This window comes from Notolepis coatsorum, assembly GCF_963971535.1.
Source record: "Notolepis coatsorum genome assembly, chromosome: 19".
Classification (NCBI taxonomy): Eukaryota; Metazoa; Chordata; class Actinopteri; order Aulopiformes; family Paralepididae; genus Notolepis; species Notolepis coatsorum.
The window spans coordinates 29,239,231-29,453,526 of record NC_140183.1 but is presented as its reverse complement, the minus strand read 5'-3'; the positions used below and the strand labels follow the sequence as shown (position 1 = coordinate 29,453,526).

Here is a 214,296-nt window from a genome sequence, read left to right as displayed (position 1 = left end):
TGCAGAATATATGATGAAAATCTCTGTTCACACAATGCAACATGAAATATGGCCCAGGCACACTTTGGTCCACATATAACTCTCTCTCTGTCCCTGACAGACAGTCCCAGAGTGCTTGCTGATTTTGTATCCATTAGCTAGAAGGCCCTAGCTGGGAGCCTCTTGGGACCAGGGGCTGAGGCGGGTGGTGGTGGTGGTTGGGGGGTGGGGGGTGGCTAGCATTGTGTAGGTCTGAAAAAGAGGTCAGTGTTTTGGGCTAATTATATTACACAGACCCTACTCAGGACTACTTAAGTCACTATCAGTCTGTGTGTGTGTGTGTGCGTGTGTTCGTGTGTGCGTGTGTGTGTGCGTATGTGTGTGTGTGTGTGTGTGTGTGTGTGTGTGTGTGTGTGTGTGTGTGTGTGTGTGTGTGTGTACTGTGTATGTGTGTGTGTGTGTGTGTGTGTGTGTGTGTGTGTGTGTGTGTGTGTGTGTGTGTGTGTGTGTGTGTGTGTGTGTGTGTGTGTGTGTGTGTGTGTGTGTGTGTGTGTGTGTGTGTGTGTGTGTGTGTGTGTGTGTGTGCGTGTGTGTGCGCATGCATGAGATTAAAATGTAAATGTACAAGCACACACACACACACACACACACACACACCAACATGCTCTACACTCTTCAATCAAATGGATAGTGTCATCATCTATTATAGACAGAGCTGATACAGTATGTTTGCGTTGAGGCAGGGCTAAATATGCAGCTGGCCATGCTAGTAGCTAAACCACATAACATTTATTTTTTCAGTAAAGCTAATCCTTCAGTTAGACTGCTGGCCCAGTGCTGCCGCTCTGCTTCATTTGTCTCCACACCCAGTGTGGGTCCGGCAGTGCAAAGCCCATCATATGACTGCATGCTCTGCACATCGGCCTAATCATATGGAAGACATGATCACAGGGCAGGAAATGGCAGCACAGGGCCAAAGGAAACAATCTTTCTACACCGGCTTAAGCCAATCATGTCCTCTCTCTCAACTCGTGGCTTGGCCCCTCACTTGCCCTTTCTTTCTTTCTTTCTTTCTTTCTTTCTTTCTTTCTTTCTTTCTTTCTTTCTTTCTTTCTTTCTTTCTTTCTTTCTTTCTTTCTTTCTTTCTTTCTTTCTTTCTTTCTTTCTTTCTTTCTCCTAGCAGTATATTTTCCTGGTGTGGTTTCACGTCTCTACTCTCTTTCTCTCTCCCTCTCTCCCTCTCCCTCTTTCATTCTCTAGTTGTAGAATTTTTGGTGTGGTTTCCTTTCTCTCTCTCTCTCTCTCTCTCTCTCTCTCTCTCTCTCTCTCTCTCTCTCTCTCTCTCTCTCTCTCTCTCTCTCTCTCTTTCTCCTAGTAAATTAGTTTAAATATGGCCACCAGTGATGTCATTGTCTTGTATTTTTACAAGACATTAACACAACACAAGGATGCAACATCCCAGATGACATCACTGGTGGCCATATTCAAACTCATTCACTCTCAATAACTGTCAAACTAAGTTCATGAGTTTTTGGATGTGTGTGAGATTCTGTGAAAAATAAATCTGCATTGTCTTTTGGTGAAGTGCCCCTTTAATGAGAAACAGTCATGGCACGGGTGTGCATCAGGCCTGTACACTGTCTCATCTCGCCATCAGCAGACAGGCAGGTGATGTGACCTGAAGCTTTGTCCCAGCTGAGCGGGGGATTCCAGCGTCGGAGGTCAAGGCACGCTGGTAATCCGGGCCAGCTGTGTTACCAGGATTAAGATGAGGCAGAGGGCCCTGCTCTCCACCTGAAACAGGTGTGCATCATATGCTGCCATGGCAACAACCTGTGATGACTACAGTTGCAGCACCTGCTGAGGTTTTCCGTGGTGAGATGTTGTTGAATAAGAAAAAGAGGGTTGTGGGCAGGGCTTGACGTTAACTTTTTGGCTCACTAGCCACTGTGGCTAGTGGTTTTCCAAAGTCACTAGCCACTCAGCATTTTCACTAGCCAAAAATCCCCGCACTCGCGCCCCCACCCAAAAAGTTATAAATATAGGTAATTTCTTCTTCACTAACCCCTGCTGGGGACAGTATCATTGTAATCATGCTGCTACACGCCAACTGTACAACTGTGCTTCTGACTGTTGACTCCATTGTTTACTACTGCCTGCGACCAGTGACTCAGCCGCAAAAGGAGCTCCAGTTGGGGCAACGTCTGACTGGGACAAGATGGAGGGTGTAGATGTGGAAGAGTTGTGTTGTTGCTCCAAACGCTGTGAACATTATCATTGACACACCTATGCCTTGGCTGTGTTGAACCTAGCAATTATATTATTGCTCCAAACGCTGTGAACATTATCATTGACACACCTATGCAGGGCTTGACGTTAACTTTTTGGCTCACTAGCCACTGTGGCTAGTGGTTTTCCAAAGTCACTAGCCACTCAGCATTTTCACTAGCCCTGGGCAGGTGGGCAGGTGTCAACGTCAAGCCCTGGTTGTGGGGGATCTTTTGTTACAAAACGAATGTATTTTGCCAACATAGGGTGATACTTATTCATCCTTATTCTTATAACTATACCTTTTTTTTAATTACATTTCATTTCACTTCTGTCAATATATATCCTACATATTAAAATACTAGCTATATATACTCAAACTATAGTTAGGGTAAGAGGCCAACAGCTGTTTGGCAATTCAGTGGTTCGAGTTGCATAGTCTCTCAATTCAATGTAAAAATGTGCCATGAAAACGATCTTGAAAATATGGATTATCAACATCAGCAGTAATCACAGTGGAGCTGAATGAGCCTTGGGCCTCGTTGAAGCGGGAGCATGTCTATGTTCCCGGGTCCTATGTTCCCCGGGTTCTATGTTCCCTGCTTTGATTGATTGATTGATTGAACATTTTAGACCACCAGCCCTGATTCCAAACTCTAACCTTAACCAGTTCGAAAGAGGGCCTAAGCTTAACCGTTCGAAACAAGGCGGACATTAATAATTAATAAAATATAAATAAATAAATAAAAAATTTCAATCTATTAATCAATCAAAGCGGGGAACATAGAACCCGGGGAACATAGGGATGATCCCGTTGAAGCTGCTCGTCAAATCACACATTATGAAAATGAGGTCCGCATCTTGAAAGCTAATGAATAGTACATTCACAGTATGTGTGTACTGTCAGTCTGATCTCTCTTAAATATGTAAATAAAGTATTAATGGACCACAGGAAAAAAGGTACATTTACATTTTACATTTACATTTAGTCATTTAGCTGACGCTTTTATCCAAAGCGACTTACAAGTTCTGTACGACAAGTCATCAGGAAGGGTACAACTCTATCAGCTGAGTAACAATGTTCATCAAAGTGCTACAGTGTAGGTTAGTTTATTAGGACAAGTGCATGACGGTAAGGTTAGTTAGGGTATGTACTGTATGTTATAGCCATAAGTAATATATTTACGTATTGTATAGAAAATGTAACATGTATATGTATTACAAATAAGTACATTACAATTTTATTTAAGTTTTAAGAAATGTTTTAAGTTCCCCTACTGGGGATCAAACACTAACCTTAAAGGAAAACTCCAACATTTTGGGAAATTAGCTTATTTAACATCTTCCCTGGAGTTAGACAAGAAGATACATACCTTTTTCGTCTCTCTGCATGCATTGGGCTTAGGGAACGCCTGGGCCGTTAGCCTAGCTTAGCTTCATCACTGGAAGTGGGGCAGACATTTAGCCTAGTTCACTACAGTCAGGAAATATACTCCAAATACAATAAAAATACAACTCCCAAACGTTCCTGTAAACATGTTGTGACCTGTGTATTTACCACATCTCCCGTGGACTCATGTGACTGGGAGACTTGTGTGACTGGGAGACTTGCGTGACTGGGAGACTCGTGTGACTTGTGTGACTGCGAGACGTGGTAAATACACAGGTCACAACATAGTTACAGGAACGTTTGGGAGTTGTATTTTGATTGTATTTGGAGTATATTTCCTGACTGTAGTGAACTAGGCTAGATGTCTGCCCCACTTCCAGTGATGAAGCTAAGCTAGGCTAACGATCCAGGCGTTCCCTAAGCCCAATGCATGCAGAGAGACGAAAAAGGTATACATCTTCTTGTCTAACTCCAGGGAAGATGTTAAATAAGGATGCCCTGATCGATCGGCCAGCGATCGTTATCGGCTGATATTCAGTATAAATATGAGATAGGTGAATTCCGATAATGCTTTATTTTCGCTGATCGTGAAAACCGATCGAAAAACATGATCCAATTCTTAGCGGAGATCTCGCTGAGTTCTGTCTCAGACACACGGAGCTGCAAACTGCCGCTCCTCCTCCTCCTGCCCCTCCCTTCCCAGTGTAAACAAGCTCCAGCAATAGTCTGCTCTAGTGCATGCAACCTCTGTGAGCTAACGTTAGCTACCGTTACTGTTTAAACAAAATTACCCAGTCAACTATTCACTTTTAGTTTAATACATGAGGCATTGTTAACGGTATCTAGCCGGCTAGCTACTGATAGCTCCTGATATCAACAAATGCTCCAGCAATAGTCTAGTAGTGCATGATAGCTCACGTTAGCTCACGTTAGCTCACGTTAGCTCACGTTAGCTCACGTTAGCTCACTGTTCAAAACGAAATGTCCCATTCAACTAAATAGTTCACTGAGGCGTTGTCTTAACGTTATCTAGCCGGCTAGCAGTAGCTACAGATAGCTCCTGATATCAATGTCTTATAACATTGATTCGATGCATATTCGAGCTGAGGGCTTGCTGAATGTGATTTATACCAATACTAGGGTCCAGCTGCAGCGCCGGAGAATCCTGGCCGTAGCTGGAGGCTACTCGAGTACACACAGACAGTGGAGCTGTTTGCAGATAGCGAGCATTTTGACTTGTTGCGTGGTGGCGATGTCTTGCAGATAATACAACTACAAGTATGATTATATAATATATATTTTTTATTAAAAAAAATTAATAATAATAATATATAAAAAATTATTCAAAATTTTATACCAAACGATCAATATCGATATCGGTATTGGCCGATATGGCTCAAGACGATCGGTGATCGGTATCGGTGGCAAAAAACGTGATCGGGGCATCCCTATAAATAAGCGAATTTCCCAAAATGTTGGAGTTTTCCTTTAACACTAACTTTATGTCTTAACCATACTGTAACTGTTAACCGAATGTTAAAACTAACCTAAACTCTAACTATAATCATAATTAGATAGACATGAGAGCACTTGCCCACGACTGCAATGATTCAACTCCTGGTTGCGGCGTTTGTTTTGGACTTTTGCCAATACAATACGTTAATATATTATTTATGGCTATAACATAATGTACATTATGTACCTTTTTTCCTGTGGTCGATTCATACTCATTTCGTTTTCTTTTTTTAAAGATTTATTTTTTAGCGTTTATCGCTTTTTACTACCGCTCCTACCAAGTGTCATGGAGAGGGACTCTGTCGGCCACCCGCCCCCTGCGGACGGGTGTCCCCCAGGGCTCCGTCCTAGGACCCCTTCTCTTCTCCCTCTACACTAAATCACTGGTAACATTATCACGTCTCATGGCTTCTCATATCATTGTTATGCCGATGATACTCAACTCTTCCTCTCCTTCCCTCCCTCAGATATCCACGTCTCTGAGCGGATCTCGGCCTGTCTGTCCGACATCTCCGTCTGGATGACGACCAACCACCTCAAACTGAACCTAAGCTAAACAGAATTGCTCCACCTGTCGGCCAAATCCTCCCCCCTAACCGACCTCTCCATCACAGTCGAGAATGCAGCTGTGACTGCGTCCCCGACCGCCAAGAACCTTGGTGTTGTCCTCGACGACCAGTTGAACATCTCTGCTCACATCGCAGCGACAACCAGAACCTGCAGATTCCTCCTGAGCAACGCCCCTTCCTGACAAAAGAAGCCACCCAACTACTCGTCCAATCAACAGTCATCTCCCGCCTCGACTACTGCAACGCACTGCTAGCTGGCCTCCCGGCCACTGCCACCAAGCCTCTTCAACTCATTCAAAACGCAGCGGCCCGCCTGATCTCAAACCTACCGAAGTCGGCCCATGTCACCCCACTTCTTAGGGACCTGCACTGGCTCCCCATTGCTGCACGTATCTGCTTCAAGGGCCTCGACCTAGCATACCGTGCGGCAAAGGGAACTGCTCCCGCCTACCTCCGGTCAATGGTCTCTAACTACACACCCTCAAGACCCCTACGCTCTGCATCTTCTGGCCGCCTCAGACCTACTCCTATCCAAGCTCCCGGAGGGTCATCAAAGAGAAGCCGCCTATTCTCAGTCCTTGACCCACAATGGTGGAATGAACTACCCATCCCAGTTAGGACTACCCATCCCGTCCAATCTTTCGCCGTTGACTAAAGACTCACTTCTTCAACCATTATCTGAAATGATGATAATAAAAAAAAATATATATAACCCTGACTAACCTTACTGTCATGCACTTGTCCTAATTAACAAACCTACACTGTAACACGCAACACTTTGATAAACATTGTTACTCAGCTGATAGAGTTGTACCCTTCTTGCTGTCTTGTCGTACAGAACTTGTAAGTCGCTTTGGATAAAAGCGTCAGCTAAATGACTAAATGTAAATGTAAATGTACTACTGGGCAGTCCAGTAGAGAGAGAGAGAGGAGGAACGGGAGACAGAGTGGGGGGAAGACATTCGGCAAATAACGACGGGTCCGGGAATCGAACCCAGGGTCGGCCGTGCCGCAACTCAGCGCGTTATGTGGTTTGCCACTGGGGGGCGCCCCTCATGTAGTTTTCTGATGAGACCGTGTTGATACTGTTGTTACGTGGGACAAAAGTTTAGCCTACATATCAACCCAAGTTAAGCTACAGTCTCCTCACGGTGAGTGACCACAAGAGCCGTGACACCCCCCCCCCCCCCCTCCACAGAGAGAGAGAGAGAGAGAGAGAGAGAGAGAGAGAGAGAGAGAGAGAGAGAGAGAGAGAGAGAGAGAGAGAGAGAGAGAGAGAGAGAGAGAGAGAGAGAGAGAGAGAGAGAGACTGATTTGACAGCCACTCTCCCCCCTGCCTGATTGATGCAGTGTTGTGGCCCCTGGCCCCAGGAGGGAGCTAATTGAATTGGTTTCCAGAGAATCCTAATGGGCAGTAATGTTGAGATAACTGATACCCAAAGAATAAGTGATCATTGACAGCATGTGTTTCTGGCCAGTAATAAACATGTGACAGCAGCAGAGCAGCCAGTTGGGCTTTAATTAATTCCTCCCCTCCTGTCCCTTGCCACACACATGCACACGTGTGCACGCACACACACACAGATACAAACAGACACACACACACTGAGATAGATTAACCACACATGATTTGATTTGATTTGAAATCTTTATTTCGAACATGTAAATGAATACAAACTTAATAAATAACTAAACAAAATCAAAACATAACTCAAACTAAATAAATAACTAAACAAAAGCACAACATCAATTTACATGTTCGAAAAGGAGTAGGAAGAAGTAGAGGCTTTTGCCTGAATTTTTCTTTTACTTTTATTTTTTACTTCTATTCATTTTATTATTATTTTATTTTATTTTATTTGTATGTTCTTCCATTTCATTGGTTGTTTTATTCATTTTAATTGTTTTATTCATTTAACTTTTTATCTTTATCTCCTGTAGCACTTTGAGATTTTCACAAATATAAAGTGCGGTACAAATTGAATTTATTATTATTGTTATACTTATTTAATCCTACCCCTTTTCCACTACTCAAATGAGTGTACTAATTTAAAACATTTCAAAACAAATATATATATACAAAAAAATAACTATATATGTAAAACATGAAAGAAAGAAAATAAAAATGTAAACACAAGTGAATATCAAGTCCCTTCCTCATCCCTGTACCTCGTGAACATCATTTCCTTATAAATCAGTTTGAATTGTCTCATGTTTGGACATTGCTTTAGCACCACATTCAGACTGTTCCACAGTTTCACTCCACATATTGAGATGCAGTGTCTTCTCATGGTAGTGCTAGAATGGTAGAACTTTAAAAATGTAGTTCTCCCCTCAGATTATAACCCCCATCCCTATCAAAGAACAGTTCTTGAATGTTTCCTGGAAGTACATGACCTTTTGCTTTATACATTAATTGTGCCGTTTTAAATTCCACAAGATCATTTAACTTGAATGTTTTTTACTTTAAAAATAATATGTTTGTGTGATCACGATAACCTGCAATGTGAACTATCATTATGGCCCTTTTTTGGAGTATAAAAAGTGGTTGTAGTGTAGAATTATAAGTGTTTCCCCAGACTTCAGCACAGTAATTTAAATATGGTAAAACTAGTGAACAGTAGAGAATGTAGAATGATCAGTGCATGCATTTCAAATCAGTAAAGGGCACATCACACACACACACACACACACACACACACACTCACACACACAGACACACGCACACACACACACCTACACACAGCATCGACGGGGCACCGGTTGAGAGAGTGAACAGTTTCAAGTACCTCGGAGCCCACATATCCGAGGACTTGACATGGACCACACACATTGACAGTGTAGTGAAGAAGGCACGACAACGCCTCTACTTCCTCAGGCGCCTAAGGAAGTTCCAAGTCAGTCAGAAGATCCTTAGGAACTTCTACTCATGTACAATAGAGAGCATCCTGACCGGCAACATCACCTCCTGGTTTGGGAATAGCACTGCACAAGACCGTAGCAGACTACAAAGAGTGACACGTTCAGCCGAACGCACAATTGGAGGGGGGCTTCCCACCCTCCAGAACATTTACTACAAGCGGTGCAAGGGGAAGGCTAAGAGAATTATTAAGGACTCGAGCCACCCGAACAACTGCCTCTTTGAACTGCTGCGGTCAGGCAAGCGATACCGGAGTCTTAAGGCGAGCACAGAAAGACTCAGAAGAAGCTTCTATCCCCAGGCCATCAGGCTGCTAAACGAACAATAATCGCTAAACGAACAATAATCACTATGCAACAACCATCAAATGCACACAGCACACACACCCACACGCACACACTCACTCAAACAAACAACACACTGCAGCACCCACTCTCCACACTTTAGATCACACAAACACACTTACACTTTATATTTATTGATAAAGGATTTGCACTACAACTCGTACACCTACTGTGAATTGTACCTAAATTGCACCTCGTCCCATTTCTCCATTTCTGCCTTGCACTATATAGTATTGTATATAGTATTGTATATTAGTACACTCGTCCCATTTCTCCATTTCTGCCTTGCACTATATAGTATTGTATATAGTATTGTATATTAGTACACTGCACAGTATTGTATATTGTATGGTAACTACGTCTATTCTGCATCGAACATTGTACATATGTCTAAACTGAACACTGTGACCTTTTTTTTACTTCTAATTTTACTATGTTTTTATTTCATACTTATCTTGTCTTGCACAGTCTCTGGAGCGCAACAGTAAGAAGCATTTTGGACAACTATTAAAGAAACTTGAAACACACACACACACACACACTACTACTACAACAAAGCTGTAATTTATTTGATCGTACATTCTGACTGTTTAGATTCTTGAGTTTGACTTGTAGATGGAACATAAGCCTTTCCCCTATCTCATCATAGCTCAAATTACAATGTACAAAATAAAGAAAAATCTCCAATCCCATTCGTCGACCTGTTTCACTTATATTAGGATTACAGATTGCGCCTTTAAGTGCATATGAAAATTATAATGACTAAATATCATTCATATTTCATTAAAGTGGTAATCCGCTAGATCCTCATTTTTGTTTGTTTCAGCAGCATCTATTGGTGAAAAGTGATCATTGGTGAAAAGCGATCATTGCTGTTTTTTGCCTTGTATTGACTTGCTTTCCATCTTGAGAATTCATGCCAACTAGCTACTGAGTTAATCTTCTATTAATTCCAAACAAACTGCTGTTGCTGTTGGTGACGTAAAACACATCACTTCCTGTCTGCCAGATGATGTACCCAGGAATGTCATACCAGACAGCCAAGAAAAAAACATAGGTAGAATAATTATTGTGTTATATCAATTGGTGATAATAGTAATTATAATTATATAATTATAATTTATGAATCTCAAAATGTTTGAGATTATTTCTTTAAACACACACACGCACACAGACAGACAGACAGACAGACAGACAGACAGACAGACAGACAGACAGACAGACAGACAGACAGACAGACAGACAGACAGACAGACAGACAGACAGACAGACAGACAGACAGACAGACAGACAGACAGACACACACACACACACACACACACACACACACACACACACACACACACACACACACACACACACACACACACACACACACACACCACACACACAAACACCCATTCACACACACTGTGCATGCAGTCACAGACAGCTTCCCACTGTTCCACTGGCAGCCCTAGGCCCTCGCCAGCCAGATGCGTAGCTCTCAGGAGCATCTGGGAGATGTTTGTGTAGCAGAGACTTGGGAGAGCTTCAGTGCTCTCAAAGCTCAGTACATAAACACAGCTCACTGATTCACACTTCTGCCTGCCCACCGTGTGCTTACCGAGAGGCAGCCCCCTTCGCGCCTACAGTCCATATTCACCTCCTGATCACACGAGTCATTAAATGGGTGTGTGCTGTTTAGTAAGGCAAGGTCGAGAAAAGAGGGCGATTTAAAAACACAAAGGAATGATCCAATAGCGTTATCTCAAAATAAAGAGATCTCTCCACTATATGGATGGATGTATGTGGCGCATTAGGAAAGGCTGTGTTGAGCTATCCAGACCGCGTGGAGCCATGTTGAAGAAACGTATGGGGGCAACATCCACAATAAAACAAAAAGAGAGAAGGAAAAAAAAGTATAGTGAGACGGAAAAGGCCGTTTTGTCTCAGTGTGGTCTGGACTCTAGGCCCAGCTGTCTTGAATTACAAACCGTCTACAGTCAGCAGTGGTCCCCACCAAGCCTCCTCCCCCCACCAAGCCTCCTGGACAGGAGGTGTCATCAGGCCCCAGACCCACTACTATCTGCGCCAACAAAAGTCCCTTGCTGGATCCCCTCTCTCTCTCTCTCTCTCTCTCTCTCTCTCTCTCTCTCTCGCTCTCTCTCTCTCTCTCTCTCTCTCTCTCTCTCTCTCTCTCTCTCTCTCTCTCTCTCTCTCTCTCTCTCTCTCTCTCTCTCTCTCTCTCTCTCTCTCTCTCTCTCTCTCTCTCTCTCTCTCTCTCTCTCTCTCGCCCTCTTTCTCATCGTGTCCTCCCGGGGCCAAGCCAGCAGCTTTGCTCTGTTTGGTGAAAAAACAAATTCCCTCAGCTCGGCCTCAAGCTGAGCTAACAGCGCAGTCAGTTTTCAATGGCTCGTCCTTCGCCGTCATCCCTCCGGCCGCGGCGGCCCCCGCATCTCTGACAGCCCTGACGACCACTCGGCCTCAGTTATTGTATTTAGGCTCAGTCTAGCGGCCATGAATCAGTCAAGAGGTTGAGAAAATGCCACCCTGAGCTTGGCAGAGCCCCGGGGCGGCGGAAGGCGGGATTGTCCCGGAGAGACGGGGTGAACGGTGGAGCGGGTTAGGGAGGGAGGGGATGTTGAAAGCCTGGCACGTAGAGGAGGGTTTATTTCCATGTGATGCACACATGTGCTGCCGGTCCGGGGCAGGCGTGTCTCTGGATGGCTTGACCGGGGAGAAGGGACGTGGAGGGGTTGGAGGGCTGGAGGGAGGGTGGTGATGCATGGCCGTGTGTTGCTCCAACATCAACTGGCTCCGGGGTGGTGTAACAATAAGCATCCTGTCACATGTGTGTATGTGAAGGTCGGTGAGAAGGTGTTGGAATAAGGGAGAGAGGGCCGGGTTACTGAAATGTACCCAGTGTGCGGTAAGTAGTGTTGAATGGCACAGTGTGGAAACTATTCCCCTCTTGTGAATATTCCATTTAACTCTTAATTATGAGGGCGGGAGAGATGTGTTTTGGTTGCTCTAGAGGTTTTCACCAGATCATAATTTTTTCTTTCACCTTAAAGGGGCATGCCAACATTATGGGAAATGTGCTTACCGTCTTTTCCAGAGTCAGACAAGAAGATAGATACAAATTTCCTCTCTGTGCATTCAGTAGAAAGCTATTCGGCTGAAAGATAGCCTAGCTTAGCATTTCCCATGGTCCTGTTCCTTTAAAGAACTGTTTCGATGTATGACAGAGAAAAGGCCTCAGACAGGGAAGAGGCAGGGGAACTATGTGAGAATGCTATTCATCGACTACAGCTCAGCATTCAATACCATAGTCCCCTCCAAACTCATAGCCAAGCTCAGGGACCTGGGCCCTCATTCATCAACGTGTTCTACGCACAGATCTGTGCTTACCCTGTGCGTACGATCATTTCTAAGCAAAGAGTGGGATTCATCAATTTCATCAATTTGAACTTGACTCCGTGCTTACATCTACGCACAGGTCAGACCAGGCGTACCTCGCGCCCAGTGGTAGAATATCGTTACTACGCATAAGCACTCCTCAGTCCTGCATTAGTTTCAAGGCGGAAATAAGCTTCCATGCATTAGTGTTCAACTTCTGTATGACCCGTAATTCATTATAGTTCATTGTAAAATAGCGACAGTAGTGTAATTATAACGGGCTCACACGCGAACAAGAGGTTGGCCTGCTTGTTTGGCACGGGGGGGCAGACGCAAAACACCAACCTCCAAACGCGATTAGATATTGTTTCAAATAAAAAGCAAATTATTTTGGTGTGTCATGATTCCAAATAAGATTGGTCACGAAATGCTTTCTACTTCAATTTGTTGGTTAGAATAGATGACCTCCGTTGAAACTTCACTGAGACTAACAGTCTATTTGTGAGCTCCCGCACAGATGTGATGATAATAATAATAATAACAATAATAATAATAGCTTCATTTTATATAGCGCCTTTCAAGAGACCCAAGGTCGCTTTACATAGATAGGGGGGGGGGGATAACAAAGTAACAAACATAGTGGACAGACACACAACATATATATATGATGATGGAATTCATTCAAGATCCTCTCCACCCTCGGGTCTTTGCCACCGCGGCACGGTCCATCGTGATATTGGAGATGGATCGACCAATAGACTGTTACTGTAGCTGTCAAAGCTCCATCACAAATGCAGTTATGTGAATAGAAAGGGATTCCACTCAGTCAATGTTGCGATGCGCATTTGCCTGATACATGTTATTGCTGGATGCCAGGAGGAAGGCGATGCTGAATGTTTTCAATTCATTAAATAAAACTGATACTTTTTGCAAGGGTTTACTGACTGTCATACAAATGATCAACCAACTACATACTGTAACTTTTCAGTGCACGTTCTTATTTACATTGTGACAACAGCCTTGTGAGTTCCCGCAGTGACCCGCACACAGACATGATGGAATTCAAGTTCATGTTTGTATTGATCACATATAGGCAGGCTACACATGGCGTATCTGCTACATCATACATGGCAGTAAGATTCATTGTTCTTGTATAGCTCTCGTATTATTGTTTATGTAGGCTACCCAATACTGACATCAAAATGGATTGTAGTATGCCTCTAGAAATCATATGCAGCAGGTAGAAAATTGACGGGAGATCCATCGCGATTTGGAATCAAATTGAGGAGAACTTTAATCCCTGGGTATTAATCAAACAACACGGGAAAAGGCAGTCATATTCCAGCGCGGTCTTTATTAGCCGACAACAAAATAGATGCCTCTAAAAATCATATAGCCAATCGAACACAACTAATAAAGGCATTCATATTACAGCACGGTTATAATGACACACAACCAACGCCAAACAGTGGTCAACGAACGGTCTTTATTAGTATTTTGAGCTGTCCAGGCAGAATTGCAGCAATGGTCTTAGGGAGCCGTTGATATCTGACATCACCGTTTACAAATCCGCCTTTTATTTATCCCATAATACGCGATAGTGTCTTCTTGGTTCGACAGCAGTGAATTCTCCGTGGAGTTTCTCAGAGTACCGCTCGGGTCAGTCCATTATTTCACATCCCATGGGGGGTGTTTCCTCACTTTCATGACCATTATGGATAATCATGCACGAGCATTGACGGTAGAACAAAGTTCTACGGAGGAGCGTAGAGCCTGCGTACGCACCGTGTGATGAATCCCGACTTCCCTGTGCGTACACTAGTTCTACATTCCGTGCTTACGTGTGGAAATAGAACATATTCTACGTCCACGTTGATGAATGAGGGCCCTGGGCTTGAACTATGACCTCTGCCAGTGGGTCTTGGACTTCCTGACAGGCAGACCCCAGGTGGTGAGAGCAGGCAACTGCACCTCCTCATCCATCACCCTCAACATAGGGGCCCCCCAGGGCTGTGTTCTGAGTCCCCTCCTCTACTCCCTGTACACACATGACTGTGTGGCTCAGCGGAACAACAACAGAATCATCAAATTTGCTGACGACACAGTAGTGGTGGGCCTGATCTCTGCAAACGACGAGAGGGCCTACCTGGAAGAGGTCAAGGTCCTGGCGGGATGGTGCCAGGAGAACAGCCTCTCACTGAACGTCAGCAAAACAAAGGAGATGATTGTGGACTTTAGGAGGTCGGGGGTCAGGGACTACAGCCCCCTCAGCATCGACGGGGCACCGGTTGAGAGAGTGAACAGTTTTAAGTACCTCGGAGCCCACATATCCGAGGACTTGACATGGACCACACACATTGACAGTGTTGTGAAGAAGGCACGACAACGCCTCTACTTCCTCAGGCGCCTAAGGAAGTTCCAAGTCAGTCAGAAGATCCTTAAGAACTTCTACTCATGTACAATAGAGAGCATCCTGACTGGAAATATCACCTCCTGGTTTGGGAATAGCACCGCACAAGACCCAAGCAGACTACAGAGAGTGACACGTTCAGCCGAACGCACAATTGGAGGGGGGCTTCCCACCCTCCAGAACATTTACAACAAGCGGTGCAGGGGTAAGGCTAAGATAATCATCAAGGACTCCAGCAACCCAAACAACTGCCTCTTTGAACTGCTGCGGTCAGGCAAGCGATACCGGAGTCTCATGGCAAGCACAGAAAGACTCAGAAGAAGCTTCTATCCCCAGGCCATCAGGCTGCTCAACGAACAATAACACTATGCAACAACCATCAAATGCACACAGCACACACATCCACACGCACACACTCACTTTAAACAAACAACACACTGCAGCACCCACTCTCCACACTTTAGAACACCTAAACACACTTTATATTTATTGGTAAAGGATTTGCACCACAACCCATGTAAATTGTACCTAAATTGTACCTCATCCCATTTCTGCTTTGCACTAAATAGTATTGTATATTAGTACATTGCATAGTATATTGTATAGTGTATGGTAACTCAGTTACTTCTATTCTGCATCGAACATTGTACATATGTATATACTGAACACTGTGACTTCTATTTTTACTTCTATTTTACATGCTATACTATTTTATTTCATACTTATCTTGTCTAGCACAGTCTCTGGAGCGTAACAGTAAGAAGCATTTTGTATAAAAGTATTCTGTACTTCTGTATGACAACTATTAAAGAAACTTGAAACTTGTCCAGACCTCTTCTTCACCAGATGTTAGAATTTTTGAAGAACTCCTATTTTAATAATTGTTGTTTTGTTTACTGAACTATTTTCTCCCCACCTATATATAAATACATTTCTTTCAATTGTTTACTTATTCATATCTAGCGACAAAAGTCACAATACCTGCGACAGAAATGGGGGTCTGTTACCTAGTGCACATCTATTTGGGGGTCCTAAACAACAAATGCTAAATAGAATCCTAAGAGACAACAGTCCAAAGTCATTCTGCACAGGCACCTGACTGGCCAGACTTCTGTGGGGGCAGCACAGGGGCCTACGGTTCCCACAGAAAATAGATGGCCCTTGGCTCCCAGGGCCAAGCCGACAGGGAAAACAAACAGATCGTCCGCCGAAAAAAACCTCTGTTCCCGCTCATTTTCTCAGCCGCGCTGCCCTCTTGTCCCACCATCTCACCGCCTGAAAACCATGTATACCGATCCCCAAGGGGTGTTTGTTTGTGGAGATGGTGAAAAGCTGTCATGATGTCACCACCTGGAGGCAGCTTTTCCTCTCTTTGTCTCTCTCTCTGTGCCTCTCCAAGTCAAACAGATGAGATCAACTCTCCTGATGTTGCAGATAGAGTGTACACCACCACTGTGCCGCTGTGGTAACACTTTACCGGATAAAGGAAATCCCAAAGCTATAGGCTAAAGATTTACTTCATATCACAACGGACAAATGATGCACATCACTGGATTTCCTACTCCAAAACAATGTAGTGGTGAAATCATTGTGGGAATAATTTGGGCTTAATGACATGTGCATCGACAATATGATACACTCTGAATGAATGCATCATAAATGAATACAACAGACATAATAAGGCCTTGATGGTGTAGGGGGGGGGGCGGGATGATTCAGGGCTCATACACGGCCCTCTGGTGACATCTACTGAAATAAAATGGTCTGTTATCTCACAGTATATTGACTGGTAGACTATGTTCTACCTATAGCATGTGGGGGAAATTAATTGACTAATGTGTGCAACTGAAGGGACATTGATCAACATGAAAACATTAAATCCAAATGGTTGAATTCTGTTATTATTATTATTATTATTATTATTATTATTATTATTATTATTATTATTATTATTATTATTATTATTATTATTATTATTATTATTATTATTATTATTATTATTATTATTATTATTATATTTTATTATATATTTTTGTATTATAAAATAATAAAATGTGTGGTTCAATTTGTTTTTACCACTGTTCAAAAATAGAAATGTAGAGTATATCAGCCCAGGTTGTCAGGACAACCTACTAAAATTCAGTTTAGTTTCACCCAGTGATAGTGTGAGCGTGTCTCAAGCTGCCTGTGGCCTATCTCAAACCCTGCCCTCTTTTCTTGATCCTCCAATCACAACTGTCGCTTACCTCGGACAAACTGTTTGTCCAAGGTAAGCGACAGTTGTGATTGGAGGATCAAGAAAAGAGGGCAGGGTTTGAGATAGGTCCTCCCACAGGTGTTTCCCATTTAAATGCATGCTGGGTAAAGCGTTAGCGAAAGCGATGCGAACGAAGACGGATGTGGAGTTTTCTTGCAGGAGTTTTCCGAGGGAGAAACCGCCCCACCCATCAGAGTGCTATGTAGACTACTATCCTATCTATTACTGTACTCTGAAATTTTTTCCTTTCCCTCCCTTTCTGCCATTTCTCTGCCTTTCTTTCACCCCAACTTCACCTTTCCTCCTGCTACTCTGACACCACAATGTGCCTCGTACCTATCCCAACACTCTCCTCCACCAGAACAGATGCAAGCCATCCACGACAGTTTGGTAGCAATCCTGCAAACCTTTCCTATCCCCCCACGGCTACAAATTGTCTGATTGTAAAGCTGACTTCATTACTGCCTATGCCCATAGTCAAAACCTCCAGCTTCTGGCCTGAAAGATGGATAACACCGGATAACTCGACACCACCTGCAGCCTTATCTACATACTATAACTTCACTCGCACACCACAACCTTTGAGACGTGGTGGAGGCACTGGTCTCTTGACCTCTCGCTCATGGTCTACAAACTTAACTCCCAGCGCTGTCACTCTCCGCTCTCGAATACCATGCAGTATCTGTCTCTAATCCATTAAATCTCACCATTGTTACACTCTATCGCCCTCCAGGTCCCCTCAAAAACGTCCCAGATGAGCTGGACATGCTGCTAAGCTCGTTCCCAGAAGATGGCACCCCCTTCCTCCTAATGGGCGACTTTAGACTATTGAGCCCTAGCCATATTTTCAGAAGATTCCCTTAAAAGTACATACCTAAGTAAATGGAAGATTGCTCCACTTCTACAAGGACAATTTGCATGGTCTTGGTATCTAGGGACATTTATGGACCTCAGGGAATGTATTTACAGTGTCAGAAATGTTGTGTCTGTTACTATGCTTGAGTAAATTGTAATGACCAAAGAAGAATATAATTTTTTTTCCTTTCCATCTTTGACAGTGAATAACACCATGCTAACATTGACCAGCACATTCAGCACCTTCTTGAGATCACGTGTAAAAAAAAATTGAAGCAAATGAATAAAGGGCATATGATTTACAGGGTTTTTTGTAGATACAGTACTGAATTCCGGACACATGCTATTTGAAATATGAATATAGAATATAGATTACCAGGCCTATAAATGACCTTATTATGGCCATGTCATACATCTATGGATCCGGCCAAATCCTCCCCCCTGACCGACCTTTCCATCACAGTCGAGAATGTAGCTGTGGCCGCTTTCCTGACCGCCAAGAACCTTGGTGTTGTCCTTGATGACCGGCAGAACTTCTCCGCTCACATCGCAGCGACAACCAGAACCTGCAGATTCCTCCTGAGCAACGTCAGAAGGATCCGCCCCTTCCTGACAAAAGAAGCCACCTAACTCCTCGTCCAATTAACAGTCATCTCTCGCCTCGACTACTGCACTGCACTGCTCGCTGGTCTGCCGACCACCGCCACCGCCACCAAGCCTCTTCAACTCATTCAGAATACAGCTGCCCGCCTGATCTCCAACCTACCAAAGTCAGCCCATGTTACCTCACTTCTTAGGGACCTGCACTGGCTCCACATTGCCACACAAATTAGCTTCAAGGCCCTCGACCTGGCATATCGTGCAGTGAAGGGAACAGCTCAAGTTCAAGTTCAAGTTCTTTAATAGTTGTCATACAGAAGTACAGAATACTTTCATACAAAATGCTTCTTACTGTTACGCTCCAGAGACTGTGCTAGACAAGATAGTATCAAATAACATAATAACATAATATAGCATGAATTTAGAAGAAGAAAATGAGGTCACAGTGTTCGGTATAGACATATGTACAATGTTCTGAGTTACCATATAATATACAATACACAATACTATGCAGTGTACTAATGTACAGTACTATCTAGTGCAAAGCAGAAATGGGATGAGGTACAATTTTAGGTACAATTTACAGTAAGGTGTACGAGTTGTAGTGCAATCCTTCATCCATAAATATAAAGTGTGGGGAGTGGGTGCTACAGTGTGTTTGTTTAAAGTGGGTGTGTGCTATAAGTGTGTGGAGTGGGTGCTACAGTGTGTTTGTTTAAAGTGAGTGTGTGCGTGTGGATGTGTGTGCTATGTGCGTTTGGTGGTTGTTGTTGTGTAGTGTTCATTCATTGTTCGTTTAGCAGCCTGATGGCCTGGGGATAGAAGCTTCTTCTGAGTCTTTCTGTGCTTGCCTTGAGACTCCTGTATCGCTTGCCTGACCGCAGCAGTTCAAAGAGGCAGTTGTTCGGGTGACTGGAGTCTTTAATGATTCTCTTAGCCTTGCCCTTGCAACGCTTGTCAGCAGGAAGGGTTGCCTACCTCCGGTCAATGGTCTCTAACTACACACCCTCAAGACCCCTCTGCTCTGCATCTTCTGGCCGCCTCAGACCCACTCCTATCCGAGCTCCGGGAGGGTCATTAAATAGAAGCCGCCTATTCTCAGTCCTTGCTCCACAATCGTGGAACAAACGTCCCCACCAAAACTGACGTCGAAAGACACACTTCTTCAATCAATATGTGAAAAAATATATATAATAATAATAATAATAACCTTCTTACTGTCCTCTACTGTCTTTTGTGCATTCTTCCTAATATACTAACATACGCTAGCACTCAAGTTTGAACACTTTGATGAAAATTGTGTTACAATCACGGCCAGAGCCTCTCTCTCTCCCCCTGCTTCCACGCCCTTATATGGGCAGCTTCCTGTCACTGTTTTCACACGCTGTCAGCCAAGTCCTATCTGCCCACCTGAGACTCATCAGATCATCACCAGCTCTGATATGAGCCCTGCTTCTCCTGCCACTCACTGTCCGAGTGTTGCTACACCTACCTAGGTACGAGGACGTAACCTACCTTGCTGCTCTGTCTGTTTCCCTGCCTTGCTCTAACCCCTGTCTCCCTGTGCCCAGGATCATCTGCCGCCGGCCTACGCTGTCTCACGAGACACCACCCGCCAGGACGTTCCTGTGGAGCACGAGGAGTGCTCCTGCTCACACCTGTCGAACATTCCTGTATTTCTATAACCCTGTCTGCATGGTACCTATTGGAATATTAAACAACCTAAACCCTGTGTTCTGCTCCAGTTAAACGCTACCCTAACAAATAGTTACTCAGCTGATAGAGTTGTACCCTTCCTGCTGACTTATATGTCGCTTTGGATAAAAGCGTCAGCTAAATGACAAAATATAAATGTAAAAACTTTAAATGGCGGCAGTTTAGTCATTCATAAGAATTACAAATGCTCTCCAATCTCTCTTAGTGGCTTCTGCACTTTTGAGCTCCTCAGTATGTGGCTACAGTCGGTACCTTTCTTTACTCTGTGTTTTGGTTTACAGACGCACAAAACTGAATAGTGGTTTTATTCATGACCCTTCTGAACTCCTGGCTCTAAACATTGCAATGTTTCCAATGCGATTTGAAGATCCACGTTTGTTTTCCATCTCATACTCTGATTATGTGAATTGTTATTTAGTCTTGTTCATTTCATTTAGAAAGAGCAGCTTCCTCTCACGTGATATCTTCATAAAATATCAATCAAAACAGAGTTAGGAGGCGGCTCACATCTAATAATAATAATAATAGCTTGGATTTATATAGTGCCTTTCATGAAACCCAAGGACACTTTACAAGTCCACAAAAAGACAAATAAAACAGAAACAGAACAATTATAATAACAAAGATGGACAGGGAGACGACTAGAGGCCATAGGCCTTCCTGAACAGATGGGTTTTCATGACTTAAAATAGTCCAAGGATGTGATGGAGCGGATCTCAGCTGGGAGAGAGTTCCAGAGGGTGGGGGCCACCACGATAAACACTGTCCTCAAAAGTTTGTAGGCGGATGTGAGGGATGGAGAGCAGATCTGTGTCTGAGGATCGCAGCTTCCAAGAGAGGGTGTAGGAGTGGAGGAGGTCAGATAGGTACTGGGGGGCAAGGACATGGAGGGATTTGTAAGTAAGGCAGAGGATCTTGTATGAGATATGGGACTTGACCGGGAGCCAGTGGAGGTGGATGAGGGTGGGGGTGTTGTGCTGCCAGGCCGTGGTGTGGGTGAGAAGCCTGGCAGCTAAGTTCTGCACATACTGGAGCCTGTCCAGGGCATTGCTGGGTACACCAGACAGGACTCCATTACAGTAGTCAAGGCGGGAGGTCCATCTAGATCTGTTTTTAATTATTTTGAGTGTCTGTTTGTTGGACAGGGCTGATGATGTGTCTGTCTTCGTGTCCATTTTGAGGGACAGGAAACATTTAACATTTGAACATTTTGTCATTTAGCTGACACTTTTATCCAAAGCGACTTACAAGTTTTGTACAACAAGTCAACAGGAAGGGTACAACTCTATCAGCTGAGTAACAATGTTCATCAAAGTGTTGAGTGCTACAGTGTAGGTTCGTATTAGGACAAGTGCATGACAGTAAGGTTAGTTAGGGTTAGATACAAAAAAAATCTTTTCTTTTTTCTCATTTCAGATATTGATTGAAGAAGTGTGTCTTTAGTCGACAGCGAAAGATTGCACAGGTTTCAGTTATCCTAACTCTGGTGGGAAGTTCGTTCCACCGTTGTGGGGCAAGGACCGAGAATAGGCGGCTTCTCTTTGATGACCCTCCCGGAGCTCGGATAGGAGTAGGTCTGAGGTGGCCAAAAGATGCAGAGCATAGGGGTCTTGAGGGTGTGTAGTTAGAGACCATTGACTGGAGGTAGGTGGGAGCCATTCCCTTTGCCGCACGATATGCCAGGTCAAGGGCCTTGAAGCGGATTTGTGCGGCAATGGGGAGCCAGTGCAGGTCCCTAAGAAGTGGGGTGACATTGGCTGACTTCGGTAGGTTTGAGATCAGGTGGGCCGCTGCGTTCTGAATGAGTTGAAGAGGCTTGGTGGCAGTGGTCGGAAGGCCAGTGTTACGTATGGGGGTTTGTCTGTACCCTGATCAGGTGTTCCCAGTGTGTGATGTGTTATTATGTCTAGTTGTAGTTCCCTGTTCTGGTCTTGTAGTCCTTATCGTTTTCCTCCCAGGTGTATTGTAATCAACCCAGGTGTGTCTTGTCTCGTCATCCCCTTGTGTATAGCGTCTTGTTCTTCCCTGCGTGAGGGAACTGTTTGTACAGTTCTGTTTTGTTTGTCGTTATTTTATGTTACCCTTTCGTTACAAAACCATGGTAAATATAATTTTTTTTTTTGTATTTTATTTTTTTATTCTTTTTTAAACAAACATATAAACAAACATGACAACACACGATAAGATATACAAGCATTAATTGTCAGGGCACATCCAATGTGATCACCTTTTGGTTAGTTGTTTTATATAAGATATACCCATAATACCTGTTATCTAAAAAAAAAACCCTACATACATATGCTCAGCTCGAACCCCCCCCTCCCGGACCCCACCTTGAGAAGTACCTCCACTATCCCTCGCACCTAACCAGACACTACCATTATAAGCTAGCTTTTATTCTCTCCACCACTTCTAACCACATTGACATTTTGGATTCATTGAGACCCAGAATTCTTGCTGTAGATATTTCATGGTAAATTACATCGAGATATGTAAGAAACCAAACTTTACGGCACATTTTTTCCGGTTGAAACCAGCGTGATGCGATCAGCTTTTTGGCTACTGTGATACCCGATAAAACCAATCTCTTTAGCTGTGGATTCACTGCAAACTCAAAAACATCATTCAACAGCAATACCGAGGGGTGTACAGGTATATTCCAAGATACGAGTTTTGATATTTGTTGGGTCACATCTTTCCAGAATGCCTTAACTGGTGAGCAGTCCCAATACATGTGCATAAATGTCCCTTCGTCCCCATTTGTACATTGGGTGCATTTGGAATCTTGTTTGAGCCCCATTCGGCACAGTCTTATAGGAGTCAAGTATGTCCTGTGAATATAGTTAAGATTGATTTGTTGATGATCCGGGTTCCTTGATGTAAGTCGGACATTTGCCCAGGCTCCTTGCCAATCAAAGTCATTTTCCAGGTCTGGTATATCCCTCCTCCAGACAGAGTCAAGTTGGAGGGTTTCATACGAGGACGTTAGTAATTGATGATAAAATTCTGAAACAAAACCTCTCGATGTCTCTCTTGAGTAGAAGAATTTGTGGTATCTGTGGTGTTCAATTGGTCTGTCTAATGGAACACCGTGAGACTTCAAACATAGCTCTAACTGTTTGTGAAAAAGCCATGTGGACTTGGTGAGATTAAATTTTTTGCGTATTTCTTTATCACTACAAAAACCCTGTTTGTTAAAAACATCCCCTAATGAGTGTATGCCTTGCTCTTCCCATATAGGGAATCTTATAGGTCGTTTTCCAATTAAGAGAGCATTGTTATTGAATAAGGTAAATATAAATTAAATATCTTTTGTTAGTTACTTTGGCTACTGTCTCCTCATTATGTTACATTGACAAAGACTTAGTTACATCATTGAGAACATGGTAAGTCATCCACCTCTGTACTTAAACATGGGATTTCAGTATTTAGAAATGGACTCTTAATCAGGTATTTAAACCTGGATTCTACTCCTCCCGTATTTAAACCTAGAGTATCATCCTCCTGCATCTAAGCAGTGTAGCCATCCTCCTTCAGTATTTAAACATTGGAGTACCCTCCTTCAGCATTTAAGCAATTTTCTACTAACCATACTTTGTATTTGTCGTGGCCTTCAATACCCTCCTGGATTGAATACAACCATTTCCCTCCCACTGTCTGTCTGCCCTCTGGTAACTTGGTTGAATACACCCATTTCCCTCCCACTGTCTGTCTGCCCTCTTCGGGGGACAATGTGACCTCTTTAAAGGTCGGGGTTACCCCACTGACTACCCTGTAGCAGTAATCAACGGGGGTAAGTGTACTGTCCTCCTCGTCACTCCCTTTCCGGGCGTAGTCTGTCAGATACTTTGGGGGTTTGTGTTCCCTTGAGGGATACCTCCCACTGCTTGGGGCACTTGACGTCACCCTCGGGTGCTCCTCGTCATCGCCCTCTGGGGGTGGCTGACTGTCTGCCTGCACGACCGTACTAAGTACACTGGGCTGATGTGTCTCTGTTTCTACACACCTTATTCTGGAGTCCAGCTCTGGCTCCTCTGTCTGTGTCTCGCTCTCACATGTTGCCTTTGTGACAAACTTGACTTGCATGTGTTTCTGCACTCTCCCTTTACCGGGATGATAAACTAGGAAAGTGGGGCTTCCCTTGTCGTGTCCTACAAAAAGTCCTTTTACACATCTGGACTCAGGCTTTCCCCTGTCCTGCAGGTACGCATAACACACTGATCCAAATCGGTGCATTCTGGCTAGATTACACTTCTTTCCTGTCAGTGCTGTATACGGGGTGGTGCCCGAGTGCTTATTAAAGCACCTGTTTCTGGTGTAAGCGGCTTCTTGCACCACATAATGCCATAGGCTCTTAGGTAAGTTACTATCTACTAGCTTACACCTAGCCATTTCAAAAAGGGTGCGCCATTCCCTCTCTGCCACTCCGTTCTGGTGTGGGGATATGGACCTGACGTCACGTGTCTTATCTTGTACCTTCTCAACAGTGATTGGAACTCTCTGTTTGTGAACTCGGTTTCGTTGTCGGACCTCAAGCATCCTACGTTACCATAAGGGGCTACGTCTGCCAGGAATTTCTCCGTGGCCTGGAGTGTGTCACTCTTTGCTTTGAGAAAGTAAACAAACACTGCCCCTGTGCACACATCTGTAAAAGACTGTACATATCTAAAGCCTCCTATAGACTCGTTGCTTACTGGGCCGGCTAGGTCTGTGTCAACTAATGCAAGTGGTACCCTTACTTTTTCTGTGGGATTTCTGTATCTCGGTTGAGTAAAATTCCCCGTTTTGCACACTGCAACATTTGTCAGGTCTACGCTTTTCACCTTCAATGTGCATGCCTTCTGTCACTGCTTGCAGTTTCAGTAAATCCTCGTAATTACAATTACATTTACATTTAGTCATTTAGCTGATGCTTTTATCCAAAGCGACTTACAAGTTCTGTACGACAAGCCATCAGGAAGGGCACAACTCTATCAGCTGAGTAACAATGTTCATCAAAGTGTTGAGTGCTACAGTGTAGGTTAGTTTATTAGGACAAGTGCATGACAGTATGGTTAGTTAGGGTTAGATTTTTTTTTTTTTTTCTCTTTTTTTAATTCAGATAATGGTTGAAGAAGTGCGTCTTTAGTCGACGGCGAAAGACTGGACGTGTTTCGGCTGTCCTAACTGGGGTGGGTAGTTCATTCCACCATTGTGGGGCAAGGACTGAGAATAGGCGACTTCTCTTTGATGACCCTCCCGGAGCTTGGATAGGAGTAGGTCTGAGGCGGCCAGAAGATGCAGAGCGTAGGGGTCTTGAGGGTGTGTAGTTAGATACCATTGACCGGAGGTAGGCGGGAGCAGTTCCCTTTGCCGCACGGTATGCTAGGTCGAGGGCCTTGAAGCGGATTCGTGCAGCAATGGGGAGCCAGTGCAGGTCCCTAAGAAGTGGGGTGACATGGGCCGACTTCGGTAGGTTTGAGATCAGGCGGGCCGCTGCGTTCTGAATGAGTTGAAGAGGCTTAGTGGCAGTGGCCGGGAGGCCAGCGAGCATTGCGTTTCAGTAGTCGAGGCGGGAGATGACTGTTGATTGGACGAGGATTTGGGTGGCTTCTTTTGTCAGGAAGGGGCAGATCCTTCTGACGTTGCTCAGGAGGAATCGGCAGGTTCTGGTTGTCGCTGCGATGTGAGCAGAGAAGTTCAACTGGTCGTCGAGGACAACACCAAGGTTCTTGGCGGTCGGGGATGCGGTCACAGCTGCATTCTCGACTGTGATGGAAAGGTCGGTCAGGGGGGAGGATTTGGCCGGCAGGTGGAGCAATTCTGTTTTGCTTAGGTTCAGTTTGAGGTGGTTGGTCGTCATCCAGGCGGAGATGTCGGACAGACAGGCAGAGATCTGTTCAGAGACGTGGATATCTGAGGGAGGGAAGGAGAGGAAGAGTTGAGTATCGTCGGCATAACAATGATAGGAGAAGCCATGAGACGTGATAATGTTACCCAGTGATTTAGTGTAGAGGGAGAAGAGAAGGGGTCCTAAAATCGAGCCCTGGGGGACACCCGTCCGCAGGGGGCGGGTGGCCGACAGGGTCCCTCTCCATGACACTTGGTAGGAGCGGTCATTGAGGTATGATGACAACCATGTCAGCGCAGAGCCAGCCACTCCCATTCCTGCGAGGGCCGCGAGGAGGATCTGGTGGTTGACTGTGTCGAAGGCTGCAGATAGATCTAGGAGAATCAGGACAGAGGAGAGGCCTTTCGCTTTTGCTAAGTGAAGTGCCTCTGTGACCGCAATGAGGGCTGTCTCTGTGGAGTGACCAGTCCTGAAGCCTGACTGATTAGGGTCTAGGAGGTCATTCTGTAAGAGATAAGCAGTAAGTTGGTTGGATACAGCACGTTCAAGTGTTTTAGAAAGGAAGGAGAGAAGAGTGACAGGACGGTAGTTGCCTATGACGGTAGGGTTCAGGGATGTTTTTTTTATGAGGGGCGTGACTCTGGCTTGTTTTAGGGAGGTGGGGACCACCCCCGAGTTGAGTGAGGAGTTGATGGTTGCAGTTAGGAATGGGAGGATGTCTGGTGCTATGGTCTGGAGGAGTGGGGAAGGTAGCCGGTCCAGCTGGCATGTAGTCGGACGGTTCGACGTTACCAGTGTCAGGGTCTCGGCTTCTGTAATGGGAGAGAAAGATGACAGAGTGAAGGATGAGGTTCTCGATTCAGCATTTGGAATGGGTGGGGGTTGGGAGAAGGAGCTGCGGATGTTCTCCACTTTTTCCTCAAAGAAGATCGCAAAGTCTTCGGCAGAGAAAGATGAGGGAGGGGGGGGTGGGGGGGGAGTGAGGAGGGAGGACATGGTAGCATGCAGTTTGCGAAGATTCTTGGCAGAGGCCTCAATCCTATGGTGAAAGAAAGAAGCTTTGGCATTAGTAATGGTTTTGGAGAATGTCAACAAGAGGTTGTGATATGTGTCGATGTCAGCAGTGAGGCGTGACTTTCTATACTTCCTTTCAGCTGCTCTCAGGACCTGTCTTTGTTCTCTCACTGGATCTGTCAGCCATGGACTGGGTGGGGAACAGCGGGCAGGTTTCTCAATGAGGGGACAGAGCTTGTCGAAGGAGGTTGCAAGGGCTGAGAGGAGGGTGGAGGTTGCCATCTCTGTGGAGAGAGCAGAGAAGGTGTCACTCAAAGGTAGAGCGGATAGTATCTCAGAGGAGAGGGTGGAGGGGGATAGGGAGGGCAGGTTGCGTCTGAGTGAGACGGTTTGAGTTGGGGTGAAGACCTTTCGGTTAAGCATGAGAGTTAGTGAGAAGGATATGAAGGAATGGTCAGATACATGTAGGGGAGTTACCGTGGTGTTAATGATGCTGGAGTTACGGGAAAATATGAGATCCAAGGAGTTGCCTGCTTTGTGGGTGGGAGGCATGGCAGTGGGAGTCAGGTCAAATGATTGTAGGAGGGAGACTACTATGACTGACTGAGATGAGTCAGGCAGGTTGAAGTCGCCCAATAGAAGGAGAGGGGTACCATCTTCCGGTAAGGAGCTTAGAAGCATGTCCAGCTCATCTGTGAAGTGATCGAGCGGACCTGGAGGGCGGTAGAGTGTAACAATGGTGAGATTGAAAGGATTAGAGACAGATACTGCATGATATTCAAAAGAGGAGAGTGACAGTGCTGACCCATAATCTCGTGCCATGTCTGAATATTGTGACTGGCCGTCACGCTACACATATCATTATTATCATTACACTTGTCGTTGTCATTACACTCCGTTTGCAGATAATATATTCTCTGGTACATCTTTATGTCAAACCGTGTACCGTCAGGTTCTACAAGAAAATGTTTACCTTTATCGAAGAATACCTTGGCACTGCTTGCAGTAGCAGCTATTACAGAGAATAGTCCTTGTGGGAACGATGGTACGTAGAGAGCGTTCTTTAACGTCACTGTACGCCGGCGCCCCCTACTGTCCGTGAGGCATACCTGTGCGTCTCCTCTCTCTTGCGCCAATCCGTAGGTGCGTCTCCCGTCTGCCAGCTCCATGCTGTGCCTCTCTGGGTGGAAAGTGTCGTCAAAGTTCTTGAACCGACTCCTGTCGTTGATGACATGGGACGACGCACCTGTGTCCACGATCAGTCCCCTCCTCTGGGCCCGCTGCAGCTGCAGAAGAAGCCCCACATTGGAACGCCATGTCTCGTAGTCTACTTCTCTGTCTGGCCGAGGTCTTCGCCCAGAGAAGAGTCTGAGTCTCAGTGATGCTTGGCTGTGCATGGCTGAGTCTTCGCTTCGCACTACGTGCTCCACAATCATCTTTTGCACCTCAGGTGGGTTGACATCGGAGAGTCTCAGAGCAGGTTGTGCATTCTCTTGAGAGTGTGCTGGTGAAGGAGACCGGATGTGCTCTTGTCGGACTTGCTGCCCTGGGATTGTTCTGGGTGAGGGGCTAGCTTGTGTTGCAGCCTCTGGAACATGTTGGTCTGCCATTTCGAATAATTCCCCACCTGCTTCTTCATCGAATAATTCCCCACCTGTTTCTTCGTCAGTTTGGGGTTCAGGATCGTTCAGGGTGAGGCCGTCGCCGATGGTGGAGAGTTCTCTCCTGAGGACTTCCGCGAGGTCTTCGCCACTCAGTTCCGCTATCTCTTTTAGGTCTGAGAGATAAGCCTGTGTAGCCGTCTTGCTGACTACAGGTCCATAAACGCTGGCTAAGTCTCTAATGAGGTGACTAGCGTTGGTCATGTTTAGTCGGTAATTGGAAAGTGCTCGCACGGCTTCGCCACTTTCGTATTCTATAATAACACGTGGTTCTGGCTCTGACTCGGAAGGGTCTACGAGGAGCTTTCTCCGAATGGAGCCGTGTTTCACCATAAAGTCATTCAGTTCATCGTCAGTGGTAATATCGATTGTACCGCTGACTATGACCGATTTTTACGCTGCTAGTTTGAACTACGTACATCGCTACACGCTATTTAAGTTTCTGACTTAAAGACTGGTCCTCTTAATTGTGATATACTCCTCCTGGCTGGCTCGCCAAATTTATGTAGCACTTGTGTCACCTACAGTACTTGTAACAACTGTTCGCCACGGGCACAGTTCTAGGTACGAAACGAGGAGAGGAGTAATATACACAATATAAGAATAGTGGACCAGAGACAGAGTTATAACAATAACCGGTTTATTTCTAATGCGCGCTAGCTAGCATACATAATACATACAGACGTATAGTGCAAGGTAGTAGTGGAAGTATCTCTTTTAGGTTCTTTCTGTAACCTCTCCTTTCGGGAGGGTTTCTTCGATATCAAGTCCTAGATTGATTAGATCAACACATTAGGTTTGGTTCAGACGTCTCTGAGGTTATCTCTAGCTAAAAGCTAGATTCAAGATTGGATATTGGATGTATCCTTTTATCACCAGTAAACTCTATTTCAGTTTATCATTTCAATGGGTAAGTGTTTAAACATATTAATCTAAACCTTTAAATGTGCAGGGAACGCAAATACCTTACTAGGTGAAATGCTCCTTTAAACTCTTCCTTTGAAGGTGTAACACAACAAAAGTACCAAATGGAATATTCTAGGTTATGGGAATGCAAATACCTTATTAGGTGAAATTACACTTTAAACCTTCTTTCTTTACAGGAGAACCATCAGTGATTCAACTATAATCAATGTCATCAATGGGATTCAAGTGTCTTATTGGGTACATTGACCCTTTAACTCATCCTCTTTACAAGAGAACATCAGTAGATCAAATAACTTACTGGGGGTATTTACCCTTTAAGTCTCCCTTCTTGTAGGAGAATATCAATGGTTCAAGTAGCTTATCAGTGGTTCAAGTAGCTTACTGGGTGTAATTACCCTTTAAGTCTCCCTTCATATAGGAAAATATCAATACCCAAATATCAAATTAAATCAAATCAAATCAAAAATACAATAAAGTAACAAAAGGGTGAACGGGGTTGAAGCCCTTGGAATGTCCTTGTGTTCTCGTTCAATCAGTTTGTGTATCAGAAAAGGATATAGGTCAGTTAATTCCGTGGAAGTTCTTATGATTCAAGTTCAATCAGTTCAATCCTACCGGACTGTTGAGGTACACCTTCCCAGCCCTTCCGTACACCTTCCCAGCCCTTCCCAGAGACAGTCGCATTTCTCTCCTCTCCCCAGGCTCCTCAAGGCCGTTCCTACCGCCGCCTCTACTGCTCCATGGAGCCCGACGCTGCTATGCTCTGCTTCGTGCCGGTGGCCGGACTATACTCAAATCAACTCTAAATGGATCTAATCAGTGGATTGCATATTTTCTTCAAGAAGCAGAATAAGGCTAACCCTCTCTGCCTATTGGGACATCATAATCAGGCTACCAACTTGAAGACGTGGTAATTTTTGGATTATCGAAGCTTTTGGACTGCAATAAGAAGATTTTGGATCAGTTTACCACGCACAGGACCTACCAAAATGAACTGATTAAGACACTTGGACTAATAATGCATTCAGTCATTTGGACGGAGTGGTTAAAACTCACTCCACTCAAATCAATAGAGTTATATTTCACTCTATTCAAATCAAATTTAAAGTGACGTGGCTGGGATAAATGTGCCAGTCAGTCAGCCAAAACAAATTCCTGGACCAAGGTCGAACCAGAGAGCTGTGGAGTCGAAGGCCCTCTGGGAGATAAGAGTGGCGAGCGGCTTCCCCCACCCCCAATCCCTACCCAATCCCCCCTCCCGTGTGTACGCCCGGCGCCACTCCCACGTGATGGTGACGGCAGCCGACTAGTACGCATGCTGGAGGGGGGGGGCTAAGACTGTTTCATCACCAAAGTCCTATCCCCCAGTCCATGCCCCCTCCCTCTGGACAATCTTTTCCGCCCTCCCTCCCGCCACCTGGCGCAACGACACTTTGTTTCAGACACTTTGTTGTTGTTGCAGCCGACTATCGCATATGGCGTCTCAGGCATTCTGTAGATGACATGTGTCAACAAATGTACATGTCTGTGTGAATTTATGTTGTGCCGTTGTTACTGTAAAAATGTAATGATTGTGATATGTTGTTATTAATGAGACGATGAGCTGTATGTGTGTATCACTGGAATTTCCCCAAGGGGATTAATAAAGGAATATCTTATCTTATCTTATTTTATCTTAACAGGAGTTGGCAACAGGGGTATTCGAATCAGGCTGGCATTAGCCTTGAGCTATATCAGAGGTTCAATGGGTTGGCTCGCCATCTTGTATCGTCCGGCACACCGCCTCCTCCCCTCGTGGGCACACATGGTGATGGATGGACTCCTGGAACTGCTCCCAGGGTGGAACGGAGTGCTAGAAAAACCTGGCCTGCTTGCAAGCAGGCATTCAGAAAATAAAAGCTATTTACCATCTTTATCAAATCATCATCTTTTCATTGCTTTCAGAATGAATAATCAACCAGGCTACTTTTAGCTATGCTAAGCTAAAGCAGGCTATTTTATCACTGCACGTGGGATCATATGTCACATGCTAATTTAGGCTAAAGTGCGCTAGCATATTGGACATTCCCCACGTTCATATAAAACTCTCAAAACAGTCAAAATGTATATAGACCTTGTTCTTAACGTACAGCATATCAATACAATTATAAGTACTTCTGAAATGGTTCCTTTAACCAAATTGAGCTTGGGGCAGTTTGTGTATGACTCAGAATGAAACTACGTTTAACGTTATTAGCATGTAGCATGAAGCTAACCATTCTGCACACTTGACAATTGAATATCACACAATATTGATTTAACTCACCAAAACCGCAGGCTACAGTTACTTTACTGCAACGCTTCTTCGGTTTTGCAACTGGGGGAATCTCGTATAACTGTTTGATAACTGGTTTTATCATGTTATCTCATATTTCGGCAGCAGCAACGTTCAGCTGCATGTCGGTCTCTGTGGAATGAGTGTCTGCATCTGCGCAGTGCGAGACTCGCGACGTAAAGCAAAACGTGGCTGTCGTGATGTCTACCTCACTCACGTCTTGACGCATTTTATTAAAGGGCAATGCTGTAATTCAAAGGGACTTGGTACCCAATGATACTACATATGTTCCTACATAATAGCTTTAACTATTTATGTTCTTATTCAATGGCATTAACTATTTATGTTCTTATAACTTAAATAGGTATGAATCTGAAACCTGGGTTACACTAGCTCGCAGTATGCGTCGGCGTTCAGCTTAGTATCCAGGGCTCGCGCGGCCTCCGTTATTTCTCCCGTGAGGCCCGTCAAAATTGTCTTTTTCAGCCCCACTCCGTGCATACAGCACAACATCCGCTCTTCCCAGAGCTTGTATTCTTCTGCCCTTCCGTCAAACGTGGGCCACTTGCTTCTGCCTCTGGTCGCCATCTTTTGATTGTAGCTTAGCTTAGCTGCCCGTTAGCTTAGCTTTAGCGTCCCACGGTTTTCCCGCTGCTAAACTAGCCTAAACTTTTCAGCTAACTAGCTATCGTTATTTTGCTCTTCCGTGATCTGGGCCCATAACCTGTTGACAGTCACATGGGGAGCAATAACTGGTCATGACGACGAGGTCTTCTTTAGCCTTAACTGGCGTGGTTTATTTCACATATGTACATTGCACCACTAGACCTGCTCTCCGTGAGAGCTAGAGAGAGAGAGACAGAGGGGGAGGGAACAATCCCTTAAGTTATACCTGCTACATGACGTCAGCTACAATAGGCTTCCTTACGCCTATAGCACCCTCTTACTGTGGAACAGTAAGCACCAGACATCCTCCCATTCCTAACTGCAACCATCAACTCCCCACTCAACTCGGGGGTGGTCCCCACCTCCCTAAAACAAGCCAGAGTCACGCCGCTCATAAAAAAACCAACCCTGAACCCCACCGTCATAGGCAACTACCGTCCTGTCTCTCTTCTCTCCTTCCTTTCTAAAACACTTGAACGTGCTGTATCCAACCAACTTACTGCTTATCTCTTACAGAATGACCTCCTAGACCCTAATCAGTCTGGCTTCCGGACTGGCCACTCCACAGAAACGGCCCTCATTGCGGTCACAGAGGCACTTCACTTAGCAAAAGCGAAAGGCCTCTCCTCTGTCCTGATTCTCCTAGATCTATCTGCAGCCTTCGACACAGTCAACCATCAGATCCTCCTTGCGGCCCTCGCAGGAATGGGAGTGGCTGGCTCTGCGCTGACATGGCTGACATCATACCTCAATGACCGCTCCTACCAAGTGTCATGGAGAGGGACCCTGTCGGCCACCTGCCCCCTGCGGACGGGTGTCCCCCAGGGCTTGGTTCTAGGACCCCTTCTCTTCTCCCTCTACACTAAATCACTGGGTAACATTATCACGTCTCATGGCTTCTCCTATCATTGTTATGCCAACGATACTCAACTCTTCCTCTCCTTCCCTCCCTCAGATATCCACGTCTCTGAGCAGATCTCTGCCTGTCTGTCCGACATCTCCGCCTGGATGACGACCAACCACCTCAAACTGAACCTAAGCAAAACAGAATTGCTCCACCTGTCGGCCAAATCCTCCCCCCTGACCGACCTTTCCATCACAGTCGAGAATGCAGCTGTGACCGCGTCCCCGACCGCCAAGAACCTTGGTGTTGTCCTCGACGACCAGTTGAACTTCTCTGCTCACATCGCAGCGACAACCAGAACCTGCAGATTCCTCCTGAGCAACGTCAGAAGGATCCGCCCCTTCCTGACAAAAGAAGCCACCCAACTCCTCGTCCAATCAACAGTCATCTCCCGCCTCGACTACTGCACACACTGCTCGCTGGCCTCCCGGCCACTGCCACTAAGCCTCTTCAACTCATTCAGAACGCAGCGGCCCGCCTGATCTCAAACCTACCGAAGTCGGCCCATGTCACCCCACTTCTTAGGGACCTGCACTGGCTCCCCATTGCTGCACAAATCCGCTTCAAGGCCCTCGACCTAGCATACCGTGCGGCAAAGGGAACCGCTCCCGCCTACCTCCGGTCAATGGTCTCTAACTACACACCCTCAAAACCCCTACGCTCTGCATCTTCTGGCCGCCTCAGACCTACTCCTATCCAAGCTCCGGGAGGGTCATCAAAGAGAAGTCGCCTATTCTCTGTCCTTGCCCCACAATGGTGGAATGAACTACCCACCCCAGTTAGGACAGCCGAAACCTGTCTAATCTTACGCCGTCGACTAAAGACGCACTTCTTCAACCATTATCTGAATTAAAAAAATAATAATAAAAAATCTAACCCTAACTAACCTTACTGTCATGCACTTGTCCTAATAAACTAACCTACACTGTAGCACTCAACACTTTGATGCACATTGTTACTCAGCTGATAAAGTTGTGCCCTTCCTGATGACTTGTCATACAGAACTTGTAAGTCGCTTTGGATAAAAGCGTCAGCTAAATGACTAAATGTAAATGTAGAGTGCAGTTACATGCAAACATATTAATACACTTAACCCCCCCTCCCCCCCCCCCCCCCCTCCTTTAATCAGGGAGAGTCTTCAGAGAAGTAGTCTAACGTAGAACGGAGCCCACTGATTCAAGTCAATAAACTTTAGTTATGTAGGTTGGTTGTAGTGCCTGTAACTTCTCCCTTGATGGTTCCCTTTCTTTAGATTAGATTCAAATTCATTGTCATTGTACAGCACAAGTATAGTACAATGAAAAGTAGTTGGCATCTAACCAGAGTGCAAATGTAATAGTAATAGCAATAGCAATATACAATGTTCAGGTGAGTAATAATGCTAATCAGATGTATGTACAGTAGGGGTGTAAAGGTACACGTATCCGTACCGTGTGTAGCGTACCGTACCGAACGGCTGTGTACTGAACGAATACAGCGGTATGTTAACCACTAACGACCACCCACCGGGGGCTGTTTTTTTTCACAATCTGATATAATTATTATTTTTTTCTTTACAAGTCGTTTATTAATTTCAATATAGAATATTCGTTGAGAGTCCTACAAGTACAATTAGCTACTGCACACTACATCACCCCTGAGTGGAACATGGAAAGCCAAACTTTCCCCCACTGTACCGAAAACCCGTACCGAACCGTGACTTCAAAACCGAGGTACGTACCGAACCGTGTTTTTTTTGTGATTGATTGATTGATTGAAAACTTTATTAACAGATTGCAGAATGGGTACAATACAGTACAGCTCAATACACACAATTGTTAAGGGGATGCAGACCAGAGAAAGACTTTCGTCTTGTTTACATCAGGGTCCCCCATTTTCAATTCATCAGGACATATATGACATACATGACATACAGATAGTCAGTACTGCTACATCTATACATTTATGACATACCAGATTTGCAAATACAGTACTGTTTGTGATACAGAAGGAGTCAGGAAAAGGGAGTATATACATTTGACGTAGAAACTGTACATTGGAAGAGGTTGGGTGGGGGGGGTTGGGTACACTGGGATATTGACAACCATACTGGGTAATCTACATTGGAGGTGGTTGGGGGGGGGGGGGTGGCACACTGTATAAACAAGCAAAACTGTACATTGAGGGGGGGGGGGGAGACACTGTACAAACAAACAAAATTGTACATTGGACTATTGACAAAACCATACTAGGTAAATGACTGTACATTGGAGGGGGTTGGGTTAGGATATTTACAGGGGCCAGTGTTGAATTGCAGTCTCCCGTAGGTGTCCCTTGAGAGAGGTTTTGAAAGTGGGTAGTGATCCACATTCCTTTACAGCTTTGGGTAGGGCGTTCCACATTGATGTGGCATAATTGCGAAACGTGTTTAGTCCCTTATTTGAGCCGAATCTGGGTTTAACATGATTTGTGGAGCTCCCTCTGGTGTTGTGATCGTGGTATTCACTGACCTTTGGGAAGTATTTTGACATGTACATGGGTACCTTGGTCGTGTAGTGTATCTTGTAGACCAGGCCCATTGCAAGTTGCTGTACTCTGTCGTCTACTCTAAGCCATCCTAGGTTGTCAAAGTGGGCAGGGGTGAGGTGGGTTCTAGGAGTAAGGTCAAGCAGTAGTCTGACCAGTTTGTTTTGAGATGTTTGTAATTTTGTTTTTAGCGCCTTTGAGGTGCTTTGGTACCATGAGGTGCAAGCATAGTCGTAGTACCCCTGAATGAGTGCTCCTGCCAGAGTCTTCAGGGTATTCTTGTTTACCAGAGAGGAGATCCGGTACAAGAATCGAGTTCGTTGGTTGACTTTTTTTATTACATTGGATGCCATTTTGTCACAGGAGAGATTAGCCTCTAGGATGGAACCCAGGTAGGTAATTTCATCTTTCCTTGTGACAATATTGTCACCCACTGTAACTGAGAAGCCGTCGGTCTTGCTGAGTTTGTTATTTGAACCGAAGAGAATGGACTCTGTTTTGCCCATGTGTAATGATAGTTTGTTATCAGCGAGCCATATGCAGATTCTGCCTAGTTCCGAGCTGAGGGTTTTTTCAACCTGTAACTTGTTCTTGTCAGAGACCAGCAGGGCTGAGTCGTCCGCAAACAGGAACAAGTTGCAGTCACAAGCTGACGACATGTCATTTGCATAAATTAGGAACAGTAGCGGTCCTAGTATGCTTCCTTGTGGAACACCACAGCTCACTGTGAGGGGGGGGGGGGGGGGGTAGGGTACCGTTTACCTCCACCATCTGTTCCCTCCCCTCAAGGTAGGATTGCATCCAGCTCACTGATAGACTATCAAAACCAATTGCTTTTAGCTTGTCAATCAGAATGGAGTGATTGACCGTGTCAAAGGCCTTTTGTAGGTCCAGCATGACCATGCCGCAGTATTTGCCTGCGTCCACCTCTTGTTTGATGTGGTCATTCAAATAGAGAAGGCATGTGTCAGTGGAGTGGGATGTTCTGAAGCCAGATTGGAATTCGTAGATTAGATTTTTTTCCGCTAGGTCCTTTTCGACCTGTTCGTAGACTATTTTTTCCATGACTTTCGAGATGGAGGTGAGAATAGAAACAGGGCGGTAGTTGCCTGGGTCTAATTTGCTGCCCTTTTTGTGCAGAGGGGTCACCCTCGCAATTTTGAAGTCCTTGGGGACGTGTCCCTGTTTTATGGAGAGGTTTATTATGTGTGTGATGATTGGGGTGATGGCGGCTGCTGAGTCTCTGAGGAATTTGGAGGGGATGTTGTCATGGCCAGTGGCCTTGTTAGGTTGGAGGGCGCTCAGTTTATTGAGTACCTCATCTGTTGTTACCATTTCCAGCTTGAAGTCGTCCTTGCGGACCCCTAGGTTTTTGTAGTAAGCTACTATGTGTTCTACCCCATAAAGCCCTGAGTGGGAGGGTAGTTTGTTTACCAGTGTTGTGGCTATGTTTGTGAAGAAAATGTTTAAGTAATTGGCTACATCCAGCTTGTCTGTGATGAGCGTGTTGTCCGTTTTTATGTTTATGTTTGAGAATCTGGTTTTAAGTTTTTTACTGCATCCTAGTTGATTATTGAGTAATTTCCAAAGTTCACGTGGTTTGTTTTTGTTTTCCTCAGTTTTGTCATTGATTAAATTCTTTTTTGCAGTTTTGATCATGGAGTTTACGTTGTTTCTTAGTCTGTTTCTTTCTAGTTTGAGTTCAGTCACGTGGGCTTGGAGTTCACTGCTCGTGCTTTTAGTAAGCTTTGACTGACTTTTACGAAACTCAGAGCATTTTTTGTCTCTGGTTTTCATAGCGGCCAGTATTTCGGAGTGCATCCACGGCTCAGCGCGATTTTTTACCCTGGTGGTTCTTAGGGGGGCCATGTCGTTTAGTATTGTTGAGAATTTGGTTTTGAAACCAAGCCATGTTTCTTCAACCAGTGTACCATTGAGTTAATCTGACCAGTCCAGACTCTCCAGTTCAAGGTTGAAGGCCTCGCTAGAGTAGGTTTTGAGGTCTCTAGATGTGACTGTTTTGTGGCAGCCAGCCTTTTGTTTTAGTTTTTTGCGGGTACAGAATATCATATAATGATCACTTAACCCGCATGCTATAACCCCTTTATTGGAGATCTTGGACTTGTCGGAGGTCAGAATGAGGTCAATGTACCGTTACACCCCTAATGTACAGTGTTACAGTATTATTATGTACAGTGATACAGGTATACAAAAAAAAACACTATGGTAGTAAGTCATACTAGCAAGCTGGTATAATATATGGTATAACTAGTAAGAGTAGGTAGGTGATACAGATATATATATATATAGTATATACAGGTATGTACAAAGGCTATAATGCAGATGTGGATACATACAGTAAAATATAAATATATGTATATGGTGTATACAGCATTATTGTGCATGCTACCTACATACTGTACAGTTATATGGGTAGACTATAGTTTGAGGCAGGTACTGTAGTTATTATTACAGTGAGGCAGTTATAGACAGTGAAGGCAGTAGGCAGATATAAATGGATAGTAAACTTCACCCTTATTATTATTATTTTGACCAGTGCACCGACTGTTGCCGTGGTTACGAAAGGAAGCGGCTAGTAGTACATCGCCGATTCCAGTTGGGGGCGAAGTTTCATAAGATTTTGCACAAGTGTCTGTCTGACACAGAGACTAGAAGGCATCACCACTCAGGTAAAAACAGAGGCAGAGAACGAACACTTAGATAGTTACTGTACGAGGAGGACCGGGGAGCCTGTAACTAGTAACCCACCTCGACTTTTCAACGGGTTAAACTGTCTCCAAAGCCTACCTCCGACCATTTAAAAGAAATATGGCGACTAGAAACAGAAAACAGACAGCGAAGACACAGCCGACCCAGTTCGCCCGAGACAAGAGCCCGCTGTTGTCGCCTCCTGGCAAAAGTAGGCGAACGGGCAAAGATTGGTTTCCGAGCGTCAGGGTCAAGCGTGGTCTCACTCCGTCTGCTTCCGTGAAGCTCGGAACAACTCTTCTCCTAGGTAATTTAACTGTTACCTATATAGTATCTATCCATCTAGCTAGCGAGCGAACTAACTAACGTTAGCTCCCCGGCTAGCTAAGTTACGTTAGCTAATGCTGTGTTCCATAGTAACGACATTAGCGTTAGCCTGGGTTAGCGTTATAGCCAGTATGTGAGTGGGAGAGGCGGTCTCTCTCTATGGAAGCTAATGTCACTAAAGTCGCTGTGATTTACTGGTTGTGTTCATTATAGTTGGTCGTTTTTTAACCGGGCATCAGAAAGCACGGTGCTTTACATATTATCCCCCGTGGCAAAGTTCAAGCCACCTTCTGAGAATAAAAACACAGCAGCCACCCAGATCAAAATGCATTGTCTCTCAAACCTGTGTTCAGCTGACGGAGTTTATTATAACCCTGGTCTAGTAAATACCATCTCAAACTTGTTCAGGTCTAGGAGGACCTGCAAATTGATACGTAATAGGCCATGGCCCAATTTCATAAATATTTCGTCCCAGGGAAGAATGATCTGTTGTTGCATTATGATTTAGTCCAGAACTCCACACGTGTCTACTCTACACTGTGTAGGTGTATGGGAGATGGCAGCGTAGAAACCTATGATCACAATATTAACTCTTGTTATACATTCTTCTAGTGAAACAAATATTACCAGAAGAAGAAATTAGAACCACCGAAGTAGAAGTTTGCTGTTTGTCGGGTGTCATCATCATCATCATCAAAACTTTATTTATATTAAACTCGGATGTCATTATCAAACCTTTATTTAAAAGTCTGTTTTCAGGTGTCATTAAACCTTTATTTAAAACGTCACGTGTCATAATCAAACTTTTATTTATAACTGCCAGGTGTCATCAAACCTTTATTTATAACTCTTGTCAGGTCTCATCAAACCTTTATTTATAACTCTGTTTGTCAGGTGTCATCATCAAACCATTGTTTATAATTCTGTCAGGTTTCATCATCAAACCTTTATTTATAACTGTTTGTCAGTTGTCATCATCAAACCTTTATTTATAATTCTGTCAAGTCTCATCATCAAACCATTATTTATAACTTTGTTTGTTTGTCAGGTGTCATCATCAAACCTTTATTCATGACTGTCAGGTGTCATCATCAAACCTTTATTTTTTTTGATCCACTTTTTCTCCTATTTTTCTATATTTTCCTCCCATCCCAATTTAGTCGTTATGCCAATTCCCCCCTCCCCTTCCTGGCCGTTGCGCGCATTTTCCCCCTACTTGCCGGTCTAGGGAGCCCTGAAGTCTATCAGATGCTTCCTCAGATACATAGGAGACAGCCAGCAGCCTCTTTTCACCTGACAGCGAGGACTCTCATTGGTGAAGTGTAACGCGTGGGAGGGTCACACTACCTTCACCAGTTCCCTCCCTCGCTGTGCAGGCGCCCTGACCGACCTGTAGGAGTCGCTGTTTACAACAACCAGAATACCACCCACCGGCTTCCCACCCGCTGACACTGCCAATTGTGTCAGTATAATTAACGACCGGCCAAGCCGGAGGCACCGCTGACAACCGGATTCGATACCAGTGTCTCTGCGGTGGTAGACAGATGCTTAGTCCGCTGCGCTACCCGGCCGCCTTATCAAACCTTTATTTATAACTGTCATGTGTCATCATCAGACCTTTATTTATAACTGGCAGGTGTGATCATCAAACCTTTATTCATAACTAGTAGTATAGACATATTAAGCATCATCAGGTGTCATCATCAAACCTTTATTTAAAACTGGCAGGAGTCAGTCATCGTCAAACCTTTATTTAAAACTCCATGACCATTGATGTTGCCCTAATTTACAATGATGTTGAGTAAACAGACAGTTAATTAATTAATTAATTTACATTTACATTTAGTCATTTAGCTGACACTTTTATCCAAAGTGACTTACAAGTTGTGTACAAGTCAGCAGGAGGGGTACATCTCTGGCAGCTAAGCATGCAGGGGAGCCCTCATTCTCATTGAGCATTCACATAATCATCATCAATGATCTACAAAGTACAAAAGAAAAAATAATGTAAAAAAAAAACGGTACTAAAAAGTAATAGACCAATATATATATATTAAAATAAAGAAGACAAAAGTAGTAACACAACAAGATGACAATAAAGCTAAAACAGGGGAAATCAGGGGTTTGAACTGAGCATACTGTAGGTTGGAATGGTATTGATCTTTTAAAGTGTGCTTTTAAAGGATGTGCCATGAGTTTTTCTTTTCTTTTTTTTCTTGTTACAGCTGCTCTGGCCGGTTATCTCCATTGGTATGCCATCATCTTATTGTTACTCTGTTGATGATAATAATAATAATAATAATAATAATAATAATAATAATAATAATAATAATAATAATAATAATAATAATAATAATAATAATAATAATAATAATAATAATAATAATAATAATAATAATAGTAATGAAGAATATGTACGGCTTTGGCTAATGTGTTTTCATCCCGTGATCAGGTATCATCTCACATACCTCTTTGAGAATGACAGACACTTTTCACACCTGTCAAACCTGGAGAAGGAAATGGCTTTTCGGACCGAAATGGTGAGTTGGAGACAATTTCCTAAGATACCGAAACAATAACTTTTTTCCCCCGATGCCTTACTTAACTGAGTACATTTTGGATTGGGTTGAACAGAAGAAACAGCCATCACCAGCCTTATATCTTGGAACAAACACACTTATTGGCTCACTGACGCTGATGAGATTAATTTATTAAGATATAGAATTTTGGTCTTGAATGACACAGCATTTTTCAATACTGTAGTATTGAAGCAATTCGATTGATACCTGGCTTAAAGGTATCAAATTTCCATACCCAGCCCTAAACAGGAGACTCAGTAAAGTGTATTGTATATGTATCCATGGTTGTAACAAATGTCTCTACGATATGTTAGTAGTAAGACATACACTTTGTGCCCTTTGAAGGATGACTTTGAAGGTTACATTTTCTTTCATCTGTGTAAATATGATGTTTTTCTTGCATCACCAAGTTGTCTGGTACCAAATGGACTGTGAGCTAAAACCATAGCCATCTGCTCCACCTGTCTCTTTACCGTGTCTTCCCCTACATTCAGTCAGCCACAGCTAGAAATATAGGGAAGTAATGAATTGATTGATTGAAAACCTTTATTTATCCCCGAGGGGAGATTCAGATGTCCTTTACAGCATAACAGCAATTTAAAAACAGCAATTTAAAAACAGTTAATATATAACATACACTTATTAGTATGTGTTCAAAACAAGATGGACAAGTACACAGGGATAAAAATAGCGAAAATAGGACTAAAATAGAGCTAAAAGTGGTGAAAAGAAAAAGAAACAAGTCCAATCATGATGTTAACTAATTAAATTAATTGGTTACAGTCCACAACCCAGCTCCTCCAGTCCATGGCAGTTGGCCCGTCCTGGCCGCGTCTATTCGAAAGGCAACCGGTTCAATATTGTCACAAGGAAAGATGAAATTACCTACCTGGGTTCCATCCTAGAGGCTAATCTTTCCTGTGACAAAATGGCATCTAATGTAATAAAAAAGGTCAACCAACGAACTCGATTCTTGTACCGGATCTCCTCTCTGGTAAACAAGAATACCCTGAAGACTCTGGCAGGAGCACTCATTCAAGGGTACTACGACTATGCTTGCACCTCATGGTACCAAAGCACCTCAAAGGCACTAAAAACCAAATTACAAACATCTCAAAACAAACTAGTCAGACTACTGCTTGACCTGACTCCTAGAACCTACCTCACCCCTGCCCACTTTGCCAACCTAGGATGGCTTAGAGTAGACGACAGAGTACAGCAACTTGCAATGGGCCTGGTCTACAAGATACACTACACGACCAATGTACCCATGTACATGTCAAAATACTTCCCAAAGGTCAGTGAATACCACGATCACAACACCAGAGGGAGCTCCACAAATCATGACCAAATCACCAGATTCGGCTCAAACAAGGGACTAAACACGTTTCGCAATTATGCCACATCAATGTGGAACGCCCTACCCAAAGCTGTAAAGGAATGTGAATCACTACCCACTTTCAAAAACACTCTCAAAGAACTCCTACGGGAGACTGCAATTCGAAACTGGCCCCTATAACCCAGTTGTACAGTAAAGACCAAGTATGGCCTTGTCAGTATTCCAATGTACAGTGCCCCCCCCCTACCCAACCCCCCCCCCCCCACCTCCAATGTACAGCCCCACCCAACCCCACCCCACCTACACAACCTCCTCCAATGTACAGCTTCTATGTCAAATGTATATACACTCTTTCTGAATTTTTTTAGTATCACAAACAGTACTGTATTTGCAAATCTGGTATGTCATAAATGTATAGATGTAGCAGTACTGTCTATCTGTATGTCGTGTGTGTCATATGATGAATTGAAAATGGGGGACCCTGATGTAAACAAGACGAAAGTCTTTCTCTGGTCTGCATCCCCTTAACAATTGTATGTTTTGAGCTGTACTGTAGTGTACCCATTCTGCAATCTGTTATAAACTTTTCAATCAATCAATCAATCATGCGTTTTGCTAATCTGATTGGCCACTGACGTTTCTGGTCATGTGACATGTGCGCCCAATCGCGTAAGTTTAGGCGACTCTTTCGAAGTTGGTTAGAGTTTGGAATCAGGGCTGGCGTTCTATCGCCATGCTCTAAGACTAAGACAAACTCTAACCGTAACCAACTTCGAAAGAGTGCCTAAGCTTAACCGGCGAAAGAACTTGCCGTCACACGATTGGTGCGACCAGAAACAGCAGTGGCCAATCAGAGCGCAAAACGCAAACGCGGAAGCATGAACCGGTTGCCTTTCGAATAGACGCGTCCTGGCCCTGCCTGGTTCTGGAGCCTGATTGCCACTGCCCAAAGCGCTTTGTGGTATGTCGGGGGGGGGGGGGGGGATAAGTCTGGCTAAACGTGGACCGCATTGCGGTCAGCTCATCATAGAGGGGGTGGCAGGGGTTCTCAAGGATAGCATACAGCTTCCTCCTCGTCCTCCCCTCTGCCACCACCTCCAGACTGTCCAGGACCGCTCCCACCACAGAGTTTGCTTTTTTGACCAGTTTGTTTATTTTGTCTGTGTTGGTGTTGCCCCCCCCAGCATACCACAGCGAAGAAGAGGGCACCAGCAACCACAGACTGGTAGAACATCTGCAGCAATTTGCTGCAGACATTAAAAGACCTGAGCCCTCTCAGGAAGAACAGTCTGCTCTGTCCCTTCCTGTAGAGGGCCTTGGTGTTGTCTGTCCAGTCCAGTTTATTGTTCATGAGAACACCCAGGAATTTGTAGTTCTCCACCCTTTTCACCTCCACCCCCTGGATGATGATGTGAGTTGGGGGCTTCCTCCTGGTCCATCTCCTTCGTCTTGCTGATGTTGAGCTGTAGGTGGTTTTCATTGCTCCACTCTGTGAAGCTCTCCACCACAGCTCTGTACTCCTCCTCGTTGTCGTTGGTGATGTATCCAACGATGGAGGAGTCATCAGAACTTTTGGAGATTGCAAGTTTCAAGTTCAAGTTCAAGTTTCTTTAATAGTTGTCATACAGAAGTACAGAATACTTTTATACAAAATGCTTCTTACTGTTACGCTCCAAAGACTGTGCTAGACAAGATAAGTATCAAATAACATAGTATAGCATGTAAATTAGCTCTGGCAGTTCCCAGAGCTGAAGTGGAAGTCTGAGGTGTACAGGGTGAATAAAAAGGGTGCCAATACAGTTCCCTGGGGGGCGCCAGTGTTGCAGATCAGCACGTCTGAGTGACACCCCTGCAGTTTGACAGACTGTGGTCTGTCAGTGAGGTAATTGAAGATCCAGGCCACCAAGTCGTCCTCCACCCCCATTTCTCGGCCAGTAGTGGAGGCTGAATAGTGTTGAAGGCACTAGAAAGTCAAAGAATGTTACCCTCACTGAGCTGCCCGGCTTCTCCAGATGTAGATGGGCCTTCTTATTGATAATTAATTACCATAGACTACGTTTACACGCACACAGTATTATGAATACTTGCTCATACCGTTAAGCTCTTCTAACAAGACACGTTTTTTTTTACGAGTATCAATATGGAGACGGAACTGGCCAGTTGTGAGACCCAGATTGTAGGATACTCCAGGTATCTTTAAAGGGATAGGTGTGATATTTGGAACCCAAGCCATATTTCCTACTTATCAATCATGTTGAGTGGTAGAGTCCTTTCTGAGCACAATCAAATGCTTCTTCTCATACTAGCTGGCTAGTTAGCCTCAAACTACTGCAAAGTCAACAGGGTCAAGCTCCTGTCTGTACAAGCTGACTCCACAGAGCACACAAAGTCGATTTCTGTTACCTTCAGTCAGCTTGTACAGACAGGAGCTTGACCCCCATTGACTTTGCATTGGTTTGTGGCTAACTATCCGGAGCTAGTATGAGGAACAGCAAGGATTGTGATGAGTAAGTAGGAAATGGGGCTTTGGTTCAGAAAATCTGAACTATCCCTTTAACTATGTCTTTCATAATGGGGATAAATGTTTATTGTAATTGGGATATGGACAGTGTTTGCTACAAGACCATCATCCCTACTCACTAGTTCTTCCTTTTGTTCCAGGGCTTGTACTACTCTTACTACAAGACCATCATCCCTACTCACTAGTTCTTCCTTTTGTTCCAGGGCTTGTACTACTCTTACTACAAGACCATCATCCCTACTCACTAGTTCTTCCTTTTGTTCCAGGGCTTGTACTACTCTTACTACAAGACCATCATCCCTACTCACTAGTTCTTCCTTTTGTTCCAGGGTTTGTACTACTCCTACTACAAGACCATCATTGAGGCTCCCACCTTCCTGAATGGCCTCTACATGGTCATGAATGACCGGCTGACCGAGTACCCCCTGGTCATAAACACACTGAAGAGATTCAATCTATATCCAGAGGTAATGATATTAATGTTCATGTTCAAATCTATTGGCCACATGGAAATAAATAATGGAGAAATACATAATCTCTCGTAAAACAAAAAAAAGGGGTGACACACATTCAGAGTGACATAAAAGATTAATGGAATCAGTCAAACGAGGCTTGTCTAGTCATGAAACACCTAGAAAAGTTATGGAATATGACGATTCTAAAACAAACAAAAAAATTCCTGGAAGAACTATACAAATTATTAGAGTCTAGAATTGCGGTGACTGTTCTAGCTGCAGCACCCGTTCAAATAGACTGTCTGTGGCAGGTTTGCACAGTGTATTTCTAGGGCCACCTCTACCGCTTCTGAGCTGAGTTACCTTACCCAGATACCAATGCTGGCTTTAGTCTTGGATTTCAACATAAACTTGGCTTTCTATCATTCTGTGGCACTATTGTGGTCTACTGCAGTATTGGAATAGTGATTTATCTGTCCATGCACCACAGAGACGGCAGGTCATTCCAGGTCAAGGATTTCCCAATCTATTCAATAAGGCAGCCCACCCAAGCGTTTATTTATGTATTATTATTATCTTATCTATGAAGATGTCAAATATCCAATATATTTTGTATCCTCTGCTTGCGGAGAGGATGGCTTCTATATTCCGCAATTGGTTTAGCATAAGTTTGGCTCATGAATAATATAATAATAATCTTCCACGTTATTTGATGTGCTGTTATGATTACGTACGATTCATAGGTCCTCGATGTCTCATGTCAAAGTGACTTTCTTAGTGAGAGAGATCTATAGTGTTTTTGAGAAACATAATATTGCGATACTCAAGTGTATCAATATTTTCATACACCCCTATTTAGAATGTTTATGTTCATCTATACACAATTAGAATCGTGACTACCTGACTCAGATTGCTTTTCTCCGGGCCATAGTTTTCGTGTTTTGGAAAATTGTTGAAGTTAATTAGTCATCCGCTCAGTGAAATACTTTCATAGTGATCTAAGAAAATAAAGATGGCTGCGATAATACTGTGTGAGAGCTCACCCCACTAGTGATGTTATCAACTGAGCCCCGGGGAAGCACTGCAGACTGTCTGTTGTTCTGAACTTCCAGCAGGCTTTGCAATGGTTTCTCATGCATAATCCACCCCCTGCTTCCTAGGTGGTCTTGGCCAGCTGGTACAGGGTCTACACAGGTACAATGGACTTCTTTGGGACGCCAACTAAGACATGCTGGTCGATCAACAGAGGAGAGGGACTTGCCCCCGTGGATAGCTGCGAAGGTACGGGCTGTCACCATGGTGCTCTGCTTCAATGGAACAGTGGAACGCACGCTGGGGTGCTTGTATTTCTCACTTTCACACACAAGTAGGGTTTGGTATCACGCAACCGCTTCCAAATTAGAACTGCTTCTTCATTTAGAAGAACTGTGGATTCAAAGAACAAGCAAGCAAGAACCTCCGATATAACAAAGCATTTGCTTCAACTCTCGTTGCACCGTTTTCACCATTTTGCGGTTTCCCGCGAATTATGCTCCAGGAACAGTTGGCGGTAATATTAGCAACGTTAGCGCTTCACACTCACACACTTGGAGCTCACCTTTCTTTTTTTCTGTCGCATGGTACCAGTAAGATAGTGATAATCCTTAGATGCAAGTTGACGGCACCCACCACAGTTCATCCCAAGTTTTGTGATCCATCACAAAACGGAAATGCAATGGACAGAAGGTATTACTGTCCGTTGGTTTGTTTAAAAATTATAATGAACTTAATCGTCCGTTTTCAGAAACGACAGCTTTGCTAACACACAACACACACACACACATACACATACAGGGCCCACGTTGATATATCTGTGAAAAAAGCTCTGATTACTCCAAGACTGGTAAAATAGATCCCTTACCTCAGATCAGATGTTCTCCAAAAAGATTATTCCAATTCCTGATTGCCATTCCAAATATCAATCGCGTTTATTGATCCAACGCTGGGTGCTCGAAACACATATTCCACGCTGTTCTGAGTAGGGATGGGAATTGATAAGATTTTATCGATACGATTCCATTATCGATTCTGCTTATCGATCCAATTCTTTATCGCTTCCCTTATCGATTCCTGCTTAATTTATAATTTACATACATAAATTGGAAATGCAACAGAACTAATCTGGTTAGAATAACAACATGCAAATTGACATTTCTGATTGTCATTTATCATTTATTGTTGAGAACTGTAAAGAATTAATTAACTATACACTTAAATAAAATTACTTATTTGAGAACTAATTTAATCTATTGAACTGTAGTTGCATTCAACAGGTCGTTATTGCAAAAGAGAATTCGTTAGCAATAACCTACCTGTATAAATAAATAAAGTAAAATAATAAAGGTTAAAAGTAAAAACATAACTGACACATAAGTAACATCTAGGAAAGCAATTCACCTACCGAAATTCTGAGGCTTCTACCTCCTCTGATGTCGCGCGCGTGCACACACACGGCTCCCTCCCCCCCTCCCCCCACCCGTGCCAGCTCAATGTTCTCTCTGTCTCTCTCTGCAATGAGCATGGCTATTTAGCTAGCTAACGTTACTTTACCATGTAAAATTTGTAAATGAATGACTAGGATGCAAAGCACTTTCATTTTTTACTGCACACACAAAAAGGTCACAATATCGAGCCCTTTAGGTTTTCCTAGTCAAGGAATCAAATAGTCTGCTATGGCTGCATGCGTGGCGCTAACGTTACTGTAGCACTCAACACTTTGACGAACATTGTTACTCAGCTGATAGAGTTGTGCCCTTCCTGGTGGCTTGTCGTACAGAACTTGTAAGTCGCTTTGGATAAAAGCGTCAGCTAAATGACTAAATGTAAATGTAAATGTTATTGTTTTTAAATGCGCAACTGTCGGAAAAACATGGCATCGATAAGAGGAATCGATAGTCACGGAGGCATGCGATTCCAGGAATCTGACAATTAGGAACCGGTTCCCAATCTATTCCGATTCTCGATTCACATCCCTAGTTATGAGGGACCACAAAGACTGCAATCGGCTCGGATTACATGCCTGAGAAGTAAAATGTGGATTCCGGATTTTCTTTTCCCCATGCATTTCCATTGACTCCATTCCAATGGGTGCATTATCATCCGGGAGACGATAGGGGGCGGTATTTTCCCTGTCCGTGCTCAGAGAGAGTCGCAGTGGTAACGTGAGGCTAGATTGATGAAAATGAATGGAAATCGTGAATACAAAAAATAACTATTAATAACGAGATTTCTCGTCCTTGGCACTGAACGGTTGGCATGAAATAACGTGTTGAAACGACTGCAGCAGTGTCTTGCACACGTTGAAAGACCTGAGTCTCCTCAGGAGGAACAGCCTGCTCTGTCCCTTCCTGTAGAGGGCTTGTGTTGTCCTTCTCTGTCCCTTCCTGTAGAGGGTCTCTGTGTTGTCCTGCTCTGTCCCTTCCTGTAGAGGGCCTCTGTGTTGTCCTGCTCTGTCCCTTCCTGTAGAGGGCTTGTGTTGTCCGGCTCTGTCCCTTCCTGTAGAGGGCTTCTGTGTTGTCCTGCTCTGTCCCTTCCTGTAGACCAGTGGTTCCCAAAGTGGGGGTCGCCAGATGATTTCCAAAAAAAAGAAATAATAATAAGAAGATTTCAATTTTAATTTTTTTTTTAATGCAGTCAGGCCACTGCACTTAGAAGCAGGCCACGCCAGTGTTTCTAGTTGCAGCTGCGCAATAGTTAGATAACCTAGGTGGGGAACAACCAGGAGATCACTGCAACTCACACAAGTTGGAGAACTATCTCTCTCTCTCTTGCTCACACACACACACACACAAAGGGAGCCGCATGTGATTGGTGGAGGCGGGACCCTTACAAAAAACAAAAAAATCCATCAAAATCAGTGTTGTTGCTAATCATTGACACATGCTAGCCTGTAATAATCCCCCCCAGAAAAATCTACTTTGCATTTGATATATTGCAAATATATGCCATCACACACACTGGTATATAAATCCTCTTGAGCTGCGACAGCCCATATCAGGGCAGATTTTTGCAACCGGCACTTTTTTTTGCAAAATCAAACTCTGCCTCTCTTTGTTAACTACAACAAGCAATGCTGTTTGTTATTTAAGATGAGGTCGGACTCGGCACTGACAGATTTGTGTTCATTGTGCTGCTTTTATAAAGCCTCAAATGACGGCTTACAATATTTCATGAAAGCAAAGTGTTTTGTTTGTCTAAGATTTAAAAAGGTTTAAACTTTACAGCACTGACGAAGTTGAACAAGTGCTGTACAAGTCTCACAACATAAAAAAAGTAATTTTTTTTTATAAAAATTTAATAATTTATAATTATAATTTTTTTTAATCTCAAAGCTTCGAATTAAAATCGAATCTCGGCCCCGAAGCTTCGAATTCCCAAAAAGAATTTGAAGGTCAGCCCTACTTATTAGTGTGTGCATTTGAACGTTTGCATGTTTCAACCATACATTTCCATTTATAAAAAATAAAATAAAACATTTAATAATTCTTTTATTTGAATTTTTTTATTCATTCTTTTTTTATACCTCCTATAATAGTGGGGGTCGCGGCTCTCTGACACCGTTATTTCGGGGGTCGCGGCCTGAAAACTTTGGGAACCCCTGCTGTAGAGGGCCTCTGTGTTGTCCGACCAGTCTAATTTATTGTTTAGGTGTACTCCAAGGAACTTGTATGTCTCCACCATCTCCACCTCATCCCCTCGGATGGTGATGGGAGTCGGGAGGGGGGGTGACAGCACAGTTCCTTGGGGGGCGCCGGTGTTGCTGAGGTAGTCCATGATCCAGTCTGATGTACTGCGGTCTGTTGGTGAGGTAGTCCGTGATCCAGTCTGATGTACTGCGGTCTGTTGGTGAGGTAGTCCGTGATCCAGGCGTACTGCGGTCTGTTGGTGAGGTAGTCCGTGATCCAGGCCACCAAGCTGTGGTCTGTTGGTGAGGTAGTCCGTGATCCAGGCCACCAAGCCGTGGTCTGTTGGTGAGGTAGTCCGTGATCCAGGCCACCAAGCCGTGGTCTGTTGGTGAGGTAGTCTGTGATCCAGGCCACCAAGCCGTGGTCTGTTGGTGAGGTAGTCTGTGATCCAGGCCACCAAGCCGTGGTCTGTTGGTGAGGTAGTCTGTGATCCAGGCGTACTGCGGTCTGTTGGTGAGGTAGTCCGTGATCCAGGCCACCAAGCCGTGGTCTGTTGGTGAGGTAGTCCGTGATCCAGGCGTACTGCGGTCTGTTGGTGAGGTAGTCCGTGATCCAGGCCACCAAGCTGTGGTCTGTTGGTGAGGTAGTCTGTGATCCAGGCCACCAAGCCGTGGTCTGTTGGTGAGGTAGTCTGTGATCCAGGCCACCAAGCCGTGGTCTGTTGGTTAGGTGGTCCGTGATCCAGGCCACCAAGCCGTGGTCTGTTGGTGAGGTAGTCCGTGATCCAGGCCACCAAGCCGTGGTCTGTTGGTGAGGTGGTCCAGGCCACCAAGCCGTGGTCTGTTGGTGAGGTAGTCTGTGATCCAGGCCACCAAGCCGTGGTCTGTTGGTGAGGTAGTCTGTGATCCAGTCTGATGTACTGCGGTCTGTTGGTGAGGTAGTCTGTAATCCAGTCTGATGTACTGCGGTCTGTTGGTGAGGTAGTCCGTGATCCAGTCTGATGTACTGCGGTCTGTTGGTGAGGTAGTCCGTGATCCAGGCCACCAAGCCGTGGTCTGTTGGTGAGGTAGTCTGTGATCCAGGCCACCAAGCCGTGGTCTGTTGGTGAGGTAGTCTGTGATCCAGGCCACCAAGCCGTGGTCTGTTGGTGAGGTAGTCTGTGATCCAGGCCACCAAGCCGTGTCACCGTGAGCTTCTCTGCTAGCTGTAGAGGCTGGATGGTGTTGAAGGCGCTGGAGAACATAATCTCACTGAACTGTGTGGCTTCTCCAGGTGCGTGTAGGCTCTGTGGAGCATGTTAGGGATGCCCCTATCACGTTTTTTGCCACCGATACCGATCGCCTATGAGCCATATCGGCCGATACCAGGCCATGTGAGCGGCGCGTGAGCGGCGCGTGAGCGGGCGGTTTTGACGTGAGCGAGGAGTGGGTTTTAAAATGAGTCGGCGCGACGTCCGGAGCGAGAGTTCTCCTCCGCTCCAATCCACTCCAGGCCGCTCACAGTGGTTTAACACTGTTGATGTAATATATACATGCAGTACAATGCCAAAGCAACAGATGGCGATGTACAAACATGAAGGCCATTTTCAACCAATGAGAAGGGTGAACCTGTGATATCCTGTTCAGGCTTTGTCACTCACTCCTGTTAGAAAAAGTATCGACGCCATTGTTGTTGTCGTTAGCTTACATGCTAACGTTAATGGCAGCGACCATAGCATTGTGGCTCGGCTAGCCTATCATCGCTTAATAGAGCTAGTGAATGGATAAACAACGTTATTTAACATTGCAGAATGGGTACAATTACAATGCGGCTCAATACAAACAATTGTTAAGGGGCCCAGGGGGTGTAGACTGTTGTAGTTTGAGCTCATTTACACCATGCTCCAAAAAAATAAAAATAATAATCTGCCGAGCGATCTGGCGCGGGGAGCGCTCGATTCAAGGTGAGCGGGGAGCGAGCGGAGAGCGACTTGGGGGCGGGGTCAACATGAGCGATTAGCGGAGCGGACCAAGCTTTAAAGAGCGAAGAGCGGATTTCTCGGCCGCGCCGATCCGCTCACGTGGCCTGGCCGATACCGATACCGATCGTTTTTTGGTTTTATAAAAATAAAATAAAAAATGTATATATACTTTTTTTTTATTTTTATATATAAAATATATATATTATATAATTATACTTGTAGTTGTATTATCTGCGAGACATCGCCACCACGTAACAAGTCAAAATGCTCGCTATTTGCAAACAGCTCCACTGTCTGTGTGTATACTCTGCTTTGGTCAAATCACATTCAGCCCTCAGTGTCCCCAGTCAGAGCGATAGTTCAACAGGGTCTGAAACGTATATACCGTAATTTTCGGACTATAAGCCGCGCCTTTTTTCCCCATTTTTCGACCCTGCGGCTTATATAACGGTGCGGCTTATATGTACCTTGACGTGACCAAACCCGAAAATGTAAAAATCGAAATATTGCTTTTTTGACTGCATTGAAATGTTATTTATCTGTTCCCTTATTTGCTAAACTTAATACAACTTGTAAATTAGTTAATTCTTGTTATTTGTCCGACAGTATTGTGTCCCAATGCTAATATCTGTAGCTACTGCTAGCCGGCTAGATGACGTTAGACAATGCATCATGTATTAAAATAAAGTGAACTATTTAGTTTACTGGATCATTTCGTTGTGATCTAACAGTGATCTAACGTGAGCTAACGTTAGCTACCTATGCTAACGGAGGTCTCATGCTGGCGCATCCCTATCATTCTTAAACTGAAATGCGCATTTGTTGATATCAGGAGCTATCAGTAGCTAGCCAGTTAGACAATGCATCATGTATTAAACTAAAGTGAATAGTTGACTGTGTAGTTTTGTTTAAACAGTAACGTTAGCTCACGAGCGATAGCTAGTTAGCCAACGCTACCCAGCACTTGCGAAAACGAATGCCAAACTGTCACGTTGATATCAGGAGCTATCAGTAGCTAGATAACATTAGACAACGCCTCATGTATTAAACAAAAGTGAATAGATGACTGGGCCATTTTGTTTAATCCTTGTTATGTTGAAAGAGGAGCTCTGCGGTGCTCATGCACTCGACTCTTGCCGAAGGGTTTGTTGACAACATGACACGGGTCTGGGAGGAGGAGGAGGAGGAGGAGGAGGAGGAGGAGGAGGAGGAGGAGGACGTGCAGCAGCAGAGTGTGGCTGTGAGAGAAGAGCGAGTGAGAACTCCGCTGAGATTTGGATCATGTTTTCCGTGTCATCGATCGGTTTTCACGATCGGCAAAAATAAAGCATTATCGGAATTCACCGATCTCATATTTATACTGAATATCGGCCGATACCGATTGCTGGCCGATCGATCGGGGCATCCCTAGAGCATGTAGATGATGGCGTCCTCCACCTCGATGTTTGCCTGGTATGCAAACTGCAGGGGATCGAGGGAGTCATGCACCAGGGGCTTGCGGTGTTGCAAAGGTCTTCATGACGTGTGACGTCAGAGCGACTGGCCTGTAGTCATTGAGGGTGCTGGGGCGTCCCTTCTTGGGCACCGGGACAATGTAGGAGGTCTTCCAAAGCTGGAGCACCCTCTCCAGCCTCAGGGAGAGGTTGAAGAGTTGTTGGAGCGGTGCTGCCAGCTGCCCTGCACATGCTTTGAGCACCCTGGGGTTCGTGTTGTCCGGTCCTCTGGCCTTATTCACACTGATCTTGGAGAGCCGCCTCCTGACCTGACCACACAACCCCCCCCCCCCCCCCCCCCCCCCCCACACACACACACACACACACATGAGGTACACCGACATACTTTACACAAGACACACATGTTGACAACCTGGAGCTATGCATATAGTTGCAATATACACACAACTAATTGGTTTAGAGACCTTGCTGGTTTTCATCCACCCCTGGCTGGACGCAGTCAGATCAGCCCTATGGCGAGACAGCGGTCTAGAGAATATGTAATATGTAATACATCGTTGTTTGGGGAGAACTACACAGTGCTGATGCCATTCTCTTTGAATTCATTGCTATTCTGGTTTTCTTATCTCTCTCTCTCAACTAGCTGGCATTCTTTTTACCAAGGCCGAACACTGTTTTAACGTACGACCCAGGACCATTATTATACAGTTTTAATATTTTTCCAGGTGAGAATGTACCCATTTAGATTTCAAATATGAAATTTGCTCCAACGTTTTTGCAGATTCTGCAGCTGTGACAGGACTGAGTTTGACGCATGCCCAGTTTAACTGGGAATCCCCATTCAACGTGAGGTTAACTATCGTAACCGATCGTCCTGCTATATTCTTTTATCTGTAATTTATTAGTCTCCCCAGTTAGTATTTAGATTAATACATTTAAAGTGTCAATAATCAAATAATCTGGATGAAACAATCACTTTATCCGTCTGATTCAGATGACGCTAACGGACATTTGAACCTCTATTGGTCCATATATGGTCATATCAGGGATTATGAAATAAACCATACCATACCATGTGCGTTCTGTGACATGAGGGATTCCCCAATCTGCATGCGTCAGCCCCAGTCTCCTCCATAGACCAGACCATCTCATTTAACAAGGCCAATGTTTTTTTCCTCAGACGTGGAGTGATAGTGATTTGTGAAAAGGAATTAGAATTATATCTGTGGATACAGTATGCGCTCATTATACCATGGCTATGAACAAATCATATTGCTTGATTTGAACTAACTATTTTATAATGCCATTTTCTTCTCTTAAAAGCCACATCTATATTTTATAATATATTTCAAGGAACAAGTTGTTTCCTCTTTCCACTTGCTGTAATCTCGTCATCTCTATAGGCCCCATTAGTGGCCATTTGGTGGCTTGCTGTACATATTCATATTCAGTGTATTCAGATAGAGGCTTGTGTGCATGTTACACTGCATACATTTAACTGAAAGGTGCTATACAGTAGATAACATTCATCCAGTAGATGTCGCACTAGAGCACCAGCATGTAATTTATCCAATCGGGTGCATTCCACATGGGGAAGTAGGGAGGGATACATGCCTGCAACATGTAAAGAACAGCATAAATGTTGGACCCGCAATTAAAAAAGAAATCATACATTTATGAATCAATAATCTTTTGGGGCGAAAAGCAATCATTTAATTTAGCATCTTTCTATAAGCTCTGTGGAAATATTATTTATATCAAGAGATTAGATCAAGCTCATGCGTGAGCATCAACTTGAAATTAATATTACCTAATAGTCGAATGCTTGAAGATTTTATCTGTGGTTGGTAACTCGTCACTTTTACTTTTAAGCCACTTAGGAAGCCAACCTGTGCCAACCAGCCTCTCCTACTGTATTAAGATAACCAACTTAGATTGATGACCTGTTGGTTTTAAGAAGCTCGAGGCCTCTCGTGCAACCGTTCACAAATCACTCATTTGAGACAGTCAAACCATCTCCTTTCTCTTTTTTGGCCTTTTAGGGGCTGAAAAAAGGCATATCCGTCGTTTAGCTATTTTGGCTATAGGGAGGTAAAGTAAGGAAATACCGGGTGAGAAGTTGAGGATGGGCTGTGAATCGGCTAAAATATGCAAACAAAATAAATAAAAGCTATTCATATCCATATAGTATGAAAAATGTTGTATATACAAAATGATAGTACCTTTATTGTCCACTGTGGACATAGTCATATAATAATAGTAATAATAATAAACTTCATTTGTATAGCATTTGTATTCACAGAACTAAAAATAGACATACAATTAGCATAAAATAGACACAATGCAGAGAATAAGAAAAAGGGTAAAAACAATGCATGTAATGAAACACAACAACAATGGATCTCGAATTGGCATACTGTATCTGTATGTCATATGCCAATTTGGTAGACATTGCCTAAGCCTACTTCCAAGCAAAGTTTGTGTGTTTGCATGTTCAGTTCTCTTAAGTTGACCGACTGCATTTGTAACTTTGTACCCAGCCTAACATGTTAATACCGCGTGTGTGTGTGTGTCAGGTCTGGGCGACCCGGCCTACTTCTACGTGACCGTTGTTTTCCTTCTGAACGGCTTGATGATGAGCTTGTTCTTCCTGTATGGCACCTACCTCAGGTAACTCAAGCGGTCCATTCTCCTCTATGGCTACGTTCAAACTGCAGGCAAAAGTGACTCACATCAGATTCGTTTTTTCATATGTGGTCCTAAATCAAATTCAGGTCTGGTTTTTGTATTTTTTATTATATGGTCTCCAATGCATTCAAAATTAAATTAAACCATGAACTGTGACTTCAGTGTCCTCCATGTTTACGTTAATTTGCGCATGCAGGTCAGTTCAGGAGCGTGACCAGTTCACACTGGAATATGTGACTAAATGTAAATATGATCTCGGCCACATTTATAATAAAGCTATATATTAAAATAAATAAATCTGCTATAATAAAAGCTAGCTGGTGTGTGTTTAAACAAACAACACACTGCAGCACCCACTCTCCACACTTTAGATCACCTAGACACACTTTATATTTATTGATGAAGGATTTGCACTACAACTCGTACACCTTACTGTAAATTGTACCTGGATTGTACCTCATCCCATTTCTGCTTTGCACTATATAGTATTGTATATTAGTACACTGCAGTGCATAGTATATTGTATGTTATATGGTGGCTCTATTCTGCATCGAACATTGTACATATGTCTATACTGAACACTGTGACCTCATTTTTTACTTCTAATTTACATGCTATACTATGTTATTTCGTACTTATCTTGTCTAGCACAGTCTCTGGAGCGTAACAGTAAGAAGCATTTTGTATAAAAGTATTCTGTACTTCTGTATGACAACTATTAAAGAAACTTGAAACTTGTTAGATACACATAGTCGTGTATAATCTATGTATGTGAAAAAGTGCTGTCCGTCTCTCTCTCTCTACCCCCCCCTCTCTCTCCCTCTCTGTTATTAAAGGCCAACTTGCAGATTAAACCCTACTGATCAATTATGGGTAGTTTACATCATTGGTATATAATTTCATTATAAATTTTTTTCCATTTGACGCTGGAAATGCCACTCAGAAATGGTTAAAAAGGTCCACGCTCGAATAACATGCATGAGCAAATTAAAAAGCTTATCAGACGCGTCACGCTAGTAGGGCCGTGACGTCACGTCAGGAAACGTATGCCTTATGCCTGTCCGGGTCGCGTATAGTACTACTGGATATATGGCGCTGGCTAACGTTAGCATTATGGCTACTGTCGTGAACCATTTTAGATCGGGGCATGTAGTAGAGGAGTTTGGGGAACGAGTAAAATCATGTACAGGTCCTCTTCTCAGACCTGTGTGGCAAAGCACTGCACACGCATCATGCAAGCTACACGTCGCTGCATGTTGATCAATGGTGGCCCACTCGGTGCATCACAGTCGGTGACTGTGATGCACAGAGTGGGCTACTATTGTGCTAACAACGTGCTGCGGCGTCTAGCTTGTTGGCCGGCATGAGTGCCCGATTTGGGGTGGTTCTCTCCTCTTTGTGTGCCTTTGTCCTCGCGGGTGTTCTGCTGGGGGAGCTTGTGGACCAGACAATAGTGGTGGTTGTAGGGTGTTTGAGTTTGTAGCGTTAGTTAGCTCATAGCTATCGTTAGCTTCTAACGGTGTATACACAATATGTACAACGACACAATGATCAAACACATTATAACTACTACTATTGTCATGTCCATAAGTTCCCTGGCAGAATACTTGTGAGGACAAGGGTATACAAGGAGGAGAGAACCATTTTAAATCGGGCATTCATGCTGGCTAACAAGCTGGGTGTCGGGTATGTTGTTAGCACAACAATAGCTACCAAGCTAAGCTATCGTTAGCTTCTAACGGTGTATACACTATGTACAACGACACAATGATTTACATTATTACATATGGTAGCGTGGTTGTGGCTTTTACAAATAGTGGTTAGCTTTAGAGATGGATGGCTATGATCACGGAGCAATAGTGTTGTTAGGTGAAACAGATACATTTTCATTCATCACTCAGCTAGTAGTAGCAAGGCTCTCTGCCTGCCACTAGCTGTGTGTGACTCTCAGCCCCCTGGTGCCTGTACCTGCCGTGACGACATCATTTCGATTACATGCGCACGTTATGAACCATTGATTAAAATATCCACGTGCGTGGTGATTGTGTTGGGCAGACAAAATGTTTGATAAAAACGCTAAAACGGGGTAAATTTCAATAATTTTTTTTCCCTTCATGAAAGTCACCGTTGGCCTAGTCCACATTGTTTATTGAACAAAAATACAACCTGCAAGTTGGCCTTTAAATGAGTGATCACTTTGGGGTCCGATTAGGATACAATTAAAATTGTCCTGACCTAGTGTCTACAGCCCTAAGCCTCTCTCTCTCTCTCTCTCTCTCTCTCTCTCTCTCTCTCTCTCTCTCTCTCTCTCTCTCTCTCTCTCTCTCTCTCTCTCTCTCTCTCTCTCTCTTTTCTCTTCCTCCCCCCCCCTCCAACTTCTCATGTTAGTGGCAGTCTCTTGGGTGGCACGGTTACAACCCTGTGTTTTTTCTTCAACCACGGTGAGGTAAGTACAACAGTTTTTCTATTATATATTAAGGCTGTCAATCGATTAAAATATTTAATCTGATTAATCGCATGATTGTCCATAGTTAACCCTTTCTCTGCCACGCTTATATCCATCAATGTTTGATCACTGCCAGCTCTATTTGTCTATGGAGATGTTCACCTACTTTGCAGGGCTATAACTTTTTAAATTGTATTGCTAAATTGACATTACTATGGCCCATTAAACATCGATTAGCTATTGTTCAGGGTGTAGGAACGTTCTACTTTTTCATTCACACATTCATATAAAAATACTGTCTAGAGTATAAATATGTTTTTATCGTTTTCTGCAGTAATTCCTAGAACGTGAGATATAGCCATTTATGCATATATTACATCATCAAATGCAGTTTGCTAGCGATTGACGTCAGATAAAAAATTTCAATTGTACAAGGTCCTAAACGTCATGACGTCATGTATGGATAATAATAATCAAAAACGCTGAAACTCACCGCAGCTTCCTCGTAGCGATGGGGGATGATACTGGAGCAAAAAGTTCGCTATTATGGGATGTTGATCTAGATGAACCATTTCCGGGTTGTATAATAATATATACGTCCAAATAACGTTGTTTATTGAGTTATGGCAACCGATCGATTATCCAGTGTGTCAAGATGGAGTCCCGGGAGCGATCGTGAGTGGCGAACGGAATAGGGGGGACACCAAGCACTTCCGGCCCCACTTACCCACTTCCGGTTTGGCGATCGGCCACCAGGTGGCCATATTGAACCGTTGGAGAGTTGGGTGGAGATCCCCAGCACCCGTCAAGGATCCGTCTGTGAAATATGATTACCATGACAGATTTTTGAAATATTGATCTCAAAGACGCTGTAAAACGTCATTGGCAGATTACGCATGGCGAGGAATGACGTCGTAACACGTCATTGGCGATTAAAGGGTTAACTCGCGATTAATCGCATATTTTTTATCTGTTCTAAATCTACCTTAACTCATTCCCGGCCATTGGAATTCCCGGCCTGTTTAGCCATGGCCAGCTTTTCATTACACACTTTCACTGCATCACGTTGTTTGTAGAGCTAAATCTATATTTTATATTATAGCTATGGATACAATATCATGATCATTTGACAGTAAGAACCTTCCGTTCAAGATGCAAAAAAGAAAGAATTTTTCCATCCATACATTCCCGTTTTATACCGTGGTGAATATGAGTGTTATTTCGGAATGATCTGGGCTAATTCCTGGGAGGCTGTTTATAAGCCGCAACAGCAACGTGTATTATATCAAATCCATGGGCGTTTCGTCCCTACACACGCTACAATTAAAAAATCAAATGCATCATGAATGCATGAAGGGGGGGGGGGGTCGTTTCTGATTAATTGATTGCCAATAACTGCATTCGTTATTACCACAACATACGCTGATCAGGGGGATGGCTATGAAAACCTTGCACGATCAAGCTGAAATTGACGTCAAATTGTTCTTACCTGTGGCCGGTGGGATTCCAAAAAGAATATTCCAATTATTTGATCGCCATCTGGTAGATTGTATGTCCATTTTGTCGACGACATAACCCACCACAGCATAATGAATCGGGGTGCCGAAAACTAATCAATGCGATCGGGTGAAGCCCCAGGGTCAGGTTAGTAGAAAAGAGTGCCCGGAGCGTTTTCAGTGTGGCACCCGGTCTGGAACGGGGGCAAAATACAGCTCCCTGACATTGAATAGGGTATTAAACAGATCATTTTCAAGTTGTAATACACTTATCAACATGAGAGTCAACAAATGCTTGCTTTATGCAGCCATTTAACACAAAAGGATGACCCTCAAATTTGCATCAAATTCAAAACCGAGTGATGCACAAAATAACCTAAAAGAAAATAATCATTTAAAACAATGAATAAAGTGTGCATGAAATAATAGGGGAAAGAAAACGTTAGGAGCACAAGGGCTGAGGACTCTCTCTCTCACACACACACACACACGCACACACACACACACACACACACACACACACACACACACACACACACACACACACACACACACACACACTTTGAGTCAGAAACAAACATTGTATCAATGAGAGTTTCAATAATACACCTGAGTGAAGTCTAGTAATTTTTTTTTAAATAATTATATATATCTTTTTATGTTTAAAAACGTTAACTTTGACAGCCTTAGTATATATATATTTATGAAAGGGTGAGTGTGGTTAATAGGCTTCCTTGCTGCTGTTAAAGGATCTCTCAGTCAGTATTGAAACGGCAGGCAGTCTACTCCCCCCACCCCCCTCAGACGGCAAGCCTTTCTATTCCTTAACCAGATCAATACACTGACATTTCAATTAAACACATTCAGTCTCACTCTCCTCCTTAAACCACCCACGCAGTTGTTTCATCCTCCTTCCTTCCCTCTGTGTTCTGCCGAGGTTTCTGACATCCTGTGATTTAGCTTTATTATAAAAAAAAAATTGTAACTTTTTTGGCAGAAGCTGCACGAATGCATCACCCTTCGGGTCGTTGGGATGATGATCTGTGTGTGGGTGTGTGACTCGAGGGTATAAATAGGTCAGGATTCATAATTTATTTTGTAACCGTAGATGTAATCCCTTCAAGCGGAGCACTGGCTGAAGGACTTAGGCTCTTGACTTGCTTATAGTGGCAGCGGCAGCCTGGATGTTAATAATAATTAATTAATTACATTTATATAGCGCTTTTCTAGACACTCAAAGTGCTCCCCACAATGTAGGATGGAAATTGCCTCCTTCACCACCACTGTAAGAGATGTTGGTGTCATTTCATTGTGACTGGAAGGTTGTCTGTTTGAAATCCCCGGAACGAGCAAGGCACTTAACTTCCAACTGCTCCAGTGGAGCTGCTTGTTGGTCAACAGTGTTGAGATTTTTTTGACAATATAAATTAGGGCATTTATTTATTTTACATTTGATTTTGGATTTCATGGTGTTTTTTGTTTTGTTCTTCATTTATTATGATGTTTCTTCTTGACTTGTTTAACTCATTCACGGCCAATCACGTAATATTACGTGTTTGCTCGCCAACCGTTGAGCGCCAAAAACGTAATATTACGTTTTTAGATCGTTTTAAATTTTTGGTCGACATAACCCACCACAGCATAATGAATCGGGGTGCCGAAAACGAATCAATGCGATCGGGTGAAGCCCTAGGGTCAGGTTATTTACGTTTTTAGATCGTTTGAAATTTTTTACCATTTTAATATCCTATACACTCATGGACCTTGGTGTTACCATTGGAACTCATTCTGAGACCCCGAGAGTGCAATACCGGCCGAATCCTGCTAGGTGGCAGTATCGCCTACCCTTTGAAACCTTATTTAACACTGTCTGTTACATTGTATATGGTCCGGGCGGAGAATTTAGACCAAGCCAAGTGAATCGCTTCATCTGAGCACTTTGGAATGCGTTCAGCACACTTAATGCATATTTTGTGCCGTTTCATGTCAGGGACCCGATGGACATCAATACTGGAAATCGCGATCAGACAATTGGAATATTCTTTTTGGGATACCTCTTAGTAAAGGTAAGGACTATATGACATCAATCCTACTTTGATCCAACAATGATTTCACATTGATCGCAACGATCATATGTAACATACTCCAAAAGGTATGCCGTTGCTGACGATCAGAACATAAAAAAATTACACACCCCCCCTTTGATGCATTCATGATGAAACATAATACCTATTATATACCTTTGATTTTGAAATAGTAACGTGTCCAGGCGAGCAACGCAAACGACTTTAGCAAAATGTACACAGCGCTCCATAACTCAGCTTTTCAGGAATTAGCCCGGATCACTCTGAAACTATACAATATTCACCACGGGATAACACGTGAACGTATTCATGAAAAAAATTTACTATTTTTTTTACATGTTGGACGAGAGATAGTGACTGTCAAATGAGCCATAGTATTGTCTCCATAGCTATAATATAGAATATCGTGACGCACAGTGAAAATAGGCAATGGAAAGCTGATGCATTGACTACAGGGATGAGGGTAATAGCTGGCGCTGAATGAGTTAAAGAAGACATGTCTGGCCCATGGGGACATTAACGTGTGTTGTCGGGCCTTACAAATACATTTGATTTGATTTATATTTACATTGTAGCGATAAGAAAGTAGCCAGCCAGAGACGTGGTTCGAGTTGAGGTACTTTACTTCTCACTGCACATATCATTTACAATAACAACAAACTTAACCCGGAACCGGAAGTGGTATTTACCCTTTACCCTAAACAGTAAAACCCCCACTCTTAAAGGCACAATCCCACCTTGGTGAATGACTCTTAACACTTTGAATGCCGACGACGTGTATTGTCGTCTTATCAGACCCCCCGTTGAGTGCCGACGACGTGTATTGTCATTTGATTTTTTATTAGCGTTCTGAATTCATATTTCATCAACCGAGTATCCCGTTGGTACAGCAGACCCTCTAGGAGCTCAGATGGGAAAATACCGCCCCCTATCGTCTATCCCTGTGTAACTGCAGGTCATTCGATTATACTGCTGGATCTGTGGAGGTGGAACTGGCTCCACTGTGCTGGCAAGCCGTCTGATGAACATGAAGTGATCGCGAGTTGGAATGCAGCGTAGAATATATATTTACAGCAGCCAATAATCAATCAATAAACGCGATCGATATTTGGAATGGCGATCAGGAATTCGAATAATCTTTTTGGAGAACATCTGATCTAAGGTAAGGAGTCTGTTACCAGTATTGGGGTAATCGGAGCTGTATTCACTGAGATATCAGCATGTGCCGTGTGTGTGTGTGATGTTGAGGAAATGAGAGAATAGATTTTTCAGCTCGCTTCTATAGCGTGCATAAGTACACATATACTATCGATAATCTAGCGTTTATTTGAAAACGACTCATAAATAGGCCGACAAATGACAACGTGTCTAGTGTATTCGAGAATATTCCAATAAATGGCGTTTATGGGGGAATCTTTCTATTTTCCCGAAAATTTCAGAGAGAACGATAGCTTTTCGAAATGCTATAAAAAGGATATGAACCGATTTAAAAAAAACAATCCGGTTCGACAATGTTTACTGCAAACAAGTCATTGATAAGCGACGGGCAGATTAGACACATAGCCATAATTTAAAACATAGATTATGCGTTTTTAACGCTAACGTTGAAGTGGATGATGGCATTCAAGGGGGTAAAAAGGTAAACAAAGCCGGCACTGATAGTTTTAACACTTTGATCGCCGGGGTTAAATTCATAATTTACCATCCCTCGCCAGCCCTATTTAACATGGAGAAGTTCCCCTTCTTTGCAGGGCTATAACTTTTTAAATTGTATTGCTAAATTGACATTACCATGGCCCATTCAAAGTCCTATATCTATTGTTCAGGGTGTAGCAACGTTATACTTTTTCATTCACATATTCATACTAAAATACGGTCTAAAGTATAAGTATGTTTTTATCGTTTTCTGCAGCTTTCTCCAGAACGTGATTTATAGCCCTAAATGCATTATATTGATGATTGTATACAGTTTGATAGCAATCGGCGCGAGATAAAAAATTTCAACTGCACGTACTTCTAGAAGTTACTACGTATGATCTGATGATGGGCGGGGGGTCGTTTATAATTCCGTGGGCAACGTTATATCATTCATCTAGTGTGGGTGATATGATCATTAGAGCAGTTAGTATAGAAGACATTACAAAATAACGCTGAAACTCACCGTAGCTTCCTCTCCCCGTTGGGAGATGAGCGTGGAACAGAATTTTTTCTATTATGGGATGTAGAAATACCCGATCCATTTCCAGGTTGTATAATAGTATATACGTCCAAATCATGTTTTTATCGAGTTATTGGCAACGGATCGATATCCATTGTGTCGAGCTCGAGTCCCGGGACCTATAGCGAGTGATCGGACCAAATTGAAATGAGCACCAGCTTCCACTTCCTTGTTTCTTCCCTGGGCGATCCGCCGATCGGCCACCAGATGGCACTCTTGAACCGTTAGAGAGTTGACAGGGGCTCACCAGTACATATAATGTCTCCGGGGGAGAAATATGATTTCGATCACAGATTTTTGAAATATTGATATCAAAGACGCTGTCCAGCGTCATCGGCAGAATAAGCATGGCGGGGAATGACGTGTTCCAGCGTCAACGGCGATTAAAGGGTTAATATAGGTCACCACACAGGCCCCCCCAGAATTCACCAATACAAAAACTGCAACTAATAAATAGCCAGTGAACAGTCCATTAGTGAACAGATCACAGCATGAAATAGTCAACGTGGAGGGGGACGGATCAAGAGGGGGATTAAGGGAGAGAAGTGGGACCAGCGGCTGGGCCACGGAAGGGGCCAAGGCCGGAACAGAGGACGGGGCAGGGGTCTGAGCCGAAAACCAGGGGGCGCCCTCGCCGCAGGGTTAGGGCCAACTGAACTGGTTCGTCCTTGTCCAAGTGAGCAGGCATAGGGATGGTCTATAGTGACCCGCTCTGGCCTGCCCCCCATGTCCACAACAACGTTTTTAGTGCCTGCCTCCAGGACACGGAAAGGCCCGTCATAAGGGGTCTGCAGCGGGGTCCGATGGCTGTCGTGCCGGATGAACACATAATGGCACATAATGGACAATGGCAGGTCCCTGGGGACGTAGGACTGGGGAAGGCAGTGGCGGGATGTTGGAATGGGAATAAGGGCATCGGCAACACCCCGGGACACTGTTCGATGGGAGGCGACGGACCAGGAAGCTGTGGCCTCCGGAAGAAAATCCCCAGGGACCCGCAGCGGCTGGCCGTACACCAGCTCGGCGGACGAGGCCTGGAGGTCCTCTTTGGGGGCAGAATGAAGACCAAGCAAGACCCACGGGAGGCGGTCAACCCAGTCGCCATCCGTAAGGGCAGCCTGAAGAGCGGCCTTCATGTCCCTATGGAACCGCTCACAAAGTCCGTTGCCCTGCGGGTTGTACGCCGTAGTGCGGTGGATCTTCACCCCCAGGTGCTCCGCAACTGCAGTCCAGAGCTCCAAAGTGAACTGGGGGCCCCTGTCGCTTGTGATGTCCCCCGGTGTGCCAAAACGGGCCGCGTGAATATTAAAGGCAACCAACTTGTGTTCGGCTTTTCTCTGATTGGCCGCGCCCCCACGCGCAGGCAAGCGCAGCCGTCCCACGTCCCAAATGAAATCCAAGGAGCAAGCGCGGCAGCGCGGGCAACCAACTTGTGTACCGTTGGGCTGCTGTTCCAACGCACTTGTGTTGGGCTGCGGTAGCAGTGGAGCGCTGCTGACTGATTATTATGTTTCGCGTTTTTAACAACCAACGGTAGATTCACTCGTCACTGTACATGTATAAACAAAGCCCATACAGTTATGAAATGCGCTGAACTAGAAAATACATCTGGTAGTTCGTTTATGACGTTAATTAATAATAAACACTGTTAGGACTCTTAATAATAAACACTGTTACGACTATCTGACTCTTAATAATAAACACTGTTAGGACTATCTGACTCTTACTAATAAACACTGTGTTAGGACTATAAACAGTGTTAGGACTATCTGACTCTTAATAATAAACACTGTTACAGTGTTAGGACTATCTCGATTCGCGCGTCACTACTGTAACTAGAAACTCTGGGTGTCACTGTACATCAGTGTGGAACTGTAAGCTGTAACGTTATTTCGCGTTTTTAACGTCAGCGGGGCGATGCGGTGGTTTGTCCCCGGCTTTCGTGCACCGCCGCCGGCTCTACTCGGTCCAGCTCCAGCAGCAGCGACCGTGCTCCGTTGTAGAACGAAGCCCTTCAATGACAAGCGCTCTCATATTTTGCGAATGCATAAACTATATCTTAAATTATGGCTATGTGTCTAATATGGCTGTCGCTTATCAATGACTTCGCAACAGCCATATTAGACACATCGCCATAATTTAAGATATAGTTTATGCATTCGCAAATATGAGAGCTCTGTCATTGAAGTGGGTGGTGGCAGTGTAACAGCGTTCACCCTGATGTAAAGTAGCGATTTTTATTGTTTTGTCATGACAACCCAATTACATAATCCAACATATGTGTAAAGAAACAACATATTCCAGTTAACGGTATATTTTTTAATGATTCATTACGGTATAAATTAGGTTATCTGGAGCTGTGGAGGCTGCTTGCTGAAGAGCCAGCGGGGCGACGCGGTTGTTTTTTCCCCGGCTTGACTCGGTTCAGCTCCAGCAGCAGCAGCGGCCGTTCCTCCGTTGTAGGAAGCCCTTCAATGACAAGCGCTCTCATATTTTGCGAATGCATAAACTATATCTTAAATTATGGCTATGTGTCTAATATGGCTGTCGCTTATCAATGACTTCGCGACAGCCATATTAGACACATTGCCATAATTTAAGATATAGTTTATGCATTCGCAAATATGAGAGCTCTGTCATTGAAGTGGGTGGTGGCAGCTTACTAACAGTAGCGATTTTTATTGTTTTGTCATGACCAAACATAATCCCAACATAGATAGGAGGTGTACTGTATGTCAAATGTCGGTCATGTGGTGGAAGAGTTTAGTACAGTCACACAACAGAACACCGCTGTAGTACAGTCGCACAACAGAACACCGCTGGTTCGACCAGCGCTTCTGCCTGCCGCGTCTCTCTTGCCGCAAGGGCGTGTGCTAGTGGATTGATTGATTGGCCGTGTGGCCAATCAGAGAAACGCTGAACGAAAAGCTGAACACAAGTTGGTTGCCTTTAATATTCACGCAAACGGGCCACCCAGCAGCCGATGAACGCCCGGGCCACCTCCGCTGCCGTAGTGGAGGACAGTGGAACACTGGAACAGCCTCCGGCCACCTGGTGGTCCTGTCCACCATGGTGAGGAGGTGAGTATATCCGTGGGAGGGGGGCAGGGGGCCCACCAGGTCCACATTCACGTGGTTGAACCGCCTCTCTGGCACTATAAATGGTGCCAAAGGGGCTTTGGTATGGCGGTGCACCTTGGCACGCTGGCACGCCACACATGAGCTAGCCCAGGTCCTAACATCCTTCCGGAGGCCAGGCCACACAAACTTGACCCCCACCAGCTTAGTCGAAGCCTTCACACCTGGGTGGGAAAGGCTGTGGATCATGTTAAAAACCCGGTGCCGCCAGGTCATAGGCACCATAGGGCACGGTTGGCCAGTGGAGATGTTGCAGAGGAGAGTGGCGTTAGCTGTGTCGAACACCACATCCTCCAGCTGCAGTGCAGTAGGGCCCGTCCGATAGGCCTGAATGTCTGAGTCTGTGGCTTGGTCTGCCGCTATGGCGGCATAATCAAGTCCCAAGTGGACGGACCCGATGACCACCCGCCACGTGCTGAATGTCCGTGGTTAACTCGGAGATCGCAGAGAGCTGCCGCTGCTGACGTCCCGACCACAGCTCCGAGGTCTTGGCCATGGAGAACATTAGCGGCTTGTTCCCTGACCCAGCATTTCCCTGTCGAAAGTACTGTACTTACGCTCGTTGTCGCGGAGCTGTTTGCTAAAAAAGGGCAGTACTGGCTGCCAGGCACCGCCCACCCACTGCTCGCACACCACCCCCACTGCATAGTCAGAGGCATTTGTCGTGAGGGCGACCGGGGCAGTGGGAGAGGGGTGCGCCAGCAGAGCAGCATTGGCTAGCGCGGTCTTGGCAGCCCCAAAGGCGCTGTCCATCCCTGAGGACCACTCTAACTCGTCCTTGGGCACTTTGCCCCGCAGGGTCTCGTACAAGGGGCGCATGAGGTGGGCAGCATGGGGAAGGAACCGGTTGTAAAAGTTCACCATGGCCAGGAACGCAGGTACGGTGCGGGGACGAGGAAAACTGGCAACAGCCTCCACCCTGGCGGGGAGTGGGGTGGCTCCCTGTGGAGCGACATGGTGTCCGAGGAAGGTGATGGAGGACTGCCCGAACTGGCACTTGGTCGGGTTGACGATGAGGCCGTGTTTACTGAGCCGCTCAAACAGCTGCTGGAGGTGTGTCATGTGCTCCTCTATGGACGTACTGGCTACAAGAATGTTATCAAAGTACACAAACAAAAACGGCATGTCCTGGAGCACAGAGTCCATCAGGCGCCGAAACGTCTGCACCGCCCCCATGAGCCCGAAAGGCATTCCTAGGAATTCAAAAAGTCCAAAGGGTGTAATGACGGCTGTTTTTGGCACATCCCGTGGATGGACCGGCACCTGGTGGTACCCGCCAGTGTTAATTTTGGCAGCTATTTTCATTTTAGTTTTAGTCTTAGTCATGTGGCAAGTGCTCCTTTTTCGTTTTCATCATATTTAGTCATTTTCTAGCATGAGATACATTGAATTCAGACGGATGACTTCTGAGATCCAAAAGAGCAGGCACAACGAGGGAAAGGGATTGGGTGTCACTTTGCAGCATCTTTGTGTGCTCAGCAAATGACAGTAGAAGGTCTCGCAGCATGCCATCTTCTGCCACTCACTGGGCTGCAGGCTGTCCCAGCTCATGCAGCGTAAATGTTCGCTTGTAGCATATTAGCGCCATTAGCATTCGGTGCGGGTGCTTGCGGTTGCGCGACGCCGTTGCCTTGAGACATAACGTTAAATGTTAACGTTAAAAGTTTTCTTCACAGGGTCACCAATGTGGCGATAAGAAAGTAGCGAGCCAGAGACGTGGTTCGAGTTGAGGTACTTTACTTCTCACTGCACATAGCATTTACAATAACAACAAACTTAACCCGGAACCGGAAGTGGTATTTACCCTTTACCCTAAACAGTAAAACCCCCACTCTTAAAGGCACAATCCCACCTTGGTGAATGTCTCTTAATATAGGTCACCACAACATTCTGAAAGAGTTTGATTTGGTAGAGGGAATTAATGCAGTTTGAACCTTCTTACCCCATCCAATAGGTCTGTTTACAACAGGGGTAGGCAACCCTAGGCACGCGTGCCTGCATAGGCACGCCGGGGCATTTTCATAGGCACAGGGGGCAGCATAAAAAAAATAAAAAAAATATTATAATTTTTTTTTTTTTTTTTGCTTTGAAATATTATAATGAAATATTTTGCACTGTTGTCGCATTTATCTTGTTGAAATCCTCCCACAGGTTCTTTTTACTACCACATATTTAATTGAGACCCTTTATTTGTTTATTATTTCAATTTAGCTGGAAATACATTGCTACATCATTCAGTAACATTTGCAGAGCCTTATAACAAAAACATTATTACGGTCACCATTGTGACCAGTGGGATTAATCAACACATTTTATTATTTATTTTTCTATTTCATTGAACATTGCACATGTTAAAAGCAATTTTTTTTACTCAATGTGAGTATTACCAAGTCAACTTGTGTTCTTAAAACAATGACAATAAACATAGTTTTATTAGGTTGAAATAATGTGGTTGTGTACTTATTTTTCTGTTAACTTATTATGTATTGAAAACTGAAAACCTTAATGCACAGTAACTGAACTCAATATTTTTAAGTTCTGGTAACTTATTATTTTTTTTTTTTACAGTGTAGTCTTGCAATCAATCAAAACTTATTTACACGATATACCTCACATTCACCCTCCATTCACATCCTGGTGTTCTCCTGGTGTTCTCCATTAGGCCTGTAGGTGGAGCTATGACAGCACACGTACAGTACACACACCGATGGTGTGTGATGTGTCCAAAAATGAATGGGCAAATGTGAGTGAAATGGTCGCACTGTATGCAGCTGTTTGTCTGCATTGCACCCCCCCCCCCCAACTCAGATTTAGGGTTGATACAACCATCATAATAATATTGTTAATAATAACAATAACAATAATGATGTAATAATGTAAAAATTATCATTAGAAATACCTGATTATGAGAAAAAAAATTACGATGCATGGAATATTGTTGAGGCACACTAGTTACAACTATATTTCAAACAGGCACTCCATGTCAAAAAGGTTGCTGACCCCTGGTTTACAAGATAGATAGATAAATAAATATATATTTTTATTTGTCCACTTTCATGGAAATTTGACCTTGGACCTTCAAACAATCATTTTTAATCATGAGAGAAAGACTCCCTCACACTAACCCTCACTGTAGGAGAAATAAACCAATCGGGGACCTCTTGGTTGACATTAGCAGCTAACGTTAGTTTAGGTCATCGAACTGTCACATGTGCTCCTAAATAATCTTTATGGTTCAGTACTGTCGAGTCTTGACTTTAGGCACATTTACGTATATAACGTAGAACATATGCGCATATTGCTGCGGTAAAAAATGGTTAGTAAAAGTAGTAGTATCTACTTACTGGTCACAGGAGTTTTCAATAACGTTTGGATGGTGCATAGCATTGATTCATTTCCTGATAATGTATGATGATGATCTCTCCTCACCACGACTGTCTGTGTTGTGTCTGTGTGTTTGTGCGTGCCTTTTGTGACTTTAAAATGATTGTAAATACAACATAGTACTGTGATATTCTGATATATATCACATTTTGATATATATTCTTCGTGTAAAATAAATAAATTAATAAAAAACGAAGAAAAAAGAAGCGAAGGTTCGAACCCATTAATTAAAATTATACTGCCAACGTAAGGTTCGAGGTCCCAACCTTCGAACGTTTGGGCTCAGCCCTACCAGCTCTAGAATATCCCTACTTACAGCAAAACTATTCAACTTTCTTAGAAGATACAAGCGTTGCATAGCTTTCTTGAAGCATTACCAATGTTAAAAAAAAAAAAAAAAACGATTACATCTCCAATATACAGCGAAAACAGGTTAAAACTTAGTCATTGTATCAAACATTTTCTTTCTCTTTATTTGATTTGACGGGACTAATTGTTTTTTTACATTCGTTTCAAGAATTGGTGCCTTTTTAACTCATAGACTGCCACGCTGTTTTCCCATCTTTACTCAATGGCGCCAGCGTTATTGACCATTTTCACGATGTTTGCGGACCCATCGTATATTCTATATTATAGCTATGGAGACAATAGTATGGCTCATTTGACAGGCACTATTTATAGTCCAACACTGACGAACCAGTTAATTTCTACATACTTTAGTTTGTGCGCTATTCCACACTAAACATCCCTTTTAAAAATAATCCAGTATTTTTCTAGATTGCGAGATATGACGTGTTATATGCAAATGCACAAATCGTTCGGGTTGCTCGCCTGAAACCTATATTATTTCCAAATCAAAGGTATATACCATATATAGATGTTTGTTCACAAAATCATCAAGGGGGTGGGGGTCGTTTTACGAAGCTGCGATCGTTACCAAAAGCATGTTTTGGGTTCGGTAAAATACGACGCTGTGATCAATACAAAAGCATGTTTTAGGTAAAATAGACCTAAAATAGACCTTACCTTAGTCAGAAGGTACTCCAAAATGAATAATTCCATTGGGCATGGCTATAATACGGGAAACAATAGGTTTCAGGCAAGCAAATCTCCGACAGATGGCTGTGTGCTGATTCACTTTGAGGGGGAAGGGATTCCTCCAGCCGGAGGTACCTCAATACTGAGAGACACCTTAGAGACCCAGTTCGAAAGGTAGGCGATACTGCCACCTGTTGGGATTCGATCGTCATTGCAATTTTAATGTAGGCAGCGGTGCCAGGGAGACACAGGCAGGTCCGCGTGAGTGTTTAGAATGGGGAAATCGAAAAAAAGAGAAAGGGTTTGGCGCTCAACGGTTGGATTCGAAACCCGAGAAATCTCGGGTTTGGCACAGAAAGGGTTAAGTTGAATATATTCCTTGTACAGCGTCTCTGTGTGTATTCCCAGAGCACCCGTGTGATGTGGACTCCACCCCTGAGGGAGAGCTTTGCCTACCCCTTCCTGGTCCTGCAGATGCTGCTCCTCACCCACATCCTGCGGTAGCTACCCATCTCTCCTCCTTTCTCCCTCTCCCCCTCTCCAGCCCTCTCGCGGTCAGAGCTAGACAGATATACCGGTCAGTCAGCGTTCATCTGTCGCCGATATTTTCTCTTATCTGCAAACACTATCCATTATCTGAAAAGAATTTAAAAAATAAGTCTAACCCTAACTAACCTTACTGTCATGCACTTGTCCTAATAAACTAACCTACACTACACTGTAGCACTCAACACTTTGATGAACATTGTTGCTCAGCTGATAGAGTTGTGCCCTTCCTGATGACTTGTCGTACAGAACTTGTAAGTCGCTTTGGATAAAAGCGTCAGCTAAATGACTAAATGTAAATGTAAACACGCTGCAGATAAAAGCACAGATGGAATTCCTCACAATAATAGCGAAATAAATGCATAACCGTGATGTTTTAAAAAGGCGTTCGGTGTTTTTGTTCTGGTAGAGCACGCTGAGACATGTTGATATATCTTTCGTGTTTCTTATTTATAAATAAGGCTATTTATTTGTGTGAGACAGATCATTCTCTGATTTAGTTTGCTCACAAGGTCGCGACGAAATCTGCTTGGCTGTTGATGGACGATGAACACCAAACTTTCAGTAGTGGTCAACTTGTCAATTCAGTTCTATTGAAAATAGATGGACTTCCGGTGACTGGTTGATCAAGTTGCTTTCTGTGTTTTCTTAACCTGTTAACCTCTTAAACCCGAGCCCTATTTTCAGAAAATTCACCTAAAAATACATACCTAAGTAAATGGAAGATTGCTCCACTTCTACAAGGTCCATTTGCATGTTCTTGGCATCTAGGGACATCTATGGATCTCAGGGAATGTATTCCCAGTGTCAGAATTCTATTTCTTAAAGTTTATCTTTGATGGTGAATAACACCATGCAAAAGTTTACCAGACATAAAAAATAATCAGCACCTTCTTGAGATCACGTGTACAAAAGATCTAAGCAAAAGATCTAAGCAAATGAATAAAGGGCGGATGATTAAACAGAAGGTTTTGTAGATACAGTACTGAATTCTGCCATCCGGACACATGCCATTTGAAATATGATTATAGAATATCGGTCCTATAAATTACCTTTATTATGGCCAAGTCGCACATCTATGGATCGGGCCAATGCCGTTTTTTGCTAGACGTTCACAGAAAGGTTCACAGAAACTGCGTTCTAATTTATGGCAATAACGTTCAGGTTTGATCCACCCGTGAGATATGATCCTGAAAATAAAGAGAAGGGAAAAAAATTAAAAAGAAGTCTGATGATTGACAGGTGTGAAGTGTATTTAAAATTTCTTTTTTTAAGCCCTGGGTCTCTTCTCTCAAAAGACTACACTCAAGTTAGGTTGGCCCAAATCCTCGCGTCAATCCTCGCATTTTTCCGACTCGATGCCCTGAGATTTCTATAAACTAATATGTCACTAATAACACTTAAAATCATTGGTAAACAAACGTAGTGCTGAAAATATACACTTTGACTGCTGTTTTGACAGGGTTAGGGTCTTTACTCTTGAACATTTGAAGAAAGAAAATGCAACATTAATTCATACATTCTGTAGAGATGGATTTATGGCATGATGTCATTTCCGTACCGGTACCGGACCGCTCAGGCTTAAGAGTTTAAGCCTGATCGGCCAGGTACCGGGCCAAGATTTATTTAACGTTGCACAAATAGATCAATACAGTCCGTATTAAGTGATGTTCTGTTTCTTTTTCAAATGTAGCCAAGAGTAAAGACCCTGACTCAAAACAGCTAGCAGACAGTCAGTCTATATTTTAAGCACCACGTTTGTTTAGCAATGATTTTAAGTGTTATTAGCAAAATATGAGCTTATAAAAAATCTCTGAGCATTGCAAATCAGAGGATTTAGATGCAAGAACAGGAAGCACTCATGAAATCGTTGTAGTCCAGGGCTTTCGATGGACGTCTAAATTCCATAAAACTACACTACCCAGCTCACACCAGCCGCTGACAAAGGAAGTAAAACATATTTTCTCTTACAAGCATTGACTGGAATGTCGTGTTTATATCTCATTGGTAGAACAAACCTCAACGTTATTATTATAAAAATTTTGGGGCAGGCGTTTTTTTATTTTTTTGTATTTTCACCCATCCCCAATTTAGTCGTTATGCCAATTCCCTTCCTGGCCGTTGCACGCATTGCCCCACTGTCGGTCTGGCGAGGGTGTAGACTATCACATGCCTCCTCCGATTCATGTGGAGTCGCCAGCCACTTTTTTTCACCTGATGGCGAAGAGTATCACTGGGGGAACGTAACACGTGGGAGGCTCACGCTATTTCCCCCAAATCCCCTCCCTGCTGAATAGGCGCCCGACCAGTAGGAGTTGCAGTTTACAACGACCAGGACACATACCCCACTGGCTTCCCACCCGCTAACACTGCCAATTGTGTTAGTAGGGACGACTGACCAAGCCGGAGGTACCGCTGACAGCTGGATTCAATCCCAGAGTCTCTGCAGTGGTAGGCGAGCACTTAGTCCACTGCGCTACCCAGCCCATCCAACCTCAACGTTATTGCCATAAAATACAACGTATATTGTTTCTTTACCTTTCTGTGAACGTCTGAGAAAAACACGTTACTCAATCCGGTAAAACGTTGTCATTATCCTGCCCTCTACTGGGCGCCTAATCCAGATCTAACACTGACATTCGAAAGAGGAGATCTGTGCCTATCCATAGATGTGTCACTTGACTATAATAAGGGCATGTATAGGCCTGATATTCTATATTCATATTTCATATTGCAGTACTGTATCTACAAAAAAAACTCTAAATGATCTCCCCTTTGTTCATTTGCTTAGCTTTTTTTTGTGTTTACTATACTTGTTCTCAAGAAGTTGCTGAATGAGGTCAGTGGCATCCTTTTGCTTTTGATCATTGTTAGCATGGTGTTATTCACAGTCAAAGACAAAAAAATAAATAATAATAATTGATATTCTCCTTTGGTTCATTACAATTTACTCAAGCATAGTAACAGACACAATATATCTGACACTGGGAATACATATCCCTAGATACCAAGAACATGCAAATGAGCCTTGTTGTTGTGGAGCAATTCTTCATTTACTTGGCTATGTACTTTTAGGCACATTTTCTGAAAATAAATATGGCTAAGGTTTAACAGGTTAAAGGAATAGTTCAGATTTCTGGAACCCTATAGTATTTGCTATTCATCCCATTATGTTGCAGATCAGTAGAATCCTTTCTCAGCACAATCCATGCTGTTGCTCGAACTAGCTTCAGAAAGTTACCCACTATTGAATGCAAAGTCAATGGGGTCAAGCTCCTGTCTGTACAAGCTGACTGAAGGTAACAGAAACCTACTCCACAGTGCACACAAAGTACATTACACTTAGCTTGTACAGACAGGAGCTTGACCCCATTGACCTTGCTTTGGTTTGTGGCTAATTAGCCAGAGCAAGTATGAGGAACAGCATGGATTGTGCTGAGAAAGGACTCTACTGATTGACAACACAATTTGATAAATAGCAAATAGGGCTAGGGAGCCTAGGGTTCCAAAAATCTATTTAAGCTGAAGACTGATCTAGTGTCTTCCACTGCCAGCGATGAACTCAAATCTAAATTCTGCGCTTGCATTTGTACATCAGTGGGCTCTTTGTACAAGAAGAGAGTCAGACTGAACTTAGAGGACATCTGTGTGTTTGGGTCGTGGCTGCGGCTGCAGGTCTTAATGCATCCCCCCTTATCTCTCCGCCTCTCACCGTGCCTCTCTTTTCCTCCCCAGGACGCGCAACCCGAGCAAAGCGGCCATGGTAGCCCTGGGCGTCTCCAATTTGTGCTTCATGTTGCCCTGGCAGTTCGCCCAGTTTGTGCTGCTTACTCAGGTGAGAGAGAGATACAGACTCATTAAAGGAATAAGTACAAGGTATAAAATGCACATGAGAAAGGTGTGTGTGTGTAGGGGGGCTCCTGAGAGTAATCTGTGGGGGATTGAAACAGAAGGCAGTGAGCATTGCAGAGGGAGTTTTCTAAAGCGGAGGCTGGCAGACAAAAGCCCCCCCAAAGTTCACAGTGAGTCTTTCACATGAACAGGGTAGAGCTGTGCTAGCTCCTCTTCTTACTGTTGAGCTCCTACCTCGTTGAGGGAAGGACGGAGCTGAGGTCTCCTAACATCTGAGCAGCTTTAACAGAACCCATGGGAATGAATGAAACATAGTTTGACACACTATAATCCATTCCGTTTCCCACTCTGGTGTTCAAGCCTAATCCTAGACCACATATCTATGGAGGATAAATTACACAGTAAAGTCAATGACTTAATTTCCACTGTGGTCTTCTTTGGCTGACCGGCAACAATCTCTGCGCATTGCACCGGAAAACGTAACGGGCGCCTGGTGGTAATAAATCCTGATTTAACTCTGCCATTGGAAAGAGGAGATGTGGCCCGGTCCAAGCCCTTCAGATTCAGTTCCCTACTGCTGCGCATCTGCCACTCTTCTACCACTTTAGAACTAGCACTCAGTTGTTAATTTTCGGGGGCTGGTGGCTGGGTCTAAACGTAAACAAATGGAGGGTACTTAACTTAAGTGCTTCTCCAGGGAGGGGGTCGGGGGCTACTGCCCTCAGACCCCCAAGAAAATTTTTATATGGGCAGTCTGACTTGGGGTACTGACCATATATTAGTGTTGCAATGCATGATAAATAAACAGTGAAAAAAGCTAAGAAATCGGATGGGGCTGGGACATTTGGGACGAATACAAATTTAAGATGAAAATCTCCCCAGCCTGTGGGAGGCAGTGGAGGTGTGAAATCTGGCCCGGTCCAGAACAATAGGAGTCACAAAATCTGTTTGGAGTGGAGTGGTGGAGTAGTGGTAGAGGAGCAGTAGAGGCTTGATTTTTCAGGGCTGTATCTGTAGATGTATGACTTGGCCATAATAATAAGGTACTTTATAGGCCTGATATTCTATATTCTAATCATATTTCAAATTGCATGTGTCTGGATGTCAGAATTCAGTACTGTATCTACAAAACCTTCTGTTTAACACATTCAGAGCCGGCCGGATATGACAAAATTAGGGCTTGTAGGCCAGCGCTTTAATCAATGGGAGGACGGGGATATTTGCGAACGCTTAAAGTTTATCTTTAATTATGGCTATGGGTCTAATACACCTGTCGCTTATCAATGACTTGCTTGCAGTCAACATGTTTTTTCATCGGTACATTTCCGTTTTATACCGTTTTGAATACGAGTATAGTTTTGGAGATTTCTAGTAATTCCAGAGAAAGATGCGATAATAGCCCTTTAGTGGAATAGACAAAACACGTTGTAATTTTTCGGCTGATTTATTAATCGTTTTCAAATAAACGCTAGATTATCTATAGTATATGTGTCCTTATGCACGCTAGAGAAGTGGGCTGAAAAATCGTTTATCCGTGTCTTGCTCTGTGCCAACGGCACACACACACACACACACACGCTCCGATGCTGGTGAAAGGAACATCTGATTAACCCAAGACTGGTAACATAGAGTCCTTACTTCACTTCAGATGTTCTGGAAAAAGATTAATCCAATTCCTGATCGCCATTCCAAATATTGATCGCGTCCATTGATCCAACGTTATAGTCCAAAACACATAATCCACGCTGCTCCCAGCCTCCCCAGTCAATGTGGTAACACGATACTGCATGCCCGAGAAGGGAAACCCGGACCGATTTCTGATGCACATCCCCAGCCAATCCAATCCTATGATGTGCAATACCATCCGGGAGACGATAGGTGGCGGTATTTGCCCTTTTGCGAGCTCAGACCCATTCCCAACAATAACATCAGGTTGGATGGATGAAAATGAATGGATATTGCTAATAAAAGAAATAACGATTAAAACCCGACTATACTCGTGATTGGCACGCAAGCGATGGCGAGTTAACCCGACTATCATCGTGATTGGCACGGAATGGGTTAATCATCTGCCCTTTATTCATTTGCTTAGATTCGTTGTACACGTGATCTCAAGAAGGTGCTGAATGAGCTCGGTGGCAATTTTTCATGTCTGGTCAATTTTAGCATGGTGTTATTCACTGTCAAAGATGAAAAAATATTGATATTCTCCTTTGGTTCATTACAATTTACTCAAGCCTAGTAACGGACACAATATTTCTGACACTGGGAATACATTCCCTGAGATCCATGGAGATACCAAGAACATGCAAATGGACCTTGTAGAAATGGAGCAATCTTCCATTTACTTAGGTATGTATTTTTGAGCAAATTTCCTGAAAATAGGGCTCTGGTTTAAGAGGTTAATAATAGTAATTTTTAATGACTCCGTTTCCAGCCTACAGACTACATCATTGTCATGAATCATTTTCATCAGATTTTGAAGTTGATGTTTTTGTGTGTTCCAGGTGGCGTCTTTGTTTGCCTCGTACATCCTGGGTTACCTCAGACCCGCCAAGATGCAGTCCATCCTGGTCACTCACATGGTAGGTGACTTTACAGAATAATCAAATACAATCGCTCCATATTTTATAGTCGTTTGGATTTTTGGACATTGCTGGACCATACCAGTCTAATTTGAACTTCTTGCCATTAACAGAGATTGCCCATGTTTTTTTTTATGTTTTTTTTATTGATCTTTTTCCCCCTCCTTTTTCCTCCGATTTTCTCCCATCCCAATGTTAGTCGTTATGCCAATTCCCAATCCCCTTCCTGGTCGCTGCGCACTTACCCCCCACAGTCGGTCTGGGAGAGTGGAGGCTGTCACGTGCTTCCTCCGAAACACGTCTAGCCCAGGGGCGGGGCTAGGGGGTGGCTACTTGGGCTCAAGCCCCGAATGTTTTCTGAAAAGCCCCGAATCTATTTTCCAAAAAAAAGTTTTTTTTTTTTTTTTTTTTTTTATACAATTCATCATTGTTACATGAAAATATGTTTGCACCCGATTTAGCAGAAGCTAATTTCCATCTGTGGTCTATCCAGCTGCTAACTGTATTTGAGTGAGTTAAGTCTTGGTGTTATGGTAGACTCAGACCTAAGCTTTAAATCACAATCAACAAGTTGACAAAAATTAAATTCTTCCACCTTAGAAACATAGCTAAAGTACGGCCATTTATTAATCAAAAGGACGCTGAAAACCAGATGCATGCCTTTATCTCAAGCCAACTCGACTACTGTAATGCACTCCTTACCGGCCTCCCGAAAAAATACGATAACTATTTTATTGCAATGCACTATTGCATTATTTTATTCTATTTTACTAACTATTTTATTGCACTGCACTATTTTACTTTGTATCAGTGATAATCAAACCGTAAACAAAGACGCATATTAACACTTTCAAGGTGGTGGTATAAGTTAAAAATTGTGGTGTCGAAGTAAAAAAAATCTGTGCCCGCTAACGCGGGCACCTATCTGGGCTAAGCCCCGGATCTCCTACAATCCTAAATCCACCCCTGGTCTAGCCAATCAACCGCTTCTTTTCACCTGGCAGCGCGGACTCTCACTGAGAGGGTGTAACGTGTGGAAGGATCACACTACCCCCCTTAGATCCTATCCGCGCTGAGCAGGTGCCCGACCGAACTGTAGGAGTCGCTGTTTACAATGACCCGGACCAACCCCGCCAGCTTTCCCACTCTCTAATACAGCCAATTGTATTAGTGTGAACGGCCAGCCAAGCTGGTGACAACGCCGGAGCTGTGAGCTGGATTCGAACAGGCGAATCCAGCGTCTCCGGTGTTGGTGACGAACGCAATCTCCGCTACGCCACCTGACCGCCCCGATTGCCCATGTTTTTAATAGATTTGGTGTTCATCGATGTACTGTGTGTTATACCTTAACTAAATGCCATTCAAACTGCCACTGATGTTGAAAAGGGGTGGAAAATACTCCTTGAGACTTGAAAATTGTTTTAACACATTCACTGCCGTTCACGTAGATCTATGTTTCTGTCGCCCGGCGGTTGAGTGCCGGAAACGTAGATCTACGTTTCTGTCACGGTATTTCTTTTATTATCTATTGCCATTCATAATTCAGCTGGGCACCTTGTGCATACTGTTCTGAGTGTGTCTGAGCTGGCAGACGGTATTATACCGCCCTCTAACGCCTTTGGCCAGTAATGCACCCCGTTAGAAACGGGTTGGTTTCTTTTCTCTACCAAGCTGCGGCATGGGGGCGGGTCCTAAACACTCCGGCAAAACATGCGCTTGTAGGGATGCTTTGGACTACTGACCCCGCCCGCCCGTTGAAGAGCAATGTCCTTCAACATCGGAGGCACGATCGCTGTGGATAACTGGAATGGCGATAAGATTATTGGATTCTTTTTTTTTCATTACTTCAGAGACCTGGTAAGGACACCATATATGAAAGCTTGCGTTGATCTGATATTCATTTCTACTGCGATTGAAGCTCTGTGTTATAGCTGTTTGGTTGTTTTTCGTTGGGTTGCAGGAGGGGGGGGGGGGGGGGGCGCCGGTCTAAATCACATCACATTGCATGCGTGCACGACAAAGGATAATAGTGATGATCTAGCGTTGATTTTAGGAAGATCCGATAATCAGGCGAAAAATGACAACATGTTTATTGAATCTTTTCCCTGGAATTGCTCAGAAGCGGCCGGACTATGTTCATATTCAAAACGGTGAAAAAATAATCTGTTTTTTGCACGTTGACCAGAAGCAGCTCAATGAGACTCGACAGCGTTATTAGACCCATAGCTATACTATAAAATATAGGTTTAGGTCTACAAAGTACAACTACGTTTACGTGGGTTTAATGGACGGCACGGAAGTGGTCACTTCCCGGAAGGGGCGTAGCACTCAATATGTTAAAGGTCCCATGTCTTATAAATAGCCTTTTCCAGTGTTCAATGGGGTCCGTGTCTCTAATTTTCATTTTGGCTTATCAGTCCAGATTATATGTCACGAGATCCTCCCCCACTGAACTAAGCCATTCTGAATTTCATGTACCTGTGACGTATAAGAATTCTCATCTGCATAACTAACGCCCCCTCTATGGTTGTAGCGCACACTCAACCATTCGCTCAACAACAGAGTGAGTGGAAATACTGACACTTCCTCAAACGGGTTGACGTGGCGCGGGTGCAGACAGAGAGAGAGGAGAGAACGAGCGAGAGGGAGAGAGAGAGAGAGATGGAGAGAGAGGGATACGGAGCATTTACACACACTCCCGACTGCTTGTGTGTGGGGAAACACACACGCAGTCGGGAGTATATTGTTTGTTTACCTTTCTGTAAACGTCTTTGTTCATTTGCTTAGCTTTTTACTAGACTTGATCTCAAGTAGTAGCTGAATGAACTCAGTGGCATCTTTTAGCCTTTGGTAATTGTCAGCATGGTGTTCACCATCAAAGATGGAAAAAAGTTTTTATATTCTCCTTTGGTTCATTACAATTTACTCAAGCATAGTAACAGACACAATATTCCTGACACTGGGAATACATTCCCTGAGGTCCATAGATGTCCCTAGATACCATGCAGAACATGCAAATGGACCTTGTAGAAGTGGAGCAATCTCCCATTTACTTGGGTATGTATTTTTAGGCAAATTTCAGAAAATATGGCTAGGGCTCAAGAGGTTAAACGATTGAAAAGTGACAGCCCTACTAGCGAGGCTCTTTGAGAGAGATCCGGGTAAACCGTGTGCCAAAAAAAATGCTCTCCAGAATTCCATTTCCTTGTCCACGGCCATTCATTCTGGTTTTTGCTCGTCTCACTTTCACCTAGATCCCTTATCCCCCCCCCCACGTGGGGTATCATTGGAAAGCTACACTCATTGGCCGTTGTAGGTAGCCAATCATTTTTGCCATCAGCGGATGATTGGCAGTTCTGGAGCGTCGGGAGTCCGGGGTGGTCATTTGATGCACGCGCGTAAAAAGACGCTCGCCTGACATATCGTCATGTAAGTAGATAACCGAGGCACATATTTGGTCGAGTGAGGTGGCATTCGAACGGCAACAACTAGATCTGTAATTCTGTCATTTATATGTTCGGCGGAAAATGCAGCCCGAGCCACTAGACACTCACAAAGTGCCATGACAAGGCAGATTGCTTCACCTCAGACCAGAGTGTGCTAGCTAGCTAAGCTTGAGTGAATCAAACCTCTGTTTTAATAGCACGTACTTTTTAGCATGTTTTAATAGCACTAATTAATCTGCTTTACTAGTTCTAATTTTTACTATTTGCGAAGTTAATATGTTTATTCATGGGTTCCAAATCCACTTATTTTATCCACTTATGTGGCCTTTGTGCCCTGGCATGTGGCCTTTGTGCCCTGCTATGTGGCCATTGTGCCATAAAAAAAGGTTGTGACACAGAAGGCCAAATGGCCTTGTCCTTATAATTGTGTAATTTCCATATATATATTATAGATCCCAATTGCTCTTTCGAATGACAACTAGTGGCTGTACTGTACAGTACACCACTTAGGAGTGACTACCGTAGCAGGCTGCTGCAGCCATGGCCTTTTCTGAGCCAGCTAAAACCCTCTGATGTTATTGGGTGATGCAGACATAATTAATTAGAATAATGAATAATTCGGTCACTGTGGGATTATTTTTACTTGTGGAGGAAGCTCATGTCACATTCCCCTCCAAAATTAGTAAGTGAGTACCGGTAAATTGTAACGTTAAACAAAGAAATTAGTGGCTTAGAGTGTAAAAATAAATGTGATCGTAAAAAAAGTGCCTAGCTCTCTCTCACTCTCACAGTCTCACTCTCTCTCACTCTCACTCTCTTTGTCTCTGTCTGTTGCTCGCTCTCTGTCTCGCTCTCTTTCTCTCTCTCTGGTTACGACTATCCAAACCGATGACAATGATTGTTTTGGGATGGGGGGTGTGTGGTTATAATAGAGGATTCTGAAAGTTTGATACAATTAAAATGAATTCCATGCTACTATAAATTAGCTTGAACTTGATTTTGGGGGAATAGTGACAGCTATTCCCAGTGTCTTCCTCTCCATCTCTCCATCCCAGTTGGTTTCACTTTCTTTATTTTTTCACACTGAGCAGCAAGGGCAAACACGAGGCGCTACAGACGGCTTCCCGGTGTGCTCAATTTCCCTGTGTGTGTCTGAATTGCATTTTACGCAAACTCTTTGGTCTGTTTATAGCATGGAAGAGAGAGTGTGGGCTCACAGAGAAACTCTGTGTGCTCTGCCAAGGACGGAACGGTTTTGTGTGTATTCTGTGATGTGTGTGTGTGCGTTAGTTTGGTCATTACATCCCTCTCTCCTCCGCATTCTTTCCCTCTAATCCTCTCAGCATGCCAAGCTGTTTGCCTGCGCCACTGTGCTCCTCAGATAAGGAGACGCCCTTTGTGTTGAGATGGTTAAGATTTTTCATCAGAGGAGGGAATATGGCTCTGCATAATTCAAACGGCTTGATAGATATGATGTCGTGTGTGTGTCCTCGATGACCTACAGCATGGATAATTAGCCCAAGTGATGTCCGTTGCGTTGCCAGTGTGAATTATTCGGTCATTGTGTGTCATGTACACGTTTGTACAGTACACTCATATTCACATTTAAATTTTTTAACATAGATTTGCGTCAAGAGCTCCAGTGAATAAGGATTATGTTTTGATAGCAGCAATTCATTGTGATTTTATTACGCTGGATTTGAGCTCTGTAGCACACTTGACAATACTGTTACTCAAAAGATACGCTATAGAATAGCTTCTATACACTCTATTACGTGTATTCGTCCCGCGAATTTACGGTACGGCCATCACGGTGCGGTATGCGCGCCATATGATTAATACGCCTCAGCGCAAACACACCAGTGACTGTGACGAGCGAGAGAGAGAGAGAGAGAGAGACAGAGGGAGAGCGAGAGCGAGACGGAGAGAGGGACACGGAGCACCCCACACACCGCACGCGTGGGGAAACACACACACGCAGTCGGGAGCGCGCGCAAAACGCTCCGCATCTCTCCCTCTCCGACTTCAGTTCATGAAAGGCACATTTACATTGGAACAGCTGCAGGGTCGTTTTCTTGTTCGCTCAATAACGTTAACCAAACGCAGACACACACACACGCGCCAACAAACACATCAACATTCTCCCCACAATCAAATAAAAAAAAGAAACATACTTTTCCGGACAGATCATCTGAGCTCCACTGTTTAAATCCAAATAATCCTCTGCCATTGTTGTAAGTAACATGTCATCTGTTCTCTAGTATTCGGTCTCGTCTTGGAAGTTAATTCTCTCTGGAAGTGAAACTGAAACTTAAGGATGCGCAAGGATAAGTTGTTAAAGGGGCAGTAGGCAAGTGGATGCCTGAACACAGAATGACACCAGTATCACTGACTACCACGGCAAGCCTATAGAAAATTATTCTATTTAATAATAATAATTATTATTATCATAAATATAATATATACAAAATTATATAATTATTATAAATATTTTTTTTCTGTTGTACCGAACTCGTACCGAACCGTGACCCCAATACCGAGGTACGTACCGAACCGTGGCTTCTGTGTACCGTTACACCCCTACACTCTATACAATATATTCTTCTATAGCATTAGCTACATGTACCACCAGTGGAACACCACCTAAATAAATAATTCAAATGTCAAATTGAATTATTTATTTAGGTGGTGTTCCACTGGTGGTACATGTAGCTAATGCTATAGAAGAATATATTGTATAGAGTGTAGGGGTGTAACGGTACACAGAAGCCACGGTTCGGTACGTACCTCGGTATTGGGGTCACGGTTCGGTACAACAGATTTTTTTTTTTTTTTATAATAATTATATAATTTTTTATATTTTTTATATATTATATTTATGATAATAATAATAATTATTATTAAATAGAATAATTTTCTATAGGCTTGCCGTGGTAGTCAGTGATACTGGTGTCATTCTGTGTTCAGGCATTGCCTACTGCCCCTTTAACAACTTATCCTTGCGCATCCTTAAGTTTCAGTTTCACTTCCAGAGAGAATTAACTTCAAGACGAGACCGTTGATTGCAGGAGGACTATATAAAAACACATAGTAAAATGCATCTGTTGAGGGTGTGGTGATGAAGAAATGTATGACAAAATGGTTCGGGGAACCGAAGTAATCCTAAGTACTTATTGGTCACATGAGTTTCAAGTTTCAAGTTTCTTTAATAGTTGTCATACAGAAGTACAGAATACTTTTGTACAAAATGCTTCTTACTGTTGCGCTCCAGAGACTGTGCATGACAAGATAAGTATGAAATAAAAACATAGTAAAAATTAGAAGAAAAAAAAGAGGTCACAGTGTTCAGTTTAGACATATGTACAATGTTCGTAGACGTAGTTACCATACAATATACAATACTGTGCAGTGTACTAATATACAATACTATATAGTGCAAGGCATAAATGGACAAGGTGCAGTTTAGGTACAATTCACAGTAGGTGTACGAGTTGTAGTGCAAATCCTTTATCAATAAATATAAAGTGTAAGTGTGTTTGTGTGATCTAAAGTGTGGAGAGTGGGTGCTGCAGTGTGTTGTTTGTTTGAGTGAGTGTGTGTGTGCGTGTGGGTGTGTGTGCTGTGTGCATTTGATGGTTGTTGCATAGTGATTATTGTTCGTTTAGCGATTATTGTTCGTTTAGCAGCCTGATGGCCTGGGGATAGAAGCTCCTTCTGAGTCTTTCTGTGCTCGCCATAAGACTCCGGTATCGCTTGCCTGACGGCAGCAGTTCAAAGAGGCAGTTGTTCGGGTGGCTCGAGTCCTTAATAATTCTCTTAGCCTTCCCCTTGCACCGCTTGTTGTAAATGTTCTGGAGGGTGGGAAGCCCCCCTCTAATTGTGCGTTCGGCTGAACGTGTCACTCTTTGTAGTCTGCTACGGTCTTGTGCAGTGCTATTCCCAAACCAGGAGGTGATGTTGCCGGTCAGGATGCTCTCTATTGTACATGAGTAGAAGTTCCTAAGGATCTTCTGACTGACTTGGAACTTCCTTAGGCGCCTGAGGAAGTAGAGGCGTTGTCGTGCCTTCTTCACAACACTGTCAATGTGTGTGGTCCATGTCAAGTCCTCGGATATGTGGGCTCCGAGGTACTTGAAACTGTTCACTCTCTCAACTGGTGCCCCGTCGATGCTGAGGGGGCTGTAGTCCTTGACCCCCGACCTCCTGAAGTCCACAATCATCTCTTTTGTTTTGCTGACGTTCAGGGAGAGGCAGTTCTCCTGACACCACTGTGACAGGTTCTCTACCTCTTCCAGGTAGGCCCTTTCGTCGTTGGCAGAGATCAGGCCCACCACTACTGTGTCATCAGCAAATTTGATGATGGTGTTGTTGTTCCGCTGTGCTACGCAGTCATGTGTGTACAGGGAGTAGAGGAGGGGGCTCAGAACACAGCCCTGGGGGGCCCCTATGTTGAGCGTGATGGATGAGGAGGTGCAGTTGCCGGCTCTTACCACCTGGGGTCTGCCCGTCAGGAAGTCCAGGACCCACTGGCACAGGTCATAGTTCAAGCCCAGGTCCCTGAGCTTGGCTATGAGTTTGGAGGGGACTATGGTATTGAATGCTGAGCTGTAGTCGATGAACAGCATTCTCACATAGTTCCCCTTCCTCTTGTCCAGATGTGATGCTGCTGTGTGCAGCACATGGGCTATGGCGTCCTCCGTGGACCTGTTGGGGCGATATGCAAATTGCAGAGGGTCCAGGTTGATGGGGAGGGAGGAACAGATGTAGCCCTTCACTAGCTTCTCAAAGCACTTCATGGCTATGGAGGTGAGGGCTACAGGGCGGTAGTCGTTGAGGCAAGCGGGCGTAGATTTTTTGGGTACAGGGATGATGGTGGACTTCTTCAGACAGATGAGTCTTCAATAACGTTGAATGATGATCCATTGATGATCCATGTGAGTCCATTTGTTTCTCTGATGTAACAATAGCTTTGGTTGATCGTTGACCTGTCGGCTCCTTCTAGAATGGGAACACAGCTAATTAGCAAAGGTAGTGTTAAAGTGTTATGGGAAATGCACTTACTGTCTTCTCCAGAGTCCGACAAGAAGATGGATACCAACTTTCTCTGTGTGTTCAGTAGAAAGCTATCCAGCTGACAAGCTAGTCTAATTCAAAACAAACAAAAAGAACAAACACATTTTCCACAATAAACACCATACATACCCTACTATGGATAAATTACACCTAGGAGTCATAATGAGGCCTCCATGAAAGGTTACTTTATTAACTCAAGGTTACTTTATTAACTCATTTGGCGCCAGCTATTAGACGGAGCCCGTCATAGCAAGGCCACGCTTTAAAAGATAGGAGTGCGTCACCTTGTTTGTAGAGCTATAACTATATTCTATATGATAGCTATGGATACAATACTATGGCCCATTTGATATCACCTATCTATCGTTCAATATGTGAAAAAGAATAAATGTTTCCATCCATACGTTCCCGTGTTATACCGTGGTGAATATAAGTATGATTTTAGAGCAGTTTGGGGCAATTCATGAAATGCTGAGTTATAGCGTTATACGTCAATTCTACTATAGACGTTGCCGTTTCTTGCCTGTACACGCTATTATTCCGAAATAAAATCTATATCATAGGTATTATGTTCCATCATTAATGCATGAAAGGGGGGGGGGGGGGGGTCGTTTTTGATTATTTGATTGTCAGTAACGGCATTCGTATTGAACACTAAAACCCGCTTATCAGCCCGATCGGTATAAAAGCATTGCAGGATCAAGCTACAATTTACGTCAGATAGTCCTTACCTGTGATCGGGAGTATTCCAAAAATAATATTCCAATTGTTTGATCGCCATCTGGTACATCCAATGTCCATTTGGTCCACGGCATAACCCACCACAACATATGGGTCCGGGATATTTGACACGCTTCAATGGAACCGGGAGAACCGCTCCACTCGGCCGACAAGGAAGAGTGAAACCGGAGACATTTGGCCGTTCCACAGGCCAAGATACAAGGTTACAAAGGGTGCTCGATACCGCCGTCGAGCTGGATACGGCCGGTATTGCACTTTGGCGACCTCAGACTAATTCCCTATGGTAACACCAAGGTCCCTGGATGAATAATGAATAAAAATATCGAATAAAAGAATAAACGACCAAAACCCGAGAAATCTCGGGTCTGGCGCCCAACCGCTGGCGAGTTAACCCGACTTATCGCTGGTTTGGCCTCCATTGAGTTAAGGAGCCATTTCTTTTTTTGTATTTTATTTTTTTATTATTTTTTAAACAAACACATAAACAAACATGACAACACACGATAAGATATACAAGCATTAATTGTCAGGGCACATCCAATGAGATCACATTTTAGTTAATTGTCTTATATAAGATATACCCCTAATACCTGTTATCTAAAAAACCTACACACATATGCTCCAGCTCGAACCCCCCCCTCCCGGACCCCACCTTGAGAAGTACCTCCACTATCCCTCGCACCTAACCAGACACTACCATTATAAGCTAGCTTTTATTCTCTCCACCACTTCTAACCACATTGACATTTTGGATTCATTGAGACCCAGAATTCTTGCTGTAGATATTTCTTGGTAAATTACATCGAGATATGTAAGAAACCAAACTTTACGGCAAATTTTTTCCGGTTGAAACCAGCGTGATGCGATCAGCTTTTTAGCTACTGTGATACCCGATAAAACCAATCTCTTTAGCTGTGGATTCACTGCAAACTCAAAAACATCATTCAATAGTAATACCGAGGGGTGTACAGGTATATTCCAAGATACGAGTTTTGATATTTGTTGGGTCACATCTTTCCAGAATGCCTTAACTGGTGAGCAGTCCCAATACATGTGCATAAATGTCCCTTCGTCCCCATTTGTACATTGGGAGCATTTGGAGTCTTGTTTAAGCCCCATTCGGCACAGTCTTATAGGAGTCAAGTATGTCCTGTGAATATAGTTAAGATTGATTTGTTGATGATCCGGGTTCCTTGATGTAAGTCGGACATTTGCCCAGGCTCCTTGCCAATCAAAGTCATTTTCCAGGTCTGGTATATCCCTCCTCCAGACAGAGTCTAGTTGGAGGGTTTCATACGAGGACGTTAGTAATTGATGATAAAATTCTGAAACAAAACCTCTCGATGTCTCTCTTTCGTAGAAGAATTTGTGGTATCTGTGGTGTTCAATTGGTCTGTCTAATGGAACACCGTGAGACTTCAAACATAGCTGTAACTGTTTGTAAAAAAGCCATGTGGACTTGGTGAGATAAAAAAATTTGCGTATTTCTTTATCACTACAAAAACCCTGTTTGTTAAAAACATCCCCTAATGAGTGTATGCCTTGCTCTTCCCATATAGGGAATCTTATAGGTCGTTTTCCAATTAAGAGTGCATTGTTATTGAATAAGGGAGTATGATTGTGCCATTTTTGTGGGTTAGGATTTTTTTTTTGTGATTCACGCCATATCCGGATCGCATGAGTAATTATGGGGCCAAATTTTCGTTCACAGTGCTTGATTGGTAGTTTAGTGTATGCTATGTCCTTCAGTCTATGTGGGGCTACTATGTTTTCTTCTAATTTTCTCCAGGATACTAATGCTTGGGGGTCAAACCATGTTGTCAATGGACTTAATGTGTACGCCTTAAAATATAGGAAAAAATCTGGAAATGCCATGCCACCATCTGCTTTATTTCTCTGTGCGGTGGATCATTTTATACGTGGTGGTTTGTTATTCCAAATAAATTTGTATGTGGAGGAGTGTAATCTTTTCCAGTAACCCTCTGGAGGGGGTAACGGTAGCATTGAACTGAAGAAGTTGATTCTAGGTAGTACATCCATCTTAACTATTGATATCCGTGCTTGTACTGTGTTTTTAAGTTTTGCCCATCTATCAAGGTCGTCTTTGATTTTGTTTTGGATTTTTGTGTAGTTGTGCTTCACCGTTTGTCTTATGGTGGGGAATATTTCCACTCCCAAGCATCTGAAATGTTTTACCATCGGTATCTCTCCTGGGAGGGTTGTATATTTTTTTGCAGGGGTGTTAAGTGGAAGGAAAGCCGACTTCGGCCAATTTATCTTAAATCCCGATAAATCACCAAAGTCCTCAATCAACTTGAGCAGATGAGGCAATGTGGTGTTGGGGTTTTGCATGAACAATATTACGTCGTCCGCATATAAACAAATTTTTTGTTGTGTGCCCTTGATTACGATTGGTTCTATGGATTGGGATTGTCTTATATATTGTGCTAAAGGCTCTAATGATAGATTGAACAGTCCGGACTAAGAGGACAACCCTGTCTGGCAGAGCGTGATACCGGAAAGATTTTGGAGATGATTGTGCCTGTTGTAATCATGGCCGATGGGTCTTTGTATAATACTTTAATCATATCGATGAATCCTTTTCCTAACCCCATCCTTTCTAGTACTGCCCATAGATACAACCATTCCAGCCTGTCAAAGGCTTTCATAGCATCCAGGGACAGCATCGCCTTAGGTATGGTGTCCTCCTTGTCGGCATCAAGTACGTGCAGTATTCGTCTTATGTTTTCAGTGATCAGGCGGCCTCCTATGAAGCCAGTTTGGTCCGGGTGAACTAAAGACTTCATATGCTTTTGTAATCTGATAGCTAATACCTTAGAGTACAGTTTGATAGCCATTTCTTCAACTGACTTCTGAAGCTTCTCAAAGAGCTTTAAGCTATTCCATTGTTTGGCGGCAGACTATAAGAATGATTCTTTCTTTCCCCATCTAGCTTTTAAACTTGTAAGGTACATAACCAGTAGAGCTCCCTCTGGTGGAGTACTGGTGGTGGTCCTTAATACAGTTCAAGTAATTACAGAGGTACTTATAGGAACATCCCCCTGAACAATTCTTTGCTTGAGGATGACCATGTACATTTCTTTCATTTAATTTTCATTTCAAACATTAAACTCGAAAAGGCAACTGAGGTTTCCCTCATTTACAGTCACATTGAGTGTAGGGATGGGCGTGAGTAATCGAATCGTAGCTATGAGAAAAATCAATCTTAAATTATTCATTTTTATGGATTTTTTTTCTTTTACATATTTGTTTCACATGTATGTGTAAGATTACAACTGTTTCTATTATAAAGGTTTTCTTAAACATATACGTGAATGAACAAAATTAAGTTTAAAAAATATATATATTTATTAAAAAAAAATCTTTACCAGTAATACACGATCACTCGAGTATAGCATGCGATCAATCGATCTGGATTTGTCTTAAAAATCCCTAATTGAGTGTACATACAGAAATAAGCACAAAAAAGGCTAATAAAATCATAATAGGTCAACACGGTGAGGCAAAAAGTAAGGATAACAAATAAATTAAAACATACTTAATTGACAAAAGTTGGAGATGAAGGTTTTAAACTGCAACAGAGGGGTGAACCTCAAGCTTTAAGGACTGTTGGAGTTCAAGAAATGTCCCAATTAAATATATTTTTAGTAAGTCACTGATCAGATATCTTCACCTACTGTATGTGTAGGTGATGGTGAAACAGCAGGTGGCCTGTATTGTACAATCCACAGGCGTCTGAATAAAGCAGTCATGGTGAATGAGAGCTCCTCTCCTTTCTTCTCCCCCAGGTCACGCTGGGTGTGTGCTTCATTCTGATGTTTGGCAACTCCATGCTCCTCACCTCCTTCTACGCTTCCTCCCTCGTCTCCATCTGGGTGAGTTGGATCTGGACTGAACTATGCTACAATCTATTGGTCTGTTTATCTAAATATGTAACAAGTGGAGAAACCTGGTAGCCCACCCTGTCCTTCTCATTGACAACATTTCAATTGACATTTAACCCAGTGGTATTTGGTTAAGATTATGTTTTTCTATAAGCAAAATGTGATATATTTTATTGTGTAATATATTTTAAGACACAGGTTTGATGATTTCTCTTGTCAGAAAATGATGCTACAGTGCTAATAGCGAAAGTCGAATTGAATCATGGATTTGGTGAACAGTTACACCACTATTGTGTAAGGTTTGTTTTATGGATTGTCTTCTCTTGTTTGTGTGGTGTAAATTCAGGGGTAGATAATAATTTTGGTTCTTTTTGTAGGCAATCATTGTGGTGAGGGACAGATTCGTCGAAGCCTTCAAACTTGGCATCGTCACATGGGTATGAAGAATGTCTTTTTCTTTCTATGTATGGTTAGAGATCCAGTACTGCCACAAGGGTTTTGAGTGCAGACGTCTGTGCTGGTGGAGTTACTCAGTTTGTTTGTGCTTGTCAACCTGGGAGTGTGTGTGTTTGACTCGACCTCTTCCCCCTCAGGCCATGCAGGGCCTGGCGTGGATCACCTCCACTGTTCTGCTGAAATTCTTGCTGTCCACCATATTTGGAGCCTCGGACGACGTAAGCCTATTATTTTTTTTTTTATTTATCTTTTTCCCCCTCCATTTTTCCTCCGATTTTTCTCCCATCCCAATGTTAGTCGTATGCCAATTCCCAATCCCCTTCCTGGTCGCTGCGCACTTACCCCCCACAGTCAGATCATCTGGGAGAGTGGAGGCTATCACGTGCTTCCTCCGACACACGTCCATCCAATCAACCGCTTCTTTTCACCTGGCAGCGCGGATCCTCCCTGAGAGGGCGTAGCGTGTGGAAGGATCACACTATCCCACTCAGGTCCTATCCGCGCTTAGCAGGCGCCCCGACCGAACTGTAGGAGTCGCTGTTTACAACGACCCGGACCCACCCCGCCAGCTTCTCCCACCCTCTTATTAGTGTGAACGGCCAGCCAAGCTGGTGACAACCCCGGAGCTGTGAGCTGGATTCGAACAGGCGAATCCAGCTCACAGCTCCGGGGTTGGTGACGAACGCAATCTCCGCTACGCCACCTAACCGCCCCTGACGTAAGCCTATTCTAAACTTTCCAAGGGTTCTTATGTAGCTTGTTCATGTAAAATAATTGCAATGACTTCAAGGTCTTTAAATGAACATGCCAACATTTTGGGAAATGCGCTTACCATCTTCTCCAGAGTCAGACACGAAGATGGATACCAATTTCCTTTCTATGCGTTCAGTAGAAAGCTATCCGGCTGCAAGCTAGCCTAGCTTAGCACAAATTAATGGAGGTGGATATGGACCAGCTAGCTGTTGGTCAAAAACACATGCAGCACTGTGGTGGTGTTTAGTGAAGTTACTTATCTGAGCACCTTGGTGGTGTTTAGTGAAGTTACTTATCTGAGCACCTTGGTGGTGTTTAGTGAAGTTACTTATCTGAGCACCTTGGTGGTGTTTAGTGAAGTTACTTATCTGAGCACCAAGATGGCGCCGCTACGTCCGGCTGCCTGTCTGTGCGCTCCGTCGAGACTGTGCATACTTTTGTTAATATTTATAGTTTTAAGAGTTTTGTCTGTACCAACAGTAGGTGCATTTAATGTGTATGACCGTCAGTCACTAATAGACATTGGATTACGGGAAACTTACCGACTGGATTACTCTCTGGATCAGCTCTCTGAACCGCAACAATGGCCCGTTGAGATCTTGAGGACATCAGGACCGGATCTCGCCCCCAGGGACAAAGGACGGCGAGGAAAGAGAGCTGGAGTCCGTAACAGGCTGAGAACCAGGCGGCACAGGACACCACTACCCAGTATATTGCTAGCCAATGTACAATCAATAGACAATAAACTAGACGACATCCGAGCAAGGATTCAATTCCAGAGAGACGTTAGGGACTGTAACGTTCTCTGCTTCATCGAGACGTGGCTGGCGCCAGAAGTCCCAGACCACGCCATCCAACCGGCCGATCATTTCTTCATTCACCGCAAGGATAGAACAGCAGAATCCGGTAAACAACGTGGAGGAGGTATTGCCTTCATGTTGAACAAAAATTGGAGTGACCCAACTAACGTGAAGGAATTATCCAACCACTGCTCCCCAGAACTGGAATATATAACCATCAAGTGTCGTCCTTTCTTCCTCCCGAGGGAGTTAACGGCGATCGTCCTGGTCGGAGTGTATATTCCACCGCAAGCTGAAGCCAGCAACAAGGTTGCGCTCTCCAGACTACACGACGAGGTAAATAGAATCCAAGAGGCGAATGTTAACGCCGCCATTTTAGTTCTGGGAGATTTCAATAGCGCCAATCTGAGAAAGGTATTGCCCGACTTCTATCAGCATGTGACTTGCAACACCAGAGGCGGTAACATCCTAGATCACTGTTACACGCAATTTAAAGGTGGCTACAAGGCTCATTCTGATAGTGGCTTCGGTAAGTCAGATCACGCATCAATTTTTCTTACACCGAAGTACAGACAGAGAATTAAAAGTACTCCCGTAGTCTCGCGAGAGGTGCAGAAATGGGATGTGACGTCAGAGGATACGATCCGGTCAGTGTTTCACAACACAGACTGGAATGTGTTCCGCGACACAGATAACATTAATGCCTACACGGAGACAGTGCTGGACTATGTTTGTACTAGGGTGAAAGAAACAATCCCCACTACCAAAATGAAAGTTTACCCAAATCAAAAACCCTGGGTAGACAAATCCGTCCGTGAAGCTCTGAGAGAGCGCACCAAAGCATACAACGACGGCCTAGAGGCAGGCAACATGAATGACCACAAGGTGGCGCGATACAACGTAAGGAGGACTGTGTCAGAGGCCAAACGACGCTACAGGGATAAAATTGAACTCCAGTTTGAACAAGCTGACTCTAGAGCTATGTGGCAGGGGCTCAAAACGATGACAGACTACAAAGGCGCCTCCCTCAAACTGAACAGTGACATCTCCTTAGCAAATGACCTCAATACCTTCTATGCGAGGTTTGATGCTGGTAATAACAACACCAGCTCACAAGCCTCGGCAATGGGGGGGGGGGGGGGGTCGGCTGCTGATGGAGGCGCAGTGTTCAGGGTAACAGAGCATGAGGTGAGGCGGACCTTTAAAAAAGTGAATATCAGGAAGGCAGCAGGTCCAGACGGCATCCCCGGCCGCGTCCTAAAAGTCTGTGCCGACCAACTGGCCCCAGTATTCACTGACATATTTAACCTGTCCTTAGAACAGGCTGTCATCCCCACCTGCCTGAAGAAGTCCACTATTATCCCTGTACCCAAAAAATCCAAGCCTGCTTGCCTCAACGACTACCGCCCTGTAGCTCTCACCTCCATAGCCATGAAGTGCTTCGAGAAGCTAGTAAAGGGCTACATCTGCTCCTCCCTCCCCATCAACATGGACCCCCTGCAATTTGCATACCGCCCCAACAGGTCCACGGAGGACGCCATATCCCATGTGCTGCACACAGCAGCATCACACCTGGACAAGAGGCAGGGGAACTATGTGAGAATGCTATTCATCGACTACAGCTCGGCATTCAATACCATAGTCCCCTCCATACTCATAGCCAAGCTCAGGGACCTGGGCTTGGGCTATGACCTCTGCCAGTGGGTCTTGGACTTCCTGACTGGCAGACCCCAGGTGGTGAGAGCAGGCAACTGCACCTCCTCATCCATCACCCTCAACATAGGGGCCCCCCAGGGCTGTGTTCTGAGTCCCCTCCTCTACTCCCTGTACACACACGACTGTGTGGCTCAGCGGAGTAGCAATACAATCGTCAAATTTGCTGACGACACAGTGGTGGTGGGCCTGATCTCTGCCAACGACGAGAGGGCCTACCTGGAAGAGGTCAAGGTCCTGGCGGGATGGTGCCAGGAAAACAGCCTCTCCCTGAACGTCAGCAAAACAAAGGAGATGATTGTGGACTTCAGGAGGTCGGGGGTCAAGGACTACAGCCCCCTCAGCATCGACGGGGCACCGGTTGAGAGAGTCAACAGCTTTAAGTACCTCGGAGCCTACATATCCGAGGACTTGACATGGACCACACACATTAACAGTGTTGTGAAGAAGGCACGACAACGCCTCTACTTCCTCAGGCGCCTAAGGAAGTTCCAAGTCAGCCAGAAGATCCTTAAGAACTTCTACTCATGTACAATAGAGAGCATCTTGACCGGCAACATCACCTCCTGGTTTGGGAATAGCACTGCACAAGACCAAAGCAGACTACAAAGAGTGACACGTTCAGCCGAACGCACAATTGGAGGGGGGCTCCCCACCCTCCAGAACATTTACTACAAGCGTTGCAAGGGCAAGGCTAAGAGAATCATTAAAGACTCCAGTCACCCGAACAACTGCCTCTTTGAACTGCTGCCGTCAGGCAAGCGATACAGGAGTCTCAAGGCGAGCACAGAAAGACTCAGAAGAAGCTTCTATCCCCAGGCCATCAGGCTGCTAAACGAACAATGAATGAACACTACACAACAACAACCACCAAACGCACATAGCACACACATCCACACGCACACACTCACTTTAAACAAACACACTGTAGCACCCACTCCACACACTTATAGCACACACCCACTTTAAACAAACACACTGTAGCACCCACTCCCCACACTTTATATTTATGGATGAAGGATTGCACTACAACTCGTACACCTTACTGTAAATTGTACCTAAAATTGTACCTCATCCCATTTCTGCTTTGCACTAGATAGTACTGTACATTAGTACACTGCATAGTATTGTGTATTGTATATTATATGGTAACTCAGAACATTGTACATATGTCTATACCGAACACTGTGACCTCATTTTCTTCTTCTAAATTCATGCTATATTATGTTATTATGTTATTTGATACTATCTTGTCTAGCACAGTCTCTGGAGCGTAACAGTAAGAAGCATTTTGTATGAAAGTATTCTGTACTTCTGTATGACAACTATTAAAGAACTTGAACTTGAACTACCTTGGTGTTTAGTGAAGTTACTTATCTGAGCACCTTGATGTTTAGTGCAGTTACTTATCTGAGCACCTTGGTGGTGTTTAGTGAAGTTACTTATCTGAGCACCTTGATGTTTAGTGAAGTTACTTATCTGAGCACCTTGGTGGTGTTTAGTGAAGTTACTTTTCTGAGCACCTTGATGTTTAGTGAAGTTACTTATCTGAGCTCCTCGATGTTTAGTGAAGTTACTTATCTGAGCTCCTCGATGTTTAGTGAAGTTACTTATCTGAGTACCTTGGTGTTTAGTGAAGTTACTTATCTGAGCTCCTCGATGTTTAGTGAAGTTACTTATCTGAGCACCTTGATGTTTAGGGAAGTTACTTATCTGAGCACCTTGATGTTTAGGGAAGTTACTTATCTGAGCACCTTGATGTTTAGGGAAGTTACTTATCTGAGCACCTTGATGTTTAGTGAAGTTACTTATCTGAGCACCTTGATGTTTAGTGAAGTTACTTATCTGAGCTCCTCGATGTTTAGTGAAGTTACTTATCTGAGCACCTTGATGTTTAGTGAAGTTACTTATCTGAGCACCTTGATGTTTAGTGAAGTTACTTATCTGAGCACCTTGATGTTTAGTGAAGTTACTTATCTGAGCACCTTGGTGTTTAGTGAAGTTACTTATCTGAGCACCTTGATGTTTAGTGAAGTTACTTATCTGAGCACCTTGGTGGTGTTTAGTGAAGTTACTTATCTGAGCACCTTGATGTTTAGGGAAGTTACTTATCGGACCACCTTGGTGTTTAGTGGAGTTACTTATCTGAGCACCTTGGTGTTTAGTGAAGTTACTTATCTGAGCACCTTGATGTTTAGTGAAGTTACTTATCGGACCACCTTGGTGTTTAGTGAAGTTACTTATCTGAGCACCTTGGTGTTTAGGGAAGTTACTTATCTGACCCACCTTGGTGTTTAGGGAAGTTACTTATCTGACCCACCTTGGTGTTTAGTGAAGTTACTTATCTGAGCACCTTGGTGGTGTTTAGTGAAGTTACTTATCTGACCCACCTTGGTGTTTAGTGAAGTTACTTATCTGAGCACCTTGGTGGTGTTCTAGCAAAGTAGCCCCAGAATTCCCTGATTGGTCCATCGAACTCTCTCTCTTCAAGATATCTAACAATGGGCTAATTTAAACAACAAGAATCTCACCTTTACAGCCAACGCCACATTTTTGCTTGTCCCTTGCAAGATATTTGTAAAAACCATGCAGTTTTGTACATTGACATGATGTAAAAAATGTTTATTATAGGCGCGGCTGGGTGGCGCAGCGGACATTGCGCTCGTCACCAACGCAAGAGACACCGGGTTCGACTCCGGCTGTCGGCGTTGCCTCCGGCTTGGGCCGGCCGTCATACTAACTCAATTGGCAGAGTTAGCGGGTGGAAGTCGATGGGTGGTAATCTGGACGTTGTGGACAGCGACTCCTACAGGTCGGTTGGGGGACGCCTGCACAGCAGAGACAGGAAATGGCGGGGGTAGTGTGAGCCTCCCACACGTTACACCTCGCCAATGAGAGTCCACGCTGGAAGGTGAAAAGATGTGACAGGCTGCCTCCACATGTATCGGAGGGGACATGTCATGCAAGGCTTCTATCCTCCCTACAACCGGCCAGTGGGGGGCATATGCGAGCAACGTTCAAGACAGGGGAGGTGAGAATTGGCACAGCAAAATTGGCATGGGAGAAAATTTGAAAAGTGGACAAAAAAATTATAAAAAATGTATTATAAGTTTTCCTATTTTTGCATACTGTGATCCCTAAACAAAACAACAATTAGATTTGTTTAAATTGGGTATGTCTGTAAAGTCTATTTGTATTCATACCTGATGGTGTGAGTACTGTACTCACAGTATTTTGGGTATTTCCTTAACACTTTCAATGCCAACGACGAGATATCTTGTTTGTTCATGCCGACCGTTCATTGCCAACGACGAGGGATATCGCTTTATTTTTTATTAGCGATTTTAATTCATATTTCATCAATCTAGTCTCACGTTAGTGCTGCAAACTCTCTCTGAGCTCCATTGGGAAAATACCGCCCCCTATCGTCTCTCCCTGTTGTACTGCACCCCTTTGGAATGGATTGAATGAAACTCATGGTAAAAAAAAAAATCCTGCTTCCTCATTTTACTTCTCGGGCAAGTCACCCGAGAGGATCGGATTCATTTTGGACCATCAGAACAGCGTGGAATACATATTTCCAGTACCCAGCGTTGGATCAATAAACACAATTGATATTTGGAATGGCGATCAGGAATTGGAATAATCTTTTTGGAGAACATCTGATCTGAGGTAAGCAATCTATTTTTACCAGTCTTAGGATAATCAGACCTTTTTTCACAGAGATATCAACGTGTGCCCTGTGTGTGTGTGTGTGTGCTGATCAGGAAATGAGAGAATCGATTTTTCAGCTCACTTCTATAGCGTGCATACGTACACATACTATCGATAATCTAGCGTTTATTTGAAAACGATTCATAAATAGGCCGAAAAATGACAGTTTTTTGTGTATTCCAGAATATTCCAGTAAAGGGCGATTATCACAGAATCTTTATATTTTCCTGAAACTTAAAAAAAACTAGCGTTTTTCAAAATGGTATAAAACGGAAATGAACCGATTATTTAAAAAAAAAAAAAAAAAAAAAAAAAAAAAAAAAAAAATCCGTTTCGACAATGTTGACTGCAAACAAGTCATTGATAAGCGACGGCCAGATTAGACACATAATTTAAGACATAGTTTATGCGTTTGCAAATATGAGAGCTCTATCATTGAAGTGGGTAGTGGCATTCAAGGGGGGTAAGGTGCACCGCATGGCTGGCAATGAAAGTGTTAATGTGGGCCCTTGCATTTTCTGAGAATCCCTGGTTTAAGGAACACTGGCCAAAATTATTTAATATATGTTGTGACGTGACCTAAAGCATCAGTCAAAACTACAATGCTGTCTTTGTCTTTTTTAGGCCCACATCAGTGGCCTGATCAAGTCCAAGTTCACCAACTACAAGGACTTTCACACAATGATGTATACCTGCGCTGCAGAGTTTGACTTCATGGAAATGGAGGTATGGTTGTGTTGGAAGATAGACCCTTTCAGTGGAGTGATTCGAGGCTAGAGCAGTGACAGAGAATTAGCTAAATGTAAAATCTTGTTAGTTGACTAAATTAACCCTTTCTCTGCCACGCTTATATCCATCCTTATACCATCCTCTGCCAGCTCTATTTGTCTGAGGAGATGTTCCCCTTCTTTGCAGGGCTATAACTTTTTAAATTGTATTGCTAAATTTACATTACTATGGCCCATTCAATGTCAAGTATCTATCGTTTAGGATGTAGCAACATTCTACTTTTTAAAATACGGTCTAAAGTATAAATATGTTTTTATCGTTTTCTGCAGCATTCTGCAGAACGTGAGTTATAGCCCTAAATACATACATTAGATCATCAAATGTAGTTTGATACCGATTGACGTCAGATAAAAAATGTCAATTGTACAAGGTCCTACACGTCATGCCTCATCATCTGCTGGTGACCAGAGGGGGGGGGGGGGGGGGGTTATAAGTCCGTGGCCGACGTTAAATAATTTATTTAGTATGGGTGATATGTTGATCGGAGCAGTGTGTATGTATAATAATAATCAAACACGCTGAAACTCACCGCAGCTTCCTCGTAGCGTTGGGCGATCAGCGTGGGGCAGAAAGTTCGCTATTATGGGATGTCGATCTAGTTGGTCCAGTTCCAGGTTGTATAATACTATATATGTCCAAATCATGTTGTTTATCGAGTTATTGGCAACGGATCGCTATCCAGTGTATCAAGCCGGAGTCCCGCTAGCGTTAGCGAGTGGCCGGACGAAATATGTGTGAGCACCACTTCCGGTCCCTCACTTTCGGTTTTGGCGATTCGCCGATCGGCCACCTGATGGCGGTATTTAACTGTTGGAGAGTTGAGAGGAGATCAACAACAAGTCTCAAGTCTCTGTGGGTGAAATATGATTGCCATGACAGATTTTTGAAATATTGATCTCAAAGACGCTGTACGACGTCATTGGCAGATTAAGCATGGCGAGCAATGACGTCTAAAGTCGTCCTTGGCGATTAAAGGGTTAAACTAGTTTGTTACAATTAAGTAAATTTGAGTGGTTTTAAAACATCCACAGCAACCGTGCCAATTGATTTATCACCCGTTACACCAAGGTTAGTCTCTCATAGCAACCGATCACACTGGTCCCATGAATTTGATTTCCCATATCATGATGCTAACGTGGCATCTCCTTCCAGGGTGCTTCTAGATTCTAGGGGACCACTCCGATTGCAGTTGACGTCCTGTTGGGTTTGTTGTGTTTTGCTAATATCAAAACACAACCCAGATAACCAGTTTATTTAAAGGTTTAGTTGAATAATGCTCTATAAATCTCAAAAAAGGTGAACATTTTGACAAATGCCACCAAGGTGTGCTCACATAGACGTAGACAAGAATCCCGTCCATGCAAATCCATTCAAGCCTAAATGCAGAGCTGCCTGCAAATATAACATTCTCTCCATCACCTCAAAGCCACATTTAAAATGTTGATAATTGAAGTGTGCAAGTCTGTATGTTCTGCTCCCTTGTTCTGCGACAAGAGACAAAACATCTCGGGTGATAATGAAGCCTTTGAAAACCTCATCACACGTTTCACTTGCAATATGTCACGGCCCCCCCTGCAGTAAATGTCAACGATGAAATGAAAGCAGAACGCCTGTCGTTTAGAATCAAAGTTATTATATTATCACCACACAACAGGGCCTTGTATTGAAAGTCACATATCCATCCACTGTATCGGAGGGGAAATAGCCGGGGGCTAGATCAACAGGATGCACCAGCTTGTTTCATAAAGGTCATGGATAAGATGGTGGGTGTGCCTCTTTGTGTGCTCGGATCCAGTTTGTGCGTGCTTGGATATCCTAATGTTTGACGTGCATTCTGCCTTTTTCTCACCCCTCCCCTCAGACCCCACTGCGCTATATCAAGACATTGCTGCTCCCCATCAACGTGCTGGTGGTTGCCATTATCGCTGCAGGGGTAACTATTCCTCACTAAAGCACACACACACACCTCAAAGTTTGGTATGTAGTTTTGACCTAGGGCTGCTCGATTATGGCAAAATAATAATAATCATGATTCGTTCATTCATTATTCATTGATTAGCGAACGTCATATGACATGAATTTTTGCTTTCTTCTTGACCAAAGCTTGCCTTTCTGTCATATTCTACAAGTTACAAAATAAAATCTTTGCTAACCGCTGTGAAGGAAGGGTGTACTGCATTTACAAAACAAAATGAGAGCAACACTACATGCACAACAATACTTGTTTTATCTCAATTATCTTGTTTTCATGATAGTGGGCCACAATCTTAATTTAAATTGAAACTCGATTAATCACCAAGCCCTACTTTGAAGTTTGTAACGAGTGTTGATGAGTATTTGGTATGTTTTCAGAACAGACAAAAATACTACTACTACTACTACTACTACTACTACTACTACTACTACTACTACTACTAAAGGCCATCACCAACTCTAATATAGATCTTATTTGGGAAAAGTAACATGTGAACTAATGTGTGGCTAACTATAGCTCTAGATACCATGATGCCTTTAATAGGATGAGTTGTGTGCCGTAATGGATGGAATATAATCATAGAGACATGCCTACATCATCTTTAGAAAATGTTTGTTTTCAAATTGATTTAATTAGTCTTAAAGGGGACATGCATTGCTATTCCTAGCACTATTTGGGCAACTTTACACAATTCCTGTGAGTCTATTGAATACATCTGTAAGCTTTTATTCAAAAAAAATTCATTGTTTTATATTTCTAATCAAGTACTCAAAAGCCAAATTTTTCTCACTTTGGATTTCAGGCTGTGTTGGCCTGGCTCCGCCCATAAGCACTTTGAGTGACAGTCATCCACACAGTCTGTGACTGACACAGAGAGAGATAGAGGGGGATACTAGGGATGGGTACCTTTCACATTTGAACCGGTACCCAACGGTACCTTTTTTCGGTACTTTAGTCTCAAAAATTTGTATTTACCTACCTCAGTCGTAAAAAAAAAATCCAAACTTCAAATAACTACAATTTCGACCGTTTTCGGCTTGCCATTGCTCCGACTGCTTTGTTGTTGAATCAAGTCAAATCCTAGGTAAGCATATATTGTGCGTGTGAACGTTGACATGAAAAGAAAAAAGGTAAAAAAAAATATTTATTTCTTTATTTTTTTTATTTTTTTATCTCACTTGAATCGATACTCGGTAGTACCGACGTGTTTCGGTTCTGTACCTTAAAAGTACCGAATTCGGTACCCATCCCTAGGGGATACTAATGAATTTCGCCGCGGGGGGCATATTCCCACGGGACAATGCATTGGTAACTTGTTTCAAATGACAATATATACCTCTGTGATTATTATTGTACGGATCGGAATACGGGCGCGTGGGAGCATGCGCAAAGATATTACAGTGATATATAGTGCTTCCGACTCGAGGGAGACAGGGAGAGAGGGAGGGAGAGAGAGAGAGACGACAGCGCGACGCGCGTGTGTATGTGTGCTCTGTCGCGAGTGAGGAGAGATCGCTCAGAGAATGTATGTGTGCGCTGAGCCTCCATCGCCACTTGCCAGTGTGTGTAAGCAGGCAGACAGCTGAGGAGAGATCTCTCTCTCTCTCTCTCTCTCTCTCTCTCTCTCTCTCTCTCTCTCTCTCTCTCTCTCTCTCTCTCTCTCTCTCTCTCTCTCTCTCTCTCTCTCTCTCTCTCTCTCTCTCTCTCTCTCTCTCTCTCTCTCTCTCTCTCTCTCTCTCTCTCTCTCTCTCTCTCTCTCTCTCTCTCTCTCTCTCTCTCTCTCTCTCTCTCTCTCTCTCTCTCTCTCTCTCTCTCTCTCTCTCTCTCTCTCTCTCTCTCTCTCACAAAACGTTACTATTTGTTCTTAATAGGGAGACATTATTCTATGTTGTTAAGCTGATGATATCGCAATATTACCACAATTTACCCATCTTTCTTCATCCCCCAACCACCAACTGTTGCCTCCCTCGGGGGGGTTTGAGATAGGTCAAAAACGTTTCAATGTTGTCAGAGCCCAAGCCAGTGGTGGTGTTTTGAATGTGAAGATAATGTCAGCAAGATGCTCTAACTGAGCTAAATCAAACTACATGATTCCCACACTGCCTCAGAAAAGTGTAGTGTATTTGTTTCTTTAGAAATAATACACAAATAGTTTATCCTTATCACTACATTGTTAAAACTAACATTGACCAGTTCACAATGCATCCAGAACCAAGATATTATTATTATTTGTATTTGTTCCTTTTTTGTAAAACTGCACTATTTAACTTCATGAAACAATATTGCTTCTTTAAAGGATAACTTCAGTATTTTTAAACCTGGACCCTATTTTTCCGTTCTGTGGGGTCTAAAAGAATAATAGAGAATTTGTATTGAGGGAGATCGCTTCAGCCGGCAGCCACAAAACGGGCTACAATGTAATCACAATGGGCAAAGTACGTCCAATAAAAGCTTTTTTTTTGTCACTAACAGGCTCTGACTGTTATAATAAGTGTCTGAAGACTCTCTTTTTTTTATACAGCAGGGACTTGAGGTGGTGATGAAGATTTGTTTGTATTTTTGAAATACAGAAAGCGTTGCATTATCTAAAAGTTATAAAACAATAGTTTGTGTTTTGCGCATATCATAATTATACCAAGAAAATATTGAGCCACACTTCGCACTTTGTATAGACTACCTTTTTTACATAGGGACACACTGAAAGTGTGGCTAGTTATGCTACAAATGAATGAAAACACACTGCACCTTGCAGACCATCGGGTCTGTAGCCATAATTCTTACCCTGCTGACTACTGCCAGTCCTTTTCCTAAAGAAAAATGCTGTTCCAAGAGTGGAGAGACCTGCTGCAAACAGAGTGGAGGTAATGTTATTAGCTAAAGTTATTGTGTTGACCTGGCATCACAACACACAAAAGCTTGGCAGGATAACGGCAAAAATAATCACTCAAAAAGCCAATATGTACAAAATATCATATAGTCATGATTGTTTATAAAATATCTATATAGATTTATTTCCACTTCGAGACTTCTTTTATAAAAATCTGAAATTATGCCCCCGGCCTCAAATAGTGAAATGGATAAACAGAGACCGGAAGAAGCGCAAACACAATGGTCCTTTATAGAATGTTGTCAGACACTTATTACAACAGTCTGAGCCAGTTCAGTGCAAGAAAAGCTCTTTTACTACATGTCCACGTTTGCCCCATGTGATTACATTGCAGCCTGTTTTGTGGCTGCCGGTCAATACTGGACCAATTACAAACATTTTGTCTCTATTATTCAGTGTGAGCCGCGTGCAAATCGGACATATAACATATATTAAGGTTTTAATATGTTAATTGTATATCGGGTACAGAAGAAGAGTAGGATGTGCTTTGTCAATTATATATTAAATGCAGTCCATTTGCAAGAGACACTCACTCACACACACACACACACACACAGAGGGGAGGGACAGCGAGTGGAGAGACGGTGCAAGGTGATGGAGAATTACAACGGAGAGAGACACAATGGTTTAAAATCATGGATTTAAAATGTTACTAAGCTATGATAAATATCAGCTCTACCTGTGATTATTAAGAGCAGCGGAGCAGACTGTCATGTGGGCGAGTCACTGCTGGTTTGAACAACCAGGCTACGAATTTCATTTTGCACCGGTTCGGGACAATTCAACAACGAACGGTGTGTTTGCACCCTCACTCTCTAGGCCCTCAAGGCCACAGGGTGCCGCTATTGTGCAAATCTTCCATAGTACAGCATTTATACTGTACCTATACTATTCCACAATCGCACACAGTTTATCTTTCTGTGAACAGTAGGGGTGGGGGTGGAGAATCAATACAGCGATATATCGTGATATTTAGTTTGCTGATATAGCGATATCTTTTTGCTTGACAATCCCATTTTGTTGCAATGAGAGTAATTGAGGTTGAGAAAAGTGAGAAGAGAAAAGGAAATTGCACATAACAAACCTGGAACAGTATGGAGAAAATACTGTTTAGTCTTGATACACGCATGACTACATATTGTATGTGGATGTAGACGCGCTGACATTTCACATATTGCAATATTTGTTATAATAGTAATAATAATTATAATAATAATAGTAGTAATAATCTTCAGCTGACGATAGATATGGCTTAGTTGACGATTGCCCAGCCACTGTCTGCGTATATCATACTGAGCAGCCAATAAAAGCTTAAAATAAAGGTAACTAATTAAAGGTGTTAACACTTTCAGTGCCACCCGGTGGCACCAGAGTTAGCGCTTGAATGCCACCATCCACTTTAATGTTAACGTTAATATCGCCTAATCTATGTTTTAAATTATGGCTATGTGTCTAATCTGCCCGTCGCTTATCAAAGAATCCTTTTCCAGTCAGTGCTGTCAAGGCAGATTAGTTTTTTATCGCTTCATTTCCGTTTGAGAGCATTTTGAAAAGCACCCGTTTTGATGTAAAAAACAGCCCATTCTGGGCCATTCTGTAATGATCGTCTTTTACTGGAATATTCCAGAACGTTGATATTTGTCGGCCTATTTATGAATCGTTTTCAAATAAACGCTAGATGATCAATATTATACGTACACGCACGCCCATTCGATCCGCGCGCTGATAATAGCCTTGTTCATTTCCTAATGGATTTTTACAGTGAAACCGATAGAGGACATTTCACAAAACGGCTTATATCTTCATCAAAATGAGTCTGATTATCCTAACACTGATAACATAGATTCCTTACCTGACATCAGATGGTATCCAACTGGTATATTCCAATTCCTGATCACCATTCGAAAAAATCGATAAGTGTATAGATCTAACGTGTATACAGTAGAATTCATGATCCGCGGCGCTCAGAGGATCCATAATGAACTGTGGTAACCCCGGCTGCATCAGTGGACTGGAAAATGTGGAGTACAGGATTTTTTTCCCCATCCATTTTCATTGAGTCCATTCCAAAATCCCTTATGTCATCTGGGAGACGATAGGGGGCGCTTTTTTCCACATCTGATCGCCGGCGGCTCTCGGGTAGACTAGGGTAGGCTCGCATGATGCAATATGATTTCAGATCGCTAAAAAAATTATATTCAGAGAAATCTCGTGAGTGGCTTTCAACGTAATATTAATAATTCCGAGAAAACTCGTGAGTGGCATAGAAAGTGTTAAAGGTGTATAACAAGGACACAAAGTGTCATAATATAAATATGAAGCTTTCAATGTGACATTTAACTCAATCTGCGCCAACAACGATTATGCTCGTTATTGGGCGTCATGCATTGAATGCCAACAACGAGTATACTCGTTATTAGATCGTTTGATATTTTTCCTCTGATCCCCGCTCTACAGACTCGCCCGGAGCGATCTGAATCACTTTGGCACAGCCACATACGTGAATATCACCAGATGGCAGTATCGTCTACCATTTGAACTCGGATAGGAAGGCAGCATTATTGTCATTGAATGCATTGAGGCTCGTTCTGTGGGGGAGGAGCTCTTCCAAAGCAATCGCAAGCAGATCCGCTCGCCTCAAAACCTAGTGTCCAGTAAACACGTGTAATGTGGGATCATTGTTCTTTTTGGATTATCTTCTGGCTAAGGTAAGGACCCCCTATGTCTATTTTACCGAACGTGGAACATGTTTATGTAACAATCACAGTGCCTTACTGTACCGGTCATAAACAAGGATCGGACCCCCCCCCCCCCCTTGATGATTTTGTGAAGGTACATATCTACATGTGTCATGTACAAAGGTCTGATGAGCTAATACTAGGGATGCTCGATATTGGCTTTTTGCAGGTAATTAACATTACATATCTCTTAACACAACATTATGCATACTTTTGACAATAAATAAAATCAGAATCTGTTCTGACTTGCTTGCCTGGGTAAATAAAGGTTAAATAAATGTAAAAATGTAAAAAATTTGGAAACCGATACCGATATTTTCCGATATCACATTTTAATGCCAATATCGGCCGATAATATCAGACATCCCTACCTAATACCAAATACCTGGACCGGGCTGTACATGAAACCAGCCCGTCCAGTGAGTGCTTTAAGCACAGGTCCCGGTAGGTAAGAAATAAACAAATGCGTTTTCAAAAGGTAAATGATATTTATTATATAATATAAGGAAGGGAATTAAACCCACAACAATATTTAATAAGGGAAAGGGGGTATGGGAGAACAAACAAGGCATATATAACAAGACAAACAAACACTAAGCAAAATATAGACGTGTCATAGGACACAAAGCACTGGGAACCACCCAGCAATAGTACAATAGATATAATTGCACACAAAGTGGCAATACTGCCAACACAATATATAATTGTCCACACAAAGTTGTAATAAGGCCAACACAATATATAATTGTCCACACAAAGTGGTAAATGGCATAAAGGCAAACACGATATTGCTCCACACAGTGGCAACAATAGGCAACCTCACACTCCACACTGGTTCGTGGCAATGTCAGAATGAGGCGCTCGGATGTGTGTCACTTTCCAGGCTTTAACCACTCGTCCCAGACTGACTGCCCGCAGGTGCAATCAGCAGGTGCAATCAGCCCAATCAGTGAGACGAGTGGCATCTGGGAAGGGGAGAAAGAAAAAGGGTTTTTAGAAGATGACACACACCAAATACAAATAACACATATACTAACCTGATGTTTACATGGTGTTACAAATATGGCGATAATGAACAACCCACATACGTGACAACATGTTATATACCTTTGATTTGGGGGTTCAGGGAATCAACCAGAACGATTCAGGCTTATTGCACATAAAGCGTCCTATCTCGCGATCTATGGAAAAATACTGGATTATTTCGGAAATGAGCGATGTTCAGCATGTAATAAACTAAAAACTACAGTGTGTATAAACGAACACCTTTTTACATGTTGTACTGCAAATGGTGTCTGTCAAATGAGCCATACCATTTTCCCCATAGCTATAATATAGAATATACAAATAGCTCCGCTAAGATCATGAATTATCGCGAAAACAGTCACGAAAAGCTGGCCTACTGACCGCAGGCAGTGTAGGGAAAGTTCACTTTCTACATGAACTAGTTCAGTTCACATTTTTTTAAATGAACTAGTTCAGTTCATAGTTCATAATTCAAAATTTTTAACTAAAGTTCATGGTTTAAAAAAGTTACTAATTTATAGTTTATAGTTCTTTTTTCAATACGTTGCTGCAGGCTATTATTTGTAAAAATTATTGCCACAACCCATATAGAACCACAGACCGCAATCAGAATACTGGCATTTCCATAACGCTTTGCTGCCGCCAATTCAGTCCACACTAGTAGCAGCTGCAGCTTTCATCTCTACAGTATATTTTAAAAAACATGAGGAAAAACGTTGCTTGAATTGTCTTTATTATGAAAACAAAAACACTAATTTTGCTTATTCTCAATCTGCCGTTTAAGGTTTGCTGTCGACGTCGTCGATGTACGGACTTGCTTCTTCAAACCGGGTGGACAAAGTTTACAGACAAACGTTAGATTTTTTCCTAATGAGTCAGTACTGACTTTAACGTTAAACTCTTTTAAATGCTCATACGCCGACGCCGTACAGTCTGACTCTGAGCGAGTGCTGCTGCAGCCGGTTCCGTGGTTCCACATTGTTTGTTGTGAGGAGTCTGATGATGTATATATATATATTTTTTTATCCACTTTTTCTCCCATTTTCTATATTTTCTCCCATCCCAATTTCGTAACATCCAATTCACGAACGCTGTTTCTTGCCTCCCACAAGCCGGCTGCAATGTGGACTAAGTCATACATAGCACAAGTTCCCTCCGGTACTTGAGGTAACAGCAGTTGCATCTTTTCACCTGCGCAGCTCGATCTCTCAGTGGCGAGGAGTAACGCGTGGGAGGCTCACGCTGCCCCCGACACTTCCTGATTGTACTGCGCAGGCGCACCAACCGACCTGTAGGAGTCGCTGTCCACAACGCCTGATCCCCACCCATCAGTTTCCCACCCCCTAATACGGCCAATGTGTATTAGTACGGACGACCAGCTAAACTGAAAGCAAATGTGGAGCGCTGGGCTCGAACAGGCAAGCCCAGCGTCTCCAGATTTTGTGGCGAGCACCTTGCCCACTACGCCACGTAGCCGCCCCTGATGATGTATATTTTAGTGCGACAGCCAGGGCTGACAGGCAGCGTACGCGCCGTCACAGGCAGCTTGCGGTTGCCAGATTGGGTGGTTTTCCGCATTATTTTGAAGCCTGTTTACGGTGTGTTTTAACTGGGTTTTCGGCTGAAAGGCATATGAAATCTGGCACACTTTTGAACGCCGTTATAATACAGTGCTGAGAATGCACGCACTTTTGACCGCCGTTATACAGCGTTGAGAATGAACGCGTTCTCAATTACGTTCATCTAGCGGAAATACAGTACGTTCAGTTCACGTTCGCCCAAAATACAAACACGTTCATGAACGATCGTTCATTGAGCGCGTTCAGGTACATCACTGACCGCAGGATGTGCGGCCAGCGTGCCAGAGAAAGAGTTAAGAGGTGCACTTCAGTGACTGAGTGAAATAAATCATCTGTCTATGAAAGAAATCATGGGATCTATCTCAAACTCTCTCCATTGCTTTGATTGTGATTGGAGGATCAAGAAAAGAGGGCATGGTTTGAGATAGGAGTGGGTCTATGAGGTGCTGCACACATAACAAGTATGGAATGTCCAATTGAAAATTTCTTAGGAACCGTGAATTAATAAATCTCTATACAAATAAAAAAATTTCACATGTTTTTGTTGACTGTTCCTGAACAGACAGTCCAGGATATAGTGAAGTTCCTCAGAAATGGAGTTGAGAGTTCTGACAAGCCAGTGGACGATGAGGCGGAAGAGTGAGTATTATTTTTATCAACTCTTAACTTAACTATGTTGTACAGAGTTTAATATATGGATGAGATTTCTGTGCTAATTTCATATATATATTTTTTTGACTGAAAATGATCATGTTAATCATTTGGCTGAATCCCAATGTCCAGACTACATACTGAGCTTTCACTTGACTTGACATATATTGGAGTGGTCAAGTTTGGGAGTCCAAGAGGGGTGCAAGGGTTCTGAGATTTGGAACAGCCCCCACCCCTCTCAGTCAACAGACAGTACAGCATCAGCAACCTCGGATGTTATTATTAGAAATACATTGAATGGGCAGTAAACAACGTAAAAACCATGAATGTGGTTCTGCATTAGTGTTACAAAGGATCAGATTAAACCGAATATATATATTTATTGATTGATATATATTGCATAGTATTTGTATATCGTTTGATATCCCTTGTATATTCCTTGTACATATACACGGAATATCCCTTTAGCCCAGACCATAATATTTCATTCTCCTATTGGACAGCGGTCCACAGGCGCCAGAGCCATGCCTCCGGAGTCAGGTTCAAAGTCACCGTCAAGACATGTAAGATAAGATAAGATATTCCTTTATTGATCCCCTTGGGGAAATTCAGGCATCATAGCAGCATGGGGGGGAGGGGGGGAGGGGTACAGGTAGTAAAACAACACAGTATACAGGTAGTAAAAGACAACGCAGGCAGTGTAAACAATTTGATCAATATGGTCAATATAATTTACTATCTGACTAGCTGAGGAATATTCACATTATTCACAGTGTCACGTGAGGTGCAGTATGCAAGAGGTAGTGTTATAATAATTTACTATCTACTGAGTATACATTAATCAAAGTACCAGGGTAGTCTACTTTGTCCCCCTTGGGTTCCTATAAGTCCCAGGTCAATGTCTGGTAGCAGTCGCTGTCGCTGCCCCCTGTTGTGGGGCCTGGAGGCTGCTAGTCGCTGCCCACTGTTGTGGAGCCTGATGGCCGCTGGTATGAAGGACTGTCCGAGGCGGTTAGTTGAGTGTCGGGGGGGGGATGAGTCTGTGGCTGAACGAGCTTCTCATCTTGACTAGCTCGTCGTAGAGGGGGTGGTAGGGGTTCTCCATGATGGCATCCAGCTTCCTTATCATCCCCCTCTCTACCATCACCTCAAGTCTAGGTAGCTCGACTCCCACCACAGAGCTAGCCTTCCTCACCAGCTTGTTGAGCTTGTTGGTGTCCCTTGAGTTGATGTAGCCTCCCCAGCATGCCACAGCATAGAAGAGGATGCTGGCCACAACAGACTGGTAAAAAGACTGCAGCAGTTTGTTGCACACATTGAAGGACCTGAGTCTCCTCAGGAAGAACAGCCTGCTCTGTCCCTTCCTGTAGAGGGCCTCTGTGTTGTCCGACCAGTCCAGTTTATTGTTCAGGTGTACCCCAAGGAACTTGTATGAGTCCACCATCTCCACATCCACCCCTCGGATGGAGATGGGAATCGGGGGGGGCCTCTTCTTGCCCCTCCGGAAGTCCATCACCAGCTCCTTGGTCTTACTGGTGTTGAGTTGATGTCTGTACAAGCCCGGCCTTGCCCAGGGCTACGAGACAGAAATGAGGTTGGCACTAGTTTGTTCGCCGTGCATATAAATATGGCGCAGGTGAATACAGAAGCACTTAGTCAGAAGTCCAGAGTTACCCAATAAGTTGAAGCCTCACCCACGATACTCCGTGCGGTGAAGTATGGCCTGTTTGGCCCCAAAATAGAGCATTGAGACCGCGTGCGAATTAATAACTGAATTGTCAGAGTTTGGCGCTATACCGTCGAGTGCGACATATTTCTATTAAGTCAGTAATAGTCTATTTGTGTATAGTGTATCGTGCGGCTAAAGTTCTACAGTGACCAGCATCACCAACGCTTCCTCGTACCAGCTAGAGTGCTTATCCAGGCTGGGCTGCTTTCATGGCGCTTTCACCCGAGGAGACCTAGACGAGAACCGTGTGGACATGTACACTGGATTAATCTACCCGACGACTACATAGCCCTTTGCGGCTGGATTATATTTGCTTTGGTCCTGTGATTTATGGAGCGGAGAATCGCCGACGCCTACACGTGTGGGATTTACCCTGAGGAGCCACGTCGAGTCTGCGCCTCAGAGAGCCTGAGGCCGGCTAGCTTTCTTCACTGTGGAGCTACAGTCTACGGAGAACAGCTGTATTGGTCTGTGGATCAAGAGACTATTGCACCGTCTCCTGTACTTGGAGTCTCCTTAGTCATCGTTGACCAGACTCTCTACTACCGACAGATCCTCTACCCCTGCTGGCTTACAACCGGGGGGACCCTTCCAGTATCTCCCGCTATATATTACTAGTGTACCATAGATATAATTCCCTAAGATTCAGGTTGTATCATTACCTCCTGCGTAACCAGAGAATGGACATTCATTATTGATTTGCCTACGCACATTCCTTTGCCTTATAAGCGCATCCAGAGTATAATAGAGAAGTATATTATGTACCTTTTGCTGCAATAAATACTTGATTATACCTTTGTGTGGAACCGATTCAATGTGGGAAGTGTTCATCATATTCATATATCATGTACTGTATGGCCAGTAATTAAAGTACATAAAGCGGTAGTGGTTTAATGATACCATACGCAATACAGTCAGGGAATTGTACCCCTCAGTTACAATTAGCATCTGCATTTATTATGTCATACTTTTGTTTGCAGTGATGAATAAATATTTGTTTGAATACTGCAGCCTTCCATGTCAACAGAAACGCCCAGAACAATATCCATATAAAAGGCCGTAACTCACTGAGGAAAAGATGTATCTTCACCACATCTCCCATCGAGGTTTCATGTTGAGAAAACAATAATTCACTGGTAAACTATGGTGTTATTTTTATTATGTCTCGAAGAATAAGCTCAGAAATGCACAAATATAACACTATGTCCAGGTGAACCATTGTAGGCTTTAGAGGGTTAATAAAACATAGGAATATCCTATTAACATAGACTTATATACAACTTATGCCCACTGGAGGCCCGTTTTAGCTTTATGGGTAATAAGTGACATACCAATAAGTAAAACAGTACATTAGAATATAATTGAATTAAATAACCCCTAATGAATGTAAATTTGCATACTATAGACTAGAGGGTTCAGGAAGTCCACACGAGACTCATGGGACAAGACTCAAGTGTGCAAGTCCAGACTTTGGGATTCAGCCCTTGTTTTAGTGTCAGCCCCATTTGACAACCAAACCTGATGTAGCTCCAATTCTTCCAATAACTTTTGTCTCATTTTGCAGGCCTGAAAAGGTAGCAAAAGGAGAGGTAAGGATGCAAATTATATTTAAGAAAAATCCCTAAATGCCATTGCCAGGTGTATTCACAAATATTTTCCTACATTTTCACACTTAAAGGGATATTTCACTTTAGTAGAACTTCTGTAAAAAATCTGCAGTCTTACTCTGTTTAATCTACAAGTAAACTAGCTACCACTGCTGTCGTCGACTGTCAACACCATTCCTCTAGGTGTCAGGCTCCTCATTCACTTCACACAAGTCTAAATATCATACTTCTGAAGTATAAACAAACTACGGTATACAGTAATTATGCAGTGTAATATATTTTTCTTGGTCAACGGTAGTTGTTTTTTCTTTTAGCAAATTTAGCATTTTTAAATGATCAGTAAAGGAACTATTTCTCACTTGAGGTGTAGTTTGACCAACTGTCAACTTTTCACAGAATGTTTAGAATCTTTCCCTGAACATTCTATGCAGGCCAAAGATACACACCACTATCAAACCTACAACAAATTGACTGGATCTGCTTTTGTTTTTCAAAGGTAATAAATATGTAAAGAGTGACGCATCAAATGCCAAAACAAACGATTACATCTGACTCAGAATTGTCTGTTTTATTGAAATATGCAAAGCTGTAATTAGTTTCTACTTCATGGAAATAGAATGTTAAACAAATTTTTTTGGTGTTTACGGGGGACGACAGGGACACTAGTTTACATAGAGGTAAGACTGCTGAAACTTGACAAGTTCTACTAAAGTGAAATATCCCTTTAATTCTCTTTTTTCTAAACCTGAATGATTGTACTGATTGGGGTGTTATTTTCCCTCCAATGCTGTCTATCCACGTTGCAACAAGCTCAGTCATTAGGACGATTTGAGAATAAAAAAATAATCTCTCCAACCCCATGGTTCAGCTTTCAGTGTTGGGGTGACCTGTTTGGTTACATTTAGATTACAGATTGCAACTTTGATTGGAAACAAAGAACATTTTCCTCTATGAAATCTTGTATGATTAACCCATTCCCATCTTTCTCTTCCCGTGCCTTTGTCTTGACCGCCTTGTTGCCCTGACTCTCTCTTTCAGTTGGTGTACCACAGTCTGCAGCTGGTAGCGTTTGCCGTCCTGGCAGTCCTCATCATGCGTCTAAAGCTCTTCCTCACTCCTCACATGTGCATCATGGCCTCCTTGATCTGCTTCAAACAGGTCAGGCAATCTACCTTGATATGAAGTTAATGTTCCACTCTTAACAGAGATGAAAGACTTCCACAGATCCATAGGTTGTTTGAGAAATGGTCATTTGTGAGATCAATGTACTGTAAATGCGGGGGTGGGGGGGCATATGCCATGTCACAATAAGCATAAACATAGACTGTAAACACAACAATGAAAATAACGTTAGACTGTATGAAATGCGTACACAATTAGATGCTCATAAAGGTCATGCCTGCACTGTGTTCCATGAAAATGTTCCATGACCTCAATCACTGTGGGAACATTCAGCTGATGAGCGAACATGCTCTCAACTGTGGGGGTGGATGTTTGATTTAAAAGGACGGGGCGGCTGGGTAGCGCAGTGGACTAAGCACTCGCCTACCACCGCAGAGACTCTGGGATCGAATCCAGCTGTCAGCGGTACCTCCGGCTTGGTCAGTCGGCCCTACTAACACAATTGGCAGTGTTAGTGGGTGGGAAGCCAGTGGGGTATGTGTCCTGGTCGTTGTAAACTGACTCTATAGGTTTATTAGATGTTTGGCAAACTCTTCCTGTTTTTGAGGCTCACCAATGGTTTACATCAGGGGTTCTCAAACTTTTTCATACCGCGACCCCATTTTATTTAGGATATTTATTTTGGGGCCCCCACACTTAACACATTGACCGCCAGCAGCAGGGGGCGCTGATCCCCCTTCATCGCCATGTCTTTATTCAATGGATATAGTTTTAGACTGCGACATTTGCGAGTGCTTAAAATATATCTTATATTATATCTATGGGTCTAATAACGCTGTCGACCGTCAGTGAGTTGCTTCCAGTCAACATGCCCGAAACAGATTGTTTTTTCATCTGTACATTTCAGTTTTTTTACGTTTTGAATAGAGTATGGTTTGGGTGCTTTTGAGTAATTCCAGGAAAAAGGCATTTTACTGTAATACAGTCATCACGTTGTAATCTTTCGGCTGATTATCTAATCTTCTAATTCTCAGAAATAATTGCCAAAAATTGTCACAATCCCAGAGTCCTTTTTTCGACCATTAACTCTTTCACCTCCCCTCCTCCCGCCCCCTGCCCTGATGCCTCCCCCTCCAAATGTGAAGAATTCCTAAACTTCTTCATTAGGAAGGTGGAAACCATTAGATTAGCCATCTCATCGTCCTCCTCCACCCCCCCTCCTACCCAGCCCCCCTGTCGGACCCCCCCCTCCTGCCCAGCCCTCCTGCCCACTTCCCCCTCCCTCCCACCCCTCCTGCCCAGCTCTTTTGAACAACTTCCAACCCATCTCTCTAACCACTCTCAGAGAGCTGGTGGCAGGCATGCGGACTGTCACATCCCCCCTTGATGCCCTCCCTACCCATCTTCTAAAAGAGTCCATGGACATAGTAGGCCCCAGTATTTTGTCTATCATAAACAGCTCTCTGGAATCTGGCTCTGTTCCCTCCTCCCTTAAGCACGCCATGGTTGAGCCCCTCCTAAAAAAACCTAACCTAGACCCTGCTCTTTTCAATAATTACAGGCCCATATCCAAACTACCCTTCCTATCTAAGATTTTAGAAAAGGCTGTCCTGGCACAGCTCCTCCCCTTCCTACATCACAACAACCTCCTAGACAAATTCCAGTCAGGTTTCAGGGCAGGGCACAGCACTGAGACAGCGCTAGTCAAAATCTACAATGACTTGCTTCTCACCATCGACTCAGGTAGCTGTGCCATGCTCCTCCTCCTGGACCTCTCTGCCGCGTTCGACACGGTCGACCACTCCACCCTGGTCGATCGTCTCGAACACAGGCTAGGTATTGGCGGGTCTGCCCTAAACTGGTTCGCATCCTACTTGAGCGGCCGCTCCTTTTCGGTCAGTTTGGGTGGACACTCCTCCCCCACAGCTAGTCTACCGTATGGGGTCCCCCAAGGTTCCATCCTGGCCCCCATACTCTTCTCCATCTACATGCTCCCTCTGGCCGAAATCATCCAGAAACACAACATTTCATATCACTTTTATGCCGATGACTCCCAAATCTACCTTCCCCTCAACCCCTCTGACACAGCTAACCTAGACTCTCTTAAAAACTGTCTTAGGGACATAAAAAGCTGGATGGCCCTCAACTTCTTACAGCTAAATGAAAATAAAACGGAGATCATTTTGTTTGGCCCCCCCTCTTCCACCAAAACACTCTCCAACAGCCTAGGACAACTCTCCACCCACCTCAAACCCCACGTCAAGAGCCTGGGTGTAATCTTTGACCCAGAGCTTAAATTCGACCGGCAGGTAAATGCCGTAGTCAAGTCATGCTTCTTCCAACTCTGCAACATCAGTAAAATAAAACCAATCCTTTCACCCGTCGACCTGGAAACGGTAGTCAATGCATTCATCACTTCACGCCTTGACTACACTGGCATCAGTCAGGCAGCCATGTCCCGCCTCAAAATGGTCCAGCACTCTGCAGCTAGGTTCCTTACCGGCACCAGAAAGAGAGAGCACATCACACCAGTCCTAGCCTCCCTACACTGGCTCCCAGTCCCACTTAGAATAGACTTCAAAATCCTCCTCCTCACCTTTAAGGCACTATCGGGTGCAGCACCCCTATACATCACCGAGCTCATCACCCCCTACGCAGCACCCAGGTCACTAAGATCCTCCAACCAGGCTCGGCTGGTCCCCCCCCCCCCCCCCGCACCAGACTCAAAAAGAGAGGCGATCGCTCCTTCAAGGCCGTGGCCCCCAAGCTATGGAACCAGTTTCCCCTGGAGATCCGATCTGCCCCCTCGCTGGAGACATTTAAGGCCCGTCTAAAAACCCACTTCTATTCCCTGGCCTTCAATAAACCCTGATTCTCCCACACCCTAACTCACACACTCCCATGTAATTTTATCCTGCCCCCTCCCTCTTGTATCTCTTCTTATGCTCCTCTGTCCCCTGTGTGCTACTGTACTTTGTGTTCCCCTATCCGTGTGTTGTCCTACTGTCCTATTCTCTGAATGTACTGTCTTGTCCTGCTGTGCCTTTTTGTATTTGTGTATTTTATATTAGGACATTGATTTTAAGCTTTGATTGTACAGCACTTTGGTTGGCTCTTGTGCTTTTAAACGTGCTATATAAATAAATTACTTGACTTGACTTGACTTAATCATCCTGAAATCAACGCTAGATTATCATTATTATATCTTGTCATGCATACATGAAATGACCGTCGTAGCGGGCCGCTAAGCTGATAGAGCGATAGAGAGAGAACAGCAGAGGTCCACTAGGGACTGGGAAGGAGGGGGGGTTACTGCATTCTCGAGATAGCCCCACTAACAGGATCTGGCCGGTACTGCACCTTCTGACTCCCAATATGCCTTTTCCAGCCAAAATACAGCGCTGTGATAGGATATTAATATCGGGAAAAAAAGAAAAACGAACCAAAAACGGTGAACAGGAGGTCTATTTGTATTAAAAACAATAGATTGTTTTTCATTTAAATGTCTGGAAGAGATCAAAAATAAAAATGTCAAATGATATTTCCATTGCCTTTTTTTTTGTTGATTTAAATGTTACTGATTGTGTTAAATGGGCATACAATATCGTCTCATATCGATCGCAGGCACATGAATCGTATCGTATCGTGGCAGACTTTGTGATATCGGAAAATATCGTATCGTTGTCCAAAGAATCGATATCGTATTGTATCGTGATGAAACTGGTGATTCCCACCCCTAGTGGGCGGGCGGGGTTACTGTTTGATGCCATCGTTGTATAGACCTGGCTCGCCTGAGTATTTAAACCCCACCGCCTCAGATCGGCTCCTAAAACACACCAGCCCATTTACAATGGGATGCAATAGCTCCGCATGGCAGTAGAGGGCGGTGTTGACCGTTTGCCACCTCAGACAGGGTCTGAAGGGTATACCAGAGGCTGCAGCTATGAATTATGAATAGATATAGCGAATAAACGAAATGACGATCCCAAAAACGAGTTAACTCGTTTCTGGCGCTGAACGCATGGCGGGCAATAACGAGTATACTCGTTTTTGGCGCAGAACCAGTTAACGTATCATGTAATTTCAAACATGGAATTAAGGAATATCAAAATAAAAGCACACGTTGTTGAACTTGATCATGCATATTTATTAGAAAATTTAATTACAGCACTATGTTATCAATACACATTTATAAAACGAGGCATATTTAGCCAAAATATATTGCCAGAACATTAACACATTGTGTGCCATAAACGGCGTAAGTTGTTATTGCCCGCCATGCGTTGAACGCCAACAACGGCGTAAATCGTTTTTGGGATCAATATTTAATTTTTTCGCCATGGCATTCATAATTCATCCAGCCTCCCTTCGGACTGCAGCAGCACCCTGTCTGAGATTGCAACGCCTCAATACCGCCGCCTGGTGGATGGTCGGGCGAGTTACACTCACGCTAAACCGGAAGTGGCGATCGGTGCATCGAGGAAATTCCTCCGGCAGTAATATCTTGTTACGTGGGTCCAGACAAACACTTGAGTGCATTTGGATCGTTTTTTTTTTTTTTTTTTTTTTTCAAATGTTTATTTTTTGGCGTTTTATCGCTTTATTGCTACTGGGCAGTCCAGTAGGGAGAGATAAAAGAGGAATGGGAGACAGAGTGGGGGGAAGACATTCGGCAAATAACGACGGGTTCGGGAGTCAAAACCGGGTCGGCCGGCTGAGCGCGCTATGTGGTTCGCCACTGGGGCGCCCCTTGGATCGCTTTCTAAACGCAATAATCGATATGATTTCGGCGTTTATTGCGCCATACAAACCGGAAATGGATCTAGGAGATCGACGTCAAATAATTGGGATCTTTTTCCTCCAGTCTCATCGGCGAACGGTAAGAGGACACTAACGTTATTTTCAGCCCGATTGTCCATTCCTTTGTTTGCAATCAGTCTGATACATTTATCAACCCATACTAAATAAAGCCGTTACTGACTATCAAGGAATTATAAACGACCCCCCCCCCCCCTTTCCTTCACGCATGATGAAGCATAATGTATACCGATCATATACATTTGAATTTTTTAATATAGCGTGTATAGGAAAGAAATGCCAATCGATAATCTATCATATGCGTCAGGGCCTATAACTAGCGTTTTTGGAATTACAGCAGAAAAGTTTAAAAACATACTTATATTCTAGACGGTATTAACACAACAATGTATGAATGAAAAAATATAACGTTCCCACATCCGGAACGATAGATAATCGATGTTGAATGGGCCATAGTAATGCAGATAATGCTATAATATTAAAAAAAGTTATAGCCCTGCAAAGAAGGTAAATATCTCCATAGGCTTACAGTGCTGGCAGACTGGGTATAATGATAGGCACAATGCCCGGCGCCCAATGTGTTCAAACAAATATATTATTATTATTAATATTATTTTTTACTTTATATATTTTTTTACTTGCCAATGCCAATGTCCCACTGTCACCTACCCGCGACCCCAATTTGCGTCGCGACCCGTAGTTTGAGAACCACTGGTTTACATGATTGATTGTTGATTGTTGACTTTGACACAGATACGCCTACCTCCTGGAGTGTTCTTGATCTGGCCAGTTTTCTGTGGTCTTCCAGGTCTTTTGGTGTAGCTGAGCTCACCAGTGCATTCTTTCTTTTTAAGAATGTACCAAACGGTGGGCGGCTGGGTGGCGCAGCGGACATTGCACTCGTCACCAACGCAAGAGACACCGGGTTCGACTCCGGCTGTCGGCGTTGCCTCCGGCTTGGGCCAGTCGTCATACTAACTCAATTGGCAGAGTTAGCGGGTGGAAGTCGATGGGTGGTAATCTGGACGTTGTGGACAGCGACTCCTACAGGTCGGTTGGGGGACGCCTGCACAGCAGAGACGGGAAATAGCGGGGGTAGTGTGAGCCTCCCACACGTTAGGCTTCTATCCTCCCTACAACCGGCCAGTGAGGGGCATATGCGAGCAACGTTCAAGACAGGGGAGGGGAGAATTGGCACAGCGGGTAATTGGGATGGGAGAAAAATAGAAAAAGAGGAGAAAAAGTGGATAAAAAAAAAATATTTACCAAGCGGTTGATTTGGCCACACCTAATGTTTTTGCTCTCTGTTTTTGATCTCGCTGATCGGTTTGTTTTGAACAAAATCTTCTTGGATTTTTTTTTACCGTAGTCTGACATTCTGTGACCCATCTTCAACATGAAAATGTTTGATCACTTCTGCCAGTCTTTCCTCCATGATGCTGATTTCTCTCTCTCTCTCTCTCTCTCGCTGTGTCCCTCTCTCTCTATCTCTTTCACACTCTTTCTCTCTCCTTCTGTCTTTCTTTCGCTCTCTTTTGTCTCACTCTTTCCCTCTCTCACACTCTTTCTCTCTTTCTCTCTCACTTTCTCCCTTTCAGATGTTTGGTTGGATCAGTGAGAGGTTAAAGCTTCACATGGTGGTATTTGCCGTTGTGTTCATCATGGCCATCCAGGGTGTGGTGAACCTGCAGGCCCAGTGGGGCATCATGGGAGAGTTCAGCAACATGCCCCAGGAGGAGCTGCTGGACTGGATCCAAGAAAACACCCATCCCAGTAAGTGGTGATGTCATCACCCCTGACCCACTTACTGGACAGCCAGACATATTTAAAGGGGATCTATTGTGTATATTTCAACTATTTTATGACTTCCTGTGTGTAAAAGAAAATTATAATAATTGTGCAAATCTAATTTTAATTATTTGTCTTCCCTTGTTTTGAACACACAGGAAGCACAAATAATTTTTTTTTATTAATTATTTACTTCCCTGCCTGGCTAGCCCACACCCAAGAATAAAAACAACTTTTACAAACTGGGCAGTATAGACAGGGTAAATCTTCAGAAAATCATAACCCTGAAGGCATTTCGTGTTTATTTTTGTTAGACAACATTTCTACGTGTATTAACACTTTCAGTACCAGCCGACGAGAGATCTCGTTTTTAATCGTTATTTTTTGTATTATCGATTTCCATTCATGTTTCATCAATCTAGCCTCACGTTACCAGTGGGGATCTGTCTGAGCTCGAACAGGGAAAATACCGCCCCCTATCGTCTCTCCGGATAGTACTGCACCCCATTGGATTGGATTGAATGAAACGCATGGAGAAAAAAAAGTCCTGCTTCCACATTTTACTTGTCAGGCTTGTAATCCGAGCCTACTGCAGTCATCGCCCACCATCAGAACAGCGGCTAATATGTGTTTCCAGTACCCAGCGTTGGATCAATAAACGCAATCGATATTTGGAATGGCGATCAGGAATTGGAATAATCTTTTTGGAGAACATCTGATCTGAGGTAACGAATCTATTTTACCAGTCTTGGGATAATCAGAGCTATTTTCACCTATATATCAGCGTGTGCCATATGTGTGTATGTGTGTGTGTGCGATCAGGAAATAAGATAATCATTTTTCAGCCCGCTTCTATAGCATGCATAAGTACACATATGGCTATAATAAGGTAATTTATAAGCACCAAATTCTATATTCTATAATAATATTTCAAATTGCATTGATCCGGATGGGAGAATTCAGTACTGTATCTACAGAACCTTCTGTTTAATCATCTTCCTTTTATTAATTTCCTTAGATTTCTTTGTACACATGATCTCAAGAAGGTACTGAACAAGATCAGTGGCAGTTTTTTAAGTTTGGTCATTATTATCATGGTGTTATTCACTGTCAAAGATTCAAAGAAAAATCATAATTCATATTCTCCTTTGTTTCATCACAATTTAAGCAAGCCTAGTAATAGACACAATATTTCTGACACTGTGAATACATTCCCTGAGGTCCATAGATGTACCTAGATACAAAGAATATGCAAATGGGCCAAGTGGAGCAATATTCCATTTACCTAGGTATATATTTTACGCGAAAATATTCCACGGGTGGAACAGGTTAAGCCGTTTTGAGGCTGGGCTCCAACCACTGTGTGGCCTGGTGGCAACAAACAGAGGGGCGGGCGTTATTATGCAGCTGGGAAACCTCTCACATCACAGATATGCTCATTTTCAGATGGCTCAGTTCAGTGAGTGTGAATATTGTGAGAGGAGAATTGGAAGAATGCGCCAATATGAGAATTAGAGACATAGATCCTATTAATATAAGTCCACATAGCTAGGAAACAATGCTAAACACTGGAAAAGGGCATGTATAAGATAGTTCCCCCTTAAATAATTGTATTAAATGTATTGTTTAAATATATCCCCTTTAAGCAATATATAATAAATAATACATCCGTGTTTCCCCTTCTCAAGTAGAATGCAGATGCTGTATGCATTCTGTCACTCTTGGAATGACCTTGGCCAAGGCTTTGGACTGGACTAGAAGTGTAAACATCTAGGCTCACTCCAGTACTGTACATCACCTCCCTGTTATTGCCACATATTTACTTTGCCGTATGTGTGTGTGTGTTTATAGATTCAGTGTTTGCTGGAGCCATGCCCACCATGGCCAGTGTGAAGCTGTCCACAGGCCGGCCCATTGTCAACCACCCCCACTATGAAGATGCTGGTCTGAGGTCAGTAGAGAGAGCTCTCTTCCCACTGCAGCGTTATTACCAAGCCAAGATTATGTCACACAAAAGAAAAGACCATTCACATCTGTTTGATAACGCCCTAGCCTGTAGCAACCCAGAGTGTCCAAATTAGGGCTGCAACTAACAATTATTTTCATAATTTAACTGAAGAACCATATAAATTAGGGATGTCCAATATTATCGGCCTACCGATATTATCGGCCGATATTGGCATTAAAATGTGACATCGGAAAATATATATATTTTTTTTACATTTCTATAACCTTTATTTACCCAGGCAAGCAAGTACCGGTAAGAACAAATTCTGATTTTATTTATTGTCAAAAGTATGCATAATGTTATGTTAATTCCACAACAAGACATATGTAATGTTCAGAGAAGAGAGTCGATCCAGGCACTCAGAAAGATGTAAAATCCAGAGGGAAGATGGTTAAAAGGCCTTTATTAAAGGTGGCTAAGTCATTTAAAATCTAATCAACATGTTTCGACCATAGCGGTCTTCATCAGGATTAGATGAATAAGTTATTAGATGAATCCTGATGAAGACAGCTATGGTCGAAACATGTTGATTAGATTTTAAATGACTTAGCCACCTTTAATAAAGGCCTTTTAACCATCTTCCCTCTGGATTTTACATCTTTCTGAGTGCCTGGATCGACTCTCTTCTCTGAACTCTGCATTCCCGGTGATCCAAGAGCACCTTAACCTATATTGAACTGAGCTAACCAAGTTCTCCCTTTTGAGCACCTGGTTGTTTTTTCTCCTGCTTAAGACATATGTAATGTTAATTACCTGAAATTATTCAGTTTTTTTGGGGGGGGGGGGGGGGAACTCTGCATATATTGGTATCGGTTGATATCGGTATCGGAAATTAAGAGTTGGACAATATCAGTATATCGGTATCGGTAAAAAAGCCAATATCGAGCATCCCTAATATAAATCCATTTTGAAATGTTTTAGAGAGCCCTTGTACTGTTTTCTTTTATTTTTTATTTATGCAAATGTATACATTCCTATTATACATTCAAATTCTACATCTTCCATTTCATTCCCCATTCCTATCCCTAACCCCACCCCATCCCTCCCAAGGAGAGCGACAACAAACATACATAATACACATAAATAAAACATTTAAATAATTAAACATAAATACAGGAAAAAAAATTGCTAAAAGAAATTAAGTAAAATTAAAAGAAATAAAAATAAACAATAAATAATAACAATGACAACAACAACATCGTCAACAAACACCTCTTACATGTCTGCTGTACAAAACATTGTACTGTTTTAACTGAATGAACACAACACTCTAACTTACCATCTTTAGATAATAAAGTTAGAAAATATAATTTCTCTGAAAACATCAAACAGACTTATATGGTTCTTCCTTTGAGGTACTCAATTGAATATTATATTAAATTAATTTGAATATTCAAATTAGAATTAGAATACATTTAAAATAAAAATTATATTTATTTTAAATGTTTTATAATTCTAATTTGAATATCTCAGTTCAATGAGACGGTGTCTAAACTAGAGGTGGGCATAGATACAATTTTTTAATGTAGATTAATCTATCTGCAATCCTGGAGTTAATCTAGATTAAAATGGCTCATTTGAAGTCTGCCGAAGGCATTCAAAATATGTGTGTTCTACCCAAATAATGACCAGAAGTAAGTCCTTACTTTTTCTTTCCTCCTTACGTTTCTCAGGCCAGGTGGCCCATTACACCATGAGCCCATCTCCCGTTTCCAAAATGCATTACAGACTGTTTGAAAAAGCTGTTTTGCTATGATAATTGGTAATGAAATATCAAAATAATGTTCAATAAGATGTACTTGTGTTTAATAAATTGTTTTACAATTTAAATCCTCTAATATTGGACGGGTCTTGTATTTACCTCACCTGCAAAGAGCACCCGGCCTTTAGTAGAGAGAGGCTTATATAAGAGGCAGGCCTTATTTTCAAAAAATGACACTCATGGACATAATCCATTCTATTTTTTTAATACGTACATTGTCTGTCTACATTTATTTAGACTAACGTTGGTATTTAAATATTGAGTGCAGTTGAGTAATTGTGAAACTGTGGTGGATTAACGTAATTCACACACTGACGTTAGAACTGTCTATACAGGTTGCGGGCCCGCACGGACCATTTTGCGTGTGGTACCGTCTGAGTCTAATCGAGTTGACATGCAGGCTTTAGCTAACGCTATCATAGCATCATGATCTGTAATGTGTCAACTGGACAATGCCAGCCCCGCCTGCCAACGCCATATAGATAGCGAACGTTAACTAGCGTTTGCAAACGAAGCCAACGTCATCCAGCCGACACCACAGATCTAGCTATGATGACAACGTTAGCTAACGCTAATGCTAACGCCAACGTTAATGTAGTCGGTGTAGCGGGAACGGTAGAGAAAGGCAGCACTTAATTTGCATTGGCAAGAGTTTATCTCATTCTATATCACTGCACGAAAAAGAAATAAAAAAGATTATAAGAGGCCCGTCCTCTATTTGAATACCCTCCACTATTAGAGGATTTACGGTACATCAGCTAATGTAATTGGCTCCCAGACCCAATTTTGAGAATAGATTCATGGCGGTAATTATTATATCGCGCGATAAGAGTCCGCCGTTAACTTAGCCCGGTAAATGCGTTAACGGCCCTGCCTTAGTCTAAACTATATCTTTCAGTGCAAATATAACATTCATCAACCAATTAAAGGGCATTTATTTAAAAAATAAAAACGGTTGTTTCTTTTTTGCAATGCTTGAACAATAGCTAGTCCAAATATTCAAAACAGTGCACCCTCGGGCACTTGTTTGCCTTCTCTCTTCCATTCTGGCAGTGTTGTGAAAGGATCATGTTGTGGTCTTTGCTCCCAGGGAGAGGACCAAACTGGTGTACTCCATGTACAGCCGTATGTCTGGCGAGACGGTGAAGAGGAACCTGATGAAGCTGGGGGTGGACTATTTTGTCCTGGAGGACTCGTGGTGCACCAGGCGAACCAGGTAATTATTACTGCCAGCCCAGATGTCCTCTCTTATCTGGAGAGTGCACTTATCACCCTTCACAAGGTTAAAAGCATCAGGGTTGTGTAAGGGAAGATGTCAGAGTTCACAGTCATGGAAAACATGGGCACATCGCCAATGTTAAAAAAATATTTATATCGATAACCGATATTAACATTTTGATCGATATAATGTACAAATAAAACAAATTTCTATGATAATCAAATTTTGTACATCATATTTTTGTAGATACTGAAACGATGTTAGCCCACAATCCTGTGCTGCTTCATTGTCACATGCAAGTAACATTACCCAAACACATTAATGCACAACAGCAGCTAGACATCAGACCGATGCGATCAATAAACAAATCACTATCACCACCCGATATATGTTTACCGATATATATCTGCCCAGTTTTGATCATTGGACCGATACTGATATATGAAAAAATCACTATCATCAGCCGATACTGATATGGTCACCGATATATCGTGCATCCCTAATTTTTATATGGCAAAGGTGTATCATTGTAGTATATTGTTATTCTGAATTTTAAAACAATTATTAAATGTGTAAGGCCCGATAACACATGTTAAGTCAAGAAGAAACATCACAATAAATCAAGAACAAAACAAAAAACACCATGAAATCCAAAATAAAATGTAAAATAACTAAATGCAACACTCCCAGACAATGTTCCCTCTAACATGGCCAAACGCTCCCGTGCACATCTGAAATCTGTCGCGCACAGAAACGTTTGTGTAAAAAAAAATTAAAGACGTTTCTTAACTCATTCAGTGCCAATCCTAGAAAAAGTCGGGTTAACTCGCCATGCGTTGAGCACCAATCACGAGAAATCTCGGGTTTTAATCGTTATTTCTTTTATTAGCTATATCTATACATTTTTCATCCATCCAGCCTGATGTTATCATTGGGAATGGGTCTGAGCTCGCAAAGGGCAAATACTGCCGCCTACGCCTTCCAGCCGGTATTGCTCATCATTGAAATACCTCCCCCTTGGGCTGTGCAGTGATATAACAAGTCCTGGCGGGGTATTCCTACTCCGGCATGACTAACGTTATAACACAGAGTTTGGGGAGACTCGGAGCGGCCTGGATTATGCCTTTTGGACATATAACGTTCAATCAATAAACGTGATCAACATTTGGAATGGCGATCAGGAATTGGATTAATCTTTTTGCATTACATCAGAGACAAGGTAAGGACACTATATATCCAATCTTGCGTTGATCTGATATTTTTTTCTCCCGTGATCGAAGCTGTCTGTGTGGACTGTGTGTGGCTGTTTACCGTTGGTGGCGTGGGGGGGGGGGGGGGGGGGTAAGGATAATAACGAAGGATAATAACGATAATCTAGCGTTGATTTCAGGAAGATTCGATAATCAGGCGAAAAATGACAACATAACTGGATTTCACTAAAGGGCTATTTTCGCGTCTTTTCCTGGGATTACTAAGAATCACCCAAACTATACTCATATTCAAAGTGGTATAAAACGGAAATGTACGGATGAAAAAATAATCAGTTTTTTGCATGTTGACCAGAAGCAACTCACTGACAATCGACAGTGTTATTAGATCCATAGCTATAATATTTCATATATTTTAAGCACTCACAAGTTTGGTTTTATCCCCATTGAACAGAGTGCTGGCCTTCTACCCAGAAGGTAAACAACGACCCCTAGTGCTCAATGTGTTAAAAAAACAGCAGTTGGCTTGGATGCACGTACTCGCATGATAATTCTCTCTCTCGAATGGTCAAATAAATATTTGATTAAGGAATATAATGTACCACGGGACGTCCACCACTCCGGTCATCACCACGAGACATCCACGCACAGGGAGACAGGCCTTAGACAGTTTGCGTGTTTGTGATGGGCGGACATAGCAATAGATACATGTAGTAAGCAATGCATATATGTGAATAGAATAGAAGTACTTAACCCAGCAATGAACTAGAACAGGCATGGTTTAGACGTTGTAGGTCGTACAGAAGACGGTATAAAGCTGATCCATGACCTCAATGGTGCACATAACCAAAGTAGGGATACTGTAGAACAGTCACTGCAATCTTGGCCATCACCCCGAGACATCCACCACCTTGGTCAACACTACGAGACAACCACTCAGAGAGATGGGGAGATGGGGACAGGGGTTAGAGAGTTCCCATGTTTGTAGTGGGCGGAGTTGGAGCAATAGTAATGTAATAAAAATGTAGTGAGCATATATATATGCATACATGGTGACAATAGAATCAAAGTATATAAGAGAATTGTGAAAATAAGTAATAGATGGAACTAAGAACTACTGCAAGTGTATGTATACAGGATGAGATACAAGACTATGGCTCTGAAACCATAGATATGTAAAATACATAGTTTATCTAGCACAATATATGCTGAGAAACTATGCTGAGTTAGGCTACCACTCTGGTATTGATGAGAATCTAGCTTCAGTTGTCTGTAATCAATCTTCAGTTCATTACAAACATGTTAAAACAATGTTGTTCATAGAATATACCGCCAGTCAGATAACTGCATCTCGGAAAAGTCTGGAGTTTCCTGCTTGGAATTCTGACATCAAGCTGGAGGTGTGTATTGCTGCCCTCCTCAGGTTGAAAGAGTCATTACTCTGAATAGGAGGCCAAAATGCAAACGGCTAATCGACATGGAAGTCAATTGTATTGTTTCAACCCAACCCTTCATTTCAACCCTACTTGGAAGCAAACTCTGTATTACTATTGCCTGATTCTGACAGTTTTTGATACATTTTCCTAGCTCATTTACCGGCACTATTTGATTCCTTACTACAAGCATGCCACACGTGTCTCATTTGAAACATGCAAAGCAAAACATGTTTGAAAATGGACCAAATTATTTTCTTCCTGTTGTCATTTGTTTAGCCGACTACTGCAAACCTAATTATAGTTTAGCAAATACTAGCTTGCATACAGTATGTGATCTTGTTGAATTAGTCATTACTTCCAGATAGCACTGTCACTAACGATTATTTTGTTACAGATTAATCTGTCGATTATTTTATCGATTAGTCGATTAATCTAAACAATTTAATTTATTTAACAATTGATTCTATGTGCAATTGAATGTTTCAAAATGTTTTACTAGTATCCTCTGGTCACATGGGTAGTTGCCTCTTTGACACCACCTACTGAATACCCAGAGTTTGAATACCATGAAGTTTATTTATGTCTATAAATGCTGTGTAGTGTGGATGCCTACTGTACATGAGTAGGGTGTGTAACCTACATGCCATTACTGCTTTTTATCTATTGACTCATTATAGCTACTGTGTTGTTTATCATTACATACAATGTATCCATGCCTGTAGCTAAATGCTGAAAAACAGGGGACAAAATTAACTGTTTAGCTTTAGATTTAAAAAATACCAGCCAGAGATTTTTTACCGGCCAAAAATTATAAATAGCTTTTTAGTATAGCTCCATGAATTATTGTGTTGTTATCTCTCCACTCCACGCTATGGTAGTGCTTGTGCTAGCACAGGAGATACGATTACAATAAATGTTTATATATAGGCTGTATACCGTACATATTTAAATCAATATCTTCCTTTTGAATAAAATAGGCTCAGGAATCAGGATTGTTAAAGCAAATTAGCCTAATCCATGTAAAAAATAGTAGCCTATAGTAAATGTATACTTAATGATTTTACAATATTTTTGCTAATGAAGTGAAATATTTATTATCAACTATCCAGTTAGTTTTTATAGTGTACCTTTTAGCTACTTCATTGATCTTCATCATTGAACGTACAGAGAGAGAGACGGGCTCAGCCCCCCCCCTACCTCCCTCACTATTGGAACTCCACGAAACCGATTCTCCTGTGCCTTTGAGCTATTTAGCTTAGTTAGCATTAGTGTTAGCAGCTAACGTTAGTTAATGTTTTTACCGCGACGTGGGCATACAGGAATGGCGAGGATGTAAAGCATGTTAAATGTAATTATTTTGGGAGGACCCTGTTGTTTCTTAACTTGCGTTTGACTAGTTCAACCCCCTCCAATGTACAGTTACCCCCACCCGGCCTACCAAACCCCACCACACCCAAACCTCCTCCAATGTACAGTTTCTTCCCCCTCATATACTCTCTTTTTTTAGACTATTTTTGTATCACAAACAGTACTGCATTTGTAGATAATGGTATGTCATAAATGTCTAGATGTAGCAGTGCTGTCTATCTGTATGTCATGTATGTCATATATGTTATGATTAATTGAAAATGGGGGACCCTGATGTAAACTAGATGAAAGTCTTTCTCTGGTCTGCATCCCCTTAACAATTGTGTGTATTGAGCTGTACTGTATTGTACCCATTCTGCAATCTGTTAATAAAATGTTTGATCAATCAATCAGTTATTATCTTGGGAGGATCCTGTTGTTTACACTAGTTATTCTCTTGGGAGGACCCTGTTGTTTCTTAACTTGCGTTTACACCGGTTATTATTTTGGGAGGACCCTGTTGTTTCTTAACTTGCATTCACACTAGTTATTCTTTTGGGAGGACCCTGTTGTTTCTTAACTTGCATTTACACTGTTTACACTTGCATTGCACCTGTTGTTTACACTAGTTATTCTCTTGGGCGGACCCTGTTGTTTCTTAACTTGTGTTTACACTGGTTATTATTTTGGAGGACTGTGTTGTTTCTTAACTTGTGTTTACACTAGTTATTCTTGCGTTTACACTGGTCATTATATTGGGAGGACCATGTTGTTTCTTAACTTGCGTTTACACTAGTTATTATCTTGGGAGGACCCTGTTGTTTACACTGGTCATTATATTGGGAGGACCCTGTTGTTTCTTAACACACAGGCATTAAAGCGTTCCGTCTTGAGACGGAATTCCGTCAATTTGATTCGGAGTCTGACAGATTTCCCGTCAATTGGCTACCTGGTATAATATGATTTGTAGATGCATACAGATTGAAACTAAATTGAGCCAATCGGAGGCGTCAAATATCATGAAAAAGGGATTTTTTTTCCTGCTGCGCCAAGCAGAGTCATGGCGAGCAATAATAGCAGGACGCATGCAGCGACTCGAGAGAAATGTATAATAATCGCAAGATACATTCAGACTGTTGGATCTAAATAAATGGATTTATGGACACATTTATGCCCGGACCACAAAGCTTATTGAAGGGTTAGCGGAGGCGCGACGGCTCTACCGGAGTCCGTCAGCCTGTTATATGAAAATGTAATAATACTTGATAGTAGAAACGCATGTCAGAAAACACGAGTCTTACGACAGTTGCCTTTTTTTCAGCCCTCGCGCGTCAATTCTCTCCTTGTTTACCGACGTCACATCCACCACCTGCTTGCACTAACGTTAAGCACGCCTGCTATACCGATTAGCTAACGTTAGCATAATAACGTTAATGGAAGGAGTAAGCCGGCCACTAAAAAGAAAACCCACCGCGGTGTTCTCAGACGAAAAGGATGAGCGGCACCACCCAACAAAAGAAAGTTTCGGGAGGAATGGAAGTTTGAAGATAGCAGTGTTTCAAGAGACTGGCTAGGCTACAGTATGATGCGGGGGCTGTAGACAGTGGTGAGTTGTTAACTTGTTCCGTGTTCCGCAACTATGTCAAAAAGAAAAACAGAAACAACACATTTGTCATTGTCGTGTACCGGCCAGATCCTGGTATTGGCGCTGTCTCGATAATGCAGTTTCCCCTGTTGCAGACCCGGTGTCACTTTTTTTTCGCTCCGGGTTGTGTGTATCCTTTCCGCAACGGAATTCGGTTTCCGGGTTCCTCTGATTGCCCGCGACCCCCACGTGACCCGCCCCCCTATCCACCGCTCTGCCGCGCGCGCCGCGGACTCGCTCGCTTCCTCAATTTATACGCATGGAAGTATTGACTGAATGAATGAATGAAAACTTTATTTAACAGATTGCAGAATGGGTACAATACAGTACGGCTCAATACACACAATTGTTAAGGGGATGCAGACCTGAGAAAGACGTTTGTCTTGTTTACATCAGGGTCCCCCATTTTCAATTCACATTTCAAAAATATACCGTTAACTGGAATATGTTGTGCCTTTACACATATGTTGGATTATGTAATTGGTTTGTCATGACAAACAAATAAAAATGTACCCGCTGGCTACAACAAAGCTATGGCTTCACCAGATCGCCTTGGAATACTTTTTGCGACGCCGAATTCAGTATGCAGTAAAGGAATATAGCATCAGCCAATGGACATATCAATCTACCAGGTGGCGATCAAATAACTGGGAAATTATTTTTGGAATCCAACCGGCCACAGGTAAGAGCGATTTGACGTCAATTTCAGTCTGATCTGATCCACCCGGTCAGCGTATGATGTTGCAATAACTAATGCCGTTATTGGTAATCAATAATCGGAAACGACTTCTCCCCCCCCCCCTTTTCATGCATTCATGGTGGAACATGATACCGATCATATGCATTTAGATTTTTAACTCTAGCTTGTGTAGGGCCGAAACGCCATCGCGTTATTAGCTTAGCGCCCTATAACTAGCTTTGCAGGAATTACCCCAGACCATTGCGGTATATAGTTCATATTCACGACGCTATAAAACGGGAACGTATTGATGAAAAAGAAAATTCTTTATGGCATATTGAAGGGAAGGTTTATACTGTCAATTGACAATGGCCACATAGCAATAATATAAAATATAGATTTCGCTCTACAAACAACCTCACGCACAGTGAAAACTGAAAATCTGGCCTCAAGCGGGCCTCATAGTCCAATCCCAATGGCCCCCGAATGTGTTAACTTGCGTTTACACTAGTTATTCTTTTGGAGGACCGTGTTGTTTCTTAACTTGCGTTTACACTAGTTATTCTCTTGGGAGGACCCTGTTGTTTACACTAGTTATTCTCTTGGGAGGACCCTGTTGTTTACACTAGTTATTCTCTTGGGAGGACCCTGTTGTTTACACTAATTATTCTCTTGGGAGGACCCTGTTGTTTACACTAGTTATTCTCTTGGGAGGACCCTGTTGTTTACACTAGTTATTCTCTTGGGAGGACCCTGTTGTTTACACTAGTTATTCTCTTGGGAGGATCCTGTTGTTTACACTAGTTATTCTCTTGGGAGGATCCTGTTGTTTACACTAGTTATTATCTTGGCAGGACCCTGTTGTTTACACTAGTTATTCTCTTGGGAGGATCCTGTTGTTTACACTAGTTATTCTCTTGGGAGGATCCTGTTGTTTACACTAGTTATTATCTTGGGAGGACCCTGTTGTTTACACTAGTTATTCTTGGGAGGACCCTGTTGTTCTTAACTTGTGTTTACACCGGTCATTATTTTTGGGAGGACCCTGAACTTGCAATTACACTATTCACACACCGGTTAGCCGGATAGCCACTTATTTTAAATTAACTAGATATTCATAATGCTTAATTATCATTTTTTCTATATTATTTCATTTTAGGTTGAATGTGTAAAAAATTTAAGTGAAAGTGAATGCACATGATCGCAGTGAGTGAGCTCTAGCAGTAGAAGCTCTGAAGAACACTCACCCTGCAACGTCAGGACTGCCCACTATTAGAGTTATCATCAACTGCAGTGAAACACGTACACTAAACCTAGTAACTATGAAATTATTATACAGTCTATGCTGCATACAATATTTTCTTTAATACAAAAACTACTAAATCAAATTATCCCAATACTTTTTATTTGTTGTATTGATGGGGAACTCTGTACACTGATACACTGATCTGTTTGTGGAAGGCACACATTTATGCAGGTACTCTTGCACTGTATTCCAGTGTTTGTTTGTTTTGCCCAGATACGGTTTATGTCTATGAACATGAATCATAAATGAAAATCATTTACCGTTATGCTTTGTACCGGCTTGCTTTCCTCATAGATCTGTCCCAAAGTGATACCATTGGAAGTAGTCACTCAATCTCTCATCTCGGCTCTCATCTCTGTTGTATAGATAAAGCGCAAGGAATGTTGTCATCCACTGACTATTCACATTTCATAACCAGTTATATAGTACGCCAAGCAGTCAGTCAATGTCTCTCGCCATTCCTCTCTAGCCAAAAATGCACACACTTTCGCCCAGTCATAGAAGCGCTAGGAATGCTTTCAAATCCCAATTCATAACCAATAACATTGGTTACCAAGAATAGAATAGAATAGAAATACTTTTATTATCCCGTGGGAAATTTGACACTGCAAATCGCCCAACATTTAAACATTTAGACAGGACAGGTCACGAATTAGAATAATAACACAAATCAATCAAGTTGCCTAGGATAAGAGTAGAGTAAAATAGAATAAAAATGAAATAAAATATACAGAAATAAATACAGTAAAAATATACTGAGCATGGGGGAAGGGGGGGGGGGTACAGGTAGTAAAAAAACAACACAGCAGTGTAAACAATTTGGTCAATATAATTTAACTATCTAACTAAATGAAATATATATTCACAGTATTCACAGTGTCACATAAGGTGCAGTATGCTTCAGGTAGTGTATTGTCCTCCTTGGGTTCCTATTAATCCAAGGTCAATGTCTGGCAGCCCCCTGTTTTGGAGCCTGGAGGCCGCTAGTCGCGGCCTCCTGCCACTATTGAGCTGCCGCTCTGTGCTCAGTGATGCAGTGAGGCACAGTGATGCATTGTATAGTCTGATGGCTGTTGGAATGAAGGACTTCCTGTGCCGGTCAGTGCTGCATTTGGGTATTGTGAGCCTAGCACTGAACATGCTCCTCCTGTCAGCCAAGTCTGTGTATAGCGGGTGGGTGGGGTTTTCCCTGATGGCCTGGAGCTTAGCAAGGCTCCTCCTCTCCGCCACCCTCGCTAGAGAGTCCAGCTCCACCCCAACCACGCTGCTGGCCTTCCTGACCAGCTTATCCAGCCTGGTTGTGTCCACTGCTCTCAGTCCGAGAGGGAGGGAGAGAGAAAGACATAGACATTTCTCCTCCCCGATCTACTCCACTGCTCTCTCTATCTCTGTCTGTGTGTGTGTGTGTGTGTGTCTGCCAGAGCCAAGTATTACCAGAGTTTGGACAACAAGGTTTCAAAAAGAGTTCTCGAATGTCAGTGGCTAGCATTAGACTCTAGAGCAGGGGTCGGCAACCTTTTTGACATGACGTGCCAGTTTGAAATGGTCTCGTTAACTGGTGTGCCATATCAACAATATTCCATCCATATAGGCTACATGCATTGTAACAGCCTTTTAAAGAGAAATGTTCTCTCATAATCAGGTATTTTTAATAATTCTTACAATAATCATATTAATTATATTATTATTATGGTTGTATCAACCATAAATCTGAGTTGGGGGGGAAAAGTGATGGAGACAAACGGCTACATACCGTGCGACCATTTCACTCGCATTTGCCCATTCATTTGAATTTTGAGCGAAAAATAGACTAGGAGAAAGAGGAATCCGGCCAGGGGGATTCGCAAGCTTCATCTAACGAGGCGTCGCAAGGTTTAACTGAGGCGGCTAACGTTAACATGACGGCACTTACGTTACCAAGCTAATGTCGAGCAGACGACGTACAGTAGCTCATGTTACCAAGCAATCGTGCGCAAAGTTCAGCACCACATACAAGGTGGACAGCTCCCCTAGCCCTACACTTACAAATGCACACCCTCACACACACACACACACAAAGCACCGGCAGCTAGAGAGAGAGTTTGAGTCTTTATGGACAGATCTCCAATAAAATAAGGTTGTTTCTCAGTTTCTAAAAACACATCAATCCCAGGTAAGTGCATACATGTGCACATGCATGAACATGCCACATATATGCGCGTATGCTCTATATATGCGTAGAGCCCTGCATATGCACATTCAAACCCATGTGTAGGAAAATAAACAGCTGCCTACCAGTCAGTGTTATCACTGGCCCTGTTTTGCTTTGCTGAGCTATGTTATATGGGGGCTGTAGTTAGTCACTTTAAGTTGCACACATGCTTCGGAGTGTTCCGTTGTCAATCGACTCTGGGACGGGCTGAGCATGTACTTCATGTGCGAGAAGATCTGCTCGCAGAGGTATGTTGACCCATTTGTCCTTCTGACAAACAAAACCGTACTCTTCTGTCCACGAGTGCTGGAATGCCCGAACTTCCTTTACTTTAGCTTCCTTAGCTAGCGAGGTTGCCATCATGACATCTACAACTATACAGAACGCAACCTGTGTGATTACCATGGGAAATGCGAGCGGCGTAGGCTACCTTCAATCAATACTAAACAGAGAGAGCTGTGCAACAGCCAATGGCTGTTCAAGAGGTGATTTGACATGCTAGCTGTCATAGGGGTGTGCAAAAAAGTCGATTTACAAAAAATAACCTGTGGGAGGATTTCAACAAGATCAATGCGACAACAGTCCAGTGCAAAATATAAAAAGTGAAGTTACATTTTATTTTTTTTGCCAATGAAAATGCTGCCGTGTGCCAATGGTGGGACACGTGCCTAGGGTTGCCGACCCCTTCTCTAGAGCTAGGCTAGTAGCCATATTTACTTTACTACTTAACGTAGTTACTTTCACTTTTACACAGAATTTTAAGTCACACTATGGTAGCCTCCTAGCTCTCCAAGCACATAAAAAAACGGTAACCCATAAGGACGAACAACTCCATTAGGCACAAACAACTGTCTATATTTTAATAAATTCAGCTTTTTTAAGATAAGATATTCTTTTCTTGATCCCCATGGGGACATTTGGGCAGCATGGGGGAGAGGGGAGGTACAGGTATGAGCATGGTAATAGTAGAAAGACATAAATATATTATAATTATAATACAAATAAACAGTGTAAACAATATAATTAACTCTGAATATATAGACACTACAGGGCCAGGTTGTACCAACTATCTCAGGGGGGACTATACGACACTAGGTGGAACTAAGTATAACTTGCAATACTGTTTGTTCAAAATAAATTAAAATAAAGGCTTTTTTCTGTTGTACCAAACTCGTACCGAACCGTGACCCCGAAACCGAGGTACATACCAAACCATGCCTTCTGTGTATTGTTACACCCCTACTATATGGTATTTAAACCAAATTGATGCCAAAATATTTATACTTATATTCAGCAACTCTAAATTTTTTATCTATTTCTAGTCATTAAATGCATACTTTGCATAAAGCATGAACTTTGTTTGATCAGCATTAATTTAATACCAGTTTAAGATTGATAAGTGCATCCTGTAGTTAACCTGACAACCTTTCAGAGAAGAGATAATATCAATATAAATGGACTGGACCTAAAATATAACCCTGCGAGACACCCTTTGTTACAGACAATAATTCAGATTGGACATTCCCAGACTTGAGACTGACATCTCTCAAACTAATAGCTATCGAACCAATTCTCTGATTCTTCAAACAGTCCCCACATTTAATGTGAGTAGGCAGGAAAACAGTAGTCTTACTTTTATTAGAGTTCACTGCCTTCCAAAACCCTGTAGGGTTTGCATAGGAGCGGGCAATTCAATCTACCGATCATATTTGGCTTTTTTGCTATGGCTTTTATGAATGCTCCGATTGGTTAACACTGGTGCTGAAAGGAAACTGGCTGCTCTCTCTCTTCAGCATCCTGTGTGTTCCTGAAATTACTCTTACATCCTCCATCTGTCCGCTCTCTCTCGCTCTCTCTCTCTGTCTCTGTCTCTGTCTCTGTCTCTCTCTGTCTCTGTCTCCCCCTTTCTCAGGCCAGGCTGCAGTATGCCAGAAATATGGGACGTGGAGGATCCAAAGAACGCTGGAAAAGTCCCCCTCTGCACACTCATGACCCAGGACTCAAGACCTCACTTCACCACCGTCTTCTACAACAACATTTACAAAGTCCTTAAAGTCCCCAAAGTTGCCAAAGAGGTCAGATAACAGCCGGGTCAACCTTGGTATTAGCAACACCCTCTAGTTTTTCCACACCGCCTCTGTGTGTGTCTTTTAGGAAGAAACTAGGATGACCTATTGTTTAGTTTTTTCCTTGGTCAGTCTCTGTTGGAGGAGCCACTGCCCATTGCTGCTTTTTACCCCCTCACCCCCCCTTCACACCCCTTTTTTGTGATCTCTATTTTTGTGAGCAATTGACTGGTGTTTAGTGGGACACTTAGATTTCTTAGTTGTGAATGTGACTTTGGAGAATCCCCACATCCTCACGGTCATGAATCAACCTGGTTGCTGCATTTTTGTCTACCAGCTATTTTCATGTTTCACTCGTGCTTTAAGGCAATGACAAATCCCTAGAGTGTTGCAGTTCTGCCTTGTTTCTGTTACAGAAAAAAAAATCATTCTTTTAAGAAAGTGTGATCGGTAAGTGAGTTGTACAAAACCTTGAGTTCATACATTCAATTTGTCATATTTTTTTCTTCACAATACTTTTTATTTGGCTTTTGTGTCAAAAGTCAATTTTGGTTGCCAGGACCAATCGAAGATGTCTGTCTACTGTGAAGCAATACCCTTTGCCAACTAGACAACAGCCTATATTCATTCAGTTGTATTGATGAACTGCTCTTGAAAAATGTTTTCGGTTCAAACTTTTTTTTATTTATTTGTGCTGGCATTTTTATGCAAACTTGTATTGAAAGGTATTAGTGCAGATTTGTATTTCATCAAAACAGTGTTTTGACATTTCATGAATCTCATAGGCAGATTCAGATGTTTGTGTTTTTTAAGCGTTTTAATGACGCTCCTGTTTTTTTCCCCATTATCAGATGTTTTATTGGTACCCAAACTTGATAAAGACTTATCGTCAAAGCAAATCTGTTTTTATAAAGCTGCAGGTTTCAGGGGATTGTAGCACACCTGAAATGTAATTTATAGATATACAGAATCTATTGAGAACTGGAGTGGTTGAGTTTGTGATGGTTTGTTAATACAGTGTTAATTTTTACACAATTCTTTATTTAGTCATAGTCTCTGTCTTTTGGTGAAAATGTCCTTTACATTTAGTAACATTTTGTATCTTATTGCTTCAGTTTAGTCAATGTGTTATTGATTTAAATGGCATATCATGTTATCAACAAAAAAAGGGGGAGGGGTCTTTTTGGAAGTTGATAACATTTTAGGAGAAGAGATACATGACCAATATCCACATTTCTGCGCCACGTATGCATGTTGTCCTGGGCTATACACTCATTCTATTAACATTGCTATTAATCGCATTCCATCACAGATATCGTGGTTAGTAAGCAGGTAATTGTAATCAAATCATGGATGATGATCATTAAATGACAACCATGGCTCCATATTGGTTGGCATGACACACACTCCTACCGTCCTACTGCAGAGCTCCTACATGCCTGTATGTCACAGCCTGCTAAACTTGCCCAAGAGAACCTAAATCTATACCAAATCTGGATACGCAGTTGAAAGAAAATGCGGCTATAACTTTGAATTGGGTGTATACAGAGTATCACAAATAACCACAAAAAAAACATTCATGAGTTATGCAGTGATGTAGTTATCAGAAAAGTAAATGGACTATCTAAAGCAAACATCTGGGTATCTCTTTGCCGGCATCGCCGACAGGGAGGCACTCGGCAGCACCATGTTATTTGCTGCAGTGGACTGGGCAGCATAGGAGTAGGACCCGTCAGCCAGCATGGTGACTTGTGAACTCGGTTGGGGTGCTGGAGACTCTCATCCAATGTCCGGCCCTGATGAGGTCCGAAATGGGGAACAAAACGGCAGGTTTGGTGGCCGTGGTTGTGACCTGTTGTGAGGCACCACAGCACGACTGGCTATCGGTGTACATCAAAGGTTTCAGCACGCGTGAGGGGTAAAAATGGAACTCCTCGTCTGCATGTGGGCCAGTTCATACCAGCCAAGTAACCAAATGATCTTGTGTGCCACAGTGCCAGTCGCCACCAGACTGCTCCTAGGTGTCAGCGTAGTCCTCTAAAGTAGTACATCTCACTGTTAACTAGCTTCAGTATATACATCTCACAGATGACTCTAGCTTCAGTATATACATCTCACCGTTTAGTTTCATTTATTAAGTTTTTCAATGGGGACAGTGCACATTATTCAACAGTAATGACAAGAGTACCACCACTGTAAATATGGCAGTGTTAGCTTGGTAGCTATTTTTAAACTGTAGTTCCTAGGCAAGATGTTAAATGCCAGGTAAAAACTTAATTTCACTGTTAACGCTAGCTTCAGTTTATACATCTCAGTTTACTGTAGCTTCATCACTGACCAACTTAAAAAGCTCTTTGTTAATTCATATTTTTTTTGCATTAATTTAATTGACAACATCATCACTGAGTTCTTCTAAAAGCCAAACATTGCTGGTAGCAGTGAATTTTCTTTAAATGGGAACAGTGTTCCTAATTCAAACCAGGTTAAATACCTATTTATTTTAATTCAGTTTGTATGAATTCGTTATTATGTATTATCAATACTACTAATCATGACTCTTATTTCCCAAAGGAAGATTGGGAGCTTGTATTTGTAGCTTGTGATGTGCAGTCTCAAAAAGTGTCCTTTGCACCTTTATAAAAATGTGTAATGGATTTGAATGTTGTTAAAATAGTTGAATCTGAGATGATTTTTGTTTTACTTTAATTTGCAAAGAAAACGACTCAATTATCTCCTGTTCTCCCATTTTAAATGTGAATGATTACACCACGTATAGTTATGACACAGCAAATGCATTACCATTCCACATAACCAGTATTTCCCTGAAAGCTCTGATCGCTGTGTAGAGTGAGGCCAGTGGTTAAATGTGCTATTGGCTGTTAGCCATGGAATCAGTGGGCATGAAGCCTATTCAAGTGCCCTTATCACTGATTAATTTCCCATAGAATGTGGACTTCTCAGTGAGTCAGATGATGATCTACAAATTGTAGGGGGCGTTTGGCAGTTCTCATGTGTATACAGTACCATCACCTAGAGCAGGCCTGCTCAAAGTGTGGCCTGCAATAAGTTATTAATTAAAGGGGAACTACGCCCAATTTCAGAATTCATACATGTTATTCCTCTGGTCTTCAGATGATACAAACATATTGTGAAAATGAGCTCTCTCCCAAATCCAAAAACCACTGAAATCTTTAGAGGTTCATAGGTACATTTTCTATTTCAGAACTGAGACCACTACTAGAATGAAGCTCATTTTGTATATAAAAAAAGAAAACAAACAGACTTTATACTTGATGACATCACAAGGTCTGGTTTCTGGGTTTGAGAGAGTAGCTCATGTTCACAAATATTGATTGGTCTTAGGTCTTAGGCCGTGGAAATAACCAACCCACAACATCACACAGTACTTTGCTTTTAAGAAGGATAAAACTGCACTCCCTCTGCTAAGCTGTCAAGTTAGGAATGACAGCTTGTTGAAAGCTTGCTAGTTGCTAGGCTACAGGTTGCAAGGCAACTAGGCATCTCACGAGTCATGTATGTCATCCTATTGGCCTTCAGTGATCAAAACATTGAGAACCCCTGACTTAGAGAGACGGATTTATTATGTAATGACGTTACTGAACCCCATCACTCTTTCCACTAAGTCGCAGTAATGCGTAAAGTTCAGTCTTCCAACCACCACTGACTCTCAAATTAGTGTGTTGTCTTCTGGGTATAAACGGGTATCATTTTATAAATGAGTCTAATGTCACAGAAGCAGTGGGAAGCTTTGGCTGTACTGTGTAGATGGAGAGTGCACACTTTAGTAGTGTGGCTCTGAGTGAATGCATAAAATGCAACTGTAAAAGCAAATCCAATTCTGTAAATGCTGCAAATTCTAAGGTTAATCTATATTTTTTTGTGTGTGGACTTCAACAGGTAGTTGTCAATTTCATGCAAATAGCCTCAAGGTACAACACAGCTTATTACAGTTGATATAATCTACTGTAGGTGGGGCATTGTAGCAATAAGCTATACAATTAGGTGGTTGCAGTTTTGTTTTTATTATTATGCATATACCAATAGTACTGATGATATGTGAATAACTTTTAAAAAAGAACGTTAAATGTGCAGAAGCTTGCAGTTGAAGTTGTACAGTATACCTTAATCATTTATATTTTGTCCATCTAATTTCACATGTGTTTATTTCATAGCGGTATACTACATGGCTGCCAGGTGATACATGGTATAAAGGTGTTCTTGAAAGTCACATGCCTGTTTGGGGCTGTAACCACACATCCTGATACAGTTTGATGTAAATACTGTAGATTTTATTGTGATGGGCCTGTCTTTGTTGAAGATGTATTTTTTTATTAACTTTTTTGGGCTTTCTGTATTTTTTCACGCATCACAATTTAGTCGTTATGCCAATTCCCTTCCTGGTCGTTGCGCGCATTGCCCCACTGTCGGCCTGGAGAGGGTGTATAACTACTACATGCCTCCTCCGATACATGTGGAGTCGCCAGCCGCTTCTTTTCACCTGACAGCGAGGAGTTTCACTCGTGGAACATAACGCGTGCAGAGGTTCACGCTATTTCCCCCAGATCCCCTCCCTGCTGAACAGTAGGAGTCGCAGTTTACAACAACCAGGACACATACCCCACTGGCTTCCCACCCGCTAACACTGCCAATTGTGTTAGTAGGGAGTAGGGATGACTGACCAAGCCGGAGGTACCACTGACTGCTGGATTAGATCCCAGAGTCTGCGGTGGTAGGTGAGTGCTTAGTCCACTGCACTACCCAGCCGCCCCCCTGTTGAAGATGTATTTTATAATATTTGTCTGTTTTGAAAATAAAAGGTTTCTTATAAGCAGTCAAGTATTTTTATGTTAAAATGTGTGCTAGGGAAAGGGGGTGGTTATGTGTTATGCCGATTGCAGCTCAATGAAATGATGTACTACATAGTTTTATCATAATAATAATACATTTTATTTATAAAGCTTTTCAGGAACCCAAAAACGCTGACAATGAGCAAAACAAATGAACAAAGAAACAAAGAACCGCAGGGAATAAGCAACAGTATGAAAATGCAGGACATACAACCACGGGTAACAAGTAACAGATACAGGGTCCAGTAGGGGAACAGTCAGGGAAGTAAGGAAACCGAGGGGAGGGGGGGCAGGAGAGAGAGAAAGTAGGGAAGGGGAAAGGGAGGTTGGAGGAGGGTGGCTATGGGTAGGGAAGGTTGTATGCTTGGGAGAACAGGCAGGTTTTTAGTCGGGATTTGAAGGTGGAGAGTGAGGGAGAGTCTCGGACAGTCTGAGGGAGGGTGTTCCACAGTCTGGGTGCAGCTCGTGAAAAAGCCCGGTCACCAAAACGTTTAAGTTTGGATGACGGGACAGTGAGGGAAACAGTGGAAGAGGACCTGAGGGAACAGGTGGGGCGGTAGGGGAGAAGGAGGTCAGTCAGGTAGGGGGGGGGCTAGGCTATGGAGGGCTTTGAAGGTGAGGAGTAGTGTTTTGAAGTTGATGCATTCCTTGATTGGAAGCCAGTGGAGGGAGCGGAGGACAGGAGTGATGTGTTCACGGGACCGGGTGTTAGTGAGGAGGCGGGCGGCTGAGTTTTGGACCATCTGCATTTTGTGGAGGGAGCGGGAGGTGATGCCAGTGAGGAGGGAGTTACAATAGTCCAGGCGGGAGGAGATGAAGGCGTGTATGAGCGATTCAGCAGCAGGGGGGGAGAGGCAGTGACGGATTTTGGCAATGTTGCAGAGATGAAAGTAAGAGATTGTTGGCCTTGGGGGGGGCTTCAGAGACCCATTTAAACAATGTCTTCCCATGCAGCATATGTTAAAGGTCCACTTCACTGGTTTTAAACCTTAATCCTATTCTGTTGTGAGCAGGGCATGTGATAATCGGACATAAAACGTACACACACATACAGACCCCCCCCAAGATCACAGGATCATGTCACCCAGAGGTGAGCAGACCTCTAGTGAACTGCTTAACACTATTTCCTAGTAAGATGCCGCTTCATTTCTGCAGTTATCCTATTACTATTTTAAACAGTTAAAGATAAGATTGAAATGAAGGCAAATTACCTATATACCTGTATTGTGTTTTTGGTAATTATGGCTATCCCTAGCAGTTGCTATTAGTATTTAGTATTTTCATAACCAGGTTAAAATGTATATGTAATATAGCAATGATTTTACTTTGCCAAATGTTTACAGAAAAGTAAACAGTCCATGCATCAGAACATGGTAAATATAGTCAGGCCAGTGAACTCTGTCCCTTACATAGTCAGGTTAGATAACCTTTGACCTTTGTTTAAGTTACAGTGGGCAGACAAAAGAAGGAAACACTATTAATGCAAGACCTGCCAAGATACAAACAAGTAAGTGAAGTCTGTTGAGGTCCCATTGTGAATTTGGAAGGATTTAATGCTTATAACAATTGTATTAACACAATACCTCTGAACCATAACAGTATTGCAATTTTTCAACCAGTAACCATTGTATTGGAGGAAGTGGTGTACTATTTCTATGTTGATAATTTCAAAACTTGAACAATAGAATTAATGTGAGCAATTAATTGTGAACAAACCTTGTTTATTATCTTTTGTGAAAGATAATAGAGTTGGAGTAGTAGACAAACAAAATCAATTCCTTCATATTACAAGGCAGAATTGTAGCAGAAGTAAAAGTAGAAATAACCAGATAGAATAATACAACAAGTCCCACATTCAAAAATATGCATACGTAATACTTGCATTTCAGTGATTTCAATCCTCTGTCCTTTGACCTCTAAAGGTTATGCTAAAGTGGGTGGTGATCCAGTAATGCTGGCTCTGATGGCATCCTTTTGTTGACAAGCGTACAATTTCATCAACTTATCTGATGTTTTGTATCAATTCAATTAAAAAAACGTTATTAGTCCCGCAAGGGGCAAGTTAAGGCATGAATACAGCAAACAGCTGCACTTACTGTATCCAAGACAGAACAGGAGACAAGAGACATACATGACACTAATTAAAGCACAAGAGACATGACACTGTTAGAACAGGATCCTTATTGTTGATCTGTCAAGTCTAATAAATAATAAATAAAGTGCAGACATTTTTAAATCAAGGGGTCAAAAGGTGCATATTAGTGAACTGACCATTCCTTGTACTGTGGCCATTCACCAGTCGAATGGCCTCTGGAACAAAACCAAACTTCCTTCTGTTTGTTTTACAGGCAGGCTGTCTAAAGCGCTTTAATGGCAACAAGTCAAAACACACATGAAGGAAATGTGTGGAGTCACTAATTATCTTATGTGCTTTCTTGAGCACTGTACTAGGGATCTTTGTGTTTTACCGATAATTTTTGAGCTAAGGTTTATTTTTTATTTAAATTTTTTTATATCTTTATTTCAAACATGTAAATAAATACAAACTAAATAAATAACTAAACAAAATCAAAACATAACTCAAACAGAATAAATAACTAAACAAAAGCTAAACATAACTCAATTTACATGTTCGAAAAGGAGTAGGAAGAAGTATACACTTATTTAATCCTACCCCTTCATTTCCTTATAAATCAGTTTGAATTGTCTCATATTTGGACATTGCTTTAGCACCACATTCAGACTGTTCCACAGTTTCACTCCACATATTGAGATGCAGTCAAGTATCTTCTCATGGTAGTGCGTACACTAAGAACTTTTAAATTGAGTTCTCCCCTCAGATTATAACCCCCCTCTCTATCAAAGAACATTTCTTTAATGTTTCCTGGAAGTAAATTACCTTTTGCTTTATACATTAATTGTGCCGTTTTAAATTCCACAAGATCATTTAACTTTAATGTTTTTGACTTTAAAAATAATATGTTTGTGTGATCACGATAACCTGCAATGTGAACTATCCTTATGGCCCTTTTTTGGAGTATAAAAAGTGGTTGTAGTGTAGAATTATAAGTGTTTCCCCAGACTTCAGCACAGTAATTTAAATATGGTAAAACTAGTGAACAGTAGAGAATGTAGAGTGATTTTTTTATCCAGAATGTGCTTTACTTTACTCATGACTGAAATGCTTCTGGACAGTTTAGTTTGGACATATTTTATGTGAGGTTTCCATCAGATTTTATGGTCTATTATTACACCTAGGAATTTATTTTCATAGACTCCTTCAATAATCACATCATTTATTTTAACTTGTACTTGAGTATTTAATCTACAGTTTCCAAATAACATAATTTTAGTTTTGCTCAAATTCAATGATAATTTGTTTCCATCAACCCATTTATAAAATTTCTTCATTTCAGATGTGATGATCTCTAAAAGCTGCTGGATATTCTCACCAGAAAAAAAATATATTAGTGTCATCCGCAAATAAAATACATTTAAATATATTGGATACTTTACATAATGTACAAGATTAACAGTTTTGGACCCAACACTGACCCCTGGGGGACACCACAAGCAATGTCCAAACATTCAGATTTATAATCTCTCATCGTCACAAATGGTTGCCTTTTATTTAGATACCCAGTCCAATACTACCCACCTGATCCCATATCGTTCCAATTTCCTGATTAATATATCATGATTAATAGTATCAAATGCTTAATTTTTTTTTAGATCAATGAATACTCCAGCTACATGTTTTTTTTTATCTATGGAATTTGTGATTTTTTTCAATGAGTTCTATTAACCTCTTAAGCCCGACGAGACCGGTACGGTACCGGTCCCAAAATGACTTCACGTCATAAATCAATCTCTCTGTTTGACAAAAGTATCGTTTTATTTTTCAAACGTATTCAAGTATAAACATCATAACCATGTCACAACAGCAGTTATAATGTATATTATCATCAATATGTTAGTTTACCAATAGGTTAAAGTGTTATTAGATAGATTTTCGTTTTCGTTTTGGTGTTTAGTTCGCGAAAGTCGACCATTTTGGAAAGAATTTACGTCGGGAATTGTAGGTTTTTTGCAGCCATTTTGAAGAGGACACCGAGAGCTTTCAATGAGCATTGTAATTTTTTCGAACGACAGTTCCCAAAGGCCTCTATGGGGTTTCAAGCTAATTACGTCTGTATGCATTTTTTTAATATCTCTTATTACTCGGGATAATAAACCACAACATTTTACGTTATTGGCATATATTGAAGCGCAGTTAGTTTCTCTTCCCTATTTTTTGCATGTAGCAACAATTAGATTTGAAATTAGTTTCAAAATGGTGGCACCCTGGCAAAAATAAAAAAGCTACTGTACATACAGTCGATTTCATTATCTGTTCTTATGCAGGCCTGGTGATACTAAATCCAAATTGAACTCGGGCATTTGAAATATAAGATTTGGCACAATCCATAAATGTGCGGACTGGCTATAATAAGGTAATTTATAAGCCTGCTATTCTATATTCTATAATAATATTTCAAATGGCATTGGTCCGGATGGGATAATTCAGTACTGTATCTACAAAACAGTACTGAAAAACAAAGGTTTTTCATGTCTGGTCATTTTTAGCATCAAAGATGCAAATAAAAATCATAATTCATATTATCCTTTGTTTCATCACAATTTAAGCAAGCCTAGTAATAGACACAATATTTCGGACACTGGGAATACATTCACGAGGTCCATAGATGTCCTTAGATACCAAGAATATGCAAATGGACCTTGTAGAAGTGGAGCAATATTTAATTTACTTAGGTATGTATTATAGGCGGATTTTCAGAAAATAGGGCTCCGGGCTTAAGAGTTTAATGCTAGTGATGTTGACCATAAATGCAGTACTTGAGTACAAATAGTTACTTTCCACCACTGAAATTGATGCACAAATTGCCAGTTTATTTAAATTGCAATCTTTTCAGAGAACAAAGCTGTTTAGTGAACTGCATTATTCTCTTTCAGAAAGATGATAATCATAATTTCACTGTTCCTCCTTGGAGTTCTGGGGATGGGACGGTGCTCAGAAGAAGACTCTACTTTAGGTAAACATCTGTACTCATGTCCTGTTCCCCTGGATTCCTGTTTTGCCCCTCACGCAATCACATTTCAGACACTACTGATCCGATCTTGATGAAACACGAAACGTCGAGTCAGGCCAAAGTGTACCGGCATTTGCAGAATTACACTAATTGGCTCATTTAGATGCAATATTGGAGCTTGATCAGCTGCCTGGATAGAGCCGCTTGTGCTTGGTTTCAGGACTATTTATCTTCAAGGTGTCAATCTGTGAATTCAGGTAACCTTCAATCTGATTTCCTGCCATTGTCTAAGGGTGTACCACAGGGTTCGGTATTGGGGCCGGTCCTCTTTACAATCTATATTAATGATATTGTTTCTAGTCTTTCAACACTAGCAGGTTGTCAGGCTCATCTTTATGCGGATGATACAGTTGTCTACTGCATTGCGGATACTATTCAGGAAGCTATTGTGAACCTGCAGTTTACGTTTGGCACTCTCCAAAATGCTCTAGCTAAGCTCAAGTTAGTGCTTAATGCTAGTAAAACCAAGTCTATGGTGTTCTCTAGAGCCAGGGTTATAGATTATGACATGCTACACCTAACAACGGCAAATGGTTTGTATATTGAAAGAGTTAGTGAGTATAAATATCTTGGTATATGGCTGGATGATAAACTTTCTTTTAAATTCCATATAGATAACCTAGCTACTAAATTACGGCAAAAGATTGGTTTCTTGTACCGTAACCGCGCTAGTTTTCCTATGTTCTGTAGGAAAATAATTGTACAGGCTGTTATTTTGTCAATATTGGACTACAGTGATTTACAGGCATGCGTCTGCGTCTACATTAAGGCCTTTGGATTCTGCCTACCACTCTGCCCTAAGATTTATTACAGGTGACAAATATGATTCACCATTGTCTTTTGTATGAGAAGGTAGGCTGGCCATCTCTCTCGTTGCGACGTAGTTATCATGGGTATCTTTTTATCTACAAAGCAATTATTGGCAAACTTCCACCTTATATTACATCTTTGTTGGTCACCTACTAAACTTGTTCGAATGATCGGCTTGTGCTTAGGGTGCCTCGAGTTCGGTCTGAGCTTGGAAAGTCTGCCTTCTCCTACGATGCTCCATACACATGGAATACCCTGCAACAGACTCTAAAGCTCGGAGCATTCCCGTCAGTCATGGAGTTTAAAGGCATTGCACTTGACCTACGTATGTACTGAATCATGTAATTGTTTTTAATCCATCATTGTAATAATTGTAATTGTAATTCATTATAATTCATAACTGTTATGCTATTTGTGTTCTTTGCCCTTTCACTGCCACACTACCAATGGTTAACCCTTTCACTGCGACAATACAGAAGGTCAACCCTTTCACTGCCACACGACAGTGTTAACCCTTTCACTACCACACTACAGAAGGTTAACCCTTTACTATCACACTACAGACGGTTACCGGTAGTGGTATTCAAAGGGTTAACTCGTCATCAGTGCTTTCACGAGTATAAATAAAGGTTTAAATGAATGAATAGCTTATTTCACGTAAAAGGAAAACTAGAGCCAACTTGTGTTGTCAAAAATATCGAAGTATCGATACATATCGATACTGAATATTTAAAACGGCTTCGATACTCATTTCCCGAAGTACCGATACTTTCTGCAGTATCGGTACCAGCTGGCTTGCTCCCGCAAGTTGTTGACAGACAGACGCGCTGCCAGAGCCTTGCCCTTCCGCCTCCTCCTCCTCCTCGCTCAGAGCAACAGACACAAGCTGCTGCAGCCTCCTCCCCCTCACAGCCGGGCAGCGCAGCCCTGTCTTCAGTTTGTAAACAACGCTATTATTAGCTAACGTTAGCTGTCGTTCCTCCGTTAGCTTAATGCTAGCTAGCTGGCCACCTATTACTTCATGGAAACGGAGTAACGTCAAGCCGAGCCCACTACACCAGTACACGCATGAACTCGACACAACTACCCCGTTTCCAACGTTAGGTCGAGCGGAGCCGGAGCCCATCCTACACTAGTACACGCATGAACTCGACACAACTACCCCGTTTCCAACGTTAGGTCGAGCGGAGCCGGAGCCCATCCTACACCAGTACACGCATGAACTCGACACAACTACCCCGTTTCCAACGTTAGGTCGAGCGGAGCCGGAGCCCATCCTACACCAGTACATGCATGAACTCGACACAACGTTACCCCGCCTCCATGACGTGTCCAATTAGCAGCAATGTTGTTGAAAATGTAACGTTAATAAATGCTCCGAGCATAGCTCCGGAGAAATCTCCCTCTCTCTCTCTCTCTCTCTCTCTCTCTCTCTCTCTCAAGTACCCTTGTTTTCGGGTCATAACTAGAACGGTGCGCTCAGTAGACCTAAAATCTCCAGCAGCCACTCTCTCTTTCTCTCTTTCTCTCTCTCTCTCTCTCTGATCTAAAGATAAACAAAGGGTTTTAAAAGTGTATTTATCTTCTCGTATAGTACCAGAGAGAAGCTGAGGAGAATCAACCAGCAACAAAAGCTAAATTTGTTAAAAAAATATATATATATTATTATAATAAAAAAAAAAATTATATATTTTTTTTTGGTATCGAAAGTATCGAAAGTATCGATACTTTTCAAGGTATCGTATCGAAGTCGAAATTCCAGTATCGTGACAACACTAGAGCCAACAGGGCGAAAAAAGCAAGATGCTAGAGTTATGTTAGTAGGTCATGCTGGCTGTGCGTCTTGCTTCACCTATTGGACTATAATAGCAAAGTGAGCATGTATCCCTGATCAATGTTGGCCCCTGTTGGCCAATAAAAGGGATAGAAAGCTCAAACGCTGCCACATTTGGAATGAATGTGCAGTGGACAGAGCAGTATTATTGTGCATAATGCTGAAGGCTGAGAGAAAAGACGAAAAAAGGGGATTCAAGTGCACAATAGCTTACGGAAATTCGCTGAGGCGCAGGACTATGGAAATACTCGCCCACCATTGCATCAGGTTCAGGTGTGGGAGGAGGGGTGTGAATTGTAATCTCACAAACTGCAGCCGCAGCTTTGATGAGCCTTGGTTCTCAGCGTCATCCTGAATGACGCTGTCCTGGGGGCCGGTGCTTGGAGGACCGGTGCTTGGGGGACCCGTGCTTGAGCGTGAAGGCTGATGTCATCTCTGTCACCATCATGGGAGAGGAGAGGGTAGGCTGTTCCACATCAATGGAGCAGTACTCGTACTCTGCTTCTTCAGCTCTTTCCAGGCTTTCAGGCTCTAACAGTAGGCGTTGGTTTAATGTGAAACGTAAATTATCATGCTGTCAGTGACTCAGAAAGAACAAACGGTGGCCAGGAACACAGCCCTTGAAATACCCACAGAGGCCGGTGATTTTATACACTCATCACAGGAACAGCAGTGGCAAGATGAGAACAGGAGCCAGAATCTCTGCGATCTTCCTCCACCAGAGTAGAGTGGTGAATGCCAGCAGGTCTTGCCCATGCAAGGCCATGTTGGCCTTGTTGGCCTTGAAAAATACTGTTGTGGTGCTGGAATCTTATCCATGAAGCGGCAAGGAAATTAGTCTGTCTTGCTTGAAGGTGTCTATGAGAAATCTTTACCTTGTGAAAGAAGCAAGAACGGCGAGTGCAGGGCCATCACCTGCTTATGCTGCTGCGTGGTGGGCGTGGCCCTGGTCAATGATAGGTGCTTATATGCTGCCGCGTGGTGGGCGTGGCCCTGGTCAGTGATAGGTGCTTATATGCTGCCGTGTGGTGGGCGTGGCCCTGGTCAGTGATAGGTGATTATATGCTGCGGCATGGTGGGCGTGGCCCTGGTCAGTGATGGGTGCTTACTGTATATGCTGCCGCGTGGTATGCGTGGCCCTGGTCAGTGATAGGTGCATTGAATACAATTCTTTCAGCGAGTGCAAGCAAGCAAGACGTGGAGCCAGCATGACATATAACTGGTGGACTGAAGGCTAATGTATCATTTTAGTGTCAAAGGAAAGTGGAAAGACAAAGCTGACAAGCTGGCAACGTCACTGCTGCCTAGAAACACAAGGTGAATAATTATTATTATAATAACCTAACATTATAATAATAATAATAAACATTGGTTTTCAACAAAATATAGATTATAACCTAATCTATAGCAACTACAGAAATTAGAGCTGCTATGGTCATCCTAGGAGGCGCATCTCAAATCATATAGTTCTCAAAATACACAATTGCTTTGATGAAAAATCCCAAGTGTCAGAGCTCCCCCGCTCTGATGGAGCATTCAACATTCATTCGTGCGTCGTCTTGCGTCGTTCAGACTCTGTTGGCAATCTGCACATGTGTATGGGGAGTAGGTGCTGAAAAAGGGACTTTAGCTCGGCCGATTTAGTTCTGATCGATTTGGAGTGGGTCGCGCCGTGTTCAGGAGACTCAGGCGCATAAAAGTCTATTCGATCATGTCTCTAGCACCCCCACAGCCATAGCTGCAACCACTTACATCAAGGCTCTCATCCACATTAATTAATTTGCTCCCCCCGCTATCTCCTCCCCGATTTCAGAATCCCGGAAGTGTTGCGGTGGTCTATAGCACCTTTAAGAAGCATAGCCTACTACTGCAACATGAGAGCTATACTGCAAATCTCCTGAGACAACCAGCTTGGTGCCTGGTATAGGCGACCCTTATAACATGGTACATTACTGCCATAATCACTCCAGTTCTTTCCACAGTGAATGTTGCCATGAGAGGCAGTGCGGTTCAGTCTTCAACATACAGGCGAGGAGTTGCTAAAAGAGCCATTGATGGGAGCCGCCAATCAAATTACGAAGAAGGTTCCTGTTCCCACACTGATGGAGGCACCAATTCCTGGTGGAGAGTGGACCTGTTGGACACCTACGCCATCACCTCTATCACCATCACCAACAGAGATACAGTTCCCGACAGGGTCAACAGAGCAGAGATTCGTATCGGGAACTCCCTGGACAACAATGGCAACAGCAATCCAAGGCAAGAGTAGGGTGACCACATGTCCCGCGTTTCGATAATGGAACGTTTGTCCCGCGTCCCACTGCAACAGAACAATGTCCTGCATTTCTTTTTTTTTATTAGCTTTTTCTCCCCATTTTCTATTTTTTCTCCCATCCCAATTAGTGGTCTGCAAGGGCCTTGAAATGAAGCCCGTGCCCTGCCCGAGCCCGTGAACTTCAGGCCCTGCCCGAAAATAAGCCCGACTGTAAATAATATTTTAAGCCCTAGCCCGCGTGAAAACCCGAAAGATTTATTATTATTATTATTAAAATATATATTTTTTTTGCATTTGTTTTAAATATTCGAAACACGGTTTTATATGAACTTAAAGCCCAACCTCCAGGTTAAACCCTACTGATCAATTATGGGTAGTTTACATCATTGGTATATCATTTCATTATTTATTTTTTTCCATTTGACACCGGAAATGCCACTCTGAAAGAGTTAAAAAAATCCACGCACGAATAACATGCACGCGCGAATCAAAAAAGCTTATCAAACGCCGACGTCACTACAGGTGCATATTAATGAGCCGAATCTAAAAGCTTATCAGACGCTAGCACGGCCGTGACGTCACTTCAGGAAATGCCTTGCCCGTCCGGGTCATAGTAGTAACTAGATCAATGGTGGCCCGACTCGGTGCATCACAGTTGGCCTATCCTCCGCTGTTAATAAGCAATAGGCGTCCCGGCTACAGTCGGGACCACTACACTGACGTTAGCCTATGGTTCTCTCCTCTTTGTGTGCCCCCGTCCTCGCGGGTGTCCTGCGGAGGAGCTTGTGGACGTGACAACAGCGGCGGCCGTTGTTAGCTCATAGCTATCGTTCGTGTACCACTAGCCTTTACGGGCTCGAGCACCCTACAGGCTGCCACCATTGTCGCCGTTGTCGCGTCCATGGGCCCCCCGGCAGGGTACCCGTGGGGACGGGGTGTACAGAGAGGAGAGAACCATTTTGGGTCGGCCGTTCATGCCGGCCAGCGAGCCGGATGTCGGGATATGTTGTTAGCACAATAGCTACTAAGCTAAGCTATGTTAGCTACTAACGGTATAAACACAATATGTGTACAACGACACAATGATTTACATTATTACAAATATGGTAACGTGGTTGTGGCTTTAGAGATGGGTGGCTATAATCACGGAGCAATAGTGTTAGGTGAAACAGATACATTTTCATTCGGCTAGTAGTAGCAAGCATATATCTATGGTAGCAAGGCTCTCTGCCTGCCACTAGCTGTGTGTGACTCTCAGCGCCCCCTGGTGAGCCCCCTGGTGACCAACACCTGTTGTGACGAAATCATTTCGATTACACACGCACGTTATGAACCATTGATTAAAATATGCACGTGCGTGGTGATTGTGTTGGGCAGACAAAATGTTTGATAAAAACGCTAAAACTGGGTCAATTTCAATACTTTTTTTCCCCATTCTTCATGAAAGTCACTGTTGGCCTAGTCCACATTGTTTATTGAACAAAAATACAACGTGAAGGTTGACCTTTAATAAACAAAAACGAAAATGTCCAATAGGTCTAACTAAATAACACATATCATGCTGAAAACTAACAACCATTCTATAGCCTGATTCGCTCTTATTAGAATATTAAATAATTTTTTTGTTTTAAATATTCGAAACACTTTATATATTAACTTAATAAATAAACAAAAACGAAAATGTCCAATAGGTCTGCCTAAATAACGCATATCGCGCTGAAAACTAAGAAGCATTTACATAGCCTGTTTCGCTCTTATTAGAATGCCGTCCCAGTGCTCGCTTATTAGACACTCACACGGCAGCCCCGTAAAACGTATTGAAGGCTATAGAATCTTCTTTGACACACACACACACACACACACACGACACAATAGCCTACTCAGTCACTATACAAACAAACAGAAAACAGAAATCAGATTTCGAGCAGAGCAACATAATAGAAAGCACAACAAAACAGGGCAGCAGCGACCCAGCAAATAATAAACATCACTCACCACTTCGCTGTTGACGTCAGCAACGCGTTGAACAACGTTAACAAAACTTCGCCAACCGGCTACATTTATCCAAGAACAAATTAAAACGTTCGCCAACTGGCTATATTCCAACACAACCAATCGAGTTGTCCCCTGAGTTCTCCCTGCGCGCTGCGGTAATTACATCCAAATGTCAGCTAGCGCAAAAGAGGAAACTAAACTTAAGGAAAACGAAGGTTATCCTATAACCCTAGTTATATGAGAGAGAAAAAAAGAAAAAAAACGCAATAAAAAAAAACGCAATAAAAAAAAAACGGCGGTGCCCGGCCGAGCCCAGCCAAGCCCGAATTATTTATTAAAAAAAAAGCCCTACCCAGCCCGAACCCGCCGGGCTGGGCCCCGTCGGGCCTGGGCAAGGTTGCAGTGCACTAATCCCAATGTCCCGCATTTCAAAGATCATGATAAAAAACAATAATAATTATGTTTGAAATGTTGTTCATTTAATGCCTCGCTCCAATTACCCTCTTATATTTAAAATAAAAATCGGGCGACGTCTGTGTCAAAAACCAATGCGCCGCCGAGCAGCTCGAGCTGTCAGCCCGAGCTGTCAGTGTGGCGTGCAGGTGCGTGATGACGCGGTTTTATGTAGACAGTGGCAATCATTGAAGTGGAGAAGAAAGACAGCCGAAAACGATAAAAGTTTAGCTACAGTAGCTAAACAAAATGAGAAAATGGAGACAACTCCTAAGAAAAAAAATACTTTGCTCATACAACATAGACTGGGAGAAGAAATATACATGGCTGAGATCTGTTTCAGACGATCCCCAGAAGGGCGAGTGCAGGATTTGCCGCCGGTCGGTGGACTGGTACCTGATTTCAATGTTTACTAAGAGAAGTGAGACTCATTGGCCTTGGCTCATTTTCCGTGAAGAGCATATAAAAGAACACATTTTCATTGGGTGCACAGTTTGCACTACACACTGGACCCGAACGTGTGGAAATTGTAGGTGAAAACAAGTAAACATATGAAGCAAAAAGGTTCACTGTGTACCTTCACTGTCTGCTCCCACCTTGTTTCACTCATATTGTTTTAAATGTTTTATCACACAAAACATATAGCAGAGATAAATGGCTAATATTAACCATACTGTTTATGTTGTCTATATTAGTTGTAATTGAGATAACAGTTAACATATGTTAAGTATTTTTACATAAATGGTTATGGCTTTATTGTTTTAAAATCCCAATAATGTTGTGGGTTCACCAGACACACACATATTGATTGGGTGAGTAACCAAAACGCGTACACCACACAAGTATGAATATTACTTGTATGACATGTATCAGCATGTACACATCAAATTAAAACAAATAAAGAACTGGCTATTCGTCTACTAATCCTATGGAAATTAATTATTAACACTTCACTGCTAATAATGCTCAGGAAAAGATGGCTGAAAAGACTTAGCTCCTGCTCTTTCTATTAATGCAGTGATTTTATCAGCTTGGATACCAAGATTGATGGTTACCTGCTTAATGATGAAAGTGTGATTAAATAAAGATGTTGGTGACATAGTGGTGGCTGAGAAGGTGAAGCATCTACAGTTTAATAAGATTAATAACAAAATGTGCTATATAGCCTACCGTCGGCATCGAATATTAAATAAAGGCATTTAAATGATCATTATTTTTTTTGATAAAAATCATATATTTCCCCCCCTCACCTACGTGTCCCGCATTGTCCCGCAAAAGCAGTGCTGTTGTCCTGCGAGTGCGACTGAACAATTTTGACCTGGTCACCCTAGGCAAGAGAGTGTACTACATTGTTACAAAATAACAGGTTCAAAATGCTATCAGATTTGGTGGCACAGCAGTGGCCACATCACTGAAAACGGCTACCTTTGGTTTGAGTTTGTGCTTATTCAGAGGTGTAGAACTAGTTATATTTCATACTGGCTCTGCGTCTTGCTTCGCCTATTGGACTATGCTCGCGCCTATGGCGCACATTGAAAAAAACCTTTCATGCAGCTTCCGGTAGTATATAACCCGGTGTAGTGGCCATGCTCACCCTTCCTCGTTTTTTCACGCGAAAAGTCTGTTCAAAAGCACCTGCAGCATTGAGAGTATGTGTTATTATTACGGTTAGTTAGAGATGGATATACCACCACCCAAAAAGTCCTTTTTAGGACTCCCCCAGCATGTTCAGCACTTGTTGTCCACCGCTCATCGTGGAGTAAGCTTGCAGTGGTCGGTGGAGGGCTCGAGCCGGCCCGCAGTCATGGGTGAGGCCTTCTCGCGGGAGAGAAGGCCACTGCGAGCATGTGTGTGTGTTGGTTTACCAACCCTCCGTGACTGTTGAGGATGGTTTGGAACCGGTCCATCTCTCCAGCGTCCTGTGGTGCTGGACACGTCATGGTCCGAGTGTTTCGTCAGGGTAGCGTCAACTTGAGCCCAAGAGGCGGTTTAGGTTGTTTAATTGTTGTCTTAAGCACACACGGGACCTCAGGGCTACCAGTCAACTATTTGTTTGTCACGGTGGCCCTAACGAGGATAAGGCGCTGTCAAAACAACGCATGTCACATTGGTTGTGCGAGGGCATTGCCCTTTGTTACACCTTGGCTGGACAGGTTCCCCCCGCGGGCATCAGAGCACATTCCACCTGTGGTGTGGCGGCCTCTGCTGCCCTGCTTAGAGGGGTCTTGATGGAGGACATCTGCGCTGCGGCTTCGTGGTCCTCCCTGGGTCCTTTCGTCAGGTTCTATCTCATGGACATGACTGAGAGCTCTGTCTCTCATGTGGTCCTTAGTGCTGGGACCTCTTCTGCATCCCACTACTAGTGTATTAGCAGGGATGTGTGGTGATGTAGACGGTGGGCTTTTACGCACGGTCTACTCACGTTGTGCGTTTTAGGGAAACTGCGCCCTATTACGCACAGTGTCAGAGTTCTATCCTTCCACTCCTCGTTAGGATGAGTGTGAGGCTAGGACCCTCCCCGCTTTGGTGGTCGTGAGGGGACCTCAGGAGGTACATTTATCGGGGCTACGTGCCTTGCTTTCCGCCCATTTAGTCCAATAGGCGAGGCAAGACACAGAGCCAGTATGAAATATAACGTAGGTTATCCTATAACCCTAGTTATATGATTACTGGCAAAGCGTCTTGCTTTTCGGCCACTACACCGGGTTATACTACCGGAAGTGGGCGTGGCTAGGTAGATGTAAGGTGCATGAAAGGTTTTTTCAACGCGCACCATAGGCACGAGCAACGTCGAGCATAGTCCAATAGGCGAAGCAAGATGCTTTGCCAGTAATCATATAACTAGGGTTATAGTATAACCTACATTTCCTATTCTGTATACAGGTGCGCTGTGATCTCCTCCATACCTGCAGGGGGCACCACCACATTTCAGTGCAATGGGATGCAGGGTCGCTATGTCAATGTGTTTCTCAGAGGATACATGCAGTACTTGACACTGTGTGAGGTGGAGGTGTACGCTCATCCTGTTCCTATTGGTATGGACTGAAACTTAGTTTGATGATCTCCAATACCATTTGCAAACATGTTTTATTTTTAGTTGGCAAATATCATTCTATACATTTTATGTGGACGCTTCTTTATTATGCATGATTTAATGGGCAACCTGAAAACAAGACAACTTTGCATTTGTGTAAAAACTCTAAATTACTATAATTTTTGTAGTCTAAAAATGTATCAATATATATTTGTCTCTGTTCTGCACATTTAACTTTTGATACAATTAATTTGACAGCAATGCTAATTCATGTACATTTTGTGTATCGATATCTCTTTCCTTTATGAAGACATTAGGCCCACTGTGATACCGGAACAGGAATTGATGCCCTGGAAACTTGGTAAACACAAATTCATTCATGAATATGTCTGTCATATTAGATAACTTGTTCTCTTCCCCACATGAATATAATTCACCTGTTAAGAAAAAACATTTACTTGTTTTATTTCTGTCTATATGTCAATCTGTTTTTTATGATGTATTCTTGATTTATTTTGTATGTTTTCTTAAATAAATAATATATAATTAAAATACCCCCAATAAAGAGAAAAAAGAATCTGTAAATGCATGATGTTTCCAAAGTATTATTATTTTTCTTTTATTAAACAACTCATAGATCTTAATAACTAAATGTTACCCCGTCCCCTTCATCCAGAAAACAAGGCCTTGGGCAAACCAGCGGAGCAGTCCTCAGAATACAACTTCAAGGGCCATGCCAGTAATGCTGTGGATGGGAAAGGCCTTTCTTGGTACAAAGATCAATCCTGCAGCCGCACCAAAACCCAAGCCAACCCGTGGTGGAGGGTGGACCTACAGGAAAAGTACAACATTACCTCCGTAACCATTGCCAACACGGAGGAGATGAACCCTGAGATGATTGACGGAGCTGAGATTCGAATTGGAAACTCACTGATGAACAATGGCAACAGGAACCCATTGTAAGAACCCCTCATTGGAGATAACCATTGATAATTTATCTGTTGTAAGAACCCCTCATTGGAGATAACCAGTGATAATGTAGCTGTTGTAAGAACCCCTCATTGGAGATAACCAGTGATAATGTAGCTGTTATAAGAACCCCTCATTGGAGATAACCAGTGATAATGTAGCTGTTGATTCAAATCTAAGGGACCACAAGTTTGGAATTTGTATTTATATGAATATTTTATTCACAAGCAGTTTCTCAGCTCCTGTTTAGCTGGCGACTTACTCAGGTCATTGTACTGAATGACAATGGGGAAGATTTAAACCTGCACTATGGAACTTTTTGAATGGTTTTTTTAGCAAGCTAATCACAGAGTTGAGCTGAACAAGAGAAACATTTCCCAACAGTGAACGTTAAATTGCCCATCCATGCTTTTCTGGTTGGGCACGAGCAGTGCCACGAAATCCGTGAAAGGTAACAAGATTAAAAATAGCATTTTTCTATTTAAGACCGAAGTTTGTAACTGATATTTACTTGAGTAAAATCATGGAATTAATGTAAAATCAACACAAAGAAAGTATATTTAGATTCAAAGACTATTTTAATAGCTTTCTTTGAATACAGTTTCTCTCCTGTGAAATACAAATGTTCAACAAAACCTCAGCTAGACCTCTTTCTTATTATCCGAACAAGCAAATATACTGCTGAAAGTTCAGAACGTTGAAGATTTTTCACTCCATAAATTAATCTAGATTAATTCATTTTAATGCTTTAAATAATTTAAATTAATCTCCAAAGTTAAAGCATTAATTTTGACAGCCCTAATTTTAACACAATAACACACGTGTTTTAACAAGCAGTTACCTCTCACAGCCACAGGGTGGCACTATATGATAACTATATGATAGAAGATGTGCATACTGGCCTACTGATGAGCTCCCACCTGGGAATCTGTAACTATATAAGATGTGCATACTGGTCTACTGACCAGCTCCCACCTGGGAATCTGTGTAACTATATAAGATGTGCATACTGGTCTACTGACCAGCTCCCACCTGGGAATCTGTGTAACTATATGATAGAAGATGTGCATACTGGCCTACTGACCAGCTCCCACCTGGGAATCTGTGTAACTATATGATATAAGATGTGCATACTGGCCTACTGACCAGCTCCCACCTGGGAATCTCTGTAACTATATGATAGAAGATGTGCATACTGGCCTACTGACCAGCTCCCACCTGGGAATCTGTATAAATATGATAGAAGATGTGCATGCTGGCCTACTGACCAGCTCCCACCTGGGAATCTGTGTAACTATATGATAGAAGATGTGCATACTGGCCTACTGACCAGCTCCCACCTGGAAATCTGTATAAATATATGATAGAAGATGTGCATACTGGCCTACTGACCAGCTCCCACCTGGGAATCTAAATTAAAGGCCATAGGCTTCAGCAGGTTGTCAATTGAATGGGTAAACTCCTACCTTTCGGGAAGGACCCAAATGGTCGATATAAATGGTACCTTTTCCTCCCCCAAGAATGTTAGCTGTGGGGTGCCTCAAGGGAGTGTGCTAGGGCCACTATCTTTTTTATTATATATTAATGACATGAAATCTGCCTGTATGTCTGACCTGTTTTTATACGCCGATGATTCCGCCATTCTTGTGTCTCACAAAGACCTAGGAGAGGTAGAGAAGACCTTAAGTAAGGAGCTTCAGAGTGTGGGAACATGGCTGGCCGACAATAAGCTGTCTCTCCACCTTGGTAAAACTGAGGCCATACTTTTTGGATCCAAAATAAAGCTGCGAAGGTCCCCAGGGCTGAAGATCCAGGCAGGAGAGTCGGTCATTGCTGGTAATCAGTAATATATTTAGGATGCACCGTGGATGAATGTCTCACAGGGGAGGCTATGGCCTTGAAAGCCCTGGCTAGGATAAGCCAAAGAACCAAATTCCTAGCACGTAAATTATAGAAAAACACTTAGGATGTTGTCAGGTGCCCTGATACAGAGTCATTTTGACTACGCTGCCTCCTTCTGGTACAGTAGTGCACCCCAGAGAATTTTAAATAAATTTCAGACTGCCCAAAACAAATTGATTAGAGTAGTGTTAAAGCTTCCTACCCGCACTCGCCTGGATGTAGCCATATTTAATCAACTTAATTGGCTCCCAGTGGAAAAACGGGTTATTCAAATCAAGTTGGGCTTTACCCATAAAATAATGTATAATAGGGTCCCCTCATATCTCTCAAATTATTTTATGTGCTTTAGGGACACCCACTCCTATGCAACGAGGGGCAGTTTAACTGATATCAAACTGTGAATTTTTAGTAGCTCAATGGGGGAAAATACCTTTCGGTACTCTGCAGCCTATAAGTGGAACAAACTGCCAGTGTCCATAAAAATGATTGTCTCAGAAGGAATTTTTAAAAAAGAGATGAAGAAATGGCTTAGGATGATGATGGGGGTGTGCTGTAGACTTTGTGTTTGTTTGTGTTATTGCATTTATTTTGTATTGTATTTATGTCTTATTTGTGCATGGTGGATACTAGTCATCTTGTCCATTGTCCATTGTGAGGACCACAATGGAAATAAACCGTAAGGTTTTATTGTGTTTTAATCCTCTACGATTTTAGATTATATGTGATGGCTGTACATATGTGTACCGGTAGTGTATGTAATTTTGATTGTCAAATAAATTCATTCATTCATCTCTATAACTATATGAGTGCGACAGGGTGTTACTGTCTTATTCAGCCAGTTTACTCACATCAGCTGTGTTCCTTTGTCACAGGTGTGCAGTGATTTCCTCATATCCTGCATGGGAGGTCATGACCTTTCAATGCAGAGGAATGGAAGGTCGCTACGTAAACATCTTCCTACCGGGCTGTGATAAGCACCTGGCGTTGTGTGAAGTGGAGGTTAATGTAGGCAGACACCGAGGTATGTAGCACACAACAAGCATCACACACAAGTACCCAAATACCAATCCAGAGTGCTGTTGCCCCTGTGACGATAATGAGACATGATATGTTTTATATCTATGCATTAAGGGAACACACCAACATTATGGGGAAATGTGCTTACCGTCTAACCAGCTGTGAGGGGAGCATGTTTGTCTATGTTCCCCAGGTCCTATGTTCCCCGGGTTCTATGTTCCCCGCTTGCGATAAAAAGGGTCCTACCCGCTCCCGAAAAAGCAACCGAGTTCTGAGGGCCAACCATGTCAGCTTGCTTCATTTCGCTGTCATTACGGTAGTGTTCTCAAATGTACACGTTGCGACAAAAAATATTTCCTATGAGGAAAAAGGAACATGACATGACTGCTACTCCCGAAAAAGCGACAGAGTTGTGTGAGGGTGTAGATAGATGGTGCAACATGTGTAATTGTGTAATTGTGTATGTGTGTGTGTGTTCTGGATGTAACAGTACTGTATATCTACTCCAGTGCCGTCTGACAGATTCGGCCATCAGACACTGCTTGCGTATAACAGAGATGTATATCTGTTATTTAGTTAGGCCTACTGGACATTTTCGTTGACATAAGTAGATTTTTCGTTTTTGTTTATTTATTAAGTTAATATAAAGCGTGTTTCGAACGTTTTTGAGGTTGTTAAATACACTTTTGATTTCTTTAAGTGGCGAGTGACGTCTTTTTCGTTGTCCGTTGTTCGTTGGAGAATATTACTTTACTATTTCTCTAATATATATCAGACCGACTATAGCTAGGCTATATATTTCAGCTATAATGTCCTAACACAAACTACCACCACCTAAAACATCCTTATTATACCTTGTTTTATCCATAGGCAGTAGCGCTTTGAAGGTATAATAACTTCGGTGGACAGCGCCTTGGTGCTGAAGTGTCATTCAAACTATCCTTACTTAAATATGACTGACGGGCGACGACGGCACCACACATGTGAACAGTAACAATGCAATTAATTAATGTCTTGTTGTAATTAGTATACCAATGTCATGCGTCTTCTTGAAGCGGATTCAGCTTGTTTTGCTTCGATTTGACGTCAGTTTAAAACCCTTCTACTCGGCATATTTAATTCCACCTGGATCTTTTCTTTTTATTGTGCGCTGTAGCATTGTCAAAGAGTAATTGCTTTTGCCCTTTTCCCTTTGTAACTTCGGGGAACATAGAACCCGGGGAACATAGGACCCGGGGAACATACGGATGACCCCGCTGTGAGCTAGGTTAGCACAAATAAATGGAAGCTTTTGACTTGTCTGACTCTGGAGACATGTTAAGCGCATTTCCCATACTGTTGGCGTGTTCCTTTAAAGGGGAATGCCTTCCATTATAAGAATTCACATTATTTCTGTACCCCAGGACAGTTCAATCATGCACCACTCTCTCCTGAAGCTAGAAATCAGAAAGAGAACCGTTCAATTTGTGATGTTCTTTTCTGAGATTCGTTCGTAGCTACGGACAGGATTTACAAACGCGGAAAGGCAGTCGTAAGTTGGACAGACTGGTGTGTGCCCGTGTTCTTAAAGCCTTCATTTGGGAGAAATCATTGGTGACTGCGTTCACGTCGATTCTACAGCCATCCTCGGAATTAAATTATTATAATAATAACAAATAATATTTGTATCATTTGCTGTGCTTCGTGCCGGTTGTCGGACTATACTCAAATCAACTCGAAATGGATCTAATCAGTGGATTGCATATTTTCGTCAAGGAAGTGGAATAAGGCTAACCCTCTCTGCCTCTTGGGACATTTCAATCGGGCTACCAACTTGAAGTCGTGGACATTTGGATTATCGAAGGTTTTGGATTGTAATAAGAAGATTTTGGATCTGTTTACGACGCACAGGACCTACCAAAATGAACTGATTAAGACACTTGGACACTTGGACTAATGCATTCAGTCATTTGGACGGAGTTGTTAAAACTCACTCCACTCAAATCAATAGTTATAATTCACTCTACTCAAAATCAAATTTAAATCGACGTGGCTGGGAAAATGTTGCCAGTCAGTCAGCCAAAACTAATTCCTGGATTACTCCAAGGTCGAACCTGAGAGCTGCTGGAGTCGAAGGCCCTCTTGGAGATAAGAATGGCATGCGGCCCCCACCCCCATCCCCCCTCACGTGTATGTCCTGCGCCTATCCCACGTGTTGGTGATGGCAGCTAATTAGTATGCGTGCTGGAGGGGGGGAGCCAAGAAGACTGTCTCGTCACCAAGTCCCACCCCCCAGCTGATAGCATTGTAGTCAGAGCCATGCCCCGCCCCTTCCTGTGCTGCAACGGTGGTTTCAGGACATTAATCTCTTTCCCTCCTCCCTCCCGCCTGGCGCAACGGCACTCCGGTGCTGCTGCAGCAGACTATTGCATACTGTGTCTCAGACATACTGTAGTCGACATGTAACTTAATGTTACACACGTCGCGCTGTGCATGCTTAGCTTGCTAGCGTTAAGGTAGCATGTTACACAGGTTGCACCATGCATGTTTTTTTTTAACGTTTCGTTCTCTCCGCTATGATGAGCTCTGTGACTGTCTGCATGCTTCAGCACGGACAGCACCTCTCAAGTACCCGTATGTGCATGTGTGAGTGTGAGCCGAGTGTGTGTGTAACTAACAGCCCCGCTCCTCGTGCAGACGGAGAGAGACAGAGGGAGGAGAAAACGAAACGGCCAACAAGATTAGTTTGCAACGTTTAAATTCCTCTAATAAAAACTCCATAATTTCTCGAGTACCGATAGCAAAACCGATAACGTCGGAGCTTATCAATACTCCAGTTCTTTCTAATTTAGTACCGGTTCCCGTTTAGAACCGGGTTTCGGGGGGCATCCCTACTCATGAGTACGTCCACATAGTTAATGTGGGACGTCCTCGTGATCGATGCCCGTGTGTTGGCTCCCACATCACAAGTTTGCTGGTTGGCAGCTCATGGTGTCTCTGGCAGTGACCTGCCAGCCTCATTCTCCTGACTGCCACTTTATCGCTCACCCTCACCCCCCCATACAAGTTTGCATTAGTGACATGCTCATCCCTGTTGATGTTGAGCACCACACGCATCATTCTGGTGTAGCACCCATCCAGGGACTTCTGCAGGGTGGGCTTCAGGGTCCAGCATTCACTGCCATACAGAAGGACAGACTCAACTGGTCATGCTGTTCAGAGCCCTCCACGCAAGCGCCTTCCTCACTTTAAGGTCTTGCTCGGACTAGTTGACCCACGAGCCCAGGTATTTGAAGTCACCGACTTCCTTTAGAGCAGTGCTTCCTGTTGTCGTTAGAGGTGGATGATCAGGGAGGATGTTATACATTATGACCTCAGTTTTCTTGGCATTTAGCCTAAGGCCAACCTTGGTGCACTCCGTCTCCACTCTGCACAGGAGATCCTGTGCCTGCTCTACGTGGTCAGAGAGCAGGCTGATGTCGTCCGCGTAGTCCAGGTCTGTTAGGACTACGGCGGGGTGTCGTCTCAATGTCCTTGGGGTTATTGTAAGACCAAGTTCCTGCTCCCGTCCATTGATGGCCTTCCTGAGCGCATAGTCGAGGACTATGATGAAAAGGAAGGGGGCAAGGGTGTCCCCTTGCATCACTCCAGCCAGGATGTCAAACTCTTCACTGTTGCCGTCTGGGGTTACCACCTCGGCCCTTGTACCCGTGTGCATGGTCCCTATGGCCCGGAGTAGTTTGGGAGGGACTCCGTAGGCCTTGAGTATCCTCATCATCACGGCTCTGTGTATCGAGTCAAAAGCCTTTTTGAACTCGATAAAGCATAGTACCGCTGTCAGGTTGTTCTTCTTCACCTCCTCGATGATTCTCCTCAAGGTCAAGATCTGGGCCACAGTGGTCCTCTTCTCTCTGAAACCATTTTGGTTCTCCCTGAGGTGGGGGTCGATGACGTTCTGTATCCGGTTTAGTATCATGCGATTGTACATCTTTGCAATGCCACGGTAGTTGTCTGGCTTCGAGAGATCTCCGGACTTAGGCACTGGGATGATGTTAGAGAGAAACCACATATCAGTCTGGTTGTTTTTCATCAGGGCGTGGTTGCAGAACTCCAGGATGATGTTGTCAAGGTCACAGTTCTTATAGACCTCTCGGGGAATGCCGTCCGGCCCAGAACTTTTTCCCTGCTTCAGTGTGGATTTCACTTTGGCATACTCCCTGGCTGTGAAGGGACCATCATCAATAGTGAGATTCATCTCCTCAGCTTCGTCCACTGACAAGTGTGTTCCCAGTAGATTTCGGAAGTGAGTGAACCAGGAGGTCACCCTCTCCTCTGGGCTGTTGCCCTCCACCTGTCCCTGCTTCGACCTTTTCCTCCCACTCATCTCATTGATGACCCTCCATGCCTCCCCGTACTGCTGTTCACCATGCGCTGCCTCCACTCTCAGCACCTTCTCCATCAGCTCCTCCCCCCTTATCTTGTCGTAGGTATCGAACAAAAGCCGTTTGGCCTTGTTCAGTACCTTGCGATTCTCTGCAGTCTGCTCGTTCCGTAGCCTCGTCGTGCCTCCTCCACTCCCTCACGCGCCACATTTTAATCTAATCTAATTATGATCAGTTGCAAATTGCTTTTGAGTTGCCTGTGGACTCGGTCCTGTGCACACGGTCCTCATAGGGGTCAGCACAAACGCAGTGCAAGGCTTAGCCTCTCCCATATAATGAGCTGGCTGGGTGTTTCAGTATGCAAATTCAGGTGTACGAGAATGCACTTTCAGTTTAAGAATGAGTGATGTTCTTCATTCAGCTGAGAACATTTTGGCCACTTATGAACACCGTTACACACATTCAGGCATCCGGAGGAGGACTTCCGTAAATGTGTTTGTAGGTACTACTTATGAAGATAGTTACGAAGATAGTTACGTACACTTTCGATCATGAGGTCCAATGATTGGGGCATTGGCTTTCTGGAGCCATAAAATATTGAGTTAGTTGTCACACCCAAATGAGAGTTGCTAATGGGTCTTGACCATAATTTAAACCTCATTTCGGTGTAAGAGCCCACACAAACATTTTATTGTCCCGTTCACTGTCTATGGAGCAGCCCCAGTTATGTTTCATTACTATTCTGAGCGTTCCGCTCACCTTATGGGATATATTCGTTGTCCGTGCGCCTAGTGTGCGCACGTTGAAAAACCTCTACTTGCACCTTTCACAGCTACCATGGCTACGCCCATTCCGTGTTCCATAAAACACAGGGCGGGGCCACCAACTCACCCTTCATTCGTTTTTCACGTGAGAAGGCTTGCTCAAACGCACCTGCTAACAGTGGATTCTCTCTCAGGCACACGGCTCGGTGTTTCAACCGCCTGTCCTGGGGCAGCTTCTAATGGCTTGGCTGCTGAGAGGTTGAATTTGGAGGGGATGTGTCTTAGCACTACTGTGATTAACACCATCCAGAACGTGCGCGCTCCGTCCACTACCGCGGTTTACGCAGGGAGGTGGCGTATGTTTTTCGAGAGTGGTGTGAGGCTGAGGGCCTGGACCCGGTATCATGTCCCCTGAATTTGGTTCTCCTTCCTCCAGTCTATCCTGGAAACGCTCTCGGCCTCGACAGTGAAGGTATATGCCGCGGCTATATCTTCATGTCATGTAGGCTTTTAGGGCAAACATTATTCAGCCACCCTCTCGTGAGACGTTTCCTGCTGGGTGCACGGCGCCTCAAGCCTGTTAAACATGCTCTGTCCCCAAGCTGGGACCGCCAACTAGTCCTGGTGGGGCTGTTGGGGCCCCCGTTTGAACCTCTTGAGCAGGCACCATTGGATCGGCTGTCTTTCAAGACTGCGTTCCTTCTGGCCATCATCTCCGCTAAACGTGTGGGTGAGCTATGCGCTCTTTTGGTTCGGCCCGAGTGTCTGTCTATACAGGGTAATAGCAGCGTTACTCTGAGGCCCAATCCACCCTCTGTGCCAAAAAATATCCGGAGTTCTTATCGCTCCACGGATATTGTGCTACAGGCTTTTTACCCTCCCCCTTACGCGGGTGAGTTGGAGAGGAGCCTTCACCTGTTGTGTACTGTCCTTGCACTGGCGGTGTACCCTAGACGCACACAGGACCTCAGGGCTACCAGTCAACTACTTGTCTGTTACGGTGGCCCTAACGCGGGTAAAGCGCTGTCCAAGCAACGCCTGTCACATTGGTTGTGCGAGGGCATTGCCCTCTGCTACACTTTGGCCGGACAGGTTCCCCCCGCGGGCGTCAGGTCACACTCCACTCGTGGAGTGGCAGCCTCTGCTGCCCTACTTGGGGGGGTCGCGTGGAGGACATCTGCATTGCGGCCTCTTGGTCCTCCCTGGGCCCTTTTGTCAGGTTTTACCTCATGGACATGACTGGGGGCTCTGTTTCCCATGCAGTCCTGAGTACCGGGGCTTCTCCTGCATCCCGCCACCAGGTGGGCTAGCAGGAGTGTGTGTGTGTGGACCGCAGGGTGTTTTTACACGCTGAAAGATAAGTGTTTCTAGCCTTTAATAATTTCTCTCACTCGTCACCTGCTGTTCCGTGACTGGCCTCCACGTTGTGTCTTTTTACTTGGATATCTCATTAGCTGTCAACCCCTGTTAGTACATCCGTAGTCATAAGAAACGACACTGCAACGTGATCTCTTTCCTTAGATTTTCATAAACATAGCTCCGTACCAGATGTAACCAATTCTGTAATGTCCTTGAACAGTCTTAATTCATTCTTCTCCACCGTCTCTTATGCTATTAGTCCAATGTTCTGGGCCTCGTCATAGCCAAAACCTCCCCTGTTAGCCGAAGCTAGCGATAATGTGGCATATTTCCCCTCCCCCACCCAGCGAGGGTGAGGAGGGATCAAAGTCTCTGATCAACACGTCTGCTCGTCTGTGCGTCGTGTCTCAATCTAACTTAGCCCGGAAGGAACTCATGGCTCATAACGTTCTCCCCATAGCAACTCGCCCCGCCCCCTCTTCTCGTTACTACGTGACACGCTACCATGGCAACGGCTGTTCACCTTTAACACACTAAACGTCCGTTCTATCGATGTCAAACTCTCCCCATAGTTCTCTCTGACCAAACCTGCCTCCACCAGTGCTTATCAGTGTTTTTGTTACAAACCTGCTGACGACCTCTGAGCCATGGGCTCTGCTATTAGTCTGCTGCTAACACACACACTCTCTCTCTCTGTTGTCCTCCTTCTCTGAGATGGCTATGAGTAGATGCTGTCATCCACCTATATATACATTATATACACATTGAAAAACATAGATTCCTTCAACATGCGGTCCCACTCACGTTGTGCGTCCTAGGGTGGCTGTTCCCTATTATGCATATTGGATCGGAGTTTCTATCACACCTCGTTAGGACGAGCGGGGGACGAGACCCCCCTCCCCGTTTTGGTGGTCGTAAGGGCCATCATGCCCTCTGTCAGTGGCTGCGCGTCCGCTCCCCCTCTAGTTCCCATAAGGCGAGCGGAACGCTCAGAATAGTAATGATAACGATGGTTATCCTATAACCCTAGTTATGTGAATACTATCTGAGTGTTCCGCTTTCATGCCCTGAGGACCCTTGGCTGTTTTTTCTCACGTGAAATTCAGACTCGGAAGGGTGAGTTGACGGCCCCGCCCTGTGTTTTATGGAACACGGGATGGGTGTAGCCGTAGTAGATGTGAAAGGTGCAAGTAGAAGCTTTTCAACACGCGCGCACTAGGCACACGGACAACGAATATATCCCATAAGGCGAGCGGAGCGATCAGATAGTATTCACATAACTAGGGTTATAGGATAACCTTCGATTTGACATATGGGTGACCATCACAAATTCAAGGGTTCTCTCTGATTTCTAGCTTCAGGGGAGAATGGTGCGTGTTCACAGGTGTCGGCTGAACTGTCCCAGGGCACAGGCATAACACCATGTGCATTCTTACATTTGGGTGGCATTCCCCTTTTAGTGAGAGGAATTTATCTAGATGTCTATGACAACAACTCTGAGAAACTATTTGTTTTCTTTGTAGATGATGAATTTCTCCCACCGATAACAAAGACAGATCCTGGTAGGTGCAACAGATTTTCTATTACAGTAGGCAATTTCATGGAACATTTTACAGTCCACAATACTTTATGTTATGATATACTTTTTTTTGTATATAAGTGTCGTGCCATGTCATGTCTTCAACAGGAAATAAGATGAAGGAAACCTTGAGAGGGCAAGACATCCTCTGTCAAGACTCCATCACCCCATATGGTAATACATTCTCAGGGCTTTCTCCAGGATTTTCGCAACTAGGGGGTTGAGGGAGGCAATAAAGAAAGCCATTTGATGTGATAAAAACACAATTTAAATAAAATAGCAACCACAAGGAAGTTCCAAATAAGGTATTTATCTAAGTACAGTGTATAAGGTTGCACAATAGTTTAACATTGAACACGAAAACACATGCATGCACACACACACACACACACACACACACCATGTTCCACTCAGGGGTGATGTGTGCAGTAACTAATTGTACTTGTAGGGCTGTCAATGAATATTCTATATTGAAATTAATAATCGACTTGTAAACATTTAAAAAAATATATAATAATTATATTAGATTGTGAAAAAAACAGCCCCCGGTGGGCAGTCGTTAGTGGTTAACATACAGTTTTATTAGTTCGGTACACTACACAGCCGTTCGGTACGGTACGGTACATACTGAAATGGTTCGGTACGGATACATGTACCTTTACACCCCTAATACATATGTAACGGATGGTATCGTGAAGCGCAGTCAAGAAGGGCTGGGGTGAGTAGCGGTGCTATGGGTTAAACTCACTCTCACATCCTCAAAAGACGCATAGACCCAGCACTTAGAAGTGGATTCACCTGTTGGTATAGCGGTCTGTGTTGCTGCCTGCGGTGTGGGAGACCGGGGTTCGACTCCCACTCGGGGCATCGAAGTTTGAGGTGACGTTGTCACAACCGTTACACATATATAATATATATTATAACGCCCTGAATTCCTGTTAACATTGTCAGACCTATTCATAAATCAATAAATCAGATATTCTTCTTTACAACTGTACACTTCCTTGCAATCAAGCGAACGCAGCGACCGGCGGGACGGCCACACAGTCCACACAACGGGACGACAACGGTGGCGCCGGCAACGCTGTTGACCAGAATCGGGGGAACGTCTACACGGACGGCTCCTGCAGCCACACGAGAGCAGAGCAAGACCCCTGGTGGCGGGTGGAGTTGGCAGAGAGCCACAATGTCACCTATGTCAGCATCACCAACCGCGGGGACTGTTGCTCCGAAAGGATCAACGGCGCCGAGATTCACGTCGGAGACTCCTTGGTGAACAACGGCAACGGCAACCCACTGTGAGTCATCCACCTGAATGACCTTCTTCTGTGCTTGAAGTGCCCTTCTGTCGTGTTCGGGTAAAATCTGACCAATTTCCATCAATCATAAATATTGTGTTTTACATTCAATTGCCTCGAGACCCTACGATATCCTCCACACTATGCATTTGAACATATGTAATTGCTGATCACCATTTTCATTGAATCTTTTGTGGTTTGGTCAACTTTGTAACAACTGTGGTGTTCCTGGTCCATAGGAAATGAATGGGTAACACTAGATTATGTTCATCCATCAGATGTAAAACATACACACCCACACATTCACAACCATACTGTATATTATTCCCCCACTTGAACCACACATTTCAGACAAGGACAGGAGCATAAAAGGAAGAGATATTCAGCCCATGGGGACATTAACTTGTGATTGCGGGCTTCACAAATAAATTTAATTTGATTTGATTTATTGCCCCTAGATACAATAAAACAAGCCTTACATGCTATTTTTTTTTTTTTTACAATAAATGTAAATTTTGGAAGACATTTCCAGTGTCTATTCTTTGTATTCAGTTAATTATTCATGTTAACCACTAGTCTGAGACATTGTTTACAAATTGGTTAGTGGTTTGTCTACAACACTGGACTGTACTGAATGAGGACCACATAGATTCAACCACTAAAAGTGCTTGATTGATTGAACATTTTATTAACAGATTGCAGAATGGGTACAATACAGTACGGCTCAATACACACAATTGTTAAGGGGATGCAGACCAGAGAAAGACTTTCGTCTTGTTTACATCAGGGTCCCCCATTTTCAATTAATCTTATTCCACTCATTGTCCCGATGTTTTTTAAACATATGCAGGTGTGCTGTGATCCCATACATCCCTCTTGGCCAAACACGTACATTTCCTTGTGGTGGGATGGAAGGTCGCTACGTCAACATTCTACTTCCAGGGCGTGAGAAATATCTGAGTCTATGTGAGGTGGAGGTCCATGCCACCACCTTTAAACAAGGTTTGATTTCTTTCATTGTTGTAATTTTTGCTGAATATTCCTATATTTCCCAGCACATAGCCCTTCTTTTGTTTAGCATGTTTCTTTCTTGTACCCTCTCTTGTCGTCAGTTATTCGATCAGCCTCACCCGTGTTGACTCCAAACCCATATCTGACCTGGCTTTGGGAGCCCATGCGTCTCTTTAGGACACCAGCAGTTCGTAGAGGTAAGCTCACCCCGCTTATCTTCATCTGATGCAATACTTAATGTCAGAGGTGGGACCAAGTCATTGTTTTGCAAGTCCCAAGTAAGTCTCAAGTCTTTACACTCAAGTCAAGAGTCAAGTCCCAAGTCAAGACAGGTTTTCAAAGTGTGTCACAAGTCTGAAACTTTGGGTTTCGAGTCCTAAACAAGTACTGATGCATTCTTTACAAACGTAATTTTGGGCTTGGAGAGAGTATCAAGTCTTTGAAGTCATTAGCTCAAGTCAGAGTGAAGTCACGCGTCATTGATGGTAAAGGTGCTATAGATTAAAAAAAAAAATATCTTTTATTTTTTTATAATACATCCACAGAGCTTTTAGAAAGGAACGGAATAAAAGTATCCCCTTCCTACTTCCTATTTCCCCATGTGGAATGCACCTGCTTGGTTAACCAGTTATGCATCAGCCAAAAATGGGGCTAGTTTTGCATAACACGATTATTACCCAAAGTAATTTGCAATTTATTATACTTTATATAGCACATGCATGAGTCCGGTCTCTTTTAAAACCTCTTAGCAAGCGGGCGCCCGTATGTGGGCCCTCTTGAGGACGATTTGCCCACCAGCACTTTGGCGACCACTAGTGGCTCGGTGTGCATATACATTTTTGTAATACAATATATATATCGAATTAAAGCCGCATTTGTTGCCTGTCGATAGCCTTTAGGTGACAAAATCCGTTCGGCGGTTCCTGAGTTACAAGCCGAAAGACGGTACAAGACGGTATTGCGCAAATACCACTCCCGACTCATGGGGTTCTAGTTCCGTCAATCATTTGGCTATCTCAAAAATTATTGGATGGGGTTGTAGCCAATGGGTGTGGCTTTCCAATGATACCCCACCTGGGGGATCAGCGATCTAGGTGAAAACAGGAAGAGAAAAAACGCATGAATTGAAGTCTATGAGAAAACTGAGCTTTTCTTTTGTACACAGTTTACCAAAACCACTCCTAATCACTCATTTCTGAATGGATCTTTATGAAATTTGGACATGTACTACTTAAGCCTCCAGCCATTCTGGGGAAATACTACAGTATTTCTGGAATACTAACTACTACAGAAAAACTTGAGTAACAAGTTTTTCTACAACTCAAGTTCAGACCAATGTTACTCTATTTCATTAGCACTAAATGTGAGTTTTATATTGTATCAGAAACTTCAGAATGTCATCTTTCAAAAGAGACCAGGCTCATGCATGTGGTATAAGTATAAAGTATAGTATTTTGGTTTGCAAAAAAGGTATGCAGTCCTCAAAAATTTAAACTAAAATGGCCAATTTTGGGGGCGCCAACCTCTCAAGCCTGGAGTCCTATTTTCTGAAAATCCGCCTAAAATACATACCTAAGTAACTGGAAGATTGCTCCACTTCTACAAGGTCCAATTGCATGTTCTTGGTATCTAGGGACATCTATGGACCTCAGTGAATGTATTCCCAGTGTCAGAAATATTCTGTCTATTACTAGGCTTGCTTAAATTGTGATGAAACGAAGGAGAATATGAATTATGATTTTTCTTTTTTCTTTTGGTTTGCAAAAAAAGTATGCAGTCCTCAAAAACTAAAACTAAAATGGCCAATTTTGGGGGCGCCTGTTAGGTTAAAAGGAAACATTCTGAGTTCTAATGAAATAGAGTTACAGAGGTTTGAACACACTGAAGTAAAAGTTTTGTTTACTCACATTTCTGTTTACTTGTTGCCAGATGCCTGTTTTTGAGTTCCAGCGGATAGGTAGGAAATCCCACGAAAAATGTTGATTATCCAAAATGGCCGTCTGCTGCCATTGATTCCGTTAGTCAAAACAAATAACTTGCTGATCTTCTTCTTTGTCTTTGTCGTTGCAATCAGTCCTCACATGGGATACCCTTGGCTCCAGAATTTCATTGGCTACAAAGGTGGTCAATCATTTTCGCCATCAGAGGTGACTGGTCCGTTCAGGACCCGGCCAAACCAGACGTGGTCACTTGTCCAAATGGCTTGTTAAATGACACTTGTCAGATGTTTGGTCTTGTAACTCGAGACTGGAAGCACGCAAGAGGTCGAGTAGGGTGACGGCAAATTCAACTTTCCAACAATGTATTGGTTGATCAGCAAAAACGCAGCCCCGGAGCCGGCAGATGAGGGAAAAGTGCCGCGATGTGTCTGTGCGTGCATGGCGGCCCGCCGTCGGGCCATCCGATGTTCAAGAGGTTAAATGACATGCTGGTGCTCTAGTGCAACACCTGGTGGCCGAATGTTATCTATAGCACCTTTAACGTCAAAGTCAAGTTGCAAATCTTTTATGATTTTGTCGAGTCTAGTCTAATTTGAGTCCAAGTCATGTGACTTAAGTCCACACCTTAACGCTTAATGCAGATACCTTGGTTGCACACAGCTAAGATGATGAAGAAATTGGCCTTGTTCATAGGATAAAGCCCAGGAAACCAGATGAGTTTAGAGGTGATTCGTCATTGAGACTCCTGCCTCTGGAACCTCATGTACCCCTGCTGGCCTAGGATCAAGTCCCACCTTCTCTCCCGTGTCTCCCCTGCTTTGCCTCTATCTTAGCCTTCCTACTGTCTCAATAAAGGAAAACACCAAGGGGAGTGGACTGCCCGTTCTAATCTGTGTTTAGATTCTTGGTTTTAGAGACGCTCTCAACAAGATCCCAAACTCCCTCTGAACAAAGGTAACGTGGCTCTGACGGGAAGAGCCACCCAGTCGTCTCAGTTCAGCCAGCTGACCCATGCGGAGAACGCCATCGACGGACGCCTGGACACAGAGTACCTCTCCGGCTCCTGTGCCCACACTCGACTGCAGAGCGACCCCTGGTGGAGGGTGGACCTCCTGGCCGCTCACACGGTTACCTCCGTAACGGTCACCAACAGGGAGGACTGCTGTCCCTGGAGGTTGGATGGGGCTCAGATCCTGGTGGGGAACTCCCTGAAGAACAACGGCAACAGTAACCCTGTGTGAGTTCCCTGGACGGCCATAGGGGACAAGAGAGCAGTGCATGTTTTGTTTCGTCCTGTGGTCTTCTTTTAGTGTTTCTTCTTTTCTCAAACAGCGTCATGCCCATAGTAGTCTACATTTAAGGTAGGTGCTATGAATAATGTTTTTATGTAGAGTAATACATAAAATAAAATAAAAAAGAACAGATCACATCCACAGAGCTTTTAGAAAGGTGCCCCCCAAAAAATGTATTTATCATTCTAACAATTTAGGTGGGTCCAACATTTTTTTTGTTGTTCACATGTTAACATGCGTGCATGTATCCCATCCCTACTTCCCATTTCCTCATGGGGAATACACCTGATTGGATAAATGAATGAATGCACCTTTAAACTTTTTATTTATTTATTATAAAATAATGCAGGTGTATCTTTCTAAGGCATGAACTAGAATAATAAAAGGTCCCCTATCTTATAAATGGCGTTTTCCAGTAGTTTGCATTGTTTTCTAACAATGTGGGGTTGTACCAACACTGACTACAGTAGGTGTGAAATTCTCATTCAGGCGCATTCCTCCAGTTCAGCTGACACAAGATCCTCCCCCACTAAACCAAGCCATTCTGAATTTAGTGGATCTGTGACGTGTACGAATTCTGATCTGCATACCTCAGCTCCTTCAGTGGTTGTAGCCACCGCCCACAATCAACAATTCGAGGAAGTTAGTGTAACATTGAAGTTATGACCAAAACGGAGCGAGTGGAAATAATGCGGAAGCGGTTTCCCTGTCAGACACTTGCACTTCCCCAAAAGAGAGAAAGAGAGAGAGAGAGAGAGGGAGAGACAGACTGACAGATACAGAGAGGGAGAGAGAGGCGATGCGAGTCTCGGAGCGATATCACCTCTGTCCCTCCCCCTGCTTTTGACACACACTTGCGACTCGAGCCGCTCACACACACACGCGTGCTCTCTCTCTCTCTCTCTCTTTCTCTTTCTCTTTCTCTTTCTCACTCTCACTCTCACACTCACACTCGCACTCGCACTCGCACTCACTCACTCACTCACTCACTCACTCACTCACTCACTCACTCACTCACTCACTCACTCACTCACTCACTCACTCACTCACTCACTCACTCACCCACTCCCACCCAAAGTTATCTGCCAGTGCAGGTGGGTGACTGTCACTCAAAGCGCATTGCGAGTATGGGCGGAGCCCAGCCAAAAACAGCTTAGAATCTGGCAGGGCAGAAAGTGGTGCACCAAAGTACAAAGTACTAAAAATACAAAACAATTAATTGTATTGAAAAAAACCTTACAGGTGTGTTCCATAGACTCACAGGAATAGTGTAAAATTACCCAAATAGTGAAAGAAATGGCTAAATAGTTCCCCTTTAAAATAATAATAAATATAAATGAAGTATTTTCTATTCTTCTTGGCACTTGGAAACATCAAGCCTTCTCCAATGTAATCTCGGTTATTTGTTTTTTTGCACTACAATCATGTGAAAATCTCATATTTCCAATACAGTTTGTACTTGAATTTAAAGTTTACATTATTCTTCATGTGCTGCTGCTTTACGTTTCTCAGTCCCACAGCATATAACCTGCTCAAAACATATAGACAACCATGCATATTTTTAATGATACAATCAGGGAATACGGTTTTTTTCAGCTATCAACCCGTATAGAGAGTATGATATGTCCATACTGTATATTTATTTATATTTATAATATATATAAGTATATTTTTAGTATATAAAGGGTGTTTTAAAAGTATATTTATATCCATATGTACTTTTCTGATAGTATACTTGATATGTATTTATGGTATGTGATTTCATATACTAATTCAAAGCACATTAGTACCATTGTCATTAATATACTGTAATTGTAATCTAAGTACACTTAAGAAAAACTCACATGTTCACCAAACTTAAGTTTTACTTAAGTAAACTTATTAAAAATGTACTATTTTTAAATAGTACAATTACAGTAAGTGGTTTAAATTGAACACAACTTTAGTATACTTTCTGAATACATAAAAAGTATACTAAAGTATACAACGTATACTTTCAGAAAATAATACTTAAAGGTGGTATAGATAACATTCAGCCACTATATGACACCAGCATGTAATGGGAAGCTACATGCACGCAACATGTAAACAACAACATTCATTTTGGACCCGCAATGACCATGACTCTTAACTCGCAGGTGTGCTGTGATCTCATCCATCCCCGCCGGAGACTCTGTCTCTTACCAGTGCCGTGGGATGAGGGGCCGCTACATTAACATCATCCGCCCCGGTTGCTCCAAGTTTCTGACGCTGTGCGAAGTGGAAGTCCATGCAGAGCCTCTGCCAGGTGTGGTGAATATACTGTGCCACCACACAGTATGGCAAAAAGTTACATAACTTCAAAATGGATTCGTGGAACGGTTGTTCATGAGCCAAAGGACAGCTGATTAACTGTTCATGCCAATTGGCCAAATGGGGGCGTGGTAGTGGACGTGACCTATAACAAAAAGGTGCAAAACTTCTAAATGGATTTTTGTAACATGGCAAAACTTTGTGGGGAACTTGATCATGGGGCAAGGATACACACACAAATAGACAAACATACACACACACCATTTGAACCTCGTAGACTCTTGTGGGAGGCATCATTGGACTCAGAGTCAGCAGTTATTTTTTCATTGGCGTAGGTTAACCCTCTAGATGTTCTTGCAACTATAGCTCAATATAGCTCAACTATAGCTCAATGCTACTTTGAGATCACCTGCACAATGGGAGTTGCAGCTTATCATGAATTACGTGCTTATTCAAAAGTATTTCTAGTCCGTTTACTGTGGTTTTCTAATTAACTGTAACTGATTAGTTACCAAAATGGTGGTATTTACAGTAATCCAGTTACATTTAATCTGTTACTTACTACCCTGGCAACAACATAACAGTCGTACATTTGACTGACTTTTTCATCTCTTTGTTTAAATACAGGCACTAATCAAGAGGAAGAAGAGATGCATAATGAAGAAGAGTTGTCATTGGAAACACAATGCCCTGTAAACACAGTTCCAGGTGAGAAGCTGCACGCTCATCCTAGTAGCCACAATAGTATACCCTCCCACAGCCAGGCTAATTGGGGCATCCCAGAGTCAGGGCCAGCCGGAATGTTTATAAAATGAGATTGAAAGAACTGTTTACATAATTTAAAGGTGCTTATGTAGGGTAATATTATTTAAAAAAAAATTTACAATACATCCACAGAGCTTTTAGAAAGGTGCAGAATAAAATGATTGCCCGCTGTTAACAGAATACGGCTATGGGGCGACAATAATGTGGTCAAGAGGCATGGCTTCCAGTCTTTGGCCTTAAACTGGCTTGATATGTTTATTCACATAGTGGGAGCATTTTCATCATGAGTCTTCTCTCTTACTGAGAGACTGGGGGAGAGAAAGAAATGGGAGGAAACATCTACTTATATACACGTCACATGGTAGTGTACCTGAGTGGCTCCGCCTAGAGCGCCCTCTAGTGGAAACAGATATATATGCAGTTAGACAGTTGATAACAATCCTACACAGAACCTCTGACTTCAACACCCGCCCCCCTCCCCAAAAAAGAAATTGATTAATGAATGTATAATAAATTCAAAATTAATGTTGTGGTTTATGATAACCATAACCATCTATACTCTCTACTTCCCTCTCTACTTCTCATTTCCTCACATGCAATGTACCTGATTGATCTAGTTGCATGTGATCTATAGCACCTTTAAAAACAAAGCCTGGTGGTTGGAAAAAATAACTACTGCTTAAACAAATTACAAGAATGTTGTTTCAAGGAGTAAATGGACAAGTAAGCCCCACTCCCCTTTTTAGGCCTGATTGGCTCTGTAGTGGAAACCAGGCATCAGTAGGTAAAGCATACAAATAAATTGTCCATCCTTCTGATTTGCTCTCCAGATAACCTAGCCACTGCCGGACAGGCCAGCCAGTCATCCCGGTTTAATGATCTTGGTGCTGCCAGTAATGCCATTGACAGGAAGCAAGACCCAGTGTACTATTCTGGTTCCTGTACCCACACCGACGAAGAGACCAACCCCTGGTGGAGAGTGGACCTGCTGGACACTTACAGTGTCAGCTCTGTCACCATCACTAACAGAGGGGACTGCTGTCGGTACAGGATCAACAGAGCTCATATCTATATTGGACAAGAGTTGAACAGAACTGAAAATACACTGTAAGTTGCAAGCACTGATTATGAAAAGGCCTACATTTTCAAGCGTTCTGCATCAACTGCATGGGGGCGACAATGGCTCAGGAGGTAGAGCGGTTCCATTCCGGCTCCTCTCAGCAGTGTGTCAAAGTGTCCTTGAGCTTAACCCCTAACTGCTCCCAATGAGCAGGTTGCATGGTTGCCTCCGCCATCTACGTATGTGTGAATGTGTGAGTGAATGGGTGAATGTGAGGCATAAGTTGTAAAGCTTTTGGATAAAAACCTGTTATATAAATGCAGTCCAGTTACCATGTTTAGTTTAGTTTAATTTATTAGGATCCCCAATAATTGCATTGCAGTAGCTATTCTTCCTATTCTTCCACAAAAAACTTTAATTGAGACTGTGCAACATAACACATAACATCAGGACATGACATTACAAGTAAACAGGACAAAGGACTAGTACATACACACTGACATAATACTTACATCATAACATAATATAACATTACAAGTATGAACGAATGAATGAAAACTTTATTTAACAGATTTCAGAATGGGTACAATACAGTACGGCTCAATACATACAATTGTTAAGGGGATGCAGACCAGAGAGACGTTTGTCTTGTTTACATCAGGGTCCCCCATTTTTAATTCATAGTGACATTTATGACATACACAACATACATGACATACAGGTATATAGTACTGTTACATTTGTGACATATATGATATGCAAATATACAGTACTGTTACCCATAGATCCTGACAGAGAGTATATACATATGATTAGGAGGGGGTGGGTGGGTGGGAGAGAAATATACATACGGTGGGGAGAGAATATATACATACGGTGGGGAGGAGACTGTACATTAGGAGGGGGTGGGTGGGTGGGTGGGTGGGAGAGAAATATACATGCGGTGGGGAGAGAATATATACATACGGTGGGGAGGAGACTGTCTATTAGGAGGGGGTGGGGGGGTTTGGACATTTACGGTGGCCAGTTTCAAATTGCAGCCTCCCGTAGGTGCTCTTTTAGAGCGGTTTTGAATGTGGGTAGGGATTCACATTCCTTTACAGCTTTGGGTAGGGCGTTCCACATTGATGTGGCATAATTGCGAAACGTTTAGTTAGTCCCTTGTTTGAGCCGAATCTGGGTTTGACATGATTTGTTGAGCTTCCTCTGGTGTTGTGGTCGTGGTATTCACTGACCTTTGGGAAGTATTTTGACATGTACATGGGTACCTTAGTCGTATAGTGTATCTTGTAGACCAGGCCCATTGCAAGTTGCTGTACTCTGTCGTCTACTCTAAGCCGTCCTAGGTAGTCAAAGTGGGCAGGGGTGAGGTGGGTTCTAGGAGTAAGGTCAAGTAGTAGTCTGACCAGTTTGTTTTGTGATGTTTGTAATCTTGTTTTTAGCGCCTTTGAGGTGCTTTGGTACCATGAGGTGCAAGCATAGTCGTAGTACCCTTGAATGAGTGCTCCTGCCAGAGTCTTCAGGGTATTCTTGTTTACCAGAGAGGAGATCCGGTACAAGAATCTAGTTCGTTGGTTGACTTTTTATTACATTGGATGCCATTTTGTCACAGGAAAGATTTGCCTCTAGGATGGACCCTAGGTATGTAATTTCATCTTTCCTTGTGACAATATTGTCGCCCACTGTAACTGAGAAGCCATCGGTCTTGCTGAGTTTGTTATTTGATCCGAAGAGAATGGACTCTGTTTTACCCAGGTGTAATGATAGTTTGTTATCAGCGAGCCAGGTGCAGATTCTGCCGAGTTCTGAGCCGAGGGTTTTTTCAACCTGTAACTTGTTCTTGTCAGAGACCAGCAGGGCTAAGTCGTCCGTGAACAAGAACAAGTTGCAGTCACAAGCTGACGACATGCATTTGCATAAATTAGGAACAGTAGCGGTCCTAGTATGCTTCCTTGTGGAACACCACAGCTCACTGTGAGGGGGGGGGGGGGGGGGGGGTAGAGTACCGTTTACCTCCACCATCTGTTCTCTCCCCTCAAGGTAGGATTGCATCCAGCTCACTGATAACCTATCAAAACCAATAGATTTTAGCTTGTCAATCAGAATGGAGTGATTGACAGTGTCGAAGGCCTTTTGTAGGTCCAGCATGACCATGCCGCACATTGCCGCAGTATTTGCCCGCGTCCACCTCTTGTTTGATGTGGTCGTTCAAATAGAGAAGGCATGTGTCAGTGGAGTGGGATGTTCTGAAGCCAGATTGGAATTCGTAGATTAGATTATTTTCCGCTAGGTACTTTTCGACCTGTTCGTAGACTATTTTTTCCATGACTTTCGAGATGGAGGTAAGAATAGAAACAGGGCGGTAGTTGCCTTGGTCTAATTTGCTGCCCTTTTTGTGCAGAGGGGTCACTCTCGCTATTTTGAAGTCCTTGGGGACGTGTCCCTGTTTTATGGAGAGGTTTATTATGTGTGTGATGACTGGGGTGATGGCGGCTGCTGAGTCTCTGAGGAATTTGGAGGGGATGTTGTCATGGCCAGTGGCCTTGTTAGGTTGGAGGGCGCTCAGTTTTTTGAGTACCTCGTCTGTTGTTACCATTTCCAGTTTGAAGTCGTCTTTGCGGACCCCTAGGTTTTTGTAGTATGCTACTATGTGTTCTACCCCATAATGCCCTGAGTGGGAGGGTAGTTTGTTTACCAGTGTTGTGGCTATGTTTGTGAAGAAAGTATTTAAGTAATTGGCTACATCCAGCTTGTCTGTGATGAGCGTGTTGTCCATCTTTATGTTTATGGTTTTAAGTTTTTTACTGCAGCCTAGTTGATTATTGAGTAATTTCCAAAGTTCACGTGGTTTGTTTTTGTTTTCCTCAGTTTTCTCATTAACACTTTGGCTGCCATGGGTTAAATTCATTATCAACCGTAGGTTGCCGGCTCTATTTGTCTATAGAGAAAGTCCCCTTCTTTGCAGGGCTATAACTTTTTAAATTCTATTGCTACATTGCCATTATTAGGGCCCATTCAAAGTCCTATATGTATTGTTCATTGTGTAGCAACGTTAAACTTTTTCATTCACATATTCATAGTAAAGTATGGTCTAATGTATAAGTATGTTTTCATCTCTTTCTGCAGCTTTCTCCAGAACGTGATCTATAGCCCCAAATACATTATATTGATGATGCAATACAGTTTTATGGCAATCAGCGCGATATAAAAAATTCCAACTAGACGTACTTCTAGAAGTTACTACACGTCATCTGATGTTGACCGGATGGGCTAGGGGGCGTTTATAATTCCGTGGGCAGCGTTATACCAATCATCTAATGTGGGTCAAATGTTGATAATAGCAGTTAGTATCGAAGACGGTAACTTTACACGCTAAAACTCACCCCAGTCTCCGCGCGCCGCTGGGCGATCATTGTAGAGTAGAAATTTTACCATTATGGGATGTCGATTTACCCGGTCCATCTCCAGCTTGTATAATGGTATATACGTCCAAATCATGTTGTTTATCGAGTTATTGGCAATCGATCGCTATGTAGTGTGTCGAGATCGAGTCCCGGAACCTATAGCTAGTGCCCGGAAGTAATACGGCCGACCAGCACAATCGCCATAGCACTTCCTGTTAAGCGATTGCGCCGATCAGCCACCAGATGGCGCTCCTGAACCGCCAGAGAGCTCAGTGGGTCCTCCTGGTGGATCTCAGGCCAGCGGAGGGGAAATATGAATCCGATCCCAGATTTTTGAAATATTGATATTATCGGCAACTTGAGCATGGCCGGGAATGACGTGTTTAGGCGTTTTCCGGCAGCCAAAGTGTTAATGAAATATTTTTTTGCGGTTTCGATCATGGTGTTTACGTAATTTCTTAGTCTGTTTCCTTGAATTTTTAGTTCAACCACGTGGGCTTGGAGTTCACTGTTTGAGCTTTTGGAAAGCTTTGTCTGACTTTTATGAAGTTCAGAGCATTTTTTGTCTCTGGTTTTCATAGCGGTCAGTATTTCAGTGTGCATCCATGGCTCAGCGCGATTTTCTACCCTGGTGGTTCTTAGGGGTGCCATGTTGTTAAGTATTGTTGTGAATTTGGTTTTGAATCCAAGCCATGTTTCTTCAACCTCATCTGACCAGTCCATGCTCTCCAGTTCTTGGTTAAAGGCCTCTCTAGAGTAGGTTTTGAGGTCCCTAGATGTGACTGTTTTGCGACAGCCGGCCTTTTGTTTTAGCTTTTTGCGGGTACAAAAATCATATAATGATCACTTAACCTGCATGCTATCACCCCTTTGTTGGAGATCATGGACTTGTCAGAGGTCAGAATGAGGTCAATGGTGGTTTGTGTTGAATCACATACCCTTGTGGGTTGGGTGATTAGCTGGCTGAGGCCGTGCAGATCATAAAACCTACTGAAGGCCTTGAAGATGGGTGCTGTTTTACGTAGCTTATCCGTGTTCCAGTCCCCAATACGAATCTTGTCTACGCCCTGCACCCCAGCTAAACACTTATCAAGTGTGTCATAGAACCACCACGGATCCAATTCCAGAGGGACATTCGGGATTGTAACGTCCTCTGTTTCACAGAAACTTGGCTGAGTCCAGATGTCCCGAATCACGCAATAGAACCGGCAGACCACTTCTTCGTTCTCCGCAAGGACCGGACGGCAGAAGAGTCACTAAAGACGAGAGGAGGCGGCATTGCCTTCATGATAAACAAGGAGTGGTGCGATTTAGGCAACACAAAGGAACTGTCTAACCACTGCTCCCCAGACCTGGAGTTTATCACGATAAAATGTCGACCCTTCTTCCTCCCAAGAGAGTTAACGTCCATCATCCTCATCGGAGTGTACATTCCACCACACGCGAACACTGGGGTCGCACTTTCAAAACTTCACGACGAGGTAAACAAACTCCAGGCAGCTAATGTTGACGCCGCCATTTTGGTCTTGGGTGATTTTAACAGCGCGCGTCTTAAAAAGGTGCTGCCGAATTTCTATCAGCATGTGACCTGTCCCACCAGAGGCGAGAACATATTAGACCATGTATACTCGCAATTTAAGAATGGGTACAAGTCACAGGCTCTTAGTCCATTCGGTAAAAGCGATCACGCTGCAATATTTCTTTTGCCAAAGTACAAACAAAGTCTCAAGCGAACGCCGGTGGTCTCGCGAGAGGTTAAGCGTTGGGCTGTGACGTCAGAGGAGTCACTCCAAGCTGTACTGGAAAGCACAGACTGGAGTGTATTCCGTGATAACTAGGGCTGTCTTAAATGCTTCGAAGCTTCGAACGTTCGATTCGATGGCACAAGCTTCGAACATTAAAAAAAAAATCGAAGTTTAAAAAAAAAAAAAAAAAAAAATTAATTTCTTTTTTCAAAAATTTTTTTTTTCAATTTTTTTTTTTTACTTCGATTTGTGTGTGTGTGTGTGTGTGTGTGTGTGTGTGTGTGTGTGTGTGTGTGTGTGTGTGTGTGTGTGTGTGTGTGTGTGTGTGTGTGTGTGTGTGTGTGTGTGTGTGTGTGTGTGTGTGTGTGTGTGTGTGTGTGTGTGTGTGTGTGTGTGTGTGTGTGTGTGTGTGTGCTACCCATCCCAGTTAGGACAGCCGAATCCCGTCCAATCTTTCGCCGTCGACTAAAGACTCACTTCTTCAACCATTATCTGAAATGATAAAAAAAAAAAATATATATCTAACCGTGACTAACCTTACTGTCATGCACTTGTCCTAATAAACTAACCTACACTGTAACACGCAACACTTTGATGAACATTGTTACTCAGCTGATAGAGTTGTACCCTTCTTGCTGTCTTGTCGTACAGAACTTGTAAGTCGCTTTGGATAAAAGCGTCAGCTAAATGACTAAATGTAAGTGTGTGTGTGTGTGTGTGTAGGTGTGTGTGTGTGTGTGTGTGCGCGCACCTTGTAGAATTCCACACATAAGAAAGAAAGATACTGGGATGAATAAACAAAATAGGAAATAAAATGTAGAAATGCATGCAATACATAAATAAATATGAATCTCCATATATGAAATATAACATTTAGATAAGGTGCTACTGAGATGTTTTGGTGAGTTCTTTGTTTTTTTGTGGAAGTTGCCCTTCTTAAAAATGCATGAACATTCACTGATAATTGGTCTGTAGTGGAGTCTACAAGGTCTACATTGCCGGACCATGTAGAATTCGGACCTTGTAGACTGACATAATTCTGTGCATAGTTTAGTCTACACAGGCCATATTTCAAATAATCAAAATCTTACTTCATTCATCTTAAACATTCTTGATTTGGGGGATTGGTAGTTCCCATGAAATCTGAAGTTGTTCAAACGACAACAGCGATCCACCTTGAATTAAATCACACAGCCGAGTGAAACCTTGTTGGATGCGTCAGTCACGAAAGGGGCTACTTAATTAATTAATCCAACCCACTTTATTTATAGAGCACATTTAAAAACAACAACGTTTACGAAAGTGCTGTACAAGTCCCACAACATAAGAAAAAAAAAAAAAAAAAAATTAAAAAAAAAAAATTAAAAAAAAATATTTTTTTTAATTTTTTTTTAATTTTTTTTCGAAGCTTCGAATTAAAATCGAAGCTCGGCCCCGAAGCTTCGATTGCCAAAAAAAGCTTCGAAGGTCAGCCCTAGTGATAACACAGCCAATATTAACGAATACACCGAAACGGTGATTGACTATGTCTGTACTCAGGTAGAAGAAACAATCCCCTCCACCAAAATTAAAATCTACCCAAATCAAAAGCCCTGGGTAGACAAATCCGTCCGTGAGGCTCTGAAAGTGCGCACATCAGCATACAACACCGGGCTGGTGACAGGCAACATGGAAGAACACAAGATGGCAAGATACAACGTCAGGAGAGCAGTAATAGAGGCAAAACGGCGTTACAGGGATAAAGTTGAACTTCAGTTTGAACAGGCTGACTCTAGAGGCATGTGGCAGGGCCTCAGAACAATGACAGACTACAAAGGAACCCCCCTCAAACTGAACAGTGACATCTCCTTAGCAAATGATCTCAATTCCTTCTATGCGAGGTTTGAGGCTGTGAATAACAACACCAGCCTACAAACCACGGCAATGGGGGGGGGGGGGGGGGGTCTGCTGATGGAGACTCAGTGTTCAGGGTAACAGAGCATGAGGTGAGACGGATCTTTAAAAAAGTGAATATCAGGAAGGCAGCAGGACCGGACGGCATCCCCGGCCGCGTCCTAAAAGTCTGTGCCGACCAACTGGCCCCGGTATTCACTGACATCTTCAACCTGTCCTTGGAACAGGCTGTCATCCCCACCTGTCTGAAGAAGTCCACCATCATCCCTGTACCCAAAAAATCTACGCCCGCTTGCCTCAACGACTACCGCCCTGTAGCCCTCACCTCCATAGCCATGAAGTGCTTTGAGAAGCTAGTGAAGGGCTACATCTGTTCCTCCCTCCCCATCAACCTGGACCCTCTGCAATTTGCATATCGCCCCAACAGGTCCACGGAGGACGCCATAGCCCATGTGCTGCACACAGCAGCATCACATCTGGACAAGAGGCAGGGGAACTATGTGAGAATGCTGTTCATCGACTACAGCTCAGCATTCAATACCATAGTCCCCTCCAAACTCATAGCCAAGCTCAGGGACCTGGGCTTGAACTATGACCTGTGCCAGTGGGTCTTGGACTTCCTGACGGGCAGACCCCAGGTGGTAAGAGCCGGCAACTGCACCTCCTCATCCATCACGCTCAACATAGGGGCCCCCCAGGGCTGTGTTCTGAGCCCCCTCCTCTACTCCCTGTACACACATGACTGCGTAGCACAGCGGAACAACAACACCATCATCAAATTTGCTGATGACACAGTAGTGGTGGGCCTGATCTCTGCCAACGACGAAAGGGCCTACCTGGAAGAGGTAGAGAACCTGTCACAGTGGTGTCAGGAGAACTGCCTCTCCCTGAACGTCAGCAAAACAAAAGAGATGATTGTGGACTTCAGGAGGTCGGGGGTCAAGGACTACAGCCCCCTCAGCATCGACGGGGCACCGGTTGAGAGAGTGAACAGTTTCAAGTACCTCGGAGCCCACATATCCGAGGACTTGACATGGACCACACACATTAACAGTGTTGTGAAGAAGGCACGACAACGCCTCTACTTCCTCAGGCGCCTAAGGAAGTTCCAAGTCAGTCAGAAGATCCTTAGGAACTTCTACTCATGTACAATAGAGAGCATCCTGACCGGCAACATCACCTCCTGGTTTGGGAATAGCACTGCACAAGACCGTAGCAGACTACAAAGAGTGACACGTGCAGCCGAACGCACAATTGGAGGGGGGCTTCCCACCCTCCAGAACATTTACGACAAGCGGTGCAAGGGGAAGGCTAAGAGAATTATTAAGGACTCGAGCCACCCGAACAACTGCCTCTTTGAACTGCTGCGGTCAGGCAAGCGATACCGGAGTCTTAAGGCGAGCACAGAAAGACTCAGAAGAAGCTTCTATCCCCAGGCCATCAGGCTGCTAAACGAACAATAATCGCTAAACGAACAATAATCACTATGCAACAACCATCAAATGCACACAGCACACACACCCGCACACACTCACTCACTCAAACAAACAACACACTGCAGCACCCACTCTCCACACTTTAGATCACACAAACACACTTACACTTTATATTTATTGATAAAGGATTTGCACTACAACTCGTACACCTACTATGAATTGTACCTAAATTGCACCTCGTCCCATTTCTCCATTTCTGCCTTGCACTATATAGTATTGTATATTAGTACACTGCACAGTATTGTATATTGTATGGTAACTACGTCTATTCTGCATCGAACATTGTACATATGTCTAAACTGAACACTGTGACCTCTTTTTTTTTACTTCTAATTTTACTATGTTTTTATTTCATACTTATCTTGTCTTGCACAGTCTCTGGAGCGCAACAGTAAGAAGCATTTTGTACAAAAGTATTCTGTACTTCTGTATGACAACTATTAAAGAAACTTGAAACTTGAACTGTGTTCTGGCGGTCTATAGATTGTGCCTACTAGTACTGATTTCGCCCTTTCAAATAAGATTTCAATCCAAACCGTTTCAATTTCGTCATGGTTAAGGTCAGTACGGTTGATGAATTTGGTATCTTTGTGAATATACACACGGATGCCACCTCCATACTGATTTCTATCCCTCCTGACTATTGTATAGTTCTCGATTTCAATCTCTGGATCCTGTACAGAGATTGGAGTCTAGTTTTGTTTCTGTGAAACACAATATGTCCCCCCCCCCCCTCCAATGTAAATTACCTAGTATGGTTGTCAATATCCCAATGTACAGTGTTGCTTGTACAGTTGTACAGTGTTTCCCCCCCCAACCCCTCCCTACCCAACCCCCCCCACACAACCCCACCCAACCTCCTCCAATGTACAGTTTCTACGTCAAATGTATATACTCCCTTTTCTGGACTCTTTTTGTATCACAAACAGTACTGTATTTGCAAATCTGGTATGTCATAAATGTATAGATGTAGCAGTACTGTCTATCTGTATGTCATATATGTCCTGATTAATTGAAAATGGGGGACCCTGATGTAAACAAGACGAAAGTCTTTCTCTGGTCTGCATCCCCTTAACAATTGTGTGTATTGAGCTGTACTGTATTGTACCCATTCTGCAATCTGTTAATACAGTTTTCAATCAATCAATAGCCTTACCGTTCAAAAACAATTGTCTGATTTCAACCAGTTTAGGTCTCAGGCTGTTTGTATTTAAGTGAAATATATGAAGTCCATTTGTGTTGGTTATCTGATTGATGTCGTCAGGTTGAAAGTATTTTTGTTCTTCTGTGTCCGTTCCTGCGGTGGGGGGAGGGGGGGCTTTGTTGATGTTTGGTCCGTGAGAGGGAAGGGGGGGAGGGTGGATGGGGGGTATCCTTTGTCCTGGGACGACTCTGCTAGCAATGTTAGCTAGCATGCCATCTGTCTTTTGTTCATGGTTGTTTAAACTGGCTATGCTAGCCAGCCGGCTATTGGGCGTCGAGATGTTTGAGTCCCGCGTCGAGTTGGTCGTCATGGTTGCGACCCTCGGTTAGCTTCCTCTCGTCTCTGCCTCACGTGTGTTTGTCTGCTGCGGTGTCATTGGGGGAAAGTCGCCGTCCACGCTGTGGATGTAGCCTTGGGGCGTGTTGTTGTTCACGACGGACACCTCCATCGCTTCTTGTGCAGCCAGACCAAGTCTTCTAGCTTGAGTTCGGGTCAAAACCGGGCCTGGGTTGAATTGAATGTCTCCCGAAAGTAGGAGGACCAGGATGATCATGGTCCTTCAGGGGTACGTTTTTACGTACTGGGCTTGCTGTTAGTAATGCGTGTATAGACGCAGTTCCAACGGCTAAGTGTTTCTTTTCCGAGCCATTGAGAAGGTAGAATGAATGAATGAATGAATGAAAACTTTATTTAACAGATTGCAGAATGGGTACAATACAGTACGGCTCAATACACACAATTGTTAAGGGGATGCAGACCTGAGAAAGACGTTTGTCTTGTTTCCATCAGGGTCCCCCATTTTCAATTCATATAGACATTTATGACATACACAACATACATGACATTTATGGCATAGGGACATATAGGTATTTAGTACTGATACATTTGTGACATAAACGGTATTCAAATATACAGTACTGTTACCCCTAGATCCTGACAGAGTATATACATATGATGGGGAGGGGACTGTACATTAGGAGGGGGTGGGTGGGTGGGAGAGAGATATACATACGGCGGGGAGGGAATATATACATGCGGTGGGGAGGAGACTGTCTATTAGGAGGTGGTGGGGGTTTTGGGCATTTACGGTGGCCAGTTTCGAATTGCAGCCTCCCGTAGGTGCTCTTTAAGAGCGGTTTTGAATGTGGGTAGGGATTCACATTCCTTTACAGCTTTATTCCGTTTTCACTTCTCTCAACCTCTGATTGTTGTTCATTCATTGATGAATTGAGGTATGAGTCCGTAATCCATATTAGCAGGAGGAGAAAATGTGCACAAAACCTTGTTGTTTTGGTTCTATGGCGAGAGCTCTCAGAAATGCGACTGCTCATGGCTGCGTGAAAAGATGTAAACATCACAAAGGACTAGAGACTTCAAACTATGTGAAATAGCTAAGAATACTTAACTGTACACAACTATATTACTTACTTATGCCTATCGCTCCTTTTGGGGGAGCATAGGCCATCGACAACAGTTCGCCAGGGTCCTCTGTCCTGTGTTTTGATTTCCAGCTGTTTCCATGTCAGTCCGCTCTGTGTGATGTCTGTCTCCAAGTCCCTGCGCCAGGTGTTCTTGGGCCGGCCTCTCTTCCTTTTGCCTTGGGGGTTCCATCTAAGGGCCTGTCTGGTGGTGCTGGTGTTTGGTTTGCGTAGTGTGTGGCCGATCCATCCCCACTTTCTTCTCTTGATTTGTTCTTCCACTGGTTGTTCGCCCGTTCTCTGCCAGAGATCATTGTTACTGATTGTATCTGGCCAGTGGATGTTCAGGATCCGCCTCAGGCATCTGTTGATGAATGACTGCACTCTAGTCATTGTGATCTTGGTTGTCCTCCACATCTCTGATCCGTATAAGAGTACTGGCTTGATGTTGGATTTGAATAGTCTGATCTTTGTCTGCTGACTGATTACCTTGGAGCTCCAGATGTTATTTAGTTGGATGTATGATGCCCTTGCCTTGCTGATTCTTGCTCTGACATCTGCCTCCGTGCCACCCTTCTTATCTATGATGCTACCTAGGTAGGTGAAGGATTCTACTTCCTCAAGTGCTGTTCCCTCCAGGTTTACTGGGTCTTCCTTGTTTGTGTTGATCTTGAGTATTTTGGTCTTTCCTTGGTGGATGTTGAGGCCTAGTTGTGTTGAGGTGTCTGCCAGTATGTTAGTCTTCTCCTGCATCTGTTGTCGACTGTGGGATAGTAGGGCAAGGTCGTCTGCGAAGTCTAGGTCGTCCGTTTCTCCTCTGTGCTGTTGTGGTCTTCAATATCCAGTCGATGGCCAGGAGGAAGAGGAAAGGGGACAGGATACCTCTTTGCCTTACTCCGGTCTTCACTTGGAAGCTTCGTAATGATTGCTCGACTATGATTCGGACGGTTGCAATCTGGTCCACACATGATCTATTGGGCCGGAAGCCTGCCTGCTGGTCTCTTAGCTGCGGATCCACCGCTTTCTTTATTCGTTCGAGGATGATTCTGTTGAAGATTTTTCCTGGCACTGATAAAAGCATGATTCCTCTGTAGTTGTGGCATTGGCTGAGGTCTCCTTTCTTAGGTATTTTGACCAAGTAGCCTTCTTTCCAATCTGTTGGCCCTTCCTCTTTCTCCCAGATCTTCTCAAACAGAGGGTGTAGCATCTCTACCGAGGTGTCTATGTCTGCCTTCAGTGCCTCCGCAGGGATGTTGTCTGGTCCTGCTGCCTTACTATTCTTTAGTTGTGCAATGGCCTGTTGGATTTCCTGCTTGCTGGGCTTTCCACAGTTGATGACTGTCAGTCTCCGCAGGTTGAATGTCCGGGGGGTTAGGTGGTGTCGGTCTATTCAGGAGTTCTTCAAAATACTCTGCCCATCCCTCTTGCTGTTGGTCCAGTCTTGTGATGGTCTTTCCTTCCTTGTTTTTGATTGGTCGTTCTGGTCTGCTGAACTTTCCGGACAGTTTCTTGGTGGTGTCATACAGTTCCTTCATGTTTCCTTTTGCTGCTGCCTCTTCTGCTTCTTTAGCCAGGTTGTTGATGTAGTTTCGCTTGTCCTTCTTGGCATTTCTTTTGACCTTTCTGTTTGCCTGAGTGTACTCTCTTTGGGCTTTTGCCTTGGTTGCCCTTGTTCTGCTGTTGTTAACTTCTGCCTTTTTCTGTCTACTTTCTTCTATGTTGCGTAGTGTTTCTGCTGATATCCACTCTTTATGGTGTCTCTTATTTATTCCTATCACTTCCTTACATGTTGTTGTGAGAGTTTCCCTTATCCTTTCCCATTGGTCTTGCTGGTCTCCTTCGTCACTGCTTAGATCTTGCCAGGCTTGATATCTATTCTTCAGCTTCAGTGTGAACACTTCTCTTATCTGTGTGTCTTTTAACACTTTGGCGACCGCTGGGCTGCGTCTAATATAGTGGTTGAGGACCAGGGTTTGTCAACAGACTGGTGTCTTTTTGTACAACTATATCTATACTTTATAGTATTGCTATCTGTCCATTCTCATTGTCAATTGAGTTCATAAACCTTCCCTTCAAAATGGCTTAAAGAAAAAAAAATGCATCGATAGGTTGTCATTTTATAGCGTCGTGAATATGAGCAATATAGCAGATTTTGTCTCATATATTTTCTGGGAGGCTAGATAAATGGCTAATAGCGGCTAACGTTATATTCAACGGCATTTCCGTTTTAGATATGCTAAAGAAATAACTCAAACTGCATATCATTGGGGCTGTCCCAAAGCATGTATGGATGAAAGGGGGGGGGGGGCGGGGGACGTCGTTGACTATTATTGATTACCAATAACAGTGTCCGTGTAACTAGCCACATTCACTGATCGGCTGCTTGCGTTTCACAGCAAGCTCCGATCCGGCTGTAATTTAGGTGAAAAAGGTCTTACCGTGAGCCCGTGGGATACCCCCCAGCATTTCCCCGTTATCGATCGGCATCTGGTAGATCGATATGTCCATTGGCTGATGATAAATCCCATTATGGAACTGAATGGAAAAAAAAAAAGTTTTCCATTCGCCAACAAGGCATACTGCAGTGGATCGATGGCGCCCCTAAGAGGATCTGGCCGGTATTGCATGTTCTTGATTTCACAGACGAGGGTAGATCTGCAGAGCCGGTCGGGGACCTTGAGCCGGTTATTAAAATGCAATAACAGCAATAACAAATGTCACGGCTATATACGTGCCTCTGGTCCACAACGCATGGATTCGAAACCCGTATATATACGGGGCCGGTCCCCATTGTGTTAAGAGGTGGACATTGAATATCTGTTTCTTTGATGTTGTTTCCATCCAGTGTTTCTTCAGTTTCAACTTGAGCGTAGCGCTTAGTAGGTGGTGGTCTGATGCTATGTCTGCTCCTCGCCTTACTCGCAGGTCCTGTAGTGATCTCCTGAACTTGCTGGTTATGCAGAAATGGTCTATCTGGTTCTCTGTCACTCCATCCGGTGATACCCAGGTTGCCTTGTGGATCCTCTTGTGTGGGAAGACACTTCCTACGACAACCAGGTTGTTCAGGGCACAGGTGTCCATGAATCTCTCACCATTCTCATTCATTTCTCCTAGGTCATGCTTTCCCATCACTTTTTCGAAGCCTGTGTTGTCTCCGCCAATCTTTGCATTGAAGTCTCCCATGAGAATGCTGATGTCTTTTCCTTTTTGTTGTTCCAGGATGCTCTGTAGTCTGTTGTAGAAATCATCCTTTTTTCCATCGTCGCTGTCATTGGTTGGTGCATAGCATTGTATCACGTTCAACTTGATTTTCCTCTTCTTGGTTCTGAAGGTGGCTGTTATAATTCTTGATCCATGTGCCTCCCATCCAATCAGTGCTTTCTTTGCTGTTGCTGATAGCAAAAGGCCAACCCCCTCGGTGTGAGGGGCTTTGTCTTCTTCATGCCCAGAGTAGAGTAGCAGCTCTCCTGTCTGCAGTCTTTGTTGTCCAGATTTCGTCCATCGTGACTCACTAATTCCTAAAAGGTCTAGTTTGTATCTCTTCATTTCTATAATCGACTATTTTTATTATTTGCTAGATCCAAATGTGAAACACTGATTATTTGCCATATCTTGCTATGCTCGCTCATGCCTGTCTTTTTTATGTCCGTTCTATTTTATAATTTTTTGACTATTTTTAAACTGAATAATTTTAAACTATTTTTACTATTTGTGTTACTGAAAACTGTAAGCGGAGAGCCTATTGGGATGCTAGATCCTAATGTGAAACACTGTGATTCTACCTGTCTATCTTTTTATGCTCGCTTATGCCTGTATTTTTTACTGTTGTGAAGCACTTTGAACTGCAACCTCTGTATGAGAAGTGCTATACAAATAAAGTTATTATTATTATTATTATTTCTGCTGCTACTTGTATGGTTTTTCCGGTCTCATACAAGGTCCTGACGTTCCATGTTCCAATTCGTATGTCTCTGGTCGACAGAAGGGGTTTCGACTCTGTGACTTCTGTGACTTGACAGCTTTCATCACACAGTGTCATATTTCCTCTCATTGAGGATCCTTCTTTTTCCAGGGGTGAGGTCTGTTCTGTTGTCGGCGTTTTTGTAACGGTTTGTTTTTCTACGGGATGGGGTTCTTGGCCCCACGCCCAACCCCCATCTCTGGGGGAGGGTTTTGGAGTTGGTTTGTTAGTCCTCTTCCCACGCCTATTGTCTTCCAGGTGATGGATTGCAGCCTCATACCACGTGAGGCCAGACAGGCTGAGGGTTGTGTACAAGCTGTCTTGGCACGTCAAGCCCAACCAACTCCTGCTACTGTGTATCGAAAGCTGCACTAGGCGAGCAGTAACCTATACAGTAACCTATTGCCAAAATAATGCTGTTTTAATACAAATGTAAATCGTATTTTACAGTTATATATCAACTGGCTTCGCGTCTCGCTCTGCCTTCTGAGATAACCCATTATCTCCAGCACCTAGTGTGCTCCGGGGAACAAAACAAATGCACCCACTTACACATGACCACGTCACTCCCATGCGTCCCCTATATTACGCCGGAAGTGGTCACGCCTCACCCGTTTCCAACGCCGAAGCAGCTCAGATGCACTTTTGAACTGGAACAACTTTGTATAGGGGGATACGACAGAGTATGTAGGGGAAAATTACGCAATGTTGGGCTTCGCCAGAAGTACGCCAGCCCCCGGATCCTTCTCGGCACGTCCACAGCACGGCGGTCCTATCCTGTGTTTTTTCCTCATCGCTTGACAGCGGACCGATGGACTTCGCGCAACGTTCTCGTGAGACGACCGAGTGATGTATTGGCGCAGGGGGGCGGGATATTTGGATAAACGTGGTCATCATGACTCACTTTTGAGATGTTTTTCCAAGTATCCTAGCACGCAGCTAATGCTAATGCTACAATGTTGGAGCGCCGTTCCCATGTACCCCGCCGGGGCTGTCTTTACTCTTCCCTCCTCTTAAACATTCATGCTGATGGTCAATCGGTGTCTAATGTTGGGGGTTTAGCGGAGGCTTATTTACCCTTTACATGGGTGGATGGGCTGACGACAGGGCTCAGGGCAGGTGTGCATTTTGTGAATCTATGAATTGAAAATGGGGGACCCTGATGTAGACAGGACTAACGTTTTCTCTGGTCTGCATCCCCTTAACAATTGTGTGTATTGGGCTAGCCCATTCTGCAATATGTTAATAGAGTTTTCGTTCATTCATTCATTTATCCCGTCACGGGTGCACACTGCAGGGGAGGTTGTTGCATGCCTACTAGTGGAGCAGTGCTTCACTAGTAATAGATTTTGGTCAGCAGCCACCACTGGTGTTCCGTGCTTAGTGGTGCAGGTGGCATCGGTCCTTTGCCCTGATATGGTGGAACGTATCCCGCCCGGCCGACGCCAAGAGGCGAGTCGGCCCGGCAGGTGGCTGGTGGGCTGTTGAAGCTTATACCGCCGCGGTACAGAATTTAGCAGCAACTAACAACATTGCTCAATTGGCTGCTTTTCTGTCAAAAATAGTGTCGGGTGGTGGGGCCTTAGGGCTAGCTAACGTCAACCATCGCGCAAGGTTTTGAGGTTATTCAGTTTTTGACCCAGCCGCAAGCTATAACCGCAGGGAGGGCTAGGATGCTGTTTCAACGGTTGTTCACAGGCATCTTGGTTGGAGCAATCTCCCCTTGAGGAGGGGATGGGTCTCCTCCTCAGGGCTCCCCTCTCCGCGGGTGGACCTTGGTCTGTCCACAGAGGTGCGGGCGGTATTTGACCTGGGCTCCATGCCGCGCCACACCGCGCAGCCGGAGGTGAGAGCACGGCCTCACCAGCGGCTGCGGCGAGGCCCTCGGCCAGCAGCCATGTTTCCCCCGCCTGAGATACCCTGGACACAAAGGAAACAGGTGATCATAAGGCAGACAGCCTCGGCGGCCCGAGGGATCGGCTATATTAGATGGGCACGCCCTAAAAAACCGTTGCCATCTAGCTGTGTCTAGCACACTCTCCGGTTACTCCCCCCTGCTACGCTACGGGACTCAGGGCTCTGATTTGTCCCCTTTGGCTGCAGGCCGCGTTCTTCCAGTGAAGCGCAAGCGGCCCCACATTTCGCTTCTCATGGAGACAGGGGCTGACACCCAGTTGCTAGCTAGGCCTGGGTCTGTCTATGAGAATGCTGTGCTGTCAAGCGGCTCCCACACCACACGTCCTGCGTCTGTGTTTGGTGAGCCTGGTGTTGTATCTGTCAACGGAGCAGGGTTCCCTGTATCTAAAAAAATTTGTCAGAGGGGGAACTCTAGGCCCAGGAGGTCGCAGCGTGGGTTCCCCCCAGCCCCGCCCTCGCCAGGCTGGGTATTACATTAGTGCCTCCCCCGTCTGGACTTCCGATCCTGCGGTGGTCAGCAGGCACGCGTAATTTGGGTGGTAGTAATATCACTACAGGGCTACAGTGTGTAGAGACCCACCCTATCGGGAAGTGTGGGACCACACACCATGCATGTCCAGCTGCAGAGCAGGCTGTCCTCAGCAAGCTAAGCCGGGAAGATGCTCAGCGGGGGAGCCTATGTCACCAGGGGTGATGGCCGCTCCTCCTGTATCAGACCGCCCCTTCTGTCGGGGTCCCCCCCTTGGGTGCGATTGCCTCGTTGGTAGAGTCAGGGTGCGATATCCCGGCTCCGCGGGACACCCTGCTCGCACGGTTGGCGAGACCAGGGTTGACAATGCACAGCGGGAGGGACCGGGCCACCTATCTACGATTCCTAGCGGACCAGCGGCAGTTGGCGCCGGGGGAATTTTTACCACGTATGGCTGCAGTAGTAGCCATGTGTCGGTGTGGATGGAGAGAATGCGGCGAAGCAGGCCATCGGCGTGGTCCCATGGGAGGACGCGATGAGCGGCGTTTCCTCCCGATGTTAACCGTCACCCACCTGTTAAGCGCTGTCAGGTGGGGGACTGGTTCACCTCCATAGACCTGATGGATGCGTATTTGCATCCCGATCTTCCCTCCTAGGACATACCTACGCTTCCTTTTTCAGTAGCATACGAGTACCAGAGTCTGGTTCGAGAGGAGGGCAGAACACTGTTCAGCCACCCTCTTGTGGGACGTTCTTGCTTGGCGCACGGCGTCGCAAGCCTGTGGAACGTTCTCTGTCTCAGACAGTCAGGACCTCCAACTGTTCTGGAAAGGCTGTTGGGGGGCCCCGTTTGAGCCTCTTGAGCAGGCACCATTGGATCGTCTGTCTACGACCGTGTTCCTTTTTGGGCCATCACCTCCGCTAAGTGCGTGGGTGAGCCATGTGCTCTCTCTGTGCGGTCGGAGTACCTGTCTATTCGGGCCGATAGCAGGCGACTCTGTGGCCTGATCCGGCCTTCGTGCCAAAGAATATCCGGAGCTCTTGTCGCTCCTGGGATATTGTGCTTCAAGCGTTTCGCCCTCCTCCTCACGCTAGTGGGTTGGAGGTGAGCCTTCACCTGTTGTGTCCTGTCTGTGCACTGGAGGTTTACCTTAGTCGCACGTGGGATCTTAGGGCTTCCGATCAACTGTTTGTTTGTTACGGTGGCCCTCGCGCGGGTAAGGTGCTGTCCAAGCAGCGCCTGTCACATTGGTTGTGCGAGGGCATTGCCCTTTGCTACACGTTGGCTGGACAGGTTCCCCCCGGGGGCGTCAGGGCGCACTCCACTCGTGGTGTGGCGGCCTCTGCTGCTCTGTTAGGGGGGGCCTCGGTGGAGGACATCTGTGCTGCGGCCTCCTGGTCCTCCCCTCCCCTGGTCCTCCCCGGGTGGAGTTGACTGCCTCCCCCCCCTTCGTTAGGACGGGTGGGTGGACGGGACTCCCCTCCTTCCTGGCTGGGGCTTACGGGCCCTCAGGGGGTGCATTTGTCAGGGCCACGCGTCCGCTCTGCCCTTTATCTCAGAAGGCAGAGCGAGACGCGAAACCAGTTGATATATAACGTAAGGTTATCCTATAACCCTAGTTATATGATACTGGCTGAGCGTCTCGCTCTTTAGCGCCCTGAGGTCCTTTGGATGTTTTCCGCTTATGGAAATCGAACTGGGAAGGGTGAGGCGTAATATAGGGGACGCATGGGAGTGGCGTGGTCACGTGCAAGTGGGTGCATTTTTTTTGTTCCCCGGAGCACACTAGGTGCTGGAGATAATGGGTTATCTCAGAAGGCAGAGCGAGACGCTTAGCCATTATCATAGGGTTATAGGATAACCTTACGTTTTCTTGTGTGATATGTCAAGGGAGTGAATTCCATTAATGCATAGCTTGGTACAGTACATAACCGTTAGATTGATTGAGTTTGTTCTTGCTCTTGGTAATATACAATCTTCACTGTCTGGTTGAGTATTACTATCTATCTAAACTGAAATATTTGGTTATATATTTGGTTATTATACAAAATAACCAAGTAAGACAATTATGCATTACAACATTTGTTCTGTATTCACAATGGAGCACAATATGTGTTGCTCTGTTTTGTTCTATTTATAATTAAAAATTAAATCTTATCCAAAGTAATATTAGACCATACTGCTGGGCAAAAGTCAAGCTGGGACAATATTAAAGCTTGAATCACCCAGGAGCTTGGTCTCCTGAATTTGGACAATAGACATATAATGCCTATTGTATGTAATGTAATTGCAGGTACTGTAGATACACAAGTAGTATCAGCCTGTAGTAGCTGGCAGAAATTAAATTGTGGAAAAGTATTCTTGCTCTTGCTCTCAAACCAAATGTGCATATAAAAAGGCCCCTTGTGGAATTATTTATGGCTCGTTGGTTGAAGTTACATCTGACAGTCTCATAATATTTATGCCTCGTTGGTTGAAGTTACATCTGACAGTCTCATAGTATTTATGCCTCGTTGGTTGAAGTTACATCTGACAGTCTCATAGTATTTATGGCTCGTTGGTTGAAGTTACATCTGACAGTCTCATAGTATTTATGGCTCGTTGGTTGAAGTTACATCTCACAGTCTCGTAGTAAATGGTAAATGGCTGCATTTATATAGCGCTTTTATCCAAAGCACTTTACAATTTGTTCCTCACATTTTACCCATTCACTCACACATTCAGACACCGACGGCGGAGGCAACCATGCAAGTTGCCAACCTGCTCATCGGGAGCAATTAGGCGTTAAGTGTCTTGCTCAAGGAGGGGGATGGGAGGAGCGGGAACCTCTGGATTACCAGACGACTGCTCTATCTCCTGAGCCACTGTTGCCCCCGTAGTATGTATTCCTTGTTGGTTGAAGTTACATCTAACAGAAATGTAATGCAAATAGTTCCACAGCTGCTGCTTTGAAAATGTGTACTATACCTAATCCAATCCAAGATTGTGTGTGTGTGTGTGTGTGTGTGCACATATATATATCTACAAACTGTATGTTCGTTCATGTGCATATGTGTGTTTTCACCAGGTGTGCTGTGATCCCTGAGATGAGAGAGGGTCAGACCATTGAGTTTTCCTGTAAGGAGGAGATGGAAGGACGCTTTGTCACCATTGTTCTTCCAGGGCCGAGAAGGGTCCTGACTCTGTGTGAGGTGGAGGTGCATGGAGCCTTGAGAAAGGATTCAAATTAACTACTCAACAACATGGTAGAACGTTGACACCTTGACTGATTGTGTTAATGGATATCAACAGCCATGTTCACACATAATACTGCTTTTTAAAAATTATGTCAAATAAATTATGACCTTCGTCTTGCTCATGTTGCTTCATATGGACCCATTTTTCATTGTAAACTGTACTGTGGCTTGGACCAAAAACATCTGTCCCAGATGCATTGGACACTGGAAATAAATGTAGATAAATAGACAAATAGAATTTTTTTCCCCAGATAGAACTGAGCTAACTTCAGTTGATTGATGCATAAACTAATTTCCTATTGGCTGCCAGTTGAATACAAACATCTTGTGTGCTATGCCTCATCTTCTAGGAAGAAGATTAACCGTCTTAGTTTATCATGAGACCCATTTCACACCACTTTGACATGTCATAGCTCCGCCAGAACCGGACAGGGACACTAGGGGACGTGCTGCTACACTCAACGGGCTGCTTAAAGGGGAACTATTTTACTATTTCTTTCACTATTTGGGCACTTTTACACAATCCATGCGAGTTTATGGAACACCTTTGTAATTTTTTATTTTTTTTAATTAGTTGTTTTGTATTTCTAATGAAGTCCTCAAAAACAGCATTTTTCTACCTCAAGATCTTAAGCCGTTTTGATCCTGGGCACCTAAACCACTAGAACATTATCATGCAGCGGTGTCTCTCTGACATCACAAATCATCACATTTTCAGATGACTCAGTTCAGTGAGGGTGAATATTGTGAGAGGAGAATTGGAAGAATGCGCCAATATGAGAATTAGAGACATAGATCATATTAATATAAGTTCACATAGCTAGGAAACAATGCTAACACTGAAAAAGGCCATTTATAAGATAGTTCCCCTTTAATGGATAACCCTAGCAACAGACTTCCTTCCCATTTCAACCAATCAAAAAATAAATCCTATTGTGGAATGCACCTGATTGGATAAACACGCTTGTGGTCCTTGGTTCTCTGCATGTAGTTAGCCGTTGGAAAAACATTGTGGCTCTGCTCATAAACTTTATCTTTTTCCACTAAAAGGGTTTACTAAATATGTTTCTGACAACTTTTTAAGTGGGTAGTTTGCAATGCCACTGCTGAATCTTGTTTAAAATCGCTATAGGTAACATTCAGCCACTAGATGTCACACTACTAGAGCACCAGCATGTAATTAATCCAATCGGATGCATTCCACATTGGGGAATGGGAAGTAGGGAGGGGATACATGCACGCATCATGTAAACAACAACATTCATTTTGGACCCACAATGTTTTTAATGAATCAATAATTATTTGGGGGGAAAGCAATACTTTTATTCTGCACCTCTCTAAAAGCTCTGTGTGTGTATTATTAATAAATAAAAAAAAGATTATGTAAACATAATATCTATAGTACCTTTTCATTTTAAAACTGCATGGCCTAGTTCGACAGTTTGGTTTGGTTAGGCTGGACGGACCTCATTTCCATAAAGTTGAACATGTTTTACTTTATGCAAATGAAGACCAGGGAACACATCGCAACCCCCTCCAAACTCACCGCAGTGCTGGCAGGATCTGGTGGATACATAATACTGCAAGGCTCTGGCATTCCAAAATGGAACCACTTGAATATGGTATCTTTCGTTAGTGCTAGTCTTAACATTTAGCATCGTTAGCTGAGTAGTTGGTCAAAATCATAAAAATAATATGCCATGTATTTTTCCTGGGTTCTAGTGGGCTCCATGATGTTTCTATCATCTTGAATTTAATTGAATTTGAATTGAAAACCTTTATATGTCCCCGAGGGGAGATTCAGGTGTCCAGCTTCCCCCTCGTCCTCCCCTTTGCCACCACCTCCAGACTGTCCAGGTCCGCTCCCACCACAGAGCTTGCTTTCCTAACCAGTTTGTTTATTTTGTCTGTGTTGGTGTTGCCCCCCCCCCCCCCCCCCCCCCCCCAGCATACCACAGCGAAAAAGAGGGCACTAGCCACCACAGAGTGGTAGAACATCTGCAGCAGTTTGCTGCAGACATTGAAAGACCTGAGCCCTCTCAGGAAGAACGGTCTGCTCTGTCCCTTCCTGTAGAGGGCCTCTGTGTTGTCCATCCAGTCCAGTTTATTGTTCATGAGAACACCCAAGAATTTGTAATTATCCACCATCTCCACCTCCACCCCCTGGATGATGATGGGAGTTGGGGGCTTCCTCTTGCTCCATATGAAACATATGAGATCAAAAGGAATCCATTAATACCAATCACATCATGCTAGCCTACCCAGAAAGGGTAGGGCTCCAGATTTCACCAATATTTTCCTCTACGGCAGCATTGAAGGCTGGAGTTATTCAGTAACAAGGCAAAGACTGACTTAACGGTAAGGTCTGCTCCACACTGTTTTATGGCTTGCAATCAATTTAACCCTGTTAATATACGTAGTTCACTCACGTATTGAAAGAGTGTGAGGGGTTCTAATCCTTACTCTAGCATGTGTGTGCGTGTGCGTGCGTGAGTGAGTGCGTGTGTGTGAGTGCGTGCGTGTGTGTGTGTGTACACTGAAGAACGCCTACCTTTAAAGGTGTAATATTTACACCCAATAAGGAAGTGGACTCTGTCCCAGAGTTTCACATCGTTTAACATTCCTCTAACTGACAGTTGTCAAGGAAGTGAAGTCTGGAGGAAGCTCTTGGTCACGGATCACATAGGTAGGTAAACCTCAAAAACACAAGGCTTTACTTTTAAAATGCTATATGTTCAATATTTCAAAATACAGATAATTATATCCTCAAAAAAGGTTACAATTGTCAGCAAAGAGTGTAAAGATACTTCAGATACACCAGACATTCAACAGCCAGCTATAGTTTCATGCCGGTAGTCGTTTTGTCAGTGTAGATGTCAAATATTCTCACTATAAATGTTGTATATTTCTTCAGGTATCTCTTTTGAGACTGTGGAGCAGAGAGGAAGGGACACAGTGACTGTTTTCAACCCTGTTCTTCATCAGTGGGACAAGCATGACGGTGGAAGAGAAGATTGAGGTCCTGAAATTCTGCTCAGCAGTTTTCAACACCCTCTTCCTGGTGTGTTCATACAGTGTTTGTGGTTCACTGTCACGGAAACCGACACTTGTCGTAACCATCCAACTTTTAGTCAGTGCAGGCAGTGGTGTAAGAAGTACACAGTTCATGTACAGTACTTAAATAAAAGTAGAAATACCCAGATAATAGTAAAAGTACTCCATTCAAACTTCTACTTAAAGGTGCTATAGATAACATTCAGCCACTAGATTTTCGCACTAGAGCACCAGCATGTTATTTATCCAAACGGGTGCCTTCCATGTGGGGAAATGAGTAGCAAGGGGATACATCATGCCTGTTAAAGTGGTATGTGGTCCAGTTATGCTGCTCTGATTACATCCTCTTGAAGTTGGTAGGCTTCAAATTTGAAAAAAACATAATCTTCATACATTTTTGCCATGTTTTCTATGATAAATATTTTCTTTCAAAGTAACTAGCAACTGCTGGGTTCAGATAAATGTAGTGGAGTAAAAATACAACATTCCCTAAAATGAAAACACTCAAGTCACTAAATTGTACTTAGCTACAGTACTTGAGTAAAAGTACTTTGTTACTTTCCACCACTGAGTACAGGTTGTAATTATGTTCCTTGCAGACGAGTCGGGTTGCTCCAGTCAAGTCAAGTCAAGTCAAGAGTTTTAATTGTCACGGCATACAGGTATACAATACAGTGTCAGTTGGGTTGAATACTTTGTTTGTTTAGGCAGGGTACCAAGCCAACATACTATGGTACTATAATACTACTACTTAGCAGCTACTTACTAAGGCAGGGTATCTGCTCTCCAAGTGCTGCATTTAATACAGGCTTAACTTTATTCACTTAATCAAACCCTTAATTTGATATTCTATTCACTCCTTACCAATGTCTTATTCGACCAATGTCTTATTTTTCATATCTGTGTCTCGCTCTGTAATTTTCAGTCTCATAATTTGACCCCTAGGGCCATTGTTGTGTTACCAACTTCTGTATATTTAGGCTATACTGTATTCTCTATTTATCTGTAAGACATACAGACAGCCTATACATTGTTTTAGTAAAGTATATAATATACCTAATAAATAAATAAATATGCTATTTAACCTTAATTTACCCTAGAATTAAATACCCAATCCAGCCAAAAATCTGCATTTTGATGAAAACATAACTACTGTATGCAACTGAGCCATTGTGACAACTGACTGAAAACAGAATGCACAATTTGAAATATTATCTAATAATAAACCTCTTTTTTTAGAGGTTTTATCCACAAATCTCCACCACTAATTACATGTTTCTTTTTAGAGGCTTTATCCACAAACCCTACAGCACTTCCGCCACCAATTACCTTTTCCCCACAGCATGCAGGACTGCCGCCGGGGCACTATGCACGGCAAATTTTAATCACTCATACTCCCACCCACTCACTCGTGGACGATCTGGTAGGGATGTTTTGTTGGTCACATGCACAGGTAGCACATCTGCAGGTCTGCAGGGTTTCGTGCTTTTCTAATTAAATGTTCTTCATGCATTTATTACATTGGCCCATGCTATTTTCTTTTCAGTAACAATTCACTACAGGACACGTGTTTGACAGATAGGAATATTGCATTATATTTAGAATGTGACCTCCAAACGATCAATAAAGATGAACTAACGATTCGTCAACATCTCTCTCAAGATTCTAGGCCTCAACATTTTGGGCTGTGCTGTGTGGATCCTGTGGGATAAAGGAAACTTCTTTGCTATTCTCCACTCTGGTAAGCTTGACTCTGGTGCTGCATGGACATGTCACGTTAGGAGTAATATCATTGACTTTGTTAACTGAAAAAAGTGCCATAGAAATACAATTGATGGAAGTGCTGGACACAAAACAAGGATGAAGTTGGCGCCACCGTTTGATGTGTGTGTTTCTTTGTGTATGTGTGCATAGAGGAGGTGAAGATCGTGGCGGGGGGACTTTTCATCATTGGTTTGGTGGTGATGTTTATGAGCATCCTGGGGTACACAGGCACTCATGCTGAGAACAGATTCCTCTTACTTGTGGTGAGTTTTTGGAAGTGGAAATATTGTACTCAAGATAGTACTACATTTGTTCAAGGGCCAGAATTTTCCCAAGTAGATACTGTGGGGGCCGGACATTCAAAATATATATATTTAGGCCTAATTAGCCTGTTATTATTATTTAATATTTTCACTTTTTTCAATTTATTTTTACAAGCCTATATCAGTATAAACAGACTCTTTGACACATTAACCGCCAAAAACGGCTTACGACGTGTTTTCTGGCCATGCTAATTCTGCCAGACCACACTGTACGACGTTATTGAGATCATATTTAATTTTTTCGCCATGGTATTCATAATTCCGCCACCCAGCCTCTGCTGATACAGTGGGACTCTGCACAACAGTACAACGCCTCAATACCGCCGCCTGGTGGATGATCGGGCGAGTTACAACCGGAAGTGGATCTGGTGATCTCGGTGCATCTGGGAAATCCGTCCGGCAGTCACATATCGTTGCGGGACTATAGACACACACTGGCGTGCAATGGATTGCTGCCATAACTCAATAATCGATATGATTTGGGCGTTTATTGCGCCATACAAACCGGAAATGGATCTAGTCGATCGACGTCAAATAAGTGGGATCTTTTTCCTCCAGTCTCATCGGCGAACGGTAAGAGGACAGTAACGTTACTTTCAGCTTGATTGTTTATTCTTTTCAATGCAAACCGCTCTGATCAATATATCACCCATACTACATAAAGCATTTACTGACGATCACGGAATTATAAACGACCCCCCCCCCCCCTTTCATCCGCGCATGATGAATCATAACGTATACAATCATGTACCGTTGAATTTTTTTATATAGCGTGTATCGGTAATAAACGGCAGTTGATAATCTATATATGCGTTTATGCCTATAACTCACGTTCTATGAATTACTGCAGAAAACGATAAAAACATACCAAGCTATTTTTGGAAGAATCTATGAATGAAAAAGTATAACGTTCCTACATCCTGAACGATAGATAATCGATGTTGAATGGGCCATAGTAATGTCAATTTAGCAATACAATTTAAAAAGTTATAGCCCTGCAAAGAAGGTGAACATCTCCATAGGCTTAGACTGGTGGCAGTGAGCCTACATTGATGGATAGAAGCGTGGCAGTCATTTTTGGGGAGACGTCGTGTTGTCCATCAATGGTTTTGACACTATTGTGCAGTGTCCTGGTTGGTGGGAAACGCTTGCAGTAAGAAAAAGCCTTTTGAATTGTTTGTCAGGCAAACAAAAATGTCTCAAAGAGCCTAAAGTGGAGAGTTGACATGGAAAACCGTAGCTTATGGACTGATAAGTATGCATTCATCATGCCAACTTTCAGTAATGTTTTGTACGTCTCATTTGCAATAAAATGATCGCTGTTGTAAAATAATACAATCTTAGGCGTGCGTCACCATTACACAAGACATACAACTCTGAGTCATACCTTCAGCAATCAGAGGCCATTCAGAAACATGGTCACCTTGAAAGCTGGATATATTCCCATGCCAGCGGAATAAATGAGAGTTATGAGTTTGTCCCCATCCTTGCATAAAGATACGGCACAAGCCACATTCCATTCACCCATTCATTAAATGTATTTGTACATTTACATACAATCACAAGGAATTGCCCCCATGGGCTTCACATATCAAGAAGAAACATCACAATAGATCCACAACAAAAACCACCATGATATTTTGCAACACCCCCAGACTTTCCCCAATGAAGATAAGGAACAACTCCCTAAAACCTAGCAATAGGAAAAACAGTTGATAATCACTGGTGTAGGAGAGGCAGGTAGATACTTCAGTATACTTGACAAGATGAGAATGAAATACTGTATACTGAATAATGTGGAGGGAGGGAGTGAGTGAGGAAGGTAGATACTTCAGTATACTTGACAAGATGATAATGAAATACTGTATATTGAATAGTGTAGAAGGAACGAGGGAGCGAGGAAGGTAGATACTTCAGTATACTTGACAAGATGATAATGAAATACTGTATACTGAATAGTGTGGAGGGAGTGAGGAAGGTAGATACTTCAGTATACTTGACAAGATGATAATGAAATACTGTATACTGAATAGTGTGGAGGGAGGGAGGGAGTGAGTGAGTGAGGAAGGTAGATACTTCAGTATACCTGAGATGAAAGGATAGTATCCAAGGTTTGCAATAAAATAAAATAAATATTTGTCCTTTATTTAACCAGGATAATCACATTGAGATTTCCACCTCTTAACTCATTCACGGCCAGCGGTGTAAGCCATCCTTGTACTCAATGGGCCACCGCTCTAAGAGATAGGGATTTTCACTGTGCGTCGCGGTCTTTGCAGGGCTATCTATATTCTATAGTATAGCTATGGAGACAATACTATGGCTCATTTGACATTAACTATCCATCGTTCAACATGTGAAAAAGAATACATTTTTTCATGTATACGTTTGCGTGTTATACCGTGGTGAATATATATATATTTTTTCTCTTTTTCTCCTTATTTTCTATTTTTCTCCCATCCCAATTTCGTGTTTCCAATTCTCCCCTCCCCAGTCTTGAACATTGCTCGACTATGCCCCCCACTGGTCGGTTGTAGGGAGGATAGAAGCCTTGCATTACGTGTCCCCTCCGGTACACGAGGAGGCAGCCTGTCACATCTTTTCACCTGCCAGCGCGGACTCTCAGTGGCGAGGTGTAATGCATGGGAGGCTCACACTACCCCCGCTACTTCCTGTCTCTGCTGTGCAGGCGTCCCCTAACTAGGCCTGGACTGGCCATCTGGCATACCGGGCATTTGCCCGGTGGGCCGACGTATCTTTGGGCCGTTATAATTTGACAGCGGCCCATTGGTACTGACTGACACTGGGCTGGCCCAATCACATCTCTTACTGAGCACCCCCCCGCCAGTCGTGCAGGTACATGACTGAGAGGGGGGCTGGTACATGACTGAAATAGTGGGGCAGATAAGCTCATATATGGAAGGTATTGTGCATTTTATGAAAGAAGCATGAAACTTTCTACAGTGTTTCTATATACCATGAAGTTTGTTTTCAGACGTGGAAACACTTCTGAATTGACCTCTGGAACTTGTCAGAGGCTGTACACATTTTGGGCTCTCAAAAACATGTTATTTTAAACTTTTTTCCAGGCACAAAGGTATTATATCAAAAAGAAGAGTTGTGGAACCCACTGGTCATCATAAAAGTGCTTTAATAGATTAAATCAGCTGTATAGGATATGGCAATTGGGTTTCATGTCATACAAACACACCTCACACAAACAAAGACTCAAAAAAGGACTTTCAACTATATGCATGTTCAATTTGATTGCACAGTTGACATCTCTTAACCTACCCTAGTTGTAGTAAGTAGTACCTGCCCTACAATGACATTATTAGTGAGGCCTAACAGTCTCCTGAGCATGAGCAAAGGGCAGTACACTTGAGGGCAGCCTTTTTGCACTTGCAGCGTGTTGTACACCCTTTCTTGCAACCACAATGGATCAGTTCATAGCAGCTCTGTGGTGCTTCTGGAAGGGTGTTCCACAGTTGCTGCCATCCCATTTCATTTTTCATCCAGCACCAATCAGCAGGGCTTGGCAGCTGAGGATCAGGTTCCAAGGCGTTGCTCCAAACATTGGCCTGATAGCTGGCACGCTTGTGTTGCTCTAGCGCAGTCTTTGTTGGGGGCATGTTCTCCAGAGCTCTGGATTTCTGAGTGAAGAGCCGTTTTCTAGCTTAATTTACCTCTGTGTGTTTCGCTTGTCCTGTATACATCAGTACGACAAAGCGCTCCAACCGCGACTTGGACAGCTCACTCACAGCTCACAATCTGCAGGAGCTCATTGAAAGCCTCAGTCACTTCAGGGAAAGCCTTCCAAGTCTGCCATGCTGTTTTCTTTCCTCTTCCAGCAAATGCTGAGACTGTGTCACATCCTGTGAGTGCGTGGAACAATGGGAGAGCAGCACAGGTACTTGGACCCAGCTTGTTGGCTATTTCATGAACGCCAATATATCTGAGGTTGGTTCCACTACCAAGAGCAATCCACATTTCCTCTGGTTTGATCTTCCTAAACATGGCCACGGCCAGGACTACTGTACAACATCGGTGTCAACAGTACGAATAGTCCCCTTCTTGCAACCCTTCTGAACAGCATCTGACACTTCCTCGTGAGAACATGGGGTGAGATTTGTCACATCACAATGGGAAGGAGAGCAGAGCACCATTTTGCCATGAGTTGCGTAAACTTCTTTTCTCTCATCTACTGTGATGCAAATTACTTGCTGAGAGAGGAATCCAAACAATTCTGTTTTGTTCATCAACACGCAGGAAGTCTTCAGTGCTTTGGCAGTGCAGTGGTAAGCATCACCCGTCTTCTGATTCCCTTCCCTCTCTTCTGTCGGGTGGTTCCTTTCAGACTGGGATATAGATGTCCCAGATAACATCAAGACGCCTTGTTTTCTCAAGCTGGGATTTTACATATGGCACAAATACACTATCTGCATAGTCCTGGAAGGTCTTTGCTGGACCAGGATTCAGCATCTGGACCACAGCTGCACCATCAAGGAACACAGCATCAACCACAGGAGGAGGTTGTGAGTCAGTGTCATCAATCATTATGCAGTGCAAGAGGTCTTCTTAATTGTAATCATCTCTCTCTCCTTATGTCTAGTCAAGCCAGTTTGTGGAGGAGAGAGACAGGGATGAACAGGCTATAGACTACTTTGCCCATCCTGAGCCTGCTATGATGCAGGTGTTTTTACATCACCACCCAAAACAAGATTCAACCAAGAGTGAGTGAGTACACTGGTCTACTTGCACTGGTACTAGTCCATGGCACTTACTACCCAGCTTTGTAGTGGTTTGGGGAAATAGTACAGTAGGTACGCATATTTAAGGGGACCGCAAGGATGGTGTACTGGTGGGTGGTGTCCGACCGATTATGGTGGGCCGGTCTGGGCCAAAAATGCCAGGGCCGATTTTTGGTCCCAGTCCAGCCCTGCCCCCAACTGACCTGTAGGAGTCGCTGTCCACAACGTCCAAATCCCCACCCATCGACTTCCACCCGCTGGCAATATGTGAATTTTGCTAAAAGCGTTCACGTTGCTCACCTGGACACGCTACTATTTCCAATTCAAAGGTATATAATACCGTAAATCCTCTAATAGTAGAGGGTATTCAAATAGAGGACGGGCCTCTAATAATGGACGGGGGTTTGATACATGCAGACAAATACAGGCCTGCTTCCAATACAAGGTCGCAAAAATAAGAACATTATTTTTCGTGCCGTAATATAGAATGAGATAAACTCTTGCCAATGCAAATTAAGTGCTGCCTCTCTCTACCGTTCTCTCTACCGTTCCCTACTCTCACTTCGTTGGCGTTAGCGTTAGCATTAGCTAACGTAGTCATAGCTAGATCTGTGGTGTTGGCTGGATGACGTTGGCTTTGTTTTGTAAACGTTAGTTAACGTTCGCTATCTATATGGCGTTGGCAGGCGGGGCTGGCGTTGTCCAGTTGACATTACATATCATGATGGCTATGATAGCGTTAGCTAAAGCTACTGCATGTTATCAACTCGATTCGACTCAGGTAGAGTCGAGAAGGTACCACACGCTAAATTGTCCCCGGACCCCGCAACCTATAGACAGTTCCAACTTCAGCTTGTGAATTACGTTAATCCACCACAGTTTCACAATTACAATTGGCCAGTTTGTGAAATTAAGGCCTGCCTCTTATATAAGCCTCTCTAATAAAGGCCTGGTGCTCTTTGCAGCTGAGGTAAATACAAGACCCGTCCAATATTAGAGGATTGACGGTAGGTATTATGTTTCATCATGAATGCATGAAAGGGGGGGGGGGGGGGGGGGGGTAGTTTTTTGATGCTTTGATCGTCAGCAACGGCATACGTTTTGGAGTATGTTATATGATCGTTGCGATCGATGTGAAATCATTGTTGGATCAAAGTAGGATTGATGTCATATAGTCCTTACCTTTACTAGGAGGTATCCCAAAAAGAATATTCAAATTGTCTGATCGCGATTTCCAGTATTGATGTCGATCGGGTCCCTGACATGAAGTAGCACAAGATATGCCTCAAGTGTGCTGAATGCGTTTCGAAGTGGTCGGATGAAGTGATTCACTTGGCGTGGTCTAAATTCTCCGCCCGGACCATATACAATGTAACACCCAGTGTGAAATAAGGTTTCAAAGGGTGGGCGATACTGCCACCTAGCAGGATGCGGCCGGTATTTCACGATCCCCTGTCCTGTCGCCTATACTTTAACTAAAACACAACGTGTGCAATATCTACCACACTCTTCGGCAGTAACACGTCTGCTTCTTTGTTCACAATGTCTCTTTAGCATTAACTGGAAGCTAAGCTATCGCATACGACATTACTAACCCGCCCCGTGACGGGGGTCATATCTCGCGTGTCCCTAGTGTATAGAGCTCCGCTCTACGCGTCCGCTTGCTTCTGTGTAGACACGATGAAGAGGCTGTTCCACTGTCTGAGTTCTGCCTTCAGCCAGCCCTTCTTCTTCTGTCGTCTCTCCTGCCCAACGTCACACCAGCTCCCCCTGGTGGCAGTTCAGTGCATGCTCCACTATTAAATGTCAATGTTAGATAGGGGAGTTTACACAACGTTATCCTGAACACAGTAGGGTACAAGGAATTAGGTTAGACACATTGAATTATTGTTAGACATATTCAGGTGTCTACATATGGATATGCAAATTGGCAACACGCAACCATTG

General features: G+C 43.4%; 2 protein-coding genes across 2 annotated transcripts; both read left to right on the top strand.

Moving 5' to 3' along the window:
- Positions 1 to 38,725: 38,725 nt before the first annotated feature.
- On the top strand, positions 38,726 to 140,699 carry dpy19l1l (dpy-19-like 1, like (H. sapiens)). Its single transcript, XM_084335751.1, has 22 exons — positions 38,726 to 39,041; positions 41,287 to 41,311; positions 41,514 to 41,601; positions 45,830 to 45,967; positions 47,116 to 47,236; positions 56,610 to 56,703; positions 59,110 to 59,167; positions 72,933 to 73,024; positions 76,806 to 76,905; positions 79,430 to 79,507; positions 92,577 to 92,663; positions 93,050 to 93,109; positions 93,266 to 93,346; positions 100,733 to 100,834; positions 102,759 to 102,830; positions 111,666 to 111,742; positions 115,048 to 115,072; positions 116,129 to 116,248; positions 122,629 to 122,803; positions 124,670 to 124,769; positions 127,679 to 127,804; positions 139,532 to 140,699. Exons 1-22 carry the CDS (start codon positions 38,855 to 38,857, stop codon positions 139,701 to 139,703), a joined length of 2,178 nt encoding a protein of 725 aa, XP_084191877.1. The 5' UTR covers positions 38,726 to 38,854; the 3' UTR covers positions 139,704 to 140,699.
- A 797-nt stretch (positions 140,700 to 141,496) lies between these two features.
- LOC311246437 (uncharacterized protein) lies at positions 141,497 to 181,764 on the top strand (the record flags this gene model as incomplete). The annotated part of the gene is made up of 11 exons (XM_084336592.1): positions 141,497 to 141,596; positions 154,330 to 154,612; positions 159,954 to 160,105; positions 160,781 to 161,063; positions 163,848 to 163,996; positions 173,071 to 173,353; positions 174,204 to 174,355; positions 174,466 to 174,561; positions 177,259 to 177,541; positions 179,735 to 179,883; positions 181,484 to 181,764. 11 exons carry the CDS (start codon positions 141,497 to 141,499, stop codon positions 181,762 to 181,764), a joined length of 2,211 nt encoding a protein of 736 aa, XP_084192718.1.
- Between the last annotated feature and the right edge of the window lie 32,532 nt (positions 181,765 to 214,296).

Excerpts from the sequence above, each read along its gene's own strand:
- dpy19l1l (XM_084335751.1), top strand. The coding sequence starts at position 38,855 with ATGGCGACTAGAAACAGAAAACAGACAGCGAAGACACAGCCGACCCAG. Across the intron at positions 76,906-79,429 it reads AGTTTGTGCTGCTTACTCAG|GTGGCGTCTTTGTTTGCCTC; the intron begins GTGAGAGAGAGA and ends TGTGTGTTCCAG. Across the intron at positions 93,347-100,732 it reads TATTTGGAGCCTCGGACGAC|GCCCACATCAGTGGCCTGAT; the intron begins GTAAGCCTATTA and ends TGTCTTTTTTAG.